The sequence below is a fragment of the Heterodontus francisci genome, chromosome 15, assembly GCF_036365525.1.
Source record: "Heterodontus francisci isolate sHetFra1 chromosome 15, sHetFra1.hap1, whole genome shotgun sequence".
NCBI lineage: Eukaryota > Metazoa > Chordata > Chondrichthyes > Heterodontiformes > Heterodontidae > Heterodontus > Heterodontus francisci.
The window spans coordinates 76119348-76407705 of NC_090385.1; the positions used below are offsets into that span (position 1 = coordinate 76119348).

The following is a 288358-nucleotide window of genomic DNA, read 5'->3' on the forward strand; positions in this document are numbered from 1 at the left end:
CGGAACACAAAAGTCCGAGTGTATCAGGCCTGTGTCCTCAGTACCTTGCTCTACGGCAGCGAGGCCTGGACAACGTATGCCAGCCAAGAGCGACGTCTCAATTCATTCCATCTTCGCTGCCTTCGGAGAATACTTGGCATCAGGTGGCAGGACTATATCTCCAACACAGAAGTCCTTGAAGCGGCCAACACCCCCAGCTTATACACACTACTGAGTCAGCGGCGCTTGAGATGGCTTGGCCATGTGAGCCGCATGGAAGATGGCAGGATCCCCAAAGACACATTGTACAGCGAGCTCGCCACTGGTATCAGACCCACCGGCCGTCCATGTCTCCGTTATAAAGACGTCTGCAAACGCGACATGAAATCGTGTGACATTGATCACAAGTCGTGGGAGTCAGTTGCCAGCATTCGCCAGAGCTGGCGGGCAGCCATAAAGACAGGGCTAAATTGTGGCGAGTCGAAGAGACTTAGTAGTTGGCAGGAAAAAAGACAGAGGCGCAAGGGGAGAGCCAACTGTGCAACAGCCCCAACAAACAAATTTCTCTGCAGCACCTGTGGAAGAGCCTGTCACTCCAGAATTGGCCTTTATAGCCACTCCAGGCGCTGCTTCACAAACCACTGACCACCTCCAGGCGCGTATCCATTGTCTCTCGAGATAAGGAGGCCCAAAAGAAAACACTGAATATTGAACAGCAGCAAGTGCAAACCTGAAGAAAAACAACCTGAAAAAAACAGTGGGTAAGCAAACTGAACAAACTAAGATGAAATGAAATAAATGTAAAAAAAGATTGTAAAAAATGTAAAAAGGAAGAAAAAATAACTAAAAATGAAAGTAAAATGGGGGGCTGTCATGCTCTGAAATTATTGAACTCAATGTTCAGTCCGGCAGGCTGTAGCGTGCCTAATCGGTAGATGAGATGCTGTTCCTCGAGCTTGCGTTGATGTTCACTGGAACACTGCAGCAATCCCAGGACAGAGATGTGAGCATGAGAGCAGGGGGGAGTGTTGAAATGGCAAGCAACCGGAAGCTCAGGGTCCTGCTTGCGGACTGAGCGGAGATGTTCCGCAAAGCGGTCACCCAGTCTGCGCTTGGTCTCCCCAATGTAGAGGAGACCACACTGTGAGCAGCGAATACAGTATACTACATTGAAAGAAGTACAAGTAAATTGCTGCTTCACCTGAAAGGAGTGTTTGGGGCCTGGGATAGTGAGGAGAGAGGAGGTAAATGGGCAGGTATTACACCTCCTGCGATTGCAGGGGAAGGTGCCCTGGGACGGGGACGAGGTGGTGGGGGTAATGGAGGAGTGGACCAGGGTGTTGCGGAGGGAACGATCCCTTCGGAATACTGACAGGGGAAGGGAGGGGAAGATGCGACTGGTAGTGGCATCACGCTGGAGGTGGCGAAAATGGCGGAGGATGATCCTTTGGATATGGAGGCTGGTGGGATGAAAAGTGAGGACAAGGGGAACCCTGTCACGGTTCTGGGAGGGAGGGGAAGGGGTGAGGGTAGAGGTGCGGGGAATGGGTCGGACACGGTTGAGGGCCCTGTCAACCACAGTGGGGGGAAATCCTCGGTTGAGGAAAAAGGAGGTCATATCAGAAGCACCGTCATGGAAGGTAGCATCATCAGAGCAGATGCGTCGGAGACGGAGAAACTGGGAGAATGGAATGGAGTCCTTACAGGAGGTAGGGTGTGAAGAAGTGTAGTCGAGGTAGCTGTGGGAGTCGGTGGGCATATAATGGATATTGGTAGACAACCTATCCCCAGAGATAGAGACAGAGAAGTCGAGGAAGGGAAGGGAAGTGTCAGAGATGGACCATGTAAAGGTGAGAGAAGGGTGGAAATTGGAAGCAAAGTTGATAAAGTTTTCTAGTTCGGGGCGGGAGCAGGAAACGGCACCGATACAGTCATCAATGTACCGGAAAAAGAGTTGGGGGAGGGGGCCTGAGTAGGACTGGAACAAAGAATGCTCGACATATCCCAGAAAAAGACAGGCATAACTAGGACCCATGCGGGTACCCATAGCGACACCTTTTACTTGAAGGAAGTGCATGGAGTTGAAGGAGAAGTTGTTCAATGTGAGAACAAGTTCAGCCAGGCGGAGGAGGGTGGTGGTGGATGGGGACTGGTTGGGCCTCTGTTCCAGGAAGAAGCCCTCAAACCATCCTGGTGGGGGATGGAGGTGTAGAGCGATTGGACGTCCATAGTGAAGAGGAGGCGGTTGGGACCAGGAAACTGGAAATTGTCAAAATGACGTAGGGCGTCAGAAGAGTCACGGATGTAGGTGGGAAGAGACTGGACCAGCGGAGAAAAGATAGAGTCTAGATCGGAAGAAAAATTTCAATCTGTGTTTATGCTTTACTTCATTGCTGGTTAAGACTTGTTTTACAATATATTGATAATTTTGTTGTTTATTAAAAAAAACTGGTTGGTGTGTTTTATTCTGGGATAAAAATAGAGTCTATGATTGACCATATCGATAAGTGGGAAAAAATTTAAATATATGTTGTGACCCGTGGAGAAGTGGAGCTCGCACAAAAAGTGCACTCCTCCCACCTCGATCACAACAATTTGTACAAATTTCTTCAGGGTCCAGGCCTCTTCCTTGGCCTAGATGCCATTGTTGAGACCTGTTTTTGCTCATCTGGAGACATGGCATGTATGGGTGTCTATTGTTTTGTGTGAAGCTCCCCTCAGACTTGTTGTGCACACAGGTTGTGCTCCACATTAGCATCCTCCTTCTCTCCATTCATGGATAGAATTCCTATCCCTGTTTCTATTCTGCCAGTGCTGCATCTGAGGAATTTCTGCTCGAGTGTAGCCTATTCTAGCAAGAAACAACTAAAATGTTAGCACAGATGACTTCCTTGCATGTCTGCTTGTCATGCAAAACAGTATCATTGGTTTAGCTTAACTTATTTCATCAGGTCTGACATTCTTAGTCATAATATCCCACTGGGCTCTGGATACAGCTTTGCCTTCTACTGCAACTTCCTCTCATTCCTGCTCAGGCAATAGATTCATCTGGAGAAGGGCATGTGTGAGAATTAATTATTTGTGACCAGTTCCTTCTCTCCTGCACTGCTTCCAGCACCTGGTTAGTGAATCTTGCTTTAGAAGAAATCACTGTTAGGAAACTGGCTATAAACACCTCTCCTCGGCTCCCTTGTGCTATTTCAAGAATTTTAAATGTCTCTCTGACCTATTTAAGTGCTTGTCTGTATTAGTGATTCTACTGTATCCTTTAGATACATGTGTGGCCAGTAAAACAAATTTTATCCCACCACCTTAAATCTGCAAAACCACTGATCAACGATCAAAAAGTTTATTCAATGCTCAGTTAACCCATGTTTAGTGCAGCAATAGTAATCTCTAGGCTATTATTTTCCTTTGACCTGAAGTTGCAATTAAAGAAAATATTCGTTTTTAATACTGCACTTATGGTTGCCAGGGAACAGTTGCCAAAACTAATCTAGAAGGGAAACCACAATAAAATTCACATTTCTACTTTACAACTATCGTTTGCAGTAATAGAGGAGATGGGATGAGGAACCATGGGATACAATTTATATCTCCCCAGTAGGTTGACCTGGTGAGTAATGAAAGGTTTATAATCAGTGCCACAAGCCCAAGGACCTCATTGTGGATTTCATTATACCTCATGTTGAGAAAGTAAATTACAGGTTAGACACATTTGAAATGCTAGTTATATTGATGTACATATCGACATTGCCTCTGGTGATGTCACCGTAATCCCACTCCCCTACGTTTCTTTTAGTTGTTCTGAATTGTGACATCTCTATCAAATACTAGAAAGAACATGAAATATGGAACAAATTTATATGTTTTAGAGAACACTAGACATTACACAAAGCTTCATATATACATTGGATATCACAGTGATAATGTAGAATTTCTATATGTTAAACCAGTCTGCATTGTGAAAGTCTTTAAACTTTTGGTTAGTACGTTGTTTCAAGGGACTAATTATCTATTAATTATCAAAACTATCTATCAGTTCATAACATGTCAGTATGAGATGAACCCCTTGGTGAAGAAACAATGTACATACTGTGTGATTATATATCAATGGTTCATCCTGTCTGTTATCATTGTCATTGTGAGCCCTCCTTAATCCTCGCCTCCAGGCTTGAACTTTGAATGCAACATTATGCACTCTGCAAGGAAAAGCTTTCTTTTGCTTTACTAAGTGGTGTAACAATAACTATGGCCAGAGGCAACTATAACCACAAACAGAAAAAGCACCCGACTTTACTTACAGTCAAGGGGACTGTAGGAAATTATACAGGGAACAAAGGTACAACAGGAGGGGACCTCATTGGTTCAATATATAATTCACCAATGCTTTTCACCAGATGATGACTCATTCTACATTTAAATGTCTGCATTTGAGTAACTTGATGATGATTCTGTCTGCAGAGGTCCACAAGGAAAAGCATTGTGTGAAGTTTCATTCCCCCATGTGCCAACTCGAGTTGAATGCATTCCAGGATGCTTCATCATGTGACCTCCTGCCTCCAACCACCCCACCCTCATGATCCACCATTGGTCACCACCTGCATGCCCATCCTCACCTTCCCATGCCAATTAGAAAGCAGACAGACTTTTTGTTACATGATTGGATGACTCTTTACTGCCATTTAAACAAACTTTTTCCTACCTATGTTTTTCTTCAATGCCCCTATGATGCTTCTCCTGGGCTGCTTGCAGCAATGTCTGGGATATTGATCTTTAATTCCCGTAGACTCCAGGAAAATCCAGGAAGGCTGTCAATCCAATTCACTCCTGGTATTCCAAAAAAATGGTGGAGCTATACCAGGCCACTTAGACCATGTTCGGAGGCAGGGGATGAGGCCACAAAATTGGAATGGAAAACATTTGGCCGGAAGTCTGATGTCTTTACATTGCTCAGGATCTTACCAGCACAGTGGCGCGGTGGTTAGCACCGCAGCCTCACAGCTCCAGGGACCCGGGTTCGATTCCGGGTACTGCCTGTGTGGAGTTTGCAAGTTCTCCCTGTGTCTGCGTGGGTTTTCTCCGGGTGCTCCGGTTTCCTCCCACAAGCCAAAAGACTTGCAGGTTGATAGGTAAATTGGCCATTATAAATTGTCACTAGTATAGGTAGGTTGTAGGTGGTAGGGAAATATAGGGACAGGTGGGAATATGGGATTAGTGTAGGATTAGTCTAAATGGGTGGTTGATGTTCGGCACAGACTCGGTGGGCCGAAGGGCCTGTTTCAGTGCTGTATCTCTAATCTAATCTAGCAGTGGCAACCGTGGAGGGTAAACTTCACACATCGACATGGTGGGAAAGCATTCAAGGTATTTAAAAGGCTAATTAATTTGAATTTTATGGCGCATTTTCTGATTTTACTGATGTTGCACAGGAACCAAGAGGCTTCAGAGCCTCGCCTCGTTAAAGGAGGTGGCAAGGAAGCAGGAACTCCCTCAATGAGTTGGAAGCAATGGACTAAGCCACATTTAGGTAGCTCCTCAGCTTAGTCACTGTGTACTATGCACCTGGGCGATGGAGTGCAAAATGGAGGAGGTGACAGCAGGACTGCATAAAGGTAAGGCTTTATCGGAATGTTTCTGAAAGGGCATAACGTCGCATGAAACGGCTACGTATTAGTGTGTCCCGAGCCTCCGTTGCACGTATCTCATTGTTGGTCCAAGAGATCCCTCATCTTGCATCGCCTGGTCAGCAGTCTCCTCGACATCCTCATTACAATCAACGATATCATCATTGTTCAACACCTCCCCCTCTGCAGTGCCAGATTGTGCAGTGCACAGCAGATCACCACGATACGCAAAACCCTCTCGACCAGCCATCAAGAGAGACAGCGTGCTGTGGTGAAGGGTAGTGCACAGAGGACATTGCCACATGATGGCAGAAAGAGGGGAGAAGGGGCTAGCACTGCAGTGGTGTGCTGCCAGGGTGACATACAGTCAGTGGCATCTGCTGCCAGGGAACGATTCAGGGAAAGGGAGGGACCATCTGGATAAAAGGTGTAGGACGGGGAGAGATACCACCTGCCAATGCATACGGCATGCTTGCCTTCATCGGTCAGGGCATAGAGTATAAAAATTGGCAAGTCATATTGCAGCTGTAGAGAACCTTAGTTAGGCCACACTTAGAATATTGCGTGCAATTCTGGTCGCCACACTACCAGAAGGACGTGGAGGCTTTGGAGAGGGTACAGAGGAGGTTTACCAGGATGTTGCCTGGTCTCGAGAGCATTAGCTATAAGGAGAGGTTGGAAAAACTCGGATTGTTTTCACTGGAACGACGGAGGTGGAAGGGAGACATGATAGAGGTTTACAAAGTTATGAGCGGCATGGACAGAGTGGATAGTCAGAAGCTTTTTCCCAGGGTGAAAGAGTCAGTTACTAGGGGACATAGGTTTAAGGTGCGAGGGGCAAAGTTTAGAGGGGATGTGTGAGGCAAGTGTTTTACACAGAGGGTGGTGAGTGCCTGGAACTTGCTGCCAGGGGAGGTGGTGGAAGCAGATACGATAGCGACATTTAAGAGACATCTTGACAAATACATGAATAGGAAGGGAATAGAGGGATATGGGCCCCGGAAGTGCAGAAGGTGTTAGTTTAGGCAGGCATCAAGATCGGCACAGGCTTGGAGGGCCGAATGGCCTGTTCCTGTGCTGTATTGTTCTTTGTTCTTTGTTCTTGGGTCTCATCCATCCAGGCTTCGGGGCCCCCGTTGAGGAGGAGGAGCAGCTCAGAGGAGGGAGGTCTACGCACCGGCAAGAAGGTTAGCCTCAAGGTGGACATGCCAGCAAATGGTGCAGGAGAGAGTCTAATGCGTGAGGCTGAACTCGCTCCAGATGTTCAAGCAGCAGTGTCAGTGAAGACTGCAGCTCTCCAGGAAGGCAGTCACTGATCTCTGTACCATGCTGCAGGATGAGCTGAGACCCACGGGGGTTGGTGGACACAAAAAGCCAGTGGCACTGAAGATCATTGTGGCTCTCAATTTCTACACCTCTGACTCTTTCCAGGCATCCACTGGGTCCATGTGTGCATTCTGACAGTTGCAGCTCATCAGTGCATCAGACTAATATCATATTCAAGAGGGCTGACGACTATGTGCACTAACGCACTGATCCAGACTGTCAAACGGACACGTCCATTGGTTTTCGGGCCTTCGCTGGATTCCCCAGACGTAGGGTGTCATCAACTACATCATGTGGCCATCAAGGCTCTCATGGACCAGCTAGCAGCCTTCATCAACAGGAAGGGCTTCCACTTGCTCAATGTTCAACTGGTCAGTGACCACTGAAAATGGATCCTTCAGGTGTGTGCACTGTTCCTGGGATGCAACCGTGTATACATACTTTGGCAGTCTCAGGTGCCACAGCATTTCCAGCCCCCCGTGCACCTTCAGGGATGGATACTTGGAGACCAGGGCTATGCACTAAAGACATGATTGCTCACACCTGTGCACCTTTACACTCCATCGCTCAGCACCCAGGTGCACAGCATACAGTGGCAAGGCTGAGGAGCTAATTAAATGCGGCCATTGCAATTAGTCCATTGCTTCCAGCCAATTGAAGGAGCAAGGTTGTAGATGAGATCTCAAAAGGCAGCAAGAATTGGAAGGAGAAGCAACAAAAGTAGATGAACAAATGTGAGGCTTAACATCTACATATTCTATTCACCTGTGAATCCCAAGTGCAGCTAGGTGCTCTTCTGAACTTTCGTATGCGTGCTCCTATGTGGTGCTTCCCTGCGCTTGCAGCTGAGGTGAAGGCAGGCTGCTGACTGTGCTCCCCCATGGTTTGGGATGACCTTGGCAGCTGTCCTCTAGCTGCATGAGGCCTGGAGTGCTCCGACATTCTGAGGGGCTCCTGCACAGGTGCAGGATCCTCCTCTTTTGTAGCGACTTCTGGAGATGTGAGTCATTGGCAGAGGGGCGAGAAGCTGCTGTCCACACCAGGAGTGCCCTGAGAGGAGTCCCGAATTGCAGAAGGCACCTGCTCCTCCTTCCTTGCAAGGCACACTTGTACCTCTCTGTTGACCTGAGAAATGTGAGGACCTGGTAGATACTCCAGGCGCCTCATTCCCTCTCGCCTTGCCAATGCTGCATTGAGGTCATGGACAAGGCAATGGCATGCAGGTTTGTGCATATCTCCAGCATTAACTGACTGGTCTGCTGGATTTGGCATTACATGAGATCGCCAATCTCTCTATGGAGGAACGCAAGCACGCACCCATCACTCAGGCCTGGACAGACTCCTCCATCATTGCGCATGGGTGCCCATAGCCTTTGGAAGCTCCACCAGATGTTCCCTTACCTCGGCTATAGCTGCAGTAGTTGCCGTGTTGCCAATGACTCCAGAGACACATAATCAGCCTGGGATTCAGTATGGGCCTGGCCTCCCACAGTCCTCCAACTGTCAGTAGCTTGGGCTGACACAACCTCCATCAGTTTCCCAGGCACATCTCTGATGTGCTCACGAGGCTGTGACCTTGAATCTAATCACGAATGCATACCTACCAATGTGAGAGTGTCTACACTGGTGGAGGGTGCAGGGGATTGATGTGACCCTGCCTCTGAGGATCCCTCCTCCTCCTCAGAGGTGGTCAGTCGGCCCCTCGTCTCTCGAGCTCTATGTACTTTGGCATGACTCTGATCTGTATGAGAACAGAAACATGGATGGGTTAAGAGCTTACCATTTCCTCATCCCAACTATCCCTGCTGTGGAGCTCCATGTGTCCAGTGATCGGCACATGAACACTATGCCTTGTGTGCATCAGATGCACCCTTGTGCCCCACAGTCATTCACTCACCCTCTTCAGTTGGCTCTCCTGCCTTGCCGTCAGCAATCACATGGCTGCCCTGGTGCCCTGCTATTTCCAAGGCCGCCTCCTCCTTGAGGGGCAGGATGTGCAAGTATGACTCCCCTCTGCTGGTCTTGGCCCTTTCCTTGCTGAAATGTGCTGTTCTCTCCTGCATGCACAAGAAAGAAGACTATTAGCTTCCCCACAGAGAAAAAAGCACAACACCTATGCTGGTGGCAGCCCAGCAGTTCATGATGGGGGCTTACAAATTCCTCCTGCATACGGTCAACCTGGAAAGACATTATGGAGGTCAGAAATGACAGACAAGTGCCTCTCACTGAGATGCAGCCTTACTGTTATGTTTATGCTGGGTTACTGGATTTAGTTTGTAATATCTGATTTAACTTGGAGCACTTATCACACTGGTGTTAAATAACCAACTGGTTTATTTACAACACACTAACTATACTATAAAAGTTCTTACAAGATTTCAGTACAGGTCTTGAGAGCAGCCAATATTCTGTGGAAGGTTCTTGCAGTCTCTTAGTTTCATATTTGCTCTGCAGCTCCACCTAGAGGCTTAAGCAATCAAACACAGTGAACACAGATAGTGGGCAGACTGGTACAATCAATCTGTGATCAATCAAGCACTACACATACATCTGACAAAATATGCTTCTTCCTGACCACTTTGCCACCACCTGACTGGTCAATCACTCTCCACCAAATGCACCCTATTGCATTGCCACATGCAAGCCCCAAGGGGAAATGAGATATGGACTACTCACCTTGGCGGACCAAAGGACTTGCTTGTGGCACTGTACCAGGCTCGAGCGGTGACCCCATGGCTGGTGACCTCCTCTGCAATCTCCATCCAGGTTTGCTTGGTTACGCTGGTCAGACTCCTCTTCTTGTCCCAGGGGAATAGGACCTCCCACCTTGCCCTTGCAGCCTGGAGGAGAACCTACAGGGAGGCATCACTGAACCATGGGCATTCTGGGATCTTCCTTCTGCCTTTCTTGTCACAGACTTCTGTTCAGCTCTTTGACAGAAGGCAGCAGTCAGACAAGGCTCTTTCCAAGCTGACAGCCATTTTAAGTATGGTGCCAGCACATGCCATGGTGTCAGCTGATGCCGCCATCAATGCCTCACTTCCCACCTCTGCTGGATGGACCCCCGCTCCTCCCCTGACTTAATTGGCCGGCTGCTGTGAGATTGTGTGCAGCCGGCCGCTGAATGCCCGAGCAGAAGCCACCTCCGGTGTCACCACCTTGCATAAAATCCAGCCCAAACATTTTGGATTGATGCAAAGCTTTGAAGTATAGGCTTGGCATTAATTGTGCTCCTGATGTCAACACAGAGGCTTGCCTTAAGCATTTGGAATTTTATTGCTTTGGGTTATGATCTTTCAGATAATTTTATAGCTTAGCTACATCCCTATGATTAGATTAGAGATACAGCACTGAAACAGGCCCTTCGGCCCACCGAGTCTGTGCCGAACATCAACCACCCATTTATACTAATCCTACACTAATCCCATATTCCTACCAAACATCCCCACCTGTCCCTATATTTCCCTACCACCTACCTACACTAGTGACAATTTATAATGGCCAATTTACCTATCAACCTGCAAGTCTTTTGGCTTGTGGGAGGAAACCGGAGCACCCGGAGAAAATCCACGCAGACACAGGGAGAACTTGCAAACTCCACACAGGCAGTACCCGGAATCGAACCCAGGTCCCTGGAGCTGTGAGGCTGCGGTGCTAACCACTGCGCCACTGTGCCGCCCTGATCACTTCATTAAGATCACTTCATTAAATGATCCTGGCCAACTCTAGGCAAAAGTCTATCCTCTGAAATGATATTTCAGAGGATAGACTTTTGCCTAGAGTTGGCCAGGATCATTTAATGAAGTGATCTTAATGGATTTGAATTGAGTCCAAAAGGAAATGTGGGACTTTCTCCAAAGCCATCTAAACAGTAACACAATATTCATTCCCTTCCGTAGGTTTTGGAAAATATTTCCACTGCTGACTGGGACAAGTAGGACTGCCGTATCTTGAGAAATGATACATTCCTACAAGATTTTTGAGCCAGCCACTTGTGGAGCAAACCTCAGATTGGACAGGCAAGTGTTACACTAATGTAACTCGGATCTGATTAAGCTAAGGAGTTAGAAATGCATAATTTAAAGCGAAAATGGTACCACTGTGGGTGAGTGGTCGGTGGACAACAGCAGAATCAGACTTTCTTGAAATATTTATTTGATATGTACCAGCATATTGATAACTGAACACTAGGTAGCCCCCGATGGAATTAATCACTTTGTATCAATAACACTTCAATATCTTCACTTTTATTACTTTGTTAATCTTCGATGGAAGATTCTATAGGGTCTGGAAATAAAAGCAACTAGCTACCACAGCAGTTTGAATACTGATTCAGAAATAACTTTATTGATGTGATCTTTTCAGTGCTGAAATAACATACACTTTTCTGTACACTGTTGAATTCTATCTTCGCTTGGTGAATTGATATCAGTCACATTTTATTTTTTATGGTAATTAACTATTGTTCAAAATAGTCATCAACAAAAAGAACAATAATACTTTTGATGACCTCTAGTAGACGGTTGGCGGAGGCTAGGAAATGAATAGAGTCAATCACTCTTTAGTGCAGAGAAATTTGCATATTTTTCAACAAGGTGATGAATGCTGCACAGGCAATAAAGTACTTATGGAATATAATCATTGTTGTAATGCAAGAAAATGTGGCAGCGAGCTTGCACATAAGGTCCCACAAACAGCAATGTGATAAATGATTGGATGTTTGTTGAAGGAGAAATGCCAGCCAGGACATAGGGAGAACTCCTCCACTCTTTGAATAGTTTCATTGGGACTTCCACCATCTGAGTGGGCAGGCAAAGCATTGCTTTAATGCACAACTCTATTTGAAGAAGAGCAGATAACTTTTCCATGTATCTTCGTCAATTCTATTTTAACACTTCTTTGCTTGTTGTAGAGCAATTAGAGAGCAATGAGCAAGGATTCACTGAGGGGAAGCTAAAAAAATTGGTGTTTTAAAAATTAAACCCTGTTACGGCCTCACCTGGTCGTAACACATGCTTAATCAGCATTCTGCCTGGCTGAAAGACATTTATTGAGAGTTGGTCCATTCATTGACCTCTTGCTATCCAGGGTGTTACGGACAGGTGGTAGGGTGAGTGGGCGGTCCCAACTGTTCAATTCCCAACTGACCATAATCATGTTTTGTTTAAAATGATGAGCTAGCCCCCTGTGTGCTTTTAGGGTCAAATAAACAGACAAATGACAGGTTTTCTTGTAGGTTTAAAACAGAAGATTAGCTATTTATTGAACAATATTCATTCTGTGACATGTTTGCAAAACCACTCATGCACTCTGACATGCACTCTAAAGAGAAGATAGATAGAATGTAAAGGGTACAAGTTCAAGGTGTGGTTGGTGTTCATGGGTTACGGTAAACCTGTTGAATCTTCTAAGTAGGACAGTCTCTTTTAAAGATACAGGCCTGTGTGTTTGTAGTCTTGAACGTGTTGAGGTATTGTAGATTTCTGGTGGTTAAGATTTAAGACTGGAGGTGGTGGTCACTTTCAGTTCTCTGCTGCACCAAGCTGAAGTATAAAAATTGCAACAGGGCTTCTTCTTGTTTAGGCTGGATCTTTCCGAAGCCCTGGCAGGACTGCCTTCTGTGATGTAGATGTGATCTCTCTCTCTATCTCAAGAGGGTTACCTTTTAAGGTCAAAATTCATCACATTAGCATTTCTGTTATTTGCCACATCTATTGATGTCTGGATGAGTATCATTCTGTTATGATGTGGCTACTTCACACCTTCTTTGTCTCAGAAGAAACCCGTTCAAAGAAATGTCTCTTTTTTTTCGATGGTTTCAGGATGTGTATAGTTAACACCTCTTAGTCTGGAATGTATCCTTTTGTCCTTTCGAGACAGTGAGGCAGTGTTTGAATACACAGGCCAGGTCATCTGACCTTTGGCAGCCATCCTTGCAGCATAGTGTCCACCTTTTAAAGGAAAAGTCAATTTCAAAGAGTCCACATTGAATAAAGTTGATATCTTAAAAATTGAAATATGGCATGTCTTTACTGGGCATGACAAAAGCTGTAAAAGGATATGGATGCAAAGCAAATGCATGAAGCTAAGATACAGAGCAACCATGATCTCACTGAATGGCTGAATAGGCCTGAGGGACTGAATGGTCTATTCCTGTCCCTATGTTCAAATGTGATAGATTCAATTACTTTCCATATTGTGTTTTTTTCAAATATTTGGATCAGTGAAGCAAAATGATACAATGCACATGTATTGGAGAATATTATTTTATAAATATGTAGGCATATATTAAAAACAAGCTAGGCCATCGAGTCTGTTATTCGCTAGCTTCGTAAAACATAATGGGACTTGATATTATTTCCTATTTATGGAATACTGTACAACCTTGTTCTGACCCAGGCATTTTAAAATGTTACCTCAAAATATTTTATGCAAACCAAATTTCTGCAAAAAACTGGGAAGTCACGAAGGTCTTGAACATGGTCACATCACATTAGAAATGAATATCTTTGAGGGATGGACCACATTGCCCTGCAGTAATCCTCCCTCCACTTGGTTTTGTGCAGATCAACATTGGCAGAATAAATTGTGGCTTCTTATCCTACCAGTCTACTCCATGACAAGGTTAATCTGCATCTTGCCAAGGAGAAGCTATAATGACTGCAGGACAATGCAGTCTCATTCTGACAACTACTCCTCTCTTAAAGGATGTTTGCTCCTGGTGGCTAATTTCCAGGGGAGATATATCGCACTTTATATGTCCCGGAGGACAGAGATAGACAAGCTTTTAGTTTCTGCACAGGGATAGTATGTCCTCCAACTTATCAGATCACCCAGTAAGTCTACCTATCATTAACTGTTACAGCAATGCTTGTGGCAGGCCAAGTATTCAGTTGAATTGTGGAGGTCTCTGTAATCTGTTCATTTGGCCTTTCAACTGCTGGGAGTTTATATTGACATAAGGGGAAAAAGGGGAATAAAGGGTGCTGAATAATCATGGTATTTCTCCTGTGACGGTTTGATTTTTAGTGATTCCAGCAGTAATCTGGAGTTTTGTTTCAAATGACCGCGTACAAACCAACCATTCATAGACAAGTCTCTCAATATGCGAGTCATGTACAATCCCTTCAGATGTCGCAGAAAAAAATAAAGTAAATATTAAACTGCGTTTCAAAGAAATAAAATAAGTGTGAAATATTTAGGGGAACTCCCTAATCAAATTATTTTCTAATTTTTTTCATCCCAGGTTGAATACATTGATGACTTGAAGCTTCAATTTCTAAAACTGCATAAAAACAAACTGCCATAAAACATAAATAATCAGCCCAAACTATGCACTACTCATTAAAAAAGACACCAAATGTAGTCTTACCTCCTTCTTTTAAAAACCTGCATTAAAGTTAAGGATGCCCTTTCACAAAACCTCCAAATGTCTCCCTGCAAGAACCTTTAGATAAATTGATCTATTGTCCTGGTGCATACAAACATTACCAATGTCCAGTTTAGATAAAGATCTCCAGTTAAAGCTATTAGGACAATAAATACATTACAAGCAGTCCTACAGTGCGTTGAGTGAGAGATGGACGGGCATAATGGTTGGCTTCAGCTTTAGCAACTGACAGTTAAGAGTCCAACTCTCAGCAAACAGTGTACAACACCATAGCTGTCATTAATGTTTGTCAGTCAATAATGTTTGCCAGTCAACATTCACGCTAGCCAATTGCCTCCTTTCAATGAACTGCCAAGGTTCACAAATCACTTCAACAGCTCTGAATATCCGACAGGTGTGCAAAGAATCTAAATGAATTTTTATATTTATGATACAAGAAGCTGAACCCATTCACTACGCACACAAAAGACTTACAGACCCCAAACTGCACTAAGTCTGAGTAACGCCTATCCAGCTGTGAGCTTTCAGATACACTCCATACACTGAAGGGATTTGCCATACCTCTCATATTTTACATCAACAATTTAAGAGCTGCTTGGTTCTAATTAGTTTGCATCCAGATCTTTTTTTAATACATTTCTATCAGCATAGAAGTAAGAGGTATTCAAGAAGCAATTATTTATCTGTGTTGTGTAAGTATAAATTTTGCAGTGTCATAAAGTGCAATGGGGAAAGAACTAGCAGTCCAAGCACAGTATTTTAGGTTTGCCTATTAAGATTGTCAACAGCTCTGCAGGGCAGACTGGTTGTTTTCTCACATGTGGATGCAAGAATTATCAGGTTGTCCGGTTTGGACACCAGGTGGTTTGAAACTGGCTACCCAGGCACATCACGTGCTCCATGCCTTCACGAGAAGAATAGGCCTCATTTTTTGGCTTGGGCAGTGATTTTTTCACGTACTTGGTTGTTAGATATTTGGATTGGGTGTTTTGTTTTCCTGAGGTTTTCTAGGTATTTTGTTTTTCTGGAAATTGTGCTTCCATCCAGAGCAGACAGAGGGGGATAAAGGCGTCCTTGTGTCTTTTGGCTGTAAAGGTCTATGTGAAATGAGCTAAGGAAGTTTCAGCATAGGCCCAGGATACAAAATGGGCAGTCTAACAGTTAATCCTAAATTAGCAAGCCCTCTCAGGAATATCATAGGATGGTTACTATTGTAGATATGACATTAGTAAGTCAGATGGAGTAATGGGACATCTTTGGGGGAGAATAAAGAGACTGGGCTCCTCCTATGTCTCATATGATTAAGTCAGCATTCAAATCACCAGAGGTCCCAGATTTACCCTTGAATGGTACAGAGTTAGTCAATGTCAACCAGAACAGTGGTAGAGTCACTGAAATTGGCCTCAATGCTAGTAGGTTAGGAAGCGAAAGACTGGCCACAGTTCCTGCTCCTGATTGCCATCTAATGCCTACTGCTGGAAGAGTGAGTGTGTGGATGCTGGGCAAAGACAGATCAAACTCGGCTGTGATGCCCCTGAAGCTCAAATAACCTGTGACACTCCTTGGGATTGTGTGAAATGGTCACAAAGGTGACCAGCATCAATGGCATTATACTGTAGATAGGAGTTAACACCTCCAGGGAGGTTTTTTGAAGAAAACACAGACAGTAAAAGGAGTGGGGAAAAAATAATGTAGTGGGAACTTTATTCTACATGTAACCGAGCTGGAGGTGCTTGATGGTGACACTTTCAATTTGGCGGTATGTCTGTGAGAAATGTGCTAAAGTGGAATTATCACATAATTATGCAACTCGCCACCTGAGCTCATTGAATCCTCCAAGGCCAACCAAATTATTTACTGTGGGAAGGTTCCTGGCAGTATTGCCACCCATTAATGAGAGCTGGTCAATGGTGGGGGGAGAGGGGAAGGTGAGGAGAAAGGAAATTGTGAGCTGCTGCAAGATTAAAATGTCTGCAACAGCTTTGTACTAATTTTAATTCTTCAATCAGGATTGACTGCAACCAGTATGGTGGGTATGTTAAATTTAATCAGAGTTTAAATGGAATATAACACAATAATTACACAGCAAAAACATATGACGGTTACAAGTAGCAAGTACCGCTCCTGATTGGGCAGGGCAGCTGGTATGCACAAGCAGCTCTTTATTCTTCTTACTCTTTTCTTCTCACTGTCACACATCTTCATGACTTCATGACTTCTCAAACTACCCAAGAGTGTTTGCATGGATCTACTTTTAGGTGTTTCTTTCCACTGCATACTGCACCAATATTCCCCAAGTCTCTTACTTTATACCCATTTTCAGGGGTGGACCTGGATGAATTATTCACAATGCCATTTTGTCCTATAAAGATTTACTTTATTACAAAATACCCTTTAAAACATTGAGTTCCTTGCCTAAACCTTGAGTTGAAAAGCTTGCCTTTAATATCATTCACTTGCCATTAGCTTCTTGACCCATTGCACATACATTCCGTCCTTGATCAATCAGGCCCTTACATCATTCTTTCCTTATCTCAAGCTGTTCCCCATAGCCAGTCCCATCCTCCAAAGAAACATTCCACCTCTGGCTGTCAAAGCTAACTAGCAGAAATGTCATTATTTTGTATCTGTTCTACTATCAGTTATTTATGTCTAAAGCTGTCCATAAAGCCATAAATGAGATGTTCATAATGGCAATCCAGTTCAGCTGTTCCTATTTCTTATCAGACTATTGAACCATAGTGTTCTTCACTGAAGTAACTTCTACTTATACACTCAAATTAACATACTTGTTTCAGCAGAGCCCTAATTAAGCAAGGTTAAATGAAGAGCTTAACAATGTTTTGTAGTATGGCTGTATTGCTCTTGACCACCCGCTTTCCCTTTATGTAACTATAAAATTTCTTCTTATTGATTTTGATGTCCCTTGCAAGTTTCCTTTCATAATCTCTTTTAGTAGCTCTTATAAGCTGCTTTGTGACCCTTTGCTGGTCTTTGTATCGACCCCATTCATCCGGATCTGTGCTGCATTTTGCATTTTTGTAAGCCCTTTATTTTTGTTTTATGTTATCCCTAATCTCTTTAGTTGTCCATGGCTGTTTTTTCTGTGAATTGGAACTTTTTCCTCTCAGGGGTATATACTCGCTCTGCATTTCGTTAAATGTTTCTTTAAATATTCTCCACTGTCTTCAGTCGTTTGACCAGATCTACCCAGTTTACCGTGGACAGTCTCTATCTCATCTCACTAAAGTCAGCCTTACCTAAGTCTAAAATTCTAGTAGCTGATTTGTGCTTTTCACTTTCAAACGCTACCTTGAATTCGATCATGTTGTGATCACTATTTGATAAATATTCACGCACAGTTAGGCTACTAATTAAATTTGGCTCATTACTCATAACTAAATCTAATACTGCCTGTCCCCTTGTTACACCTAGGACATATTGCTGTAGGAAACTATCCCGGACACATTCCAGAAATTCACTACCTTTCTGACAGGTGCTAGTCTGCCTCTCCCAATCTATGTGTAAGTTAAAATCCCCCATTAATACTACTCTGCCTTTGTTACACAATTGGCTAATTTGTGCATTTATACAATCTAACACCTCAGAACTGCTATCAGGGGGTCTATACATAACACCTATTACAGTTTTAGATCCTTTTCTGTTCCTCAATTCCACCCATAAGGTCTCCACTGGATTCTTTCCCCTCATTATATCCTCCCTCACCAATGAGGTGATATTATTTCTAATCAGTAAGGCTACTCCACCCCCTCTGCCATTTTCCCTGTCCCTCCTGTAAACTTTATAACCAGGTATATTTAGTTCCCAATCCTGACCATCCTGCAACCACGTCTCCGCAATGGCCACCACATCATAATCTTCCATTTGAATTTGCGTCTGCAGCTCATCTAGTTTATTCCTTACACTCCATGCATTCCAGACTAAGAAGTGCCAACTACACCCATCCTGAAACTATCAAAAGACATTCACAAATTGAATGGCTTTTTTTTGAGACAAAGAAGGTGATTGTCTTAACCCACCCCACCCTGCCCCCACCCCCCACCCCCAGATGAACGTCTTACAACAAAACCAGGATGAATAGACGCCAAATCATAACAGAATGGCAATCATCCAGACATCAATAAATAGCCATGGATTCCACTCCCCAGTCCATTGTGTGGTCACACCAGGGGAGAAGGCCATGTGCCAACTAACAGAAACTCTAATGTGATGGATTTTGACCTTAAAGGGTAGCCCTCTGGAAAGAGAGAGGCGATCCAGCCAACATCACAGAAAAAAAATCCAGATAAAGGCTGCAAGATCAGACCAGCACAAAGAAGAAGCCCTGCTGCTAATTCTACACTTCAAATTGTTGCAGTAGAGAACTGAAAGTGACCACAATCTCCAGTCTAAAGTCTTAGCCACCCGAAATCTATAGTACCTCAACAAGTTCAAAACTACAAAGAACCAGGCCTGCACCTTCAAAATAGACTGTCCTCTTGAGAAGTTTCAACAGATTTACCATAAACCACAAACACCTACCTCACTTGTAACTACCTCCTACCCTTTGCTCTCTATCTAACTGTTCTCATGTGTGTGTGTGTGAGTGAATGCATGCATGGATGAGGTTACAACTATTTCGGGAATTGTGTAAAAATAAATAATTTTTTTAACCTATGAGAAAACCTATCATTTGTCTATTTATCTGACCCGAAAACACTCAGATTGTCTCAACATTTTAACAAAACACATTTGCGATCGGTTGGGAGGTGAACAGTGGGAACTGTCCACTTCCCTTTCCACCTGTCTTTAACACTGTCATTGGGTGTCTGACTCAGCAGTGTGGGCAGGGAAAGTAATAGGCAGAACCAAGTCCTGAGTCAAGCAAATTGAAGAATCTTCACTGAGACATGCAGAGTCTAAATCAGGAAGTCTACGTTTAATTTAAATCATGTGCATAAGGCCGAATAAAGATTGGGAAAGAAAGATGTGATTAAAAGCGAGAGATAAAAGAGGCAGGTGGAAGAAGTAAATAATTTTTCAATTCTTTTTAAATCTCTGACACTACTTAAATTCTGAAAGAATGAGACTCCACACTTTTAAAATTAAATTTTCAAGACTAGAAAAGTTGTTTGGCAACAATTATTACTTATCACACGGTTGTTATTTCACTTACTCTTGAACACACAAGCCCTAACTTTTCATGCCATGCTTATGGGGTAACTAGTGGGTAAATACCACAAATTTACATTCTTAGACTCGGTCTTGCAATCAATATATCAGTGAGATACTGTTATAGCACAGCATGTGGATGCGCAGCGCATCTCAGGCAGCAACTTTAACTGCGTTTGTGCGTACTCTAGAAGTTGCTCTTTGATTTACTCCATGATAATGGTGAGTGTTAGTCTCACCATTACTCAGATGCAAAATCCGGGGTCAATATGTAAATGTGTGTTATGTAATATATATTTGTATTTTTATCACACTTATTCTGGTCTATCTGCTGACACTTGGGCCTGCTGTCATGGTAACCAAATGGGATTAATTTTCTACATTCTTTCGAAGGTGTGTAGCGCCCATAATCACAGACAGAGATTGATCACGTTGATGATCTTATCCTTCGGATTCTAATGCACTTGAAGTGAAAACATGGGAGCTGTCATAGGGGAATGGTGTTAGGAAACTGTCTGCTGCAATTTTGTCATGATGTCCTACTCCTCCTCCTACTCATGCTACTGCAGCACATACAATCTGTCAGCAAACTATAGCATGAATTCCTCATGTCACTCCTGCTGAAATTTACATGTGACCTCTAATCCTCAATAATCTCTGTTCAGATGTGCCATATGAATAAACTGCAGTGCAGAACATTATTGGCCTCTTTGCCTGAAGCTCTGTCAACACTGCATAACATGCCATTAATTACCCTTTCCCTATCAAGCACCAGGCCAGAGACAACCAACTGAGGGTCATCACTTAATGAGCTGGGGTGGGGTGTACATAGGACTACTGTTTAGATTCTAAAGTTCATCCAGGGGCCTAAGCAGGGATGTACAAGCTATCCACTGGGGAGCAGCTGTAGTTAGCTAACTAAGGAAACTAGCTTGAACTGTTTTTTCTGTACCTGGGGCTCAGCTAATCACTTTAGATTCAGAACATATAAATATAGGCATCTCAATGTGACTTAGCACTGAGTGAGACTTGAGCAGCATGCTGGGAATTGGGTGAGTTGAGGGAGTTGGGTGAGGAGGGGAAGGAGGTGCTCCTTTGTTTTTTCTAACTTTTTCACCCTGTAGGATACCCTACAGAGGAAGAAACTAGCTGTTTGATGAGTATCTGGTAAGTGGTTAAGGTCTATTCCTAAGTTTTAAAATAATACAGGAACTGGTGATAAGGTTAACAAAATATATAAAAAAGAAAAATAAATAATTGAATAAAATAATTAAGTAGTTAATTAAAACACATTAAGGATGGTAGGACAGATGATGTGTTATGGCTGCAGCATGTGGGAGCTCCTGGATGCCAGTGTGATCCAGGGAAAACACGTCTGCAGTAAGTGTTTGCGGCTCGAAGAGCTTCAGCTCAGTCATTGAACTGGAGGATGAGCTGCAGACACTGCGACACATCAGGGAGGGGAAAAGTTACCTGAACACTTTGTACCAGGAGAGTGTCACACCCCTTAGGATAGGGTCTTCAGATTTGGTCAGGAGTCAGGAACAGGAGTGTATGGCTGCAGCTGGTGCAGGTAAGAGGACCCAGAGGACAGGAGTGCAGGAGCCTCAGCCTTTGTGATTGTCCATCAGGTTCTTTCAGCTTGTTTGGATGAGAGTGGGTGGCTGCAGAGTGGATGAGCAACCTGACCATGGCACCGTGGTACAGGAAGCCATTCAAGTGAAGGGAACAAAAGGGAACGTAGTGGTAGGAGGGGACAGTATAGCAAGGGGGACTGACACCGTTCTCTGCAGCAAAGAGCGAGAGTCTAGAAGGCTGTGTTGCCTGCCTGGTGCCAGGGTTCAGAACATCTGCTCAGGGCTGGAGAGGAACTTACAGTGGGAGGGGAAGGATACAGTTGTCGTGTTCTATGTAGGTAACAATGACATAGGCAGGACAAGTAAAGAGGTTCTGCATAGTCAGTATGAGGAGCTAGGCTCCAAATTGAGAAGCAAAACCTCAAAGGTAATAATCTCTGGATTATTACCGGAGTCATGTGCAAATTGGAGTAGGGCAAATAAGATTAGAGAAATGAATGCGTGGTTCAAAGACTGGTGTGGTAGAAGTGGATTCTGGTTCATGGGGCACTGGCACCAGTACTGGCGAAAGTGGGGCTGTACTGCTGGGATGGTCTATACTTGAATCATGCTGGGGCTGGTGTTATAGCGAGCCGCATAACTAAGAAAGTAAACTAAATAGTGGGGGCAAGGGATCAAATTTGGGAAGATTTGGTAAATCAAAGAGTAGAGACAAGACAATAGAGAAAGGTATTATTATGGGAAATGATAATCAGACTGTGACGGGAAAGGATAGTGAGTGCAAATCTAAGAGTAAATCAGCAGTCAAGACTAGACGTAACAAAAATAATAAAAGGACAAAACTAAAGGCTCTGTATCTGAATGCATGTAGCATTTGAAACAAAACAGATGAACTGATAGCTCAAATGGAAATAAGTAAGTGCGATCAAATAGCCATTACAGAGACATGGCTGCAGAATGACATACATTGGGACCTGAATATTGAAGGGTCCATAGCATTTAGGAAGGACAGGAAGTTAGGAAAAGGTGGAGGGTGGCTCTTTTAATTAATGATGATATTAGCACATTAGTACATTCTCATTTTTAAAACAAAAGATATCATGACCCTGATCTTCTGAATCCTTAAACATGTTCCACCTCAACAATGTGTCCCTGATCCAAACTGATTTTCTCGCCTCTGGGTTGTTTAAATACTTTAATCAGGCCTCCACTAAGGAATGCATTTTGGAGGAGTGGAGATTGACTGAGGCAGACCTCAGAAGTATGTTGCATCTAGTAATCTATATTCTAGTAATCTATATGCTGCCGATCTTAACCTGGCTAGGGGCGCAGCAAGTTCTGGAGCACTAGTTTTCAGTACTATTGCCAAAATGTTGTCAAGGCCCTTCGCCTTTGCAATATCCATTGCCTTCAGCCATTTCTTGATATCACGCAGAGTGAATCGAATTGTTTGAAGACTAGCATCTGTGATGCTGGGGATTTCAGGAAGAGGCCACGATGGATCATCCACTCGGCACTTCTGGCTGAAGATTGTTGCAAATGCTTCAGTATTATCTTTTGCACTGATATGCTGGGCTCCCCCATCATTGAGCATGGGGATATTTGTAGAGCCTCCTCCTTTGATTAGCTGTTTATTTGTCCACCACCATTCACGACTGAATGTGGCAGAACTGCAGAGCTTAGTTACCTCAATGTATTGGATTGAGAGGCACTTTTGTTTATAACCGTTAGCTTGACAAATTGTGCAGCACAGGAATGCAACTCATTACTTGAAAACAGAAGAACCCATTACTTGTGCTGATGAAAAGAGGAACCAATATTTGTTTTCCCACTATCTCTGATGGGAAGAGGCACCAATAAAATGGTAAAGAGCTCCAGTACTGTTTGTTTCCAGAGATGTCTTGTAGATATGTACCAGCATTCATTTTACGATGTGTGCTCTGTTCAGATTGCTGACTTGAATCTTATTGGATCTGAATCAGCTCGCCAATAAAGATGCCATTTAGACAGTGGAGGCCTGTAACTGGCAACACCCACACAGCTTAGTGGAAGAGGCAGGCAGCTTTAAAATTGTAGGTAAGAAGAACATCTGCTTTTAAATCTTTCCAATATACTCCGAAATCCTGTAGCTGCTTTCTATAATTTTTGGTTTGGGGAGGATGAAGCAATCAACCATAAAAATAACCCGAAGCTATCTCCACATTGTGACTGAAGATTGTGATGTGGTGAAATCAGTTTTTGCGGCTGCATGTTTTGTGCTCCTAACAATAGCAATCATTGGTACAGAGATATTGCTTGAGTCCTCAACAGAGGCAGCCTGAATACCATCAGACTGGTCCTAAACTGCCCACCTTTGATGGCCAGCCTGCACATAGGAATATGAATAAGCCACTAGAGCTTTGAAACCCATTTAAAAAGAACCTTCAGTTGTAAAAGGTACAATTTGGAACCTTGGAATCAAGTCCTTCCTTAAGAGCAGCCTTCAGCACCATCTTTATAGGAGGTAGTTGGCCAAGTGTTTGAACAACCTGCACATTGATATTGTATTTCTATATTTTGATTTAATCCTAATTTGTCTTTGAGGTACAGTCAGAAGCTGTATAGCCAGGAAGCATGCAAATCAATCATTTCAAAAAATCTTTAAAAAAAATTCAATGCACAATCTGATTAAAAATTGTCTTGCAAGAATGAATTGAGCCTTTAAAAAAATACCACAACGTAATAGACTGCAGGCTGGACTGTGGTGAGAGTACAGAATCCCAGCTAGAGCCAACATTCGCTTCAGAATGAATTGTGCGTCTACTTTTGGAGCCAATTTATTTTATTGTTTAACTCTGAAGTTTTCTTTGATGGGCAGCCTGTCCTATTTACTGCAGTGACTAGAACCGAGAATTTGATTGAGGTCTCACTGCTGCACTGAAATGCTTATTTGCACCATCAATCATAGCTCCCTGTCACTGCTTGTTTGACAGACATGGAAGGAGAGCAATGTCAAGGAGACCAGCACAAACCCACTCAATAGCTTGAGTCCAAACTGAGGAAATACTTGGCTCCAGGGATTGCATTGCCGTTACATGGAACTAACTGAACAAATCTAGTTTGGCACCAGAGCCAATGAAAATTTCCGTTGGATCCAAATCTCCACGGTTTACTCATTTCAGCTACGCACTTGATTACAACAGTCACCCATTTGCAAAGTATATGGAGGGGGCACAGTACAATGGCAGGGCTTACAAATGGTTTGAGAAAGAGAAAATGCGGGAAATGTACATCCATTGCATCTGAGTGAGAAAGATGTGTTAATCTTTCAGGCGAGACCTTTCCTTGGCCAGTATTTTAATAGTGTAATGTGCTCCTATCTTGTTTGTTCCACAAATCCTAATTTGTGTTGTTTAGATATTTGGGTCTAGTTAAGCCCAACTCACGTCGACGTTGGTGGGAAATGCACTGACAGCTGATCTGCTGGCTCCCCGCTTACCCTCGCAACTTCTGGAATTTCCTGCTAATATTGATTGGAAGTGGGGAACTTTGTGTGTCCAATATATCCACCTGTCTATGGACAGGCACATTGAAGTGCCAAGCTATTATGAAAATATGTCATTTGATATATTTGGACTAAAACTAAGTAGAATGTAAAAGATAGCAAAAATAGAAAAATACTTAAAGTACTCTTTTGGGCGGCACAGTGGCGCAGTGGTTAGCACCGCAGCCTCACAGCTCCAGCGACCCAGGTTCAATTCTGGGTACTGCCTGTGTGGAGTTTGCAAGTTCTCCCTGTGTCTGCGTGGGTTTCCTCCGGTTGCTCCGGTTTCCTCCCACAGCCAAAAGACTTGCAGGTTGATAGGTAAATTGGCCATTATAAATTGCTCCTAGTATAGGTAGGTGGTAGGGAAATATAGGGACAGGTGAGGATGTGGTAGGAACATGAGATTAGTCTAGGATTAGTATAAATGGGTGGTTAATGGTCAGCATAGATTCGGTGGGCCGAAGGGCCTGTTTCAGTGCTGTATCTCTAAATCTAAATCTAAATCTACTCAACAGGTGAGGCATCCTGTAGAGAGAGAAACAGTTAATGTTTCTTGTTGATGACATTTCATCAGTTTCTGTCAGTTCTGATGAAAGGTCATCAAGCTGAAACATTAACTCTGCCTCTCTCACCACAGATGCTGCCAAACCTGCTGAGTATTTCCAACATTTTCTGTTTGCATTTCATATTTCCAGCATCTGTAGTATTTTCCTTTTGTAAGAATGTAAAGGATGGATGTCCATTTGTCCAGAGGTACAGCGTAGCTATGTGTGGCAGAAGGCCCTTTAACAGTTAAGCGGGCCAAAAGCCTATGCAATCCATTATAGATTGAGATTTTTTAAGCTTAGGAGACAATCTTTTTCGAAATAAAATTGCTTTTAAAACTCTAGAAGGCAGCGTATAGATGCTTCTGAGGTCTGCCTCAGCCAATCTCCGCTCCTCCAAAATACACTCCATGGTGGAGGCCTGCCTAAAGTATTTAAACAATCCTGAGGCTGGAAAATCGGCTTGGATCAGGGACACATTTTTGAGGTGGGTCATGTTTAAGGATTCTGAAGATCTGGGCCATGATATCTTTTGTTTTAAAAATGAGAATGTAGGAGCGGGACTTGCAATGAACCATATAAAATTTGCAATGTCATAGATTCTTCTTGTTTTACTCACATTCTCCCATGGGAGGTGTGTAACTAAGGTAGCAATCCCGAGAAGAGCAAGCTATGTGAGTGTACTCCTTGACATTGAAAATCAAAGAGAAGCTCCACAATTTTAAGGTACTATTACTCCACTCTGAGCTGTTTCATTCCACAGGGATACTTCAATCGTCAAGAGCAGCTTTGAGGTCAATCTGATCATCTTTGCCTGTATTTAGATTCTGTTTTGTTTTGCAGTTCTCAATGATTGTATTCAGTGCTGTTGAGGGATCACCTTGCTTTCATGAGTCCAACTGCTCACATCAGGGAGCTTCATTAAAAAGAAAGAATGGAAACTAGCACAGACAAATTAAGAGTGAAGACAGAAAGATGGAGCAAGAACAAGAATGGGGTCAGAGCTAAAGAAAGACAAATGCATGCAGGAGAGCAACCAAACCTCATGAGCCACAAAGTGAGTAACTATCGTCTGGTATCCAAAGCAGGAGGTTTAGATCATGTCTGGTAATTATATTTGCAGCAGTGACCTGCACGATCCAGAAAGCATTCTGGGTAAACATAATGTGTGTGGTACTAATTTCAGAGAAGCCCCACTCCAGGCTTAATAATGAAGTGTCTAGAAAACTAGTGTCTCTTTAAACCTGACTCATGACATTTAAATACTACTTCTGAGACTGGGAATGAAGAGCCTAAATACTTTATTCTTGGGTCAGAAGTGCACAAAAGATTGTCAAGATTAAATGCTTTTCAACTCGCCATTGTCATAAAGGGTTAAAAGCCCACAGATCAACATAGAAACAGGTGAAACAATGCTGACAGTCCATTATTTGAAACATTATAATAATTTAATAAAGCTGCTTTATATTATCATAAAATATACAGAAATGTGGTTCTTATTTTACAATGAACCAATCACTGTGAAAATGTACATAACATATATGCATATACAGCATTATCTTATCATTTCACACAATCTTTGACAGATAATCTGGTAAACAGTCCGTGCTGTAAGCTCCCATTGAGCTTTTTTTTTGGCAAATGACCAGCGTGTGTAGTGTAATCAGATGCTTCTGAACGGCAACTCTGTGAACTGAGATGAAAGATTGTTATCTTTCTCTGTGCTTCAACTGTAGCAACACATCTGTCTGCTTCTGATGATAGCTGAATGTGGTTCCATTCTGTAATCAGGTTTTTTTTTGCGAGAGCAATTTTGACATGCATAAATCTCTGACAATAGCTTCTTTAGAGAAAAAGCCTTTTTTCCCAGTCATAAAGCAATCATCTCACAGAACAGATGTTAATTTGTGCAATGTCACCAAGACAACTGGGAAGGGGGTGGGGTAGGGGAATGATCCAAGTATAACCCTCTGAGAACTGGGCTCCCTTTTATACTTTTGTAAAGCACTTACAAGCTTTCGTTCCCACATCTATAACACTGAATTTAATTTGGAGGAATATAGCTATGTTCATACAGGTGAGTTACAATAACTTCACAAACACAAGAACATTTCTTTATGAACAATATTCTCTGGAAAGCAGAATAATCTATTACTATATTTGTTTTTTTTAAAAAAATGCTCCCCCCCACCACCAATGCAACATAAAGCTGCCTTAGTCCTCAAAGGGTTAACGAGGAGAACAGTACTCACATCATTCATTCTCACCCTTTATCCCTCACCAGCTACATTGTGCCAGCCAGAATCTTTTAATATAAAAAAGGAATATTCCAAAAGTAGGACGTTGGCCCTCTTTTAAAAAGATAGAAACAACCCCACTCCTCAACCAATAAACAAACTGCATGTCTTTGTGCAAGAAGCCTTCAGTTTGAAGAAAATAAAGGCAAAGAGGCAGGTGTTGCGCATTCGAATGAGTTTGTGTCCATCCTACACTGCAACAGAATGGACTACTGTACAGATGAAAATAGTGTAATCACTGGACAAAAAAATTGGAGACACACAGGAAACCAACAAACATGGGGCTGGCTGTATATTGCACATTTCTTTAAAAAAAAATCAACTTAAAAAACCCTAACTGAATTCACAATGCATAATAAAAGAAATGCAGGAATTAATAAGGAGTTTTGCAAGCAGTGGGTGGGCTGTAGAATTTTTTCAATACTCAGCAGCTCCTTCCTCAGTTTTCCATTATCATTCTTTTGTAGTTGGTCACCATGATGTCATTTCTAAAACCATCAGGGCACGGAGTCAGACCTGCCACAGCTGACTCCTCTCCCTCACCCAGGTTCCTGCTGCTTGGCGATTTCTCTGTTGGCAGGTTTCTGTGCAAGAGATGCATATGCTCTATTTTGCTCATGTTACGAGCCTCCACCACCACCATTTCATTCCCATTGGGAAGTCAAGTTATACTGTTCCCACTGCAGTCAGTGGCAGGATGAGTTGGGCATGCTTTCAAAGGCTGTAATGGCACAGCAGTTCATCCCTCTCTGAAATGCTGTGTGAACAATTCCATTTGATTGATCCCGATGCTGGTTGCTGGGAACCCAAGTGACCTGCCTCTGAACTGAAGAATCTTTTCATACACACGGGAAAGTCGCTTTTTGATTGTCCGTCTCGGTTGGGAGTTTGGGACTACAAACACGGTGGCAGCCAGCGCATTGCTCTTGTCGCTGTGGTTTATTTTGTTGTTGTTTTCTTGCTGCAGGTCTTTGAGCACATTCCAGAATTGGAATTGATCACAAACATGGGAATCAGTCTTGCAGAACACCTTAATTAAACACATTAGCAATGAATGGCCACCCTGAAAAATGCACTGAAATTTACAAAATATTAACACTATGACAGTTAAGAGTTCAACAGTGGGCAGTGTCAATGGAACAAACTACTCAAACTCAAACTGGTTCTGAAGATTTAACAATGACCAAGGTTCGTGACAATAGGCACACACTGAGGGGTGGCATCTGCTAGTTCCATAGTCTTTTATTTACAAATTCCCTCTTATTGACCATCCCCAACCCCACCCCCTGCCCACCCCCCCAAAATCCAAAAAATGATATCCTGTCAACTACACACCTCAGAACATACATTAGTGATCTAGTCGTCACTGGCTATTACAAAGTCATACAACATGAAGGCACAACTTGTAGCTGTTGTGATCATAAGGCCTATTTTAATAATTATATGACCAGCTGACTCCACATAATCAACATCCCAAAGATCAGTCAATGTGGCAAAAAACAGGAGCAAGGATGTCTTGCTGCAATTATACAAGGCCTTGGTGAGACCACATCTGAAGTATTGTGTACAGTTTTGGTCTCTTTATCTGAGGAAGGATGTTCTTGCTATGGAGGGAGTGCAGCGAAGGTTCAGCAGACTGATTCCTGGGATGGCAGGACTGACATATGAAGAGAGATTGGGTCGATTAGGCTTGTATTCACTAGAGTTTAGAAGAATGAGAGGGGATCTCATAGAAACCTACAAAATTCTAACAGGACTGGACAGACTAGATGCAGGAAGGATGTTCCCGATGGCAGGGTATTCCAGGACCAGGAGTCACAGTCTAAGGAGAAGGGATAAGCATTTAGGACTGTGATGAGGAGGGATTTCTTCACCCAGAAAGTGGTGAACCTGTGGAATTCTCGACCACAGAAAGCAGTTGAGGCCAAATCATATTCAAAAAAGAGTTAGATATAGTTCTTAGGGCTAAAGGGATACGGGGAGAAAATGGGAACAGGGTACTGAGTTTGGATGATCAGCCATGATTGTATTGAATGGCAGAGCAGGCTCGAAGGGCCGAATGGCCTACTCCTGCTCCTATTTTCTATGTTTCTAAAAGCTTGTCCAGTAAAAGCCATCTTAAGTTGTCATCACAGAACTCATTGAACAACTGAACACTATCAGTTGATGGACCTATAATACTGTGAGCTGGGGGAATGTTTAAAAATATACCAATTATTGTGGTTTTCTGGTATAGTTACAGCTATTGGCAAACTAAAGCAAAATGGTGGTTTCATGGAGGCATCGTAACATAATGCCACTCCTATGAGAAATTCATTTATGATGCAGCCCGTTGAAATCAACATAGGTGTGTGATAGAGAATTAATGGCAACTTGCTGTGTATGGGAATGTGTCTGTTCACTGGTGGGAATCAAACTCTTAACTTAGAAAGTAGAAAATTCAGGAAAAAAATGAAAAGGGATTGAAATAAACACCCATCTCCTCTGAACACTCTCTGTAGGAGTATTCTGGAGATTCAGGCTTTGGTTGTAGGATGCCCTACCAGCTTTATTGATGGGAATCATTTTTGTGATGAGAAGATATTGTCATTGTTGGCTGACTTGAGATCTTTAATGAATATTTTAAAAAGTTTTATGGCATTTAAATAATACATGGATCATTTTATAGTATCAATTCCACTTCAACAACTATTCCATAGTTATTCTCTTCCTGTTTTAAGTTTATAAAGTAAGTTCAGCCCTGCAACTGGCATGATGCCATGTACTTCAAGACACAAAGAAGCTTAGTAACGTGCCACACCAACATATGTCAGACTACTTCACTGGAGTCGGGTACAGTTCTGTCTCTGTGAAAGACGGCACCCATGCTAATACTTAACTTTTTACTATTTTCACTATATCGATACCAAAAAAAACTAATTTATAAAGTGAGAGCACTGATATTTCTCAGCATTTCCCTTGTATCATGAACATAACTATGGCTAGCAGAGTTGGGAGATATTTATTGGACATGTGTACCTGACTGAATGGAACACACTTCGCCATTCATGTGTTGTGCAGTCAGTTCCACATATATAATCTCTCATACTGCTAGTTAGAAGGATATCCCTCTATTTAGAAGAGATAGCGTTCTGTTACAGAACAGGCCTTTAGGTTACATGTCAGGGTGGGGGAGGGGAGAGGGTGGTGTTGGGTGATTGAGCCAGTTCCACTGTGCTTTAACAAGGTACACGATGACTGTCACCCATATTATAGAGTAAGATATAGGAGAGAACCCACTTTATGAAAATGGTAAAACACCATTAGTACAGTACAAACTATTCTAGCCTGGTATTTTTGTGGGACTTGGGCTCACAATGGCTTGGCTTACAAAAGGGGAATAAGCAATAGGCATGTATTATAGTTGGGAAAACCTGAATTCGGATTTGCTTTCTGAATCTTTGAACATTAGCTTTCGGTCTAGATCATTCTTCCAAAGGTTTAAACCACACCTGCCATGTTACAACCTGAAGTTGCCATGACCTATACTGGCCCGCACGGCCTGTCCTCAAATGCATCTGAAGTAATTGCATTTTGAAGAAAAATCCAGTTTGGACGAATTTGATTTTGGAACTACATGGGAGCTCACTGCAGAGGATTCTCCCTCTATCCTCTATGCCTATGAAAAAAAAAAAATTTTCTTATCATAAAATGTAATGTATGAAAGTACACTTAGAAGAAAGCATTTAAATACAGCCATACATGAAACTGAAGAAAAGCGATTTACAAACTGTCACGGTGTTAATATTTATCTGCATTGTGGGTGGTATCCAGTGATCACAGCACAATGTCTTGCATTCGTTTGATGCCAGGCGAGTCCTTTTCTCTGCAATCATGCAGGAGGTGGTTGATCTCTCGGACATGTTCTGAGTCTGCTTCCCTGGATCCTGGCTCTGACGGATGCGAGGAGGCCTGATTGACAGGCCGGTCGAGGTCATGCGCTATCGGGCAGTGCATCACAGAGTACGTGACCGGAGGCCTGTTCGACGAGGGGCTGCCCAAATGCACAGGTGTGCTGGCAGGACTTGAAATGTCAATACCGTTGCTTGTTTCCTGGCTGCTGGAGACCGAACCATTCACTTTTGGGCTGCAGATGGGTAGATCAAATGTCCTCTTTCCTTTCAAATCTGTTTTATCATTCTCAGCAGTGCGATCTCTGGGGTCTTTGCCAAAAGTTGCAAAAGTTCTCTTTGAACTGCCATTCTCATAACGTTCAGAGTCAACACTAGTGGTCTCTATGGACAGTGCAATAACATTTTTGCCGCGGTCAGGAGATTTGGCACGGCTTGGCACTGCAACCCGTGGCATCCAACATCTGTCCGAGTGACCTAAAATCCGGCATTCTTCCATGCAGGTAAAACCTTCATTCTGATCTAGGGAGGCAGCAAGATAATGAAACAACATTATTACTTTGTAAACACCGGCATGTTTATCTTGAGGTTCCAAGACCTGGTCAAACAAAGACTTTTTAATTCCCTATGCCGCTCTTTCCTACTTCCATTGTGATCTACTGCTTTCTAAGAGAGTTACCCATGTATTGCAATGTTGGTGACTGCAGATGCATGAACTGAAGAGTATCATGGTGAAAGTGATATCACAATATTCACCAAGGACCCTAATTATTTTGTTTGCTCGTGGATTAAGATCAAGAGTAAGTCTTTCAGACAATATGTTGATTTAGGTGGGATCTGCGAGAAGGCCGAATGGTTCTGCAAATCAATGTGCAGCCAGTTGTGCGCAAGTACTCGTGAGATGACGTTGAATAGCATTAGGACACAAGCATGAAGATGTGTGGAGGTAACTGTGCAAATGGCGAGTAATTGATGGAGACAACAGACCCGAAAATTCCTGCTAAGGAACACATATCGGCCCTTTGTATTAGAGTAACATCCACAACACACTTTCAGTGTGAAAGTGCCAAGAGGAACAGATGCAGCTGTTCAGCAGGGATGGCTAGAGATCACTGATTTCAGATAAAGCTGCTCACCACTGGATAAATCTTCAATTTAGCCCAAGGGAATTACATCAAGCCCACCTCCCACTGATGCCAATTAATGACTGACTTCTGGCATCTACTGTAGACTTCAGTTGATGCAATCCCCAAACTACCCTGGATTTAGCTCACAAATCAACTAATTATATAAGTAAAGAGAATTTAAAATCTTTTTCAGGCGAGGATTTAACTCCTCCTCATGTTTAATCTTACAGAAAGTAACAACTCCCAATTAGAAATAATGGGATTGTGTTTCACGAAGGGTGATATTCATCAGCAGGTTACTACCACCTTGTTTAGTCATAGCATAAATATAATTCTCTCTACATACATATATGAAACCACAACCAGTGGTGTTTGCAGTCTGCAGTATACTCTATGTACAATTACAGGGGTGGATAAACAGCTTTGCACCATCTACGCATCAACCTGTTACTGCTGCCCGTGAGTGTTTTTGTGTCAATATAAATTTGTCAATTATAAATATGTACTTTTTGAATGGGTTTTGATATACAAAAAACAATAACAACTTTTATCAGACCAAATATTCCATTAAGTAAAATTTTTCCCTCTCTTGCAGGAGCCAACTGTTGAAGGATTTAGGGGAAAGGCTGCTTTAATGATTCCTGTGTTGTTTTATTAAGTATTTCTCCCCAGTGGCCAGATGAATTGGTTGACTGCATAGAACAAACTGCTTTTTGTTTGGAATGGGCTCCAGAGACTAACCGAGATGGGAGTACTGATTGACATGACTTTCCTGTCATCGATATTCAATAACAATGGAATACCATTAAGATAATTCAGTGTTTTTTGCAACCCCAGGTCAAGGAAATGTGATGGAATATGTTTTATTTAGGGGTTGAGGGAGACACTACTCAACAGTAACTTATTGTACAGCTCCCTGTATACTGGGTGCATACTATAGAAGGTCATTTTCTGATCTTGCACACTCGTATCGGTAGTGTGTAATACACACATTGGACTGTAGGCTGCACATCATTTTGTGACCGTATCTAAATTAAACCACAAGTAGCTTGCACCTGAATTTCCAACACGTGTTCCCTGTAAGCAAGACTGGGAGTATGAGAACATAAAGTCACCCCTACAGTGCAAACAAAGAGGTACAAACCAGGTATCAACTATTGAAATATAACCTTTAAATGTGACGAAAATAACAAAACACTAAAGGGACTTTGGTGACTTGATGTGACCATAACAGAACTTTTGAGACATCAGAGGGGTTATTGTGAACCTGTGGAAATAAATATTTCAATTCTAGAGTGTGGGATGACTTAATGATGTATGGTTAAAGTGTCACTGTGTATACTATAAATAGAGGATATTCCAAAATTCAGAATACATTGTATTGATTAATTAAAAATGTGTCTGACAAGTGGATAAAATATGTGTTGCATGTTGTGTTGTTATGTGACAAGTTTCATACAATAAAATACTACAAATTAAAATGCTGACTCCGTGAGCAATGCAATATCAGATGTAAGTGATGGCTTGGTAAATTAGTGTGTTGAAAGGATGTGCTTGAGGTCATTTAGCATAAAAGGAAAACTTAAGCTTTTTCCATTGTCATTTCAATCACACAAGGAGGTTGCATTCTTGCACAAAGTCTTGGCCCTCTCTAAATGTGTTCTTGCTTCTCTACGATAACAGAAATACTTAATCTATCATAAATTTGAGATTCATTACTTTAAAAATTGGAAAGCAAAATATGATCTTGTCCCAATAGGAAATGCTTATTGAAAACAATGTTTTACAGCATTACAATAATTCTGTAAATATCAGATAGTGACAGGATTTGCCTAATTTTAAAAAATTACAACTGCTTGCAAAGGAAAAGCATCTTTGATGTAAGAAGGTGCGATTCAGGCCTGAAAGGAGATAAAAGTTTCAGCAAATATTTCTTCTGATACACTTGGCAGTAAAATCAAGGCAGAACAACTGGCTGAATTATGCAAATAGTTTGCTTATTTAGCAGCTGTCTGAAATATTCATGGTTAATATGCAAAACTAGTCACTCTAGGTTACTATTTGATACTTTAAAATCCCTTGGAAAGATCCCAGAAATATACAATATTTGACAAATTATGAAGACACGTGCCTGAAGCCAAAATATTTCACAACTGCACTGCTAAGAAAGGATTATAAAGAATAAAAAGGTTTTATAAAAACTCAAAGATTTAATGCTAATTCATCAACTCTGTGTTTATGTGCTTAAACCGTGTACTAGCCTCATTAGGACCCTGACTTTTATTCAAATTAGGAGCTTCCACACATTGCAATTGAACCATTTGGAACAGGCACTTTAGAGGAGCTCAGAGAGGCGGCTGGGTGGTTAAGAATTTCTTGAGTAGCCCCTTCTAGATATAGAGCTACCTGTCCTTTTTGTTCCTGTTTTAGCCTCTAAATGACCAAATCCAGTAATGGGACTTGCCTCCCCACTGCCTTTCTATGGAGAGAAGAATTGACAGTCCTTTACAGGCAGGCAGCAGGCTTCACTGGCTCCTGGTGCCTATCATTGCAACCCTTATGATGTTTCCAATACCTCATGAGGTAAGTGTCAGGAGTGCCATTAAAATATGTAAATGAACTGACCCCAGTAAACCTCAGCACAGGTAGAGCCAGCACATAACGAACAGCAGCCCTAGAGTGTTCAGGATGATGAGGATATTTTAGGAAACTGTAATAAGGTATGTTTGCACTAAACCTCTGTAAATGTGAAGCTATGTAGAAAGACAGTTACCAAACAGGGGTAGGTAGGTACCATAATGAGGGAAAACCTACTTGATCTTGTCCTCACCAATCTAACTATCACAGATGCATTTGTCCATGGCAATATTGGTAGGAGTGACCACCACACAGTGGAGATGAAGTCCCATTTTCACACTCCATCATGTTGGGTGGTACTACTCCCATGCTAAATGGAATAAACTCAGAACAGATCTAGCAGCTCAAAAGTAGGCATCCATGTGGCACTCTAGGTCATTAGCAGCAGCAGAACTGTATTCAACCATAATCTCTAACTTCATGGCCTGGTATATCCTTCACTCCTCAATCTAGCATTACCATCAAACCAGGGAACTAATCCTGGTTAAATGAGGAGTGTAGGAGAGCATGCCAGGAGCAGCACCAGACAGACCTAAAAATGAAGTGTCAACCTGATGATGCTACAACATGGGACTACATACATGCTAAACAGCAGAAGCAGCATGCAATAGACAGAGCTAAGTGATCCCACACCCATGGATCAGATCAAAGCTCTGCTGTCACATCACATCCGGTCATGAATGGTGGTAGACAATTAAACGACTCATTGAAGGAGGAGGCTTCAAAAATATTCCCATCCTCAATTATTGGGGATCCCCAGAATGTCAAAGCAAGGCTGAACCATTTGTAACTATCCTCAGCCAGAAATGCTGAGTGGAGGATCCTTCTCGGCCTCCTCCTGAGGTCCCCACCATCATGAATGCCAGTCTTCAGCCAAATCAATTCACTCCATGTGATATCAAGAAATCGCTGAAGGCACTGGGTACAGCAAAGGCTATGGGTCCTGACAATATCCTGGCTGTATTACTGAAGACTTGTGCTGCATAACTAGCCGTGCCTTTAGTCAAGCTGTTCCAGTACAGCTACCACACTGGCATTTACCCGACAATGTGGAAAATTGCACAGGCATGTCCTGTCCACAAAAAGGCAATCCGGTCAATTGTTGCCCCATCAGTCTACTCTCAAGGAATTGGGATTGGAGATAGTGGAAGAGCTTGCCATAATCTTCCAATCTTCCCTGGATATGGGGGAGGTGCCAGAGGATTGGAGAGGGGCAAATGTGACACCATTATTCAAGAAAGAGTGCAAAGACAGTCCCAGTAATTATAGACCAGTTAGGTTAACATCAGTATAATAAAAGCAAAATACTGCTGAAGCTGGAAATCTGAAATAAAAACAAGAAATGCTGGAAATACTCAGCAGGTCTGGCAGTATATGTGGAGAGAGAAGCAGAGTTAACATTTCAGGTCAGTGAACCTTCATCAGAATCCAAGGATGGAGGATTTTAGTTACAAGGTTAGGTTGGAAAAGCTGGGTTTGTTCTCCTTAGAACAAAGGAGATTGAGGGGAGATTTAATAGAAGCGTACAAGATTATAACAGGCTTAGATTGGTTAGACAAGGAAAAAATGTTCCCATTAACAAATGGTACAAGAACTAGGGGACACAAATTGAAGGTTTTGGGCAAAAAATGCAGGGGGGGGATATGAGGAAGCACCATTAACGCAGCAGCTGGCAATGACCTGGAACTCACTGCCCAAAAGGGTGGTGGAAGTGGAGACAATGAATGACTTCAAGAGGAAGTTGGATGACCACCTGAGAGAAAAATAGACTTGCAGGGATATGGGGATCGAGCTGGGGAGTGGGGCTGCCAGCACAGCTCCTTGGAGAGCGGCATGGACTCGATGGGCCAAATGGCCTCCTTCTGTGCCATAAATAAATGACTCCAGAAAACTGTCAATCATCAGCAAAGTGATGGTAGGTGTTCTTGACAGTGCTATCAAATGGTATTTAGTCAGCAATAAACTGGTCAACGATGCTCTGTTTGGGTTCCACCTGGGCCACTTGGCTCCAGGCCTTATTACAGCCTTGGTCCAAACATGGATGAAAGAGCTGAATTCCAGAGGTGAGGTGAGAGTGACTGCCCTTGACATCAAGGCAGAATTTGACTGAATGTGGCATCAAGGAGCCAGAGCAAAACTGGAGTCAATGGGAATCAGGGGGAAAACTCTCCACTGGATAGAATCATACCTAGTACAAAGCAAGATGGTTGTGTTTTGGAGGCCAATCATCTAGGCCCCAGGACATGACTGCAGGAATTCCTCAGGGTTGTGTCGTAGGCCCAACTATCTTCAGCTGCTTCAACAATAACCTTCCCTCCAACATTAGAGTCAGAAGTGGGGATGTTCACTGATGATTGCACAGTGTTTAGTACCACTTGCAACTCCTCAGACACTGAAGCAGTCTGTGACTGCATCAGCAAGATCTGGACAATATTCAGGCTTGGGCTGATAAGTGGCAAGTAACGTTCATGCTACACAAGTGCCAGGCAATGACCATTCTAACAAGAGAAAATCTAACTATCTCCACTTGACATTCAATGGCATTAGCATTGCCAAAGCCCCCAGCAGCAACATCCTGGGGTTACCATTGACCAGAGTCTTAACTGGACCAGACATATAAATATTGTGGCTACAAGAGCAGGTCAGAGGCTGGGAATTCTGTTGCGAGTAACTCACCTCCTTATTCCCCAGAGTCTGTCCACAAGGCACAAGTCAGGAGTGTGATGGAATACTCTCCACTTGCCTGGATGAGTGCAGCTCCAACAACACTCAAGAAGCTCAACACCATCCAAGACAAAGCAGCACATTTGATGGGCGTCCCATCCACCACCTTAAACATTTACTCCCTCCACCAATGGTGCACAATGGCAGCGGTGCGTACCATCTATAAGATGCACTGCAACAACTTGCCAAGGCCCCTTCAACTGCACCTTCCAAATCTGCAACCTTTACCATCTAGAAGGACAAGAGCAGCTGACACATGGGAATGCCACCTCCTCCAAGATTCCCTCCAAGTTTCACACCGTCCTGAGTTGGACCTATATTGTCATTCCTTCACTATTACTGCGTAAAAATCCTAGAACTCCCTCCATATCAGCATTATGAGTGTACCGACAGCAAATGGACTGCAGCAGGAGAGAAGAAGGCTCACCACCACCTGCTCAAGGGCAGTTACAGATGCAATAAACACTGGTCTTGCCAGCAATGTTCACATCCCAAGAACAACTAAAAAAGACAGGTGCCTCCACTTTTCAAACCTTGCCATTTTACGTGCATTATCTATTTTGGACTATGTACTGGATATCCTGTTGCTGCCAAACTGGTCAAATTACGAATTTGTAAAGTAGGATGCTAAGCCTACCACTATTTGCCTTTCTCCCAGGCCAATTTTAACCCACCCATTAGTGAAACTCAAGCGGATAGGTAGTGAAAATGGCTCACGGGCCTCATCTGCATCAATCCCGTTGGTTCTGGCCTTTACTTGCTCTGCTGGAGCAGGAGAAGATGCCCACTGGAAGCCAGTGGGGGTCCTTCTTTAAATATGCAGATCAGGCTCTGATGATGTAACCATTGTGGCTTCCCTTTAGGCCAATCGAGCAGGAAGGGAAGCCTGGCTAGAAGAGGCCCAGAAAGCTACGTGGATTTTCTTGTTTCATCCTGCTGCCTGACATTCCGCTCCCACCTTGATGCCATTTCCCATCAGTTTGGGTGGGACACTAACGGGATCTATGCAGTTGAGGCTCAGGAGTTAAAATCTCCCAGGTTTCTCACCGTTGAGGTCTGGATGTTTATCCACCCGCGTGACTCCCACCCTGAGTTAAAATCGGAGCTTCTGCCTCATTCTGGGCTACGTCACCATTGAACAAACAGCTGATTTAAACATTTAAAAGAGAAATTTGCTGTAATAATCCAATGGTGGACAAGTGCATGAATACATTTTAGGAAAATACGTGCACTGGCCAATATGGTAATAATTGAAATTAACTATAAATTCACTCTTAAGCGATTAGCAGTAAAACACTTGCATTGTATTCAAGTGGGCTGCGACATAAAACAGATCAACAGAAATATAAAGGTGTGAATTTTGATCAGCCTTTTTTATGTGAATAATACTTGAAGTTCAAGTGTTTAGACACTGAAAAGCAACAGTTAAACTACTCTTTTGAATAATGTCCACATGAAACACTCAAGTAGTTGTAACACAATTAACAGAATAATTGATTTAATAATAACATCTCATTACAAATGACCCAGTACCAGAGGTAGACTACTTCACTTGGGCATAACGCATTCAGTTACTAAGCTTTGCTGAGACACTATCAATCAAACTATTTTTTTAAGGGACAACGAAAATATTATTTGCTGATGACTGTTCTAGTGTTTGTGAACACTGTACCGAGAAGTGTAATAAACAGGTGATGTGCCAATTTTTAATCACTGTGACAGCTTTCCAGAGAGGTATTGAACAGCTCAGCTGCTTTCTTTCAGACAAGGGAGAGAATTGACTTGAGATAAACCTCTCCCAGTTGGTTACACAGTTACACTTCAAGGACCTGTTTTCAGCCCAACTGTGTTGCTGGAGGTGGACGACAGTGACATAAGGGGCTTGCTCCCACTCTGGCCTTTCTGAACTTGGCCTGCTACAGCATTCCAATGAAGCTCAATGCAAGCTCAAGGAGCTGCACCTCATCTTTCAACTGCACACTTTACAGCCTTTTGGACTCAAAATTGTGTTCAACAATTTTAAGTCATATCTCTGCCCCATTTTGTTTTGTACTTCTTTGCTGGTTCGTTTGTTTTCTCTCGTTTCTCTCGTTTTCTTCACTTTGCGTCCAGATGGCAGCTATTCTGTCATTCACACCTCCTCTGGACATATCTTTTGTTTCTTTACTTGTCCCAATACCACTGCCTTTGACCTTCCAACATGAAATCTTCTGTCATTTAATCTTTCCTGCTCTCCACCCTATCACAGACCTTCCCTTTTGTTCATCTTCCCACCCTCCCACTTCCACTTGCTCAAAACCTACTACATTTATAAATTTTCCTAGTACTGAAGGTCATAGACCTGAAATGTTAACTCTGTTTCTCTCTCCACAGATGCTGCCAGACCTGCTGAGTATTTCCAACATTATTGTTTTTATTTTAGATTTCCAATATCAGCAGTGTTTTGCTTTATCACTGGAGAATTTTTCTGAAATTGTTACTGCACTCTTCCAGCCTTGAATTGCTAGACAGTCTTGACAGCTTTTAAAACACAATGGCTGGGATTTTATCCAGGCGATGGGGGTCTCGATGTCTGGAAAAAGCGACACCGAAAACCCCACGTCGCCCCTTCTATGGGAGGTCTGCCGAATCTAGTGCCAATTAGGCACGTAAGTGCCAAGTCTTCCACAGGATCAAGGACCAGCAGCGACCAATCAGAGGCTGGCAGCTCTTTCACTGAACCGCGCCACAGCAGAGGCCATAGCTGCTGCCAGTGGAGCCCCTACCCAAAGCCCAGGAGCAGTGCTAGACTCAGACCACAGGTAGGTCAGGGCAGAAGGGGTCTCACAGGGTGGGGGTTGCGAGGTAGGGGGGTGTTGGGGGGGAGGTCGGAAGCAAGGGCAGGGGGCTGCCTCTCAGCCCCTTCCCAATGCCAGGTCCCTCATTCAGGCACTGAGTGCCTTTTAAAGAAGGACCACCCGCCCTCACCAGAGCCAACAAGGAACGCGCATGTTTTTTTCGTGCTGTGCTTCCTGTGCGGCGGCAGGGCCTCCCCTCACATGGCTAATTGCGGCAGCGGTGAGATGAGGCCTTTAATTCAGCAATAATTGCCCAGTTAAGGACCTCAATTGGCAGCAGGGCAGGAAGACTGTTCACAGGCCTTCCCGCCCCAGACTTAATTTTGGCAGAAGAGGGAAGGGGAAGGTGGCGGGGTCCCCCTCCCCCACCATCCCACCCAATTATATGTTCTCCTGACCTCCAAACCCGCCGCAGGGGAGAATGTGAAATTCCCCCGCAAGAGCTAGATTTTTAGGCTCCGATGGGCCAGAGTATGGAGGCGGGTGGGCTCGGAATTTCACACTGTTTCCTGACTGGCAACATCCTGCCCCTGAACCATTTTCCCGGACGTGGAATGAGGAGTGGCAGGTAGCCAATTAGGGCTCCTTAAAGGACTATTACGGTCTATTGTCAGAGGCCAATTGGAATTTTCCAATCAGCCTCTGGGTGCTCGGAGGACTAGGAGCAGCTTGGAGGCTGTCTCTCTGCAGCAGATCGGGAGGGGGGGCCAGTGCTCCAGGCTGGCTTGAGGCCCTCCGGTCTGCCTGGCTTCAGCTGCAGTCACAGGCTGCCCTCCACAATGGTGGCGCAGCTGCTGAGAGCATTTTTTATTTTTACGTTTAAGAGGTTGGAGAGCCCACCCTCTCGCCACTAATTGGCCAGTTCGGGGAAAATTACTGCTGGGTGTCTGCTTCCCCCACAATTCGGGCTTCTGATCCCCATTTGACCCTGACATCGGGGTCCCAAAGCCCACAAGGAAAATCCTGCCCTATGTTTCTGATAGTATAATAACGAACTGTGCAAAGTAAAGCTGGAGAATGTATCATGAATGACCTCATAAAAAATAAAGCCATCCCTTGTTGTATTTTTGTATAAAGCTTCCATCGATACTCCAAGGTTTATGTTTTTTTAAAAAAGCATTTTATCCTGGATACTAATAACCTTTCCGAACAAAGATCTGAATTATAGATACACTTCTTCCCAGGCAGGTACTCGTTGTCTGTGCTGCACTGCAAAGCCATTATCATCAATGTCAATTCTGCATTGTTATTATAATGGTGAATGCACTATGGTGTCAGTTGATGCCAGTAAAATCAGCAGGTTTGCAGCAACATAGAAAATAACATTTTGGAACACAGTATATGAATAATTTGAGACATGACATGTAGCAATTGCAGCATACGGGTGACTTTGGACCTATGGTTCCCAAAACTCTCCACCACTGGGGATTTCCTCACATCTTTGCCAAGAGAATGAGGAGAGAGTTTAGGAAATTATTTTTTACAAGGTTAGTTGTAGAATGGAATACTTTGCCACAGAGAGTGGTTGAGGCAGGGACCATTGCAACTCTAAAAGTAAAAGAGAAAGGTACAATGGCTTGGGAAAGAAAGCAGGGTAGAGGGATCCGTTTTGAATTGCTCAAAGCAAGAGCTAGCACAGACACAGATGGGCTAAATGGCCTCCTTCTGTGCTGTAACTTTCAATGCTTCAATGACTGAGTCTGTTGGGAACTTATTGATTGCTATGATTAGTTAACAACTCAATTATCGTTGTATCAATGAAACTTGCAGGATGGTAGAAGGCGAACCAACTATTTTTCATCGAGCAATTCCTATGTTCCTAATTCTGAAAATGCAACAATACACAAATTTCAGGAACAGATAACAAACAGCTACCATAGCTAACATACTCCATTTTTTCCACTTGTCTCAGTGACTGAGACAGGCAGATACTTAATTTATATGGCAGGTCAAATTCAGTTTGAGTCTATTGATCAGTGGTGAATTCGATCTTTCCCAGCACTGGCATGGCACCTTGGCCCTGAAGGAGTCCATTGGTTGAGAAATATAAAACTACTGTTTGATACACATACTGTGCTTTGCAGTGGGGCAGAAAACCAATGGGAAATCAGAGCTTGCTGTTTCTGCATCATTTTGATTTGCAGAGTTTAAAAGTGGCACTGGGTGACGGGCTTTTGTTTTTTTAAAACTCTATGGCGATGGTGGATCGAAAGCATCTGCCAGATTTACACAATATACTTTTAACTCAAACTGACTAAAATTCACCAGGGAGGCATGATGGGAATAGTAGAATATTTTATTCTAGGAGTGAGTTCAGCTATGTAATTCATGTGTGATAAACGATGAGTACTTTACAAAGGTCACCCTCACAACTCAAATAAAATGGACAATCAATTGTATGTGCTGTTAACACCAGGGGTAAAAAGTACCTGAATAGGGAGTGGCTGGTGCTGAGATTTAAAACACAGTTCTTTCACCAAAGTGCTGGGTTTCAATCCAGCTCAGACTGAAAACAGAGAGTCTCTGTCTCTAATGACTAAAATAAGGTTCTTAAGTGTAATGTGTTTAATTGGTCTACTTCCAATTGAGTACAAATCCACACAGCACAGAACTGCCCACAGTCCAGCAATCAGTAATAGATTAATAGTCTCATTCAGAGATGCATTGGGTAACTGGTAAAAATTAAATGAGCCACACTGCTGCCCCAGGGAATTTTGAGATTGGGTTAAAGTGCATGGTTGGGGTATAATAGAAAGGCCTGTATTCTTTAACATCTGACCTGGAAACGCTTGATATATACACAAAAGTTGGACTTCATTCACCAGCACTGATTAACTTGAGTACAGAATCCCTTCCCAAATCAAAATATAATAAAAATGCAAATACACAACCACAGGTATATGCTGCATCTTATAATAGATTTCTTTTATTAACAAATTTGTGTGCTTCTCAATACTAATGATGCTAGAGAATAGAATGCTTTGCAACTTTTGGCATTCCATGTCAAACATTCTCTGAGCAGGCATAACGTGGAAGTATGTGGAGTAAAGCACTCTCGACTTTGCTCCGGAGCTACAAAATAACCTGTGTCTGAGAAGAGCACCCCTTACAGTATGCATGTATACAGTGCTCGTGCAAATGCTCTGTTTATCACATCATGGCTGGGATTTTATTCTGGCGATGAGGGTCTCGACATCCAGAACTTCGCTGAGATCCCCGTGTCGCCTCTTCTCTGGAAGGCCTGCCAAATCTAGTGCCAATTAGGCACTTAAGTGGATGGTGGCAGGCCTTCCACAGGATCCAGGATCCTGTTGTCAGACATCCCCCCCTTAGAGAGCTGCCGGCCAATCAGAGGCTGGCAATCGCAGCGCCACAGCAGAGACATTGACTGCTGCTGGAGGAACACCAACCGGAGGCTGAGGAGTGTCGCTGGACCCAGGCCACAGGTAGGTCAGGGCGGGAGGGGTCCCGCGGGGTGGGGGTCGCGGGGAGGGGGAATCCATGGCAAGGGCAGGCTCTCAGCGGGACCTCCTTCCTGATGCCGGGTCCACCATTCAGGCACTGTGCCTTTTAACGAGGGACCCGGAGCCAGGAAGCAGCCCGCCTGAATTTTCGTGCCATGTTTCCTGTGTGGTGACAGGGCCGCCTGTCGCACCGATAATTGCAGCTGCTGCGGGAAGAGGCCCTTAATTGGGATTAATCACCCAGTTAAGGGCCTCAATTGGCGGCGGGGCAGGAAGGCCGTTCACAAGTCTTCCCACCCCAGACTAAATTTTGGCAGAGATGGGATGGTGGTGGGAACCCGCCCCACCACCATTCCACCTGATTTTATGCTCTCCCTGCCTCCAAACAAGCTGAGGGGTAGAGCATAGAATTTTCCTCCATATTCCAATGGTCTGAATGAATTTGCCAATTCAGCTACGGGTCAATCATTCACAGAAAACTCATCCCTCCATTTCCAATCATAGAAACTGGAGTAAGCTATTCAGCCCTCAAGGCTGTTCTGTTTTTACATTATGGCTGATCTGTATCTTTACTCCATTTACCTACTCTGGTTTCATATATGTTAATACCCTTGCCTAACAAAAACCTGTCAATCTCAGTTTTGAAATTATCGATTGAACTAGATTTGATAGCTTATTGGGGGCAAGAGGTCCAGAGTTCCACTGCCCCTTGTGTGAAGAAGTGCTTCCTGATTTTGCCACTGAATGGTTTAGTTCTAATTTTAAGATTATGCTCCCTTGTTCTGAATTTTCCCATCAGAGGAAATAGTCTCTTTCTATCTATTCAATCAAATCCTTTAATCATACACAACCTTTTGGGGAGATTCTCAGAGTGTTGAATTCCTCTCCAACAGCAATATTTAAATGCATAAGTACAAAACATTTCTATAGCCTTTCATTTTGTACCGCTCAGCAACGTAAATAACCTACTGTCAAATTTCACATTACAGATTCTAGTTTCAAGTGTGAAGGAATTCAAAAGTCTAATCACGTTGGTGTATAAATACACACGATTATTCCCCCTGCTATTTTCTTCAGATGGTTGAATGAGTGATTAAATGGGCTGTGGTAAGAAAGATTTGCAAAATGGCTGTTTTTTTCTATGGTTGATAGAGCTCCTCATTCAATCATCATCCAGATAAAATGCATAGTAATTTCTTACCAAGCTGTGAATTTATCGTGACACAGCTATGGAGTTAAAAACTGCACTTTGAAGCAGCAAAGCACTTTTTTTGTTCTTTTCATGCTGTCAAAGTTGGGCAGCCATGACATCAGACCACTTATTCTGAAAGCATCAACATATTGCAATAAGAGAGGGCCAGAAATTGCTGCAATGGTGCATCTTGCATGGCGACCATTGGTAATTGGACTTTTCACCTCGCCTTTCACATTGTATTAATTGTTCATTGCAAATGGCTGGGTTTCGTTTACAAATTAATAATGGCGAGCACCATTAATGCATCACTATTATCACAGCAACTTAAGGCCACTTCTCCCCACTAAAAAAGTACTTGACAAAAAAAAAAAATCGCCCTGCCATAGAATTCAAATTGGCTGCTGTGGTTTAAATGGGCTATGATGCTTCATTTCCTGTCATGGTTGGGACGCTTTACTGATCAGTTCTATCAGAAGCTGAGGAAACTCATCACATGTACTGACACAGGCAAGTTGGCTGTCAGTCACGGCTGAAGACTTGAACGAGTGATAATAGTGGTGGAATGTTTCATGAATTAAGTATGATACTGAATAGACAGTCAAATCCTGGTCATTGCTATAAAGTGCACATGCTGCCACTATCTTTTTGGTTGCCTCTTTACAATGGGAGAAGGAAAGTGGAGAACCTTAAATGCTTAGCTCTGATGAAAGGCTTTGCTTGTGCCCATGGGTAAAGCACAGTTCCATCGTTGCCTTCAATAAATTAGATGTTTTAAATGATGGAAAAGTCCATAGCAAACATTGCAGAGGTTTTCAGCTAACATATGCCAGTTGTATAGCAGATGATGGCGTCTCAAGATTACACATGAAATGCAGCGAACTCCCTCCAGCAAAGGTTATGCTTTAATATTCTCTTTAATTTGACTTGAGATTGAAGAAAAATTTTAAATCTTAAAATAATTTTCATTAGCAATCTTCTGCACTTCAACTGGAATCTGGAGTTCTGTCCAAATATGTGTCTTTGCCTACAAAAGCAAAATACTGTGGATGATGGAAATCTGAAATAAAAACAAAATGTTGGGAATGCTCAGCAGGTCTGGCAGCATCTGTGGAGAGAGAAATAAAGTTAATGTTTCAGGTCTGTGACACCAGAAAGTTGATAAAAAAGAAAAAAATAGAATGCGAGTAAACTATCCAAGAATAGAAAGAAATAGATTGTAAGAGCTTTTACAAGTATATGAAAAGGAAGAGAGTAGCTAAAGTAAACGTTGCTCCTTTAGGAGAGAGACAGGAGAAATTATCATGGGGAATGCGGAAATGGCAGTGACATTGAACAAATATTTTGTGTCTGTCTTTAGTAGAAGAGACAAATTACATACTAGAAATAGTGTATAACCTAGGGGTAAATAGAGTGAGGAAATTAAGGCAATTAATATCAGCAGAGAAAAAGTATAGGAGAAATTTGAGGGACTAAAATCTGACAAATCTCCGGGACCTAATGGCCTACTTTCTAGCGGTCTAAAAGATATAGCTGCAGAGATAGTGGATGCACTGGTTATGATATTGCAATTCTAGAATGGTCCCAGCAGATTGGAAGTTAGCAAATGTAACACTGCTATTCAGGAAAGAAGGGAGAAAGAAAAAAGAGAACTACAGACCCATCAGCCTGACATCAATCGTCGGGGAAAGTGCTGGAATCTATTATGAAGGAAGTCTTAACCATGCACTTAGAAAATCACAGTATGCTCAGACAAAGTTAACATAGTTTTACAAAAGTGAAATAGTGTTTGACAAATTTATTAAAGTTTTATGAGGATGTAACTAATAGGGTAAAGGGGAACCAGTAGATGTAGTATACTTGGATTTCCAAAAGGCATTTGATAAGGTGCCACACAAAAGGTTAATATGCAAGATAAGGGCTCATGGAACAGCGGTAATATATTAGCATGGATAGAGGATTGGTTAACTGACAGGAAGCAAAGAGTAGGGCGAAATGGTGCATTTTCAAGTTGGCAGGCTGTGAATAGTGGAGTGCCACAAGAGTCAGTGCTAGGGCCTCAGCTATTTACAATCTACATGAATGACTTAGATAAAGAGACAGAGAGTAATGTATCTATGTTTGCTGATGATATAAAGCTAGGTGGGAATATAAACTGTGGGGAGGACACAAAGAGGCTACAAAGAGATATAGACAGGTTAAGTGAGTGGGCAACAAGGTGGCAGATGGAGTATAATGGGCTGGATTTCACGGGGCTCCTGACATCGGGCTCCGTGGCAGGATGGGGGGACCGGAAGATCATTCTGGCAGAGGCCCGCCACGGAGACCGACGATGGAAGGGCCAGGCCCGATCTTCCTGGCGGCGGCGAGGCTCCGTGGCAGTCCCCCCGCCGCTGGGCGACGGGACCCGGCTTTGCATATTGAAATGCGCATCATGAGTACATTTAAATGAACTTACCTCCCATCTTACGGGCCCACCGCGATCTTCAGTGCAGCAGCCAGCACTGCCGCATCTTCACTTCCCCGTCTGGCGAAAGCAGGGAGGCGGAGGAGTTAAGATTTTTAGCACAGGGTGGGGTGGGGGTGGGGGGGAACCGATGGGGTCAAATAATCATTATGAGTGTAGGGGATGGTGGGAAGGGGTGAACTGTGAACTTTATACAGTTTGGGGGGGAATGTCATATTTGTAAGTTGTGTTTCGGGGGGGGGGAAGGGCAGATACTTAGCTTTATTGGTATTGGGGGAGTGGGAAAAGGATGTCTGAATTTTGTTTTCAACAGTTGAGGGGGGTGGGGGTGGTGTCTTTAAAAATTTTAATCTACTGACAGGGCTGGCTGCCCTTTAAAAATGGCACCAACGCCTGCGCACAGGCAGCTGACGTCATTGCCAGCGTCGGACAGCCTGCCCCTCCACATGATTGGGGAGGGTGGGCCAACCCGGGTATGTAAATGAGCCGCCACATGGTAGATTGCGGCGGCTGGGAAGCACGCAGCCCGCAAATGCGGGCCGCCATTTTATCCGCCCACCGTCAGGAATGGTGGCGGGCACTTAAAATCCAGCCCAATATGGAGAAGCGAGAGGTTATTCACTTTGGTCGTAAGAATAGAAGAGCAGAATATGTTTTAAAAGGTGTAAAACTTGTAAATGTTGATGTTCAGAGGGACCTGGGTGTACCCTTAAAAGGAATACAGAAATTTCGCATGCAGGTAAAGCAAGCAATTCGAAAGACAAATGGCATGTTGGCCTTTATTGCAAAGGGATTGGAGTAAAAGAATAGAGAAAATTGGCCCCAACGACGGGTGGGGAGAGGGTGCGTGTTGAGAGCAGGAGGAATTGTTAGCGGAGGGCCAGCCTTCGCCACCAGGGGCCCTCCGAGGGCCACAGAATGTCCATGGAGAAGGACCCCCAAGCCCACAGGGAGGCCGCCTTGTTTTACTCATCATTCTCCCCACATGGCGGAGGCACCCCTCCCCCACTCCCAACCCCAAACAATGCCTGTAAAATACCAATGGCAGTGGGAAAATGGCCACATAAGGGCATCAATTGCTCTCTGGGCGAGAATGCCATCCTCGGCCTTCCCTACCCCAGACTAAATTTCAAGGCATCAGGATGATGATAGGCATTCAGCCCCTCGTCTTCCCACACAATTTTATGAGCCTATGGCCTCCCTTCCTGTCTTGAGGAGGCCCATACAATTTAGGCCACTGTGTGCCATTTTGGTCATATTTGTGAGGACATACTTGCCCTGGAGGCTGTACAGCGAAGGTTCACTAGATTGGTCCCTGGGATGACAGGGTTGTCCTTTGATGAGAGGCTGAGTAAATTGGGCCTATATTCTCTGGAGTTTAGAAGAATGAGAGGTGATCTCATTGAAACATACAAGATTCTGAAGGGACTTGACAGGATAGACACTGAGACCCTGTTCCCCCCGGCTGGGGAATCTAGAACACAGGGGTACAGTCTTAGGATAAGGGAATGATCATTTAGGACTGAGATGAGGAGAAATCTCTTCTCTCAAAGGGTTGTGAATCTTAGAAATTCTCTACCTCAGAAGGTTGTGGATGCTCCATGATTGAATATATTTAAGACTGAGATAGACAGACTTTTGCTCTCTTAGGGAATCAAGGGATATGTGGAGTGAGCAGGCAAGTGGACTTGAAGCTGAAGATCAGCCATGATCATATTGAATTGCAGAGCAGGCTTGACTGGCCATATGGTCTAGTCCTGCTCCTATATCTTATGTTCCTATGTTCTCCACAGATGCTGCCAGACCTGCTGAGTATTACCAGCATTTTCCATTTTTATTATGTGTCTTTCCCTGTTCTTTATCAATCCCTTGCACTGTCTGTCTGTGTCAGTTGTGGTTCAGTGATAGCACTCTTGCCACTGAGTTAGAAGGTTGTAGGTTCATGTCCCACTCCAGAGACTTCAGCAGAAAATCTGACTCCTGTGAGGGAGGGAGAGCTGCACTATATACGAATTAGGAGCAGCAGCAGGCCATTCGGCCCCTCGAGCCTGCTCCACCATTCAATAAGATCATGGCTGATCTGTTTGCGTTTCAAATTTCACATTCCTATCTACCCCCGATAGCCTTTGGTTCCCTTGCCTAATAAGAATCTATCTACCTCCGCCTTAAAAATATTCAATGACCCCCACCTCCATCACCTTCTGAGGCAGGGAGTTCCCATCTTGGAATGAAATAGTAAAACGAGACCCTTTCTGCTCTGAAAAGCAAAAGATCCCAGAATGCTATTTTGAAGCTGAGCAGAAGAGTTCCACCCAGTATCCTAACAAATATTTATCTCTCAACCAACTTCACTAAAATAGATTCTCTGATCTCTACCACATTATGGGCTGGATTTTCTTCTCCTGCTGCTGGGAGCGGCGGCCGGTGAATAAAATGGTGGGCTATGTGGCAAACGAGCCGGTCAATCATGTAGAGGGGGCGGGTTCTCTGACGCTGGCAATGGCGTTAGCTGCCTGTGCGCATTTTTAAAGCGCAGCCAGCCCTGCCGGGTCATTTAAATTTTTAAAGGGCTAACCCCCCCCGCCCCACCCAATGTACTGTTGATAAATCTATCACCCCTTTCCCCCGCCCAATAACAATTAATTTCAACATTTTCCCTCCCCCCCCAAAACACTTACCTTCAACACTTGACCTTCACACCTCCCACCCAAACCGATCAAAGTGCAGAGGTCTCCCATTCTCACCCTCCCCTACACTAGTAATTTGCAATAGAGCCCATTTCCCCCCCCAATTGCACTAAAAATCATAAGTTTTCCCCTTCCCCACCATGGTGACGCCCGCTTTCCCTGGTCGGGAAAGTGAAGGCGTGTGAATGCCGGCTGCCGCTCGTAAGATCGCGGCCCGAAGTTAAGATCAATATTGATTTTATTTAAATGTATTAACTTCATTAATTTAAATTTGTTAATCTGGGTCCCGTTGCGCAGTGGCAGGGGGTGACCACCACAGAGACTTACCACCGCCAGGAAGATCGGGCCCGGCACTCCTGGTGTCGGACTCCATGGCGGGCTACTGCCGGAGCGATTTTCCGCCCAATCCCCCGCCATGGAGCCCAACGTCAGGAGCTCAGTCAAATCCCGGCCTATTTGTGGGACCTTGCTGTGTTCAAATTGGCTGCTGTGTTTCCTACATTACAACAGTGACTACCACTTTAAAAGTACTTCATTGTCTGCCAAGTACTTTGGGACATCCTGAAGTTGTGAAAGGTGCTCTCGAAATGTAAGTCTTTCTTTCTTCCTTTTTACACTATGTGGCAAAACTAAGCGTGTATTGTTCAGTTTTTATCTGCATCGGTATGAAGTCTTGTCCTCTTTTCCGATTGCAACTACATTTGTCCTTTTTGAAAAGTAGGTGACAGTGTCAAATAGCTATAATTCTTCAAATACTTCTCACATCAGTCATGCTAATTGTATGGAGCTTGCACAGTTAATTTCTAATTTTACTGCTATGCTGTGTCTTAAGAAATGTAGTTCATGGTAATTAATCAAAAAGAATTCTCTCCGATACACCCAGCAACATCAGTAACCCATGCCTTTACGGAACTTGGTACTGTGCCTGGATAGTCTGATAAAGAATGTCTTCCCCCTCCCTGCAATCCTTCACCTTTCTGACATAAACCACAGAATTAGAAAAAAAAATTCTTGTTCAATAAAAGGTAGAGTTTCTGATCAAGATTTCCCCTCAAGCTGTCTCTGGATTTACACCTGTTTTCCTCTTCATTAACCATTTTGATTGATTGTGTGAACATCAAACTCCCTGTGCTAACAGAAGACTACAGTTTCCATTTAAACAAGTCCGCTGTCACCACATGCACAAATACTTCAACCAGTCACAGGTTTCCAGCCTGTATAATTTTCTAGCACAATCTCTGTTGCTGCACATCAAATTTAGTTCTACCTCTCTCTCAGCTGCATACACGACATGCTATTCCCCATTCAAACACCTCTCTCTCTCACTCAGCATCTTCACCACACTCCCCCTCCCCCGCTCAGCATTCTACCTCCCCATTACTCACCATACCTACTCTCCCCATCAGCATGCCATTCTGACAAAGGCAGCTAAAATCTGGCATTTCACTGCACAGAGAACTGCAAACAATCTTTTAGGGTTTTGAATCTTCTCAAAAATGGAGAGCCAAATACTGCTTTTTATATAAACTCTATAGCATTATTAAAAGGCTGCAGAAAGACTAATTCCTTTCTCTCAAGGGTTTTACCCTTTTTAAAGAATGATACAGAGAGCACATTAGGCTGAATTTTATCAGCGCCCCAAGGGGGCAGCCGCCATGTCCCCTGCTACGGCGTCCGGCGCCACAGCACAGGCGCCGCCATTTTATCGGACTTCAAGCCCTTCACTTGCATTTAAATTTTTAAAGTGACAGGTTTTTAAATAAATTGCAATAAATTTTATGCACACTTCCAATCTCCTCTCCCACCCCCTCAACGAATAATCTGTGTACAATTTGTCATGCCACCAACCCCCCCGCCAAAAACATTAAAGTTTCCATCACAATCTTTCCCCCAGAACTTTCTTTCCTTTAACCTTCAACCCCTTCCCACCATCCCCTCAGCCAGTCGCATTCGTTTTTGCTGCTCCCGCCCCCTCCCACCCTGATAATTTTAGTCCTTCCCCTACCCCACCAGTTTCTCACCTCAGAACTCCGTACGGGGTTCCGAAGGTGCGCGAGTTGCGTTCGGTGGCCATAAAATCGGCGTGGGACGGCCATCACCTGCAGATAAGTTAATTTGCATATTATTATTGTTCATATGAATATTTAGATGAAGGCCCCACTGCTAAGTGGCGGGGGACAGACTGAGGTCCCCCGCCACCGGTAGTATGCGGCAGGCCCTTCTCCACGTCGGGCAGGCGAGGCGGATCTCCCCCCGCAGAATTTTACGGGCCCCCCCACCATGACCCACACGCTGATGGACTGGTAAAATTCGGCCCATTGTTTCTGTGTAAAAGAGGCAAGTGTCTACTTGCCTGTGGGATCTCCTCCATAAAGATCAAAGGGATTGAGAACACTTAAGCCGTGCCCAAAGTGTATCGTCAATCAGGATTACCCACATAGAATATCTGGGTTTTGTGCATTCCAAGCAGTTGAACTGACTGAAAAGTACTACAACTGGCTGGCTGCTTGTTTGATCCTTAACTGCTCGCTCGAAGGACCCATTGCTGGAAAAGGTTAGAAAACTTGTGTAGAATCTTATTTAAGCAAAAATGGTCCTTGTGTGAAGAAACAAAGGATCTTCTGCTGGATAAATAAGACTACATGTTTTGTGCTGATCAGAATGGATCTTCCCACCACTGTAATACACCATCTTGATACTCTGAAAATATCAAGGTAGTTTCTGCATCAAAACAATAAATTAAAATATGTTCTGGTCATTCATTTTGAGTACACCGTAAATGCAGCCATGTCCTGTTCATTTATGTACTGACTGTATTACATACTCCAGAAAATAATCTTTCAAATGATGTTGAACAGAAAGATGTGAGTAATTTGCAAATGGAAAAATTTGTTAAGTTGATTAAAGGATCGAAGGATGAAAAACCTTAGTGGTTAAAAAAAATCAGCACCTGGTAATAAGATGTGGTATATTAGATTTCAGAGCAGAGGCTCTGTATCTTGTTAAGTCTACAGTACCTAATAAAATGCAGTCGCAACTAGCTTGATGGTTGGTTTTCCTGGACTAACATTCAAATCACAAAATTTTGTGATGAGGTATCATGAGTAAGGATTATACTTGGAACTGGGTGGGTGTCTCTGAAAATTAGCTAATGCAAGAACCACTTAAAAAAATATCAAATGCTAAGCTAGGCAAGTCAATTTATCTGTGCAAAATAAATTTCCCTGTATATATGGAGTTAGCTCACGATTGAACATTTATCTATATTGAGGGCAATAATTGTCACGTGTTAACAACTCAAGGCTGCAATCTGGAACGAGTAGAAAACACTTAATTCATCCCACATTTTCGCATACTGCAGCTTTTTTGAGCTTATGCATAATCGTCACTGATCCTGAATTTTATGTTACGGAAGGAGTAATGAGTGGGCTTGTGAGTTTTCCCAACTGAAGCCCAGAGTTCTTTCTGTTAGCAAAGGCTGCGGAACAGGAACCCCAACGAGGGCTAGCAGGCAAATTGTTAACTACCAAATTTCATTCTTTAGGAAAAAATATAAATAACATATTTCTACAGCTATGTTTGTTCTGAAATTCTTAGATTAGACCACATTTGCCACCAAAACGAACCTTAAATTATAGATAATTAACTGGATGATACATGTAAAATGAAACAGGTTTTTGATCAGGTTGAATTATTTAACCAGATACAGTGTAGGTCGTGGGGGGGGCCGGAGAAAGACTCTGGGAGAGGACTGCCATGCACCCTGATGCAGGAGGACCCGGCTCTGATATTGCCAGCAGTGGCGCAACCTTGTGGCAGCCCCCCCCCACCACTCGGCGATGGGACCACCATTTAAATATTCAAATAAATTAAAATCAATGAATTAATGACACTTACGCTCCCGCCGTCTGGCCCGGTGTGATCTTCGTGCCACTGGCCAGCACTCCCACTCCTTCAGATCCCCGTCCGGGGAAATGAGGTGGAACACTGATTGGGAGGTGGGTGGAGGAAGGTTTCTCAGTTCGGGAGGCTGGAGGGGAACGGGGTCAATGAAACATCATTGATGTAGGGGATGGTGGGAAGGATTTGAGGTTAAAGTTTATGCACTTTGGGGAATGTAAGGTGGTCAAGGTAAGTGTTTTGAGGGGGGTGAGGGCAAGTAATTAATTTTTTGGTTATGGAGGGGTGGGAGAGGGGCAAAATAAATGTATTTAATTTTTTTATGAACTGTTTCTTTAAATATTTAAATTGAACGGTAGGGCTCGAAGCTCTTTAAAAATGGCAACAGCACCGGCACACAGACAGCTGACGATATTGCCGGGGACAGACAGCCTGCCCCCTCCACATCATCAGGGTCGGGGATGGGGTCTGCCCGCCCTGGCTATTAAATGAGCCGCTGTGCTTAGGATCGTAACGGCTCCGTGACGTGTGGCCCGCGCAGGCGGGCACCCACTGTTTTCGCCCACCGTCGATTTCGGCAGCGGGGTATAACTTTCAGCCCAAAAGCTACTTAACACAGAATGCACACATAATCCTATAACATTTTTCCAGTATCATAGCTTTTTAAAGTTAGAATTTATAGATAAATATAAGAGCAACATTTTAAGATGAAATAATTTGAAATATGAAATATATATTTACTCAAGATGGATAATACATTCAATACGCTCACGAAGTCGGCATGACAGAGCTATTTGATAGGTTGATGATGGGGAGGCCCAAGACCAAGAAATCCCTTGACTAGATGACATATATCCTGAAGGGAAGAAATTTGAGGGGCACTGGCTAGCACCACAGGAAAATCGCAGAGCGCTGATGAAATTCCACAGGAAAGTCAAGATTGCAAACATAGCAGGTACATTTAAAAGAGGTGCTAAGTCTGATTCTGACAATTACATTCTAATTGGTCTAAGATCAACCCTAAGTAAATGAATGGGAGCTATTATAAGAATTAAGATCGAAAAATACCTGTATAGCAGTAACTTAAATAGGCAGCACACAGAAGATCCTCTTTCCTTTGAGAACATTAGGAATAAAGTTGATAGTGAAACTGCTCATGGTATAAATGTGAATAAAGGAATTTATAATGGACATATATTAAGACAGATTATATGATTTTAAAATGGCTGAATTATGTCAGCAGGCTCTGACCCAATTATCCCCTGCTCTCTAATGCTGCTACAGTTGAAGACCACCCTTGGTCTCAACTCCCTGACTCCAACCAAAACCAGCTGCAGGGTGCCAAATTTGCTGACAATGCTAGAACAGGTAGAACAATAGAGACAGTGGATGCAGTAAAGATTTCAAAAGATTTAAGCTGCACAGCCAAAATAACAAATAAACTTTAACATGGGTAGGCTAAGAAAGGGACGATCAATTTCATTATCCATGTAACCTGAGCAATACACTACAAGGCTACAGAAGTTATGTTGAGGCATTTTGAAGTACTAGTCAGCCCATATTTATTGCACTGGACATTGCACCACAGAAACATAGACCTTCAAAAGAGATGAGCTCTGAGGAAAGATTATAATAATTCAATGTTAACAGTCTGGAAAGAAAACTGTTTCAGGGCAGGGTTGGGGAGCCTGAAAAATGTATATTAAATGGTCCAGATCAAGTAAAATCAGAATATTATTTCAAAGTAAGACGAAGGAGTATGACCAGGGGGATGTAACTGGAAAATAGTCAAAGGCATATTTAAGAACAAATATCAGAAAGAACTTTTTACTCAGTAATAAGTACTTGGAACAATCTATCTGGTAGGATAGTGGAGACAAGCAACAGGAGTGTCCAAGGTAAAGGTGGATGCCAAGATGAGACAGTTAACAAGAATAAAGAGAGAAGCTTTAAAAGGCCAAATGACCTTTCTTGTTCCTGATTTTTTTTTTGCATTCCTATATTTAAAGATTCTATATCAATGCCATTTTTGTGCTTTTTATTGATAGTATTTTTGGGGCAAACTAGAAGAATGAATTTACATTTTGAAACAATGGCTTCCAACTGAAAGCATTAGGGTACGTCAAAATTTTGGTGGCCAGCTATAAGAACGAAACCAAATTTTTGGTGGCAAACCATGACAGAAAGTTTTATTTGGGCTTACACAACTTTACGCAGAAACTGAAACACAGCCAAGACTTTCTCGTCTGAGTTTCAATGTCAACCATTTTGCACTGGAGCACTTGGGTTCAAGAGTCAAAGGTTTTTTTTTAACTGGTCCTGCTGGGTGACAGCAGACTGCCCTGCCTGTTTTGCACCCTGACCATTTTCCCTTTCCATTCACTTCAATTGGGCGGGGTATAAAACAGATAGCTGATCCACTGTGGAATGGTTAAAACCAACCCTACAGTCTTAAAAATGGGAGAAGGGAAAGGCAGCAACTAAAACTTTTAGCTGCATTAGGGGTTAAAATGGTGACCAAATGGAGGCTTAATCGCTACATAATTTAACTGCATGATAATGCCCCACAGAGCTGCTTGCACAAGTCTAACTGAAACTCTTAGTTTTTCCATGCACAATGATGGCCTGCTCCTACCTCGCACAGCAGGTGCAAAATTGTTCATCGCCTATATTGACAACGTGCTTGGTTGCCTGCCTCAGTAATAGAGCTCCTGAGCATAAAGGTGCAACAAACCATTTGATAAAACTACCAGGAAAATAGCCGTGTTCTTATATGGAAAATAAAATCTTTTTTATTTTTGAAGTGAGCAACATGCTACAAAGTACTATATGTTAGGTTAATGTCAGACATCTGGCACATTTAGGTTGGTGCAGTCACAGCATGCCTCTTTGAGAGTCATTACTCGTAGTCTTCAGTGGCATGCTGACAGGTAAAACACTGCCACAGGCTGTACATAGTTTTCCATTAGTTATGACTGGTAATGTGTAGAAACTGGGCAAACTCAAAAACGTTTTGTTTCTTTTTGTCCAACACACAGCTGTATGTCCTTCCACGTGAGCACAGTATTAATCAGAATTGAGCAAAGCAACCTTGGTGCAGATATTTGATTCAATCTGAACTCATCCCAAGGCCGTCGAGCCTGAAGCCAGACTTGAACCACAAAATCACTATCTGAATCAATAGTACAAGAGGAAACCTGGCTCAGTTCCAAGTTGTTCCGTAGTTTCCGAGAACTCGACTTTCCTCCAATTCTAACCTCCTGTGCGTCCCTTCACCTCACCATTGCTGGCTGTGCCTTCAGCTGTCAAGGCCCGAAGCTTCAGAATTCCCCCCGAAACCTCTCTGCTTCTTTCCTTTTGTAAGAGACTCCTTAAAAACTACCTCTTTGACCAAGCTTTAGGTCACCTCTCCTAATGTGTCCTTTTGGTTTACTGTCATTTTCTTCCTGATCACGCAAGTGATGTTTTACTAGGTTAAGTTTCCTATGTAATTACAAGTTGTTGCTGTTGTTGTTTAGGTTTGGACCCTATGGGATACAGAACATTCCTCACAGAAAATTAAACTGGAAATAATTGCAGTTTGCTTAGTATTCACATGGACTGGCCCAACTGCCCTACCACAACTTAGGCGAGCTTCAATTTCTGGTGCAGGCTTTATCTGCCCTCTGTTTAGTGAAGTGCATATCATGGTTGCTACAGCACTTGTGCCATTTAGCTACAGCCCGTTCATGGGGCTGAGTTTTACAGCCCCTCCGACATCGAGGTTCATGGCGGGTTGCGGGGGGTGGGCGGGGGGGTGGTGGTGGGGGTGATGGTGGGGGGAGTGTGGAAAATGCCTCCAGTAGAGGCCTGCCATGGGCCTCGACGCTGGGAAGGCCTGGCCCAATATTGCCGGAGGCGGCGAGGCCTCATGGCGGCCCCCCCTGCCGCTTGGTAATGGGAGCAAAATATACATTTGTAAATTTATTTAAATAAATGAATTAATTACTTACCTTCTCCCACCATCTGTCCTGGAACAATATTGCTGCCTTCGGAGCCCCATCGGTGGATCCGAGGTCGAGCACTGGTGGGGAGGAGGGAGCAGCTAAGTGTTTCAGTGCGGGGGGTGGGGGGAGCGGGGTAAAACTCATCTGATTGGTGTCGGGGATGGTAAAAGTCACTGTTTATAAACTGGGTGGTGGGGGGGAAGGTCAAGAGCGCAAGCTAAGTATTTTGTGTGGGAGAAAGCAAGGAATGTATTGTATGGTTATTGGGGGGTGGGAAAGGGGCTAGAAACATTTATTTAATTATTTTGAATCAATTTTAAATCACTATCTCTTTAAATATTTCAATTAAATGGAAGGGCTTGAAGTCCTTTAAAAATGGCATCATGTCTGCGCAAAGGCGCCTGTCGCCATTGCCGGGGACGGAGAGCCTGCCCCCTCTATGTCATTGGGGTGAATGGTCCACCCTGGCCATTTAATTGAGCCGCCGCACTGAATTTCACGGCGGCTCTGTGACGTGCGATTGGCACGGGTGGACCACCATTATTTATGTCCGCCACTTATTTTGGCGGCGGACGTGTAAAATACAGCCCATGGTTTTGTCACCTGGGTTTTTCCAGTCAAATCCATGGTAGAGATATTTATCATATCTTGCCAGTAGCTGTGATATTTTCTGCTCCTCATAATTGTGGTGTTTTCCAATGAGTATATTTGTTGCTGCTCAGGGGAATGAGCTGAGCCAACCATGGGATTTCACATTATCAGCGTGATGCTAAAGCTCTGCAAATATGATTTTTATTTCAAATTCCATTTCTGGAGATAGTGTTGGGGGCTGAATTTTCAGGGCCCTCCAAAAATGGGAATGAAGGCGGGGAGTTGGGGGTGGGGGAAGCAAAAATACCAGCGGTGGGTAGCATCTCAATTTCAAGGCACTGGTAATAATCACCAGCTTGGGGGGAGGGCAGGTCAGGAATCCTGCTCTCCTCCCAATTGCGGCCAATTAAGACAGTTTAAAAGCTGGTTAAGAGCTTGTAAGGGTTTGAAGTTCTAGTTCTTTAAGAGCCGGACCTAGACTTCAGAAACAGATCATTTGAAGGGAGAACATAAGAAATAGGAGCAGGTGTAGGCCATTCAGCCCCTCAAGTCTGCCCCGTCATTCAATAAGATCATGGCTGATCTGTCCCAGGCCTCAATTCCTCTTTCGGGCCTGCTCTGCATAACCCTCGACTCCCCGAGGCAAGTACAGAGTGGGATACCAGCCACGGCTGCCCCAAGACATCACCCCAGTTCCATAAGAGGGTCAGCAGGGCAAAGGGCGTCTGGACACTTGGTGCCCTTGGCACTGCACAGGTGACGGGGAGAATGGGCAGCCAGGATTTGAACAGGCTCGGCATCCCCAACCCAGCATCACGGGAGCATAGGAAGTGGATTTCTGATCTGAAAACAAACCCAGCTCCTGTTTCCTGCCTCTGTGGCAAAAATTCAGCCCTTGATGTTTGCTGCTAGCTCAGAGGTTACCAAGGAAGCAGCTGTAGATCAGCTGAAGGAGATATTATACCTCATGGGCAATTTTTTTCAGATGTTTGCTGTATAGTACCTCTATTATGCATTCTTTTATAATTGTTCCTCAATGGCTCAGTTGGTAAGTGCACTGTCTCATGTAGATCTAAGCCAATGAAACCAAGATGGTTTGGACCTGATCTGCCTATTGATGGTGAATTTGCTAATCTCAATTGAGAAGATAGCAAGGGAACTATTGGCTTCGATACCCCTGAGCTGCTCCTTATTGTGCCTTCGGATGTCGATGGAAGAATTTGTATTAATTGCAGTTTCTTGGTGTGAACACTTCCAAATTGCCACCCAGTATGTTGACCTGTGGGAATTTCAATAGAACCATTCACTGATGGTCCGATGTTTGACATACATTAAATGGCTCTTTGCCGCATGTTGGAACATAAAAATGGCAGTTCTTCAAAATAAGATGGAAGCATTTTTTTTTTTTAATTATCTAGACAAGAGGGAAGTATCTAGTACTTGAAAGCATTCTGCAATAGTTCCCTTTCTTGGTGCAATTTGACCACAAATTGAATTAAGTATGAAATATATAGACAAGTTTGTTGGTAAACAGAGCTGATGTCCTGGCTGAATCCTGGGAATTTGTGGTAGATTCTTTGACACCCTTTCCAAGGCCTTGACATTCATATACATGTCTAAAATGACACACTTAATCTGGCCTGCCATATTTTACAGGACTCTTACTGATATTCTTATTGATAAATAGAAAGAGAGCAGTGCTGTACATTACAATAAAATTGAAAAGTCTCCAGTTTTTTAAAGCAAATTTACATGTCAACTGTAACAGTGAGCATATCAATGGGAATTGGAGTCTCATCCTTTTCAGCATGTTGATGCAGTAATGTCAAAATCAGTTTAGTTTTCCTTTTTTCTATTGAGTTAGCTAATAATCACCTTCTTCTTTCAACTGTACTTAAGCAGCCTTCACCCCATGTATCAGATGATACTCAATCACGAACAATCCAAGGGCAAGAATTTGCACCGTTTGCTCAATGCTGGGATTTAACGCAAAGTGAAGAATCACAATTCACTAACTTCTTTCCTCCCCAGTAACATCCAGCTTAATTTTCTGCAATATACTTGTACACCTCTGTCTCATAAAAGAAAACAGCTTATGAATTATCAGTTCTTATGAACAAAACTAAGATACATCTACAGCATCTCCCTTCTTTGTAACCTCTATCACCAAGGGCAAGAGCAGCATGTCTTGGGGACATCAATACCTACATGTTCCCTTTTCATCACACAGCATGTTGACTTGGACATATATCGCTATTTCCTTTTTGGCTGGATCAATATCCTGGAATCCCTTCCTCACACCATTGTGAAAGCACCATCTCCACAAGCCATTGTTACATTTTCAGTGGCAATAACGGTTAGGTAATAAATCCAGCCTTGTGGGGATCACCTCTATCCCAAGAACAAATTAGAAACCATACATCTGAGGGAATTAAAATTGGCAAACACAACCCCAATGGTCTGAAAGTGCCAATAGTGTTAAAATGGCCATGAAACACTGTGACAAAATGAAATGTGTATCCTGTTGCAAACTAATTGATTGGAGAGCGAGCAAAGCCAAACATCTTCTCGTGAAGAGTGGCCCCTTTAAACAATAATATGATAGAATTCTTATATAATTTGAAAACCATCATTTAAAAAAAAAACAAATGGATTCATAATCTGTTTTACAATTTTTAATGTGCAAACAGATTTTAAAGCATTCATAACAAAATGATTTATTTGAATTTAATCAAGAACTTTGCACAAATTGGCCCAGTGAAGTGCACTTGCAGTCTGAGCGTTAATTCAAATTAAAACAGCGCAAAGAGCCCCTCCTGTGATTATATTTTTTAATTTGAACTTTTGTTTTGAGCAAGAATTAATCTCTGAATTAATCAGAGTAAACTAGCGAGTATCAGGCAACATCGTTATTGGTATCCGTGCCATTTCTCAAAGTTGGAATTGTTCATGAAATTTCAGAGTACAAAGGAGAAATCCATTGCACCCACCAATTCTTTATGGCAGCCTTACTTTAATCATCTTACCTTGTTCAGGTACCTGAGAGCCAGTGGAATTGAGAGTTGTATTCAATACTTCATTGATAGCTGTGTCACAGTACAGGCCCCGGTGTGCATCATGCTCACTGTCAGTCTGGTCACTTTCTTCATGCCCGCTGTCCTTGAGACTGTTTCTTTCCAGGTCCTTGAATGTGGAACTACTGGAGTGTGAAGCAATACTGATTTATTGTCATGCCTAGCAGTATCAGATAATGCTTTCCTTATGGAAAAGAAATGTATTGCAATACATATTGCCTCACATTGCAGCCCATCAAAAAGATATTGCCAGATATTACATTCTGTGTCGAAATATATCAAAGTCGAGAGGTCATATTTCTTCCCAATGCCTCCCCCGCCCCACAACATAAAGGGTTGCCGTTGCTAAGTAAGGCAAAACAAATTTAGCTTACATGCTGCAATCCATCGCTTTCCTGCTCTGCAAATGATTTGTGTTTAAATTGTCCTATCTCTATTCCTAAGGCCTTCTTGTCAATTTCAGCTCAATTCTATGTTCTCAGAACTGGCCAACAGGTGATCTCTCTGCTTCTGCTTTAGTTGTGTCGGCATCACAGACTAACATCCATATTCTGCCAATATTATGAGCATTATCTTGTGTACCTGAGCTGGTTTGAAAGGAAATCTAGTTGCTGGTTTCCTGCTGCAGGATATAGATTACCTAGAAATGGGAAATTGACTGACAATTTTAAAAATAAAGGAATGGAGATAATTTACTTTATTTTCAGGTTAATTTGTTGATAAATGACCCTTGAAAAAGGATACTTCCAGATTGGAAAGCAATGCAAGGGCACATCCTTGTGCTATATTCTTAGTAATACAACTATATTTATTCTATAATTTAAAATGAATATATTACAAGGTGCTGTTTACACAGGGTTTACAATAAGGGACTGATAGTGGAAAGAAGCCGGTCCAGGGGAGGAGGGGGAGATTAAGATACCTATGAATGTGCACAGGTTGTTACTGCCTCCCCCACAATGATATCTTTCCCCATCTGCTGGTTATTGCAATTTGTACTGAATTTTTTACACTTGAGATGGTTTTCTATGCCTTTTAATGTGCTGCTGTGCTCCTCCATCCTTTCCTCACCAGAATTTGTCAAAGTCTCAGTGGGAGTGTGACTACAGAGTACAGTGAATATTGAACTTTGAGAGTATGGGTAGAACAGTCGACAATTGGTGGAGGTGTAAAACTGGTGGTAGCAGATCAGCAGCACATTACAGATTGTGCCTGATTTTATTTCCCACTGACTTCAATCACCAGGAGAAGCAGATGGGGTGTGTAACAGCCGGCCGATCCATTGCGGCCCCTTCTATATCCCTGCCAACATTGTAAGTTCTGCCCTATGTGAATTCTCGACTCTGAATTTGCTGCCAGATCAATGCCTCCCTTTGCATCAAGCTCAGCAGTGGAATCAGTCCCTTGTGTTTGATGACAGGCAGATCACAGCCCAGCAGTGTGCCGGGGGCTGGCACCCAATGACAAAGGCAAAACAGCAGCACATGGAGATCATTTTCCTGAGACGAGGATGAAAAATACAGGGAGAAACTTTCTGTTGAGGACATGAAACTAGCAATATTGGATGGGTCACCCATGATACACCCCGGCTGATTGGAAAGGAAAGATCGTCGGGGTGTGTAGTGGGTGGCTAATCTGATACTGTCAGTTTCATGCTCCCTCTCCAAAGTCATAAGTCACGCCCATGGTAAAGTCCATTTGCCTCGGACACATCAGCTCGATGCTCAATGAAACATGAGTGTGCTGGCCCACACCAGGAACAATGAGGAATGGGGAAGCACTTTTATTGCAGCTTGCGGCAAAGTCACCAGCTCAAAAATTGTATTCCATTTCCTAGCTGCTGTAATTTAGAACGTTGAGATGAAATCGTTGCTGTAGAAACAGGATCCTTCATGGTTGGTGTTTGTGTGTAAATGACCAAGTGCAGCACAGAGTCACAAAGATAGCCAGAGGTTTTCATAGTCCTACCTACTGGCCCATTTTGCACAAAAAAAATTACAGCTGCCTGAGAAAGCAGAAGGTTAATTATATTTGACAAGAGATTCGGAAAACATTCCAGTTGACAAGCAAAGACATCTTGCTCTTGAAGTGCTCAGGGAGGATTCCAGCATTGAAATAAATAATATGACTTATTACAGACTTTAATTTTAGTTCATTCAGGGAGCATTTGGAATTCAATAATGTTCTGGGGTGCTGTACATTTCTGCTGGTTTACAGTTTGCAACATTAAAATTTTACAGTCATTCTGAAGACAAATGATGGAGAGTTTAAACTGTAATTGAAATCCCCTTGTTCAATGGTTCCCCCAAATATATTCAACAAAAAAAGCACCTGCAGCAACATAATGCTAGAAAACAGTAAATTTGCTCCCTCTTTAAAAATATAGCATTTTGTATTCCCCTGACTGGACTTGGAATTATTGTAATTATTTGTTCATTTTTATGCATTATCTATATTTAAAAAACAATTGGATCATGAAAGCATGATTGAGTGGGAGGGTGTGTGTGGTTGGGTTGGGTGGGAAGAAGCATTTCATGCCTTTCTGATGGGTCAGTGATAAATCTAATTCCTACTGTGGTACTGAGCCATTCAAACCATGAATTCCCAGTTTAACTCCAGCTCTGTTCTGAGTTGCCCAATCTCAATTGAATCAAAAACTAGGGGAATAAAATTGGCCTCAGTATCATGGTGTAGATAGGAGAAACCTCATTCAGGGTTCCCATTTGCCGACTGCTATCCAATGATGAGAGATATGCATAAATGTGGACTTCAGGCGAGAATAATTTTGGTTGTGAGGATACATGGCAGAACAGCTCACTCTCCAGATACGTTGATTAGGAATGGCGGAAGATTTGTCACTTTGAATGGAGCAGGAATTACTACAACAAAGAGCTGAAAGTAAGAGGAGACAAATTGGCGAAGGGGCGAATAACATTTCATAAAGGTGGTAAAACTCTCTAGAATTATTGAATATGAACTGCATTTACTGGGTAAAAAAAGGAGGCCAAGCCACCATATAAATTTATAACTTTTAATGAAATTACTGTACAAGTGGTTTCCCAAAAGGATCAAAAAGCAGAGGTGAGCAGTACAGTTTGTTTCTGATGCCATGTTATTTAAGATTACAATGGGATAGTTCTACTCTAAAACTTACAGCTCTGTGGAATGGAGCCCATCTCTCCCTCTCTCTGCAGATTATTTGCATTTATTACTGACGCATTTTTCTGTGTGCAGTATATAAACACAAGGAAAGAATGAAAATATAATGTCTACAGGTGATTTATCCTCTATCTTTTTAATTTTTAATACAATTGAAGAGGATTATTATGGTCCAGCACTATGGACAGAGCATAGTCATATGTTTACATTAACTGGAATTATGGAAGCAATTTAAAACTGCAAAGCCCTGCAATTTATCTTGGAAAAATGTTTTTAAGTGGAAGGATAGGAACTGACCTCTGGGCTTTCAGATTTGATCAGGTTTGCATTGTGCCGAGAGAAGACTCTCTGGAAGATGTACCTGTGTTTCCAAGTTGAGCAGATCTTAATGGGTGATTACCCCCCAACATACCCCCCATTCATAAAATACCATCTAGTGATATGGAATCTATGCATAGAAACACAAGCTCCCTCCGCAGTCCTCGCTATCAATGCTTATTGATTTTACCTGAACACATACTAAAGACAAGTCAGTTGTTAATGTTAGAATAAAACATGGTTCAGACCATGATGTAGTGCGTTGGCATCTGTGTGTCTCTCAAGAGTGCAAAGGTTGTGGGTTCAGGCTTGCAACTCTTCTTTCAGTTAGCTGCAGACCTTATCAATGTCATCAGGTGGAAATGTGGAGCTGAGACTTGGCGCTATCTCATGGGGCAAAAGTGACACCCCTGCTCTCATGCAGCTGTTAGTGACTCATTACAAAGCAGTGCTGGGCTAGGCTTGATTAACTGTTGCTGCCTGCACTTTCATGGCCTAAGGGACCCAAGATAGTGAGGGAGAAGATAGGGAAGGCAGAGCATGGGTTAAGGCTGGGTGTGGGTCAACTGTGGGGGGCGGGTCATGGCAGGGCATAGGTCAAGTCAAGCTGAGGATCACTGCTGTGCGTGAGTCAAGGCGGGGCGTGGGTCAAGATGGGGCATGACATAGTCGTGTGCTACAAAATGGCTGAACCTGAGTTAACATACATGACTTTCCCCATAGTAACTTGCCTAGATCTAAAGGTCCTCTTGGTGAAGGGGCAGTCATTCTTTCCATTGAGAAGGGAGAAGCTCTCCTGCAACTGCGAGTGACCAACTGCGCAGCAACAGAGGTTTGGTGAAGTGGGCCTGTTCTGTTCATGAATAAATCAGTGGGGGATGTGTCGCATAGCAGGAAATTGAGCAAATCCAGGGGCAGAAAATAGCTTTAAAAGACATTTATTTAAAAAAATCTGAGAAGATCTTAAGCTGACCTATTTCCAATTTAAGTCTGCATAACTCCGCACTTGGAAGCTGTTATTCTGTTTGCCACCATTCGATTTAATTCCCTGAGTAATCCACTTGCAATTTTCCCTGCTGTTCTCACCAGACTTTCTCCCATTAAGCTCCAGTGGAAGTTGGCAGGAGGTTTTCTAATTCCTTCGTCTCAGTGCACCTTGCCTCAACCTGCTTTTTTGTTGCTGTCTGCTGTCCCCAAAATGCCTTTCCTTGCTTCACGGCCAGGTGTCACCATGATCAATAGACCAGAGCACATCTAAGATTTTTTTTTAGTGAAATCTTTTCTTTTTTGTTTGGTAATAGATGCTTCTAGATGGTTAGAACTGTGAATAAAATTCAACATTGATGTGATTTCTTCTGCACGAAGTGAGAGTGTCACTGGGAAAAGACTGACCAGTGTTTTGAGGCAGCATTAAATCAGAGAAGGATGCAATCAAATCATGCAAAGTCAGGATTGTAGTGAAGATCTCCTAACAATAACGAGAGGGATGAGGTCCTGCAACAAGAATTTAGGGAGCTACGTAGCAGATTAAAAAGCAGGACTTCAAAGGTTGTAATCTCTGGATTACTCCCTGTGCCACATGCTAGCAAGTATAGGAATAGGAGGATACAGCAGAGGAGATGATGCAGGAGGGAAGGTTTTAGGTTCCTAGATCACTGAGTCTGTTTCTGGCAAAGGTGGGACCTGTACAAGTTCGATGGGTTGCACCTGAATCGGAACGGGACCAACATCCTTGCTGGGAGGTTTGCTAGTGCTGTTTGGGGGGGGTGGTTTCAACTAATTTGGCAGGGGGATGGGATACAGAGTGGAGGTACAGTAGGGGGTGAGGCACAGTCAAATATAGAAGAGAAACTGAGTCAGTCTGGAAGGCAGAGCAAATATAGACCTGTTAAGGCACAAGTGAAAATTGCAAGGCTGGATTGCATATACATTAATGCAAGGAGTCTTATTAATAAGGCAGATGAATTGAGGGCATTGATTAGCACATGGGATTATCATATTTTTGGTATCACAGGGACATGGCTGAGGGAGGGGCAGGACTGGCAACTCAATATCCCAGAGTATAGAATCTTCAGGCATGATAGGGGAGGGGATAAAAGAGGAGGTGGTATTGTACTGTTGATCAAGAAGTCAATTACTGCAGTAAGGAGGGATGATATCTCAGAAGGTTCCTCAAATGAGGCCATATGGGTAGAACTTAAGAACAAAAGGGGGGCAATCACTTGATGGGCGTGTACTACAGGCCTCCAAATGGTCAGGAAGAGATAGAGGAATAGACATGTAGGCAAATCGCAGAGAGGTGTAAAAATAATAGGGTAATAATAGTAGGGGATTTCAACTTCCCTAATATCAACTGGGATAGTCTTAGTGCAAAAGGCTTAAAGGGGGAGGAATTCTTAAAATGCATACAGGAGAGCTTTTTGAGCCAGTACGTAGAAAGTCCTACAAGAGAAGGGGTAGTACTGAACCTAATCCTAGGGAATGAAGCTGGACAAGTGGTACAAGTATCAGTGGAGGAGCATTTCGGCAATAGTGACCATGACTCTGTAAGATTTAAGGTAGTTATGGAAAAGGACAAAGACGGGCCAGAAATAAAGGTACTGAATTGGGGGAAGGCCGATTTCAATTTGATAAAACAGGATCTGGCCAAAGTGGACTGGGAGCAGCTACTTGTAGGAAAGTCTACATCAGACCAGTGGGAGGCATTCAAAGACGAAATAGTGAGAGTTCAGGGCCAACATGTTCCCATTAAGGTGAAGGGTAGGACCATCAAGTCCAGGGAACCCTGGATGTCAAGGGATATAGAGTATTGGATCAGGAAAATAAGGAGGCTTATGGCAGATTCGGAGCACTGAAAACAGCGGAGACATTACAGGAGTATAGAAAGTGTGGGGGGTGGGGGGGGTACTTAAAAAAGTAATTAGGAGAGCGAAGAGGGGACATGAAAAAACATTGGCGGTCAATATAAAGGAAAATCCTAAGGCGTTTTATAAGTATATTAAGGGCAGGAGCATAACCAGGGAAAGAGTAGGGCCCATTAGGGACCAAAGTGGCAATCTGTGTGTGGAGCCAGAGGACATAGGTGAGGTTTTAAATTATTACTTTCATCTGTTTTCACGGTGGAGAACGATGACGTAGGTGTAGAGATCGGGGAGGGGGATTGCGGTATACTTGAACATATTAACATTGAAAGGGAGGAAGTATTAGATGCTTTAGCGGGCTTAAAAGTGGATAAATCCTCAGGCCCAGATGAGATGTATCCCTGGCTGCTATGTGAGGCAAGGGAGGTGATAGCAGGGGCTCTGACACAAATTTTCAAATCCTCTCTGGCCACGGGAGAGATGCCAGAGAACTGGAGGACAGTGAAAGTGGTACCATTATTCAAGAAGGGTAACAGGGATAAAACAGGTAATTACAGGCCGGTGAGTCCAACATCAGTGGTAGGGAAACTATTGGAAAGAATTCTGAGAGACAGGATTAATCTCCACTTGGAGAGGCAGGGAATAATCAGGGATAGTCAGCATGGCTTTGTCAGGGGAGATCATGTCTAACGAATGAGTGAATTTTTCGAGGAGGTGACTAGATGTGTAGCTGAGGGTAAGTCCATCTACATGGACTTCAGTAAGGTTTTTGATAAGATCCCGCATGGGAGATTGGTTAAGAAGTTAAGAGCCCATGGGATCCAGGGCAACTTGGCAAATTGGATCCAAAATTGGCTTGGTGGCAGGAAACAGAGGGTAATGGTCGAGGGTTGTTTTTGCGAGTGGAAGCCTGTGACCAGTGGCGTACCACAGGGATCGGTGCTGGGACCCTTGTTGTTTGTCGTGTACATTAATGATTTAGACATGAATATAGGAATTACGATAAGTAAGTTCGCAGATGACACTAAAACTGGTGGTGTCGTAAATAGTGAGGAGGAAAGCCTTAGATTACAGAACGATATAGATTGGCTGGTAAGAAGGGCGGAGCAGTGGCAAATGGAATTTAATCCTGAGAAGTGTGAAGTGATGCATTTTGGGAGGACTAACAAGGCAAGGGAATATACAATGGATGGTAGGGCCCTAGGAAGTACAGAAGGTCAGAGGGACCTTGGTGTACTTGTCCATAGATCACTAAAGGTAGCAGCACAGGTAGATAAGTTGGTTAGGAAGGCATATGGGATACTTGTCTTTATTAGCCGAGGGATAGAATATAAGAGCAGGGAGGTTATGATGGAGCTGTATAAAACACCAGTTAGGCCACAGCTGGAGTACTGTGTACAGTTCTGAGCACCACCTTAGAGGAAGGAAGTGATTGCACTGGAGAGGGTGCACAGGAGATTCACCAGGATGTTGCCTGGGCTGGAGCATTTCAGCTATGAAGAGAGACTGAAAAGGCTAGGGTTGTTTTCCTTAGAACAGAGAAGGATGAGGGGGGACATGATTGAGGTCTACAAAATTATGAGGGGCATTGACAGGTTAGATAGGAAGAGACTTTTTCCCTTAGCGGAGGGGTCAATACCAGGGGGCATAGGTTTAAGGTAAGGGGCAGGAGGTTTAGAGGGGATTTGAGAAAAAAAAATTTCACCCAGAGGGTGATTGGAATCTGGAACGCACTGCCTGAAGAGGTGGTAGAGGCAGGAACCCTCACAACATTTAAGAAGTATTTAGATGAGCACTTGAAACGCCATAGCATACAAGGCTAAGGGCCAAGTGCTGGAAAATGGGACTAGAATAGTTAGGTGCTTGATGGCCGTCACAGACATGATGGGCTGAAGGGCCCGTTTCTGTGCTGTATAACTATGATTCTATGACCAAAAACAATTGGCAGATGGCTTCATTATGTGAGCACACTTGCGCTGTTTAATACTGCATAAAGGAAGCGTGACTTACCTTTTAATAAGGTGCTGTCTGCTGTTTACGTAGCTTGACTCGATGGAGTAGTTTTCCGACTAAAGATAAAAAAAAATGTGTGAAAATAAAGACCACAGCATTCTGGACCCACATGTTTAGTAATCAGCATTAAAAGTTGGGTATTCTTTACCATTCCCCCCAAAAAACGTCATCATCTTTGCTTTTGGAAGTTTCACAGATAAAAGCCTAATCACTGCAGTTCATCTTCAATCGAATGCCAGTGAGATATCATTCTTCCAGATAAGCTCATTGAGATCTGCAGTCATGCCATTCATTTCCATTGTAGGGAAGCAAGTTTGCAATGGAGCACAGTGTTCAGTGATTGTGACTGGAGTTCTTTACAGAGCTGCTTGTTGTGACAACAAAACAACCTCAGTACACATCATAAATGACTAGTGACAAGAAGTAAAAGCACTTAGAAAACAGGGTATTATAAACAGAGAATGAAGACTGGGTTCTGGCTATGGTCATCAACCTGAAATGTTAACCTTGCCTTCCTGTCTCCACAGATACTGCCTGGCCTGCTGTGCGTTTTGACACGTTCTTTTTTTAAAATTTCAGATTTCCAGCATCTGCAGTATTTTATTTCTTGCTTTCTAAGTATAAGATGTCCATCTTTTCCCTTTTTGAGAAATTAATATGTTTTTATATGCAGATTCTGGAAACAATTTGGATGTGAAAACTAGATCTCAGAGATGGGAAAGGGGAGAAATAATCCCCACCAGGGTAGGTGGATAAATGTGCACATGGTTACACAGACCAGGAAGGTCCCAAGTCAGTCCCCTGGCCTGCTGAGTTAATGACCTCAGGCAGAGCTGCAGCCAAAGTGTTACTTCTGTTTTCACTGTCCCCTAGATTATGGAGGAGTAAAGAAATATCAGCCAGGGTTCATACTCCTGATCATGTTCAGTGACCCTGCTGGAAAGTTAGTTTGTATGGAAGTATGGTGAAGGCAGTTTGCAGTATGGCTGTGATACCCCAGACCATCATTCACTGTTCGCATTCACATACAAATGTTGAGGCACTTGGCGGCTAGTGGCATCTGTGGAACTCTATCCTAGCAAATGTCATCATATTTAGGAGGGAAGTGCAAAACAAAAGATAAATAGACAAAATATTCTTGCATGCTCATTGTGTGCCACGTTACATCACCTGACAATGTTTTCCATAATCATGCAATCATTGGTGCTCTTCAGTAAGATTTTTATCTCTCGAGCAAATAACTTAATTGCCCCTTTTATATGTCCAGTACCTCATGTTTCTCCAGAAACGCCTCTTTCTCTCCCCTCACACCCCTCCTTGCAATTCCCCTCCATTTTGTCAGTTTTTCACAGTCTGCCATTTTGCTTTTCTTATTTCTGCCTCCACCTATGTTGTCACCTATTCTTCTTTAATTTATTGCTGTCTCCACCCTTGCCTCCTTTATCTCCTTAATGATCTCATTATTCATTCTATTTCGTTCAATGAAATAGTCTTCTTTCCTAACCCATAGTTATACTCCCCTTTGCTCTGTATCTCATCACTCTTTCCTCCTGTTCCTTTTTCTTCTGGCTCCCCATTCTCCTCACCAAAGATGGCGCTGTCACATAAACTTTAACTTCCCTTTTTTTCAAGGTACTTTAATGATCTGTGTTAATCTTACACATCATGATGATCATTGTTAATGAAGCCGATCAACCAGTTCTGTTTTGTGATGTCCTATATTTTAATTAAAAGTACTTTAATTAAGCACAGTACAATTTGAGATGCAGAAATAATGTGGCAGTTTTGACAACAAAATTCAAATATTCTACAATAAAAATAGTAATGCTATGGAGCATAATAGCATTACAAATGTTACCATGAGGATTGGGAATGGCCAATATTGGTTAAAATGATTGGGAAAAAAATGTTTTTTATTCATTCGTGAGATGTAAACATTGCTGACAAGGCCAGCATTTGTTGCCCATCCCTAATTGCCCTTGTGAATGCGATGGTGAACCACCTTCTTGAACCACTATAGTCCATGTAGTGTAGGTACACACAGTACTGTTAGTTTAGTTTAGTTTAGAGATACAGCACTGAAACAGGCCCTTCGGCCCACCGAGTCTGTGCCGACCATCAACCACCCATTTATACTAATGCTACACTAATCCCATATTCCAACCACATCCCCACCTGTCCCTATATTTCCCTTCCACCTACCTACACTAGGGGCAATTGCTAATGGCCAATTTACCTATCAACCTGCAAGTCTTTGGCATGTGGGAGGAAACCGGAGCACCCGGATGAAACCCACGCAAACACAGGGAGAACTTGCAAACTCCACACAGGCAGTACCCAGAATTGAACCCGGGTCACTGGAGCTGTGAGGCTGCGGTGCTAACCACTGCGCCACTGTGTTAGGAAGGGAGTTCCAGGATTTTGACCCAGTGACAGTGAAGGAACGGCGATATAGTTCCATGTCAGGATGGTGTGTGACTTGGAGGGTAACTTGCAGGTGATGGTGTTCCCATGCGGCTGCTGCCCTTGTTCTTGGGCTTGGCAGGTGCTGTCAAAGAAGGCTTGGTGAGTACCTGCAGTGCATCTTGTAGGGTGTACACACTGCAGCCACTGTGCACTGGTGGTGGAGAGAATGCACGTTTTAGGTGGTGGATAGTGTGTCAATCAAGTGGGCTACTTTGTCCTGGATGATGTAGAGTTTCTGGAGTGCTGTTGGAGCTGCACTCATCCAGGCAAAGGAGAATATTCCATCACACTCCTGACTTGTGCCTTGTAGATAGTGGACATGCTTTGAGAAGTCAGGGGTGAGTTACTCACCGCAGATTTCCCAGCCTCTGACCTGCTTTTTAGCTACAACATTTATATGGCTGGACCAGTTAGGTTTCTGGTCAATGCTGACCCCCAGGATGTTGATGGTGGGGATTCAGTGATGGTAATGCCCTTGAACTTCAAGGGGAGATGGTTAGCTCCTCTCTTGTTGGAGATGGTCATTGCCTGGCACTTGCAAGGCGTGAATGTTACTTGCCACTTATCAGCCCAAGCTTGGATGTTGTCCAGGTCTTGCTGCATGTGGTCACAGACTGCTTCAGTGTATGAGGAAGTGCATGGTACAGAACATGTACAATCAGCAGCGAACATCCTTACTTCTGACCTTATGATGGAGTGAAGGTCATTGTGAACCAGTTTTATATGGTTGGGCCTAGGACATTCCCCAGAGGACCTCCTGCAGTGTTGTCCTGGGGCTGAGGTGATTGACCTGCAACAACCACAACCATCTTCCTTTGTGCTAGGATTTACTCCAACCAGTGGAGCATTTTCCCCTGGTTCCATTGACTTCAATTTTACTAGGGTTCCTTGATGCCACACTTGGTCAAATGGTGCCTTGATGTCAAGGGCAGTTACTCTCACTTCACCTCTTAAACTCAGCACTTTTGTCCATGTTTAGACCAAGGCTGTAATGAGCTATGGAACCGAGTGGGCCTTGGCGGAACCCACACTGAGCATCGGTGAGCAGGTTTTTGCGGAGTAAGTGCTACTTGATAGCATTGTCAATGATATCTTCCATTACTTTAGTGATGATTGCGAGTAGACTGATGGAGTCGTAACTGGCAGATTGGATTACTTTTTGTGGACAGGACATAGCTGGGCAATTTTCCACATGGAGGAGTAGATGCTGCACTGGATCAGCTTGGCTAGGGGTTCAGCTAGTTTTGGAGCACAGGTCTTCAGTGCTACAGCCAGGATGTTGTCAGAGTCCATTATTATATTATCATATTATTATCAAATTATCAGAACCTGAAGCCAGCTTTATACATTTCTGACATGATTCTCTTTTTTTAAAATTGTACCTCAATGGATTTAGTAACATGACTGCTTTCAAATGAACTATAACTGTTAGATTACAATAAGCACTGAACAGCCCTATTTATGTTATGCCAGAGAGCAATAAGCAAGTGGTGCTGAAACTAGTATTACACAGTTGCAACAGCGCAGAAACAGGCCATTCAGCCCAATGGATTCAGCCCAGTGTTTAGGCTCCAAATGAGCCTCCTCCCACCTTATTTCATCTCACCCTATCAACATATCCTTCTGTTCCTTTCTCCATCATGTTTTTCTCTAACTTCTCCTTAAATAGATCTACGCTATTCCATTTAAGTTTCTGGTCAATGGTAACCCTGAGGATATTGATGGTGGGAATTCAGCGATAATAATGCTATTGAACGTCAAGGGAAGATGGTTCGATCCTCTCTTGTTGGAGATGGTCATTGCCTGGCAGTTGGCGGGTGGCACGAACGTTACTTGCCTTTTATCAACTCAAGCCTGAGCGTTGTCCAGGTCTTGCTGCATGTGAGCACAGACTGCTTCAGTATCTGAGGAATTGCGAATGGTACAAAATCGCTGAATTTTACCAGCCTCTTGACGCCGCGGGGCCTGCGACGTCAAGAAGGGTCCGCCGCATATTACTCCGGTGGGGGGACCTCAGTGCGGCCCCCCCCACCCCCATCGCCTGGCAGTGGGCCCTTCATCTCCAGATGTAGATTGCCATTAAATATATTCAAATTGACTTACCTGCCATCCCACGCTGATTTTATGGCCTCTGTTCGGCCTTCGAGCACCTTCGGAACTCCGCATAGAGTTCTGAAGCGAGAACCTGGTGCGGAGGGCGGAGTAATAAAAAATTAAGGGCGGGAGGGTGCAGGAGCGGGGAAATCAATTATTATTGGATGTGGGGATGGTGGGAAGGGGTTGAAGGGCAAAAGATTGAAGGTTGCGGGGGAAAGTTCAGGTATTTGAAATATCAATTGATGGTCATTTCAGGCAACTAAATTACCATTGGGGGTTTGGGGAAGGGCCTCTATCACATAATTTTATATTTAATAAAAATCAGTCATGTTTTCCATTTAAAAATTAAAAATAATTGTAAGGGCTTAAAGCCGTTTAAGAATGTCGGGGATGCAGCGGCTGTCCCCCCTACGTCATCAGGGGCAGCCACTCCGTCTCTATTTAAATGAGCCCCAATGCGTAATATCGCGGGGGCTCGGCGGCTTCCGCTGAATGCGAGCATACCGCTGTGTTTAAAGGGTGCCACTGAGGAGTGCAGCGCCCGAATAAAATTCAGCCCAACATGTGCGATCATCAGTGAACATCCTTACTTCTGACCTTCTAACCACTCTCTGGGTAAAAATTTTCTCCCGAATTCTTTATTGGATTTATGAGTGACATTCTTATATTTATGACCTTTAGTTTTGAACTCCTCACAAGTGGAAACATTTTTCTACATCTACCAAGATCTCTATGAAGTCACCCTTTGGCCTTCTCTTTTCTAGTCTGTTCAGCAAGTGCAATTCCATCCATTTTATTAAAATCCACAGCAGACGTTGGAGGGATCGGGGGTGAGTGAGAGGCATTGGCTTTCTAACCTCAACATCTCACTATATTAACTCTCTAAATGATAGATAAGAGCAGAACAGCCAAGATTGCAAAAGGAAACAAAATATGCACGATCAAAGTCAAATCTACCAAGGCTGCCTTGACATACTGGAAAAATAATGCTTTAACTGAGCTTGTTACAAGTGACCTTTATAAAAATATAATGTCACATTTAGCAAAATACCATCCTCGCAAGGTGCAGTATATTACTCTGCTGTAGTCAAAGGACTCCAGCCAGTACAAAATTCACTTCAGTTGTTGCCTTCCCATAGTAATTACTGTCGCAAAACCACACTTGAGATTCACGGCAGGTGTCTCTTTATAAATCCAGCATAGTGAACTGCACCACTTAGCCTATAAAACCATATGTGGTATTGTAATTTTGTTTTAAAAGGCCATCTTAAGAGCGCATATTTTAAATGCAATTAGGATTTTTTAAAAAGTCAGGCACAGGAATATTGTGAGCTGATACACACAAGGACACACTGGAGTGTTTTTAAGTTATAAGCAATTTCTGGAATCTATTCTCTTAAGGTTTAGAAAGTGTTGACTGGTGTTTAAATAAGACAGCAAGGTCTAGCAGAGTTGTTCCATTACCACCAGACCTTCAGTCTCTAATTGAACTCTCAAATGAATTGCTCTAGCAGTTCCTATAACTCATAAATATATATGATTGCATGTTGCTTGGATCTTAAAAATTAAAATGAAAGACACAAAACAAAAAGAAAGAAGTGCTGTACTATCCAGCTATTTGATCAGTATCTTACAGAGAAGTTAGATTAATGCTTCAGGTGTGACCCACATTCAATTTTGTGCCTTCTTGACTTACCAACCCACCATGACTTTATCTGCTAGTTAAAATCTTAATGTGTTCTGGCTTTCCATAAAACACAGGACCAAGTAAACAAGTACATTGTTTACACCGTGGACGCAGCCTTAGGAGCTGAGTGACAACACCAGTGCAAAAACCAAGTCCCCATAAGATATTTTTTATTCTACATCAGATCTACCATGCGTCATTCTTCTGCATTCAATTTTTCCAACAAAGAAGGTGAAAGAACTTAATCCCTCCCAAAGGTCATGCAGATTAATGATGAAATGCTTAAATAAACCTAGATATCTCAAACGGTTCTTCAAAAATGACCCCCTGCCCAAAATAAAGAAATCAGAAATCCTTCACCACAAACATGAAGACAAATTACTCACATCTCATTGGCAATAAATCTGCACACTTATATATAAACTTAATTACACTTAACTTGTGACTCCAACAAACTTATATCTCTCCTTGGACCACCTTTTGCGAAAATCCAGTCTCACACTGAGACACACATGGTAGCTTCTATTTAAAAACAGGCACTCCAGTCAAATAGTTTCATACAACTATATCTGTACAGAACACACTTCTGCAGTCTGTGCAGATATCATTAGCAAGTCCTTTCCACAGCTGTACTGGTATACTTAATATGTCAGACTGCTACAAGTACTGGTTATTTGGTACATATTACAGTGTTACATTAATATGCAATTCTGTCCCGTTTGATTAAGATCTGTTGCTGATGGGATGGATGGCATGAGATCTGTTCACATACTGGGTAGTGTACTGTAGTGGTTATGTCACTATAATAATAAACAAGTAGGTGTCAACTAATAATTCAGAGAATGAGTTCAAGTTCCGTCATGGCAGTTGGAGAATTTGAATTCAGTTTAAACAAAAATCTGGGAAGTAAAATCAGTAAGAACGAAGCTGCCGAATTGTTGTAAAAAGTCAACTGATTCACTAATGGTCTTTAAGAAAGGAAACCTGTTAGCCTGAGTTCAATGCTAAACCAATGGTCACAGGATTATGGCTGCCCTGTGAAGTAGCTTGGCAAGCCACTTAGCTGTATAGGGATGGGCAAAAAATGCCAGCTCTGACATTCCAAGAATGAAAACAAAATTCTGTCAATGCTGAATATGGATGCCAACAAGGAAGGGCAAAGCATCACCAAGGCTGAACATCTCTGGTTGATTTTTACACTTTCCCTCACCCTCAAGGAACTACCACCCCCACAACCACCCCCCCCCCCCCCCACCCCCACCCCCACCCCCCACACCTTCCCAATCAGTTCAGCTCAGATCAGGAGGGGAAACTAAAGCTGCATCACCCTGTTCCATAGAACTACAATCAACACAGGCTGTGCCATACCCTATGCAATATAATAATTACTTACCTAAAATAAGAAATGGCTCCACAAAGGTGATTTATGCTCACAATACAAAGTTTATTGACCGCTGTAATTGCTGGAGTCTCCAGAGCAGGATATTCAAGCAATGCAGTTCACAAAACACCATTTTTCTTCATGTTTTACATTAATCAATCTGCCATTTCCTGCTGTGCTAGGTCAAAGACATCCTACGACCTGGTGACCATTACACAGTATTTAAAATATCCTGGGGCACCATGTCATGGTTGAGATCATTCATAACAAAATGTCTGCCAAGCATTTAATTTCCCAGGATTCAAGCTGGAAGTGTCTACATTTGTAAATGATCTGAAATGTTGCTGATGCTACCTGATTAACCTTTAGAAAACGGAACCCCTGTGAAAAGTTCAAATCACAGTCATTTTCTGCAAGACCACCCTGCAAAAGTATACAGGAAATGGTTCATATCAAATCAATATTGCATAATACAGCTAACAAATTTTTAACTGTAAATTGAATTAAGAATTAGAACTCTGTGTTCTTCCTGTGATCTAAAGATTGTGTCATGTCTAATTTTGCAAAGGAATCAAAAGAATTATGAGAAAAAAATGAATAACAATCAAGGCTATTGATTTACAGTAACTGACCGAGTTCAAATTATGTTTTTTATTATACTGGATTCTGGGCTTTTTAAGAGGCGTTTTTGTGATTAACTTTCATGTTTCTTTAATAAAAACAGAAAAAGCTGGAAATACTCAGCAGGCCTGGAAGCATCTGTGGAGAGAGAAATAAAGTTAACGTTTCAGGTTGATGACCATTCATGAGAACTTGATGGTGTAATGAATTCTTTTTATGTTGTCTGATGCACCATAATTGAGATGCATGGAGTCCAATTGGTTGAAGATCTCAAACAGGTTTATCTCCAGCTAGACTATGATATACAGTACAGAGCTAATTATTTACAGAACCATCCTCTAGGTGTTCCAGTTGCAGAGTGACTCTGGCTTCGAGTCACATGACTAATCCTGGTACTTAGCTCATGACCATACTGAGAGCTTAAAGAGATATCACTCTTAAAAGCAACCATAAAACATCCTCTTTCTTTCCAAAGATAAGTGCTAGAAGTAAAAACACCTAAGATTAGATAACATCAAAGTTATTTACACAGTTATAGAGATTATGAACTTTACAAATATAGAGGCTCAAAAGTCCATAGGTCGTCTCGGTGGTTTGACAACTCTTGCTCGGGGAGTTCGCGTCTCATCTGTTGCTGTTTCCAGACTGCACTGTTTGAATCTGGCCAGAGTCTGCAAGCGGGTTCCAGTCCTTGCATATTTCCCCTTGGGAATGCTATCGTGGATAGTTATGATGTTGAGGTCCATACATGCTGGTAGCCACAGCTGGTCTGCTCGAGTCTACAAGGTAGAATTATTGTGGTTTCCATACCACCTTGCCATAGCTGCATTGTATTGTTAATGTGCCACTGCAAGGAATGGGTGACCCGTTGTTTGCAGATAACGGCATTCATATTGCAAGCTGAGTGTGGAGATATGAGTTTGATGAATGGGGATTTTGTGTTGTTATCTTTCTAAAAATTTGGTGTGCAGTTAGCATTTAACTGGGATTGGCCCTCTATATAAAGTCGTGTTAAGAAAGTAAAATAAGTTTCTTACAGTCTTAGACAGGGATTAACAGGCTCTACTGCAGACTAGCTGATTACTTAAGTGTATGACCAGTCCAATCTGGTTGCTGCAGTTTTAGCTTCAAAAAGTATAAATATAGAGGTCTGGATGCAGCCTGCAAATGGCATACAGATTGCAAGCTGAGTGTGGAGATACGAGTTTGGTGAGTGGCGAGCTTGGTGAAGTGGGGAGGAGGTACTCCTTTATTCTACTTTTTTCACCCTCCATTATTTGATTCTTGCTCCAGTGAAGTGGAAGGAGCTGGTTGGTGAGTAACTGGTAAGCTATTCTACTTATAATAAACAGTTTTTAATGTTAAGGTATGGCAGAGCAGCTCGGCTGAGTGGAATGTACAGCCTGTGCCATGTGGGAAGTCATGGATGCACCATGTGTCCTTGACAAACACATCTGCAGGAAGTGTCATCGGCTGCACAAGCTTGAGCTCCGGGTTTCGGAACTCAAGCAGCGGCTGGAATCACTGTGGTGCATCTGTGAGGCATAGAAATATGTGGATAGCAAATTTAAGAAGATGGTCATACCACAGGCTAGGAGGATGCAGACAGATAGGGAATGGGTGACTGCCAGGCAGTCTAAGAGAACCAGGAAGATAGTGCAAGAGTCCCTTGAGACGATCTCGCTTGCTAATCGGTTTTCCATTTTGGATACTGGTGAGGGTGAGGGTGATGGCTCCTCAGAACATTGTAGTCAGAGCCAAGTTTGTGGCACACAGGTGGCTCAGCTGCATATGAGGGGAGAAAGAAGAGTGGAAGAGCTGTAGTGGGATTCATTAGTTAGGGGAACAGTCAGGCATTTCTGTAGCTGCAGCCATGACTCCAGGATGGTGTGTTGCCTCCCTGGTGCCAGGGTCAAGGATGTCACGGAATGGCTATAGGGCATTCTTCTGGGGGAGGGTCAACAGCCAGAGGTTGTGGTCCACGTTGACACCAATGACACAGGTAGGAAGGGGGATGAGGCACTGAAAGCAGATTTTAGGGAGCTAGGAAGGAGATTAAAAAGCAGGACCTCAAAAGCAGTAATCTCAGGATTACTTGAAGTCCCATGTGCAAGTGAGCATAGGAATAGGAGAATTGAGCAATTGAACACGTGGCTGGAGAACTGGTGTAGGAGGGAGGGCATCAGATCTCTGAGGCATTGGGACCAGTTCTGGGGCAAGTGGGACCTGTACAAAATGGATGGGTTGCATCTTAGCAGGACTGGGACTAATATCCTTGCAGGGAATTTTGCTAGTGCTGTTGGGGAGGGTTTAAACTAGATTGGCAGGGGGATGGGAACCTGAGAGGGAGCTCAGATCGGAGTGAAGCAAAACTGGTAACCTGTCAGGGAGTGGGAACCAGGACCAAATATCAGTGAGGAATACCAAGGTCCACAGAATACTAGGGGAGATAGATAGCACTAGAGTAGGGAATAGTAAGTTATTAGGTGGGGTCAGAGTAAGGGAGGAAGTAATAAAGTCTAAATCAGGGTTAAAGTGCATGTATGTAAATGCACAGAGTGTGGTTAATAAGATTGGTGAGGTACAGGTACAGATTGCCATGTGGAAATATGATGTTGTGGCTATAAAAAGAGAACTGGCTCAAAGAAGGGCAGGACTGGGTGTTAAATATTCCTGGATACAAGGTGTTCTGGAAAGATAGGAAAGGGAAAAAAGGGAGGGAGGGGGGTGGTATTAAGGAGAGCATTGCAGTTCTGGAGAAAAAGGATGTCCCAGAGGGGTCGAGGACAGAATCAATTTGGCTAGAGCTAAGGAACAAAAAGGGTGCAGTTACATTGCTCGGTGTTGTCTATAGGCCATCAGCTAGTGGGAAGGACATGGAGGAACAAATTTGCAAGGAAATTAAAGAGAGGTGCAAAAATTATAGTGTACTTATAATGGGGGACTTTCATTATCCAAACATAGACTGGGTTAGTAGTAGTGTAAAGGGCAGTGAGGGGCAAGAGCTCCTAAAGTGCGTTCAGGAAAATTTTCTACAGTAATATGTTGCTAGTCCAATGATAAAGGGGGCACTGCTGGACCTGGTTCTTGGGAATCAACTGCTATTAGTATTGTTACAGCCTGTTTCTCTAGTTCTACAATTACTTGGTCTGTCAAGCATAATTGCATTCTGTATTTGAAAAGTTGGAATTTGGTAGGATGTTCATGGCTTTCCAATTCATTCTGCGATATTTGGTATCCATCTTCCTACTATTCTTTGCTTAAAACTTGTTTCCTGACTCAGCACTATTTCCCCTTTAAGAAACTGCCCGTTATTTAGACGAGCTGCTTTGATTGACAGGAGCAGGTGTTTGCCAGTGCCATGAGTCTTGCATCTAGCACTTAAGCTTGTGTGCTTGCACAGCTACTCACTTAGCAGTTCACTAGCTGTTTTTTGCTAGAGTTTGTTATGAGTTTTTTTTACTGTGGCTTTGTGAATGGAAGCTTTTATTCACACTCGAGTAGTTTAATATTTTTTAAGCTTTGGCTGCGTGAATGAAGGCTGTGCAGTGATCCGGTTTTCTCGTGCTTTTTATCATCGATGCCTCCTGTAAAGGTGCTGACCCCGATCAGCCTGGGAGAGGAACCGGGTCTTCCCCTTTTTTAATCTCCCACGGAGGCTTTGAAAGAAAAAATAAATCAATTTTTTAAGCACTTCAGAGCTTTTTCTTTTGACTCACACGATTGCAGAAATTTACTTGCAGTCTGTTGTTCTATGCACTGTCTTCTACATTTCTTCTTTCTACTGTTTGGGCCAGTATTTCTCTTGAACCATCTCTCTTCTGACTGTAGGAAAGGTCATTTTCAAAGCTGCTTTACCAGTGGTCTTCAAGCCTAGACTTTGTCTTCTCACCATAGCTGCCACCATGTAATGAGTTTTTTTCTGTTGTCTAATGCACCATAAATGAGATGAATGGAGTCCAGTTGGTTGAAGATCTCAAACAGGTTTATTTTCAGATAGACTATTATATATAGTACGGAACTAACTATTTACAGAACCTTCCTCTAGGTGTTCCAGTTGCAGAATGACTCTGGCTTCGAGTCACACATGTCCAGGTACTTAGCTCATTAGTATACTGAGATCTTAAAGGGACATCCTTCTTAAAGGCAATCATACAACAGATGGAAGGTCACAGATCTGAAACACTGTGCTGGATTTTGTGCTGGAGGCAGGGCTCCCAGTGCCGAACCGAAAAAGCGGGGAGAACTATGCCTCTGCCTTTTTGTGCCCTGCCCCGGAGTGAGCCTCTGGTCTTATTGAATCAAAGTTTTAGAAGGCGGTATCCCTGTCCCTTTAAAGACTTTACAGGGACAGGGATCCTGCCTCCAAGAGCTGCCGGCCAATCAGGGGGCCAGCATCTCAGCAGCATTGGCAGCTCCACCAGGACTGGTGGTCACTGCCGGTACTGCAGAGACCTCGGACCCAGGCCCAGCACTGGAATCCCAGAGAAGAGGTAGATGAGGCAGGGTCGCGGGGCCAGTCCAGAAGGCCCCGGCGAGGGGGGTGTGGGGTTTGGTAGTTCAGTCCAGGGGGAGGAAGGTCCCGGTAAGGCTCCTCCATGGGCCACAAATTTCCCATGAAGGAGGGACACCCCCCACCATGCCCCCAGACAGGACACCTCTTTTTAACAAGGCATCCTCCTCATGCGGCACAGGTCTGCCCCCGTTGTTGGTAGGATCCCAGCAGTGGTGGGAAGAGACCCTTAATTGGCCCTTAATAAGCCACTTAAGGGCCTCAATTGGCCTCTGGGCAGGAAGGCCGTCGTTGGCCTATAGTACTCCTGGGATGATCGCTGGGTTACGGGGAGGTAACGGGCCTTCCGCCTGCCGCCCCTCCCGCCACCCATTGCGATTCTCCGTGCCGCTCCGCCTCCAACTCCACCTTAGGGGAGCCCGTAAAATCCCAGCCATTAACTCTGTTTCTCTCTTCATCGATGCTGCCAGACATGCTGAATATTTCCAGCTTTTTCTGCTTTTATTTCAGATTTCCAGCATCTGCAGTATATTGTTTTTGTGTCTATGATTCTTCACTTTGTTCCATGAAAACTGTATAATTACTGTCCTTGATCATGACACCAGGTGAACAGGGGCAGGAAAATTATTGAACCTAACAGTGTGAGGAAGATGCTTTTAACAGAAGTCATTAGCCTGACATGCCTCAATCTCATCACTTCAACTGATTGTCAATTCACTTCCCTCTCGCTGTTGGTTCAATATTTGACTCCTCCCTGGTCCCAGGTCTGCTGATGATATCAGCTCAGCTTTCACTTTGAATAAAAACAAGATTAATCATAATTCTTTACTGCTGCTTTTTAAAGGAGGCTCTAAACTGGCACACCATAACTCTTACTTTTCTTTTTAAATAGAAGGTTTTATTTTCATAATCCTCATTCACCCATAGTTTGCCTCGTCAAACCCCAGTGCTATTTGCATGTGCATTACTAAGGAGACTATTAATTCTGAGACCATAATAAAAATCCTCCCGCATCACAAGCACGGTCTGCTCCATACGATTTTCAAATTTGTTCCAGAAAATAGTATGGTTGCACTTACTTTTACTTTTAAGTAAGAAATCGTACCAACAATACTTCAAGTAAAAAGTAAGTGGCTTCTGCACTGAGAATCTAACATTTTGACTTAGTCCTCATCCATCAAAGGGATTTTTTAAAAACCATTAATTTAACTGCTGCACTATAAATGCCTGCAGTAAGCAAGCTTCCAAATTAAATGCTAAGGCTAGTTCTGGAGAAAGGACCTATGTTTTAGCTTGGTCCTCATTTCCCATACTTTGATTGCCTTGGGACTTGAGAAGCATTTATTCAAACCCCTGCCTATTGATGTTTAAGTATGGTCTGCTGCATTCATTGAAGATGGAGTGGAAACAGTGCATTACTGCGCTATTCTTAAACACTCGTGTTTCTACCTCTGAGACTTTGGGTTTGAATCCAGCCTAGAAGAGGCAGGCTTTCGATGATGGCTGATAAGGGTGTTAAGTGAAATGAGTTTTGGGACGCTGAATCCAATTGGAGATGGATTGATTTCCACAGAACATGACTGCACTGAACTGGCTTTATTTAAGCTCTAGTTGAGCAGTCCTGCTCCAAACGTCTACGTTACTTGAAATTAACATTAGATTTTCTGTAAGTACTCCAAAATCCAATCCAATAACAGCAATGTAATTATTTGAACAAGAAGGCTTGCCGAGGCAATTTTATTTACTACTTATTTATAATGGCTTCTCCTGTGCTTCTTGCTTCGTGCTCTTGACCAGCAGTTTGCTTAGCATTCCTTTGCTTCTTGATCTCCTTGGCCATTAGTTCTGTCTTTCCTCAACATCCACCCCACCCCCACCCCCACCCCCACCACTGCCCCTCACCCCATATCCCTTCACCACTTTTAGTAAAACTTAAAATTATTTTTGGACTCCTGCGTCAGAAATGCTCTTCAAAAACCAGATAATTAAAAACACACCTTTAAGAAAGACTGGCATTTATATAGAATCTTTCACAACCCCAGAACATCCCAAAGCATTTGACATCCAATGAAGTACTTCTGAAGTATAGTCCAGGATGAAAGATAGGGAGGAAAGCAGCCAATTTGCATACAGCAAGGTCCCACAAACAGCATGGTAACAATCAAATAATCTATTTTAGTGATGTCAGTCAAGGGATTAACATTGGCAACAATTCCACAGATAGCACTTCTGACTCCCTCAGTACTGCACTGGCGTTTCAGCCTCAACTATGTGCATAAGTCTCTGAAGTGGGACTTAACCTCACAAGCATCTGATTCAGAGGCAAGAGTGCTAGCGACTGAACTAAAGCTTGCACACGATGTAATCCTCTGCTACCCAAACTAAAGTCTGCTAATTTAAATGGAGGCAATTCCCTCTAAAGACTAGAAATGGCTTCTGGCGATATTATTGAATGAACTCAGCTTGTATAATACTCCTCTCTCCGCTGTTTTCGTGGAAACATTTTGAAATAAATGTCTTCATTCAAATACCCGGCAGAAAAATGTACACAAATAGGGATTCATCGACAGATACTGCTGACATTAGGTTTTAGCCTTTCGCCTTTAAAGAAGGGGAAAGCGAGTAGAATTTGCTAATCTTCTCTGCAACGTTTCAATTTTACAACATGGGATGCCGAAGCAAACTGATGTTTTTGTAAAGCATTGTGTTTCTTTCACATTGCACATTAACATACCGAAAAGAAAGTCTTCGAATTATTTTTAAGGACACTTTTTTAAAAATGTTCCAATCCAAAAGTACAAGCTCAAACCAGTTCTATGTCAGCTATGACCATTTTATGAGCAATTAGCCAATGATTTATTAGTAATGACATTACAGAGCAAGGTCAAACAGGGGTCGTTTCCCTTCCCTGTAAACTCATTTATACATTAAGCCACCAGACATGCTATGAAAGCACAACCAACAGATCAGATCTAAGCTCTGCAGCCCTGCCACATCCAGTTGTGAATCGTGGACAGTTAAACAACAGAAGAAGGTTCCACAAATATCCCCATCCCCAATGATGCACATCAGTGCAAAAGACAAGGCTGAAGCATTTGTGACCATCTTCAGCCAGAAGTGCCAAGTGAATGATCCATCTCAGCCTCCTCCTGAGGTCCACAGCATCACAGATGCCAGTCTTCAGCCAATTCGATTCACTCCACGTGGAAACAGCTGAAGGCACTTGATACAACAAAGGCTATGGGCCCTGACAACATTCCAGCAATAGTACTGAAGACTTGTGCTCCAGAACTGGCGGCACCCCCTAGCCAAGCTGTTCCAGTACAGCTACAACACTGGCATCTACCCGGCAACTGTGGAAATTGCCCAGGTATGACCTGTACACAAAAAGCCAGACAAATCCATCCCAGCCAATTACCACCCTATCAGTCTACTCTCAATCATCAGCAAAGTGATGGGAGGTGTCATTGACAGTGCTATCAAGCAGCACATACTCAGCAATAACTTGCTCACTGATGGTCAGTTTGGGTTCTGCCAGCGCCATTCAGCTCCTGACCTCATTATAGCCTTAGTCCAAACACAGACAAAAGAGCTGAACTCAAGAGGTAAGGTGAGAATTATTGCCCTTAATATCAAGGCAGCATTTGTCCGAGTGTGACATCAAGGAGCCCTAGCAAAACTGGAGTCAGTGAATCAGGAGGAATTCTCACCACTATGGAGTCATAGTTAGCACAAAGGAAGATGGTTATGGTTGTTGGAGGTCAATCATCTCAGTCCCAGGACATCACTGCAGGAGTTCCTCAGGATAGTGTCCTGGGCCCAACCATCTTCAGTTGCTTCATCAATGACCTTCCCACCATCATAAGGTCAGAAGTGGGGATGTTCGCTAATAATTGAACAATGTTCAGCACCGTTCGTGACTCCTCGTAAACTGAGGCAGTCCGTGTCCATATGCAGCAAGCCCTGGACAACATTCAGGCTTGGGCTGATAAGTGGCACGTTGCATTCGTTACAGTCTCCAACAAGAGAGAATCTAATCATCTCCCCTTGATGTTTAATGGCATCACCATCACCGAATCACCCACCATCAACATTCTGGGGGTTACCATTGTCCAGAAACTGAACTGGACTAACCATATAAGTATCGTGGCTACAAGCACAGGTCAGAGGCTTGGAATTCTGTGACGAGTAACTCACCTCCTGATTCCCCAAAGCCTGTCAACCATCGACAAAGTACAAGTCAGGAGTATGATGCAGTTGGCTGAATCATAGATAAAGTGACCCACTATGAAATGCACGGCACGCACACATACACAACTGGATGTGAACTTTACATACTTGTAAATGATTACAACACCTCCACAAATCTTAGATAAGTGTAAGATTTAACACTGGGAGATTCTCATTCAGTTCTTGGAAACTGTCACAATATTTTTTTCCCATGGTACATCTTAAAATAATTATTTTGTATCATGTACAGGACACAGGCCATGTTTCGTAACTCATGGATTACAGGATTTGTCCATGTATGTGAGATAATAACTTGACCAGAACTACTTTCCCATGAGTCACTGGCAGTTTAAAAATAAATCAAGCAGCTGTGCGTTCACTCTTACCATTAGTGAGCGCACAGCTGTAACCATGGCAACCCCCTCGCCATGACTGCCCCTAAACATTCTGGAACATCAGCAGCACAAATAAAATCTCACTGGTGCTACGCAGCTGATCCATAAAACAACTTTACTAACCAAACCACTCCACCAAGGCCAAGTCCTATTAACAAGCACAATTTTGTCACTTTATTGTCTTCATCAGGCAAGCTGGATGTGATGGCATTGTGAATCCCACAAAGATAACTATATACAACCCCTACTTTACATTGCAAGACAAAAAAAAGTCTATACCTGACAGAAACAGGACTAATAACGTCCAAAATGTCTTTTTCATTGTTCATTACAACAGGGGTGTTCAATCTTCTGGAGCATGGAGCTAGGTCCATGTGCTACAAACATGGAGAAGGCCACGTGTTATTAAATCACTTTTGGGTCCAGCAAAACCATAGAATAGAAGGAAGCTGTTCAAATCATCACGACTGTGCTGTCTCTCCGAAACAGCCATTTCCCTGCCCTTTCCTGTACCCCTTTATATTTTTCTTTTCCTTGTACAAATGATTACCACTTCCCTTTAGGAAGCTATTCTGGACTCTGCTTGCAGCACTATTTTTGCTGGTGGTATGTTCATGTCCTAACCTCCCCCCACATTCTCTGAAATTGCCATTTCTTCTCCTATTGGTCGCACCATTATGAGCTGGGCAAAAGCTGCTCTCTGACTGGTAGGAAAAAGCCACACTCTCATTGGTTTAAATCCAAAAGTTTTCCAGTCCTTCAAGCTCATAGGATTCAAAATGCTACTTCAGCAAATAGCAAATAACCAAAGCTTTGGATAATGGCAAGTAGTGCCCCAAATCGAACATCGGCTGTGACTCAGACACACTCAAACTTTGCCACACAGAAGTCATATCCATGTAATGTATTCAATTTACTTATGCCATTTATAAGGATGTCAAATGGTTCCACTCTTGAAGGATACCTGTATAACTCAGTCACTGTGTAAGACCCTTTGCTTGTCCAACAATGAACATATTCAACACCTTCAGCTATCATCTTTACTACCCTATCATTCTCCATTATACCATGGTGAATGCTCAGAGCAACTGCAGAATGTCATGGAGAGGCAGTGTTTTATTGGTGGAACTAACAGTGAGAGGTGAGGGAATACAAAATGGTTGTTAGGGCATTTATGGCAGTAATTCGATAAAAGGATTTCTGCTGATATTAACAAATCATCTATGACGTATATCAAGGTTTATGATGTTACTAAAACCATTCAATATAATTATTGCCTAATTGACTATTGAGCATCTATTGATTTATAATACATGCATTCTCACCTCTGATTGAATAACTTTTCCAAGACATCACAAGGAAACCTATCTGCCTCCTCCTGAAGTCCCCAGCATCACAGATGCCAGTCTTCAGCCAATGTGATTCACTCCATGTGATAACAAGAAACAACTGAAGGCATTGGATACTGCAAAGGCTTTTGGCCCAGACAACATTCCAGCAATAGTACTGAAGACCTGTGCTCCAGAACTTGGCGCGCCCCTAGCCAAGCTGTTCCAGTACAGCTGCAACATTGGCATCTACCCAGCAATGTGGAAAACTGCCCAGTTATGTCCTTACACAAAATGCAGGACAAATCCAACCCAGCCAATTACTGCCCCATCTACCCCATACTGTCAATCATCAGTAAAATGATGGAAGGTGTCGTCGACAGTGCTATCAAGTGGCCCTTGCTCAGCAATAACCTGCACACTGACGCTCAGTTTGGGTTCCGCCAGGGCCTGTCAGCTCCTGACCTCATTACAGTCTTGGACAAAAGAGCTGAACTCAAGAGGAGAGGTAAGAGTGACTGCCCTTGACATCGGCAGCATTTGACCGAGTATGGCATCAAGGAGCCCTAGAAAAGCTGGAATCAATGGGAATCAGGGTGAAATTTCTCCACTGGTTGGAGTCATACCTAGCAGAAAGGAAGATGGTTGTGGTTCTTGGAGGTCAATCATCTCACCTCCAAGACATCACTGCAGGAGTTCCTCAGGGTAGTGTCCTAGGCCCAACCATCTTCAGCTGCTTCAGCAATGATCTTCCTTCAATCATAAGGTCAGAAGTGGGGATGTTTGCTGATGATTGCACAATGTTCAGCACCATTCTCGACTCCTCAGATACTGAAGCAGTCTGTGTAGAAATGCAGCAAGACCTGGACAATATCCAGACTTGGGCTAATAAGTGGCAAGTAGCATTCGTGCCACTCAAGTGCCAGGCAATGACCATCTCCAACAAGAGAGAATCTAATCATCTTCCCTTGACATTCAGTGGCATTACGAACGCTGACTCCCCCACTATCAACATTCTGGGGGTTACCATTGACCAGAAACTGAACTGGAGTAGCCATATAAATACCATGGCTATAAGAGCAGGTCAGAGGCCAGGAATCCTGTGGCGAATAACTCACCTCCTGACTCCCTAAAGACTGTCCACCATCTACAAGGCACAAGTCAGGAGTGTGATGGAATCCTCTCCACTTGCCTGGATGGGTGCAGCTCCAACAACACTCAAGATGTTCGACAACATCCAAGACAAAGAAGCCCGCTTGATTGGCATCCCATCCACCACCTTCAACATTCACTCCCTCCACCACCGACGCACAGTGGCAGCAGTGTGTACCATATACAAGATACACTGCAGCAACGCACCAAGGCTCCTTAGACAGCACCTTCCAAACCCGCAACCTCTACCACCTCGAAGGACAAGGGCAGCAGATGCATGGGAACATCAGCACCTGCAATTTCCCCTCCAAGTCACACACCATCCTGAAACTACATCGCCGTACCTTCACTGTCGTTGGGTCAAAATCCTGGAACTCCCTTCCTAACAGCACTGTGGGGGTACCTACCCCACATGGACTGCAGCAATTCAAGAAGGCAGCTCACCGCCACCTTTTCAAGGGCAATTAAGGATGGGCAATAAATGCTGTCCTAGCCAGTGACACCCACATCCCACGAGCGAATCAAAAAAAATCTGACTTCCTTAATTCTCTTTTCACATAGTTATGGAAACTTTTATAAATGTTGTGCTGTAAGTGATTTTATTGCTGTTGCTGCAGTTGCTAATATTGCAATTCAGTATTTAACTGAGTTATACTCACCTTTCAGCTGACCCTGCTTTATACATTACCTAATGATGAATTTTGCTGCAATTGTATAGAACCTTGGTAAGAACGCACCTGGAGTATTGTGCACAGTTTTAGTCTCCTTCTCAAAGGAAGGATATACTTGCCATAGAGGGAGTGCGACAGAGGTTCACCAGACTAATCCCTGGAATGGTGGGATTGTCTTACGAGGAGAGATTGAGGAAACTGGGCCTGTATTCTCGAGAGTTTCGAAGAATGAGAGGTGATCTCATTGAAACTTACAAAATTCTTACAGGGTGTGACAGGGTGGATTTGGATAGGATATTTCCTCTGGCTGGTGAGTCTAGAACCAGGGGACATCGTCTCAGAATAAGGGGCAGGCCATTTAAGACTGACATGAGGAGGAATTTCTTCACTCAGAGGGTCCTGAATCTTTGGAATACTCTACCCCAGAGGGCTGTGGAAGCTCAATCACTGAGCATGTTCAAGACAGAAATCGACAGATTTCTGGATACTAATGACATCAAAGCAAATGGAGGTAGCATGGGAAAGTGGCGTTGAGGTAGATGATCAACCATGATCTAATTGAATGCGGAGCAGACTTGGCAGGCTGAATGGCCTACTCCTATTCCTATATTCCTATGAATCCTGTCACTACTCCTGACATGGGAAAGGAGGGTTGAGGGACAGGGAGGGGGGGAGACAAGCATGGAGGAACAGGGAGGGACAGGTCAGGAGGGTAGAGAGACAGTGAGTGTGGGAAGTCAATTAAGTACTTTTTAAGTGTTGTCACTGTGATAATGTAAGAAACACGACAACCAATTTGTACACAGCAAGCTCCCACAAACAACAATGTAATAATGACCAGATAATCTGATTTTTTTTAAAGAATGTTGTTTGAGGGATAAATATTGGCCAGGACATTTTGAAATTTGAATTTTGAAATCAATGCCAGCTGTGTGTTTTAACCAATAATATGGCAGTTGGTTTTTTTGTACAATTACCCAATATCATGCTCATTTTCTAAAAAAAATGTTGACCATTATATCACTTTTGATGGAATTTATACTGGCATTTCTATCTTATTTCAAAGCAATGCATAGTAACCTCTTTCAAAAGTCTGCCTCTTACCACTCTAAGTTTGCATCCATTCCATTGAACATCAAGGGATTTTGTTGCCTGGAACTTTCTAATATGTTTGGACAAAGTGAGCAGTCTGGTTACTGCTCTCACTCATGCTGACCTGGTACTGACAATGTGATCTGGAAATACAGTTGATATTAGTGACCTGGAGATGGAAGGGCACTGGTTTAGATATAGCAGGTCCAGGCAGTCTCTCATACATCAGTGAGCTGCTTTGAAGAAGCCCCAGAGCTCTTCTCAACAGGCAAGCAAACTATTTTTTAATCAATTATATCTTCTAGGAAGATACTGTGTGATCTGTCTGCTGTCCTGAATCTGCTGGAACATCAGATCAATCATTCTGGCCTATTTTGTTTAGAAAACAAAGGTTATGACAGGCCAACTATTAACGATAACAGCTGTGTCTGAAAGACTGTATTTTTGGACACTGTTTTGCTGAGAATTTACAACAGCAAAATGACCATTACCCTATTAACTTGATTAGCAGAGTTCAACGGCTGCTGGGATCCCGTACCTGACAATAAGTTGCCTTACACCCACACAACAATAAAAAGCCCATTCAACAAACTCTTAACAAAATCATTTGAATTTACCAATTTTGCTCTCGCTAAAATATCCTGTACAACGATGTATGATTGTTTCTGCGGTTCCATACTCCCAGCAGGAAGCTGCATTCATAGTGAGCTTAAAAAGAATGAACTTGCAATTATTTAGCACTTTTCACCAACTCAGCATGTCCCAAAGTGCTTTACAGCCAATAATGTACTTCTGAAGTGCAGTCTCTATTGTACTGTAATTTGCGCAAAACAAGGTCCCATAAACAGCAATGAAATAAATGACCACCTGTTTTTAGGTGTTGGTCGAAGGGTACATTTTGGCCAAGACATTGGGAGCACTCCCATATTCTTTTTTAATTAGTGCCATTGGATCTTTTACATCCACCTGAGAGGGCAGCATTACTCATCGGAAAGATGACACCTCTGACAAGGTAGCACTCCCTCAGTACTGCAGTGAATTGTCAGCCTGGATCATCTGCTCAGGTCTCTGGAGCGACTTGAGTGCATGACCTTCTGAGTCACAGGCAGGAATGCTTCCACTGATACGTCAAAGATAGGACTACAACATTGTGACCCCAGTTCTCCAATCCATGCTTCTGTTGAGTATAGCACCTCATTGGATTAAGGGATCATTTCTGTAATGTCAAGAGGAAAGGGGACAGTTCCCTTGATTCTGACAGCACGCAATCCTCACTGTAACATGTCAGCCAATGTAGTCATGAAAGTGCTCACTCAATAAATTTGTCATGCAAGTTCAAATTGCACTGTTGATTTACACCCATTGTTGCCCATCATTCATTCTTCGTAGTTTGGAGAGAGGCATAAATTGGGCCCACTCTGACCAAGCTATCAGTATGTGCATCCTTCATTTCTCTGAAGGTTTTAGTAGAGTCTGATTCATATAACTCTTTAAGAGGTTTAATTTCACGATGATCCCTTGTGAATACTATGCTTACATATCATCAATCAGTGAGTTTAGAAAACCTAAGAAGGCATTTCCACTGTTGCAAAGTATTGGGTTGTATTTGTGGACCATTGTTGCAATATGGATCTCAAATATACTCTCCAAGTCACCCAACCTAGTGGAATCTCCAACAATGAACTTGCGCAATACTGCAAGCATTTGTCATTTCTCTACTGGACCACTAGATGGATCCTTCTACATCAGAGAAAAGAAAATTGACATTCCACTTTAATGGCAGAGGCAACAGTGTCTCCTTTCACCTAAATCACAGCACAACATTGGCTTTAGGCATTCAGGTGTCTTGAGGGGATACAATAACTATTTGGAATTTTAATGCTGACTTATCCACCTCTGAGAAAATTGCATTCTAGGTATTATGCTGTACTTCGGTCAAGGTATTTGCATTAGTTTGCAAATCCTGACATAGGCATAACACAGCAATAAATCTTTTACACAGATGAACTATAAAAGATCAATTGAGGCAATTATTGGGAGGGAAGACTTACATCCAATTAATTTTTGTCATGCTGCAAATTTCGAATTGTTACACAGCTCACTTTATTTGAGTTATAAATCACACTTTAGACCAGTCCTAAATTTATGCGAGCAAACTAAAAGGACACTGATCGAAGAAAGCTGGCAAGGCAATAGCAACAGCTGCAAAAAAAAAGAAAAACTAGCGCCATTCATGACCACTGGACGTCCCAAAGCACTTCACAGTCAATGAAGTACTTTTGAAGTGTAGTCATTGTTGTAGTGTAGGAAACATGATAGCAAATTTGCATACAGCAAACTCCCACAAACAACAATGTGATAATGACCAGATAATCTGTTTTTGTGATGTTCTTTGAGGGATAAATATTGGCTGGGACACCAGGATAACTCTCCTGTTCTTCTTCGGAATAGCGCCATGGGAGCCTTTATGTCTGCCTGAGAAGGCAGATGGGCCTCAGTTTAAAACCTCAACCAAAAGACAGCACCGCACTGGAGTGTCAGCCTAGACGATTACAATCCAAGACCTACAAACTTATGAATTAGGAGCAGGAGTAGGCCAGTCGGCCCCTCGAGCCTGCTCCGCCATTCAATAAGTTCATGGCTGAACTGATTTCTCCACATTACCACCTATCCCCGATAACCTTTCACTCCCTTGCTTATCAAGAATCTATCTACCTCTGCCTTAAACATATTCAAAGACTGCTTCCACCACCTTTTGAGGAAGAGAGTTCCAAAGACTCGGGACCCTCTGAAAGAAATTCTCCTCATCTCTGCCTCAAATTGGCAACCCCATATTTTTAAACAGTGACCCTCTAGTTCTAGATTCTCCCGCAAGGGGTAACATCCTTTCCACATCCACCCTGTCAAGACCCCTCAGGATCTTATATTTTTCAATCAAGTCGCCTCTTACTCTTCTAAATTCCAGCAGATACAAGCCTAGCCTGTCCAATCTTTCCTCATAAGATAACCCCACCATTCCAGGTATCAGTTTAGTAAACCTTCTCTGAACTGCTTCCAACACTTTTACATCCAAATCCTGGATTGGGACTTGAACCTATAACTGTTATGTCTTCTTCTTGTTTCTGGTTCCCAGATGTTAGAAATAACCACACTATAGACTTGGAATGGCTGGAGCTCTTTGTGTTCAATACCATTCCCACCATGCTGCCTGGTAGGGACTGCTTTTCTGTTACATATCACATGACTCTCCAGTGCAACTGTGAATGTGGCCCCACTGGAACACTTACACATAACAACTAGTTCCTAGCTAATTAGTTCCTAGCACTTTACCGATAATATAACAATATATAACAATAACTATTCAACTCAAAGGCAAGACTGTGACCAACGAAACCAGAACTGACACTAGCCAACAGTCATCATTTGCTTAGATGAGGATTAAGGAGAAGACCTTGGCTAATGGAAAGGATATTGGACTCAAATGGCATGTATAGACCTACCTCAGGAGCTCACCTCTAAAAAACAAGTGTGATTAGCTTATGGGTGTCCTTGTCACCAAAATACATTCCACCTCTTCAGCTACCTCTGTTGCATGCTCAACAAGTCAAATGTCTCCCGAGTACCCCTCATATCCTAACCCTCCGCCCCGATCTCTCTAGTTTCTTCTGTATCATTCCCCTCCCCACCATGCCCCCTCAAAACCATTCTCGTCCACAGAACTGATCTCCTGTTTTCTCAATCACATTCCCATTAATCTTGTGACCACCAAACCATTCCCCCCACCCAGCTAGTTGCCAGTATAAGTGGTTCCCTTTACCCACTGCCTTTCAAAACTGCCATCATCAGCTTCCGCTCAATAAATCCACTCTCAAACCCTTGACCATGTTAATTTTCATTCAATCATCAACTTCCATTTCTTCTCCAATACCCTTGAATGTGAAGCTACCTTCCAGATCTGTGATCATCTCTGGCAATTCCCTGTTTGAATCAATCAAATTTCCATTCTTCTCACAGCACTGAATCAGCCCTAACTAAAGTCACAAATGATGTTCTCAGTGACTATGACCATGGCCATTATCCCTCTTTGCAATCTCTAAAGCCATCTACATGGTGAATCACACAATACTCCTCAAACACCTTTTTCTCCATTGTTCATCTCAGCCAGTCTGCTCTTGCTAGGTCCCACTCTTACCTACCTAATTGTAGCCAGACTGTCTCCATAAATTGCTTCTCTTACCACCTCTGTACTCTGCCCTCTGAAGATCCCCAAGGATGCATGCTTTGCCTCCTCTACATGTGCATTGATGACGCACTGTTCTAGTTCTCTGTCACCTTTCTCAATCCTTCCCCCAACTCTGTGCTGTCAGACTACTGGCCCAGAATGCAGTCTTGTCTGAGATGCAATTTCCTCCAGCGACACATAGGACAGACTAAAACCAATGTTTTTGGTTCTCGGCACACGCTCTGCATTCTTACCACCAGCTGCATGTCTAGCAACCTGGCACCGTCTCAGGCTGATGAACCAAACCATGTGCAATCTCAGCCCCTGTTTGACCCCAACTGAGTGTCCAAACTCATATTCTCTCCATCACAAAGAAAGGCTACATCTACCTCTGTAACACTGCCTGCTTCCAACCCTATCTAAGTGACTGCAAATTTCATTTTTGCCTTTGTTAACTCTAGATTCAATTCCCTCCTGACTGGCACCCCATCTTCCACTCTCTGTAAACTTCAGTGTGTCCAAAACTCTGCTGCCCCATCCCACACTAAGACCTGCCTACCTGTCACCCCTATCCTCACTGATCTCTTTCGAGTCTGCCTTGGATATTCTCTTGGATACTGTGGTGTCAGTCACTCCTGTAAGTGGCCCGAGCATCTTACATTCAGGGGTGATTGCACAAAATGCAATTTTATGATAATATTATCATGGGTGTATCCTTTGCGATGTGAACTGTATATTGTGTTTTTCACACATTCCTCCACGTATGCTTTTCCAAACTTTCTGAAAGTGAAGTGAAACACTTAATGCCACAAGGCTAGGTACAAATTAAGCTATTTTATTTTAGAGGTAACACGTAAACATATAGGGATGGATTTTAAGAGCCCTGGCATCATATGTATAGAACAGGCTGGATGGATCAGCTAATCTTTTCCTGTCCATCATTTGCCTATGTTCTTATCAGCGAGCTCAAAAAATCGCAGCCCACACATGAGGGCCGCCGCCAAAGAGCCGCCGTGATCTCCCATGCGGTGGCTCATTTAAATAGTCGGGCCAGTCACTTCCCCCCCCCACCCCCAATCATGCGGAAGGAGTGGGCAGTCCATCGCTGGCAATGGCGTCAGCTGCTTCTGCGCAGGCGCTGGCACCATTTTTAAAGAGCAGCCAGCTCTGCTGGCATATTTAAATTTTTAAAGCTACACACCCCCCAAAATGTATCAAATAAATTTCTAATGCTTCTTTCCCACTCCCCAATAACAATTATATTAACTATTTGCCCTTCTCCCCCAAAAACACTTACCTTTTCAATCTGACCTTTCCCCACTCCCCAGACCGCACCAAGTTTAAAATTCACCCCCTCCCACCATCCCCTCCATCCATTACGTTTATTTGACCTTGTCCCCACTCCTGCACTGAAAATTTTAACTCCCCCCCCCCCCACCCCCCCTCCCCTCCCCACCAGTGTCATGCCAGCTTTCCCTGGACGTAGAATGGAAGGCCGCCGTGCCGAAGATCGCGGCGGGACCAGGAGATTTCAGGTAGGTTTATTTAAATGTATTCAAGTCATTCATTTAAATATCTAGATTCATTTCCCGTTGCCCATCAGCGGGTGGTGGTGACGGGGTTGATGCTGGGTCCTGCCAGCATTGGCCTCCATGGCAGGCAACTGCCGGACCCATATTCCGGCCCCTCCTCCGCCACGGAGCCCAACATCGTGGGCTTGGTAAATTCCAGCCCTAATAGAGTGAAAGGTGTAATCAATCACTTCTTGATTCAATAGCCCATAGAACCGTCCTCATCAACAGGGACAATATGAAAATAACAAATGTGGAAGGTAAGTGGATTAACAATTAATGTGATGCATGGTCCATGTAATCTCTTAGAATGGTTTTGACACCTGAAGGGTGTCAGAGAGAGTTTTCTTTTCCTTTTATTTGTACTGGTGTTTATTTTCTTTTTTTTTCCCACACCCAGGTGATAACCTGGCTGTGGGGTTAGGAATTGTCTAGTGACAAATCTCCAGGCATCATATGTATAGAATAGGCTGGATGGATCAGCTGATCTTTTCCTGTCCATCATTTGCCTATGTTCTCATCAGCGGACTCGCTTAATGTTTACTGGTCAGCTTTCTAATTATGTGTCTGAACATGAGACAAGTAGGTTTCTCCTCATTAAACAAGGTACCCTCCCCCAGACCTGACTGGTTGACTCACTGCCCATGTGCCCCCTTTGTGCCTCTTTGCCTGTGTTCCCAGCCAGTGGGAGGACAGTTTCTCTGGCATCTTCTCCCTGCAGTAATTTGCAAGTAGGCCTCTTAATAAAACTGTATCTTCACCCTCCTTGGTGGGTGTTGCAATTAAAGAAAATATCTGCTATTCCCAAGGGGGGCGGCACAGTGGCGCAGTGGTTAGCACCGCAGCCTCACAGCTCCAGGGACCCGGGTTCGATTCCGGGTACTGCCTGTGTGGAGTTTGCAAGTTCTCCCTGTGTCTGCGTGGGTTTTCTCTGGGTGCTCCGGTTTCCTCCCACAAGCCAAAAGACTTGCAGGTTGATAGGTAAATTGGCCATTAGCAATTGCCCCGAGTATAGGTAGGTGGTAGGGAAATATAGGTACAGATGGGGATGTGGTAGGAATATGGAATTAGTGTAGGATTAGTATAAATGGGTGGTTGATGGTCGGCACATACTCGGTGGGCCGAAGGGCCTGTTTCAGTGCTGTATCTCTAAACTAAACTAAACTATCTCCTGCCATGGTCCTTCATTTGTTGAGAATTAATTCAATTGCTGTACAATCCTAATGCCAGTCTTTCTCCTGATGCACTGGTGGTTCAGGGACAGTTCCAAAAGCTGCTCCACTTCAGACAATGGCCTACTTCATAGTGAGGGACATCCTCTGCTCAGTGAACTAAACATTCCTGCTTTTCTGAGTCATAGTGAATTATTTTCTGATCAGCATTGTCAGTGTAATTCCTGCCCAGTGAATTATAGGATCAAGTGCTCATATGTTGCTTGTTTAGGTGCTTAGCTATGATTACTGCAGCTTTGCGCTGATTGGGTCTCAAATACATGCCATTGATAAGTTAAGCTCTGTGGACTGCAATTTGCAGTGTTCCCATCTGGGAGGTAGGTTTATCTACTGCTCACTATCCAACATGCCTTAATGATCCCAGCTTGCCTGCCCAACTGTTATAGAATGCATGGAGTTGGACAGCAGCAGGGTAACTGGGAATGCTGGGGGAGGGGGGAAGCTCTCGGGGATCTTAAAATTACAATAGAAAGAATCCAACATTTTCACAATTATTAAATTCAAAACAACGTCTGATGTTGCAGCAAACAGAAAAGTTGGTTGTCAGTTCAAATTGCTTTCATTTCTAGTTCATTGTCAAATCCACCCATTCCTTTTCAAATGTAACTTGGAGTGTTACATTTGACTTGACAAAATATTAATTAATGTATTTTGCACCGGGTTCATCTGTAAACCAGTGCTGAGTTTGGGAGTCGTGATGCGTTCTACTGTGTACCTCATCTTATCACAAGATAAAAACTACGATAGACTGGCTTTCTTGCATGCCATGTGCTTTCACTTTTATTCTACCTTCAAAATGTGAGGATCATTTTTATAATATATATCACAACACATTTGCACAAATAACAGTATTAAAAAGGCATGTCTTCTTTTATTTTGGCATCCTGTCACATTGTGTCACCAGATTTTGTGATGTGTGACATTCAGAAAGGTCACATTGCTCGTTACAATTGTCTGCATGCTTATAAGAAAACTGGCAGACCCACAAGATCTCTGTCTGTCCCGTCCCCTCATTACTGGCATATTGTTTCTTATTGAACAAGTAATTTAGGAATATTAGTACAGATTCCGCTAAATGGAGCCGCTCTGTCAGACATAGCCTTCCTCTGAGGCTGCAGTTTAATAAGGTTAAAAAAAAGCAGTTTCCCAACAGAAACAGCAGAATACTGGACAAGAACAAATACCTAAACCTTCGTGCTAAATGAGGAGGGAAAACAACTGCATGCTTAGAAACTATTCTCTCTTCTTACATATTTTCTTTCAAAATAATTAAATAAAATATCTCCTGCTGGCTTCATTGATTCAGATTCTCTTTTTTTTTAATCTAGTAGTTGAAAATGAGCCCACTTTGGTGCGCTTAAATAGTGCTGCTCTGGGCTGCATATGGCTTTTCCAGCATCTGCACAGCAACAGATAACAGCTTGAGCACAAACTGCATTTAAAAAAAAAATGAAGCTGGAAATTGACACAAGTTTGATTTGAATATTGTAAATTATATATGCTTTCAAAAAAACGTGCAATTTTTTTTTAACCCTTAGCGAGTCGCCTCTTAACCATAGCTTGTTAAAAGTTAGATTGTACTAGTTAAATTAAAGAAAAATCTAGCTTATGATACAATATGACTTCAAGAGAGGACAGGGTAATATTCAGGTCAGCATCACCATAAATCAATTTCTGTGAATCAAACTATACTTGTGGGTTCTCACATATATAGACATGAAAATGAGACTCGACGTAATCAGGTGCGATAATTCCGCTATACCCACCAAATGTTAAGATCCTGGAAAGATAATTACATTGTACTGTATTCTGAAGTTGAAATTAAGTTCAGTTATTGTGCAGAAAAACCTTCACAGTCTGCTTACGATGGGCTGTCAATCGTACAAGAATGCACGATTCCGATGTCACTTCACATATGTGGCTGAGTGATTCTGCCATATTGGTGGATCATCATCCATAATTGACAGCCAACATCACAGAGCCAGTAGAAGCAGAGAAACAGGAAGCATCTTCACTTAAAACAAATCTTTGTCTGAACTTGATTTTTAAATTCAAAACAGCTTGGAATAATGTTTGTTTTTCTCCCCGGGTCCCAATCATTTGTGAGATTATTGTTTATCTCACAACTGAAATACTGTGGGACTTTCGCTATTAGTGATTGCTGCTCATTGCCTTCTTCCATTGCTCATGTTAAACAGGTACAGCATGGGCTAAATATCTCCATTAGGTACTGGTTTATTTGAATATTGGAACACAGAACCACAACAGATCAATAACAAAGAAATTAACATTTTTCATCATCTCTGTCAGGCTGCAGAATGAGAAGACTAAAGAAACCTTACCGAATTTTGATTTCCTTTATGCACTGTAGTTGTGCTTATTTAGAATTGTGCAGTCTGACAGGCAACTTTGCCCCTTATATCGCAGAACACAGTTTGAGACATATTTTGTTATATTGTTTCTGCCACAGGTGAAAAAAAATCTTTTTATTGTAACAAAAATATTGAGGTTACAGGGGTGGTTTCTGAATGCAGCAAAACAGCACCAGATCTGATTACACCATCAACAGGTCTATTGTACAGGTCTTGTATCATTAACCATTATCTGATGACACTTGATAAGCTGTTATCTACCAATAAGTTCAGCCAACTTATTCAGGCAGTTGGTAGGTAATACTATTCAAGAGCCAAACTGGAGCAGCTACTGAAGTCGGAGCTAGACATTATGGTCAGCAGTATTAGCAGATGAACAAAAGTACATTTGGAAGATATTCCTTCACCTATTTTGGAGGTATTAACTCATTTATTTTTAATATCTCCAAAAAATAGTAGTGCAGCATGAAAAACATTCATCTGTTGATATCATTAATAGTAATTTCTAGCCTTTAACGTTTCCTTGACTTCTGCAAGGATACTAGGAAACATTAAATCATAAGGTTGTTAAACCATGGATCTTTAAGGATTCCATGGCACTATTCAAACAAGAAGCAGGCAGTGCTTTCCATCACCAACATCCCTCTGTGAGCATTGCCAAAAGTAAACACACAGGTTAATTGCTCACTCAATTCAATGCTGTTTGTGGGATCTTGCCATGTTCAAAATGCGGCTGCTTTTGCTAGTATTCAAATTACAGCTCTTCAAAGCAGTTCATTGTGAACCTCTTTTGAGAGTCTTTCATCATAACTATATACTGGATTGAACAGGTTCAGCAAACCAGTAGAGCATGTCTCTTGACCCTTTAATGACTTTATCAATGGGCCTGGTTCCTGCATATTTTCACAGGGATGGTTAAGGCAGTCCCAGTGCAACATTGCTGGGACCACTACTCATGACATAACACATGCACCTGTGCCCAAATGCTGCCCTTGCACATTAAGACAAGGTCAGTTAATTTAAATATCATTTGACTTATCTGGTGTACAGGAACATAGGAATAGGAGTAGGCCATTCAGCCCCTCGAGCCTGTTCTGCCATTGAATTAGATCATGGCTGATCTGCATATTAACTCCATTTACCCACCTTGGTTTCATATCCCTTATTGACCTTGCCCAACAAAAGTTAATCAGTCTCAGTTTTGAAATGTTCCATTGACCTGGCCTTGACAGCTTTTTGAGAGAGGAAGTTTGAAATTTCCACTAGCCTTTGTGTGAAGAAGTGTTTCCTGACCATCCCTGAACAGTCTAGCTCTAATTTTAAGGTTATGCCCCCTTGTTCTGGACTCCCTCACCAGAGGAAATTGTTTCTCACTATCTACCATTTCAAATCATTTAAGCATTTTAAACACTTAGTTGTATCACCCATTAATCTTCTGTATTCAAGCGAATACACTTGTCTAAGCAACCTTTTCTCATAACTTAATCCTTTTCGCCCCATTATCATTCTGGTAAGTCTGCACTGCAGGCACTCCAAGGTCAATATATCCTATCGGGCATGAGACATTGATACATTGGCATTCTTATTGATTCATTGGCAGTGCCTCCTGGTCAGCAGGCCTGAATGTCAGGAGTCAGCAGGAAGTGAAGGGTTGTTGGCTCCCCCCTTCCCATGACATCTTTTTTCTTCTCAAATCTATTTGGGGACATAAAGTCACTTTCAAAAATTGGCCACTGTTGGGCATAAATGACACTTGGCCCTGTTACAACCAGAAGAACAATTTAAATTTTACAATTGTCCACTTTACATCTATTGTGAATAGACACTGAGCTTTTGGAGTGCTGTTCAGAAGCTCCAGCTGGATTATGGTAATGACTGCTAATTTAAATAGAGCTCATGGCTTAATAAGCCTTGCGTACATTCGGTATGAAGGCTCCGATTGTGTTAAGTACTTTCTGCCTGCAATTGGACAGAATTGAGCATGTGGGCATGAGCCCGCCTCAGGCCTCCATGGCCAATAATATGGAGTCCTGCTGCCAGGAGCACTGCAGCAATCGCATTAGCGGTCCTAATGTTTAATAAAATGGGTCTCATCATAATGAAATGGTGCAAGTCACTTCATCTTAGTAAATGGTTTTACATAGTTGGCTGATGTCCAGAGACCAGTGATACATATCTGAAAGTTATATCATTATGAAACTTTCTGCAAGGTGCTACTCAATGGATTTACCAGGGAAGGCACCAAGAAGAAATTAATGGTCTCAAAGGCATATTTTCATCCCCAAGGTATTCCTAAGTTTATGCAGCTAAGACTGGCTTTTAGAAGATATAAGAGTCTAGAAATTGCAGTCAGTGTATGACCTTATGGGCTGGATGGCACGTCAAAGAGCTGCCGTAATCTCCTATGCAGTGGCTCATTTAAATAGCCAGGGCAGCCTGCTTTCCTCCCCTGCCAATCACATGGAGGGGGTAGGCTGTCCATGCCCAGGAATGTTGTCAGCTGCCTGTCCGCAGGCATTAGTGCCATTTTTAAAGGGCAGCCAGCCCTGCCAGTCAATTTGAATTTTTAAAGCAGTACCCCCCCAAAATTTATCCAATGAATTTCTAATGCCCCTTTCCCACTCCCCCCCATAACAAATACATTAAGTATTTGCCGTTCCCCCCAAAACAGCTTTTAAATCTGACCTTCACCCCCAAACTGCACAAAGTTTTTTTGACCCTGTACCCACCTTCCCCCGCACCGAAAATCTTACCTCCTCTCCCCTCCCCACCAGTGTCACGCCGGCCTTCCTTGGAGGGGGAATTGAAGGTGTGGGACTGATGGCCGCCACACTGAGTATCGCAGCGGGCCTGGAAGATGAAAGGTAAGCTCCGGCCCCGGCCCGCTCGTTCGCTCTCTCACTCCGGCCACTGTGTGCTGCCATGTGTTTAGGTTAGGTTGCCTCCATGTGATAATTCGAGCAGAGCCACCTTTAGTCCTGGCAGCTGCCTAAAGTCGCAGACTGTGACATTTTAGTGGCACATGCTGCATTTGCACATGTGCCACAGCAGCACCACCTAGTGGTAGCGTGTCAGCAAATGCAGCCTTATTTAAATGTATTCATTTTATTGATTTAAATAATGAAATTCAGGCCCCATCACCCAGTGGCAGGGTGGCCACCATGGAGCCTCGCTGCTGCCGGGAGGTGCTGCTGGGAGGATCGGGCCTGGCCCTCCTGGCGTCGGCCTCCCTGGTGGGCCGCTACCAGATGCCCCACGTCGTGGGTTTGGTATAATCCAGCCCTATATCTCTGACAACTGTTTGAAAGTGCATAGGAACATCAGGGTTATTGTAAAATGTTTACTTACCACAAGGTTTTTGACAATAGCAAAATTACTAATTGGGAAGTGTAAACGCTAATGCATTCAATTCATGCACTAAGGCAATTAGGCCAACATCTTCAGTGCTAAAAAGGAAAGTGTCCCATACTGCAGTAGCAATGCATCATGCACCAGTGACAGTGTGATTGAAGGCTGTACTCGAGTTCAACTGCAATGAAAAAGCTGAAGTCTTCATTTAAAGATGGGTTAGATCAAAGTTTCTTTCTCCTTTCCAGGTTTTTGTGCATGATGTAGCCTATGTTTAGTGGTTTACTGCAAAATGATCAGAAAGATTCCTGTTGCTTACTATTTTAACTCTTCGCCCCATTCCCACTCTGTCCTTGGCCTCTACACTGTTCCAATGAAGTTCAAAGGAGGTTCGAGGAACAGCACCTCATCTTTCAATTAGATACTTTACAAGCTTTCGACTCAACATTGAGTTTAACAATTTCAGATCAGAACCACTTCTATTTTTCCGGACAGCAGCTGTCAATGATTCTGCTGCTGAAATTTACAGGTCCCCGAGACATGTATTTTTTTCCTTTACTTGTCTCATTACCACCCACTTTTGCCTTCCACCATCAGGCCTTTTTCCTTTAGTCGCTCCTGCCTTCTACCCTATCAAAGACCTTCCTCTCCCCCTTTCCCTGTCTCTGTACTTGCTTAAAATCTGTTGCATCTCTAATTTTTTCCAGTTCTGAAATGTTAACTCTGTTCCTCTCTCCACAGATGCTGTCAGACCAGCTGAGTATTTCCAGCATTTTCTGTTTTTATTTCAGATTTCCAGCTTTGCTGTATTTTGCTTTTGTTTTACAAATCTTTGGAGGATGAAGGACTTGAGTTATGTGGAGAGATTTGAGAAACTGAGATTTTTCTCCTTCCAGCAAACAAGGTTAAGGCGGGACCTTAGTTTTAGTTTTAGAGATACAGCACTGAAACAGGCCCTTCGGCCCACCGAGTCTGTGTCGACCATCAACCACCCATTTATACTAATCCTAAACTAATCCCATATTCCTACCACATCCCCACCTGTCGCTATATTTCCCTACCACCTACCTATACTAGGGCCAATTTATAATGGCCAATTTACCTACCAACCTGCAAGTCTTTTGGCTTGTGGGAGGAAACCGGAGCACCCGGAGGAAACCCACGCAGACACAGGGAGAATTTGCAAACTGCACACAGGCAGTGCCCAGAATTGAACCCGGGTCGCTGGAGCTGTGAGGCGGCGGTGCTAACCACTGCGCCACTGTGCCGCCCTAATTGAGACTTTCAAAATTATAAGGGATTTTGATGGCGCTAGTAGGGAGAAACTGTTTTCTCTGGCAAATGGGTCAGTGACCAAAACTTAATGTAATTTTTGAAAGAACTACAGGGAAAATGAGGAGTGATTTATTCACACAGAGGGTTATTAAGATCTGGAATGCACTACCTGAAAAGGTAGTGGAATCAGATCCTATTGGAACTTTCAAAAGTGAATTGGGCATGAATTTGAGGACTAATTTGAAGGGTTATGGGGAAAAAGCTGGGCTGAGGAACTAAGTTGGACAGTTATTTGAAAGAGTTAACACAGATGCAATGGGCTGAATAGCCTCCTTCTTTGCTGTAAAATTCTGTAATTCTAAGAAATAGGTTCACCAGAATCTAATCCATCCATTAAAATGGTGGCAGCCTTGGCTCAGTGGCAGCAATCTTACTGCTGAGTCAGAAAGTTATGGGTTCAAACTCCACTCAGAGACTTGAGTACATGATCTAGACTGGCACTTCTGTGCAGTACTGAGTGATGCACTGTCAGAAGTGCTATCTTTCAGATATAACACTAGAGCAAGGCCCCATCTGCTCTCTGTGGTGGACATAAAAGATCTCACAACACTATTTGAAGAAGAACTGAGGATTCTTCCGCATGTCCTGGCCAACATTTATACCTCAACCAACATCTAAAACAGATTATCTGCTCATGTATTCCATTGCTGTTGTGGGAGCTTGCTGCACGCAAAGTAGCTGCCACATTTCCTACATTACAACAGTGACTACACTTCAAAATTACAGAATTGACTGTAAAGTGCTCTGGGAATGACCTGGGGTTCTGAAAGGCGCTAAATAAATCCAAGACTTTCTTTTTCAATCTATGATGTTAAAGTTCTTACTTCCAGTTGTCACAATTTTTGCTTTCATTTTCCCGGCAAGATTCAGCATTACAAACTGCTGTATCAACATTTCCCATTCAACCTTTCTATGTCAACAGTCATGATGTTGTGTCTTAGACAACAGAAATAAATGATATCATCTTAATGTAACTTAGGATCCTGTTCTGTATAATCCTTGAGATTGTTTCAATAGCAGTGTTAAAATAAAATTTTGGAGTTTAATGTTAAGTTTTATATAAAGGGAAACTTTAAAATGTAATTTAAAAAAAATAAAATTACTATATAGCATATTGTTTTCTTCCAAGGCTCAGTGTTAACCCATTTTAAATAGGCAGTTACACAAAACATATAAATAGTGAAGAGTAGTACCAATATAAATTCTGAAAATGGAAGTTCACCCGACTGTGAGAGAACACCCAACTATATTTGAATAGAAATATAGGAAGATTTATGGCACAAAAGAATACCATTTGGCCAATCGTGTTCGTGCATCCAAGAGTGACCTATCCTGTCTAATTCCACCTTTTAGCTCTTTGGTCCATAGCCTTGTAGGTTATGGCACCTCCTCAAGTGCATATCCAAGTGTTTTTTGCCTGCAATCAGGGTTTATGCCTCGACCACCCTTTCAGGCAGTGAGTTCCAGACCAGCACCACTCTCTGGGCGAAAAGTAATTTTACCAATTACTTAAAATCTATGCCCCCAGTGAATGACCGCTCTGCTCATGGAAATCAGTCCTTCCTATCCACTCTATCTAGGTCCATCACAATTTTATACACCTCAGTTAAATCTCCCTTCATTCTTCTCTGCTCCAAAGAAAACAACCCCAGCCTATTCAACCTTTCCTCATAGCTAAAATTCTCCATTCCTGGCAGCATCCTCGTAAATCTCTTCTGTACCCTCTCAAGTGTGATCACATCCTTCCTGTAATGCAGTGACCAGAAATGTACACAGTACTCTAGCTGTGGTCTAACTAATGTTCTATACAGTTCCAGCATAACCTCCCTGCTCTTATATTCTAAGCCTTGGCCAATAGAGGAAAGTATCCCATATGCCTTCTTGACCACCTTATCTACCTGCCCCGCTACCTTCAGGGATCTGTAGATATACAGTCCAAGGTCCCTCTGTTCCTCTACACTTTTCAGAATCTTACCATTTATTGTGTATTCGCTTGTCTTGTTTGTCCTCCCCAAATGCATTACCTCACACTTCTCCAGATTGAATGCCATTTGCCCCTTTTCTGTGCACCTGACTGATTGACTGATTGATATCTTCCTGCAGTCTAGAGCTTTCATCCTCACTATCAACCACACGGCCAATTCTCGTATCACCTGCAAACTTCTTAAACATGCCCTCTACATTTAAGTCTAAATCATTGATATGTACCACGAACAGCAAGGGACCCAGTACTGAGCCTTGCGGAACCCCACTGGAAACAGCCTTCCAGACACAAAAATACCTGTCGACCATAACCCTTTGTTTCCTGCCACTGAGCCAATTTTGGATCCAACTTACCACTTTCCCTTGGATCCCATGACCTTTTAATTTTCTGACTAGACTGCCATGTGGGACCCTGTCAAAAACTTTGCTAAAATCCATGTAGACTACATCAAATGCACTATCCTCATCAATACTCCTTGCTATCGCCTCAAAAAATTCAATCAAATTAGTCAGACACAACCCTCCCTGAACAAATCCATGCGAACTCTCCTTGATTAATCTTTGCCTCTCTAAATGACAATTTATACTGTCTCTCAGAATTTTTTCCAATAATTTGCCTACTACAAAAGTTAGGCTGACTGGCCAGTAATTATTTGGGCTATTCCTTTCTCCCTTTTAAACAACGGGACAACGGTATTTAAATATGACTTATTTTTGTTGGAGTACCAACAAAGCCTTGGGGCATAATGTGACATGTTAAAATTGAAAAACATGTACCTTTTTCATTTAAACAATAGATCATTGACAGTCAGTGAGCTTTTGTATCATTCAGGGCAATTCCTTGAACATCTGGGTTATACAACGTTGGCACGGCTGTTGGTACAACTCAGGCAAGATGCAGGAAAAATAAAAGTCATCCTTGTCAAAGTGCACTATGCAAAGAGACAGTCTATTAATGCTTACTGTAGCCCAAGGTTGGGAATATTTGGACCAGTCAAAGGAAAGCATCAGGAAGTTTGTATCAATGAAGTGTGACAAACAGAAAAGGGCAACTCACCCTTTCAAATGCCTTTTTGGTATCAAGGGAGAGTATCAAGGCTTCCAGAAAAGTTTCAAAGGAAAAGAGTGCATGATATTCAAAAGATGTCTCTTATCTACCAAATGTCAGTGTTAAAGATTGTCTGGGCTGACTGAACTAATTTGGGCCAGCAGATTCTTTACCCTCTGAGTCATTAACTTGGATCACTAATAATTTATTATTTTCATGAACTGGAACATTTTTCATGAATATTTCTTAAATAATGCAGCACACTGACATTCATAAAAGTTGAAAAGACCATTAGTAAGGATGGAATGCCACATTAGGCATGGATAGATTGTATCAATAACTGGAAGAGAACATCTGACCCAAATGAAAGCAGATCCTCTGCGTCTCTATCATTCCCTTTTCTCTCTCACACAAATTATTTTAACCTCTCCTTCTTGCTCACACACAGCCACGTAGAATAGAGATGGAGAGTAGTAAGGTAACCCATCAGAATAATAGATATTTAATAACCCTCATTATGTTTGTTACCATTTCTCAAGCAAAGATCTGACGTGTCAATTACTGCTGTGAAAGGATTGCCAATGATAGTTCATTTCTGAAAATGCTGTGTAATTGACAAAAACAGGTCATACCACCCCTATGCCACTGGCATCCTTTTACATGTTCATTTGGAATCTCTGCAATTATTCTTCCTGCTCAATTCATTGAACTATCTGCATGGCTCTGAGATCCCTGATCCCTACTTGAGCAAAATAACCAATAATTTCTTCCCAATCTCTCCAAATCTCCGAGATTCACACCGCCACCCAGGACTTTTATATACTCTGCCAGGTGGGATACTGTGTCAATTGGGAAATTATATTTGATGGGAAACTATGTGGGGAAACATGTGACTGGAATAGGCTACTCTACAGAAATCACAGCAGCAACTCAAAGCATAAAACTGAAATGCTCTTTCTTCAAAATACTTCTTCCTTAGTCCTTGATTCTCTTTGTCAGCTTCAAACACCAATATTGCACATTTCCTGGGTGCAGAACACCCCCTGGTTTCACCTTGCTGAAGAATCTATTTTTTTCTCTGTTACGGCTATGTGATGATGTGTTTGTGTGATTCCCACTGTTCAACTCCCACCCGACTACAGCAAGTGTGTTTTGTTATTAGGGTTTCACCCCTTTGTGTTTTATCTATCAAATAACCAGACAGCGACAGGTTTTCTTTTTGGTTTAAAACAAAAAATCAATTATTTATTAATTAATAGGCCTTAACCCAAAGTTACTGCAACCATATCCACTCACATGTTCGCTCGCACACACACGGGACTGAATTTTACAATTTTACAGAACACCCAACGTCGGGGTGCATGCTGGGGGGGGGGGTGGAGGGCCAGAAAATGCCTCCGGGAGAGAGCCGCCACGCCGGCAAGGGCCGTCCTGATATTACTGGCAGCAGCGAAGCCTCGTAGTGACCCCCATTGCCGCTCGGTGATGGGATCGCCATTTAAATATTTAAATTAATTAAAATCAATGAATTAATTATATTCATGTTACTGCCATCTGTCCCGGTGTGATCTTTGTGCCAGTGGCCGGCACTCCCGTGCCTTCCGATCCCTGTCCAGGGAACCGAGGTGGAACACTGGTGGGGAGGGAGGAAGAGGTAAGTTTAGCAGTGTGGGGGAGGTGGGTGGAGTAGGGGTCAAAGTAATATCATTGGTGTAGGGGATGGTGGGAAGGGGTATAGTTTAAAGTTTATGCACTTTGGGGGAGGAAGGTCAAGCGAACAAGCTAAATGGTTTGGGGGTGGGGAGAGGGCAAGTAATTAATTCTAAGGTTATTGGGGAGGTTGTGAGAGGGGCAAAATAAATGTCTTTAAATTTTTGATTCAACAGTGGGGCTTAAAGCCCTTTAAACACGCTTCAGTGCCTGTGCACAGGCAGCTGATGTCATTGCCAGGGACGGACAGTCGGCCCCCTGAACGTCATCGGGTGGGGGGTGGGGGGGGGGTGTTGGTGGACGGCTCACCCCAGCTATTTAAATGAGCCACCATGCTTAATATAGCAGTGGCTCTGCAATGTGCGACCCGCTCCCATTGTTTTGGCCCGCTGCCAATTTTGGGGGCGGGAGTATAAATTTCAGCCCATACACACACACATACTCACACACACACACGTAAGAGACAGATAGAGAGGAAAAGCCATTGTAAGTGGGGAGGGCGGGGGAGGAGGGTAGGTTTCAGGGGAGTCACAATAAACTTCTTGTATTCTTTCAGAAGTCAAGTTCTATTTGATTGCAGGCCTGAAGTGTTTGGAGATTTTGCTCTGGTTGAAAGTTCAGTTGAAGACAGTGGATCACTTCTGCTTTGAAAGTATAGATGTAGAATTCTACATCTTTCAGTAGAACACAAAAGTCCGAGTGTATCAGGCCTGTGTCCTCAGTACCTTGCTCTACGGCAGCGAGGCCTGGACAACGTATGCCAGCCAAGAGCGACGTCTCAATTCATTCCATCTTCGCTGCCTTCGGAGAATACTTGGCATCAGGTGGCAGGACTATATCTCCAACACAGAAGTCCTTGAAGCGGCCAACACCCCCAGCTTATACACACTACTGAGTCAGCGGCGCTTGAGATGGCTTGGCCATGTGAGCCGCATGGAAGATGGCAGGATCCCCAAAGACACATTGTACAGCGAGCTCGCCACTGGTATCAGACCCACCGGCCGTCCATGTCTCCGTTATAAAGACGTCTGCAAACGCGACATGAAATCGTGTGACATTGATCACAAGTCGTGGGAGTCAGTTGCCAGCATTCGCCAGAGCTGGCGGGCAGCCATAAAGACAGGGCTAAATTGTGGCGAGTCGAAGAGACTTAGTAGTTGGCAGGAAAAAAGACAGAGGCGCAAGGGGAGAGCCAACTGTGCAACAGCCCCAACAAACAAATTTCTCTGCAGCACCTGTGGAAGAGCCTGTCACTCCAGAATTGGCCTTTATAGCCACTCCAGGCGCTGCTTCACAAACCACTGACCACCTCCAGGCGCGTATCCATTGTCTCTCGAGATAAGGAGGCCCAAAAGAAAGAATTCTACAGCAGGGTACGTCCCTTCTGGCTGGACTGTCTCAGCCTCTCAGCTGGAAACAAGCTTCTTGGATGCTTCTTTCTGAATGTCTCTAATCTCTCTCTCTCTCAGGAAGCCATTTAAGGTAAAAACATTTGTTACATCTTGCCTCTGCTGGAAAACAGGTATTTTCTTCCCTGTAGTGTCTGACAATGGCCTAGGATATGGCTACTTCACACTTTTTTTGTTTCAGAAGAACCCATTCAATTCAAAAGTCTCTCTTGATGAGTTCAGGATGTGACAAATCTAGTTATGATGTTTACATTCTCTTTGTTTCAGAAGAATCCCTTCAATTTGGGAATATTTCAGGATAGGTGTAGGATGGGTACAATTGACACTCTTAGCTTTGAAGATATTCCTTTGCCCCTGTCAGACTGTTTGAATATACTGTTATGAAAGTGCTTCCATTTTTAAATATTTTTGAGGACTCGTGTTTTAGAATTGTGGAAATGAATTCATTTGGAGGACTGAAGTGATTGCATAGCTGCTGGACTTTGCTTATTTTTAAAAAAAGGTCACTGGAAAGACTTGAGCTTTCTGTTTAACAACAACTCTTACTGGATGCCACATGTCTTAAGCTAAATAAACAACAGAAGCCTTGATGACCAGGGGGAGTTGTTTATAGAGAAGTGACATGTCAAGATTTATGGTGGTTTTGTTTTGGATTGTTTTGAGCAGGTCAGCCTGCAAAGAGAGAAGACACCAGTTCATCCTTTCTTCATCTCTCTGAGACACCCTAAGAATCCAGAGTGATAGCTGAGAATTCTGATGCCGCATTTCTCCTGGAAAGCCTGCCAGACTAATCCTCAATGTCTATGCTTATTTGGGATACCAGAAAAGGGACAACTGATATCATTCCATATCTTATCCTTTTCCTTCAAAAATTAACAAGTATTTGGCCAAAGTATTTTTTTCTTTTTTGTAAAGTGATCTCTGCAGAGAAAACATCCCCGCACCAATAGGAAGAGCTTTCCCCGCAGCACCCCCACTCCCGCCCTGAAAACCTCACTCCTCCCCCCCTCCCCAGCGACCAGCCGGAATATCAGCGTGGGATGGCTGTCGTGAAAAGTTGTGTTTATTCATCTAATTTACATTGATTAACATATTTTAATTAGGTCCCCGTCGCCGAGGCGGGGGTTGGTGGGGCGGGGGGGCGGGTGCCACCATGAGGCCTCGCCGTCGGTAATATGGGGTGGGCCCTTCCCGGCATTGAGGCCCGTAGAGGGTCTCTCCCGAAGATATTTTCCAGGCCCCCCCACTACGGGGCACTGGTAAAAACCAGCCCATTATGATATTCAGAATACAAAAATTAATTTAGAATGACATAAAAATGGAAGATAAAAAAATTGCAGGTTCTGGCTCACAACAAAACTTGCTAAGTACTTTCAATCTGCACTACTTCTAATACGGTGTTATTACAAGGCACTCAGTTTCAAATAGCCAAAATACTACACTGCAGGTCTCTTGATTAAGAAAAGATCGCCCTTGTTTTAGTGAAACCGCAAAATCAACAGTCTCAGGGAAATAATTCAAATGTCACTGCTGGTGTTATATAATCCAAAACCATTATAGAGTTTATTGCATCGTATAGGAACTGGCCTAACAGATAATGTTCTTTGTTACCTGATGCTATGTAATCCCAGGCTCTGAAAAGGATCTTGTAGAAACAGTGTAGTCCACACTTTATTACCAATTTTTTTTAGAACATTACAGCGCAGTACAGGCCCTTCGGCCCTCGATGTTGCGCCGACCTGTGAAACCATCTGACCTACACTATTCCATTTTCATCCATTTGTCTATCCAATGTCCACTTAAATGCCCTTAAAGTTGGCGAGTCTACTACTGCTGCAGGCAGGGCGTTCCACGCCCCTACTACTCTCTGAGTAAAGAAACTATCTCTGACATCTGTCCTATATCTATCACCCCTCAACTTAAAGCTATGTCCCCTCGTGTTTGCCATCACCATCCGAGGAAAAAGACTCTCACTATCCACCCTATCTAACCCTCTGATTATCTTATATGTCTCTATTAAGTCACCTCTCCTCCTCCTTCTCTCCAACGAAAACAACCTCAAGTCCCTCAGCCTTTCCTCGTAAGACCTTCCCTCCATACCAGGCAACATCCTAGTAAATCTCCTCTGCACCCTTTCCATAGCTTCCACATCCTTCCTATAATGCGGTGACCAGAACTGCACGCAATACTCCAGGTGCGGCCTCACCAGAGTTTTGTACAGCTGCAGCATGACCTCGTGGCTCCGAAACTCGATCCCCCTACTAATAAAAGCTAACACACCATATGCCTTCTTAATAGCCCTATTAACCTGGGTAGCAACCTTCAGGGATTTATGCACCTGGACACCAAGATCTCTCTGTTCATCTACACTACCAAGAATCTTCCCATTAGCCCAGTACTCTGCATTCCTGTTACTTCTTCCAAAGTGAATCACCTCGCACTTTTCCGCATTAAATTCCATTTGCCATCTCTCAGCCCAGCTCTGCAGCCTATCTATGTCCCTCTGTACCCTACAACATCCTTCGGCACTATCCACAACTCCACCGACCTTAGTGTCATCCGCAAATTTACTAACCCACCCTTCTACACCCTCTTCCAGGTCATTTATAAAAATGACAAACAGCAGTGACCCCAAAACAGATCCTTGCGGTACACCACTAGTAACTAATCTCCAGGATGAACATTTGCCATCAACCACCACCCTCTGTCTTCTTTCAGCTAGACAATTTCTGATCCAAAGCTCTAAATCACCTTCAACCCCATACTTCCGTATTTTCTGCAATAGCCTACCGTGGGGAACCTTATCAAACGCCTTACTGAAATCCATATACACCACATCCACTGCTTTACCCTCATCCACCTGTTTGGTCACCTTCTCGAAAAACTCAATAAGGTTTGTGAGGCATGACCTACCCGTCACAAAACCGTGCTGACTATCGCTAATGAACTTATTCTTTTCAAGATGATTATAAATCCTGTCTCTTATAACATTTTCCAACATTTTACCCACAACCGAAGTAAGGCTCACAGGTCTATAATTACCAGGGCTGTCTCTACTCTCCTTCTTGAACAAGGGGACAACATTTGCTATCCTCCAGTCTTCCGGCACTATTCCTGTCGACAATTACGACATAAAGATCAAGGACAAAGGCTCTGCAATCTCCTCCCTAGCTTCCCAGAGAATCCTAGGGTAAATCCCATAAGTTAGGGGACTTATCTATTTTCACACTTTCCAAAATTGCTCACACCACCTCCTTGTAAACCTCAATCCCATCTAGCCTAGTAGACTGAATCTCAGTATTCTCCTCGACAACATTTTCTTTCTCTACTGTAAATACTGACGCAAAATATTCATTTAACACTTCCCCTAACTCCTCTGATTCCACACACAACTTCCCACTACTATCCTTGATTGGCCCTAATCTAACTCTAGTCATTCTTTTATTCCTGATATACCTATAGAAAGCCTTAGGGTTTTCCCTGATCCTATCCGCCAATGACTTCTCGTGTCCTCTTCTTGCTCTTCTTAGCTCTCCCTTTAGATCCTTCCTGGCTAGCTTGTAACTCTCAAGCGCCCTAACTGAGCCTTCACGTCTCATCCTAACATAAGCCTTCTTCTTCCTTTTGACAAGCGCTTCAACTTCTTTAGTAAACCATGGCTCCCTCGCTCGACAACTTCCTCCCTGCCTGACAGGTATATACTTATCAAGGACACGCAGTAGCTGATCAGATATATCCTGGATTTGTCTGTTTTCTTTAACCCTCGGTGTTTTGCTAAGTGTATTTGAATGTGCTTTGCATTTTAGCAAAGAGCATATGGTTGCATGGCTCTTGAATGTTTGCCACCTTTTCAAATGACTTCTGAGCAATGTCTGACTTACATCAGTTGTTTAAAATCACAGTAAAAGGATGGTGAGCAAGTTATTCATCCTGGTAGGTGCCAACGCAAGCCTAGTCTTATTTTTCAGTGCGCCTTCCTTGAACGTTTTTCTCCTCTCTGAGTTCAGTGATTGCATGCATTCAGGGAATTGGAAAGGCAAACTGTCCATAGGTAGGAAGAAAAAGCAAATGGGCATGTAATGAGCATCTGAAAGAAAGAGAAATAAATGGAAGGAAAGATGGAGAATGACAGAGGAGGGGAAAAGAATGACAGTGAAAGGAAGGAAAGGAATTTCATGAGAAGTGAAGGCAAAACAAACCAAACAATGGGCTCTATAGAGCCCTCGACATTGGGATCCATGGCCGGGGGGTGCCTGAAGATGGCCCCGGGTGAGGCCCACCACGGACCTCGACACCACAGGGCCTGCCCCAATATTGCTCGTGGCAGTGAGGCCTCATGGTGCCCCCGCCATTTGGCGACAGGTCTGCTATTTAAATAAATTAAAATACCTGCATTAATTACTCTTCTGTCACCTCCTGAAGTCCTGCCACAATCTTCACCCCGGCATCCGGCACTACCGTGCCTTCGGATCCCTGTCCGGGGAAATGAGGCGCAACACTGGTGGGGAGGGGGGAGGAGAGGGTTAAATTAACGACATGAGTGTAGGGGAAGGTGGGAAAGATTACAGTTTAAAGTTTGTGCAATTGTTGGGGGGAAGGTCAGATTGTAAAGGTAAATGTTTTGGGGGGAAAGGGCAAATAATTAATTTAATTGTTACTGGGGGGTGGGAGAGGGGCAAAAGAGTTTTTTTTTAATGCCATTTAACTTAAAATATTTAAATTTGTCAGCACAGGCAGCTGATGCCATTGCCGAGATGGACAGACCACCACCTCCACGTGATTAGGGCGGGATGGGGTTCTGGGGAGTGGTGGCCTGCCTCGGCTATTTAAACTCCATAGAGTATAGACCCAATTTACTCAGCCTCTCATCATAGGACAACCTCCTCATCCAAGGGACCAAGCTAGTGAATCTTCACTGTATCACCTCCTTTCTTTGGCCTCCTTATCTCGAGAGACAATGGGTAAGCGCCTGGAGGTGGTCAGTGGTTTGTGAAGCAGTGCCTTGAGTGGCTATAAAGGCCAATTCTAGGGTGACAGGCTCTTCCACAGGTGCTGCAGAAAAATTTGTTTGTCGGGGCTGTTACACAGTTGGCTCTCCCCTTGCGCCTCTGTCTTTTTTCCTGCCAACTGCTAAGTCTCTTCGACTCGCCACACTTTAGCCCCGCCTTTATGGCTGCCCGCCAGCTCTGGCGAACGCTGGCAACTGACTCCCACGACTTGTGATCAATGTCACAGGACTTCATGTCGCGTTTGCAGACATCTTTAAAGTGGAGACATGGACGGCCGGTCGGTCTGATACCAGTGGCAAGCTCGCTGTACAATGTGTCTTTGGGGATCCTGCCATCTTCCATGCGGCTCACATGGCCAAGCCATCTCAAGCGCCACTGACTCAGTAGTGTGTATAAGCTGGGGATATTGGCCGCCTCGAGGACTTCTGTGTTGGAGATACGGTCCTGCCACCTGATGCCAAGTATTCTCCAGAGGCAGCGAAGATGGAATGAATTGAGACGTCCCTCTTGGCTGACATACGTTGTCCAGGCCTCGCTGCCATAGAGCAAGGTACTGAGGACACAGGCCTGATACACTCGGACTTTTGTGTTCCGTGTCAGTGCGCCATTTTCCCACACTCTCTTGGCCAGTCTGGACATAGCAGTGGAAGCCTTTCCCATGCGCTTGTTGATTTCTGCATCGAGAGACAGGTTACTGGTGATAGTTGAGCCTAGGTAGGTGAACTCTTGAACCACTTCCAGAGCGTGGTCGCCAATATTGATGGATGGAGCATTTCTGACGTCCTGCCCCATGATGTTCGTTTTCTTGAGGCTGATGGTTAGGCCAAATTCATTGCAGGCAGCCGCAAACCTGTCGATGAGACTCTGCAGACACTCCTCAGTGTGAGATGTTAAAGCAGTATCGTCAGCAAAGAGGAGTTCCCTGATGAGGACTTTCCGTACTTTGGACTTCGCTCTTAGACGGGCAAGGTTGAACAACCTGCCCCCTGATCGCGTGTGGAGGAAAATTCCTTCTTCAGAGGACTTGAACGCATGTGAAAGCAGCAGGGAGAAGAAAATCCCAAAAAGTGTGGGTGCGAGAACACAGCCCTGTTTCACGCCACTCAGGATAGGAAAGGGGTCTGATGAGGAGCCACCATGTTGAATTGTGCCTTTCATATTGTCATGGAATGAGGTGATGATACTTAGTAGCTTTGGTGGATATCCAATATTTTCTAGTAGTCTGAAGAGACCACGTCTGCTGACGAGGTCAAAGGCTTTGGTGAGATCAATGAAAGCAATGTAGAGGGGCATCTGTTGTTCGCGGCATTTCTCCTGTATCTGACGAAGGGAGAACAGCATGTCAATGGTCGATCTCTCTGCACGAAAGCCACACTGTGCCTCAGGGTAGATGCGCTCCGCCAGCTTCTGGAGCCTGTTTAAAGCGACTCAAGCAAAGACTTTCCCCACTATGCTGAGCAGGGAGATTCCACGGTAGTTGTTGCAGTCACCGCGGTCACCTTTGTTTTTATAGAGGGTGATGATATTGGCATTGCGCATGTCCTGAGGTACTGCTCCCTCATCCCAGCACAGGCATAGCAGTTCATGTAGTGCTGAGAGTATATCAGGCTTGGCACTCTTGATTATTTCAGGGGTAATGCTGTCCTTCCCAGGGGCTTTTCCGCTGGCTAGAGAATCAATGGCATCACTGAGTTCCGATTTTGTTGGCTGTATGTCCAGCTCATCCATGACTAGTAGAGGCTGGGCTGCATTGAGGGCAGTCCCAGTGACAACATTCTCCCTGGAGTACAGTTCTAGGTAGTGCTCAACCCAGCGGTCCATTTGTTTGCGTTGGTCAGTGATTATCACCTCCAAGGCAAGTAAATTCTTCCATAGACAGCGTATGACCCATGAGTGACAGGACCTAGTGCCAGAAAACTGGGCAGATAAAAGTGAACAGCTGTCGGCTCTGGGATGGGGCATTGTGGCTGTTTCTCTCCTGAATTTACTCCCAACTCCCCAGTGAGGAAACACAGGGCTGGGGGTACTGCCCACAGTGGTGAAACCGAGGTAGGGAACATAGCTTGTGACTGTTCCGCACTCTGGTATAGCAAACTAGTGCTCCAGTCATTGCCACCAAAGTGACCACTTTCAACAATGGATTAAATGCATTTTGACATAAACCTAACACAGTACAAGTAAATCTTCCCGTGGCCAATTTGATCACAACTTCTCACGTCCTGTTACACACCATTCCTTTTGGCTTAATTTTTATTTGTTCTTCCACAGTCTGTTAAATATATATTCATAAGATAGCTAACCATTAAGGGGAATTCTGAGTTGTCATAAAACATTGATATAAAATTTGTTGAGCCAAAAATGACAAAGAAATTGGCTTGTTGATTCAAATTCCCAGCATTAGTTACAGCAAAAGCCCTGTCCAGTTGGGATAGATGTGACATCCTTAAATGACACGTTTGTTGTACAATTTTTAATGATATCCGGCCCAGGCAGTTCTTTGAATAAGGAGAAGTATGCTAAAAGAGCACATTACGCAACCACACATTATGCTATTCATCCATTTCCTTTCCTTATTGCTGTGCAAAATCACTTGTACCATTAAGACAAGATTGAATTGCCCATGAACCACCTTGTGAAAAGGGCAAAAGACAAGCATTAATTACATTAATTACCCTAATTCTGCTTGACAGTTTCATATTGCTGTTAGAACTGCTTCTTTGATGGAACCGTCAGGCACAGCATAATTGTCCATTTAAATGCATTCTTGGAAAATGCATGGCAGTTTTTTTTAGCATTGTTTCTTTGAAAGAAATTAGTTTTGTTGTGCAGTGGGTCACAGTTACCTGTTTCTAAACTATGTTCCTTGTATGCTAATTTGTTGGAAATTTCACAGTTAATTTGGTGTAATCCATAATGTCCCCAGATCACATGTCTACTGCTGCCTATTGAACTTGTTGATTTTCTAGAAATGCAATATTGATTGCTTGCGAGCTTCAATCTGTTATTGTATTATAAATAATATATATACATATATATTATATAATTTTGATTAGAACAAAGCAAATGCCTAGATGCACAGAATATTTAATTTCCAATATTTTCAATATTTCCAATATACAGAACCAAATATATTGTACAACTTTCAGTGAAGAGATTTGGCATCTAGTGGCTAAGTGGCCTACAGCTTTGACCATCCACCTCAGGGAGCTCAGTCTGAATTTAGCCCAGACTGACAGGAGGAAGGTCTCTTCTCTCTGACTGGGCTGTATATGAAATAGCTCTGACCAGTTTCTGTCCATTCCCTAGTTAGTGGAAGTTCACAGTACAATGCCATACGCTTCTTTATAAATTGGCATTGGATTATTCATTTGCCTGAGAAATCGGGGTGGAAATGTCACATTAGTACAATGAACAGAGGAAAAATAGATTTACCCAGCATCTGACCTTGGATTGCTCTTCTCTTTTCCAGTTGATATACTTCACTCACAACTAAGGATTATTGGTTATTTGATCAAGCAGGGATTTTCAGTTTCAACTATAATACGTAAATTGTGATTCAGGGTTTTTAAAAGTCAATCCACAAAATTCCAGTGCCCATACTTTCACTTGGACTGAAATATACCACTAAGACAAAAAGGGGATTGCTGCATTATTAAGCTCACCTAAGAGGTGATGAGCAAACCATTAAAATTGTTCCCCATAACTATCTTGGACAATTTGGAGTTCACTGTCTCAATTCAGGTGCTTCCAGTAAGCTTTCATGACATGGTGAGAGAAACAGCGTGGGGTTGTCTGCTAGAAATCTACTCTTGGAAGGGTGATATTTGGCCTAATTGGCAGGTCTACCAGCCAGTCACTGAACAGGAAGAGGGTCAGAGGTTGGTAGCACTCACTGTAATGACCAAAAAGAATAAAAAGCTTCAAGTGAATAAAATAGTTTGTTGTGTTAGTATGTGTTCACACCGCTTTATCGCAATACAGAATGGGGTCCCCATGAAGTGAGTTGACAATTTCAGATGGGTGTTAAATGAAAGTTCGATATTTCACTTTGGAAGTGAAAAATCAAGACAGTACCATTGACAAGCTCCAACTACCAATTGGTTCAGAGTGACATCATCAAAGGCTCCTTTTTATTTATTCAGAGATACCGCACTGAAACAGGCCCTTCGGCCCACCAAGTCTGTGCCGACCATCAACCACCCATTTATACTAATCCTACATTAATCCCATATTCCTACCACATCCCCCCCCACCTTTCCTCAATTCTATACTAGGGGCAATTTATAATGGCCAATTTACCTATCAACTTGCAAGTCTTTGGCTGTGGGAGGAAACCGGAGCACCCAGCGGAAACCCACACGGTCACAGGGAGAACTTGCAAACTCTGCACAGGCAGTACCCAGAATTGAACCTGGAGCTGTGAGGCTGCAGTGCTAACCACTGCACCACTGTGCCGCCCATTTTTTTTTTCTTTTTTCTTTTTTTTTGAATCTCGCTTTTGAATGCCCCCCACTGGTTTGCCACCGATTTTTCTTCAAGTAGCTTTAAGCTTTTTTCTACCCTCATGATTCACAAAATGGTGGTGGAGGGAGCAGGGGGAACACAGGCAGGACTTCAAATAGGGGAAGGAATTTTTTTTTAAATGTATGAACATGCACTTAATATGTACCAGAATCCGAGTACTACCATGTCTAACACTCACTGAGGTCAGACTTACTCTCAACACACTTTCAGAGACTGGGACAAATGTTTTGTACGAGCTTCTTCTCATCGTCTGTACAAATTCAATTCAATGGCTTCTTTTTAATAGAAAGAGGTTATATTGTAGCTCAGTGTTACTCTGACACTGGACTTGTGCTATAATTAATGAGGTTGTAGAAGAGGGAAGGGTAAGCAACAGCTCTGAATTACTGTTCAAAAAGAGAAGTTGTGAAAACCAAGACAGTTTGGGGTTTTGTGAATAAAATGAGCTTGGTTCATGGGTATCAAATTCGAGCAAAACATTTGGATTTTTTGCCAATAGGATTTCAGTAAAGCATATGATTGGTCTGTGAAATTTTTGTACAGTACTATGTCCATTTGCTGTTAATATACACAGCAATACTGTTATAGATTCTGTCCTTCACAATCTGGCTTATGTCTTAACGGAGTATTCCAAGCTACCTTATACTAGGTTGAAGTAAAGGTGTTGATGGTATAGGTGATGAATTAAGAGTACCATACAAGAAGCATTGAAGTGTTTTGGCTTAAATGTAATTTTGCCCATAAGATACTAGTACCAATACACTCAGTAAAATCAAAGTCAACACTGACGGCTGTATAGTGCTAGATTTTCTTTCCCATCCTTTTCTGTTTTTATATTCGTTCTTGGGATGTGAGCATTGCTGACAAGGCCAGCATTTATTGCCCATCCTGAATTGCCCCCATAACTGAGTGGCTTGCTAGGCGATTTCAGAGGGCATTTAAGTGTCAACCACATTACTGTAGTTCTAGAGTCATGTGTAGGCCAGACCATAGAGTCATAGAGTTATACAGCACAGAAACAGGCCCCTCGCCCCATCCTGTCTGTGCTAGCCATCAAGCCCCAAACTATTCTAATCACACTTTCCAGCACTTGGCCCGTAGCCTTGTATGCTATGGCATTTCAAGTGCTCATCTAAATACTTCTTCAATGTTGTGAGGGATCCTGCCTCTACCACCTCTTCAGGCAGTGCATTCCAGATTCCAACCACCCTCTGGGTGAAAAAAGTTTTCCTCAAATCCCCTCTAAACCTCCTGCCCCTGACCTTAAATCTATGCCCACCAGTTATTGACCCCTCCGCTAAGGGAAAAAGTTTCTTCCTAACTAACCTATCAATGCCCCTCATAATTTTGTATGCCACAATCATATCTCCCCTCATCCTTCTCCGCTCTAAGGAAAACAACCCTAGCCTTTTCAGTCTCTCTTCATAGCTGAAATGCTCCAGCCCAGGCAACATCCTGGTGAATCTCCTCTGCACCCTCTCCAGTGCAATCACATCCTTCCTATAGTGTGGTGACCACAACTGTACACAGTACTCCAGCTGTGGTTAAACCAGCGTTTTATACAGCTCCATCAGAACCTCCCTGCTCTTATAGTCTATGCCTCAGCTAATAAAGGCAAGTATCCCATACGCTTTCCGAACCACCTTATCTACTGTGCTTCTGTCTTCATTGATCTAAGGACAAGTACACCAAAGTCCCTCTGACCCTCTGTACTTCCTAGGGTCCTACCATCCATTGTATATTCCCTTGCCTTGTTGGTCCTCCCAAAATGCATCACCTCACACTTCTCAGGATTAAATTCCGTTTGCCACAGATCTGCCCATCTTACCAGCCCATCTATATCGTCCTGTAATCTAAGGCTTTCCTCCTCACTATTAACAACACCACCAATTTTCGTGTCATCTGTGAACTTACTGATCATACCTCCTATATTCACGTCTAAATCATTAATGTACACTACAAACAGCAAGGGTCCCAGCACCGATCCCTGCGGTACACCACTGGTCACAGGCTTCCAATCGCAAAAATAACCCTCGACCATTACCCTCTGCCTCCTGCCACGAAGCCAATTTTGGATCCAATTTTCCAAATTTCCTTGGATCCCATGGGCTCTTACCTTCGTAACCAATCTCCCATGCGGGACCTTACCAAAAGCCTTACTGAAGTCCACATAGACCACATCAACTGCTTTACCCTCATCTACACATTTCATCACCGCCTCAAAAAATTCAATCAAGTTAGTCAGACATGATCTCCATTCAACATTCGTGAACCAGATGGGTTTTTATGGCAATCCAGTATTTTATGAATTGAATTTAAATTCTCCCAGTTGCCATGATGGGATTTGAACTCTTGTCACTGGAACATTAGTCCAGGCTTCAAATTTAAAATGCAGCTCCATTATTGCAAGGAGTTATTCGGTGTTGGTGTAATTATGCTTTGATTTATCTGTTGAATCATATTACGAATAACTGATCCAGCAGTCAGTTGCAATAGAAAAGGTTTTTTTAAAGGATACGAATTACTGGATTAGTCTTCAGGGATGCTGTTACTGCACACAAGGATTCCATACGAACAAAAGCTAAGCAGACTTTGTCTGTAGTTGAACTCAAACACTCTAAATACTCTATTGTACTATTCTGCCTGATGTGACAGCTCATTTTTTTCCTGTGCCACATCTAAATCAGATCAATTTACTTTTAATATGACTTTTCTGACTATTACTCAAGAGCGTACTGATGCAATTCCATTTGGTGTGTTTTTTAATCTGACAAACACAGTTATTGTGTTAACGGGTTAAACAGTGTGCCTCATTGCTGATATTTTGGACCATTACCTTGCTAGGTTGAAAAAACAGTTGAGGAGAATTCCCTCACGCTACGAGTTCTTTTTGTAGTGATGCCGCTAAATTGGGTTCTTGTCACATAAAATAATACAGCTCAGAAGGAGACCGTTCAGCCCATCATGCTTGTGCCAGCTCTTTGAAAGCTATCCATAGTTCCACTCCACTGCCCTTTTCCTATAGCCATACGCTGCCCTTTCCCTATAGCCATAATAATGTTTCCTTTTAAAGTATTTATCAAATTCCCTTTTGAAAGTTACTATTGAATCTGTTTCCACCACCTTTCAGATCATAACAACTTACCGCGTAAAAAAGATTCGCCTCATCTCGCCTCTGATTCTTTTACCAATTAACTTAAATATGTGTCTTCTGGGTACCAGCCCTCCTGCTAGTGGAAACAGTTTCTCCATACCGTGATAAAAATGTAGCTGAACATTTTCCCTCCAGTTTGATTAATAATGGTTTTCAGCTGCTTTGGAGATTTGGACAGCAAACCATTTGGGGAGGTTTGGTGCAGGTTTTGGGCTGGTCTTGTATGGTGTGATGACAGAACCATGGTTGTTAGGCCCTGTTTTGATAATGTTATTCAGGACACATTTCCAAATAATACTATAAAATGAATGTTTTTACAAAGGAGGAATTCTTGGCCTTAACGGACAAAAATCCTTAAAAAGCAACTGTCATGAAGGTGGCTCAGCTTGATGTTCCTTGTAGCTAATCATTGTACCCTTAGTGCAACTGAGCAGCTCTAACTATACATTATTTAATCATCTGCGTCATTAATGAAAGCAGCAGCAATAGATCTAATAGTGCAATTAATCCCAAAGTATTTCTGCAGTAATGTTCTTGGTTCCAGTGCTGTAGGGGCCCAATTTATGCTGTGGTGTGGTTACCACAGAAGCTACCACTACAAAGGGACTTGAAGACAATATCCAGGCTAACACTCCAGTGAAATATTGAGTGAGTGCTATATACTGTCGGAGATGTTGTATTTTGGATGAGATGTTAAACTGAGGCCTGTCTGCCCTCTTTGGCAGATGCACTTTTACCAGTGCTTTGGGAAATTTCATGTAACTGCATTAGTGCACCTATGCTCAAGGGCCTCTGGTTTCATGGTGCAGTCACTCATGGATAAACCAAATTTCTGGTGATACACACCAAACTCCAACAGCTTAAACTCTACGAGCGTTTCACCATCCACATCCATAGCACATCTGTAGCTCAGAATGTGGCCAGCTTCACAAGGATGATAGCACATAGTACTGCCTGTGTGGAGTTTGCAAGTTCTCCCTGTGTCTGCGTGGGTTTCCTCCGGGTGCTCCGGTTTCCTCCCACAAGCCAAAAGACTTGCAGGTTGGTAGGTAAATTGGTCATTATAAATTGCCACTAGTATAGGTAGGTGGTAGGGAAATGTAGGGACAGGTGGGGATGTGGTAGGAATATGGGATTAGTGTAGGATTCGTATAAATGGGTGGTTGATGGTCGGCACAGACTCGGTGGGCCGAAGGGCCTGTTTCAGTGCTGTATCTCTAAAACTAAAAAGACAAAAATAATGTTTAGCAATTACAGCATGCTACCAAATTGACAACTTTTGTTTGCAAAGCTGAACGAAACATTCAGTTTCTGAAACCCAGAATTAATCAGGTCCTGAGTTCAATCCCTGGTCTGTGCTGAGTTAGCTGATTCAGGGCAGCAGTAGGGGAATTGCAATTTCCCCGTAACTCTAAAGGTTAGGAAGGGAAAATAAATTGGCCATACTGCCCACTCCAGACAGCTATCCAGTGATCCTGACTGGTAGTGGACACGTGCAGACATCAGTGAGGACAGGATTGAACTTAACTCTGATATCCACATGCTTATACTTCCTGTCCACGCTCACATGCCAACTACTGCCACTTGATGATGCCCAGTACCACTGAGACCATACTCCAGGGAGAGTCATAGCTCTCGGGCCAGGTTTTCAAAACGGGCTCAGGAACCTGACACCCTGATGAATTCCGGGTCCTGACCCTGTGCTTCAACTGCGTCACTCTCATGACGCGATCTTTGAATGCTAATGCACTAATTTGGGCAGGAGGCGAGCTCAGCACCCAATTGGAGGAACCTAGCACATCCTGGAGGCTGGAGCTGCCTGCCTGGCACCAGTGGCAAAGGTAGGCAACAGCCATGTTGAAGACTTCTGCTGCCTTGCCCTGGAGGGCAAGCAGCCCATAAAAGGGCCAGGAAGATAAAGACAGCAGAAAGTGGTCATGGAAGCCAAGTGGAGGTACAGCACTCAACCCAGTGCTAGTTGGCCCCTCAACTTTCATTTCAACATACATGGAAACAAATTATCTTTTGCCCTGTGGCGACCCCGACAGCCGTGCACTAACATGCACCAGACTGGGCGGGATCACCGAACTTAAGATTTTAAAATTGCCTTCTTGAGTGCCCGGCCCCTTAACAAGCTCCTAAGGGAGCTTAATGGGATGTTAAGTGGTGGGGGTGTTACCCGTTCCCTCCCCTCTGCCAGCAATTTGAACATTTGAAACTATCCCAGAGGCGTTAGGATCCTGAGACGACCTCTGGGGCCACGATTTTTAAATGATGCCCCTACCAGGTCCCAACCCCACGGCCCTTTGAAAATCCAGCCCCTCAAGTGAGGACAGAGGTCAGAAAACTGGTGAGAAAATAAAAATCAACCAGCCATATGGTATGAAATTGAGAACTCTAAGATTCAAATCCTTTTAGCTTACTTGCACGTTAAGCAGAGTTTAAACTGAACTGTCCAACTTGACAAATTTGCTGCAGCCACTTTGAGGATTTTCAATAAAATTCATCTTTATAACAAAATGTTGAAGGGTGCTTGTAATCGGTGCCAGGATCGATGTGATCTTAGTCCAGAAATTGCTGTTGGTGTCATCGTGTAAATACTTAAAGTAAATGTGTTGGTGCCTGAGATAAAATATTGGAGAGAGGAATTTGATATGATGCATTGAGAGTTTGAACAATAACTTCAAGCAATTTTACTTCTAATCTCTGGTTACTTCCGTTAGGTCAGATGACTTAACTTTGCTCTATAAAGATTTTTGAAACCGTTTGAAAAAGTACATTCCAGTATCAAGTATTTGTTTCAAACTCACCCTTTGAATGAAAATGCTATCAAGCAAATCTGACTGTTTTGTTTAAGCATGCCTCCGGTAAGCAGGCTTTCCATTATTCACTGAAGCCACTGAGGTTGGAAAGAGTCAAATTTTGAATTTAATTAAATGAACATTTTAAATTTGAGTGACTGGCATTAATTGTCAATTCTACTTTCCATCAGTGCTGTAACTATGCAGGGTATTTTTGAATAGTCATAGCTGTTCAGTAGGAAAAAGGGTTAAAGTCAAGGGATTTGATTTCCACTACTTCATAATCTTTTCATATCGAAATATCCAGTCTAAAAAGCTCATAAATCCAAAATCAAATCCAAAGTCAGATATGAAATTAGATTACTAGAAGAAACACCGGAATGCAAAAATTAAAATCTGAGATTGAAACATATACGAAAGAGGAAGTTAACACAATGTACAAAAAGGAAGATTTATAATAATAAAACCCACGACACAAGTTAGAATGCAAACCTCTGTGAAACATGTTCCCAGAAATTGACTCTGACATGATAAAATTAAACAACAGCATTTGAGTAGGTAAGTATTACATTACTATTCTTATTCATTCATTTTGGTGACCAAAATGTACGGTTTGACAGTGATTCAAAGTATAATACTTTCTGTCTCATATCAGTACAAAGCTGCTTTGATCAGTTATGATGCAAATCAGCAGCTCTTGGCTTTGCCCTGACAATCCAACCAACTCCGACCCTAATCCCTCATGAGCAATCCGTACTGCACATGGTGACATTTCAGAAATACTGAGGGAGCAGGTGATGTACAATTGATGACATACTAGATTATTACATTTTTGTCCATTATATGAAGGCTGAATCAAGCGCAGTTTACAATCAAGAGTTTAACTCTTAAAAGTTCAGACATAGGACAGTCTGCTTGCAAAGACTATACCTCAGAAATATCAACTCTCTTGGAGTATCTCATTCCATCTCACATTCAAATATGCATGATGTGTAGCATTACAAAAATGGTTTTCATTTTAATAATTTTCTCCATTCGTCTAAAGGCACTGACTCTCACTGGTTCACAGTTTCATAGTCACTCAATAAGGAGCTACTCTTTATCTACACGCCTTAACCATGAGAGTCAGGAGGCTGTTCAAAGCCCGGGGAAGTGGGGAGGGGATGTGGCGAGGTTCTCTAAACATTGTACAGTTTTCTTTTCACTTATTTGGGCTTACATATCTCCTACGAGCCTACAATTACCAGTCTGGAGTACAATCTTCCATGAAATGCTGAAAGATCTGTAGCGTAGCAGTGTGCTGCCGTCGTACTTCAGTAATTACAAGGCTGAGAATATCTGTACAACACATCATTTTACAATAAGATCCTTACCACAGATATGGAATTCGTCATTCACTGCTACCTTCTTGCTTTAATGATAGAATTTCCTAAACACTGGCACTAACCTGACCTTTTCACATCCACCCATCCAATAATCTGTATATCTATATCACCTATTATTGCTGCAGTTACCTCACCATTGAACGATACAGTACTCAGTGGATGCTGTGAGTTTCTATTATCTCATTTGGACTGCACGCTCAGTATTAGCGACATAATCAACACCGGATATGCAATGTAATGTTGCCAGTGCTGCAAAAATATGGTTGCAAGGCCATATGGAAGGGATGGTCTTGCACCAATAGTGATGAAGGCTGCCAACCCTCCAGGGTTGGCCTGGAGTCTCTAGGAATTTAAGCTTAATCTTCTGGGCACTACTGCGAGTCACCTAAGAGAAAAATCATAGCAGCATTTAAAAAATTGTTTTTTTTTTACTTTCTTGGAACACTTTTGTTTATTAGCTATAAAAATATTGGAGGTGGGGAAAAGAGGCCGTTTGACTGTGGGGGTGGGGGTAGGGGGGTGGCATTGCAGGAGGTCACGTGATGAAACCTCCAGGAATATTTTCAACCAGCTTTGGCAACATTACTGGTAAAACATTTCTGTAGAACACCTCAGATGACAAAATGCCTCAAATTTCTAAACAACAAGGAGAAAGAAGACAATAGGTAGCGATGGAAGTACTTGGGGTTGGAAAGAGTACAAAACATATGGTTGGAGGGTCAAGCTTTCAAGAAGCTCTTGAAACACTGAGAGAAGTGGTACAGTAGAAGGTTGAGAAGGAGACTTCAAAGGGCAGGGTTATAGTAAGTGAACCCCACCAATGGTTGATTGAAAGCAATGGAGACGAGCAATAAGCCTGAATCAAAGCAGCACAGAGTGTGCAATGGGAGGACATCACTCGGGTCGTAAAAGGCAAGACCATGGATGGATTTGAAAATGATAGGTAGGACATTGAAACTGATATGCTGAGGGAGAGGGAGCCACTGGATTTGGCAATGGAAGTGGGCCGTCTTGTACAAGAGGTTACAGGCTTTAGTGTTTCAGATTAGATGGCATTTGTGAAGAGTGGACAAGCAGAGGCTGGTGAGGAAAACATTCAAGACATTAGTCAGCAATGTGATGAAGGTATAAAGTAGGGGCACAGTGGTGGAGGAAGACAGGTAGGACATGTGTTCTCGAGCTAGAAAAATGTAGTCTTCACAATGAACTACTCTTCACAAGAATACCGCCTACAGTTTCTATTTTGTAAGCATCATTTTTTGAAAATTTAACATCAACACTCGGCTGATTTGCTGTGCAAACACTCAATTTCTATTGACAGATGAAAAGAGCTGACTGTCTTATCAGCCTCTTTCAATCACTACCAATTTGATCAGCAATCACAGGCCAGCAAGCAACCATCCATGTATGTGACCAAACAGAGCCCTGCCTTCTTTCACTTAATGTTCAACAGGGATATAAATAGTTCAACTAAACTTTGGCTCATTGCTTGTGTCACTTTCCAAAACATGGCCATTACTCCATCATTTGGCACAGTATAATTAGCAAATTAAATTTCTTCTCATTCAGGATAGTGATATTACTGCCAATGGCACAATTATTTTCCACTGAGAATGCAATAGTAAAATGCTACTACCATAGGAGTTGGGGGAAGGATAGAATGCTAGGAAAAAGAACTGCTTATGTGCCACCCTGTATATCCCTTGTTTTGTTATTTTCTGTCACTGGCAGAGACAGTTACATAGTCACATCTCTTCAAGACATTAAAAGAAAATTCCAATTTCCTTTGCTCAATTCTGGCTGCCTGTACATCCCTGATTTTAATTGCTCCACCAATAGTGGCCTTGCCTTCATCTGCCTAGGCCCTTAGCACTGGAATTTGCTCCCTAAACCTCAACGACTCCCTATGCATCTTTCCTTTACAATGCTCCTTATTAGTCCCTCCAGGGCTGCAACACAACACGGAAATGGAGCAAAGGCTGCAGAGAGGGGATGTTCGGTGCAGGGGGAGGAGGAGCAGGAGGACTCTTCTCAAAAGGCCCAACCCACCAACAGTTTATAGGAAGCACTTCACCGACCTCCACCTGAGCACGGAGCAATGGCTGATGCTCCTGCGATTCACCAAAGACGTGGTCACAGAATTGTGCCACCTCCTACAATAGGACCTATAGACGCACAACGGGGCAAGGACAGCTTGAGAACCAGTGGGATCCGGTCGCATAGAAGTTGAGAGCAATGATGACCTTGAGAGCTCTCAACTTCTATGCGACCGGATCCTTCTAGCATATCTCAGTTTGCTGTCAATCACTGCATCTGAGAGGTGACAAAGGTCCTGCACGTGAGGAAAGGCAATTTCATCATTTTCTCTCCAATCAGGGTGAAGCAGGATAAGGGGGAACATGCTTTTCGAAGGTGGCAGGATTCCAAATGGTGCAAGGTGCAATCACATCCCTCTGTGGGCCCCACATGTTAATGGGGAGAGGTACAGGAAACACAAAGGATTCCACTTAAATGTGCAGTTGGTGTGTGAACATGCTCAGACCATCATGCTGGTGAGTGTCTGCTATCCTGGCCTTCATCAATCTGCTGTTCCTGCCATCTTCGGGTCACCATGAAGAACCAGGGAGCTGGCTGCTTAGAAACATGGGATATACGACCTGTACACGTGGCTGCTGACTCCCTCCACCATCTGACCACTGCAAAGAAAGCCATGCTGTGACCAAAAACATCATGGAGCAGACCATCGGCATTTTCAAATGATGGTTCCGTTGCCTGGAACGCTCCAGTGAAGCCCTACAATATGCGCTGCGGCAAAGTTCTTGGTGGTCTGCTGCATCTCCCACAACCTCACTATTATGAGGGCACAGCCATTGCCACCAGATACCTGGAGGCTAACTTGGGAGAAAGAGGAGAAGGAAAAGAAGGAAGAGGAGAAGACAGGGAGAAGGCATCCAGGATCCCTCTGTTCTATGAGCAGCTATTGAGATTCTAGTTCCCATTGAATGTCACCCTTTCACAAATACTGCAACAAAAGGCACCCAAGAAAACCCTTCCATCATGACGTTATCAAACAACACATTCAATTATACAAAGACACCTGAACTGTTCGCCTTTATGCATCCCCTTAGTGCCGGACCTAGTGCTCCTGTGCAGTGCTATCCCAGTGGCTGCTGCATGGCTGGCAAAAGGCTGCTGATTTTCACTGAGGAGACTGTAGATGGCCTTGCAGGATGGTGTGAAGCAGCTGTGGACTTTGAGGGCCCAACTTCTGACTGCACCACCATGGGCAGCAGCAGTCTAGCTTGGCTTGTTGAGAGGGAATGGCAAGGGCACTGGTGCCGTGGCAGTGGCAGCAGCATGAAATCTGTCATCCTGAGAGAGGGTAGCATTTTTGTCCTCCACGGAGCCACTGTCACACCCCTAGGGTGGCACCTCAGCAATCCTAGTAATCTGTTGCACTTGACTCTGGGTGAGCGTGTGAGCCCATTTCAGCATTGAGAGCCGCAGCCATGATGGCAGCAGTCTGAGCCTGCATGGGCAGCAAGCATGGCTCTCGTGACCTCTGACTGAGTTTTCTCTGCAGCAGTGAGACATTGGGTGGTTTCCACCTGTGCTGCAGTGGAAGTTGAGCTGGAGGCCACCAGATACTACATCACGGTTGGGTCCCCAAGTGCTGTCATGGAGCTAGTCACCACTTACACACTTGAAAAGATGGCTCCAAACATTGCACAATGCCCTGTGCTACAATGAAATCATATTCCTCCAAGCTTGTGGACAGTGACAGGCCTGCCAATGCACCAACCATCTTGATGTGCATGCTCATTAGCATTCTCCTGTAGGCTGCCCCATTGGAGTCTGAGTCCTCTGTAGCAGAACTCAACTGTGACATTGCCCTCTGGGGAGCTGACACATAAACTGCCCTTTTCCCCTGGCCTGGCTGCAGCCCACTCATGTCCAGTGACTCACCACGTGCAGATCCTGCCTCTATACTACCCTCTAGAATACATGCAGTGTCGGTATCTGAGCTGGTGGCTGCCAGTGTCAGGTCAAGTGATGGTGCTTCTTTCTGAGAGATACATGGCAGCTCTCACCCTTCCTCATGAGGCTGCTGTGACTGGCCAGGCAGCAGTTCTTAGGTATTTGAAAGCAGAAAATCAGAAGGGAAAGGTTGGGGTGAGGGAAGTGGAGGGGTGGGAAGCAAAAGGTCCATGGACACATGATCTGCAGATGCCAGCTAGCAGGATGATGGTGAGGTGGAATTTGAGATGGGGCATATGACAAGAACATACGGTCATTCTGAATGGTCCCAATGGCACCAGATGCAATGGCCTCTGTGACAGCCAGCCCCATGATGCTGAACACAGTCTCGTCCAGCAGGCTTAGGTGATGCAGCCATGCCTGTTCCTTTCTGGTTCTGCTCTGCTCCCTGCAGTTGTGTGCCACCTTGTCCTGCGAGAGGAAAGAATGTCAGTGAGTGTGTTGTACTGTGTTTGGGTGATGTGCCTGGCACAGCTGAACAGCTAGCAGTATGTGGAGGCTACGAGAGGTGGGTGTGAAGCTGACATCATTGGAAGGTGTGTGAAGGTGAGGAGCATCTGGATGTTAGGCCAGAGTTTTGACTGCTAGGGTCTGCTGATGGGTGAGTGAGGGGATGTGGTGCATTGAGCAGCATGAGTGGCTGGTGGTATGGTGGGTAGGAGATGTAACGTGAAGACACATTCACTGACCTTCACCACCCGTCTGAGGTCATTGAACCTCTTGTAGCACCTGTCCCATTTGCTTCTCAGGGTGTACCTGAGGGCCTCTCGGAGACATGGCTTCCCTCCTCCTGTCAACCTCTTGGCCTCCAGTGCTGCACCACAGAGCCTAGGAGCCCTCATTCTTCCCTGTTGCTCTATTTGGGGTGCTTCTCCTTACAGCCAATTCCTGCAGAGACAGTCAGCAGCATCTTCCTTACAGTCCATGCAGCACCCTTTCAAGAGGGGCAGGCTGCCTTTAAGAGATGCAGGCTAGCTGGAACATGGAGTGTTCAGCCAGCCAGCAGCGTGGATCATGCTCAACTGAACAATGCAATCTTTCTAATGAGGAGGCAGCTTGAGGTTTCTCTGCTGCCTGCCTCAACGGGATTGGGCCAGGGCTGATCACAAATCACAACCCCCGTGCCTGAGAATAGATGCAAACTAATTTTTAGTCCTATGTCTTTGACCAATTTGGTACTTGCCCTAATAGCTCCTAATGTAGCTTGGTGACAAATTTTGTTTGATAATGCTCCCGTAAGGCACCCTTGGGACGTTTTACTATGTTAAAGGGGCAATAAAAGGCAAGTTGTTGTTGTTGGTTCCTGCACTAGTAATGTGCCTTAGTGGGGTAGGAATCCAGCCAGACATGTCAAATACTGCACAAATGTAAAAGAATTAAATGGCCCATTTGACATCTTGGTGGAATTATCTCCCAGCTTCTTCTGAGATTTTTTGTTCTCAGCCAGACTTGAAAGGAAGAGAATGGAAAGTTGGCTCAGGAGACATTACCATATTTGCACTCGCTTCTCCTGCTGCAATTAAGGAAAACATTCAAATTTTAGCCAAAAGAAGACTTGCTAGCAGCTTTACTTTCTCGTCACAAATCCATGCAGAGGGAATCTATGCTCTTCCACATCTCCACTTACCTACTCTACTGTGTACCTACCTTTTTTGTTGCTCTAATATTATGGCTGGTGTTATGAACAAGAGAGTGTGGATTTTCCAATGGAAATTTGATTATTCCAAAGTGGTGGGTGGGAGGGAAGGGGCAGTGGGCATACTTCTGGCACTGCACAACTGCACTTTAGTGTGTTCAGATGACTTTGCCTCATAGAATACTTCGGCCTGTCTTTAGCACACTATGGATGTGAAATTATTAATGATCTCTCGTGAAGAAAGAACACTAGAGAGCCTCCAGCATACTTTGACAAGGGATGGTGTAATATCAAATATAATTTTAAAATTGCATTATATGATTCCATTAAGAAAAACTGTGGATTATACTTTTTTAAACAAATTCTAGTTATGTTGGAATGAATCCTCTAAGGCATGTAACCTTTCTAATGTATGTGCATTATGAGGTTTCAGCAAAGGCTTTCAGATAAGCTATTTAAACCTTCTATAAAACTGAAAGATTTATAGTATGCAGAAGGCACTTTTGCAAGCCTTAAAATTTCTTGTATACAAGTGATTCAGATACCTCTGTTTAAAGTGGGAAAGGCTATTACTTACAAGCTTTCCTAATCCAAATGGTGAGAAAACCGAGGTTTTTTCTCACTTGTAATGTTGGATATTTATCCTGAGCAGCTTAACTCCTCCATTCACATAAAGGAATGTCGGACACGCTGAAACCTTCATTTGCTCATATCACACGCTGTCATTTATGGGTTATATCTGGAGAATTTCTAAGGGATACTTTTTTAAAGAGATCACTTATTTTTAACATTTAATTTATTTACTCCATTACGACAGTGACTACATTTCAAAAATACTTAATTGCTTGTAAAGTGCTTTGGAATGTCCTGAGAGAAAGGGTCTATATAAATGTACATTCGTTGTTAAATGTCTGAAATTGTACCAAGACGGGGGATGGGGTGGGGGGGGGGGGGGGGGGTGGCTTTTCATGTTTCTCAGCATTTTTGCCTTTGCCCCTGCTGTGTGATTCTGCAGAACAGTATTTGTCTCTGCTCTTGTAATGATTGAAATTGGTAATAAAGACTTAAAAGGGCTTTCTGTTCATGGCAGTCAAAGCCATTTCTTTTGGAAAGGAAAAAAAGCCAAGAGTTGGTGAATTTTCCTCATGACAACTTCACCTGCAAACAGCATGTGTTTGATGTCAAACAAAGGAGAAAAAGAGTTCAAGAGACAGCTTTTCAGAATGATGTGACCACTACAAACAAAATGGAGGCATCAGGAATTCAAACGTGTTTCGCCAGAAGTTTTTGTTCTTCTCTTTTAGAAAAGGAGATCATTAGGCCACAGTGCCTGCTGACTACAATTGGAAAATCAATATGTGCAGTAATCAACCATTTGTGTACTCAATGAAAGAGAACCATTGCCTCCGAGCAGCTTATGTCTCAGCTGTCCTTCCCTAACCAATGCAGTATTGACTGGAGTTGCAATATTGATGTGAATGGGAGCCATGTTATACTGCCCTGTTGTTTTGTGTGTGGGAAAAGCAGAGGTACCCACATTACAACAGAAGCACAGAGACACAGTAGCACCTAATTACTGGTTTCGAGTTGCCAGTGCTATTCTTAATGATTGACAAGATATGTCAGTTCTTTTCATTAGTGTACAATGGAACAGTATTTCAAACCTTAAAGAGTCGGCTGTTTGTCAGCTGTGATGCATAACACAAAGAGTTACACAATATTACATAGACATTACAACACAGAAACAGGCTGTTCAACCAACCAGTCCATGTTGGTGTTTATCCTTCACACAAGCAGTAGTCCTAGTACCATGTCCCTGCTCTATTCCTTACCTTGCATCTCCTTTTACCTTCAATCATCTATCTAACATATTCTTAAATGCTGACATGGTTTGTTTCGATCACAACCTCATAAACCCCCCGTGTAGAAAAGTTTTCTCCTGCTGTCTGTCCTAAATCTCTTATATTTAATCTTGTATCTATTTCTCCTCATTCTAACACCCTGAATCATTGGAAACAGTCTGTTTCTAACTACTCTGTCTCACCCATCATTTGAATTACCCTTACTGCTATTTTAGGCAAGCCATTAACCCATTCAAAATAAATGAGTTAATGTCTGAACTAGCAGGGGGATGAATTTCATATGAACGTATTAAGTGTTCAAACCCATTGGTCCCAGGGTACAATTTCATATATTTTTTTAAAGGCTCTCTACATTGATGTTCCTCGTTTCAACCAGGGGTATAGCATCATCACTTGGTAACAAAAGGCACTTAGTTCCCATTTATTCATTTAGCAGGATGAGTTTTTTGTGTGCTTGGTGAAAGACATAAAAACACCATTTTGAAAGCAACAATGCAGTGACATGGCCACCCTGTGACAAAAAGACTTCATGTATTTTCTCAATGGCGTGGTTAATTGCTGCAGCTGAATAAGTAGAAAGTATATCCTTTATTAGGTAGATGAAATGCTAAAAAATGAATTACTGTTAGGAACTAGTTATTGGATGCATTGGATATAACAATCCAATAGTCACTTTAACCTCTTCTGACTGAAGTAGCTCAAATCCCTGATGTACAGACCAAAGGGACTGCAAATATTCCAGAGTTCTTAATGGAATTAGAATTTGATACCAATCAACTTATAATGGCCAGTGGGCTTTCAAGTCAGGTGAAGGTAAAAAATACTGACAGGCTACGATTATCTCTGATCCAGGGCTTTACTTCACAACATCAATGTTTCAAATGATTCACTTTCTAATTTTATTGTTATTGCTTTTTCATCCCTCTGGTCTACCTCATCTTTCACAAAACTGTTTGAGCTAGTCAATGGCAGATTGAAAATGGCAGTAAGGCATCCAAGTTAGATGTCCATTTGTGGTGAAAATGTGTAATACAACTCGCGGAATGGTGTAATGAAGGTATTGGTCACTTGCTCTATAGACATTGCTTTTTATTCCAAGAGGAAACAAAGACCCCATAGAGCTCCACAATGAATCAGGGTGAACACAAGTCTTTTATTGTTTTATTAGACGTGCGATTTTCCTTACTTCGAATAAAACATGCTTGTGTCTCAATTTGTACAGGCAAATGAATTTTAAAAAACAGGCCAAAGTGCTAGAATGTGTTAAGACGTGTAATACAATGATTGTCTACTGAGCCATTCCGTCCCTAAAATCGACAAAAATATATATGTGACTGTTACTATCAGGTGAGGCAGGGGCCTAGGGCTCCCTTCTCAGCCTTTGCCTGGTTTGGCCGTAACAGGGTTTAATTTTTAAAACACTGTGTTTTTAGCTTCCCCTCAGTGAATTCTTGTTCACTGTTCTCTAATTGTAATGGCAAAGAAATCAACTAGACAGGTTTCCTTAGATTTAAGCAAGAAAGGTGTAAGTTTATTAATTTGATTAGAGATACAGCACTGAAACAGGCCCTTCGGCCCACCGAGTCTGTGCCGAACATCAACCACCCATTTATACTAATCCTACACTAATCCCATATTCCTACCAAACATCCCCACCTGTCCCTATATTTCCCTATCACCTACCTATACTAGTGACAATTTATAATGGCCAATTTACCTATCAACCTGCAAGTCTTTTGGCTTGTGGGAGGAAACCGGAGCACCCGGAGAAAACCCACGCAGACACAGGGAGAACTTGCAAACTCCACACAGGCAGTACCCGGAATCGAACCCGGGTCCCTGGAGCTGTGAGGCTGCGGTGCTAACCACTGCGCCACTGTGCCGCCCCTTAAAACTCTAATTTGGTTAAAACTACTAGCACGACCATGCCAGCATGCATATGTGATAAGCACACATGTAAATAGAGACAGAGGAGGAGAAAGAAGGGGAAAGGTTTAAAGTAATAGCTGGAGTTCAGTTACTGGCTTTTGGGTTTGATATAAAGTCTTTGATTGCAGTTGTCTTGCAGTTCTCGTTGGGGCCCAATGCATTCTTTCTTGTTTAGCTGCAGGAGTCTTCTCTCTTGAGGTTTGAGTGGCTTCAGTGGATCTCCTGGAACTTTGTGAGAGAGGGAGGGGGAGACAGAGAGAGACCTTCCTTCCCTGTTGTCTTCAAATTACAGTCTCTTTTTCAACTGTTCTGTGAGCACAATTCAAAACTCCAAGTTGGCCAGCAGCTTAGTCATGTGACTAACACCTTATTTGGAACAACCGCTCCACTGTTTGTGGATTTCAAAGCTCTCGGTGGAGGGGTGCAGTGCTGTCTCTTACACAGACAAGATGTGGATCATGGTTGCCCAGACCAATCTTTGTTAATTGAATCAGTGAGTAGTTCCCATTGTCTCTTTTTTTTCAACTGTCTTTTAGAATGCAAAACAAGCAGTCATGTTTCCAGCCACTGTCCTTCTAGAATGCAAATATGTGCAGCCATGTTTCAGTGGTCTTTTAAATCAAGCCATTTTTTTCCAGTCCAGCAGCGGTTCAAATTTAATGTTCCATATGATGAAACCAACATGTCTCACTTTGGCAGATGTGGTTTTCATGACAGTGACAATCAGTACATTTTGAAATTTTAAAACCTACTGGGGATATTTTGCCAGATGCTATTGTAAATTAATTCTTCCCTGATCAAAAGAATTCTTCTTTTTCTTTTTCTTTTGGGCCTCCTTATCTCGAGAGACAATGGATACGCGCCTGGAGGTGGTCAGTGGTTTGTGAAGCAGCGCCTGGAGTGGCTATAAAGGCCAATTCTGGAGTGACAGGCTCTTCCACAGGTGCTGCAGAGAAATTTGTTTGTTGGGGCTGTTGCACAGTTGGCTCTCCCCTTGCGCCTCTGTCTTTTTTCCTGCCAACTACTAAGTCTCTTCGACTCGCCACAATTTAGCCCTGTCTTTATGGCTGCCCGCCAGCTCTGGCGAATGCTGGCAACTGACTCCCACGACTTGTGATCAATGTCACACGATTTCATGTCGCGTTTGCAGACGTCTTTATAACGGAGACATGGACGGCCGGTGGGTCTGATACCAGTGGCGAGCTCGCTGTACAATGTGTCTTTGGGGATCCTGCCATCTTCCATGCGGCTCACATGGCCAAGCCATCTCAAGCGCCGCTGACTCAGTAGTGTGTATAAGCTGGGGATGTTGGCCGCTTCAAGGACTTCTGTGTTGGAGATATAGTCCTGCCACCTGATGCCAAGTATTCTCCGAAGGCAGCGAAGATGGAATGAATTGAGACGTCGCTCTTGGCTGGCATACGTTGTCCAGGCCTCGCTGCCGTAGAGCAAGGTACTGAGGACACAGGCCTGATACACTCGGACTTTTGTGTTCCGTGTCAGTGCGCCATTTTCCCACACTCTCTTGGCCAGTCTGAACATAGCAGTGGAAGCCTTACCCATGCGCTTGTTGATTTCTGCATCTAGAGACAGGTTACTGGTGATAGTTGAGCCTAGGTAGGTGAACTCTTGAACCACTTCCAGAGCGTGGTCGCCAATATTGATGGATGGAGCATTTCTGACATCCTGCCCCATGATGTTCGTTTTCTTGAGGCTGATGGTTAGGCCAAATTCATTTTCAAAAGAATACACCCCTTTTAACTGAACGGGTGATATTGTCTTATTCATGTTTCTGATGGGAAATGCTTTCCTGAAAAGCTAGGATCCAGAATTCCCAATGTTGCTGTCACTTTGTTGCACTGCATCAGACATGATAGCTGCTCTAGCTTCAACTTTATAAGCTGTTTTTTTATATTTTTGTCCCAAGTCTTTATTAAACCCAAGATAACAAAAAAAATCCAAGGCTCCAGACCCAACTAGTGACACACTGACACTGCTGAATCTCCTCTTTGCTTCAATGCACATTCTGATCTGATAATTGTCCTCCAAGTGAATCTACTGGACAGCACTGTCCCTTTTAGATATCATTTGATCCATTTATGTTTTGTGAAGTGCCCTGTTTCAGGACAGCAGCCTCTGTGTTTCACTCTTCCACTTTCACGCTTGGAAGTCTTGCAGTAGGCTCTGCTCTGAGTCTGGATGTACCCAGAGAACAAAACACGTGTGAACAGCTCCGCAAGTCTCTCATTACTGAAAGTAATTGCTTGATTCCACTGGCAGAATCAGATGTCCACATTTCCCTGGTTAGTTCCTGGAACTTGGGTCTGTTTACTCTATGCAGGGAGCCAATGAAGGGAATTAAGCATCTGCCCTCAGCTACACTGCGTTGTAAATGCACCTTAAAAAAAAAATCACAATTCCACAAAAGCTGATGAAATAATGATATCCAATGGCTATGTAGCATAGCACAAAATGCTTTAATGGCTAAATTGTGTTCTTTTGAATTGCATTGACACTTTTGTAATACATAGCAGATTTCTGTAGTTCCATGCATACTGCACCTGAGATGTGGCCTATTCTCCTTATTGCACTGTCTCATTCAACAAATGATGCTAGTAATGAATGTCAGCTGACATAATAGTTTTTACAAAAAGATTGTAGAGCCCCCTCAAGAAAACATATTAATTTTATTAACTGTATTTTCACCTTTCTGCAACAGCAGCATTTCACTGCTATGGAAATTATGTTCTATAATTCTGTAGGGGACACTCACTCAACGTTGACCATCTCCAACCCCAGCAGCTCCATTATAAAAAAGACTAGCAAGACATCCCAAATCTTTGGCTCAACTCGTATGGAGCTTTAAGTTTTCCAAGTTGACAGGAGTCTGTGATGGTGTGAAGCATACATGGGCCAGAATTTTACGCCACCCCAGTGAGCAGGATGGTGGTAGGGGGGTGGTGTAAAATGGAGCGGGATCTCCGGGAGCCTTTTCTGACCTGCTCTCATCTCTGCTGTCCTTTACGTAGGGCGGGGGAGGGGGGGGTGGTGGGGGTGTGCAAAAAATGGCCTGTCCGCCCCAGGCCAATCAAGGCTCTTAAGTGGCAAGTGGGCGTCCTGGAGCCGGGAAAAGCCACCTGGGAAAACCAGGTGGCTGCTGATCGTCCCGGGTGGGTGGGTGGGGGCGACCCTGCTCATCGGGCACAGGGTGCTCGATGGAGGGCCGACCCCCCAACCCCAACCACCCCCAGCACCCAACACGCCCCTCCCGCCCCAACTGACCACCCTTGCGTTGCCGGAGCCCGACCGATTACCCCTGGTGAGGCAACCAAAACTTACCTTTCCTCCCGGCTCCACATCTTATCCTAACTTCGGCTGGGCTGCAGTCCCAGAAGTGGCCACCACTCCCGGTGGCACTGCTGGGACTAAAGCTGCCAGCCCGCTGATTGGCCAGCAGCTCAATGAGGTGGGACCTCCTCCCTCAAGTTGGTGGAAGTCCCGCCTCGGAACAATTAAACCCTGGGGACCCATAAAATGCGGAACGGATCCCCAGGCGAGATGGAAGCGGGTTTGCCACCGACTTTTACGTCAGAGGCCGGCTCCTGTCTGCCCACCGTTCAATTCCGGCCATGGTGTTTCTAAAGTTTTGTCTTTTTGATCATTTTTGCATCGCTTTCTTGCTCGTGCTCCTTGCCTCATGCTTCAAAACATTTTCAATAAATGTTTTTTCCAAATAGCAGCATCTTACTGAGCTCCGATAACAAGGGGACAAACCTTCCAAATCACTTCATGCCACTAGTGCAGGTGATTTATGAGTCACATAAATAGAACCCAGCAGTACAACAACAACTTACATCAATACAGAGCCTTTGACATAATAAAATGGCCCAAAGCAGTCCACGGGAGCCTAATCAAAGAAAAATTGTTGCCAACATTAGGAGAGGTGACCAGAATTTTGGTCAAACGAGATAGGTTTTAAGGAGCGTCACACTACTACTTGCAAAATATTCCATCCAAGAGCTAGAGAAGCAGTTGTTGGCCCTGTGTATCCCTCACCTCAATGGTCTGAATTACATAACTTCTAAATCTATCAGTGAGTGCTATATCTGGATTGAAATGTCAACTAACTGGTTCCATGTCTTTGAAAAGGCAGATTATCTCCATGTTATTTCACTTAATGCAGCTACCCAGAAAATCAGGTCAAACCATTTTCAAGACTAGCTATTAAATACGTCACATGCCTCTCCTTTCAAAAAAAAAAGGATGTTAATGCAGCTGCCCTGATAATTGCAGCATAATCATCATAAAAAGGTTAATCTAAGTGAGTCATTATTGTCAGGCTAATAGGTTTGCCCTGGATACATGCAGTACACTACAGAAAAAGTTTTTCAGATACACATATTAGGAGCAAGCAGTATTTTCAGACAAGATCCTATAATTATCATTCATGCAGACAGGTGAAGCAAGAAATACAACAGATTTACAATTTTACCACACACCCCTTTTTGCTCAATGTATAACACAGTATTGCTTGCTCTCCAGAATCCAGTTATTAAATTAAATGCAAAGTTTAAGTTCAAAACTTACTGTGTTTTGCGCATCATAAGGAGTTGTTTTCTTCATTGGCTAAAACGTATTCTACATATCCACTCAAGAAATGATCCTTCCTTTGTCAATCTTTATAAAAAAATAACAACTGCATGGTGTAAAATGTGAGAATACTTCACATTTAGTGACTTGAAGAGTAATGGTGTTTAAAAGAGTCTTTATTTTCTCTGTTCAGAACAGGAATTGAGATCTTTTACCCTGTGGTTATTATACACCAGCATGATGGATGAGTTCAATCTAACTTATGTCTCTATGATAAAGACTGAAGGTACCCCTCCAAAATTCTTATATATACCATTGGGTGCCCACACTCATAGCCATGTTGGGCACCACTGTGTAAATACGTGGGACCAGCAGCCTGTGTTTATTTTGCTTGAACAGACAGCCACCGCCCCATGACAGTTTATACCGAGGAGTACAGCTCGGAGAAGAAGGACTGCATATTAATTGCTGGCTGCACACCTACCCTGTAAGAAGTAGCTGGCAGGGGTACTCGGTAAAGGAAATATTTTGTTCCAGTGCAGCAGCAAAATACCACAGATACTGGAAATCTGAAATAAACACAGAGAATGTTAGAAATACTCAGCAGGTCAAGCGGCATCTGTGGAGAGAAAAACAGAATTAATGTCTCAGGTCGATGACCTTTCGGTCAAAAGTGAAAAAAGCGACAGATGTAACAGGTTTTAAGCAAGTACAAAGGCAGGGAAAGTTGTGGTGGGGACAGGGGGTGAGCGGGTGATGGAAGAAAAAGAGGAAAGGTCTGTGATAGGGTGGAAGGCAGCAGAAATTAAATGACAAAAGGACTGATGGTGCAAGGCCAAAGGGAGTGGTAATGGGACAAATAAAGAAACAAAAGATGAGTCTAAAAGAGATGTAAACGGCAACAGCAGAATCATTACCAACAGCTGCCAACCCAAAAAAATGGCAGACATTATAATCTGAAATTGTTGAACTCAAACTTGAGTCCGAAATGCTGTAAAGTGCCTAATGGAATGATGAGGCGCTGTTCCTCGGCCTTATATTGAGCTTCATTAGAAAGAGTAGGAGGCCAAGGACAGAAAATTCAGAGTGGGAGTGGAGCAGAGAATTAAAATGACAGGCAACTGGAACCTTGAGATCATGCTTGCGGAATGAATGGAGGTGTTCTGCAAAGTCGTCAACAAATTTGTGCTTAGTCTCCCCAGTATTGAGGAGACTGCGTCATGAGCAACGAATACAGTATACTAAATTGAAAAATGTACAATTAAATCATTGTTTCACCTGGAAGATGTGTTTTGGACTCTGGACGGTGGGAAGAAAGCAGGTTAAAGGACAGGTGTTGCGTCTCCTCTACTTGCATCAGAAGGTGGGAAGGGGAGGAGGTGTGGGCCAGCATGTTGGAGCGGGAATGCTCCCTTCGAAATGTTGAAAGGCGGTGGTAGTTTGGTAGCGCCATCAACCTGGAGAGGTATTAGGAATTGCGGAGGATGATCTGTCGAATGTGGAGGCTAAGGGGGGTGGAAGGTAAGGTCAAGAGGAGCCTTATCATGATTCTGGGAGGGAGCAGAAGGGATGAGAACAAAAGTGCAGCCAATGGAACTAACATGGTCATGGGCTTTGCCAACCAAAGTGGAGGGGAATCCCTGGCTGAGATATATCAGAAGCACTGGTGAAGAAGAACAGATTAAACAGAGAAATTAGGAGACTGGAATAGAGGTTTTACAGTAAGAAGGGTTGGAAGAAAGTAGTCAAGGTAGCTGTAGCAGTCAGTGTGCTTATAGTGAATATTAGTCAATAGCCTATGCATGAAATGGAGACAGAGAGTCAAGGAAGAGAAGGGAAGAGTCAGAGATAGAGCATGTGATGGTGATGGAAGGCTGGAAATTGGAAGCAAAGTTGATGAAATTTTCCAGTTCAGCAAGAAACGACACCGATACAGTCATCTGTATCATTCCATGAGCTATATTCACAATGCCCTGCTTGACTCCTCAATCACTCTCAATACCCCACACCTTCCTACAGCACCTTCCCATACAAGAGCGGGAATGCAACACCTCCCCCTTTACCTCCTCCGTTCCCACCGTCCAGAGCTCCAAACACTCTTTCAAGGTGAAACAGCAATTTACTTGTACTTTTTTCAAGTTAGTATATTGTATTCGCTTCTCATGACATGGTCTCCTCTACACTGGGGAGATCAAACATAGCTGGGTGACTTCTTTGGGGAACAGCTGCATTCAATCCACAACTGTAACCCTTAGCTTCTGGTTGCCTGTCATTTTAATTTTCCACCTTCCTTTCATGCTGACTTCCCTGTCCTCAGCCTCCTACACTGTTCCAATAAAGCTCAACGTAAGCTCGAGGAACAGCACCTCATCTTTCAATTAGGTACTTTATGGCCTTCCGAGCTCAGCATCGAGCTCAACAATTTTAGATCATAACCTCTGTCCTAATTTTTTCAGATGGCAGTTGTTGTTGTTTGGGCTTTTCCCATTTACAGCTCATCTAGGCTCATCTTTTGTTTCTCTCCTTGTCCCAGTACCATCTCCGTTTGCCTTGTACTATCATCCCTGCTGTCATTTAATCTTTCCCAACTTCCATCCTGTTATGAAAATGCTTCTTTTTTTTTGAGGACTCGCATTTTATAATTATGGACATTGGTTCATTTGGCAAAACTGAAAAGATTCCATGGATGTGTTTTTTTACAAGGGTCACTGAGAGGTCTTATCTGAAAACAAACCTTTACTGGATGTCACAGGCTTTAAGCTCAATACATAACAGAAACCTTGGTGACTTGGGGGAGATGTTTACAAAGAAGTGTCATGTCAAGATTTATGGTGATCAGGAAGTTTTCTTTTGGGATATTGTTTTGGTTCAGTTGGGGTCTGGACTGTTTTGAAGTTGGATTTGTAGCCTGCTGAAAGAACATCGAGCTCCTCTTTCTCTACATCTTTGAAAAAACCCTATGAATCCAGTGTGTGAGAGCTAAAACCCCAGATGCTGCATTTCTCCTGAGAAGCACCTGGAAAGCCTGCCAGATTACTTTTCGACGCTGCCTGAAAAGAACTGCACCAGAAAAAATCCCAGTGACCCATCTATGTCTATTCGGATGCCAGGATGTGTGCCATTTTTGGGACGCAACATATCTCATCCTTTTTCTTCAAGAATTAGCATGTATTTGTCTTTTTTTTGTAAAAGACCTCTGCAGAGAGAGAATTTCTTTCTCTTTTTTTCTTTAACCTGTGTGTGTGTGAGTGTGTGTATTAGGTATCTAAAAAGGGAACTTTCATATTTCAATCTGTTTGTTAATGCTTTGCTTCATTTCTGGATAAGTCTTGTTTGATAATAAGCTGATAATTTTTTCAGTTATTAAAGAAACCTGGTTGGTGTATTTTATTCTGGGATAAAGAGTAGAGTATATGATTGACCGTATCGGTAAATGGGTAAACATTTAAATATATATTGTGACCTGTGGAGAAGTGGAACTAGAGAAAGACAGTGCAATCCTCCAGCCTCAGTCGTAACAACTCTATCACAGATCTTCCCTTTCATTCTTTACCCCCTCCGCTCTTTCTCTGCTTCTGTACTTTCTCAAACCCTGTTACATCTCTCTCTAACTTTTTTTTCAGTTCTGACAAAAGTTGACAGCCTGAAACATTTTCTCTATCCACAGAAGCTGAGTATTTCCAACATCTTCTGTTTTTATTTTGTTCCAGAGCTCTGTTCGGTCTATGACTTTGTCGCTGATAGTTCCCTGCACCATTAGCATTTGTTTCTGTATCACTCCAACCCCCCACCCCCACCATTGTCCCAAATGAATAAAGACGAGCATTTTCAACCAAGCCTAGCTGGACTTCACTTCAGCATGGACTAAATCTAAACCCATTCTAAATGGGACATAACATACAGCTACTCAAAAGGAGACTGCTAGGGGTAATTTTCAGGCCATTGTTAAACAATGTGATTCAACCTCACCCATTAGTGAGAAATTCCTTTCATTCTTCCATTAATATGTAAATGTTACAAACTTCTAATATCAATCCAACACTTCAGTGCACCAGAGATAATGCAAGCCCACTGTTGTCGCAGTTAGATTTTTACAAAAGCAGAGTCTTATGGTTGGGTTTGATGGCAGGTTCTGTACTCCTCTATCATTTTACACCTTATTATGTAATAAAGTCTGATAAAATATAAAAACAAAATACTGCGGATGCTGGAAATCTGAAATAAAAACAGAAAGTGCTGGAAATACTCAGCAGGTCTGGCAGCATCTGTGGAGAAGCAGAGGTAACGGGCTGGATTTTGTTCTCCCCCAGGCATCAGGGTCCGTGGCTGGGGGGGGGGGGGGGGGGGAACTGTGGTGGGGGCCTGAAGATGCCTCTGGGAGAGGGCCGCCATGTTCCCTGACGCTGGGAGGGCCTGGTCTGATATTACCAGCAGTGTCAAGGCCTCATGGGGGCCTCCCGAGCCATTGAGGGGACCCCCATTTGAATATTTAAATAAATTAAAATGAATGAATTAATGATCTTGCGTCACCGCCTGATCTCCCGCTGCAATCTTTGGCCTGCTGACCGGCACTCCTGCACCTTTGGATTCCCATCCGGGGAAACAAGGCGCCACACTGGTAGGGAGTGGGGGGGAGGTGGTAATTGTATCAGTGCGGGACGGGGAGGGAAATGGGGTCAAAGTAATGTCATGGGGGTAGGGGATGGTGGGAAGGGTTGGAGGTTAAAGTTTGTGCAGTTTGTGGGGGGAACGGTCAGATGGACAAGGTAAGTATTTTGGGGGGAGAAAAGGGAAAATAATTAATTTTATTGCTATTGGGGGGGTGGGAGGGGGCAGAAGAAATGTCTTCATTTTTAAAAATTTACTGTACCTTTAAATATTTAAACATCCTGGTAGTGCTGACAGCCCTTTAAAAATGGCATCAGCGCCTGCGCACAGGCAGCTGACATCATTGCCGGGGATGGACAGCCCATCCCTCTCCATATGATCAGGGCAGGGGAGGGGGCAGCCCGCCCCGGCTATTTAAATGAGCCACCACACTGAAGATTGCAGCGGCTCCGCTACATACGGCCTACCTGGGTGGGCCACTGTTTTTTTCGCCAAAAGGTTGAGTCCAATGTTTCAGGTCTGTGACCTTTCATCAGAACAGAACTGTCAGTTCTGATGAAGGGTCACAGGCCTTAAGTGTTGACTCTGTCTGTCTCTCCATAGATGCCGCCAGACCTGCTGAGTATTTCCAGTACTGTCTGTTTTTATTTCCAATAAAAGATACCCCGGGCCTGCAGTGCTTTGGCTAGAATTTATGATGCATGGTATCAATAAAATGAAGGCTTTTGAATTGTTTCCTCTTCCTACAGGTTGAACTCACATCAATTACTGAAATCATGTCACTTCCTGTCTTTCTTTAAATGCTTTTTTAATTAAATGACCAACAATACAAGCAATTCATTAACCTTTCATGTACAAAGCTAAAGTTCCAAAGAATTCAATAACTTTACAGACCAGATTGGATTGTTCTTTTTAAAGGCATTTTTTACATTACTGATTCAGCATGTGTGGGTCTCATGGGGCTTGATGGATCTGCACCCAGTATTGTCACCTGCCACTATAGCCTTGTAAGTGCACTGGGCCAGGCAGTGCATTTGTAAGCTAGTATCCCAATGCAGGAGTTGCATCTTAGTATGGTGCGGGGCTGACTCAGTGCCAGTCCTCAGCTCGCACTTCTGTTATTTTTTTAAATGAGAAAAAGCATTTATATAGCGCCTTTCATGTCCTCGAGCTGTCCCAAATTTCTTTACAGCCAACAAAGTATACTTCTGAAGTGTAGTCACTGTTGTAATGTAGGAAACACAGCAGACAATTTATGTATAGCAAGATCCCACAAACAGTAATGTGAAAATAACCAGATTTCTTTTTAGTGATGTTTGTTAAGGGACAAATATTGGCCAGGGCATGTTATAGATTAGTTAGCACTCCACATCATCACATAGACTGCAGTGATCTATGCAGCAGGATCTCACGCTTTTGTAGACTTGATTTCAAATCCAAGAAACCCATTCTTACCTTCCGCTTAACAGCCAGCGATTGAAAAGAAGCCACCTGCTCAATGGGCAGTGTGCTGATGAACAACTTGCATCCAAATAGGGCCTTTAACATAGTAAAACTTTCCAAGGCACTTCACAGGAGCATTATCAAACAAAATTTGACACAAGTCACATAAAGAGATATTAGGGAAGATGACTAAAGGACTGGTCGCAGATAGATTTTAAGGAGCAGCGAATGAAGGAGAGAGAAAAGACCAGTTGCTTCCCCACAGACAAGACAAAAGAAAATTTAAAGGAAAGTCATCCCCCAGGCAGCTCACATGCACCTCCTAGTGGTTGATCCTGAGCAAAGCAAGTGGAGGTCTGGAAACAGGTTGCCCCTTCAACCTCACAGTTCATCACCTGAAGAGAAAAGATGGAGAGCTCTACCCACATAAAAAAAAACCTGATCTACCCAGTGATAGAGTTAAACTGCTGCTCCTGCATAAATTATGTTGGAGTAAAATTACGTGGGTCAGTTCAAAACATTAAATTGTTCTTGTATTCTATTGATTGCTACCTTAGATGTGTGTTTCTGCAACTGTCTTTTGAGTTGCATGTTCACAAGAAGCTGCTTTTCTGTAGCTTTTGTCAGGACATACCAAATACCTCCCTGTTAGTGAACCCAGAGCTTTGAATGAGTGTAGAGTATTACCCAGTAAGGACAACTGCCTCTCTCCTTTTCAGCAAGTCCCCAGGGGAAATTACATTCACTTTCCATGATTACTTGTGGGTATCTGAGTCTGTTAACAGCAAAGTTTTTAAATCCTGTTGCCACTTTCATGTTGCCCTTCTATTTTTGGCAGATCTGCTTTTTTTTTCTATATCGTATTCAGGATGCCTGAAAAGGTCAAATTAAATGATTAGCACTTGATGCATTTAAAATGTTTAATGAATTATGAGACATTACCAACTGTGATACGATCTCAGTAATATCAGTAATATGTTACACTTGGCGCAATGACCTATTGAACAAATCTGTTACATCCGGGCTACTATTTATATGTGGAACAACAGGAGTAAATTCCATTTCACACAAGGTTTCTTGTTCTCCCTCTCCCACTGGCCGTGCTTTGACAGAGAGGACAGATGATCCGTGTCAAGGCTTTTCCAAATTCTGCTTTGAGCTGGCTGCTATGGCACTGGTTCTCCAAGGACAACATTATTCTCAGGGTTTCCCGCAATGCTGCTCTGTAACCAGCCCCAATGAGGCAGTTGGTCCTTCAATTTTATCTTCCACCTTTAAAAGACACCTCCCATCCTCCACCTTTCCTGCCCCCATAACCCCCTACGTTCCCCCCCACCCCACCAATATAACCCCTCAAAGCTAGCACCCAGACCTCAATCAACTCCACATTCTAACACATCCTGGTGCAGAGTGTCGAAGTCCCAATGATTTCCTTAAGTATTTTTTCTTAAAAAGCTTAACAAAAATGGAAGCGTAGGAGAAGAGAGTTGCCAGTGTAATCCCAGCTCTAAAGTAAAACGTAGCACCTTTCAGAATACCGACTGTCACATGGCAATGTGGCTCAATGTAAAACATATTCTTTTCATCTGGAATGACATCAATTAAGCACAAGCGGATTTTAAAAAATATATTTAACCAATAGGTAATTTTTTAAAAGTTTACCATGTGAACCAATGATAACAAGAGGCAAAAAATAGCCTAAGCAGCTGTTTCTTGTGCATTTGGCCAACAAATTTCACATATACCTAAATCATATTTGTCAATTCCAATCTAGCAATCTTTTCAGCACACAGCAGCAACAAGGACACCCCTGTCCATCAGGAGAGCCTTAAGGTGGGCACTGGGTTATTTTAGTTCATGTCTGGCTATCATGAGCTACATGCCACTCTCCTCCCTTTAGAATTTGGATCTGGCGCTGGTCTCATTAGGCATGTGAGGCTCTGGGATACAATATAGAGGCTCAGACTGCAAACATCTGGGACTGGAGTTCACCATTTAATGTCCTGCAATAGGCAGGCCTTAACTCAGATTCACAGACCTCCCATTGGTTTTACCCCAGGTCTAATGCTGTTTTTAGGTAGCAATAAAACTGGCACCAAAGAATACACTTCTGCACTCTTGTAATGTAAAACCCAAGCACTGGTATACATTTATCCCCTCTACATTGATAAAAAGATTATGTGAATACTCGGTGCTTTGTCTAGAAGCTCAGCTTTGATGAGAGGTTGCCCTGTGGATGACATTAAAAGGGATGCCATTGTTATGAAAAGAGTCTGGCCTGATCCAAGCTTTTATGTAGATCACACAAACACCCGAGGTGGCCATTTAGATGACAATGGAGACAAAAGTAAAGGATGCACATTCTTTCCAAGGGTGTTCCATGCATTACTGAACTTCACAGACCTTTTGTAACCTCTCCAATCCTTGTGGAATTTGCTGTACTGGGGTATTTCACACAATAGATTCAACGATAGCTGCTTATGGGTCAATAACTTGTATTGCAACCCATCCCTGCAGGAGTTTAGCCTTTACCTTATCTTGATGAATGATAATTGGAACATGCCTGCAGCACCTTCTTTAACAAAACAGTAGAAATCTAATCTAAGCAGTAAATCTTTAGATTGAATGGTTCAGATTACTATGCCAGACAGCTAAAAAGTGCATTTAAGGGGCTTGAAATAATGCTTGGTCAAATGCATAAAAGGTCATAATTTACACAACACAGCTTTCAGAAAAACACAAAAGTAATCATAAATAATCATGTTGTGTTGTCCAATTTAAAACTTGTTATTTAGTTGGGTATTTGATTAATTATTAATTCCCTTGCCTGTATGTTGGTACAGATCTGCATTACACCAATAATGACCACTGTTCTACTCAGCAGTATTCTGTGACTAGGATCATCAAAGTTAAAGAAAGACTTGCATTTAAATAATGCCTTTCAATACCTTGGGATGTTCCACAGCATTTTACAGCCAATGAAGTACTTTTTGAAGTGTAGTCGCTGTTGTAAAGTTGGAGCTCAGCAAGCTCCCACAGACAGAAATGTGATAATGACCAGGTAATCTGTTCATTAATTCATTCTTGATTCTAACGTGCTATTTAATTCAGTGACATTAAAAACTTCATACTATCTCTTATTTGGTATTTATCAGGTATTAAGACTGTTAAAATGCTAAATTATTGAAACTATAGCTTTATTTTTAACTTTATTTGAAGGTTGTATCTTTATAAAAGGGCACTTGTCTACTTGCCTTGCACTCCCTCACCCTCACCCAACTTGCTCCCTTCACTTACCCGCTTCTCATCCCATACAACACATTTCCAGTACCCGAGAGAAAATGGCACATGTCCTCGGTTCCCAGCCAACGATGCTCACGACTGGGTGCCAGGTAGTGCATAAATGGAACGTGGTTGAGATAACCCCGCCCCCCGATTTAATTTTCCTTCCCTTTCTGCCTGAAGTTTCCTGATCTTTGCTTAGTGCCTGCCCCAACAGGGTGGCTAAGCTGAAAGAAGTCAGCAGAGGTAACACGTCAAGTCTATTTCACACCAACCTGTGATGCTATAGTCCTCCATCATACCACCATTTTTATTTTTGAAAACTTTAGTCAGCCACCATACTTTACTTACATTAATGTGACACCATGCAACATAAAGTGCTATCCTACAGCAAGTAACCATTACCTGCAAGGAAAGGCCACTGATTAGGGGTAATGGGGGTGATAAAATTGTGACTCTTTTCTGAGTGAGAAGAAATCTGTAACTTCCAAATTTAGGTGAACAAGTGTGACACTGCATGGCATGACAAATAAAACATTCAAAACGCATTTTTAATTCATGTGCAGTTCATGAAAATTTTTCTGAAGAAAGTAACATAGTAAACTAAATGCTATTATCTTCCCCCATCAAGTAGTTAAGAAGCGAGCTTGTGGAAAGTATGTGGCCCAGGCAATAGGGGTCGCACAACGTCGCAAGATGTAAAATCAATGCTGCCTTCTTTTTGGCTATTGTGATCACTGTGATCATGGCAGATCAAATGAAAATGGGCTAAGAAGCTCACAGTAAAGCAGCTGCTAGGGCCAAACAAGAACTCTGTTGACTCTGCTGCTACAGTCCTATGTACGCTGGTGTTTTGATGATGTCAAGTGTAAGCACAGAATCTCTGATGGTAATTCAAACATTGTTTTTAACAGAGCTGGGTTCGCGGAGGGAGAATGCTCGATGGTGTTTATGGCAGCATTCGACCCAATCATGACTATTGATATCCAGTGATACTCACTAGTGATATCCTGTGATACTATCTTATGAGAATTAGCTTAGTGTCAGAAACTCAGATGGTAACACTCCTCTTGCCAAATCTGGTTGTGCAGCATAACCTTTTGAGAATGACTGCAGTTTTATTTTCCCTGTCCATTTTATTACAGAACACATCAATTTGGTATATTTTATCGATTTATGAATTTATTTAATTCCCTTTTCTAACACTCAGCATTAGAATTTTATTTCAGATTCTTTTTTAAAAAAAATAAGCAGTTGATACGCAGAAGAGTGAAAGCTTGCTTTTTACACAGATCGTATTCATTACATTTAACAAATCTTTTTTTCTGCCCACTGAATAACTTGAGTTTTCAATCAGTTATTTAACTGACACACACTACTGACTCGAGCTATCTGCATATTCAGGGTAAAAGAGAACAATTGGACTGAGCTAGAATTAAAAGTCCAATTTGGGGCATGTTTTGGGAGGGGAGACTACCTTCTAAAAACCACCAACATTCTCCCTCCAGGATAAAAACTTCCTTGGGCCATCCAGCTGTAGAAACTCTTTTTATGCCAGTTGTAATTATACCTTTAGCTTCTTATAAAGTACTGGGAATGAAGTGGAGTATTTGGGTTGTCAGTGTGCACCAGTCTGTCCCTTGGAAGGGCAAAGGCAAACACACCCTCTTTTTTTTGGATGCTGTTGCCACTGTTTTTATTGCAGTAAGCAGTTGTCTTTCAACAGAAGTTAAAACTATTTTATAAGGTCATCAGTCCAGGAAAAATAATAAGTGCACAATAACTTCCAGTAAGTTAAATGACTCAGTGCCAATAAGAACTTTTGCAAATCTAAGAAACATTGCTTTTTTTTCAATAAAATGTCTGATTTATTTTGCCAATGTATTTATAATGCCTCTTCACTTTTGTTTGATGTCATGTTTGTTTTATGTTCCTATTTCTACTTGTTTGGTTATCTTTCATTTCTGCTTTCATGTTTCCAGATTTTCCTTGTGTTTTTTTTTTCAATTTAACTCTTTTAAAGGTCATAGCAACTTTTCAAAAAGCTCACACTTGTTTTCCATTTTTTTTAGAATGAAGCTAAGAAGCATTAATCTGTCCTCCTTATTTTCAGTAACTTTCAGTGCCCTCTTGTTACCGTATTAAAAATGCTTTCCCTTCATCCGAATGCCTTTCACATTCCTACAGCTGTCTCTTTTCCAATTTTTTCAGCTCCTGATGTTTATCTGTACTTCTTATTTCACGAGTTGACTTTCTAGTTACAGTTAACACTTTAAAACCATTTTAGCCTCTTCCCTGCAGTATTTAAGATTCATTTTAAAGTACTTATTATTTACTTCCCTCACCTCCAGTTTCACATCCAACAAGAAATACTGTACAATAGCACTAAGTTCAAACTAGTGGATTGAAACACCTCTTGAACAAAGTGCCCCAAGGAGGTCACGTTTGACGAAGATGTTTCCACCCCATACATGAATCCTCATCACTATCCAAGCCCATTTACCCACTTCCACATTATGGCTAGAGGCAGAGTAATTGCTTCTTAAATATGGAGTGTCCTGTTAATAAATGTTTTGTAAAGTCAACCCCTTATGTCCATTGTTTCATTGACTCCTTGAGTCTTTAAATGTAGCATGCAAACCCATTATCATACCCAGGAAAAATGAATAAGCAGTTGCACAATGTTACAATACAGCTGATCCTTTTTGCCTGCAATGCTTTCAGTTAGAACTGCCTTGAAATTAAGCCAAATAGAATGTAAAAATCTGAAATATACACCCGTCCAACACCTAGAATGGCACAGTACAGGAGAAGGCCATTTGAACCATCATGCCTGTGCCAGCTCTTTGGGCAGGACTTCAGGCAGGGTCGCTGAATCAGATTGGCCAGCTCGTTGAGCAGGCCATAAATAACTTTGCAAATTGTTTGGAAAGAGTCTCCACTAGCTTTATTTTGTGAAGCTACATTTGTTTCCAACTCTTGTCAATAACAGACGGTAATAAATCGCGAAACTGACCATCTCGCTGCACTGGGAAAGGAAGGCTCGGCCAACAGTCACGTACTAGCCTCTACTGACTCTCACTGTGAATACAAGATTAGTCAGTGCACTTACCTCTGGAAGCGGCATGCCGTTAATGATGAGGTCGGGCTGCTGTTGGGAGCTCTGGGTGCTAGTGAAGGTGTGATACACGTGGTTTCCAGTCGTGTTCCTCGAATTCTGATTCTCCACGTTTAGAAAGGTTGCCTCCGACCTTCGACATCCTAAGGGCAAAGTCTGCTGATGGTAGTCGAAATAGTTCAGGGAGGAGGTGAGGGAAGAGCAGCTGACCACGTTCATTTTGTCAGTCTCCTCCATGTCTCTGGGCACCAGCCTGATGTCATTCTTGGTGATCTTGTTCTTTTTCTTGGGTTTTTTCTGTTGCCCATAGGAGTACTCTGCAACCCTGCAGTTGTAGGTCCTGATCTCCTTGTTATCTCGCTTGCACTTGACTGCTACAAAGATCATGGTTATAAAGAGGATGGCAGCAATGGATCCCAGGGCGATTATAAAAACGAGGGATAAATTTAAGGAGCCTGTCGATTCCTGAGCATCTAAAGCAGGAGAGAGGTACACCACAATCAGAGCAGTGGAAGATAGGGCGGGTTTCCCGTGGTCCTGGGCTACCACAATGAGTTCATAGCTGGTCTCAGCACCCTCCCCGAAGCTTCTGCTCGTCCTGATTTCTCCATTCGTCTGGTCCATCTCGAAGAAGCCTCGGTCCCCATCGGCGATCTCGTAGGTCAAGCGGCCGTTGTCACCTTCGTCGTAGTCATCGGCTTTGACCACAGTCACTAGGTAACCAGAGCCCACGTTTCTGGGTATGTAGACGTCAGTGGTCCCATTAACCAAAGGCGGAGCAGTTATAACGGGCACATTGTCGTTGACATCCAGCACAATAACTCTTACCGTGCTGTTACTTTCCAATGCGGGGTTGCCCCCATCTTTGGCCATGACCTTAAACTCGAAAGACCTGGTCTGCTCGTGGTTGAAGGACCTCAGTGCGTACACATCCCCTGAAGTGGGGTTAATGGACACGTAAGTGAACACCGGCATGTCCTTGACCTGTGATGGGATAATCTGGTAGGAGACGCTGCCGTTTAAACCCAAATCCACGTCTCTGGCAGAAACCGAGAGGAGATGCGAGCCCGGGGTGTTGTTCTCCTGAACGATGACTTGGTAGAAAGGTTTGGAGAAGAGAGGGGGATTGTCGTTTTCATCTGTGATCCTGACGGTGAAGGATTTGGTGGATTGGAGCGAGGGGCTGCCGCCGTCTTTGGCCAGGATAGTGAGGTTGTAGAGATCCCTCTGCTCCCGGTCCAGCCTCCCATCCACCAGGATGGTGTAAAAATTCTCATACTCCTGCAATTTGAAAGGAACGTCCCCCAGAAGTTTGCACTGGACCCTCCCGTTCGGCCCCGAGTCCTGATCGGAAACCCGGACCAGGCCGATCACATAGCCCAGAGGAGCGGCTTCACTCACCTCCACCGTCTCGCTGTTGACCGAGAACAAGGTGATGACCGGGATATTGTCGTTCACATCCACCACATTGACCGTCACCTTACAGTGAGCCGGGATGGAATTGGGACCCAGGTCTTTCGCCTGTACGTCGATTTCATAGATACTGCCCTCCTCATAGTCAATGTTCCCCTTCACTGTGATCGCTCCTGTCCGCGGCTCCACTTTGAAAAGTTCCCTTGTCTGACCCGACACATAACTGTTAAAGGAATACACGATCTCGCCGTTCGTGCCTTCGTCGGGGTCCGAGGCGTTCAGGTCGATAACGAGCGAGTTGGCCGGCGCGTTTTCTAGCACGTTCACCGTGTAGGCGCTTTGCTCAAACACCGGGTAGTTGTCGTTGGAGTCAATGACTTTGATGTTGAGTTGAGCCGTGCCCAATTTGGGGGGTTCGCCCCCGTCCAGGGCGCTGAGCAGGAGGCTGTAGTGGGACTGACTCTCTCTGTCCAGGGGCTTCTCCACCACCAACTCGGCGAAACGGGAGCCGTCCCCCCGGCTCTTGATCTCCAGCCCGAACAAATCGTTGGGGGTGATCTCGTAGGTCTGCACCCCGAAGTCTCCGGCGTCCGGGTCGTAAGCACTCTCCAGGGGGATCCTGGTGCCCGGACTGGCCGTCTCCGAGATCTCCAGGTCGATCTGCTCGGTGGGGAAGCTGGGCGAGTTGTCGTTGAGGTCCAGGATCTCCACTTTGATCACGTAGATCTCCATAGAGTTGACCATCTCTTCCAGTGAGATCAGGCATTTGGGGCTCTGCCTGCACAGCAGATCCCGGTCGATCTTCTGCTTGGTCACCAGTAAACCGGTTAGGGGGTTGATCTCCACCAGATGCGGTGCCGAGTTGGATAAAACGCGGAAAAGAGGCACCTTCTGCTCCCAAGTTGAGAAGCCGGCGTCTTTCGCTATGTTCCCGATCACCGTCCCGGCTCTCTCCTCTTCCACGATGGAATATTTTAAATTAATCACGGCGGCAGCCCGAGCCCACAAGAGGAGGGCAAGCAGCAATAGAGAATCCATCCCCGAGCGGGACCTGTTGATTTCTGGATTCATTACAAACAGCTCTTTGACATGATGAGAAGAACGATCCTCAAATCCTCACTGTCCTATTGCAAAATTAAACCCCCCAAAATACACACTTTTCCATTCACCTTGAAAATATCCGCAGATAATGTCTTTAAGAAAATGAACCCGATGGTAAGATTTCACGTTGCAAGCTGCAGGAACTGGTGTGCACCGAAACCTCTGTTATTAGTGCAGTGCTCACTTCAGCATCCAACCATGTCGGAATCTGCAGATTTTACAAAGATGTTGCGGCAGGAATGTCAATTTGGACTCAAATCCCAGTCTGCGCTCTTTTTCTTCCGATGGAAGTTTATTTCAGAAATAGACATTTGCACACCAATATGATGTTGGCTGGGAGCTGGAACTCTCTCGCTTGCCGCAGCTCCGCACTCACAATGCTGCCATTGCAAAGTGCAACTGATCACTGGCGATTCTGCTTGGCGCGGCTGAGTCCCGGGACCAGCTTAGCTCCAGCCAATGAGAGCCAAGTACTAAGATTGATTGACAGCTGGAAATTGACAAGTTCTTTTGAACAATTTCAGGAGATGAGAGGATGAGCCGCCTCTCCTGTGATCCCAGCATGAGGTGGAGCTTGTAAATTGTATATGAGTGTGGATGTGTGTGTGTGTACCTGCGTGTGTGTGTGTGTGTGTATGAGAGTGTGTACCTGTTTGCGTGAGTATGAGTGTGTATGTGTGTGAGTATGAGTGTGTATGTGTACCTGTGTGTGAGTGTGCATATGCACCTGTGTGTGTGAGTACGAGTGTGTATGTGTGTGAGTATGAGTGTGTATGTGTACCTGTGTGTGAGTGTGCATATGCACCTGTGTGTGTGAGTATGAGTGTGTATGGTATGTGTGAGTGTGTGTGTATGAGTATGTGTATGTGTGTGTGTGAGTATGTGTATATGTGAGTGTGTGACTACGAGTGTGTATGTGCATGTGTGATTGTGTGTATACCTGTGTGTGTGTGTGTGTGTGTGAGTATGAGTGTGTCTGCGTGTATGTGTATCTGTGTGTGTGCGTGTATGTGTATCTGTGTGTGTACCTGTATGTGTATCTGTGTGTGTACCTGTGCGTGTGTGTACCTGTGTGTATGTGTGTGTGCGTGTATGTGTATCTGTGTGTGTACCTGTGCGTGTGTGTACCTGTGTGTATGTGTGTGTGAGTATGTGAGTGTGTATGTATGTTTGTGTGTGCGTGTAAAACAAATCAAGTTGTAAATAGCTTGCAAATTGAACACAATTGTTTTGTTCATCTTCCAAACGACGGTTTAAAAGCTATTCCTTTTACAGATTGACAAAAAAGCAAATGAAATCCCTGAACGGCTCCTTGGAAATACTTTTACAGTCTCATTAAAAGACTAGGTAGTAGGAGATTAACATAGATGTAATTTGAAGAATCCGTCTGTGTGCACCAGTATAATTGTTATTGTGTTTAAATACCGTAATTATAACTGAGCAGAGGTGGTGTCTATTTGCGTCTTATAATCACCTCCTGTGCTGCAAAAATTCCGGTTTATTGGACATCACACAGATTTAAGGTAGACATCTCTTTCTAACTTAAAACCACATTAAATGATACCATTATGTCTCCTCATTCCAGTGCATTTTTTTTGTTATATGACTAAAGCCTATTTTGCCTGGTGGGGTGGTGGTGGAGGATGCGGTAGCTGAGAGGTAGATGTATTTAGACATAGCACCCACTCACTCTCCAGAGAATAAATCAATTAGTTTTATACTCAGAATCCTGACTGTCGGGATTCTGCTGCTTCTCCTGAAAGAGATCCACTCTCTGCACACAGCGTTCTGTTTTAAAGTCACCAAACAGCCGCATTTACGATCTGCTGATAGAAATGACAAGATTCCATTTCAATGAAATCCCAACCAATGGTTGACTTGCACCCACTAGTCGGGGTTACAACCAAAATGATTCAACAAGGTTTTTTTTTAGTTTTATTATTTTGCGCGAAATCCAGTGAGTTTATTGAAATTGATATATACATGGAGTTCTTTGATGGTATTTTGTGGTCGACTCTGTCGGAACTGGGTGATCAATACAACTGAAGTGGCGCCTGTAATATTTGATTGAGTACCAGAATACAGTCTGAATGGGATTTCGTGCCATTAGAACTCCCCCAGGTAAATTGAAATGGAGGAACGGTTCAGGTAAAATTATTAACGTTGTAATGGGTCTCATATTAAATCATTCAACGATAGACAACAGCGCGTCAGCCGAATCGTGTTACCCTGGGGGAAACTAAATAGGATGTCTATGGTTTGCTGTCTTTCGCAGCTAAATAATAGCAGATTCGAATCCAAGCCCAATTTCCTTACTTCTGTCACTGCAACCACTGGGCGGATTGAAGCAATGTCTATTTTATTAAAAGAGCAAGATCCCTCTGGCGTTTCTGCCCCTCAAAAACCTTTGATCTTACGCCAACCTTTCCTCAAAAAAGCTATGGCCTTCAAGTGCAGCAGTGATGTTTGATATTGTCCCCCGCCCCACCCGCTCCCCTCTACTTTCAGTACATGTCAGTGTTAGTAAATTTAGTGCAATTACACTGAAAGTATTCCGAATGCAATGCGAAAATGCTATCTAGTTAGTCCAACAGGAAACAAATGCACACGTGTAAACTGAGACATTCACCCCAGACTATCAGACTGTAAAGTGTATTGTGATCAGGGGACAGTGTGGGAGCGCTGCTGGCATTAACTGTTTACTGAGCCGCCAATCGCCATGCAGTATGAATTATAACATAACCTCTTCTCTGCCTGTTCTTTTGTGAATAAGTAGTCTCCGTGATTTGCAATGCAAACTTGAAAGGCTGGTAAAAGAAACGTACACGTTTTTCTACTCGTTGTACAGTGATATTTAGGTGCACTCATCCGGACTGTGTTGGGTGGAAATCAGTGAAGAAAGCATTGTTACTTTACTTTCAACATTAAGATTTGGAGAAAGGTCTCGATGGATTTCACTCTTTGCACACATGTTTGTGCGGTCGGTTTCATTTAGGCTTATTTTGACTACTGTGTCAACTTGTGCGAAATAATGTTCTGAATAAGTCTACATATTCAATGTAATCTATAATGTCTAAAACTCCTTTATTGCTTGACCGACGTTTTAAGCAGTTGGGAAGAACTGGGGAAACGAGCTTCACTAGCGCCACATAGTGGGTGAATCGAACGGAATCTCTGCACCCGATCGAGGGTACAAACAGCAGATGAACGCAAAATAACCCCGCTGCCCATTATGGAACCTCGAGTGGATGGGCTTCCCAGATTTTCAGATAAATGTTTGCCACCTGTCACGGAGATGTATTGGGTTTACTTTCCATGTGCATGGTCGCTGTACGTTCGCAATTCCATAGACTTACAGCATTCTAGATGTTACGATGTTTCAGCGCATCCCTTGTTTTGTTTTACACTGCAGGGAGATTAAAGACACAGTATGTGGTACTATGATAATGGTATGCCTCATATGCCAATGTAATCATTGTTTTGACTTGCAATTAAGATGCTTGGTAGGCCCTAACAATGGGCTTAATTGTCAGATATCCTCATTTAAATACAGTACTTGTTTTGAATTATATTCTCAAGAAAGGGTACGTAACATTTTTTTTGATGACTTGTGGTTAATAATTGGATGTTAAACGGTTTGTAAAGGAGTTGCTATTTCAGATAGTGAAATCATATTCCTGTCATTCTGCCTCATTTTGGAAGGCTGTCTGGATATTAAGTGTTAGAAAAAAAAGGTAGATTTGAGTGCTAAGTTAGCTCGAGTGCTATGTAAGGATTTATCTTCATGCTCACTGAAGCACATTGACTGATCTTACCTCTCTGCATTTATGTTCATGACAAAAAAAAATCATATTTAGAAAAAATCTTGCCGACCATAAATAAAGGAGACTCCAGTGTGACACTGCAGTGCCATTGACTGTTGTAAGATTAAGTAGAGTTAGAGAAAGTCTTGCTTTGGCTAAGATTTCAGGCTCCCAAAAGATTAGATTGACACATGAAGGCTGCAGTCTTCCTAAACAGTGCAATTTTAAAATCCTTTAAAACCCAGCATACAAAAAACTGTCCTGAATTTCTTTATAATGCTGCAGGCAGTTATATGACAGTTTTAGCTCTCTATGTGATAACAACATTTACAAAACACGAATATTTGTCTGCTTTTATTTTCATGAGCCATGAAAAATGTATGCTAGCTTAGCTCATACTAATGGGTTTTCAATGAACATGTGGATTTTTTTAGTTAAGAGTTTAAATTAATCCTGGGTGTAGTCTCATAAATCGGCTATTGCAGCATGAAACATGCACCAAATTCTTTTGCAGCAATTGAAATAAATTACTTTATATGTTATTACTAAAAGGATTTACCATGTTATTCTGTGTTAAAATGTTTGAATAAGCAATGCCATTGCTTGCATGAGAGACCACCACAAACTGGGGAGTTTCAGTAGTGATTTATCCATCTGTAGGTTACCCAATCCCCGGTTGTGATTTATTGTGTTTGTTTTAATTGTGGTGTGGGTGCTGGTGTCTTTGCTGCTGCATTGGTCATAATTAAATACACATTGGCCTTCTTCTTCTTAGTCTGGTTGATGTGCATCCATCAGGTTCTTGTACTTATGTCTAGACAAAGATGCTTGCCAACACAAGAGAGAGTTGCATGGTCACTTAATGTATAACAGCACAGTGAGTGCTGATGCCATGAAAATGATGTTAAAATAAGCAACAATTTCAATTGATCTGCCTGATGATCTGGAGATTGACCTTCACTGTTTCCAATTTCATTGCTCCTGCATCCTGCACCCTTCCAAACCATTTCTATAACCTCCCAAAATATAAAAAAACAGGACTGTCCTGGTACATCCATTGTTTCAACTAGTCTCATCTTAGACTGTATTCTTTCACCCTTATGCAGTCTCTACCTATCTACATCTATGAACCTTCTAATGCTCTCTGCCCTTTTGAACATTCCAGATTTTCTGGACCAAATTGTCTCCTTTCTGCCATAGGTATACAATCCCTTTACACTTCTCTCTCCACAGGTTTCTTTCTCAAATAATGGCCCAACTGGTCTCTTCTATCACCCTCCTCTCCTTGGATGAACTCGTTCTCAGCCTGAACAACCATCCTTTTAATTCTACTCATTTTCTAAAGTAGGACAAGTTGCTGCAGGAGCCTGCATGGTTCTAGCTATGACTGTCTTTTTGAGGGATATGTAGAACGCTCTTTGTTCCAATCATATTCATGTACCCTTCCTGACTTATACTTTGTTGTGTTCATAACTGGGTTGAAGCTGCTTCCTGATTTTGTTCCAACCTGGCAAATGTAATTGATTGGACTTCCAGTTTCCACTAATCCTTCATCTCTGACTCTTCTGTCTCTCTCCTGGACTTTTCTCACTCTTCATCTCTGGCAAAAGACTTTCCACAGACATATTTTACAAGCTCAATGACTTCCAAATTTACCTACCTTATTCTTCTTCCTACACCACTTCTTGTTAAACCACCATCCCTTTTCCTAGTTTCAACTCTGTCTAATACATGCTCTGATGATGTCGCTTTCCACACCAAAACATCTGAACTGTCCTTTCTTCTTAGCTGAGGCATTGCCTCGATTATGGCCAACAGGCCTTTGATTGTATCTGTCCTTTTTTTGTGCTTCTTCTCATCCCATCCTGCTCATATCACCATCACAATCACAGCAGGGTCTCTCTTTTATCCTTACCTTTCATCTTACCTTACATTCATAATTCTAACTGTTCATCCTATCAGTCTCTACATCTACTAAATCATCTTCTACAATATCCACAACCCACTCATGATCTTACCAGTGAACATATTCCCTCTTCCACTTCTCTACTTTATGGAAGGACTGTTCTTCCTGGAATACTCTTGTTCATTTTAAATTTTACATCTGAGATTAATAGATTTTTGTTATCCAAAGGTGTGAAAGGATATGGAGTTAGGTCACAGATCAGCCATGATCTCATTGAATGGCCAAGTAGGCTCAAGGGCTAAATGGCTTACTCCTGTTCTTATGTTCCTATGTTCATTCATTCATTACCAAGACTTCTAGGTTCCCTTCCTTTAGTACTTTCCAATGCAACTGTAGTATTTGCAACATTTGTTCATTCACCTCTTTCCACACCATTGTTGAAGGCTCCAAAGATTCCTTCCATTTAAGACTGTATTCATGTTTACATCTCCCAATGTCTTCTACTGTATTTGCTGAATTCATGCTCCTATGCTGTTCCAGCCAAGTTCAACTCTTGCTTCAGAAACAATTGCAAAAAAGATAAAATGGGGTTAAGGTGCCCCATGGTACCAGCTGATCTGTGACAACAGTGAAGAGGCTAGGCTACACCCAAATGTTTAGATGTGAATCCGTTCCTTAATTTGAATAAATTACTAGCATACTGAATGTTTGCCCAGTATTGGCTATTGATGCAAAGTCTGCAGAGGTAGAAACTCTAATAAGGGCTGCAGTTCATTATCAAAGAGGAAGTTATGGTGGTGGCAGAAATGTTGAGGTTATGGTAACCTAATTACTGTTGAATTGTTTTTAATGCTGGTTCCGATGGTAAATAGAGATCACAAATTTAAGATAATTACAAAAAGAATCAAAAGAAAAGTTACAAAAAGAATTCATATAAAGAAGAAATTAGAATGTAAGTTTCTATGCCGCAAGCCATTTGTCATGCTAGGCCCCCACCTGCCAAGAATGAGGCACACTAATGTTGTCATGAGCATTGGTTTTTAAACTGGTACTGGAATGAGTGGAGGACTTGTTAAACAGATCAGCCATGGCTGGAAAAGTCATGTGCATATTAACAGATGGTGTTTGAAAGGAGAAAGCAGCCATTCCCTAACATTCAACCCACAATGGACTTTTGATCACCAGACACTGAAGGTGGGGGAACTCGCATTCTAGGTTGACAGCTAAGATAGCCAAATACACAAATGGACATGGTCAAACCAGCTAGTCACATGACTAACCTGCTGGGCAACCTGAGTTTTTTGAATTTGTACAAAGTTTGGGAAGAAATCTGTTTACTCCTGGACTGAGACAATCTCTCTGCTCCCATCTCTTTCTCACAAGTCTCTGAATCCATTGAAAACACATGAACCCCAAGACAGAAAAGTCTCCTACAGCAATCAAGGTTTAAGAAGAATACTGGGCCCCAACGGAAAGCAAGATCTACCTAAAATCAAGGACTCTACAGTGAGCTTGAAGAACCATAACAACCCTTCAGATATTGCCTCAAACCTTTCCACTTTATTTGTCTTCTGCTCTTTTCTGTCTCTATTTGCATGTGTATATCCCGTATGCATTGCTAGCGTGGGCGCATCATGTATTCGTAGGCGTCAACCGAATTAGAGTTTAAGTTTAATAAATTTCAACTTTTTTTCTTTAAACCTAAGAAAGCCTGTTTGTGCTGGTTTCTTTGCCTTATAATTGGAAAGCGGTGAACGAGGATTCACCAAGGAGGAGCTAAAAACACGGTGTGTTTAAAATTAAACCCTGTTACAATAAGACTAGGTGAAAGCTGAAAGGGAACCCTAGAATTCTTTCTCACTGGGTCGTAACCGAAATTTGGGTGCTAGTGTCCGGAATTGACCCAAAGATAAACAAGAGCAATTGGAAGTGGGAAGCCAAATGGTTCCCAATCAAAAAAGAGCAAGTTTTCAATACAGATTTTCTTGTTGTGTGTGCTTGAACACTAACATGCCTGCAACAGAAGCCAGTAGCTCCCCAAGCCAGGGTGAAGTAACTTGGGATAAGTTAAAAGCACTGTCCATGGAGGAGTTAAGGAAAATGGCTGAGCAGTGTGGATCACTGTACATGGTAAGGCTAGGAAGTCTGAACTCCTAAGACTAGTGACCAACCATTTTTCCCTTGAATCTGAAGAGGCAGAAACAGGGTTAGAAGCAGACCCAGAAAGGGTACTATCAACAAAGATACAATTGGAACAGAGGAAACTTGAATTTGAGGAGAGGGAGAGAGAAAGAATATTCCGGAAGCAATGTGAAGAGTGAGATTTGAAGCAGCTGAGCTAACTAGGAGGCAACAGAGTAACCCCAGTGAAAGCATAGCCAATATGGAGGTGCATAATTCAGGGCTGGATACAAAATTTTAAAACTAGCTCCACTAATTCCAAAATCCAATGAGGGGGATGTAGAAGAATTTTTGTGTCCTTTGAGAAACTGGCAAGGCAGCTAAAATGGCCAGCTGAGACCTGGCCTCTTTTACTACAAAGCAAGCTAACTGGAAAAGCCCATGAGGTTTATTCCCTGTTGCCAGATGAGAGTTCATCAAATTATAAACTGACCAAAAATGCTATCCTTGGGGCATATGAATTCATACCAGAAGCCTATCGCCAAAAGTTTAGACCCTGAAGAAACAAGCTAATCCAACTTATCTGGAGTTTGAAAGAAGTAAGCAGCTGGCTTTTGACCAGTGGCTGAGGGCTCTTAAAGTACAGCTCAGCTATGAGAATCTCAGAGAAGTAATTCTGTTAGAGGAATTTAAACACTCTCTCCCACTCTCCATAAAGACCCATGTAGAGGAGCAATGGGTCCAGAGATCCCAGCAAATGCTGTCCTGGCTGATGAGTTTGCTTTAATTTGTAAGTCGGTTTCCCAGGGGAGAACCTTTTCTAGTCACCCCCACAAATCCAAAAGGGACAAAGGGTGGGAAGGTAATAGGAACCCAAGCAGTCCTGGGAGAGGAAGCAGGAGACACAGAGCGTTCTCCTCTAGCCAAAAAGGAAGGTGCTGTGAGCAAGAGTGAGACCTGCAGAACCGTATGCTTCCATTGTAATAAAGCAGGAAATTTATGAGCTGACTGCTGGAAACTAAAGGGGAAACCAGTAGGGTACACCCACTCAGTGAAGAAGCGAACCTGATGGAAAGCACAGCAGAACAAGCTGTGGCTTTAACTGCAGTAAGAGTGAGACCCAGAAAGCTTATCGCCCCAAGTGCAGGAACATTTAATAGGATTCCTGAAGATTATCAGGGTTTTGTGTCTGAAGGGAAAGTAACCCCATACCCCTCGAGTGGGGCAAGCAAGCCCATACTAATTCTCAGGAACACAGGGGCCACTAGATCCCTTTTACTGGGAAAAGGCCTGACCTTTCCCCCAAAGAGTGCAGTGAACACCAGAATGGTGGTGAATGGTATTGGAGGGCAGTGTATGCCTGTACCTGTACATCGGGTGCACCTGGAGTGTGACCTAGTTTCGGGATCGGTGACCATAGGGATTGTCCCTAGTTTGCCTGTGGACGGAGTTGACCTGCTCCGAGGTAATGATCTGGTAGGGGTGAAGGTGATAGCCCCCCAAGTAGTGAAAGAAAGACCGCAGGAGGTCAGAGAGACAGGACAGTGGTTGGAATCGGACCCCTGCAGTATTCCTGAATGTGTGGTGGATCAGGCCATGATCAAACCAGCTCCCCCAGAGGAGAGTGCATTGGCACTGCAGGCAGATGACCATGAGGTCTGCCTATCCGAGACTTTGTTTGGAAAGTTAGGAGACCCAGGCAATGAATTAAATGGATTTTCCCTAGCTGAGGCTCAGGGACCCGACTCAGTATTGCAAGAGTTAGCACAGGCTGCCCAGTCTGAAAGTGAAGCAGAGGGAGTCCCTGATTGCTACTATTTAAAGAATGAGGTACTGATGAGGAAATGGGGTTCTCCTCACAGACCTGAGAGCAAAGAGTGGACAGTAGTTCACCAGTTAACGGTGCCACACAGGTACCAGAGAGAAATATTAAGAAGGGCCCATGAGACTACAGTGGCTGTACATGCCAGTATACGAAAGACCAAAGCCCGCATAAGACAGCAGTTTGACTGGCCAAAACTCCACAAAGATGTGGTGAAGTACTGCAGGAGTTGCCACATGTGCCAGGTTGAGGGGAAACCCCAACCTACAGTGAAACCTGCACCCCTAAGTCCTGTACCGTTGGTAGGAGGACCCTCCAGCAGAGGGCTGGTGAACTGTAAGGGACTCCCACCGAGAACAAAAAGGGACAGGAAGGCACAAGGATGGCGAAAGGTTAGACAGCGAAGAGGAAAAAATGACCATAAGGGCAAGTTAAAGGAAATCCGTGAGGAATCCAAGATGAAAACCCTACTGTCCAGTCAACCAACCGCGATAATTGTGAAAAGTTAGACCCCACATCCTCCTAGGTAAATGTAGACACTAGAAGCACCCCACCAGAGATGCTAACAGCATTTACAGGAACATGCAGAGACAAAGAAAGACCTCTAGGGGACAGAGAAATCATGAGGGTGATGCCTCACCTAGTCAAAGTGCCACAGGGGAGTACAGTAGAGTCTGCCGGCAGGAGAGTCCTCTGGGACAAAGGGAAGATTAACAAAGAATCTTTCCCCACAGTCAGAAAAAAAACGAACCACCCATCCCCTGAAATCCAAAGCCTTTGCATGACTCAGCAAAGCACTGAAAGAGAGTTCAGGATAGACCTGCCCACTACTGAATCTTTAAAAAAAAAAATTACCTGAGCAGACACAAAGACCCTGGGCAGCCATGGAAATGGGAAAACAGAAGAGAAACTTCCCCCCCAAAAAAACCACATGTTTATGTGCCAAAAAGGGGGCAATTAAAGCAGCACTGGCACCAAGTGAAGACAGTTTTAATAAATTTTAGGATTTATGAATGAGAGAAATGTATGTTTTTTTCCATACCTTACATTTTTTCTCTCGACCCTTTTAACGAAAAGCGTTTTTCTCAAATCACATTTCATTCCGCTGAGTGTGGAGATGTCATGCTAGGCCCCCACCTGCCAAGAATGAGGCATTACTTTTGTCATGAACATTGATTTCTAAACTGGTACTGGAGTGAAGGGAGGATTTGTTGAACAGATCATCCGTGGCTGGAAAAGACATTTGCATATTAACAGAAGGTGTTTGGAAGGCCAAATCAGCCATTCCCTGACATTCAACCCACAATGGACTTTTGATCACCAGACGTTGAAGGTGGGGGAGCTCGCATTCTTGGTTGACTACTAAGATGGCCGAATACACAAATGGACATGGGCAAACCAGCTAGTCACATGACTAACCTGCTGGGCAACCTGAGTTTTTTGAATTTATACAAACAGTTTGGGAAGAAAACTGTTTGCTCCTGGATTGAAAAAACCTCTCTGCTGTCTGCTCCCATCTCTTTCTGACAAGCTTCTGAATCCACTGAAGACACATGAACCCCAAGAGAGAAAAGTCTCCCACAGCGAACAAGGTTTAAGAAGAATATTGGGCCCCAACGAAAAGCAAGACCTACCTACAATCAAAGACTCTACAGTGAACTCAAAGAGCCCTAACAACAACTCTTCAGATATTGCCTCAAACCTTTCCACTTTATTTGTCTTCTGCCCTTTCTGTCTCTATTTGCATGTGTGTATCGCGTATGCATGCTAGCATGGGGGCATTGTGTGTCCATAGGCGTCAACCGAACTAGAGTTTAAGTTTAAATTTAATAAATTTCAACTTTTTTTCTTTAAACCTAAGAAAGCCTGTTTGTGCTGGTTCTTTGCCCTACAATTGGAAAGCAGTGAACAAGGATTCACCAAAGGGGAGCTAAAAACACGGTGTGTTTAAAATTAAACTCTGTTACAGGAAGACCAGGTGAAGGCTGAAAGGGAACCCTAGACCTCTTGCTCACTGGGTCGTAACGCATTGTTGAATTAGCCTTCATACATTATTTTATAAAAGAATTAAACAGTTACTTGAAAAGTAAAAAAAAAATAGTGTGGGGAGTGAGCAGGAAAGTGGGATTAAAGTAGATGGCTTGTGGAGAAAAGCACTGCACAAACTTGGTAGTCTAAATGGGATCTTTATGAGCTGTAACATGCTATGGTTTTATGTGACATCACCTTTTGAAGAGTTAGACTTCCTAGAATGGAGGTACAATAAAGGATGGTTGCCATGAAAAAGTTTCCTTCTGCAAAGATAGCATTTGTCATTTACTGTTATATATGTGCATTGCAAACTGTCTCATATGCCAAAGATCCTTTGTAGCAGCTTAGAAGGATCCACCTTGAAAGCTTCATGATTTTGGAAACTTCACTTCAACAGGAATAGCTATCCATGTTTCTCCTTTCCCCTTAAAACTCTTACTCCATATAAACTCTCCTACCCGTATTCATGACCAGCCCCTCAACCTTGTTATCTTACACTGCTTCACTACTCCCATGGTAACTATCAGTGATAAGGCAATCATTGATCATTTCCACATATCACTCTCTACCCATAGACCCTTCCCTCTCCCTACAACATTCCTTTCTGTGTCCACCCCAGAAAAGGTTTTCTCTCAAGTCTTTTACCACTTGGCATTCAAATTCATAGAAACATAGAAAATAGGAGCAGGAGAAGGCCATTCGGCCCTTCGAGCCTGCTTCGCCATTCATTATGATCATGGCTGATCATCCAACTCAGTAACCTGTTCCCGCTTTCCCCCCATATCCTTTGATTCCTTTCGCCCCAAGAGCTATATCTAACTCCTTCTTGAAAACATACAATGTTTTGGCCTAACTGCTTTCTGTGGTAGCGAATTCCACAGGCTCACCACTCTCTGGGTGAAGAAATTTCTTCCATTCTCAGTCTTGAAAGGTTTACCCCGTATCCATAGACTATGACCTCTGGTTCTGGACTCCCCCACCATCGGGAACATCCTTCCTGCATCTGCCCTGTCAAGTCCTGTTAGAATTTTATAGGTTTCTTTGAGATCCCCCCTCACTCTTCTGAACTTTAGCAAATATAATCCTAACCAACTCAATCTCTCCTCATATGTCAGAGCCGCCATCCCAGGAATCAGTCTGGTAAACCTTCGCTGCACTCCCTCTATAGCAAGAACATCCTTTCACAGATAAGGAGACCAAACCTGCACGCAATATTCCAGGTGTGGCCTCACTAAGGCCCTGTATAATTGCAGCAAGACATCCATGCTCCTGTACTCGAATCCTCTCGCTATGAAGGCCAACATACCATTTGCCCTTTTTACCGCCTGTTGCACCTGCATGCTTACCTTCAGCGACTGGTGTATGAGAACACCCAGGTCTTACTGCATATTCCCCTCTCTCAGTTTATAGCCGTTCAGATAATAATCTGCCTTCCTGTTTTTGCTACCAAAGTGGATAACCTCACATTTATCCACATTATAATGCATCTGCCATGCATTTTCCCACTCACTCAACTTATCCAAATCACTCTGAAGCCTCTCTGTATCCTCCTCACAACTTACCCTCCCACCCAGTTTTGTGTCATCTGCAAATTTGGAGATATTACAATTAGTTCCCTCATCTAAATCATTAATATATATTGTGAATAGCTGGGGTCCGAGCACCGATCCCTGCGGTATCCCACTAGTCACAGCCTGCCATTCGGAAAAAGACCCGTTTATTCCTACTCTTTGTTTCCTGTCTGCCAACTAAGTTTCTATCCATCGCAATACACTACCCCCAATCCCATGCGCTTTAATTTTACATGCTAACGTCTTATATGGAACTTTGTCGAAAGCCTTCTGAAAGTCCAAATAAACCACATCCACTGGCTCCCCCTCATTAACTCTACTAGTTACATCCTCGAAGGATTCCAGTAGATTTACCAAGCATGATTTCCCTTTCGTAAATCCATGCTGACTCTGTCCGATTCTACCACTGTTCTCCAAGTGCTCTGCTGTAAAATCTTTGATAATGGACTCTAGAATTTTCTCCACTACTGACATCAGGCTGACTGGTATATAATTCCGTTTTCTCTCTTTTTAAATAGAGTGGTTACATTAGCTACCCTCCAAATTTGTAGGAACTGTTCCAGAGTCTATAGAATCTTGAAAGATGACCACCAATGCATCCGCTATTTCTCGGGCCACTTCCTTAAGTACTCTGGGATGTAGATTATTAGGCCCCGGGGATTGATCGGCCTCCAATCCCATCAATTTCCCCAACGCCATTTCTCTACTAATACTGATTTCCTTCAGTTCCTTCCTCTCACTAAACCCTGTGTTCCCCAACATTTCTGGTATGTTATTTGTCTCCTCCTTTATGAAGACAGAACCAAAGTATGCATTTAGTTCGTCAGCCATTTCTTTGTTCCCCATAATAAATTCCCCTGTTTCTGACTGTAAGGGACCTACATTTGTCTTCACCAGTCTTTTTCTCTTCACATCCCTATAGGAACTTTTACAGTCAGTTTTTATGTTCCCCGCAAGTTTACTCTTGTACTCTATTTTCCCCTTCTTAATCAATCCCTTGGTCCTCCTTTGCTGAATTCTATACTGCTCCCAATCCTCAGCTCTGTTGTTTTTTCTGGCAAATTTGTATGCCTCTTCCTTGGATCTAATGCTATGTCTAATTTCCCTCGTAAGCCATGGTTTGGCTACCTTTCCCGTTTTACTTTTGCGCCAGACAGGGACAAACAATTGTTGCAGTTCATCTATGCGCTCTCTGAATGTTTGCCATTGCCTATCCACCGTCATCCCTTTAAGTAACGTTTCCCAATCCATCAAAGCCAACTCACACCTCATACCTTCGTAGTTTCCTTTATTAAGATTCAGGACCCTAGTCTCAGAATCAACTACGTCACTCTCCATCTTGCTGAAGAATTCTATCATATTATGGTAGCTCATCCCCAAGGGGTCTCGCACAACTAGATTGCCAATTATTCCTCTCTCAATACACAATACCCAGTCTAGGATGGCCTGTTCTCTAGTTGGTTCCTCAATGTATTGGTCCAGAAAACCATCCCGTATATACTCCATGAATTCCTCCTCAATGGTATTGTGACTAATTTGAGTTGCCCAATCTATATGCAAATTAAACTCACCCATAATTTCAGATGCTCCTTGATCGCATTCATCTCTAATTTCCTGTTTAATGCCATTCCCAACATCACCACGACAGTTTGGGGTCTATATACAACCCCCACTAATGTTTTTTGCCCCTTAGTGTTTCGCAGCTCTACCCATACAGTTTCCACATTGTCAGAGCTAATATCCTTCATCACTATTGCGTTAATTTCCTCTTTAACCAGCAATGCAACTCCACCGCCTTTTACTATTTGTCTGTCCTTCCTAAATACTGAATACCCCTGGATGTTCATTTCCCATCCCTCGTCACCCTGCAGCCATGTCTCCGTAATCCCGACTATATCATAGCTGTTTGCATCTATTTGAGCGATTAATTCATCCACTTTATTGCGAATGCTCTGCGTGTTAAGGCACAAAGCCTTAAGGCTTGTCTTTTTAACATTACCTGTCCCCTTCCCACTATTTTTCACTGTGGCCCTGTTTGATTCTGGCCCTTGATTTCTCTGCCTATCACTTTTCTTATTCCCCTTACTGTCTTTTGTTCTTGTCCTTGATCCCCCCTCCTCTGACTCAACTATCAAGAGTCTTTGGCCTATGATTCATGACATTTCTGTAGCTACTGATTTGCTAAATTGCACCCTGTCCACCATCTTTGATACCCTTATCCCCATTAAAATCATTACACTCTCTCATCCTAATTATCCCCTCTGGTATAATGGTATCTTTGCTCCCTTAAGTTGAGGGACACAGATTAGAGAATCTTTGGCAGACAACTGTTTTAACCATCCATTATTTGACACTACATGGCAACAGCAACCAATAATAATAAAATAAAGTGCTGCCAGAAAAAAATTTTGAAAAAAAATCAAAAATGACAGACTAGTCAGAAAAAATAATACATTAAATGAAGTACAGCAAAATGCAATTGGAAATGCGAGCTAACATTTTACCAGTAAGTCAAACAATAACGATCCTTTATGAAGCCATCTTCCATATAAATGTAAGTTCCCTTCTTTTTACTATAGCAGGCCAGGTCCCAGGATTCTCTGTATATTGAACATATGACTGAGATGTACCTGTAGGTGGAGCCTCATCCAAATTGAAACTTGGTGCAGAACCCAATTTTAATAAATATTCAGCATGGTGATGTTTGCCTTTAGGTCAGACCCATTCTGCCCTCCAAAAATGAGGGTTGCAAGATGTGGTGCATGCAGATCCAGGGTTCAAAGGCATGCATGTGATTTTACGCTTCAAACCACCCCCTAGCGAGCCTCCATGTTACTAGCAAGCTTCATAAAATTGGAGCTACATCTCTTTCTCCAGTTGCTCAGCATCCTCTGAATATTGGTTTTAGAAATTTCAGACCTTAGTTACTTCTGCCATTTCCTTTCCTGTTCCTCCCAGCCACTATCCACTTCATTTGCCTCCATCTTGGAGCTTATGTGTGCAGTGTATATCTTTTCTACGTCTTTTGACAGCCATTTTGACAGAAATGAACTTTGGCTACCCAGCAATTTTCATCTCTTGCCAAGTTTTCAAAAAAAAAAATCATTTTATCCATTAGCCATCTCTTTGAACAAGAGTCATATTTTTATACATTTGAATTCTACCTACTTTTCTTTTTACCCCTCATCCTTGCTTTGGCCTGTACAATGAAAGGGCTTGCTTATCTTCCAGTTTTCAGTTGTGATGAAGGGTTTATACCTGGGACATCACTCTGCCTGACAAAATTGTTGTATATTTCTGGCACTTTCTGTTTATATAGCAATTAACAATGTTGCTTTGCTTGCACCTGTCACCTTACATTTTCCCACTATTATTTGACACTTCTGGATACAGTGCCCACATCTGTACAGTGGTATTCAGAGATACTCAAGACCGTCAGTGTATGTTGTTTGCTTCACATAGCTGCATATACTGATAGGTACATCAGCCTGGTTGGGTGGGGAGGGGGCAGCGCAGATTTGTCCAGGCATGTAGATTCCCAGCCGCAGTTCTTACACAATAATGTAGTCAATAGAATATCAATATTTATCAGACCCATACTTTTTTAGAGCTTGATTGGAAGTGCTGTAGTAGCATTGATTTTCAAAGTATCAAATCATGCATAAATTAGGCACCTATTTGGAGTGTAACAGAAGTCTTAGACTCACGTACCTGCATGGTTCTTTGAGTGATGCTGATTCTATCTCATATTCTCATGCACGTCAAAGTACCTATTTTAACCTATTTAATCTGTTCAGTAAAGCAGAAAGAAAATCTACTTTATGAAAGGTAACACTGCATATTTCAGAGGTCCTATCTGAATATCTTGTTCATAAGAGAATAGAGAACCTGGGATTGTTCTCTTTAGAACAAAGAAAGTTAAGGGAAGATTTAATAGAGGTGTTCAGAATTATGAGGGGTTTTGATGGAGTAGCTAGGGGCATGGAGGAAAATTCCTTCTTCTGAAGAATTGAACGCATGTGAGAGCAGCAGGGAGAAGAAAATCCCAAACAGTGTAGGTGCGAGAACACAGCCCTGTTTCACGCCACTCGGGATAGGAAAGGGGTCTTCAGCTATGCTGAATTTCATATTGTCATGGAATGAGGTGATGATACTTAGTAGCTTTGGTGGACATCCGATCTTTTCTAGTAGTCTGAAGAGACCACGTCTGCTGACGAGATCAAAGGCTTTGGTGAGATCAACGAAAGCAACGTAGAGGGGCATCTGTAGTTTGCGGCATTTCTCCTGTAGCTGACGAAGGGAGAACAGCATGTCAATGGTGGATCTCTCTGCTCGAAAGCCACACTGTGCCTCAGGGTAGACGCGCTCGGCCAGCTTCTGGAGCCTGTTTAAAGCGACTCGAGCAAAGACTTTCCCCCCTATGCTGAGCAGGGAGATTCCACGGTAGTTGTTGCAGTCACCATGGTCACCTTTATTTTTATAGAGGGTGATGATATTGGCATCGCGCATGTCCTGTGGTACTGCTCCCTCATCCCAGCACAGGCAAAGCAGTTCGTACAGTGCTGAGAGTACAGCAGGCTTGGCACTCTTGATTATTTCCGGGTTAATGCCGTCCTTCCCAGGGGCTTTTCCGCTGGCTAGAGAATCAATGGCATTACTGAGTTCCGATTTTGTTGGATGTACGTCCAGCTCATCCATGACTGGTAGAGGCTGGGCTGCATTGAGGGCGGTCTCAGTGATAACATTCTCCCAGGAGTACAGTTCTAGGTAGTGCTCAACCCATTTGCTTGCGTTGGTCAGTGATTGTGTCCCCTGATTTAGATTTGACGGGGACGATCTTCTTGATGGTTGGCCCAAGAGCTCTCTTAATGCCATCATACATTCCTCTGATGTTTCCGGTGTCTGAGGCCAGCTGAATATGACTGCATAGGTGTTGCCAGTAGTCATTTGCGCAGCGCCTGGCTGTTCTTTGTGCAGCGTTTCTGGCTGTTTTAAGTGCTACGGATGTTAATTCGCTGGGGACTTTCTTATAGTTCAGCAGTGCAATGCGCTTAGCGGCTATGACAGGTTCCAGCTCTTCAAAGTGAGATTGAAACCAGCCTGCATTCCGCTTCACGCGTTTGCCATAGGTGGTCATAGCTGACTCATAGATGGCGTCTCTGATGTGGGCCCACTTGGGATCAAGATCAGGTGGCAGGTTGTTCAACCTTGCTCATCTAAGAGCGAAGACCAAAGTATGGAAAGTCCTCATCAGGGAACTTCTCTTTGCTGATGATGCTGCATTAACATCTCACACTGAAGCATGTCTGCAGAATCTCATGGACAGGTTTGCGGCTGCCTGCAACGAATTTGGCCTAACCATCAGCCTTAAGAAAATGAACATCATGGGACAGGACATCAGAAATGCTCTATCCATCAATATCGGCGACCACGCTCTGGAAGTGGTTCAAGAGTTCACCTACCTAGGCTCAACTATCACCAGTAACCTGTCTCTCGATGCAGAAATCAACAAGCGCATGGGAAAGGCTTCCACTGCTATGTCCAGACTGGCCAAGAGAGTGTGGGAAAATGGCGCATTGACACGGAACACAAAAGTCCGCGTGTATCAAGCCTGTGTCCTCAGTACCTTGCTGTACGCAGTGAGGCCTGGACAACGTATGTCAGCCAAGAGCGACGTCTCAACTAATTCCATCTTCGTTGCCTCCAGAGAATCCTTGGCATCAGGTGGGAGGACCGTATCTCCAGCACAGAAGTCCTCGAGGCGGCCAACATCCCCAGCTTGTACACACTACTGAGTCAGCGGCGCTTGAGATGGCTTGGCCATGTGAACCGCATGGAAGATGGCAGGATCCCCAAGGACACATTGTACAGCGAGCTTGCCACTGGTATCAGACCCACCGGCCGTCCATGTCTCCGCTTTAAAGACGTCTGCAAACGCGACATGAAGTCCTGTGACATTGATCACAAGTCGTGGGAGTCAGTTGCCAGCGTTCGCCAGAGCTGGCGGGCAGCCATAAAGGCAGGGCTAAAGTGTGACGTGTCAAAGAGACTTAGCATTTGGCAGGAAAAAAGACAGAAGCTCAAGGGGAGAGCCAACTGTGTAACAGCCCCGACAACCAATTTTATCTGCAGCACCTGTGGAAGAGTCTGTCACTCTAGTATTGGCCTTTATAGCCACTCCAGGCGCTGCTTCACAAACCACTGACCACCTCCAGGCGCTTGCCCATTGTTTCCCAAGACAAGGAGGCCAAAGAAGAAGAAGAAGCAGCTAGGGGCAACAAAATCAAAATTTTGCTGATGTTGAAAATCTGAAATAAAAACACAAAATGCTGGAAACACTCAGCAGGTCAAGCAGCATTTGCGGAGACAAAAAAATAGAGGCGAAGACAGGGAGAAACTGTTTCCACTGCCCAGAAGGGTTGTTAACCAGAGAACACATATTTAAGATAATTGGCAAAAAATCCAGGAGCTAAGTGTTATTATTATATGGAATGCGTTGCCTGAGAGGGTGGAAGCAGATGCAATAGTAACTTTCAAAAGGGAAATGGATAAGTACTCCAAAGGGAAAAGATTGCAGGGCTGTAGGGAAAAAGCAGGGGAGTGGGATTAATTAGATAGCTGTTTCAAAGAGTTGGCACAGGCACGATGGGCCGAATAGCCTCTCTCTGGGCTGCGTGATTCTCTGATCTGCAGCATGTTCAGACAACTTGGGTAGTATCAGTGCAATGAAGATCCATTTGAGGGATTTGCGTCAGCTCAGTGTTGATTCAGACACAACGGTACTAATGTCGATGAGTACCGGACTCTGGGCTCTATTCTCCCTCCCCTTCTGGCTGAATTGTTCTGTTCTATCACTTTTATTCTTTCTTTCTTTTCTTTCTTTTGGGCCTCCTTATCTCGAGAGACAATGGATACGCGCCATACCTCTTCGGTATATGGCCACATGTGTCGCGCTCTGCTTTTAGCCTATCATTTCCACCACACAGATAGAAATTATGAATAAAAAGCTACATAGCATCTCCAAATCGCTGGTAGAGACGTAAGGCACAAAACAACCCTGGATGTGGTTTTCTTTTCATTAACATGCCATTATAATACGCAATGACACACAACAATGCCTTTCTAATAGTGCTGAAAAGGTGCTTCAAAAGCTGAAAGGCCAACACGACACAGGGACAGCATAACAAGATAATGAATTCTGAAAACACTTTATAATCCCTAAATTCCACAATATCGGTCATTTTCCGCATTTGCAATTCCTGGTTCAAAATGTTATTTTTATCCATGACTTCCCGCCGGAGCCCCAGCTGCCATCATTCACTATTAAGTTTGTTATGCATGTCACGCCCAAGAGGATGAGTGGTTGTAAATTTCTGGAACTGCATGCTGTGTGCGAGCACCTGAAGGCATCAGATTGTAATGGCAATGCCGAAGCCCTTTGCTCGCGTGTTTACCGCACGGTATCACAGATGATTAGGATGCCGGTCATCAGGAGGCATTACACACTGCTGGCTGGGCAAAAAGCAAAGCATTAGAATTTTTTAAAAAACCGTCAGCCTCGCTGAAAATATCATGACTGAAAATGAAGTGTGGGAAGATCTGCACTGGTCAGGAACATGACACCACTGCAAATAAATCATGCCAGGAAGCTAAGATGCAGAGACGAGACCTTAAAGAGGCCTCGCACCTTTATTTTCCTGATTTAACCACTGTGAAAAATTGAAACAGTTTCTCATGCATTTTTATTTAGAAAACCTCCTTTGCTCACTCGCTCAGTGGCAGTAGACTATTGATCGGGCCCACGTGGAGACCTTTCAGCACCGCTCCCTCTTTTTCTGATGTAATCTGAAGCTGCTGTACCTGTCGTTCTGCCATTTTTCGTTGAGCACAAACCCAACATCGCTGTCAGATATCAGCCCCTGAGATCCATGATATAAATTGCAGCAACATTATGCTGCAGCTCTTTTGGAGAAATATTATCACCATCGTTTGTGTTGACCTGCACATTAAATGGGATTTTGTTTTGGTGACTTAAATTAAGGTATGTGTGCGTGCTGAGTCTCATTGCAGTCTTCTTCCACACATGGGCAAAAGAGCTGAATTCCAGAGGTGAAGTGAAAGGAACCCAGCAGCATTTGACCAAGTGTGGCATCAAGGACTCCTCGTAGAATTGAAGTCAATGGACATCAGGGGGAAAACTCTCCACTGGTTGGAATCATACCTAGCACAAAGGAAGATGGTTGTGGTTGTTGGAGGCCAATCATTTCAGCCCCAGGACATGGCTGCAGAAGTTGCTCAGGGTAGTGTCCTAGGCCCAACCATCTGCAGCTGATTCATCAATGTCCTTCCTTTCATTGTAAGATCAGAAGTGGGGATGTTCGCTAATGAGTGCACAGTGTTTAGTTCCATTTGCAACTCTACAGGCAATGAAGCAGCCCATGCCCACATGCAGCAAGACCTGGACAACATTCTGGCTTGGATTGCTAAGTGGCAAGTAACATTCATGCCATACAAATGCCAGGCAATGACCGTCTACAACAACCTCTCCTTGATATTCAGTGGCATTATCAGAACGGAATCCCCCACCATCAATATCCTGGGGTTCACCTTTAACCCTGCAAAAGCTGGGAAAAGGCTGGGAATTCTGCAACAAATAGCTCACATCCTGACTCCCCAAAGCCTTTCCACCATCCACAAGGTGCAAGTCAGGAGTGTGATAGAATATTCTCCACTTGCCTGGCTGAGTGCAGCTCCAACACTCAAGAAACTCAACACCATCCAGGACTAGGCAATCCATTTGTTGGCACCCTATCCACCACATTAAATGTTCACTCCCTCCAGCACCAGAGCATTGTGGCTGCTGTGCATACTATCTACAAGGTGCCCTGCAGCAACTCACCAAGCCTTCTTTGATAGCGCCTTCCAAACCCCTGACCTCTATTACCTAGAAGAATAAGGGTAGCAGGTGTATGGGAACCCCAACATCTGCAGGTTCTCCTCTAAATCACACAGCATCCAGATTTGAAACTATATTACCATTCCTTTACTATGAAAATCTTGAAACTACCTCCCTAACAACACCGTGGATGTACCTACACCACACCAACTTCAGCGGTTCAAGAAGGCCTTCATCACCACCTTAATATACCCACATACTATGCATAAATATAAAATAAATTAACGTCATCCCGTAAAACACTTTAAACTAGACATGATCAGATCTGTAAAAGATACATTAGTGATGCTTTTTAAATACATTTATATTGAAAGAGTCCATGCAGCAACACTAGGTGTAAACTTATTTTCAACTTGAGCCATGTCACAGTCAACACCCAGCTTAAACTGTTTTAATATGATGACATAATTAGATGGTTTTGTGGTTCACCATTCATTAGGCAATAACTCAGTGAATGTCTTTGAAATTCAAGGAAATGGAGAAAAGAATCTTTCAGGCCAATTGAAGTAAATAAACGCTGGCAGAACCTTAAGAGTCCAGAGCTTTCCTATGCCTCAAAAGCTCTCAATGATACAAAAAAAATTGTGTGTTTGCATCAAAAACACATGGAAATGCTCTGCCTTGTTTACCAGGTTGACACAGGAACCATTCAATCTAAACTATACTAGTGCCAGTATGGAAGCAGGTCAGCACAGGAGGTTGTTAAACTAATGGCAGATCACAAGACCTTGGAAATCGAGATCTACAATATCATAGAAATTTGGATATCACCTTCTTTATAAGTGCTGTCACTAGCAGGAGGATCTTTCAAGGGACAATGACTTTACATCAAGGCATTCCAGCATTGCATGCAGGTGCATAGCTATTAAATTAAATAATATTTAATGTAAAATTAAGAAAAAGTGTCAGGAAGTGTCATCAGTTGCAGCAGCTTGAGCTCCAGGTTTCGGAACTTGAGCAGCAACTGGTGTCACTGCACAGCATCTGTGAGGTTGAGAACTTCGTGGATAGCATGTTTATAGATGTGGTCACCCTGCAGCTTAAGTGTATGCAGGGAGAGAAGGAATGGATAACTGCCAGAAGAAACAGGCAGGTAGTGCAGGAGACCCCTGATTTCACTCTCCAACTAGTATTCAGTTCTGAATACTGAGGAAAGTGATGTTTCCTTTGGGGAGTGCAGCCAGAGCCAAGGCCATGGCACCATGGCTGGCTCAACTGCACAGGGAGGCACAAATAAGACGGGAAGAGCGATAGTGATAGGAGATTCGATAGGGGAACAGACAGGCATTTCTGTGGCCGCAGACGTGAATCCAGGATGGTATGTTGCCTCCCTGGTGCCAGTGTAAAGGATGTCACGAAACGGTTTCAGAGAATCCTGAAGGGCGAGGCTAAACAGCCAGCTGTCGTGGTCCACATTGGTACCAATGACACAGAATGTAGTCCTGCAGAAAGAGTTTAGTAAGCTAGGTAAGAAATTCGCAAGCAAGACCTCAAAAGTAGTAATTTCCAGATTACTCTCAGTACCACGTGCAACTGAGTATAGAAATAGAAGGATAGTGCAGATGAATGTGTGGCTGGAAAGAGGGAGGGCTTTAGATTCCTGGGACATTGGGACCAATTCTGGAGAAGGTGAGACCTGTACAGGCCAGATAGATTGCACCTGAACAGAGCTGGGACAAATTTCCTTGTGAGGTGATTTGCTAGTGCTGTTGGGGAGGGTTTAAATTAACTTGGCAGGGGTGTGGGAACCAGGAGATAATACAAGAGAGTAACACCAAGGAGCAGAGAGAATTGGAAGAGTCAACTTGATTGAAGCATATAAGATCCTGAGGGTTCTTGACAGAGTGGATGTGGAAAGGATGTTTCCTCTTGTGGAAGAATCTAGAACTAGGAGTTACTGTTTAACAACAAAGGGTCACCCATTTAGGACAGAGATGAGGAGAAATTTTTTCTGTCAGAGGGTTGTGAGTCTTAGGAACTCTTTTCCTCAAAAGGCGGTGGAAGCAGAGTCGCTAAATATTTTTAAGGCAGAGGTAGATAGATTCTTGATAAGCAAGGGGTGAAAGGTTATTGGGAGTAAGTGGGAATGTGGAGTTGAGGTTACAATCAGATCAACCATGATCTTATTGAATGCTGGAGCAGGCTCAAGGGGCCGAGTGGCCTATTCCTGCTCCTAATTCATATGTTCGTATGTAGCAAAAGTTTCTCTCAAGGCTGGGATTACGACTTCTGAACTTTGATCTTGTGGCTGTTCAACTTCAATCCACCTTGAATAATAATCAACAACTATTAGGAACATTTTACTCTTATGTTCAAAAATTCACTCCTAGATGCTCTCATGGTCTGGACGGAAAAGAAGAAGACGAGTGGTTCTTTTGTATCCTGTCGATTGATAGCACACGTGAAATATCTCAATATCAACTCTGCAATTTCTTTCGATATACCAGGCCGCCATACTGAATATTTTGCCCTGGATCTACACTTTGTCATTCCCAAATGTCCTTGGTGTACTCTCTACAAGATACCTATTCTCAATAATCTAGGGATAACTAATCTCTCATCGTAGATCAGTAAATAATCACAATGCTTAGGTGACCCTCTGATCGTAATATTGACTTAGAACAGGGTTGTGTGGCACATACTCCAGCCAGCCATTCAAGCAATATTCCCGGATTTTCACGCATACTCTGTCTGCTTTCTGCACATTCCTGATCCCACGCAGTTTCTGAGCTGTCACAGGTAAAGTTGTTGTCGTTGTCAAAGCAAAAACATATATCTCCTTATTCTGGTCTTGCTACTAAAATGGGTCTTAAAGCATCTGTTGTTATCTGCTGTTTTCCTGGAACATATTCAGTTTTTTTAACCAAAACCTCTGTACTGTTGGAAGTAATTTTGCAAGCTCCTTTGAGTTTCACAGAGTATCTGGTGGTTTATGATCTGTTTTGATTTTGAAATGAAGACCTAGGATGTAATCTGAAAAATTTTCACATGCCCAAGTTGCTGCTAAAGCTTTCTTTACTATGTCTGTCTATCTCTGTTCGGTTTCAGTTAACGAACGAGAAGAAAAATATACAGGTCTGTGTCTCCCATCTTTCTGGACTTGAAGTATGACTGCTCCCGATCCTGTTGACGATGCATTCCCAGCTATAATGGCGAAAAGTTCCAGGACGTAATGTGCTAACACTTCTGATGATGCTAACATTTTCTTGATTGTGTCAAAGGATTATTGTTGGGCTTCTTTCCAACACCAAACATTAACACTTCTCAATATCTGTTGTAATGGCTCAATGACCATTGTTAAATTCAATAGAAATTTCCTTACTTGATTGGCCAATCCATAAACCTCTGAAGTTCTGTAATATTTTTAGGCTCTGGGAGGTCCTTTATCACCTTTGTCTTTTGTGGATCTGCTTTAATACCGGACCCATCTATTATGGGGTGGCACAGTGGCGCAGTGGTTAGCACCACAGCCTCACAGCTCCAGCAACCCGGGTTCAGTTCTGGGTACTGTCTGGGTTCTCCCTGTGATCGCGTGGGTTTTCGCCGGGTGCTCCGGTTTCCTTCCACAGCCAAAGACTTACAGGTTGATAGGTAAATTGGCCATTGTAAATTGCACCTAGTGTAGGTAGGTGGTAGGAGAATGGTGGGGATGTGGTAGGGAATATGGGATTATTGTAGGATTAAATATAAATGGGTGGTTGTTGGTCGGCACAGACTCGGTGGGCCGAAGGGTCTGTTTCAGTGCTGTATCTCTAAATAAAATAAATATGTCCAGGAAATCCTACCATTGGCTGTGAAAAAACACATTTCTCGTTCAATGTGAGATCTGCTTCTTCCAATCTCTGTCGTACTATTCCCGCTCTTGTGTCACATTCCTTCAGATTGGCTCCATGAATTAAGATGTCATCCTTATGGCAAATGATCACATCTAATCCTTCCAGGATCCTTGACACCATTCTTTGAAAGTTTTCCGGTGCTGATGTAATTCTGAATGACAACATGTTAAAACAGAATCTTCCAAATGGTGTTCTGAATGTTATTAAGAGCTTAGATTCCTCATATATCAGTAATCGCCAGAATCTGCTGTCAGCAGCCAATTTGCTAAAAATTGAGTTCTTCCCTCGCTTTGCCAAACTCTAATCTACTGATGACATTGGATGCATTTCTCTTTCTACTGCCTTATTCAGTTGCATGAGGTCAACATAACTTCGAATGGGATTAACAAGCTCTACTGCTGAGTATCTGATTAGTTAAGTAGCTAACCAGTCCAATCTGGTTGCTGCAGTTTCAGCTTCAAAAAATATAAATACAGAGGTCTGGGTGCAGCCTGAAAATAGTGTGCAGATTGTAAGCAGATTGTGGAGATATGCAGGTTGATAGGTAAATTGGCCATTAGAAATTGCCCTTAGTATAGGTAGATGGTAGGGAGGATATAGGGACAGGTGGGGATGTGGTAGGAATATGGAATTAGTGTAGGATTAGTATAAATGAGTGGTTGATGGTCGGCACAGACTCGGTGGGCCGAAGGGCCTGTTTCAGTGCTATATCTCTAAACTAAACTAAACTAATTTCATCCTCTGTACCTGTTGTAAGGCCTTGCTGTGAAAGAGACCAGTTCAAAATGTTGCTTCAGTGAAAGTGTGCCTTGTGGGAGAGACACTGTTTGATCTTGAAAGTCAGGAAGAGTAATTGAAATATAAATAATCAAATACAAAAATGCCATTGATATCTGGTATGCATTGTTATGAAGGTGCTTTTTGTTTTTTGTTAAAAATATTTTTAAAAGAAATTCAGAGTCAAACTGAATAAATGTTGGACCAGTTTTTTTTGAAAAGAGAGCCATCAAGGGGCACTGAAAGAACTGGTTTGGCAACAATGTTACTGGTTGTCACATAACTCAAGTTAAAGATAGAACAGAAACCCTGGTAATAGGGGCAGAGAAGTGACAAGCGCCCCTTGATTGGACAAGCCCAGCAGCAGCAGCAAGCACCTGGGAGGGCAGAAAACTCATAAAATATTTGGTTGTTGTGTCAGTGTGTGTTTTACCTTCTGGACTGAGTTGCTAATAAAGTTAGCCTGCTGCTGAAGAAGTGAAGAAAGGAGAGAAGACTACAACCCAACTCGCTTTCCAGCATCTCTAAGGGACTCTGAGAAGTCCTATGTGTCAATTCACCTCGTCTCCTGTTTTTAAAGAAAGCCTGCTAAATTACTTCTCAATGCCGCCTGAAACTGTTCTAAAATATCTCAGTGTCCCGTCTATGTGTACTCAGAAGTTAGACTGTATGCCAGTTTTAAAACAACGTATCTCATCAGCTGTTTTCATCAACAATGAGCAAGTAATCTGTCCAAGTGTGTTTTTTTCATCTGTAACAGAGCTCTGAATTTAAAAAAATCCTTTTTTTTTTGTGGTTAGCTGGTGTATGTATGAATGTGAGGGAATAAGGTTAAAAAAAAGACTTTAAAATTTTGATCTGTGTGTTTATGTTTTATTTCATTACTGGTTAAGACTTGTTTTATAATAAACTGATAATTTTGTTGTTCATTAAAGAAACCTGGCTAGTGTGTTCTATTCTGGGAAAAATGGAGTATATGATTGGCCATATCGAAAGTGGGAAAATTTAAAATATACATTGTGACCCGTGGAGAAGTGGAGTAGAATAAACAGTGCACTCCTCCAGCCTCGGTCCTAACAGCATGTATAAGGTTAATTTAAATAAGCTCTCCATAAATATTTTTCAAACATGAAGGAAGGAACAGAGTACAAGCAATAGATGTACAAAGAAAGAATAGCAATGTAAAGGATAATGCTGAATGATTGTACTGGTATTATGCCACAATAACGAACTGAAGTTGAGTTTGACATCTCTGCATTGACTGTGCATCTTGTTTGTCTACATTTCACACAGTGTCACTATCGAGCTCAGTTCTGCCCAAGACTTGATTTTTGCTCCCATATCTGAGAGAGAACTTCTAGCATCTCACACTCCTAGACAGGACACAAGGAAAGCTTGCAATCTAATATGTGATTCTTCTCTCATCGCCAGCTTCCAACTAGTCTTTCTTTGTCTCGGGACCTACTACAGACTCTGCTCTGCCAACACTGACTTCTTCATTTCTTCCTCCCTGAACAAACTCAGCTAGATTCGTTGCAAGTTCGGCATCCTGAAGTTGAACTTTCAACTCCATATCTGCTCCATGACGAAGCTCATATATTTTTATCTCTGTAACATTGTCTACCTCCACCTCTATCTGACCCCATCTGTCATTAGAATCCTCACCCATGCCTTTGTCACCTCCAGACTTGTTTATTCAAATCCTCTGCTGACTGTCCTCCCACCCTCCATAAACTTCAGCTCTTCCTAAACTCTTCTCCTTAATTCTATTCGACACCAAGTCCCACTCACCCATCACTCCATCCCATCCTGCACAGCTCCACTCACCCATCACTTCATTTGATCCTGCACAGTCCCACTCACCAGCACCCCATTCCAACCTGCACAGTCTCATTCACCCAACACCTGTCCCATCCTGCACAGTCCCCACTCATCCATCACTCTGTTCCATGCTACACAGTTCCACTCATCCATCACCCCGTCTGATCCTGCTCAGTCCCACTCAGCAGGCACCCCAGTTTTCACTGATCTACATTTTCCCCTAATTGCCTAAAACCTCAAATTTAAAACTCTCATCCCTGTTATTATTTCATTCCTCCTTTTCTGTAACCTCCTCAAGCCCCTTCTCTCCTAAACTCTCCATTCCTCCCATTCTGGCTTCTTGTCCATGCCCCTAATTTCGTCACATTATTTGTAGCCTTCAAGCAACCAGGTCGCACTCTCTATAATTCCATCCCTAAATGCCTCCACCTCTCATCTCGCTGCCCTCCTTTAAGATGTGTGCTTGAAAACCACCGCTTTGATCATCCCCCATAATCTGTCCTGATTTTGGCTTGGCATCTGAATTATTTTCTCATACCTCTGTAAAGTTCCTTGGGGTATTTTTCTCTGGTTAAAAGTGCTATATAGTTGCAATGCATTGTTGTTGCTGTTGTAACAACTGTAGTTGTAGTAATTGGGTGCTCAAAGTCTCCTTGGTGCTAATCAAAGGTTTAGTGATAGAGTTCAGTTCTGTCCTTGCTCCTTCACTGAATCGGGCCTCCACTGCAGAAGGTAATGAAGATGCCAATTGCTTCAAACTGCAAATTTCTTCTGCAGGACTAAAATGATGTCAGTGATGCACCCCTGCATGATATATGTCAGCTGATGCAGGCAGACTCAATGGATTTACCAAAAGCTCTTTGCTGCTCCACATCTGAAGATTGGTCTATTTGGTGCTCATCTCTTGCCTATTCCATTAGGATACACTGTGGGCCCACAGCCTGTGCAGATGTTTCTGCTTCCACAGCTGCCACCTTCACTTTCTCCTCCTCACTTGCGAGTTGTGCCCCTTCCTTTGATTTGCTAGTATACATGTTTGTATGCGGGGCAGGTGGAATCATTGGTGCAGCATGGGGCCTGAATGTCACTTACTTCAGCCTCCTTGTCTTGAAAAGAACATAAAAAAGTAAAAAAAGAGTGAGTTTCACAGGAATGATGGCACTATAACTCCATATTCACTTTTGTCAATATCTCCTATGGAATACCATTCAAAGAGGGTAAATGCCATCTCTTCATAGTGAGTGGTGAGCTGCTTGGGTAAAGCTAGTGTGTCTCCCATCCTTGTTGTCTTACAGTGGCTGTTCGGCTAGTCTTCATTTGTAGGCGGAGTACAGTTCAAAAACAACAACAACTTATATTTATATAGCATCATTATTGTAATTAAACATTCCAAGGCATTTTATAGCAGCATTAGAAAACAAAGTATGACACCAAGCCACAGAAGGAGATGTTAAGTCAGATGACCAAAAACTTGGTCAAAGAAGGTTTTGAGGAGTGAGAGTCTTTAAAGAGGAATGTGAGGTGGAGAGGTGTAGGGAGGGAATTGCAGAGCTTAAGGCCTAGGATGAAGATGTTATGAAGATGTTAGGAAGTGCCTGAGCACACAAGACATCATCCGTGTCTTTCACTCACCCAGTATTCTCCCGTTAGTTCATGCAATGTGTATTTTCTGCCCCAACTCTTTTGTAGATGACCGATGAAGAACTTTGTGCATGGATTATTGTCTCCTACTAGCATCCATGTAATGTAAGTGAGCAGTAGGTGGAGCTGAGCTCTTTGAGAGAGATGAACATTTACAATGGAGTCATGCCTTGTATGCAGGAAGGGTATGCATGCCTGCAAAAGTGACTACACTTATCCTGATGCTTCAGCTAATGTCACAGACAGCACTGACATTCACTGCCACCTCTGTCCAGCCAGTTTTAGTCTGTACTTTAAGAGGCTTGTAACATTCTGCTCCCAATAATGGCATCCTCCTTCACTGCAATTCCTGCAACGAGACATCCAAAGCAGGAGCTGCACGATATTCTACCCTCCTCAGCCATCGAGCTGCCTAGAAGAGTTGGCAAGGCATGCATAGCTTGTGGTGGCATGCAGATGAGGACCAGGACTGAAAATAGCTTGGCTTCATGCCTGCTGACTGCCCATTATGCACCTAAATTTAAAAACAGCCACACCGAGTGAGTAAAATATGTATAGGAGATCCATTCAATAGGTTAGGTGAGAACAAAATCAGAAAATTAGTCTACTCCCACCACAACAACAATAACAAATTGCATTTATGTAGTACCTGTAATATAGTAGAACACCTCAAGAAGTATGATCAAACAAAATTCAACATGGAGTCACTTAAAGAGATATTAGGACAGGTGACCAAAAGCTTGGCCAAAGAGGTAGGTTTCAAGGAGCTTCTTAAAAATGGAGAGAGGCAAAGAGATTTGGGAAGGTAATTTCAACAGCAGAGCTTAGAACCTAGGCAACTGAAGGCACAGTTGTAGAGGTGACATAGAAAACATTCTCACTCATTTCCTACTCCAATTCATTCTTACCTAGGACTACAGCACCAGGGAACTTCTTACATCTTAAACATCCCCTTCTCTTACAATTTAATTGTGAGCTATGCCTTCTCCATATGTAAAGTTAGTGATCAGTTCACTTCATTCTTTCCAGTCTCCACATCAATGGACCTGGTCATTCCATCATTTCTTCCACCATTGATTTTTATTTCCATCTACCATTCAGGCAGGATGAATCCTTGTGATGCACAATAATTACTTACAGCATGGGTGGGTAATTTGAGACAAGACATATGATAAATGTAGATTTCTTGGAAGTAACAGGTGACTTTGGATCTATGGTTCTCAAAGCTCACCACCAATTAGGTGTTTCATCACATCATGTCTGGGTTTATTATAGACTAATTGATAGAGACTGATACTATGATTAGTTGACAAATCTATTATCATTGTATCGTGTTACCATCAGGATGGTAGAAGGTGAACTAGATGAACCTTTTGCTGTCTAGGAATTCCTACATTTCCATATCAACTTTCTATTTAGTTCAAGAACCATTTGAATAATCTTTCACGTTATTCAGTCATTTTTAATAGTCACCTTTAGTACCAGAACTCAAACTCCCCCAGCCTTCCTACATCTGTGCTCAGCGCCTAATTTTCTTTCCCTGTAGTTGACTACCCATTATACTGAAGTATTCTCCTCTAATCACTAGTTTAACTTTGCAGTTGCACAGAAACATTTTTTAGCTGTTAAAGGCTTCTTTGGCTTTTGTTATCTTCTGTTTAACATTTTCATTGCTTCGTCTATGAAATGTAAGTAGAGCACCCAAGAAGAAAATTGTTATCTAATTCACTATCAGCTCAAGCTTTTCGAGCTCCTTTCTCTTTGTGATTGACTTTGACTTTGTTTGCTTGCTGTTCATTTTCAAGCCGTGCTTCAAACTTGTCAGACCAATCTCCTATGATCTTCAGGCGTTCAATGTTTTTTAAATTCAGTCATGGGATGTGGGCTTCAGTGGCTGGACCAGCATTTATTGCCCATCCCTAATTGCCCTTGAGAAGGTGGTGGTGAGCCGACTTCCTGAACCGCTGCAGTCCATGTGAGGTAGGTACACCCACAGTGCTGATAGGAAGGGAGTTCCAGGATTTTGACCCAGCGACACTGAAGACCTGGCGATATGGTTCCAAGTCAGGATGGTGTGTGACTTGGACGGGAACTTGCAGGTGGTGGTGTTCCCATGCATTTGCTGCCCTTGTCCTTCTAGTTGGTAGAGGTCGTGGGTTTGGAAGGTGCTATCTAAGGACCCTTGCTGCATTGCTGCAGTACATCTTATAGATGGTACACACTGCTGCCACTGTGCATCGGTGGTGGAGGGAGTGAACGTTTGTGGATGGGGTGCCAATCAAGCGGGCTGCTTTGTCCTGGATGGTGTCGAGCTTCTTGTGTGTTGTTGGAGCTGCACCCATCCAGGCAAGTGGAGATTATTCCATCACACTCCTGACTTGTGCCTTGTAGATGGTGGACAGGCTTTGGGGAGTCAGGATGTGAGTTACTCGCTGCAGGATTCCTAGCTCCTGACCTGCTCTTGTAGCAACAGTATTTATATGGCTACTCCAGTTCAGTTTCCAGTCAATGGTAACCCCTAGAATGTTCATAGTGGGGGATTCAGCGATCGTAATGCCATTGAACATCAAGGGGAGATGTTTAGATTCTCTCTTGTTGGAGATGGTCATTGTCTGGTACTTATGTGGCACGAATGTTACTTGCCTCTTATCAGCCCAAGCCTAGATATTGTCCAGGTCTTGCTGCATTTCTACATGGACTGCTTCAGTACCTGAGGAGTCAGGAATGGTGTTGAACATTGTGCAATCATCAGTGAACATCCCCAATTCTGACCTTATGATTGAAGGAAGGTCATTGATGAAGCAGCTGAAGATGATTGGGCCTAGGACTCTACCCTGAGGAACTGCTGCAGTGATGTCCTGGAGCTGAGATAATTGACCTTCAACGACCACGACCGTCTTCCTTTGCGCTAGGTATGACTCCAACCAGTGAAGAGTTTTCCCCCTGATTCCCATTGATTTCAGTTTTGCTAGGGCTCCTTGATGCCATACTCGGTCAAATGCTGCCTTGATGTCAAGGGCAGTCACTCTCATCTCACCTCTTGAATTCAGCTCTTTTGTCCATGTTTGAACCAAGGCTGTAATGAGGTCAGTTGCTGAGTGGTCCTGGCCAAACCCAAACTGAGTATCACTGAGCAGGTTATTGCTAAGCAAGTGCCGCTTAATAGCACTGTCGATGACACCTTTTATAATTTTACTGATGATTGAGAGTAGGCTGATGGGGCGGTAATTGGCCAGGTTGGACTTGTCCTGCTTTTTGTGTACAGGACATACCTGGGCAACTTTCCACATTGCCGGGTAAATGCCAGTGTTGTCGCTATACTGGAACAGCTTGGCGAGGGGCGCGGCAAGTTCTGGAGCACAGGTCTTCAGTACTATTGCCGGAATGTTGTCAGGGCCCATAGCCTTTGTAGTATCCAGCGCCTTCAGTCATTTCTTGATATCACGCAGGTTGAAGTGTGTTGTGCGGCACTGCCACCATGCTAAATGGGATAGATTTTGAACAGACCTAGCAACTTAAAATTGGGCATTCATGAGGTGCTGTGGGCCATCAGAATTATATTCAACCACAATCTGTAATCCCATGGCCCAGCATATCCCCCACTCAACCATTACCATCAAGACAAGGAATCAACCCTGATTCAATGAACAGTACAGGACGTCATGCCAAGAGCAGCACTAGGCATACCTCAGAATAAGGTGTCAGCCTGGTGAAGCTACAACACAAGACTACTTGCATGCCAAACAGCAGAAGCAGCATGCAATAGACAGAGATAAGCGAGCTAACACCAACGAATCAGATCTAAGCTCTTCAGTCCTGCCACATCCAGTCATGAATGGTGGTGGACAATTAAATAACTAACAGGAGGAGGAGGCTCCACAAATATCCCCATCCGCAATGATAGGGGAGTCCAGCACATCAGTGCAAAGGACGAGGCTGAAGCATTGCCATCCATTTTCAGCCAGAAGTGCCGAGTGGATGAATCATCCCGGCCTCTACCTGAGGTCCCCAGCATCACAGATGCCAGTCTTCAGCCAATCCGATTCACTCCACTTGATATCAAGAACCGGCTAAAGGCACTGGTTACTGCAAAGGCCACGGGCCCTGACAATATTCTGACAATAGTACTGACGACTTGTGCTCCAGAACTAGTCGTGCCCCTAGCCAAGCTGTTGCAGTAGAGCTACAACACTGGCATTTATTTGGCAATGTGGAAAATTGCCCATGTATGTCCTGTACACAAAAATCGGACAAATCCAATGGGGCCAATTATCGCCCTATCAGTCTACTCTCAATCATCAACAAAGTGATGGAAGGGGTTGTCGACAGTGCTATTAAGTGGCACTTGCTCAGCAATAACCTGCTCACTGACGCTCAGTTTGGGCTTTGTCAAGGCCACTTAGCTCCTGACCTCATTCCAGCCATGGTCGAAACATGGACAAAACAGCTGAATTCAACAGGTGAGGTGAGAGTGACTGCCCTTGACATCAAGGCAGCATTTGACCAAGTATGGCATCAAGGAGCCCCAGCAAAATTGAAATCAATGGGAATCGGGGGAAAGCTCTCCGCTTTGGTTGGAGTCATTCCTAGCACAAAGGAAGATGGCTGTGGTTGTTGGAGGTCAATCATCTCAGTCTCAGGACATCACAGCAGGAGTTCCTCAGGGTAGTGTCTTATGCCCAACCATCTTCAGCTGCTTCATCAATGACCTTCCTTCCAACATAAGGTCAGAATTGGGGTTGTTCACTGATGATTGCACAATGTTCAGCACCATTTGCAACTCCTCAGATACTGAAGCAGTCCGTGTCCAGATACAGAAAGACCTGGACAACATCCAGGCTTGGGCTGATAAGTGGCAAGTAACATTCGTGGCACACAAGTGCCAGGCAATGACCATCTCAAACAAGGGAGAATCTCATCATCTCCCCTTGATGTTCAATAGCATTACCATTGCTGAATCTCGCACCATCATCAACCTGGGGGTTACCATTGACCAGAAACTGAACTGGACCATCCACATAAATACTGTGGCTACAAGCGCAGGTCAGAGGCTAGGAATTCTGCAGTGAGTAACTCACCTCCTGTCTCCCCAATTCCTGTCCACCATCTACAAGGCACAAGTCAGGAGTGTGATGGAATACTCTCCACTTGCCAAGATGGTGCAGCTCCAGCAACACTCAAGACGTTTGACACCATCCAGGACAAAGCAGCCCGCTTAATTGGCACCCCATCCACCACCTTCAAAATTCACTCCCTCCACCACCGAAGCACAGTGGCAGCAGTGTGTACCATCTACAAGATGCACTGCAGCAACTCACCAAGGCTTCTTCAACAGCACCTTCCAAACACGTGACCTCTACCATCTACAAGGACAAGGGCAGCAGATACATGGGAACACCACCAACTGCAAGTTCCCCTCCAAGCCACACACCATCCTGACATGGAACTATATTGCCACTGCCGCTGGTCTAAATCCTGGCACTCCCTTCCTAACAGTACCGTAGGTGTATCAGCAATGGTTCAAGAAGGCAGCTCACCACCACCTTCTCAAGAGTTATTAGAGATGAGCGATAAATGCTGGCCTAGCCAGTGATGCTCACATTATGTGAATGAATAGATTAAAAAAAACTCACTTATGTTGACTTGATGTTAGCAGCCACTGAAAAATTAAAATGTGCACAATGATGACTTAGCACACTCTTATCTTGCCAGTTTTAATTCATGTCTTTCATTTCCCCACAGTCCCTTCAAAAGTCACAGAGTAAGTGGTGCAGGAGGAGAAAAAGAACTCCTTAGAGGAGGTCACTCACTCTGAGGATGCTCTGTCACAGGACCCATGCAGACCATGCACCAGCTCAGATACACAAACCTTGGTGGGATCGACAAGACAGGTAGTTGGGTTGTCTCATGATGTCTTTCACATCGCAATTGAGCATTAGCAGGTGGTGGAAGCAGGTGCGGCAGTGGAGAGTCCCCATTTGAAGGTGCAGGACCCTCCAAGCTCAGTTCAGCTGGACTCAGATGCTGAGACTTGGGGGCTGCCAATGAAGAGGACAATTATGGAGCAGCAGCAGAAAATGTCTGAGGTTCCGTTAGCATTTCCAGCAGTACTGTGCACAATTGGAGAGAAATTGGAGTAATTCTTTTCTAGCATGGATGCCATGATGTCTCAGCTCTTTGCACTAATGTCTATATCCATGGAAAGAGTGGCCACTTGCATGGAGCATCAGACACGGCAGTGCACCATGTGCATGTTGGCGCAGACTAATGGCCTGCTCATTCAGAACGCCACCTTAAACAGGATTGATGCAAACCTAGCCTTGGTCATTCAGCAGCTCACTGATCTGCAGCAAAGCACCCTTCAGTTTTTGGCTAATGGAAAAGTTGTGCATGGGCCATGAGAGGTAAGATAGAGAAAGGGGACATGGAAGTGGGGACTCTGTTCAAAATGCTTCCACTTCTAATCCCCTTGCTGCTCCTCCCCATCCCCTACACCCCCTCACCACCATTCAGATCTCCACTTGCTGCCTCCTGTCCCCCCGATGGCCAAGTCTGCCTCTACCCAGGTGCAGGTGGGACAGTCATTGGCAGGGCCCTCACAGGCTCCAAAACCCAGACGACATTGGCCAAGAGCATCTCAGCAGTCAGAGCAGGGATACAAGCAGCTTGTCTCTTACTCTGCTGAAGCCACAGATGTAGCACCATGTTGAAAACAGAAGAGGAAGTATTGTCATTGTGCAAGGGTATGCACATGGGTTTTTAACACCATGTTAGATTTTTATATTTCTGTTTAATTTTCCTGCACCATAAAATTTATTGGATTGCTCCATTTTACCATATTGCCCATTTTTGCCTGCTGCCTGGTAAGTGGCTTGCTGCCTTGTGAAGAGTGGTTAATATAAGACTTAAAGATAAGAAAAGGGTGTCTGTGAAAGGGATGAATTGTTGATTGTCAAACTGCTTTGTGCTGGGGGTTGTATGGGCCAAGTGGGTTCTGAATTTGTGTCAGCTGCACTACCTCAGTCTAAGTGAACCTTCCTAGATCAGGCCGTCCCATGCATCCTGGCAACTATATGTACAGCTGTTGGCAACCTCGCCATATTAAACTCCTCCTCCTCTTTCAAAGAGGCAGAGTGCTCAGCACCTTCCTCTTTCTGGAACTATAGTCCTCGTTGCTGCGCTATGTTTTGCAAGGCACAGCCGACCACTATCATTCTGGATACCTGGCTAATGCATACTGTAGGGCGCCTCCAGATCAGTCCAGGCACCTAAAGTACATTTTTAACATCCCAATTGTTTGCTCTAACACAGCTCTGGTGATCAGGTACCTTTTGTATTGTACCATTCTTGGGCAGCATTGCATGGGGTCCTCACAGGTGTTATCAGTCATGTCTTCAGAGGGCAGCCCTTATCTCTAAGGAGCCATCTGCCAACTTTGCTGCAAAGTGTGACTATCTCAGGAAGGCTTGACTGGCACATCATGGCAACTCCCTGGGAACCTTGCACAGCCATGCATGATCAACTTTTTGTGGTTGCAGACGAGCTGAGCATTGATGGATTGACAGCCCTTTCAGTCGATGAAGACTCCAGGGTGATCTAGAGGCGCCTTGATTATCACATGTGTGCAGTCGATGAGTGGTGGCCCTGAACGTGTGAGGAGTCAGCCAAAGATTCTATGAATATCACCTTCTGATCCTTGGAAGGAGATCGAAGCAAAATAATTAAAGTCTGTGGTGTTTTGATACACACCGGCAATGCCCATCTGGTCCACTTGGCAGGAGATCTTCTTCCAGGAGTCAGGACCATTTGATGTGAAATTTTGAGCCTCCTGAAGCATTGCTGCTCAGCCATTTTATCCTCTGCCTGTATACCTTGTGTTGGGGGTATCACCTCCTGCAAGCCGTAGCTCTGTGCTCATCCCCGCTGTCCTCTGGAGCAGCAGGTGGTTGAGGAGAAGGCTGCTGGTGCTGCTCCTGCTGCTGTTGGTGGTGTTGCTGCTTCTGTTCATCTTATTCCTCATCTAAGGTCCAAAATTGAGTGGCATAATCAGCTCCTATGCAGGATTCAAGGTTGACAGCAGATCAAATGATGTAGACACCAAAGTAGTGGAAATGACCTTCAACGTAATCGAAATCACCTCCAAAGCAGTGAAAGCATGTCTCAGAACAAGCCCTGTGAGCAAAAGCCTTTCACCTAGGCTTCCTAGGCAAGAAAGCAAGTATGTGATCTCAGTTTTTAAAGGATTTCTTGCCTGACACCTGTTCAGCCTCCTCAAATTCTGCTGTTGTCTCACCTTGATTTCCCTGGCAAGTTCTACGAAGCCCAGTACACCCGTGCACATACTGTTGAAGTCAGAAATCATTGTTAAAGAAGCTGATAATGATCACTTAACATATTTAATTTGTCAACCTACCTGTCCCACAGGGGTTTTCTGCACACTGCAGATTCTTCTGAGGTTAAAGGCAGAAATTGGCGTGTTGCTGCTGGCCTCTCGACACACTGGCAATTTCAGCCCTTTTAACTTGCCGCCCACTTGCACACCCACCCTCCTTGTCAGGTTAAAATTCCCTACTACATCTTGACTAATCTGATACTCGAACAACTTGTCCAGCTGTTGAACAGTTTGGGTCTGTATCTACTGGAGTTTAGAAGAATGAGAGGTGATCTGATGGAAACATATAAGATGCTGAGGGGACTTGACAGGATGAATGCTCAAAGGATGTCTCCCCTTGTGGGACAGACTAGGGGAAACAGTTTAAAAATAAGGGGTCTACCATTTAAGATGGCGATGAGGAGAAATATTTTCTCTCAGAAAGTTGTGAGTCTTTGGAACTCTTCCCCAGAGAGCGGTGGAGGCAGGGTCATTGAATATTTTTAAGGAAGAGGTAGATAAACTCTTGACTAACAAGGGAGTCAAAGGGTATCGGGGTAGGCGGGAAAACGGAGTTGAGGTCACAATAAGATCAGCCATGATCTTATTAAATGGTGGAGCAGGCTCGAAGGGGCCGAATGACCTGATCCTGCTCCTAATTTGTATGTTTGTATGTTCGTATCGAGCCTGTCCCACTCTCATGACACCTGCAGCACCATGATAGACACTTCCTTCCCCTTCAGCAGGCTTCAGCGAGGAAAAAAGAACTGAAGAAAACCCAATGCCAATATGGGAGAAAAGTCTGGATGATTGCACTCCAACACCCCGTTAGGCAATCAAAACTGCTCCAGAAGACCACATAGCCAACATGCATAGGTTAACTGTAAGTTCACTTATCTTATATATGATGCAAAAGAACTAATAACTCAATACATAAAAAGCCTTTTCCTTGTTATTTGTATTTTTTCCCATCAGCTTTTGTTTGCGCATATTTAAAGCTATCCATATAATTAGAAAAAAATATTGACTTCCAGTTCCTATACAAGGTTTTCACACATTAAAAATACACAAGATTTTACTGGCATAAGATGTAAATGATTTTTGTAATAACAGCCTGGCCTTTTATGGCTCACAGGTTGAGGATCTTAAATCCAGTGAAAGCTGGAAGTCAGAGCTGAGAGATTTGGCAGTGAATTTTCACAACAGTGAGACAAGTCCCAGCAGCTTTGGGCTTAAAAAGGGCAAATATTTATAAAAGTTCAATAAGGTTTGTGTTGGAAGCACTGCTACTGAAATCAGAATTTGAGTTGAAGTCAATAACTTCGGCACATTTAATAACGTAAACTCAGTTGGCCTATTGCTTGAATTAGATGCCAAAGTTCTCTTTTCCCTTTAAAATATTCACACCTTATAGGGTCTTGCTGCAATGCTTATAATTTAATGCCTTTGTCACAGTCTTTTTTCAGCATTAACATCTAACCAGACGCACTGCAGACATTGTCCTTTGGGAACTGCAGATTTCATTCAAACTGAGTTGTGGGCCAGGTTCGGGCTTCAATCTGTACAGCCCAGTTTAAATGAACTAGAATTTATACAAAAAAAAAGTGGCAGTTTGATCATAACGCCTGGCCTAAGGTCGCAGGACCTATAGCTGCAGCCTCTTCTGTAGCAGCTGTCGTTACTTTTAATGCATTCCAAGTGCTTATTAGAGTGGCGTGCAAGGTGACAAAGCTTCCAAAAGGCAGGTTTATATGCTGTACCTAACAAACTCTATGTTTATTTGTTTATTGGCTTGGATATTTCCATGAAAATTTAAATATTTAATATCATTATTTGTCTTCACAAAAGCAGATTGTGATGATAATCATGATGGAAGGTTATTTTGACTCATTTAAAATTATCTTGATGACTCACTTAAATAATTCCATCAAGCAGTAGATCATGATGCCATTTGCATTGTAACCTTGATGCAGAACAATGCACAGATCTTTAAATTGGAACAAATGAGAAGCAAACATTGCAATCAGTCAGTTCCCTGATGTTTCAGTTGGCAAGTGCCAACTCCTCAGGGTAGAACTGAGGTGTGCAGGTCAGAAATATTCCAGGTACAACCCCTAATCTGTGCTGAATTCTCTGACCATAATGAAGTAGCAATAGTGATGCCATATTCAGTCATTGCTCCCCAGAGCTACACCCTCAAGTTTCTCTGTTCCGGCACCCCCTTTAAAATTGTACTATTTAGTATATACTGCCTCTCCTCATTCTTCCCATGAAAATGTATCACATCACTCGGTCGATATCCTCCTTAAGTCCATTACTATCCTCCTCATTGTTTACTACATTTCTGAGTTTTGTGTCCTCAGTAAACTTTGAAATCATGCCCTGCATACCCAAGTCCAGGTAATCGAAATGTAAGACTGACCCCAGCAGAATACCACTGTATACTTCCTTCCAGTCTGAGTTAATAACTGAGGGAAAGAGGGAAGAATGTTTGGGAAAAGGGCAAAAGTAAACAGTGTTGTAGAGACAACCAAACCATGAGCGTTTGTTTCTCTCCCCTGATAACCTGATGGCATTTTATCTCTTTGTAGTTTCCAAGACCAAACACTGCACTCGAAAATGTTATCTGCCATGCAGAGTTCATCAGTGCCTTTCAGGATGCAATTTATAACAGGATTTTAGCTACTTGCAGACCACTCCTTCAATAGTAATGTCTTTAATCTTTTATCCTTCTGGTTGAGATAATTAGAGACCAGAATTCATTTTTTTTCTCTTCAGATCCAATGGTAGGATAGCTTATCTTGTTTTATCAAGATTATGAGCAAAGATTGATACGCAATTTCTTAGGCATAATATAAGTGAATGTATACATCGGGGTACATCCAAAATACTTAGATAATGTTCCACAGTTACACAGACTTGTGTATATGCAAAGCTTTGAGACCTAAGACCCTCAGCTATCTAAATGTACATTGTCAGTTGAAAATTGCACATGCAGGTGACAGTGTCATGAAGGTGCTTCCATTATTAATACTTTTTGAGGACTTGTGTGTGGTGGATTTTTATTCTGAAACCAATATAAATAAAGAATATGTTGTGACCAGTGGAATAGTGGAACTAGAGAAAGACAGTGCATTCCTCCAACCTTGGCTGTAACTGAAGTAATAGGAAACTAAAATAGACGCAATAAACCTGCTGTGAAGTCTAAGGTCAGCTGTTATCTGCACCCAAATTGTAAAGGTTTGGAGATCTGTACATTCAAAACCTGCAAAGAACCAGCAGGCAATACTGGGATCAAGGAAAAAGGCACAGGGCCTGTAGCAAGGACTTGAAACTGAGATTTATAAATATTGGAACTATGTGAGATAAACAAAATTTTCAGCCGCTCAAGGTGAGCAGCAAAGAGTGGAGAGGATGAAGACAGAGGAACAGATCTCGAGCAATTGGAATACAGAAGGGCAGAACAGAACAAAGCAGACAGGCCAGAAATAAACTAGACAAAGAGAATGATAAAAACAAAGGTAGATTCTCCTCAATCATAAATTCTTAAAAAAATGATATTTTAGGGCGACAAGGTGGTGGCTGAAAGCCAGTCTAAAGGAGGTGTTACAAGCTGATGGCATGAACAGAGATGCCAAGTTCTGAAGACAAAAATGATGGAAAATGTAGTAACAAGAGGGGAGGGTCATACAATTCATGAACACTACAGGTACAAGTGTGCTGCAGTGGTGTTTTATGTTTTATGACTCTTAAGTTTTATTGGCACAACACATCCTGAGGAATTTATTTTTCAAGCATTAAGTTTGTTTCCCACCCATGATTTAACTACACTGTTTTGTTTTAAGTGTCCCAAGTTTCACAGAAGAGGGATAGCAGTGGGCACGCAGAGTTCGGGCCTTGACTGTGTTTATGAATCAGGCATTGTTGACATCAGGAATTGTGTAAAAGAGAAATTAGAAAGACAAGCAGCAGAAAGTGGAGACAATGAGCAAAGCAGTCAGGATAAAATCAGTTAGAAGAGAGATAAAGCACCAAGATTGAAAGAGGAATTTTAATTGCATTGAATTTAAATGCCAACCTAGAAAAGCCACAAAAGCTGACAATCCATTTTAAAAAAGCTGACAGCTCTGAAAAAGCTAGTAACTCAAATAACAACTAGCAACTCAAAGGCAGCCCCATGTATAGGCCTTTCACCAGAGCCACAGGGCTTTTGACCAAGGTTAACACTATACCATGAATAAGTAAATTAAACTATGTTTTATTACATGGGATTCCATAATTTACCCTATCGTTTACAGATCACTTTCACAATTCATTACCCTTTTCTGTGAAAAACAATATTGCCAGCAAGGCACCAACTGATATTCTGTCCCTCCAGTATCCCCTGAATTCATTCCCTCTCCACAACTGCACATTTGTTCAGCGAGGTTGCAAATTGACTGCACCCTGCCTGTCTACAAGTCAACTGCATTCATTGCTGGACTTCAGACTTTAACTTTGTCTTCTCCCTGTCTTTTGTTTACAACCAGGACAAAATGGCAGACAGACCCTAGTAACTCATGCCACAGTATAGAATAGTGGGTGGTATTGTTGTCTATTAAACTTACCAGCAGGCATCACTTTCCAGTTTTCAGTTTTCACTGGCCAGTAAAGATTGTTTACTCACTAAACCTAAAGAAGGCCTCTTCCCACCGCTGCTGGTATCCAGGGGCCCTCTGCCATGTGGAGCGGCTGCTCAATAAAAGCTGGTGGCCTCCCTGTGGGTTCGGGGTGTGGCAACCTTCCTGATCGGGCACTCTGTAACCTATGGAGGGTCCACTGGTGGCAATGGCCGCACCCTCAGGAACTCACGATCGCTCCCTGCCCCCACCTCCCCCACTGGGACCTGCCTGACTAGTGCCAGTGAGCCCCACATACCTGAATTTCAGGGCCTCCTCTTTGCTGGTTGGTCCAGGCCAGCTGCAGTACCAGCAATAGCCACCGCTCCCAGAGGCACTGTTAATATTGAAGTCCTGCCGGCCCTCTGATGTAAAGGGATGGGAAACCTGGTGCCAGGCAGTTCATTGTCTGAGCGCTGAAAAATACTGCCGGGGCCACCAAATGACGGAGGACGGGTTGCCCCCAGCTTTCCAGCACAGTGTTGGGACCCGCACTGCGGGCACAAAATCCAGCCCAATGTATCTGAATGCACAAAGCATTTATAGGGCCCCAAATAATAGTTGTAGTGTTGGGCGAAGTATAAATCAGGAAATTAGAGGTGCATGTAACAAGGGTAATATGGTAAGAATGGGGGCTTTAATTTTTATACAGACTAGGCAAATCAAATTTGCAGCAATATGTAGAGGATGAGTTCATGGAATGTATACAAGATAGTTTTCTAGATCCGTACATCAAGGAGCCAACAAAGGAACAGGCTATTTTGGGTCTACTATTGTGCAATGAGAAGAGGTTAATTAATAACCTTGCACTAAAGGAGCCACTAAGGAATAGTGGTCATAATATAGTAGAATTTTATCTTGAGCATGAGAATGGTTTAGTTAAATCAAAAACTAAAATCTTAAAGCTGAACAAAGCGAATGACCCAGGGATGAGGGGTGTGTTGGTTAGGGTAGTTTGGCAAGTTAGATTAAAAGATATGAAGGTAGATACTGTATGTGACCACCACCCAACCCGTGAACTGTATATAACCTGGTATGTGGGGAAGTAGTATGTGCAACTAAAAGTGGTAAACAAGCCCACAGCAGGGAAATAGGATATGTGCTGAGACAGCAATATGGTGTAACTGAACTGTAAAGGGGATGTGGATGTACTAACACCTGCGCGGTCTGGTGAAAACATGTCTAACCTACTGCTAAGTTTGTAACAGACACGCCATGTGGGCTGGTTGCTTGGAGACGGGGGTCGGTGGAGTGAAGTTATGCCTTGTTACCAGACAAGGTTTGGAGAACAGAGACCTAGCTATGAAATGTGGTCAAAACTTGAGGGATGAGGCTACCAAAAATAAGCAGATGTCAAAACCGGTGAAAGGTTAACCGACAGTGGCTGACGTAGCACACCCGTGGCGTTAGCATCAGCTGACCAACCAATCACTGTGCATCGGGTAGTCAGGTCTGGCCCATCCCGATCTGATCATGCAGGTAGCATGCATGAAACAGGGTATAAGCAAGTGTGATCCGAAGTGCTGGCTAGCCTGTTCAGGACTAAGTAGTCTGATCAACTACTTGGAGAATTGGAAGGGGAGGATTAATCATCTGCTCCGTTCTGGCTCTCAGATGAACCTAAGTAACCTAGCTTACATGGACACCTGAGTATAATCTCTGTTGAAGATAAGATTTGAAATGTTGAATAAACGTGCCATGTGTGAACAATAATTTTGTAGTTTTGAGTCGTTGATACCCAGAGTAAAGCCCCAGACCAGTAGTGGAGATAGACTACAGAATAATTGGCAAGCCAGCCAGGAGGTTGAAGGTAAAGAAATGACTAGACTAACCATGGACACGTTAGTACAAGGTTACATAGGGAAAAAGGTGCCCCTCAAGGAACGATGGTGCAGACCATCCTCCGAAGTGAGGACCCAGTACAGGAGGCGGACGAGTGTACACAAGGGTCCACTCGGATGTCGGCCATAGAAAGGGTCGTCTGACTGATGACATATCGGCAAAAGAAACAAAAAGACCTGGAGGAGAGACAGAAGTTAGTACAGGAACGGGAGGAGACAGAAGTGGTAGTGAATAGACTACTAAATGCATTGGAAGAGGAGCAACAAGGTCTCAAGGAGGATTTAGAAAAGCATGAGGTTGAAAAGGAGAAATGGTGCAGCTGATTACGGTTTGTTGAGAGTCAGAGTGTTAGCAATTAGTGCCAGAGTGACTCCTGGGCTGAGGAAGTACACACTCAACGCTGCAGGGCAGAAGAGACCGAGGGACAGTGCGCTGACCTGCAGTATCAAGAGGGAAATCATGGTCCTTGCCAGGAAAAGGTGTGCAGATTGAGGAGGGCACTGAAACGAAGAAGGGGCATAGTATGTGCAATGGGAATAGCGCTGGACACTAGTGACAGTGAATCTGATGATGGGGAAGGAGATGGCCAGGACATGGGACAGCCGAGCGGACGGCGACCGGCTCAGAACCTGAGAAACTGTCCACCTATGGCCCCAATGTGACAGGAACGGCGCGCCCCACCAAAAGCTAATGGAGACCCAGAGACCGTACAACAAGTGTTTGTGGTGCCCTATACCCCTGAGCAGCTACGGGGAATGGCCGAAAATCTCGCCAAGCTAGACTTCAGGAAGGATCTAGTGGACGCTTCCTGGAGGTAGAGCAATTGGTTACGTTGCATGGTCTAGATTATGATGAGAAAAAGGTTCTCCTGTTTATTCTGGGAAGTAGTTTGTTTTCCATCCTTCCAACGGTATCCAAACAAGGGGAGGGGCAGTACCCAACGCTCCAGACAGAAGTGCTGACAGCCATGGATAACACTCAGAGAAACCCAACTGGACCCTTGGACAAGGTCCAACAGGGGCCCAACAAGTCCCCAACACATATGCAGACCAATTGTGGGCAGCTTACGACACAGCTACCCCCGGAGGTCCCATCATTAGGAATCACCTTGCGGGAGAACCCTTAAACCACTGGTTAAGAACCCTGATAACCCATTCACTCCCATACTTACAAGTGGCTTTTGAGAATTTTGACCCCGAGGCAGCTAATAATACAGAGGCTGGTGTACTGAGGAAAATGACCTTGCATTTTGAGAGAAGGCAGTGGGATAAGAAGGTGGGGTCAGAACAAAAGCAAAAGGGCAAGGTGTGTGAGGCAAAAAACACCACCCCCAAATCCTGGGAACTGGAGGGGAAGGGGGGAGGAGGAGTTGGGTTCATAGGAACGGGAGGAGAATGCTACAATTGTGGCAAGAAGGGATACTTTACAAGGGATTGTAAAGCCCTAAGAAAGCCACCCGTAATAGGAGGCGGGAAAAAGGAGAGTTCAAAGGACCACAGCGAGGTAGAGGAACTGCGCCGTGAAGTGGCAGAGCTCAGGGTGCAGATGAGGAAGGTACATACCCCGCCTTCTGCTCTGCCTACCTCGCAATGAAGGGGCTGTGCCCATCCCAAGTACTTGTACCTGATAATGTATGATGAATGGGGAAGACCCTGCATCCATATGTGTGTGGGCGGGGAGCTAGGAACGTACCTGGTAGATACTGGGGTGATCCATTCATCAAAACCACTGGGGTCGCCCTTCTCCAATGGGCAGATGTACCAGCTGGAAGGCTTTTTGGGCAACTCAGGCATGGTGGCGGTATCAAAACCTTTGAGCCTAAGGGTAGGGCCCTGAGAGACTCAATGAGAGTGTATATTAGCAAAATGGGGAGACCTAACTAAGGGAGTGTTCGGCAAAGATTGGCTCACCGCTCACTGCATAGCTGTAAATATGGCCAACGATTGCCTCTGGGGAGGAGTGATGGAAGAACCAGGTATTTTGGTGATCCCTCACTCAGGAGGGGAGGCAGGACGTGTAGCCTTTATTAAACCATACGATCTACAGGAACTCCTGGCGAGGGTGCTGGCACGGTACTGGGGTCAGGTCCTGGAGAATGCAGGCGCATTCGCTACACACAAACATGACTGCAGGAGAATGCAGTCAAGGGAGGTGCAGATGGACGGAGATCCCATGTTTAAACCTCAAAAACAGTACCCCTTTCCAAAGGAAGCGGAGAAGGATTTGGAAAGCGCGGTAGGGTCACTGGTGGAACAGGGTGTGTTGCGCCCTATTGCCACCAATGTGAATTCACCAATTTGGCCAGTCAGGAAACCGGACGAGTCTTGGCGAATGACAGTGGAGTACCGCATGTTAAATAAGAACATCCCAGCCTGTGCTCCCACTGTGGCAGCAGTGGCTGATCTAACAGCAGCCATACGTAGTGCAGCTAAAGCATTCATGGTATTGAACATCTCCAATGGGTTCTGGTCTATACCGGTGAGGAAGGAGGACCAGTATAAGTTTGCATTCACCTTTAAGGGCCAACAGTATACGTGGACATGCCTTCCCCAAAGGTTCCATAGCAGTTCCTCCATATTCCACCAGTGCATGTCACAGGGCTGGAAGGGCTTGGTTGACTCAAACAGTTAATGCAATATGTTAATGACTTGCTACTGTTTTCAGAGGCCGAAAAACAACACTCAAGTCTCCTGAGCTGTCACAGCTGTTGCGGGACATGGGGCTTAAGGTTAACCCTAACAAAGCTCAGATTGGACAGGAGGAGGTTCAGTTCTTGGGACTGACCCTCTGACCAGGAGAAAGGGCCATAGAGAAAGGGAAATGTAAGGTGGTAGAGGAGTTAAAGCGACTCAGAGATGTGTGAAGAGTCAGATCGTTCCGAGAACTAACAGGGTACTACAGGGAATTTATTGAGGGGTAAGCAGCGACGGCGGCTCCCCTGCTCCGACTCCTCCGAAAGGGAGTTGAATGGGAATGGACGGAGGCATGTGAAAGTGCTTTTGTCCAGCTAAAAATTGCCCTGCCGACCGTACCCGTCCTGGGGGCATAGATCCCGGGAAGGATTTTACCCTGGAGGTAACAGCCACAGATTCAAGTCTTAGTGCAGCCCTGATGCAAGAGGTGCATGCCCAGGTTCGACTAGTTGCCTGTACCTCCCGTGTACTGTCTGATGTGGAAAAGGCATATTCCACTTGTGAACGACATCTCTTACCACCTTTTGGGCTGTAAGACACTTCGCAGTATATACGGGCACACGTAGCATAACCCTGACCATCCACCATACCCCAACAAGGCTCTTACTGGAAGGAAGGATTAAGGATGGCACTGTGAGTAGTGCTCGCGTGACCCGATGGACCCTGCTCCGAAATGGGCTGGACTTGAAAGTAAAGCCTTTGGCAGAGCCAAAGCTGGCAGGAAACATGGATTATGCAGGTGAAGCCCACATATGCACCGTAGAAGGAGAATGGAACACCAAGGGTGGTATGCACGCAGGCATACACCCGGAGGGACGAGACATCTATGTGGATGGCTCGAGTTCGGTTAGTAAAGGGGAAAGAAGGATAGGGTGTGGCAGCTATGACACTGATAGGGGAGTGGAGTTAGCTCTGAAGCTATCCCCGACCATGAGTGCCCAACAAGCTGAGTTGGCAGCAGTAACTTATGTGGTCACCCACCCCCAAGAATTCCCCATGCCTTACACCATCTGCTCCGATTCCATGTTTACCTGTAAATCATGCACCGTATCTGGCTATATGAGCGCAGCAGGGGTTTACCTCAGCCAAGGGAAAACCGCTCGTAACCAGTCCCTTGCTTCACATGATCTTGAAAGTAAACAATGGGGACCCCGAGAAACAGTATTATATCCACAGTGTAAAAGCCCATTCGAAAGCTGTGGTCAGATGGGAAGGAAACAGAAGGGGCTGATGAACTGGCAAAAGAGGGAGCTGAAAAGGGCAGTCCCTGGGACCCCAATGAATCTGGAATGGTGGCAGCCATAACGGGCAAGCAAGAGGCCACATCAGTGCCCCTACCCCCTGATCTTAAGTAGGTTCAACATAAGGATCCAGTTTTGAAGGCTATCATCAGGGCAAAACAAGAAGAGAAAGAATTGGAAGGACCATGGCAGGCGAGTGACATAATGGTGAGGAAAGACATGCTATTCAAGGGAGCCAACTGGGTGGTGCCCAGAGGGTACCGACTGGAAGTGATGCAGTTAACCCATGGAGGCCCTGATGTGCGTCGTCCCGGAAGTGAGGGAACTTGGGAACATATTAAACAAGTAGGATGGTGGCCCGGGATGAGATCAGATGTACAGGGCTATGTGAAGAGTTGTTTGGTATACCTGGCGAATAACCCAGATCCCCAGAAAAGGAAGGCAGAATTGGAAGTGACCCGAAGGGTGGAAGGACCCTGGCGGTCAATCAAGATTGATTTTATCGGACCCTTACCCACCACCAAAAGGGGGAATAAGCACTGCCTGGTATTAGTGGACAATTTCACTAAATGGATGGAGGCTTTCCCCTGTAAGTCAGCCACAGCTTTGTGGACTGCTAGGACTCTGGTCAAGAGTGTTCTCAAGAAGGGGATTGCCTGATACAGTGGAATCATTTCAGGGAAGTCATTTCACCAGATGGGTGATGCAGGCAACACTAAAATTGCTGAGGATAGAGGGCAAATGGCATGTGTCACACAACCCCCAGTCATTGGGGATAGTGGAACGCATGAACAGAGTCATTAAAACAGCTTTGCGGAAAGAGTTGGAGGGATGGTCCCAGCGATAGGTTGAAGTACTGCCCCTAATCCTCATGCATATCAGAGGACAGAAGTCCAAAGGGACAGGGTATTCCCCCCATGCATTGGTGATGGAGAGGCCCATGCGTACTCCCACCCACCTGTTGATACCCACTGACAGAACAGCACACCCAGGAAGTAACTAAACATAAATTCACCCGAGATCTGTGGAACCAATTGCAATTGTTGCATGAAAGTACAGACAGTAATATTGGGACGAGCATTGGCAGAGCAAACTACTGCTGATGCCAGGACACTCCCAAGAATGGGACATTGGGGAGCAGGTCATGGTAAGAAACTATTGTCATGCAGGCCCCCACCTGCCAAGAATAAGGCATATTAATTTTGTCATATGAACATTGATTATAAACTGTTACTGGAGTGAAGAAAGGACTTGGTAAAAAAAATCACCAGACACTTGGCTGGAAAAACATTTTTGCATCCTAACAGACAGTGCTTGGAGGGACAAAGGGGCTATTCCCTGCTCCAATTTAACCCACAATGGACTTTGAGCACCAGGTGTTGTGTGCAAGAAGAGACATTCCAGGGTCGGCTAAGGCAAGAGAATTCACAAACAGACGTGGTCAGACCAGCTGGTCACATGACTAACCTGCTTGTCAACCTTGGTTTTTCTGAATTGTACAAAGAGTTTGAACTAAAAAGACTGTTTGCTCCTGGAGTGAGAAGACCTCTTCTGTCTGCTCCCATCACTTTCTCACCAGCCTCTGAACCCACTGAAGAGATGTGAACCTCAAACAGAGAAAAGTCTCCCACACTGAACAAGGTTTAAGAAGAATACTGGGCCCCAACAAAAAGCAAGACCTATCTACAATCAAGGACTCTACAGCGAGCTCGAACAGTAACGAAAACCATCTTCAGATATTGCCTCAAAACCTTTCCACTGTATTTCTTCTGCTCTTTTCTGTCTCTATCTGCATGTGTGTATCGCGTATGCATGCGAGTGTGGGCATGTTGTGTATCTGTAGGCGTTAATCAAGTTAGAGTTTAAGTTTAATAAATTTCAACTTTTTTTCTTTAAACCTAAGAAAACCTGTTTGGCTAGTTTCTTTGCCTTATAATTGCAAGTTAGTGAACAAGGATTCACTAAGGGGGAGCTAAAAAGCTATTGTGTGTAAAATTAAACCCTGTTACAATAAGATCAGGTGAAGGCTGAGAGGGAACCCGAGACCCCTTTCTCACCCTCATGCAAGGGTGGGAGTCTTTGAACCCTTGTACAAAGGCCTATATCACATTATGGACAAGGCCAGTCCTATGCTTTATGCCATTCAATAGCCCAAATGTGTTAAATGGTTCCACATTAACCAAATGAAGAAAGTGCATCTGCCAACCCATGAGAAGGGAAAGGAACTCGACTCCTCGAAAAGCCCATTAGTTTGGGATGAGGATGACAATGATAGTGACTCAGAACGGTTGGAAGAGGATACCCCTCCGATACCCCATTGGGACCGACGAGGGCTATGGCAAGGTTGGTGACCATTCGATTGTGGGGAGGATACCCCTCCGAGCGTTCGGTCCCATCGAAGGGACCGGAAACAGCGAAAGCCGCAGCATTAGGCTGAATTCTTTATGGATTTCTAACTCCTCTAGCAAGGCCTTTGAGTAAAAGAAACTTAGCAACGTGTAACTATTTTGTCTTGCAGAATTAATCACAGCTGACCAGTGACGACTGGAGAGGCCCATTATATCTTGCAGAATGCTACTCATCATACTGATACCACTGGGATTGGGGACAGGTAGATGTTCAATACATATTAAGTGCAAAGAAAATTGCTGTAGTAATGAAGGCTCAGGTGGCAAAAGGATAGATGGCAACTACCAGGGCAATATGGACATAACCAGTATGATTAGAGTCAGAGAGTTATACAGCACAGAAACAGGCCCTTTGTCCCATCCTGTCTGTGACGGTCATCAAGCACCTAACTATTCCAATCCCATTTTCAAGCACTTGACCCACAGCCTTGCATGCTATGGCGTTTCAAGTGCTCATCTAGATACTTCCCAAATGTTGTGAGGGTTCCTGCCTCTACCACCTCTTCAGAGAGTGCGTTTCAGATTCCACCCACCCTCTGAGTGAAATTTTTTTCCTCAAATCCCCTCTAAACCTCCTGCCCCTTAACTTAAATCGATGCTCCCTGGTTATTGACCCCTCCACTAAGGGAAAAAGATTCTTCCTGACTACTCTATCTCAGCCCCTCATAATTTTGTATACCTCAATCACATCCCCCCTCAGCCTTCTCCGCTCTAAGGAAAACAACCCTAGCCTTTTCAGTCTCTCTTCACAGCTGAAATGCTCCAGCCCAGGCAACATTCTGGTGAATCTCCTCTGCACCCTCTCCAGGGCAATCACATCCTTCCTATAGTGTGGTGCCCAGAACAGTACACAGTACTGCAGCTGTGGCCAAACTCGCATTTTATACAGCTCCAACATATCCTCCCTGCTCTTATATTCTATGCCTTGGCTAATAAAGGCAAGTATCCCATATGCCTTCCTAACCACCTTATCTACCTGTGCTGCTACCTTTAGTGATCTATGGACAAGTACACCAAGGTCCCTCTGACCTTCTGTACTTCCTAGGGTCCTACCATCCATTGTATATTCCCTTGCCTTGTTAGTCTGCCCAAAATGCATCACCTCACACTTCTCAGGATTAAATTCCATTTGCCATAGCTCCGCCCATCTCATCAGCCCATCTATATCATCCTGTAATCTAAGGCTTTACTCCTCACTATTTACGACACCACCAAGTTTCGTGTCATCTGCAAACTTACTGATCATACCTCCTATATTCACGTCTAAATCATTAATGTACACTAATGTACAAGGGTCCCAGCACCGATCCCTGTGGTACACCACTGGTCACAGGCTTCTACTTGCAAAAACAACCCTCGACCATCACCCTCCGCCTCCTGCCACGAAGCTAATTTTGGATCCAATTTGTCAAATTGCCCTGGATCCCATGGGCTCTTACCTTCTTAACCAATCTCCCATGTGGGACCTTAACAAAAGCCTTACTGAAATCCATGTAGACTACATCAACTGTTTTACCCTCATCTACACATCTAGTCACCACCTCGAAAAATTCAATCAAGTTAGTTAGACACGATCTCCCCCTGACAAAGCCATGGCATTAATCCTGTCCCTCAGAATTTTTTTCAATAGTTTCCCTACCACTGATGTTAGGCTCACCGGCCTGTAATTCTCTGGTTTATCCCTGCTACCCTTCGTGAATAATGGTACCACATTCGCTGTCCTCCAATCCTCTGGTACTTCTCCTGTGGCCAGAGAGGATTTGAAAATTTGCATCAGAGCCCCCACTAACTTTTCCCTTGCCTCACATAACAGCCTGGGATACATCTCATCTGGGCCTGAGGATTTATTCACTTTTAAGCACGCTAAAACAGCTAATACTTACTCCATTTCAATGCTAATTTGTTCAAATATATCACAATCCCCTCCCTGATCTTTAACACCGACATCGTCCTTCTCCACAGTGAACACAGATGAAAAGTAATCATTTAAAACCTCACCTATGTCGTCCGGCTCCACATACAGATTGCCACTTTGGTCCCTAATGGGCCCAAGTTTTTCCCTGGTTATCCTCTTGCCCTTAATGTACTCAAAAAACACCTTAGGATATTCCTTTAGCTTGCCCGCCAGTGTTTTTTCATGTCCCCTCTTCGTTCTCCTAATTACATTTTTAAGTACCCCCCCTACACTTTCTATACTCCTCTAGTGCCTCTGCTGTTTTCAGCGCTCTGAATCTTCCATAAGCATCCCTTTTTTTTCCTGATCCTGTCCTCTATATCTCTTGACATCCAGGGTTCCCTGGTCTTGTTAGTCCTACCTTCACCTTAACGGGTACATGTTGGCTCTGAACTCTCACTATTTCCTCTTTGAATGACTCCCACTGGTCTGATGTAGACTTTCCTACAAGTAGCTGCACCCAGTCCACTTTGGCCAGTTCCTGTTTTATCATATTGAAATTGGCCTTCCCCCAATTCAGTACCTTTATTTCTGGTCCATCTTTGTCCTTTTCCATAACTACCTTAAATCTTACAGAGTTATGGTCACTATCCCCGAAATGCTCTCCCACTGTTACTTCTACCACTTGTCCAGCTTCATTCCCTAGGATTAGGTCCAGTACTGCCCCTTCTCTTGTAGGACTTTCTACATGCTGGCTCCAAAGGCTCTCCTGTATGCATTTTAAGAATTCCATCCCCTTTAAGCCTTTTGCACTGACTATCCCAGTTGATATTAGGGAAGTTGAAATCCCCTACTATTATTACCCTATTATTTTTACACCTCTGAGATTTGCCTACATATCTGCTCCTCTATATCTCCCTGACTGTTTGGAGGCCCAGCCAAGTGATTGTCCCCTTTTTGTTTTTAAGTTCTACCCATATGGCCTCATTTGAGGAACCTTCTAAGATATCATCCCTCCTTACTGCAGTAATTGACTCCTTGATCAACAGTGCAATGCCACCTTCTCTTTTACCCCCTCCCCTGTCTCACCTGTAGATTCTATATCCTGGAATATTGAGCTGCCAGTCCTGCCCCTCCCTCAACCATGTCTCTGTGATAGCAATAATATTATAATCCCATGTGCTAATCATCGCCCTCAATTCATCTGCCTTCCTAGTAAGACTCCTTGCATTAAAATAGATGCAATCCAGCCTTGTATTTTTCAATTGTGCCTTAACAAGTCTATATTGGCTCTGCCTTCCAGACTGACTCAGTTTCTCTTTTATATTTGACTGCACATTATCTCCTACTGTACCTCCACTCTGTAACCCATCTCCCGCCATATTAGTTTAAACTCCCCCCCCCCAAGAGCACTAGGAAACCTCCCAGCAAGGATGTTGGTCCCGTTCCAGTTCAGGTGCAACCCGTCCAACTTGTACATTTCCCACCTTTGCCAGAAACAGACCCAGTGATCCAGGAAACTTAAGGCCTCCATCCTGCACCATCTCCTCAGTTACGTATTCATCTGCTCGATCCTCCTATTCCTATACTCACTAGCATGCGGCACTGGGAGTAATCCAGAGATTACCACCTTTGAGGTTCTGCTTTTTAATCTGCTACCTAGTCCCCTAAATTCTTGTTGCAGGACCTCATCCCTCTTTTTACCTATGTCGTTGGTACCAATGTGTACCATGACCTCTGACTGTTCACTGACCCCCTTCAGAATGTCCTGCACCCGTGGTACCACAGACTTGGCTCTTGCTGCATTCCCTTGAGAAGCTATGTCCCCCAACAGTATCCAAAGTGGAAAATCTGTTAGGTAGGGAGATGGACCTAGGGGACACCTGCACTACCTGCCTAGTTCTTCTACTCTGCCTGGCGGTCTCCCATTCCCTTTCTCTCTGAGCAATGTTTACCTGCGGTGTGACCACCTCCCTGTATGCGCTATCCACGATAATCTCAGCCTTGCGGATGCTCCACAATGTCTCCAGCCACTGCTCCGCGACGCTGAGACGTGGATTTCGAGTAGCTGCAGCTGGAGACACTTCCTGCACACGTGTTCGTCCTGGACACTGGAAGTGTCCCTGACTTCCCACTTTGCATCGGAGGAGAACTCCACATTGCCAAGTTGTGCTGCCATGGCTTACCCTTAATTTATCCCATTAAATTTCCCAAAAAATAGATTGTTTACACTAGGGACCTTGATTCCCTAAAAAAAAACGATGTACTATATTAAAAAACTGTAGACCTTTCCCTTTACTTTTAGTTACTTACCCAGATATTTAGAGTTATTCCCTAACAGCAGTTTCTCACCAACCAATCACCTTGCAGCTTCCCTATGACGTCACTGTTCACTTTGTTTTCAAACTCCGGCACCCCTGGACTGCCCTCCACTGCTCTTCCGGAAGGTAAGTGACTGAGCCTTGATCCTCGGGCTCAATTTATCAGCTCCACTCTCGGCGTTCTCCTCACAGGTCCGCTCCTCTCCACTGCTCTCTGGAAGGTAAGTGGTGAACATTACCATCGGACAATGGGTATGTGTCGAGTGTCCGGAGGGAAATAAGATCGAGGGCCACTCCATGGATGAATACCATCTCCTGCTCTCCGTGAGACAATCCTGCAGTGAGTGTGACTGTAAAGTCCGACTGTAAGACCAGGGGGCGGGTTGATCCTCCCCAGAACGGGAAGGGTAACACCAATAATAGTGTTGTGTATCTGCAAGAATGAGAAAATGAAATACGTATTGATACAGGGTAAGAGAGGACGACCACGGCCCCATCTCCTACACAAAAGCACTGACGAGTAAAGGCAAAACACGTGGATGCAATTAACGGATTACCTTTGTCCAGCATTACGCCCTGGACCAGAGAATGAACTAGTGGTGACAAAAATGAATCAAGTTTTGTATGCTAACGTACACCATGAGTTGGTACCAATGGTCGAAAACATCTCAGATTTGGGATTACCCCTGTGGTGCTCAAATCTGGCTGGAATAATATTTGAAAGATTGGTGAAGCAGGTGATCAAACAGGAAACAGGGATCCCAGGCCAGAGCTCCGGAGGGAGACAGGGCTTGGAGACATGTGACCAGGACGAGACGAGAGTCGTGGGGAAATTTGAGAAAGAATAAAAGAGAATTGGTGAATGATGTAATAACAGATTTTAATAGCGAGACAGGAGTAGTAAACACCCTAGATATAGCCAATTTGGACCAAAAGGTTAGGACCCTCAGTGTTCAACTGAAAGACATTCTAAGCAACAGACAAAAGATCCAAACAGATGGGTTCCAGAATGCCCAAAGTCTGACTAAATGGGTTAAATTGTTGGTGCCCACCATGGAGGATCATGCAAAAACAATTAATACATTGTCGATGGAAGTGGAGGAGTCAGGAAAGAGAGCAATGAGAGAAAGAATGACGTCTATTCTACCTCTGGTAGTTGGGTTGTCGAACAGGCCCGGGAAAACCTGAGAAAAATTCACCAAGGACAGGTACCCCTCTGGATCAGTAATGATCAGGTTAAGAATTTTGTTTTGAAACCCACCAATCTGACCAGTTGCCAACTCAGGGCAATAATGTGTGCTTATGCTACTAATAGTAACTGTATTGAAAAGGGGACAATGTTATTGGGAATGATACTGACAATACCTATTCTTACTGTGAATCATGCATGTAAGAATGTATACCAGGTAGAGAACATTGGAGTAATGAGGGGAGGACACTATATTATGTATCATCACATCCACCCTATGCGGTCTGCTCTAGGAAAGTAATGCTGGGAACATCACTGAGAGGATGTTGTATGGAAGAATCAATCATTGTGTGTTCACATCCTATCAATGCCACTGAAGAAGCATTCTGTGGTTTTAATGCAACAGTTAACTGCACTATTGAGGCAGTAGCAGTGGTTATGAGTCCAACTCAGTTGGCTTATATGAGTAAGGGGAAATATTGTGTGACTACCTCCCAGACATCATTCTGGCACGGTAGGACACAATGCCCCCTAGAGAATAGTACAGTATGTTTTACCCCAATGCTTCCCTCAATGATAGGCCAGGTGAAACTGGTGGGCATACACAGGCGAGAGGTACTGGTCCTCATGTCTCGGACAGTTTGAGGGATGATCTGGAACTGTATCTTAGCCAATTCTAATACCTCTTACCCCCATTGCCAGAGCATATGACAGAGGTTAGACAAGGAATGGACTGGCATAAGATTTATTACATCCTCCAGCAAAGGAGTGGGCAAGTGCAACGGGACATTGAGAAAATACAGGTGACCACCTGGTGGGAGGACCTGTGGGACTGGGGAATAAACGTGCAAGTTCACCCCTGGATCAGAATATTCTCACATGTTCTGATTGTAGCCCAGCTTGTGGTGTTACTTTGCATCCTCATCATCCTCTGTCAGCTAAGGCGATGAACTAAGAAACAGAAAAAGCAAGCACTTATACGAGAGGTTTGCCAAGAAGGGACTCCGCCAGGGAGGTTGGAGGATCACGAGCTGGAAGGTTTTATCTAAACCTAACTGGACCCTGAAGGGGCCAAGTAAGGTTTAAAGTGTGGAGCTCTGTAGGTGACCACCATCCAACCCGTGAACTGTATGTAACCTGGTACGTGGGGAAGTAGTGTGTGTGGCTAAAAGTGGTAAACAAGTCCACAGCAGGGAAATAGGATATGTGCTGAGACAGCAATGTGGTGTAACTGAACTGTTAAAGGGGAAGTGGATGTACTAACACCTGCGCGGCCTGGTGAAAACATGTCTAACCTACTGCTAAGTTTGTAACAGATGTGCCAAGTGAGCCTGTTGCTTGGAGACCGGGGGTCGGCGGAGTAAAGTAATTCCTTGTTATCAGACAAGGGCTGGAGAACAGAGAACTAGCTATGCAACGTGGTTGAAACTTGAGGGATGAGGCTACCAAAAATAAGCAGATGTCAAAACCGGTGAAAGGTTGACCGACTGTGCCTGACATAGTACACCCGCGGCGTTAGCAACAGCTGACTGACTAATCACTGTACATCAGGTCCGGCCCATCCTGAGCTGATCATGCAGGTAGTGTGCATGAAACAGGGTAAGAAAGTGTGCTCCGAACTGCTAGCTAGCTAGCTCAGGACTAAGTAGTCTGATCAACTACTTGGAGAATCGGAAGTGGAGGCCTAATCATCTGTTTCGTTCCAACACTTGGATGAGCCTAAGTAACCTAGCTTACATAGATGTGTGAGTATAATCTCTGTTGAAGATAAGATTTTGAAATGCTGAATAAACGTGCTATGTGTGAACAATGGGCTGGATTTTACGTCGAGCGGACGGGAGCTGGCCACCAATGTAAAAGTCGGTGGCAAACCCGCTTCCACCTCGCCTGGGGCTCTGTCCCGTATTTTATGGGTCCCCAGACTTTAACTGTTCCGAGGCAGGACTTCCACCCGCTAGAGGGAGGAAGTTCCGCCTCATTGAGCTGCCGGCCAATTATCAGGCCTGCAGTTCTTAGTCCCAGCAGCGCCACCCGGAGCGGTGGCCATTGCTGGGACTGCAGCCCAGCCGAGGACATGGACCAGGACAGCAGATAAGTTTGTGTTGCCTTGCCGGGGGCAATCGGTCATTTGGGGGTAAGGGGGGGAGCTTCTTAGGTCATGGGAGTGGTTGGGGAAGCAGGGGCAGCCCACTGTGACAACCGCTGTGCCGGATTGTCAGGGCTCCCCCCAGGGCGTTGAGAAGTTGCCAACTTTCACAGGGCGGCATTTCCCGGCTCCTGGACGCTCACTTGCCACAGGTGAAATCCCCATGGAGGCGGGCGAAGTGGCTGTTAATCGGCAACTTAAGGGCTTTGATTGACCTGGGGTGGGCGGCCCGTTTTTTGCACCCCACCACCCCCCCCACACCCTACGTAAAGTGGGGCAGAGGTAGGAGCAGGTTGGGAAGGCCTCCCAGAGCCTCCCGCTCTACTTTACGCCACCCCTCCGCCACCATCCGGCTCACGGGGATGGCGTAAAACTCTGGCCAATAATTTGGTAGTCTTGAGTTGTTGATGCCTAGAGTAATCCTCCAGACCTGTGGTGGGGATAGACTACAATATGCAATGGTAAGGGTTTAAAGAATTAATTCATAATTTGCAATAAATAAGCATTCCCTTAAAGAGTAAAAACCTCATGCTAAATGTGGTGCAACCCTGGCTAAGAAGAGGCGTTAAAGACAGTATTACATTGAAGAAAGAGGGTTATAATGTTGCTTAAAAGTGTAGTAAGCCAGAGAATTGGGAGGATTGTAGAATTCAGCAATGGATGACAAATTGACAAAAAGAAATTGATAAAGGAAGAGAAAAGAGTATATGAGAGCATAAAGAGACATAAAAAAAGATTGTAAAAGTATCTATATGTATCTGAAAAGGAAGACATTAGTGAAAGTAAACGTGGGCTCCTTAGATCAATAAAGATGAAAGTTCACAGGCCTGAAATCTTAACTCTGTTTCTCTCTCCACAGATCCTGCCAGACGTATTGAGTATTTCCAGCATTTTCTGTTTTATTTCAGATTTCCGACATCTGCAATTTTTTGCTTTTATTTTAGTGGGTTCCTTAAAGGTAATATATTAGCATGACTTGAAGATTGGTTAATAGACAGAAAACAGGGAGTCAAAATAAACAGGCCATTTTCGGGTTGACAGGCTATAACTAGTGGGGTATCGCAAGGACCAGTGTTTGGGCCTCGGCTATTTACAATCTATATCAATGATTTAGATGAGAGGACTGAGTGTAACACATCCAAGTTTGCTGATGATACAAATTTAGGCAGGAAAGTAAACAGTGAGGAGGACGCAAAGTGGTTGACAAGGGATATAGACAGCTAAGTGAGTGGGCAAGAGCATAGCAGATGGAATATAATGTAGGGAAATTAAGTTGTCCATTTTAGAAGGGAAAACAGAAAAGCAGAATAGTTTAAATGGTGAGGGACTGGGAAATGTTGGTATCCAGCAGGACCTGGGTGTCATTCTGCATAAATCACAGAAAGTTAACATGCAGGTATAGCAAGCAATTAGCAAAGGAATTGGGATGGTAACTTTATTATAAAAGGATTAGAGTATAAGAGTGAAGAAGCCTTACTGCAATTGTATTGGGCCTTGGTGAGACAATTTTGGTCTCCTGACTGAAGGAAGGACATACTTGCCTTGGAGGGAGTGCAACATGGCTCATTAAATTGATTCCTGGGATGAGGGGATTGACCTATGAGGACAGATTGAGTAGACCAGGGCGATATTCCCTAGAATTTAGAAGAATGAGAGGTGATCGCATTGAAACATATAAAATTCTTAAGGGTCATGATAAGGTAGATGCTAGGATAATATTTCCACTGGCTAGGGAGTTTAGAACTAGGGATCACAGTCTCAGAATAAGGGGTTGGCCATTTAGCACTGAGGTGGCTATGGATCTTTAGAATTTTATACCCCAGAGAGCTGTGGATGTTCAGTTGTTATTCAAGACAGATGTCAATAGATTTTTGGGTACTGCAGGAATTAAGGTTTATGGGGATAACGTGGGAAGGTGGAATTGAGGTAGAAGATCAGCTACAATTATATTGAATGGCGAAGCAGGCTTGAAGGCCAAATGGCCTACTCCCGTTCCTATTTCGATTTATGTTTGATATGTTTGTCCTAAGCTCTGCCGTGCCCATGTAATCTGAATTCCCTCTCTATCCATTCATGTGCCATTTTAGCTCTTGCTCTGAACCCGAGTCTATTACTTCTATTTCCTTTTTTATCTCCTCCCGTTCCTGTCATCTAATCATGCCCCCTTTATTTCTCCCCTCTCAGGCACTTTCTTTCATTATCCGCCCCCCACCCACGTCCGCACCCCAACCCATCACAACTTCTGTTTTCCTACCTTCGTGCTGCCAGTCTTGGATAAACCCACAGATCTCCTCTGTGTCTTACTAGTCATTCTCCGAAGAACCCACTGAGGAATCCATCGCTGCCTCCTTACGAACAGCAGCTACAATTGTTGCAGGTTTCCCTATCGTCATCGTTTGCCTCAGTGCACTTTATGGGAGCTAATCTCAGCAATCTCTTTCCATTCACTGCACCCACCATTGCCCTTTCAGCCTCTATCAGCAGATCACTAACCACCGCTCCCTCAACATTTCCATCCAGGCTCTTGACATCCATGACTTTATTGTGGATGATTGTGGATGATCCCATGTAGCACCTAGGGATGTTTTACTACATTAAAGGCACTATATAAATGCAAGTTGTTGCTGTTGGCATTCTGAATTTGACCAAATCTTGACTCACAGATGGTGATAACCTCACCTTTTACTGAAACATTCTTGCCTGGGCATACTTTCCACCAGACGCCTTGCTCAAGCTGCTACTGTGGTTGTACTGTGGCCCTTATCACTAGATGACACCTTGGGCCTGCTCCCTACTCCTCTCCACCTTGGAGCACATCAGCTGCTTCATCACTTTCGCCTTTCCTCCTTTTCAACTCCCCCTCCCCAAGTCCCAGCCCAAATTTCTTCCCAAGATATCTTCCCTTCTATTATACCTCAGTCTTGCCATGAAGCAACTTCTCATCCTTTGCGATTTCAATCTCCATCTCCAACTCACTTTGCTGTCTCTCCTCTGATATTACTGCCTTCCATTTTAATGTTCATATAGACTGGGAAAAGCAAAACAGCTCAAGTAGTAAAGGCAACAAATTTCTGGAATGTAATATAAAAAAAAAATTGCAAGGACTATGAAAGCTAACAATGAAACAAATTATAAATATTTTAAGAGAAAGAATGGTGAGAGGGAAATATGGGTCCACTAAAAACATTCTCAGGTGAAACTCTAATGGAAAGGAAGGAAATGGCAGATTTGTTAAATTGATACTTCATATGCTAGGGTGTCAGCTGTGGCTCAGTTGGTAGCAATCACAATGTTCTGAGTTCAAGTCTCACTCCAGGGCTTGAGCACACAAATCAAGACTAACACTCCAGTGCAGTACTGAGTGAGTGCTGCACTGTCGCAGGTGCTGTCTTTTGGATGAGACATTAAACAGAGGCCCTGTCTGCCAGATTGAGTGGGTGTCAAAGATTCCCATGGCACTTTTTCGAAGAAGAGCAGGGAAGTTATCCCTGATGTCCTGGCTAATATTTATCCCTCAATCAACATCACAACAAACAGATTGTCTGGTCATTATCACATTGATGTTTGTGTTTGCTGTGTGCAAATTGGCTGCTGTGTTTCCTACATTACAACAGTGACTGCACTTCAAAAGTACTTCATTGGCTGTAAAGAACTTTGAGACATCTGGTGGTCATGAAAGGCACAATATAAACGCAAGTCTTTTTTAACATCCATTTTCACACTAGGGGAAGAGGACAAAATACTTATGGTACAAGGGAAACTAAAAGTAAGTATTGAGTGAGGAACTTACTTGACTTAATATCAATAAAGATAAATAATAATGGAAAAATAATTGGTAAATCTCAGGGGACCTGATGGTTTTCATCCTCATGGTATGAAAGTAATAGATGATGAAACTGCAGATGCATTAGTCACAATTTTCTAAATTCTCTAGATACAGGAATTATGCTTTGGATTGGAAGATTGCAAATGTCACTTCAATATTTAAGAAGGAAAGGAGAGAGAAACCAGGAAACTGTTTGATATAAGTTATAGGGAAGTAATTAGAATCTGTCTTTGGGAACAGAGTGATTGAGCATGTAAACAAGCATGAGCTGATCAATGAGGTTCAGAATAGATTTTTGAAGTACAGTTCATGTCTGATACAGGGAATAAGATTTTTTTTGAGGAAACCACCAATATTGATAGGGGAATGTCTATGCATGTTACTTATGTGGTTTTCCAGCAGGCATTTGATAAGGTTCTACAAAAGAAATTTTTCACAAAAATAAAAGCACACAGAATTGTAAGTAACCTTGTGCCATGGAGATTAGGGACAAAAGGAGTGTGCATTGATTGGCAGGATGTGACAAGTTGTGTTCCCTGTACTGGGGCCTTAGCTTTTCTCCATATATATCAATGACTTAGATGAAAGAATAGAGAGCTTTACATCCAAGTTTGAAGATAACGTCAAGTTAAGTGGCACACAAAATGGTATAGATGAGAGCATTAAATTTCAAAGGGGCATAGACAGATTAAGTGACCTGGCAAACTGTGGCAGATGGAGGTTAATGTAAGAAGTGTGAGGTCATCCACTTCGGATCCAAGAAAGACAAACCAGAATATTATATTAATGGTGAGAGACTAGGAACTGTAGAGGAGCAAAGAGATTTGGGTGTCCATGTACACAAATCATTAAAAGTTGGTGCAGAGGCACAAAAAGCAATTAAAAAGGCTAATGTAGTGTTGGCTTTTATTGCAAGGGGGCTGGAATACAAAGGGGGAAGTTATGTTTCAGTTTTACAGAGCCTTGGTCAGACCTCATTTCCATTCAGTTTGAGTACTGCACCTCATGAAGGATACACTGGCCCGGAGGAAACATAGTGCAGACTTACCAGAATGATTCCAGGACTCATAAGGTTAAATTTTGAGGACAGATTGCATAATCCTGTGTAAACTTTGCTTGTATTCCTTTGAGTTTAGAAGGTTGATGGGTAACCTAATTGACGTACTTAAAATGCTAAAAGGATTTAATAGGGTAGCTACAGAGAAACTGGTGGGGGATCTAGAACAAAGGGACACAATTTTAAAGTGAGAGCTAGGCCATTTAGGAGAGAAATCAGGAAGTACATTTTCACACAAGGGGTAGTAGAAATCGGGATCTTTCCAATAGGCTATGGATATGGTGTCAATTGAAACTTTCAAGACTGCGATTGACAGTTTTTTATTAGGAACAGGCTGGAGGGGCTGAATGGCTGAAGACAAAAGGTTTATTTCCTCTGGAAGAGTGCTTCTCTGGGCCACACCAAAATAATCTGGACTGCAGCCATCCCCTGGCCCCCACCCTTTGAGATCGTGACCCTCCCTGTTCACTTTTATTGCTGATGACCTGGGCAGTCTGAGTTTTGGAGGCCTCAATCCAACAGGCTGCATCAGGATGCCTGTTTAATGCCAAAATCGCTGTCGCCTCTTTGCCGCAGGTATATGCCGGTCAGCGCCCCAATAATATACATCGACCCTCTTAACCGAATGACTAAGCAAGTTATTACACAATTATCACCAGGTAACAGAAGATTGGTAAGGTGTTTTAGATATCTTCATTCTGGAAAAAGCTATTATTGCAACTTTCTAAATTTGGTTTATGCCAACCTGTTAAAAATTAATGACGTTTGAAGCTAATAGGCTGTAAAATTGGGCTCCATAGCACCGCTAGTGCCAGTGCCACGGAAACCACGAACTGAAAAAGTCAGTTAGGATGCTTCCTGCCACTTCTGATGCAGCTCACGCGTGCACCCTCACTGACAGAGCACAAGCACCGACATGCAATGTGTGCTCATGCAGCATGTAGAGTGGGTGGATAGTGACATAAAACAGCTCCTAAAACTAATTTGGTGTGCGATCTGCCATTTTGGACTGCGCAGGTCTAGTTAATGCCCTCTCTGAATCACTCCCAGCTGACTATGTGTTCAGCTGTGTAAGGGATCACCACCACTAGTGTGAACATCAAAGTCATCATCTAACTCCTCTGCATCTAATCTTGCCTGTGATCTCGCCCTCCAGTGAACTGGCAGACAAGCTATCCTTTCCCCCTGGCCTGGCTGCAGCCCACTCATGCCCAATGACTCACCACGTGCTGATCCTGACTCTGTATTATCTTCTAAGGTATGCACAGTGCTAGTATCTGAGCTGGCGGAGGTGGCGGTTTTTGTGTTTCTGAAAGCATAAATGCAGAAAGGGAGGGTTGGGTGAGGGTCAGGGGTATTGGGTGGAAAGCAAGAGGTCCATGGTTACACCATTTGCAGCTTGCAATTCATGCCAGAAAACAGGATGAGGGTAAGATGGGATTTGAGAAGGGTGGAAGGCAGGAAAATACCATCATCCTGAATGTGCTCAGCAATGCTGGATGCAACAGCCCTATGATATGGAACACCATCTTCTCCAAAGGGCTTAGGTGTGCTTGGCCCATGCAGGTTCTGTGGTAATCCCTATGGTTATGTGCTACCTTGTCCTGCAAGAGAGAAGGAAGATGTCAGTGAGGGTGTTGTACAGTGTTTGAATAATGTGCCTGCCACAGCTGAATAGCTGGAGACACATGGAAGCTGGGAGAGATGAGTGTGAGGCTGACAGCATTGATAGGTGTGTGGGAGTGATGTTGAGTATCTGAATATTAGGCATGAGTCCTGACTGCTAGAGACTACTAATGGATAAGTGATGGAATTGAGACTGAGCAGCGTGAGAGGTGGTGGAGTGGTGGGTGGGAGATAGCATGTGAAGGTGCATTCACTGACCTTGATCACCCACATGAAGTCATTGAACTTCTTCTGACACTGCAGTCAGATCCTTGGGTACCAGCTCAGGGAATTTACCTCCCTGACCACCTGCTCCCATTCCCTTTTCAGGGTGTGCCTTGAGGGCTTCCTGACCCCCCTGCAGAAACACTGGGTGAAATTTTATGCTCTCCCCTGTGGCAGGTTTCGAGGCAGTGAGAGCATGTAATCGGGTGGGAAGGTGATGGGGGCTCCCCGCCATCTTCCTGCCTCTGTCGAAATTAAGTCAGGGATCTGCCTGTTGAGGCCCTTAAGTGAGCAATAAATGCCCAATTAGTCCAGTGGTGGGCGGCCCTGTCGCTGCACGGAAATCTGTGTGGGTTTCTTGCTGGCTCTGGGATTGTGAGGCAGGGGTGGGGGTGGGGGGGAGGGGTTCCTCATTAAAAGGCACTTAGTGCCTAAATGAAGGACCCAGCATCAGGAATGGGCGCCTGCTGAGAGCTACCCCACTGACCTTGCTGCTGACCGCTCCCCCGACAAGCCCTCCATCACGACCCTCATCCCGCAAAACCCCTCCCACCTTGACCTACCTGTTGCCTGGGTCCAGCGCCGCTCTTGGGCCTTGGGTGGTTGCTCCACCAGCAGCCACCACTGCCTCCATGGTGGCGCTGCTCAGTTAAAGAGCTACTGGCCTCTGATTGGCCGACAGCTTTCAGAGGGTGGGACTTCTGTCGCCAAGGGCCTTGATCCTGTGGAGGCCCGCCGCTGTCTAGTTAAGTGCCTAATTGCCGCTTGATTCAGCGAGCCTCCTACAGAAAGGGTGACGCGGGCTTCTCGGTGGTGCTTTTGCCGGAGGTTGAGACCCCCGGATAAAATCCCTGCCATTATGTCCCTCCTTCTTTCCACCTCCAGAATTAATGCCTCCAGCACCATATATAATAGATGAGTAAGGTGTAAATGGGAGGGAGGAATTTGTAACAATCTCTATCACAAGGGAAAAGGTGCTGGACAAACTGATGGGACTAAAGGCAGACAAGTCGCCAGGACCTGATAGCCTGCATCCAAGGGTTTTAAAAGTTGTGGCTGCAGAGATAGTGGAGGCATTGGTCATAATATACCAAAAATCACTGGATTTCAATAGGGTACCAGCGATTGGAAAACCGCTAATGTGATGCCCCTATTCAAGAAAGGAGGGAGACAGAAAGCAGGAAGCTATAGACCAGTTAGCTTAACATCTGTCATTGGGAAAATGCTAGAGTCCATTATTAAAGAAGAAATAGCAGGACATTTAGAAAAGCATAATGCAATCAAACAGAGTCAACGTTGTTTTATGAAAGGGAAATCATGTTTGACAAATTTGTTAGAGTTCTTTGAGGATATAACAGAGTGGATAAAGGGGAACCGGTAAATGTAGTGTATTTGGATTTTCAGAAGGCGTTTGATAAGGTGCCACATAAAAGGTTATTGCACAAAATAAGAGCTCAGGATATTGGGGCTAATGTGTTGGCATGGATTGAGGACTGGCTAACACACAGAAGGCAGAGAGTCAGGATTAATGGTTTTTTTTCAGGTTGGAAAGCCGTAACTAGTGGGGTGCCACAAGGATCAGTCCTAGGGCCTCAACTATTTACTATCTATATTAATGACCTGGAGGAAGGAGCAGAGTGTAGTGTATCCAAATTTGCTGATGATATAAAAATAGGTGGGAAGGCATGTTGTGATGAGTACACAAAGAATCTGCAAAGGGATATAGATAGGTTAAGTGAGTGGGCAAAAACTTGGCAGATGGAGTTCAATGTGGGAAAGTGTGAGGTCATCCACTTTGGTGGGAAGAATAAAAAGGCAGATTATTATTTAGATGGAGAAAGACTACAAAATACTGCAGTACAGAGGGATCTGGGTGTTCTTGTACATGAAACACAAAAAGTCAGCATGCAGGTGCAGCAAGTAATTAGGAAGGCAAATGGAATTTTGGCCTTTATTGCCAGGGGATTAGAGTTTAAAAATAGGGAAGGCTTGTTACAACTGTACAGGGTATTGGTGAGGCCACACCTGGAGTACTGCGTACAGTTTTGGTCCCCGTATTTAAGGAAGGATATAGTTGCATTGGAGGCAGTTCAGAAAAGGTTTACGAGACTGATTCCTGGGATGAAGAGGTTGTCTTATCAAGAACAGTTAAATAGGTTATGCCTTTATTCATTGGCGTTTAGAAGAATGAGAGGTGATCTTATTGAAACATATAAGATTCTAAGGGGGCTTGACAGGGTAGATGTTGAGAATATGTTTCCACTGGTGGGGGAATCTCAAACTAGAGGACATAGTTACAGAATAAGGGGCACACGTTTAAAACTGAGATGCGAAGGAATTTCTTCTCTCAGAGGGTGGTGAATCTCTGGAATTCTCTACCTCAGAGAGTTGTGGAGGCTAGGTCACTAAATGTACTTAAGGAGAAGGTAGATAGATCTTTGAAATCTCGGGGCATCGAGGGCTATGTGGGGAAGGCCTGAAAGAAAAGTTGAGGCCTGGGACAGATCAGCCATGATCTTATTGAATGGCGGCGCAGGCGTGAGGAGTTGAATGGCCTACTCCTGCTCCTATTTCTTATGTTCTTATATCAGAAAACCTGGGAGCACATTCCCTTGTTTTTCTGTGCTTTTACTTCTTTCCAAGTCTTCCACAGACAGTCTGCAATTGCTTCTGTATAATGAGCACAGCTTTCCTTTAATAGGGGCAAACTGCATTTAAGAGAGACAAGCTAGCCGTGTGTTGCGCTAGTCATGCACTTTGCTGGGTCCCCTGTTGAGCATATAGCCAGTCAGCAGCGGATGAGGAGGCAATACAAAATTTGTGTGCTGCCTGCCTCAACGGGATCTGGTGCAAGGTGATAATGCATCACAACCCCTGCACCCTGAAAACAGGCCTTGACAAATTTTTCCCCCATAATATTTACTGTATCCCAAACGAGCTGATCCTAATCTTAGAAGCATTCATTACTGTGTCAATGGTATCTATATTTCATACTCCAGCCATCTTTAAGGCACTCCTTAGTCCGAATGACATCTTTTTTGAAATTAAGACTAAATTTTGCTTTGTGGACTCAAAGCCACTAAAATGTGGTTGGACATAGCCTAAACCCATTTAAATTATGACCCTTCCAACTAGCAGAGAGAGAAATCGTTTTTATCCCATTAATCCAAAGCAGATTTAGAACTGAGGTCTCAGAGATGAAAAGACAGTGTTGGGACCAGTTTCTGTCCAGTCCCCTTCACTCTGGGCCTTTTGGTTATTCTAAAACAGGTTCCATCTGTTACTAGCAGAGTAGTAAGAGCATTCTCATTTCATTGATTTTTTTTCTGCTACATGATGTAACATATCTGGGAACTTTAATCATAACTGAGGTTGTAACTTCATATCCTGTATGTGACTCCAGCTGTTTCTTACATCACTGCTGGACTTCACAGCATGGTAATCACCATCAACTACAACTGACAGAAGAATGTAAGTATCAAACACTATATAAAATAATAGATGGCCTGGAGTGAATTATGGCCAGCAGCACAATGTCATGGTCTTGATGACTTAAATCAACTGTGTGATATTTGGTCTTGAGCAATATAATGACATCAGCACCCCACAATTGTGTTACTGTCCTTTAACAATTGCCTTGTCATATATTTCAAGCCAATTGCAGTCTATAGTCATATATTTTGAGACAGTATATCACTGACATCAAAATAAATTGTGCAGCATTAAGGATAGAATTCAGATTTTTTTGTGCATTTAAAACAAATTTGATATGGAAGCAATTTAGATTTTCAAGAAAACATCATATAACATCAGAGAATCTAGAAATGTAACAAGGTTTCCACATTATGGACTTCCTCCAGGGAGAAAATGGGAATGAAAGCAAGACAAGTCTTGATTTTGTCTTTCTTTCCTTCCCACTTGGGAAATTTCTGCTTTCTGTGATGGTGTGTGCTGTTCAGTTTTAAATCTACCTTTATTATCAACACCTAGGGCTTTCTTTTTGTTAACCATTTCAGAATGTCAGCATCATTGTTTCCAAATATTATGCACTAAAACCATTTTTTTCTCTGGACTATTATAAATTATTAAACCGTAGGTTTGTTCCACTCCAGGATTCAGTCAACCAAGCTTACCGATCTGTAGCATTTATGGAGTATAGTAAGGCATGCGTTATAAAGAAATTAAAGGCATTGTACATTTACAGAGAACCTCAACCAAAAAACATGATGGAAATGTGTGAGAATATATAAATAAAGTTGGATTACATTTGACTTGAGAATGCCTTAAATATCGAGCAGTGAGACCTTGCAGAAAATTAAGCAACATCTTAGAAGTAGGCAATGTCATAGAAATCCGCAGAGGACATGCTACATAAACATGAATTCTTAGAGTCTCTATTAAGTTATGTATTTGAAGTTAAATGTGTATTATATGAATGGCAAATTACTACTTAGATTAAAATTGGCTTTGTTATGAGAGGTTGAAGGCAGTAAATACACAATGAGATTCTATCTGTCTCCTCTGCTTTTCATTATGTAGAAGAAAGAAATATGGGGCTAATTTTCTTGAGCCTAGAAGCTGCCCATTACTTGACATCCCACTCAACCCTGAATGGAATTTCCTCCTTTACATCTGCTCTGACACAAACCATTTTCATTTATCCCTCAATGTTGCATATTTCCACTCCAACCTGTCCAAGAAACCTTAGTCCTTGACTTTGTTACCTTGAGGCAAAACTTCAATAATACTATCCAAGCCATCTCCATCCTCCATAGGTTATAAAGGGTTATTTTAAATGTTGCCGCCGCCAAATATGGCGGTGGCCGTAAAAGATGACGGCAAGCATATTTTTTTAAAAATTCATTCATGGGCTGTGGGCGTCACTGGCTATGCCAGCATTTATTGCCCATTCCTAATTGCCTTTGAGAAGGTGGTGGTGAGCTGCCTTCTTGAACCGCTGCAGTCCATGTGAGGTAGGTACACCCCACAGTGCTGTTAGGAAGGGAGTTTCAGGATTTTGACCCAGCGACAGTGAAGGAACGGTGGTATAGTTCCAAGTCAGGATGGTGTGTGACTTGGATGGGAACTTGCAGGTGGTGATGTTCCCATGCATCTGCTGCTCGTCCTTCGAGGTGGTAGAGGTCGCAGGATTGGAAGGTGCTATCTAAGGAGCTGTCTAAGAAGCATGCGCAGCTTTCACTCCGTGGAGCCGCCGTCATCTTAAACGCGGTGCCTCATTAACATGGCCGGGCCAGACCGACCCCCCTCACCCCCATGACGTGCAGGGGGCAGGCGAGCCGTGCTCGGCAACGGCGTCTAGTGCCACTGCGCAAGCGCCAGTGCCATTTTTAAAGGGTTTCCAGCCATCTGGTTACAGTTAAAGTTTTAAAGTGACAAGATTTCCAATAAATTAAAATAAAGTATTATTCGCATTTCCAATTCCCTCTTCCCACCCTCCATGAATAATCCATTTATTTGTCCTCTGCCCCCCAAAATGTAAATTTTCTATCACGACCTTTCCCCCCTATCTTTTTTCCTTAAACTTAAACCCCTGCCCACCATTCCCTCAACTAATCTTGTTTGCTTTTGCCGCTCCCCCCCACTCCCGAACTGAGAAACGTACCTCCTCCCCCCTCCTCACAGGTGCTGCGCCTCATTTCCCCGGACGGGGACTCGAAGGCGTGTTAGTGCCAGCCACCAGGATGAAGATCGTGGCGGCACTCAGGAGGCGACGGGAAAGTCATTAAAGCAGGTAAGTAAATTAATTTGAATATTTAAATGACGGTCCCATCGCTGAGTGGCGGGGGGACCGCCACGAGGCCTCACCGGCACTGTCAAGTTCGGCCCGGGCCCTGCTGGCATCGAAGTCAGTGGCCGGCCTCATCTGGGGCAATCTTCATGCCCCGCTACAGATCTCGATATCGAGCTGCCTATAAAGTTCAGCCCAAAGTGTCCAAAGATTTGCAGCTCACATCCTAATCTGCATGAAATTTCACATTCCTGTCACCTCCCATCTTCACCAAGTTCCTTTGGATTCCAATGATGTAGTGCATTGACTTAAATGTTGCTGTCCTTACTTGAAAATCCCTCCATGGCCATGCCCTACTCTAATTAACTGATCTCTTTCAAGCCATGTCGCCATGGAACAGAAACTCAACTGGGGCAACTCCATAAATACTATGGCTACAAGAATAGGTCAGAGGCTGGGTATTCTGTGGTGAGTGGCTCACTCCCTGACTCCCCAAAACCTCTCCATAACCTACAAGACACTAGTCAAGAAAGTTATGGAATACTCTCCATTTGCTGGGAAATGTGCAGCTTCAACCACACTCAAGAAGCTTGATCGACACCACACTCAAGAAGCTTGATCGACACCACACTCAAGAAGCTTGATCGACACCACACTCAAGAAGCTTGATCGACACCTCATCCATCACATTAATCATCCACTCCCTTCAATATCTATGCACAGTGGCTGTGGTGTGTACTAACTACAGGATACACTGCAGAAAATCTCCAAGGCTTCTTTGACAGCACTTCACAAACCCGCAACCTCTACCACCTAAAACACTATCAATTGCAAGTTTCCCTCCAAATCACATACCATTCTGACTTGGAAATAGATCACTGTTCCCTCATCATCACTGGGTCAAAATCCTTGAAGTCCCTACCTAACAGCCCCGTGGGGCTATCTTCACTACATGGACTGCAGCAATTCAAGAAGAAGGCTCACCACCAACTTCTGAAGGGCAACAAGAATGGCCAATAAATGTTGACCTTGCTAGCAGCACTGATATTCCAAGAATGACATAAAAAAAGGATCCTGGCAGATGAGTACTGGTGGTCTTATGTTCCAAGGGCACTCTCCTGTACACATTCTGTTCTGTTCCACCCTCTCACCCTTCTAGACAGAGTTGTTGGAAGCTGTTAAAGTTATAACAGGTGTAACCACTCCCTGCAGACACAAGTCTATGCATAGTTAGCCTATTACTGGAAGGACAAAGCCCCCCAGCCTAGCAGGTTCACACAGATCGCACTTTTGCCACTAAGAATATGCAATCCCTGCTGTGTTGCAATCCAACATTCTTACCACAAACATGTGGTCTAAGCATGTGAGACACTTTGTCAGTCAGAGTCAGTAACATAGCTGGTCTGAATGGAACTGGAAAAACACCACAAAATATTGGGTTCCTTTCCATTGGGTCAGTGTCTATATTCCAAATCCACTCAACTGGACCAGCCGCAGGACAATCTATTGAAGAGACCATCCCCGGTATCTTGCATAATGCTGGTTAGGCACTGCTGTTGTCATTGCCTATTGCAGCACCTCAGTATTTCTCTTTGCAAGCCTGCCTTAGCCAGGGATGACCGTGGCTTTGTGACTGACCACCCCTCACTCTAATTAACTGTATAACAATGCATGAAACTGCATTTATCTGTGAATACAATGAAATCTGATTCGCAAGCACTCATGAAACCAAGTCCTGAATTCACATCATGTCAACTTCCTGTATGAAATTTAATTTTATATGTATACACACAATAAATATTATTAAGCTTGCTTATTACACTGTCATGTGGCCAAGTATTCAGCAAATGAAAGGTTGGTAGAATTCATGGGGATCTGTATAAATGAAATGAATGATCTAAGGAGTGGTGATAAGAAATTAATGTAGAAAATTACATGGTTCTGCACATTGGTATAGGATAAATGAAATGTATATTGCCAAGCGATGAATGTCCAACGTCAAAGATGACAAATAGTTGGGTGAGGTTCATTCACTGAAAGTATCCTTTCTGTTATCGACTATATTGAAATGCATCTTGAGGGTATTTAATTTCAAGTGAAATAGTTTACTTTTAACTCTACAGTCATCTAACAAAAGCTGTAAAAGTTTCCATTCAATTAATGGACAGGTGGTTTGCAATGCAAAATGAAGGACTTTGTGTATGAATGCATCATACCCATGATCAACATATTAATGCTTCATCTCTGGTTGCAGTATTTGAATGTGATGACTGACTACATGGCTGACTACTTGGAGATTCAGGTCCCAGCTTGAAAACAGGCCTCCTGTTCAACGTGCATAACCACATTGACTTACAGAGCACAGATGCTACTGGGTACACAAGACAGTACACACTATTATTGAGAAAAATATGTCTTTAATCAGCAATCATCGTCCCTAAACTGTTGAAAGGATTGGAGCGCAAGGCAGTCAAAGTACAAAAGATATCTATAGTCTACTTCACACTGTATAACATCACCAGAGAGGCTATACCTATCAGAAAAGATTTAATAGGCTGCGGTTTTCTCACTAGAAAAGAGAAGACTGGGGTTGGGAAGGGTGAGGGGAGGGTGGGGGGAGGGTGGTGGGTGGGCGGAGGGGTGACCCGATAGAGGTCTTTAAGATTATGAAAGAGTTTGTAGGGTTGACATTGAAAAGATGATTCCACTTGTGGGTGAGACCAGAACTAGGGGCCATAAATATAAATATAAGAAAGTTACTATTAAATCCTATAGGCAATTCATAAGAAATTTCTTTACCCAGAGGATGTCAAACTCATTACTGCAGGGAATAGTTGAGGTGAATAGCATAGAGACATTCAAGGGGAAGTTAGATAAGCCCATGAGGGAAAAAGGAATAGAGGGATGTGTTGATGGGGTTCGATGAGGAAGGGTGGGAGGAGGCTCATGTGGAGCATAAACACTGGCAAGGACCTGTTGGGCCAAATTACCTGTTTCAGTCCTGTAAATAGTTTGCAATACTATAGGGAAGGAGCCTCACTGAAACAAAGGAACAAATATCAAACAACAAGTATCACAGCCTACTGGGAAAATACTCACAGCACTCACTTTGCACAAACAATTCTTCTGTTAAAGCTCCTAATGACTAACATGCAGAAAATGGCTCTTGAAGAGTCCACTCTGTTGAGACCATAGGAGTGTCATCTCTGAAATTTGAGCTAATTGGGTGGTGTAACGTTTCTTGCATTGTTAGAGCTATCTTGTTTTTTGTTTGTTTGCATTAGGCAGTCAAAAATAAATTTCACTGAGAGATGTCTGAACGTCTCTTAAGACTTGATCTTTCTCATCTCTAGTGCTATACTTGATTATTTACCTCCTTCACTTAATTAAGTCATAGAGATTCCACGATAGTACATGGCATATGTGATACATGTGAAGCAACAGGGTTGATGCACAGAATAATCTATTCTTTATCTGCTCTCTCACAAAGATAATAAAAATGATGACAGACGAGGGAGGATATTTGGTCTAACAAACTCATTTTGCCATAGAAACCTATAGCTCCCCTTCAATCATAGCATCTGTATGATTTCAGAATTTTTGCCTCCAGCATCCTACTCAGAAGATCATTCCAGGTATTAATCGTTTTTTGTGTGAAGAAGTGCTTCCTGACATCAGTCTTGAATTTGCTTTTTACTAGTTTGTATTTCTGTCCTTGGTCCTGCAGTTATGCTTTTACTTAAAATAGTGCTTTCTTTTTGAGAATAATTACATTCCAATGAGCCATCAAATTTCTCTGCAAAGTTTTTTCATCCTGCCTGAGCCCTCCTCCTGCATCACCATTAGAGTTAGCAGTTTACTACTGATATTTTCATGGTGCCTTCCTAATTTTTATTTATTTGTTCATGGGATGTGAGCATTGCTGGCAAGGCCAACATTTATTGTCCATCCCTATTTGCCCTTGAGAAGGTGGTGGTGAACCATCTTCTTGATCTGCTGCAGTTCATGAAGTATAGGTGTTATATCTCGTTATACTATCTGTAAAGTGCGAGGAACTAATTAGCTAGGAACTAGTTGTTATGTGTAAGTGTTCCAGTGGGGCCACATTCACGGGTGCACTGGAGAGTTATGGGATATGTAATACAAAACCAGTTTCACCAGTCCTGCAGCAGGCAGCATGGTAGCTGGACAAATAAATGAAAAGCTCAAGCCTTTCCAAGTCTAAATTGTGATTATTTCCAACATCTGGGAACCAGAGTACAACAAGAAGACATAACATAATGACAGTGGGTGTCTGTGAGTAAACCTAGAACATTTTAAAAGAACTAGATTGGGAAAATGGACCCAAATTAGTGCCAGAGAGGGAGAAAAAAAAACTGAGTGACTCGTGCAGAAACGAAAAATGAAATGTCAGCCGGGACAGGAATGAATGCACAGCTACAGCCCATAATGAATTGGGAAGCTGATGATGTCATAGAGGTACTTGAGAAGTTTCAACAAAAGTGCAGATTGACATTCAGTAGTTTCCTAAAAGGCACTAGTGAAGAGGAGAGGGTCAGCTATATCCTTCTGTGGGCTGGAGATAAAGGATTAAATTTATTTAACAGCTGGGACCTAAGTGAAGAGGACAGCAGAAACCCAGACAAAATTTTTGAAAGATTCAGCATCCATCTCCAGCAAAAATTAAATCATTGGATACACCGATATGATTTTCAAGGCCTCAGACAGGAACTCGGTGAGCCTATTGACAATTTTGTAACAAGATTGAAAAATACAGCCAGAAAATGCAAATTTAAGGACACAGATGAAAGGCTGATAGATCAGCTAATTTGGGGTTCTGCACATCCTGAAGTACAGAAAGCTCTGATCAGAAAGGACAAGCTCATAATATTGCAGACTGTAGACACTGCCAGAGCACATGAAGCCACGAGAAGACAGATGAAGACACTGACTACCCAAATGGCTAGCCTTCAGTTAAGCCAAGAGAAAGGCAGCAGGGTTGACGCAGTGAAACAACAACGAAAGAATGTACACCAGACAGAGAGAAAGACATGCAGGAGCTGTGGACGACCACACGAATTGACAGACAGAAGGAAATGTTCCCGTATTTGGATCAATCAGCAGAGCTTGCAGAAAGACCAATCACTGGGAAAAGATGTGCAGAACAAGGAAAGAAGGTGGTAGATGCATCACCAGAGCCAGAGTAACAGGGCAAATGAACAGCGAAAGAAACCAAAACATCCATAGCCTGGAAGATGACTATGGGTTTGAGAACATGATAGAGATAGGAACCATACAATTGCATGAAATGTCTGGATGTGACAGTTCCCAGAGAAAAGAAATTTACACAACTATTCAGATCAGGAAGAGGGTGAGAAACAAGCCTACAACGATAAATCTGAAGGTGAAGATTGATACTGGAGCACAGAGTAACATCATCCCGTTCAGACTATACCAGAAAATCTTTCCTGAAAATTTGGAGGAAAGTGGTTATCCAAGGAAAGGTGCTCTGAAACCAAACAACATCAAGCTAACAGCATACGGGGGAACTGAGATTCGACAGCTAGGAACAATGCAAATCAGAGGGACACTAAAGGAAAAGGTGTTAGTTCTATGTCACAGAAACAGATGGTCCTGCTCTCCTACAGTTGAACAGTTGTGAAGAACTGCAGATTATCTCAGTAAACCATGAAGTGAAGGAAGTGTCACTGAGGGTTGAAGGCAGTCTTCTTCTTCTTCTTCTTCTTCTTTGGCCTCCTTGTCTCGAGAGACAATGGGTAAGCGGAGAGAGGTGGTCAGTGGTTTGTGAAGCAGCGCCTGGAGTGGCCAAAAAGGCCAATTCTAGAGTGACAGGCTCTTCCACAGGCGCTGCAGATAAAATTGGTCATCAGGGTCATCAGTTGGCTCTCCCCTTGCGCTTCTGTCTTTTTTCCTGCCAACTGCTAAGTCTCTTCGACTCGCCACTCTTTAGCCCCGCCATTATGGCTGTACGCCAGCTCTGGTGATCACTGGCAACTTACTCCCACGACTTGTGGTCAATGTCACAGGACTTCATGTCATGTTTGCAGACGTCTTTAAAGCGGAGACATGGACGGCCGGTGGGTCTGATACCAGTGACGAGCTCGCTGTACAATGTGTCCTTGGGGATCCTGCCATCTTCCATGCGGCTCACATGGCCAAGCCATCACAAGCGCCACTGGCTCAGTAGGGTGTATATGCTGGGGATGTTGGCCGCCTCGAGGACTTCTGCGTTGGAGATATGGTCCTGCCACCTGATGACAAGGATTTTTCGGAGGCAGCGAAGATGGAATGAGTTGAGACGTCGCTCTTGGCTGACATACGTTGTCCAGGCCTCGCTGTCGTAGAGCACGGTACTGAGGACACAGGCTTGATACACTTGGACTTTTGTGTTCCGTGTCAGTGCGCCATTTTCCCACACTCTCTTGGCCAGTCTGGACATAGCAACAGACGTCTTTCCCATGCGCTTGTTGATTTCTGCATCGAGAGATAGGTTACTGGTGATAGTTGAGCCTTGGTAGGTGAACTCTTGAACCACATCTGGAGCGTGGTCACCGATATTGATGGATGGAGCATTTCTGACGTCCTGTCCCATGATGTTTGTTTTCTTGAAGCTGATAGTTAGGTCAAATTCGTTGCAGGCAGCCGCAATCCTGTCGATGAGTCTCTGCAGACACTCTTCTGTGTGGGATGTTAATGCAGCATCATCAGCAAAGAGGAGTTCCCTGATGAGGACCTTCCATACTTTGGTCTTCGCTGTAAGACGGGCAAGGTTAAACAACCTGCCACCTGATCTTGTGTGGAGGAAAATTTCTTCTTCTGAAGACTTGAACGCATGTGAGAGCAGCAGTGAGAAGAAGATCCCAAACAGTGTAGGTGCGAGAACACAGCCCCTGTTTCACTCCACTCAGGATAGGAAAGGGGTCTGATGAGGCGCCGCTATGCCGAATTATGCCTTTCATATTGTCATGGAATGAGGTGATGAAACTTAGTAGCTTTGGTGGACATCCGATCTTTGCTAGTAGTCTGAAGAGACCACGTCTGTTGACGAGGTCAAAGGCTTTGGTGAGATCTATGAAAGGAACATAGAGGGGCATCTGTTGTTCGCAGCATTTCTCCTGTAGCTAGCGAAGGGAGAACAGCATGTCAATGGTGGATCTCTCTGCTCGAAAGCCACACTGTGCCTCAGGGTAGACACGTTCAGCCAGCTTCTGGAGTCTGTTTAAAATGACTCAAACGAAGGCTTTCCCCATTATGCTGAGCAGGGAGATTACACGGTAGTTGTTGCAGTCACCGCGGTCACCCTTGTTCTTATAGTGGGTGATGATATTGGCATCGTGCATGTCCTGTGGTACTGCTCCCTCATCCCAGCACAGCAAAGCAGTTCATGGAGTGCTGAGAGTATAGCAGGCTTGGCACTTTTGATTATTTCAGGGGTAATGCTATCCTTTCCAGGTGCTTTTCCACTGGCTAGAAAATCAATGGCATCACTGAGTTTCGATTTTGTTGGCTGTTCGTCCAGCTCATCCATGACTGGCAGAGACTGGGCTGCATTGAGGGCGGTATCAGTGACAACATTTTCCCTGGAGTGCAGTTCCAGGTAGTGCTCCGCCCAGCGGTCCATTTGTTTGCATTGGTCAGTGATCGTTTCCCCTGATTTAGACTTGAGGGGGCGATCTTCTTGATGCTTGGCCAAAAGCTCTCTTAATGCCATCATACATTCCTCTGATGTTTCCGGTGTCGGAGGCCAGCTGAATACGACTGCATAGGTGTTGCCAGTATTCATTTGCACAGCGCCTGGCTGTTCTGTGTGCAGCGCTTCTGGCTACTTTAAGTGCTGCGGATGTTAACTCGCTGTTGGCTTTCTTGTCGTTCAACAGTGCGGTGCGCTTAGTGGCTATGACAGGTTCCAGCTCTTCAAAGTGAGATTGAAACCAGTCTGCATTCTGCTGGGGGTTGAAGACAGTACACCCATTGAAAAGCACCCTCCGATCAGAAGCAAAGAAGATCTGGTACAAATGTACCCAGAGTGTTTTGGTGAGACAGTTGGATGCTTTGAAGATTTTGAGTATCACATCACTATTGACTCAGCAATGAAACCAATGATTCATCCCCCATGTAAAGTATCAATAGAACTAACAGGAAAGCTTGAAAGAGAGCTCCAAGAAATGGAAGAAAAGAAGGTGATTGTCAGAGTCACAGAGCCTACAGATTGGGTAAATTCTATTGTGGTGAGAGAGAAGCCAAATGGATGGCTAAGAATTTGCCTAGAGCCCAAAGATCTTAACCAAGCAATAAAGAGGGATCACAGCCCTATTCCAACATTGGAAGAAATCACACCAGCACTGGCAGGGGCAAAAGGTTACAGCAAGCCTGATACCAGAAATGTCTACTGGAATGTGAAGCTAGATGCAGAATCTTCATTGTTGACAACAATCAACACACCCTTTGGATGGTACAAATTCCTTTGTCTACCTTTTGGCCTCAAAGTGAGCTGGGATGTGTTCCAATAGAAAGTAGATGAGACATACTGAAATGATTTATGACTTTAACCCCTTATAAGGACTAGACCAAATCAGAAGTACATCCCTTTGAATCTCCTTTAATCATGTTCAAACCAGACATACTCTTATAGACACCTTTTTGGGTCCAAAGAATTGACCTAGCTTTCCCTCAAAGAAAGAAAACTAACCGAGAATATTACCATCTTTTGGATAGCCTATTTTTAATAATTATAGCTAATTCATAAATATCCCAGATATTATAAACGTCTGGGAAACTCTTTTCAATACGTATCTCTCCATTTAAAGAGGCACAGAGAGGGGGTTCTTGTAGTTGTATACAGAATACATGAGACGATTTATTAACTTTTATATATTTGTTGAAGAATTTAACATGCAATACACTTTTAAATGGAAAGGTATATCACAATATCACATGTAACACATAATCTTATTTCTAACATAGAATCCAAAAGTTTACCCTTGTTAATGATACAGTAAAATATCTTAGAATATTCATCAAAATTTAAAGTGAACTTCTACCTTAAATTCCCCGAATAAGGCATAGGGTGAGAAGTGTTGTTTGAGGAATTCTACACTGCTAATCTTTGCTTCAAAAACTCTCGTGTTTATACTGTTGCTCAGGTATCATCTGACCTTTTAACATATAGGTGTTACCTTTCTGTGTGTGTTTTTCTTGCTTTCAGGATCCATATTTGGTAGTATCATTAACTAACTCCCTTCTTAATGTTTTACTGGAAATCCCCTGTTCTTGAAGTTGCAAGCTTTTATCTGGTCAAAATGTTTATAATTGTGTTTACTTGACCTCTTGTTCCTGTGAGTCCATTGCTACCTCTTACTGATGTCTCACAGGATATTTCAATGTGTATGTTCATCTTTCAAGTCCCTGACAACAGAGACACAAATGGATTTCCCAACTTGTTTCTGGTTCATAAAAGGGACCTTGACATTTCTAACTCTACCTTCTTAAAGGGGAATGTCAGTAAGTCTTGAAAACTGATCATTTATTAAATATTTAATTCTAAAAGGTATAATAAATTAACTATATCTAAATGCTACCTAATTAAGCCTATTATACCTATATTCCATCATAATACAGGGGATGCAAAGGAGCAGTCGGCATAGTTGATGATATCCAGAATACAGTGTAGATGGATTCTTAAGCAACCAGTGTCATTGTGAGTATGTATTATTGCTTAAAGATTTAATAAAGGTGTATCACGTTTAGTGAAATAGTATCCAAGTTGTTGCGTGCCATTGAGATCAAGAGTAAAGACAAAAACCTTTAGACCAGAGCGGAGGTCTTGCATTGTTCTTCTAGGTTATTGAGCGGGTTATTGCAGAGTAAGTGCTGCTTGATAGCATGGTCAACGACCCCTTCCATCACTTTGCTGATGATCAGGAGTAGATTGTTGGTGTGGTAATTAAAAGGATTTGTCTTCCTTTTTGTGGACAGGTAATACCTGGGCAATTTACCACATTGTTCAGTAGATGCCAGTGTTATTACTGCACTGGAACAGCTTAGCAAGGGCGGTGTGGCCTGGAATGTTGTCAGGGCCCATAGCCAGTATTCAAGCTTTCAGCTGTTTCTTGATATCATGTGGAGTGAATTGAATTGGCTGAAGACTGGGATCTGTGATGCTGGAAACTTTAGGAGGAGACCGAGATGGATCATCCACTTGAAACTTTTGGCTGAAGGTGGTTGCATATGCTTCATCATTTGCACTGACATGCTGGGCTCCTTCATCATTGAAGATGGGGATGTTTGTCGAGCTTCCTCCTTTGGTTAGTTATTTAATTGTCCACCACAATTTATGACTGTATGTGACAGGACTGCAGAGCTTTGATCTGATCCATGGGCTGTGGGATCGCTTAGCCCTGTCCATAACATGCTCTTCTGCTATGCTTCTTCTGCTATAAAACCAAAAAAATACTGGAAATACTCAACAGGTCTGTCAGCATCTGTGGAGAGAGAAGCAAAGTTAACACTTCAGGTTAGTGACCTTTCATCAGAACTGGCAAAGGTTAGAAATGTAATAGGTCTTAAGCAAATATAGTGGGGGGTGGGGCAAAAAAGAACAAATGAAAAGGTGTTGATAGGGCAGAGGGTCACAGAGAATAACTGACAAGGAGGTCATGGGGCAAAGGCAAAGACACAGAGTGTGTTAATGGTGTGGTGAAATACAAAGTGTTAGTGCAGAGCGGGTGTTAAATGACAGAATAATGAACCACAAGAAAAAACATGAATTTTCTTTTTAAAAACAGTGGGCAGGCACATGTTAAAATAAAAGTGTAATGATGAAACAAACCAAAATGAAATGAAATACAATTTAAAAAAATACAAAGTAAAACTAAAAAAGGGGCGGGGGGGAGGGGGTCGGGGGGTTGGTGGAGGCTGTCATGCTCTGAAATTATTGAACTAAATGTTCAGTCCGGCAGGCTCTAGCTTGCCTATTCGGTAAATGGGGTGCTGTTCCTCGAGCTGCTGCAGACCCAGTCTGGCAGATATGCCCTTCAGGACTTGGCCAGCAGTGGTGCTGTCAGCCACTCTTGGTGATGGGCATTGAAATCCCCTCAACCCTTAGTGCTTCTTCCAAGTTCAACATGGAGCAATACAGATTCATCAGCAGGAGGTTTCCTTGCCCATGTTTGACCTGATGCCATGAGACTTCATGGGGTCTGGTGTCAATGTTGAGGATTCCCAGGGTCATTCCCTCCCCACTGTACACGACTGTGCCACCATCACTGGTGGGTATGTCCTATCCACACGGATGGCGATAGAGGAATCTGGGATATTGGCTGTAAGGTATGATTCAATGAGTATGATTATGTAAGGCTGCTTGACTAGTCTGTGGGACAGCTCTCCCAGTTTTAGCACAAGTCCCCAGATATTAGGAAGGAGGGTGATCTATCCAGTTTTCTTCTTATTTGACTTTTTCTAGTCATTTAATACAACTGTGCAGCTTACTAGGCCATTTCAGAGGGTAGTTAAGTCAACTACATGGCTGTGGGTCTGGAGTCACATGTAGGTCAGACCAGGTAAGGACAGCAGATTTCCTTCTCTGAAAGACATTAGTTTTACAGGTTTTTACTACAATCTGCTAGTTTCATGATCAAATTACTAAGACAAGATTTTTTATTAATTAATTGAATTTAAATTCCCCCAGCTGCAGTCTGGGATTTGAACTCATGTCTCTGGAGCATTAGTCCAAGGGCTGGTTTTCAATAGCGCGGGGGCTCATTTAAATAGAGGGGGCGGAGTGGCCACCCCCGATGACGTACAGGGGGCGGCTGCCATGTCCCTGACAATGGCGTCCGATGCCACCGTGCAGGCGCAGCACCATTTTTCAAGCCCTTCAGTAACATTTTAATATATAAAAGTCCCGGTTTCCGGGAAATAAAAATAACATTTTATTTCAACTCTAAATCCCATCTTCCATCCCCACAATGAGTAATTTATATAAAAATTGCCCTCTCCCCCCATAATAAACTGTTCTTGATATCCCAAACTTTCCCCCTGAAGTTTGAGATGACCCTCAACCCTTTCCCACCATCCCCATAGTCAATAAAAATTGTTTTCCCCGCTCCCTCACCCTTCCCGCCCTGAAAATTATATTCTTCCCCCCTCCCCACCAGGTTCTCATCCTGGAACTCCATACGAAGTTCCGAAGGCATGTGAGGTGCATTTGGCGGCTGTAAAATCGGCATGGGATGGCCGCCGCCTGCAGGTAAGTTCACTTACATCAAAGTTTTGTTAATTTAAATACTTAGATGAAGACCTTGCTGCCAAGCGGCGGGTGGGGGTTGGGGGGGTGGGGGTGGAGGCCAGTGGTGGGCTGCACCGAGGTCCCCCTGCTGCTGGTAATATGCGGTGGGCCTTTCTCGATGTTGGGGCTTAAAGCAGGCCTCTCCCAGCAGAATTTTATGAGCTCTCTCCATCACAACCCATGGCATTGAGGGGCTGGTAAAATACAGCCCCAAATGTTTGAATTACTGGTCCAGTTTGATTATCACTATATATCCTTCCTTGGCCTGCTACCAGGAGGCATGGGTTATTTAGCCAATAACGACATCCCTGCCAATTTTCTCTTTCTGCTTCAAAGATACACAGTGCTGACCGTCCTCTTCCTCCTCACTGGATGCAGATTAAATATGGAAAGGTTGTCAAACAATAACAACAGTGTGCATTTATATTACACTTTTAATGTAATAAAACGTCTCAAGGCACTGAATAGAGTACTTATCAGACAAAATTTGACAGTGAATCACTTAAAAAGAAATTGGTAGGTAACCAAAAGCTTAGTCAAAGAGATAGGTTTTAAGTAGTGACCTGAATCTTCCTACTTGTGGCATATCCCTTATTCCGTTCTGTTGTTTTCAGAATCTAACATTGGATGAAAGTTTTGGCAGCTGGCACACTTCTCAGACAACTAATAAATATTTTCAACATGAAAGGGTTAAATTTGTTTGAACTGGTTTATAAGTAATTCATTTTTAAAGACTGACAGTCAAATGATAGGAAAATGTTATGGGCAGAGCTTATTTTGACAAAGTGAAATGCTTCTCCTTTACAAATTCCAATTTTGTTTTTTTATATTCTGCTCATTTGTAGAAACTTCCTGTCACTGATTTTCTTTTGTTCTTGTTACAACTTTTTGAGCCACTTGCAGAAAGTAGTTTTTGTCATAGATTTATACCCATAATAACACAGCAATTTATCTGTGTTTGTGGCCTTTTCTCAAACTATTTGATTGCCTTCCCTTTCTAGTTCATTATATGTGCTGTAATCCATAAATGCTGCTCTCTCAGACACAAAACACTGAAAGAGCTGCTTGGATTAATTTGGTTTCAGATTGTGACTGGTGATTAAAATAAAGGACCAAATAAGAAATAATCGATTTTGTTCTAAAATTAGGTATAGATTTATCCTTTGGTCAGAAATGGCTGTAACTAATATGCAGATTATGTTTACCAGATTGCTACACATAATAAATGCTCTCCATTGATATGGGATTTTATTCAGATTGAACAGAATTTTGTCTCAGGGTAGATTTTCTATAAACTTTGTTCCAAGTTTGTTCACTGGAGATATGTGCTCCTCTCCTACATTCATACATCCTTCTCATGACTTAATCTCTGATCTACCAAGGTTAATGCCCCAGGAGATCTGCTTGTATCTATATGTAATATTTTTCAAAATTACATATTATACACAGATTCTTTTACATGTATCAGTCTTAATCAAAACCAAATTGCACAGGTAAGGAAGTAAGTGTAGGGGAATTACTAGGCAATAGCGATCACAATATAAGGTTTAAAACAGAGATTGAGAAGGATGTAGTAAGACAAAGACCAAAATAATAAATTGGAAGGAATCAGATGTTAAAGGGATAGGAATGGAACTAGGGAAAATAAACCTTTAAAAAACATTTGTAGGGGATTCTGTTCCTCACTTGAAGACCCCCCCCCCACACTCGAGCTCGTGACACCAGTATTACAAATGTATAATGACTTGAACAGAATAACCAGCGACACAAGTTTCTTCTGATAACTCACAATCACTTTATTGAATTATTCACAATCCTTAGAGAAGGGTTACAGTCAGTAATCACAAGTTCCAGTTGCAACTACAATTATGTGAGCCAGGACCATCCTGCTAGATGCTAAACATAGGTTAACATTCCCCCACAACCAACCCCCACCACCCACCACCATATTTCTAACTTAATTTCCTAACTTAATTTCCTAACTTAATACTTACAATCACCCCTTGGTTGGTCTGCTGATGGTGTTCGTAGGTCCCTCGGTGGAGTTGACCAAGCTCTACCATCTTCCTTGACTGCCTGCCGGAACAGTAACATAACCCGAACTCTGTGTACCTTTATACATTTCTTGCTGTTGGCTGGGCCATCACGTCTCCAAATTTGGCGATGCTCCAAATATTTAGTTTTGATTGACAACCTAAGTTTTCATTCCTGATATACTTTTTTTTTAAATAAAGCTCTTCCGTGAAAGACGCAATCACCTATATCCTGCTGATAATCAATTTCAGGAAGGACAGTCTTTCACACCACTTCAATCCTTAGATTTGCACAGTACTTGAGCCCACGTCCTTCCATTGTCTGGTTCTTAAGGTCATCAGGCGCTAATCCGTTCTTCCATGGTGGTTGCAAGACATATATGCTTATTGTGCCCTTGATTTTTCCCTGGGCTATGTGACTGTCTGTTTCTGCTGAAAACTTGTAACTTCAGAATGGAGTTAACTCCTTGTTGTCCTTCACACTGACAAAAAAATAGACCAGCAGTGGGAAACATTTAAAACCATGATCAACAGAGTCCATCTGAAATAGATCCTAATAAAATGCAATAACAAATTAGCCTATAATGACACACCATGGATGAATAAAGAAATAAGAGTAAACTTGAAACGAAGTAAAAAGGCAAAAACTAAGTATAAAGACAACAATGGAGAGGGTGGGCAAAGGGAATATGAGAAGGTTAGAAAAGAATTTAAAAAAAACAATTAGGAAGGCAAAGAAAAACTACAAAATTAAATTATCAAGTAATATAAAAACAATTGGTCAAGTATTCTACAGGATACATAAAAACAGAACAAAAATCAGCATAGTGATTGGGCCACTAAGGGATGCATATGACAAACACACAGGTAATGATGACAAAATGGCAGAAATATTAAGTAGTTACTTTGCCTCAGTATTTACCAGGGAGACCAACATGGTGGACCTGTCATTAGAAAAAGATATTATAAAATATAAAGACATTCAAGATAGAAAAAGGGGTGACAATTGGAAAACTAAATAAATTTAAAGAGGATAAAACTCCTGGTCTAGATGGAAGTTAGGGAAGTGATAGCAGAGGTGCCATTACATAGATAATTTCATTATAAATGAGAATACTGCCAGAGGACTGGTGGACAGCTATCATAATTTCTATACTTAAAAAGGGAGCTAGAGCAAGTCCAGGGAACTATAAACCAGGAAACTAGGAAAGATAATAGAATCCTTATTCAAAAATGTAATAGAAAAACACCTAGAAATTGAAAATATAATAAATAATAGGCAGCTCAGATTTCAAAAGCGAAGATCATGCTTGACCAACTTTATTGAATTCTTTGAAGAAGTAACAGAGAGCTAGACCAGGGTAATATGGTAGATGTAATATATTTGGACTTTCAAAGGCCTACAATAAGCTACTGCATAGCATCCTCATGACTAAGATCAAAACTTGTCATATCAGTGGACAAGTATCAGAATGGATAGCAAGCTGGCTAAGAAACAAAACATATACAGTAGCGGTTAAAGATAGTGACTCAAAGTTGGGAAGTGGAATTCCATGAGAATCAGTACAGGAACCACTGTTGTTCACCATTTACATAAACAATTTGGTCTCCGGAATCGGAAGTATAATTTCAAAGTTTGCAGATGACACCAATGTGGGGGTATAGTTAATACAACAAAATACAGGAAGCTATAATATGGTTGCAGAATGGGCATGTAATTGGCAAATTAACTTCAATAACGGTAAGTGTGCAGTGCTAAAATAAGGAGGCCACATACTCCTTGGAAATAAGTGTCTGAATGGGGTAGAGAAGCAGAGGAATCAGCGGTACAAATCATTAAAAGTGATGATGCAAGTTAATAATGCTATAAAAAAACAAACAGAGCACTGGGGTTCAACTCTCGATGGATAGAATTGAAAAGCAGACAAGTTATGTTAAACTTGTATAGAACCTTGGTTAGGCTACACTTGGAATACTGTGAAAAGTTCTAGTCTCCATATTATAAAAAGGATATAGAGGCTCTGGAGAAGTCACAAATGATACCAGAATTGAGAAGTTATACCAATCTGGAAAGATTAAACAGGCTGGGGCTCTTTTCTCCAGAAAATGAAGGACTGAGGGATGATCCAAAAGAGGTCTTTAAGATTATGGAAATGTTTGATGTGTTAAAGATGCAGATGTAGATAAGATGTGCCCACTTGCAGGGCAAACCAAAACTAGGGCCATAAATATAAGGTAGTCACAAATAATCCAATAAGGAATTCAGGAGAAATTATTTTATTCAGAAAGTGGCTAGAATGCGGAACTCGCTACCACAAAGAATTGTTGAGGCAAATAGCATAGGTTCATTTAAGAGGAAGCTAGGTAAACACAAGAGGGAGAAAGGAATAGAAAGATATGTTGATGGGGTTAGATGAGAAAGGGTGGGAGGAGACTCATGTGGAGCATAAACACTGGCAAGGACTTATTGGGCCGAATAACCTGTTTTTGTGCTGTAAATGTTGTGTATATAAATTTATAATTCATGCTAGTTTCTTTTACTTCACTGGGTTATGTATAAGCATTTATTCTACTTCAGACAAATTTCTTATTGACTGATAGCATTTTGGCCTTTATCATAAGTTTTGTTCTCTTGCCACTGACTCTCGTCCTTTCCTAATCAATCTCCCTGGCTGAATCAGACCAATCACAACAGTGGTATATGTTAAATTCCAGTTTCTAACAATCACAATGATTACTAATTACCAACACCACAGTGTTGCCCTATCTATTCCCTATCACAGCTCTTCTGCTGTTGAACGCTTTATACATTTCCAAAATTCTACTAATGGACTAAGTTCCATTCATCTGTCACTTCCATCTTGTTGACCCTTATTGTCTCCCCAATACTCCGTGTATTATATTTTGTTATGAAGTCATTTTTCATCAAAATGACTTTCTTTATTGAGTGGACTGAAACCACAGGATAAGTTTTAAAAAGACTGACAAACAGTATATTTCAGCAGTCTAAATAGCAATTCGTAAAATGGCTGAACATTTACATGACTTCATCTTGCAAATTACAAAGCTATCAGAAAGGAGACTTGCTGTCTGGAAGTGAACCACCAGAACAATCAGCTTAGATGAGTGTGAATGGCCCATTACCTGAGCTACTCATAGACATTCAGACATAATTTATTTACTCAGGTGGATGCGAACTGATCAGTTAAACTCATCACTTTAGACAAGGGTCCTGGAATGAAGGTTTCCCAGCTTTCTGTGATCATTTTGGTAACTGGCTAGATGGCAAATAGAGGTCATGTGGTAGCAAGCTAAACCTTTGTGTTAGAAAGAGACATTCTCTCCAGAGTCAGTCAGTGCCACAGAGAGCATGGGCTGAATTTTACCAGCTCCTCAACGCCAAGGGTCATGACGGGGGGCCCGTACAATTCTGCTGGGGGAGACCCGCCTCGACCCCCGTCATTGAGAAGGGCCTGCTGCATATTACCGGCGGCAGGGGGACCTCGGTACGGCCTCCCCGCCGCTCGGCAGCGGCACCCCGATTACCATATGTAAAACGCTACTTACCGCTCCGGATTATGCATCCCGTCACCTCTTGCTCCATACTTCTGCACTTTACATTCAACGGACGGCTGTCTTCTGCTATCCCATTCATGAACATAAAAGTAGATTGGACATCAGAAGCAGGAGTCCTCGACAGTGAAAGTAAGTCCAGATATACAGGGGTCTGAACACTTCATACTTGAAGGGAGGAGGGAGGGGGGGGATTATAGGGGTCTCAGCTCTGCATACTTGAAGTGAGGTGGGGGGAGATGGGATTACAGGAGGGAAAGCTCTACAGGCATGAAGGGAGGCACTGTGTACCCTCCCTCCATAAACAGTGTACGCTCTGTGTTTGTTTGTGTGTGTGAAGGAGCAATGGCACTCTAGTCACCCTGTATGTAGGGAGGGTGCCAGAAAGGGTAGGAGTGGTAAGGTTATATGGATGGTGGGGGCAATCGATGCAGTTGGTAGGATCTTTTTGTGGTCATGCTGTGCCACTCTGAGTGTTGGCCAAGATGGGCAATGCCATGCCACATAGTTGATCCATGAAAGCACCTGATGTACCCGTCAACACCAACCCTGCCCTGTTAGGAACCTTGGAATAAATGAAGGATACAACTTTATTTATCACATGGAAATGGGTTTGGCACATCCAGCTTTTCACAGTCAGATGATTAGAAGCCCATAGTATGTAGATATTCTTCAGTTGTGGTTTTATTTCTGTTGTGTGTTTTCCTTTTATGGTACATTTAAGTTTCATGTCTTGGTATGTGCAAAATTAAGATTATTCACCCAGGTGCAGCACGCCTACAAAAAGGAATGTTACACTCGAGTGGAAGAAGAGGATCGCTTCATAGGACACTGGGAGACAGCAGGGTAAGTACGTGGCAGCAAAGCAGTAAGTGCTGGGGAAACTCAGCAGGTCTGGCAGCAACTGTGGAGAGAGAAGCAGAGTTAACTTTCAGGTCTGTGAACTTGGCCACAAACCTAAAAGTTAACTCTGTTTCTCATCGAGTCATACAGCATAGAAACAGGCCCTTCAGCCCACCGCGTCCATGCTGACCATAATGCCTATCTATATTAATCCCACCTGGATACATTAATTCCATATGCCTCTTAAATGTTGCTACTGTTCCTGCCTCTCCTCAGGCAGCTCATTCCAGATACCCACTATTCTCTGTGTGAAAAATTTACCCCTTTGATCCCCTTTAAACCTCCTCCCTCTCACCTTAAATCTATGCCCTCTAGTTTTAATCAACTCTACCATGGGAAACAGACTCTGGCTATCTACCCTATCTACGCTTTTCATAATTTCATATTCTTCTATCATGTCCCTTCTCAGCCTCCTTCATTCCAGGGAAAACAGACCCAGCCTATCCAATCTCTCTTTATAACTCAAGCCCTCCAAACCAGGCAACATCCTTGTAAATATTTTCTGCACCTTCTCTAGCTTAATCACATCTTTCCTGTAGTGCGATGACCAGAACTGCACACAGTACTCCAAATGCGGCCTAACCAACGTTATGTACAACTGTAACATGACACCCCAACTCTTGTACACAATGCCTTGGCCGATGAAGGCAAGCATGCCATAAACCTTCTTCACCACCCTGTCTACCTGTGTTGCCACCTTCAACGTCTGGTAATCGAAAGTCCATTGTTGGTTGAATGTGTCAGGTCATGGTCCTTTGTCCCTTGTTCCAGCACTGTCTGTTACTATGCAAATGTCTTTCCAGTCTGGGGATGTGAATGGAAATATATAATTGCAAGTACTTTCTTTTCTTCCATTTCATGTGCTTTGTCAGTTTGCAATTTTAAGTTTTAATATTCATGTGGTGAAATAATGTGTGCCTCAGTCTTGTCAGGTGGGGGGTTTGCCTGACACAGGATACATTTCTTTTGTCCTGCAGTGTTATTTTTATGAAGCCACGTCAACTATTAGAAGACTCGGGTATAGCCTTCCTGTAAATGAGCTGCCTATCATTTTTGATATCCTGTGTCTTCCAGTGAACATGTGCAACCCTACCTCTCACAACGCCTCCGCCACATGCAGTATTGTATGAATGGTCCTCCCTGTCAAGTTTTGTTTGTTAATGATTTAACCTCCCTGAAATTAGCATCCCCATTGAGCTCTCAATGCTAATCAGGACATTACTGCTGCCTCACAGGGAGTATGTGTTTTTAGTCTATCACACACCAGAAGTCACACTTCTTATAGATGCAAAAAAACTCTTTTTAAAAAGAGAGAAAGAGAGCCATATAATTAATTTTATGTGAATAAGATTTCAAATCTCTGAAGTTTATGAAATCTACAACCGTTTTCCAATCTTTACACTTCCCTCACCAAGCATTCCCTAAACTTTGATTGACTTGTAGCTGTTTTACAAAACAATTAGTTATGCATTTCAGCTCAGTGCTGTTTGTGGGACCTTACTGTGTGCAAATTGGCTTCTGTGTTTGCATACAAAGCATTCGTGGCCACACTTGAAAAGTAATTCATCAGCTGTGAAGGATTTTGCAATGATCTGATGACGTGAATGGAAATATATAATTGCAAGTACTTTCTTTTCTTACATCTCATGTGCTTTGTCAGTCATATTTCAGACGTTCTACTTCAAGGAGGTGACAGCATATAAATTACTCAAATAATGTTAATGCAGTTGGAATTAATTTGTTGAGCATGAGCTGTTGAAGGGGTGGCGTTGTAATGAGGTAACACATTGGCATAGGAAGGTGCGGTTCTTGCAATTTCTGATCTCAGCTCAATTGTTTGAGTGAAGTACCTGCCCAAATAAATGGAAGAAAAATTAGAGCATTAGTCAGTCAGTGTCATGCACACCCATACATTCTGATGCAGAATTAAATGAGCAGAATCCTAAATTAGAAACCGCAAATGTAATTGAAAAGCAATAGAAATAGAGTTGGGGAGAAGGGAAAGTAATTTTCACAAGGAATAAAAACAGAAAATGCTGCAGATATTCAGAAGGTCAGGTATTCATTTGACTGAGTATTTCCAGCATTTCCTGTTTTTATTTCAAATTTCAAGCATCTGCAATATTTTACTTTTGTATTAGTCTTTACAAGGACTATGGGCAAACAATACTGACAAGATTACATTTTTGGCAGCACAATCAAGAAATTATATTAACTAACCTTAAATTTTTAAATAACAAATGTTAGGAGAGAGCTCTCGTAAATGGATTTGCCTCTTTATTCTTGAATAAATGTCTTTACTCTTGCATTAAAAAAAAACATTAATTTTCGCAGCTGGGAAAAATCCCATTTGTACTTATTCTTTGGGCGATGCATTCTACTTAGTGCTAAACTATGAAATGGAAGGGATGTTCAGCACTCCCAATAGAGAACCTTTCAGCATGTGGAGACATTAAGGCATAGATGCAAGTTCTCTGAACCCTTGATTTTTGTTTGATCATAGCTTTCAACAAGGACCACAGCTTCAATAAATTTACTGATTTATGCAGTTACTACTGTACTACTATACTGAGCCATGACTAACACCTAACATAAAATTCTCCTCTCTTTGATAGCTGGCATGATTAACTGAGTTCAGCTTAGCTAAATTCTATCCCGAATCTGGGGGTGAATTGGTCTTTGACTGGCATTTTACAGTCAAAGAGGATACAAGGATGGTTGAGCTGGAAATAGAAATATCACTGTTGTATTAAGGGGTAATATCACATTGGTACACTATGTGGTGTTGTTCTGAGATTGAATTTAAGAAGCATTGTTGGGGTATAACACTTTCTTCTTCTTCTTCTTCTTTGGCCTCCTTGTCTTGAGAGACAATTGGTATGCACCTAGTCAGTGGTTTGAGGAGCAGCACCTGGAGTGGCTATAAAGGCCAATTCTAGAGTGACAGATTCTTCCACAGGCACTGCAGATAAAATTGGTTGTCAGGGCTGTTACACAGTTGGCTCTCTCCTTACACTTCTGTTTCTTTTCCTGCCGACTGCTAAATCTCTTCGTCCCACCTTTCTCTAGCCCCGCTTTTATAGCAGTTTGCCAGCTGTGGCGCGCACTGGCAGCTGACTCCCATGACTTGTGGTCAATGTCACAGGACTGCATGTCACATTTGCAGACGTCTTTAAAGCGGAGACATGGATGGCTGGTGGGTCTGATGCCAGTGACGAGCTCACTGGACAATGTGTCCTTGGGGATCCTGCCATTTTCCATGCCGCTCACATGACCAAGCCATCTCAAGCGCCGCTGGCTCAGTAGGGTGTATATGCTGGGGATGTGGGCCGACTTGAGGACTTCTGCGTTGGAGATACGCTCCTGCCACCTGATGCCAAGGATTGTCCAGAGGCAGTGAAGAAGGAATGAGTTGAGACGTCGCTCTTGGCTGACATATGTTGTCCAGGCCTCACTGCCATGGAGCAAGGTACTGAGGACACAGGATTGAAACACTCGGACTTTTGTGTTCCGTGTCAGTGCGCTATTTTCCCACACCCTCTTGGCCAGTCTGGACATAGCAGCAGACGCCTTTCCCATGCGCTTGTCGATTTCTGCATCGAGAGACAGGTTACTGGTGATAGTTAAGCCTAGGTGGGTAAACTCTTGAACCACTTCCAGAGCGTAGTCGTCGATATTGATGGATGGAGCATTTCTGACGTCCTATCCCATGATGTTTGTTTTCTTGAGACTAATGGTTAGGCCAAATTCGTTGCAGGCAGCTGCAATCCTGTCGATGAGTCTCTGCAGACACTCTTCCATGTGTGATGTTAATGCAGCATCGTCAGCAAAGAGGAGTTCCCTGATGAGGACTTTCTGTACTTCGTTCTTCGCTGTAAGACGGGCAAGGTTGAACAACCTGCCACCTGATCCTGTGTGGAGGAAAATTCCTTCTTCTGAAGACTTAAACGCATGTGAGAGCAGCAGGGAGAAGAAAATCCCAAACAGTGTGGATGCGAGGACACAGTCCTTTTCACACCACTCAGGATAGGAAAGGGATCTGATGAGGCACCGCTATGCTGAATTATGCCTTTCATATTGTCACGGAATGAGGTGATGATATTTAGTAGCTTTGGTGGGCATCCGATCTTTGCTAGCAGTCTGAAGAAACCACGTCTGTTGACGAGGTCAAGGGCTTTGGTGAGATCTATGAAAGCAATGTAGAGGAGCATCTGTTGTTCACAGCATTTCTCCTGTAGTTGGCGAAGGGAGAACAGCATGTCAATGGAGGATCTCTGCTCGAAAGCCGTACTGTGCCTCAGGGTAGACACGCTCAGCCAGCTTCTGAAGTCTGTTTAAAACGACACGAGCGAAGGCTTTCCCCACTATGCTGAACGGGGAGATTCCACGATAGTTGTTGCAGTCACTGTGGTCACCCTTGTTCTTATAGTGGGTGATGATATTGGCATTGCGCATGTCCTGTGGTACTGCTCCCTCATCCCAGCACAGGCAAAGCAGTTCATGGAGTGCTGAGAGTATAGCAGGCTTGGCACTCTTGATTATTTCAGGGGTAATGCTATCCTTTCCAGGGGCTTTTCCACTGGCTAGAGAATCAATGGCATTACTGAGTTATGGTTTTGTTGGCTGTTCGTCCAGCTCATCCATGACTGACAATTTACTCTATACATAATCCAGGGTGCACCTGAACTGAGAGGACTCGATAAAGTGGAAGAGTGTTCCGTTCATTAGTACTGACGTAATTTAACATTATGGACACAAAATTTACCTTCCGCACACAATGAACATCCCAGATTTCATTTGATTATTAGAATATTTCAGTCTTGGCTCAGTGGTAATATCATCAGCTGAGCCAGAAGGTTGTGAGTTCAAGCTGTATTGTAGAAATTTGAACATACAATTTTGGCTGCCAGCCTGGTGCAATACTGAGGGAATGCTCCAAGGTCAGAGATGCCATCTTTGGGATGAGACGTTAAACCAAGGCCCCTTTTTATCCTTGCCAGTTAAAGATCTCATGACAATTTTTGAAGAGCAGGGAAGTTCTCCTGGTGTCCTGGCTAACATTCACTCCTCAAATAACATCACAAAATATTTGATAATATAATTTCAATACTGCAGATGCTGGAAATCTGATTAAAAAACCCAGGAAATTTTGGATATACTCAGCTGGTCAGGCAACAGCTGTGGAGAGAGAAACAGATTAAAAATTTCAGGACAGTGACCTTTCATCAAAACTCGAAGAAGTTAGCAATGTTACAGGTTTTAATCAAGTACAAAGGAAGGGGAGAGGGAGAAAGAATGACAGGGAAGATCTGTGATAGGGTGGATGGCAGGAATGATTAACTAATGAAAGGGATGATGGTGCAACACAAAGGGGCTGCTGATGGGACAAGTGAAAAAACAAAAGATGGGTTGAGAGGAGATGTAAATGGGAAAAGCAGAATCATGACCTATGCAACTGCTGTCTGATAAAAAAATGGGGCAGTTGGTTATGATCTGAAATTGTTGAAGTCAATGTTGAGCCAGGAAAGCTGTAAAGTGCCCAATTGAAAGATATGGTGCGGTTCCTTGAGCTTATGTTGAGCTTCAGTGTAGGAGGCTGAGGACAGAGAGGTTTGAGTTCAAGGAGGGCAGAGGTTTAAAATGACAGGTGACCGGAAGCTCAGAATTACACATGCGCACTGAACGAAGATTCTCCACAAAGCAGTCATCCAACCTACGTTTGGTCTCCATAATGTAGAGACGACTATATCGTCAGCAGCGACTACAGTATATTAAATTGAAAGAAGAAATCACTGTTTCACCTGGAAGCAGTGTTTCGGGCTCTCAGTGGTGGGAAGGGAAGAGGTAAAAGGGCAGGTGTGGCATCTCCTGCACTTGCACAGGAAGGTGCCATGGGAAATGGGAGGATGAATTTGGAGTGATTGAGGAGTGGACCAGGTTGTTGTGGAAGGAATGATCCCTTTGAAATGCTGAAAGGGAAGGGGAGGTGAGGAGAAGATATGTTTGGTGGTGGCATCACACTAGATGTGGTGATGTGGCAGAGGCTGATCTGTTGAATGGGGAGGCTGGTGGAGCGGAATTGCAAAAGAAAGAACCCTATCATGGTTCTGGGAGGGAAGGGAAGCATGGGAACTGAAGTGCGGGATATGTGACATACACAGTTGAGGGCCCTGTCAACCATAGTGCAGGGGAATTCTCAAATGAGGAAAAAGGAATACACATTAGAAGCAGTGGTATGGAAGATGACATCGTCAGAATAGATGTGACAGTGAAGGAGAAAGTGAAGAATGGAATAGAGTCCTTACAGGACGAAAGGTGGGTGGAAGTGTAGTCCAGGGAGCTGTGGGACTCAGTTGTTTATAGTGGATATTGGTTGATAACTTAGCCCAGAAATTATTTGATAATATTTTTCATTGCTGTTTATGGGACCTTGTTATGTGCAAACTGTCTCACATTCTCTATGTTGCAATAATAATTAGACTTCAAAATTCCTTCATATATTCCATTGAAAAAGAAAGATTATGAGAAGGATGCACCACCTGTGACTAAAAAAGGAAGTTAAGGAGAGTATCAAATTGAAAGAAAAAGCATACTATAATGCAAAGATTAGTGGTAGATCAGAAGACTGGATGGATTTAGGAAACCAACAAAGAATGACACATATCTGAAGAATCCTATTGCTATCCAAAACCATGGTACTACTGCAAACTCAGCACCACCCACCACCCTCCACCAACACCCACCCCCCCCCCCCCCACAAGTGCTACCACCCCCTCCCCTTGAAAATTGCATTTCCCTTGTGACATCAAGCACTAATAACACACAAGTCTGATCGAAAGGATAAAGTGAAACTAATGGCGTAGGGTCTTGCATTCCCATCTATGGGCTGCTCCCCCTCTGGCTGAGGAAGAAGTGGTGGTAGCTCGCTCCCTTGTCTCTGCATCTGACTGAGATGCCTGTGGCATCCATCCTCGTCTTAGCGATGCCTGTGGGAGCCCCTCCATAGGCTGCTGAGCCTGCACCGTTGCAGGGACAGACTCTGTCACAGGCCTTGCAGCATGAATGTTTCATTAGTCAGAGTGGCCGAGGAGGGGAAGGATGACACTGGTGTCCCCTGAGGGGTGGCCCCTTCATCAGTCTTTTCGACTTCTTCAGCCCTTTCATGGCGCCCTTGCATTCTGGATGAGGTCACCAGTTTGGACGCAGCTGTCATCCCACTCCAAACATCTCTGTGCCATCAGCCACACAGAGCGTTCCGTGCTACAGAGAGTGTTGCTCTTTCTGTGCATATAAGTATGCTGCTCCTACATCCAGTCAGAGTGGTGCTGCATATGGCTCTCTAAGAGGTTGGCCACACTCAATGGAAGAGCACATGCGCTCAAAACCCTGAGTCAGAACAATGCACATGTGCTGCATGGGCTCCTTTATTGTCTGCCTATGGCTCCGCAATGCCTCAGGATCTCCGACTTTCAGTAGCTCATCTGCCTCTGATGCTCCAGAAAAAGCTTCCTTGTTTGTGACTCCCAAGGACCAGCATCTTCGCCCAGCGGAGTATGACTTGTTCTGTCCTCCGTCCTCTGAGGGATACTGAGCACAGCTGACTCTGCCTCCGCCTCCTGTCCTGCTCACACGTGATGTGCTGTTCACCCAGTGCTCCCCATTCTAATTTGGATTGAGGCCCAACTGAGGTGAGGGTGTCTGCATTGATGGAAGGTATGGAGGAATGATGTGATGGTGCAGACTCGAGAACACTGCCCCCCTCGCCGACAAGGCTGGCGATGACTGGTCTGGGACACTCTGTTCCTACTCCGGTACTGGCCCAGTGGGAAACACAGGAAGATGGTGATGAGAACTCGGCCTACTCAACAGGTGCCACAGCATAACCAACCCCATAGATGATACCGGTTATATAGCCACAGCGCACATTGGGCAGGAGTTTCCTCCATGCCCTTCACCTGAAGATCGAGCTATCAAATGACCTGACCTTCATAGCTTCCTGTCTCACCATCGCCCAAGCCCTGACTCGATGGCACCTTTATGATTTACAGTGCCGCCTCCTCTATTGGGGTTAGAGTATGAAGATCCGGTATGCCACCACCTGTCCAAGATATTTCCCGGGAGTTGTGCGCTCTCTTATCCTATAGGATGAGGAGAGAATGATATTGCAGTGGGCTGTCCTCCCTCACCTAATCCAGCATGACATTCACATGAGTAGTTGGTGTTGTGCTCCTGAGTGACAGACCCTGCTCAATTGCTCCTCGTATGTGAAGGTTTCTGACGTCTCAGTGATACAACTGAGCACTTGATCTGACAATGTTTGGGAGAACTATGGGCACTCAGTCTGCTCGGCTCAGCTGCATACTGGTGTATACTGAGTTGGAGACCTGTCACCCGGGTGTCACTTGCCACTCACCTTTCCAGACCTTATCAGGTCATTGAATAATTTTCTACACCTGACCCATATCCTTTTGGCCACTCCTCAGCTGCTAACCTGCATCATTACCTCCATCCATGCCCTCCTTCTGTCTTTAGGCGCATTTCCTTTTCTAGACACCTGGAAAAGATCTCTCCCCTCTTCTGCCACTGTCTTGGTTAAAGCCTCAAGGGAGGCATTGGGGAATCTTGGTGCTGCCCATTGATGCCTGCCTGTGCCAGCGCTGGCCCTGCTGCTCCATCTCATCAGTGAATGACAAGCCCCGTCATGGCTGCCATTTGCCTTTTCAAAGGGCCCTCAGTTACTGTGTCCTGCTTCCAGGCTGCTCTGGGTGCCTTTAATTGGACACTGAACTCACCCCCGGGTCAATTAGGCCCTTTGCATATGAAAATCACATTGCATCACTGACTTGACGCGCATTCAGGACCCTGAAAATATCCGGGCGTCGGGTTCCCGACCCCAGAATGAAAATTCAGGCCCAGAATTCTGTGCACAGGCGAATTCTTTCCTCTACATGGTGGGAGCATCTGCCTTTTCTGCCACAACATGCATCTATCTGCTGGGGAGGAGGTGCTGTATTTTGAGTGGAGAACCATTTTTTTATTCAGCTGACTTTCAACATTATCCATATCATTATTCCTGCTGTTTGAACCAAACTATTGAGAATGCGTCATTACTATGTGCCTTCCTATGGGCACATTGCTATGAAGAAATGCATTTGCAATGGATAAAAAAGTCTTCAGAACATATTTATCTTTGTGCTCACAGTTATGCAAAGTAAACCTCATCCTTACCAATTGACCTTTAAACAAGCTTATTAGTGACCTATATTTCCGGTTCCCCTGGCAATCTGACAGCCCTGTAGAGAAGTTTTGCAGTCACTGCATTCGCATGTTGAATTACTTATCCACACATCTCTCAATTCATCTAATATCTGGGGATTGTCAGTATTTGATAGATTGCTTCCTAATTCTTAGTGTCTTGCTTTAACTTCCCAGAACAAGAGTACTAAGAATTTACTTTATGTGATCCAGGGACTTTTTGTTGATGACAAAAGCATTGTTTTCACTGGTGCAACTTAACGTGGGATTTCTTGGAAAAATCAAGACTTGGCTGAAGTATTTTTTGGCTGAAATTTAAGTTTGAACATAGGCCTTGAAATTACAATGTGAAATTGTTAGCATATGCTGCTGAATGCAGTCACATAGAAATCTTTTATCTGTTATTATAACAGAGGAGTTAACCTATTTTTTAAAATATGGATGCACACTTCCATTAAAGGAATTTCAAATGAATCTATTAAACATTCATACTGATGCTGATTCAGTGTCACTTCAAAGCTATGGAGTTTTCAAATTGAAATAGTACTGACTTGCAATGCATATCTGACAATATTATCACACATTATCTTATATTGTTTTAATCAACTAAATCTCTGACTGAACAAAAGCAAAATACTGCGGATGCTGGAAATCTGAAACAAAAACAAGAAATGCTGGATTCACTCAGCAGGTCTGGCAGCATCTGTGGAAAGAGAAGCAGAGTTAACGTTTCGGGTCAGTGACCCTTCTTCGGAACTGACAAATATTAGAAAAGTCACAGATTATAAACAAGTGAGGTGGGGGTTGGGCAAGAGATAACAAAGGAGAAGGTGCAGATTGGACCAGGCCACATAGCTGACCAAAAGGTCACAGAGCAAAGGCAAACAATATGTTAATGGTGTTTTGAAAGACAAAGCATTAGTACAGATTAGGTGTGAATATACTGAATATAGAACATCAGCAAGTGCAAACCTGAAGAAAAACAACCTGAAAAAAACTGAACATTCAGTTCAGTAAAACATACTTTTAAAATTTCTAATCGTTAATGTGTTCAACCTAATTTTGTAAAACGTAGGTTCCTGAATGTAAAATGACAGTGACACCTTTATATTCCTTTCCTGTTACTGTGCAAACTGTAACCACTGGATGATATTATTCGCTGGACAGACAATGTGAGTAGCATGCAATAATATTCAACTTAAGACAAGCCGAACAATCCCTGGGGAACAGTGAAACAAAATACATTGAAAAGTAAAACCAGAGCAATCTGTTCCAAATGTTCAACTGTTGAACACTATGGGCTGGATTTTCCTTAGACTGACTACACATTTTTGGGTGGATTCTAGATTCTGAGTTGGTCAGCCACCATTGAAGGTGACTAGCATTCATTCATACCCATGCCTCCATGTACACAGACAAAGGCATTTATATCTGAACCTCAGCCAGTAGAAATGCTTAAGAAGACTGTGCTTCTCTTGTATCTGAGCCACCTGCTTGTCCTGGATCCGGTGCCCATCTCTGCTATAGGCATCACACTGCCAGTGTCAGGGAAACTCATGGTGGCACTTAGTAGCTATGCCAATGGCTCCTTTCAGGCAGCTCAAGGAGACATTTACAACATCAGTGAATTGGCTGCCCATCAATGCATCAAGCATGTGACTGATGCATTGTTTGCTAAGTTCACAAGCTGTCCTATGGACCTAGTGTATCAACGTGAGAGGACTGCTGAGTCACAAGGCTTCCCAAGTGCAAGTCAACTGTGGATACATGCCCCGTTCCACAATGCAATAAACTATCTCACAGGAAACAGTTTCACTTTTTTGAATGCACAGTTGGCATGTGATCAGAATCATCTCTGAATACAAAGCTCTACATCCAGCGGGCTGACACAATTCTTTTATTTTAGGAAAGTCCACCATATCACTACTGTGACAAGCAGGGGTCTGAATGGCTGATTGGAGATTAGGGCTACTCCTACAGCAGTGGACAATGATTCAGCTGAGGGTCCCTAAGACTTGGCTTCCCATGGGTATAATGAGATTCATGGTGCCACCATACAGCAGACAATTGACATTCTGAAGACAGGTTTCAGGTACCTTTGATAGGTTTGTGGTGAGAGCTTTGCAGTAAAGTTCAGCCAGAATGTCTTGAATCATTATTGTTTGCCGAATGTTTCGTAGTTTTGATTTACAAAGGACTAGTTGTGATTCCTTGGAGAAGGAAGAGGAATGAGGACAAAGCCAGCAGGGTAATTAGATCACTAAGGCCCTGCTTGATGAAGATGGTGTGCAAGAGAACCCTGTGCCAACTGTGCGGTATCATCACAAACATTAATAAGAGGCACCTATGTATAACTATCACCCGTGGCCATTACGTAAATCATCCTGCCATCAGGCTCCCACTGTTCTACAAATATTAAAGCAAAACTACACAGACAGTTGACTCTCATCCTTAATTACCATGACTCTTGTTCTGCATTCCTGAAGGCATTTCTCCACCTTGCCACAAATCAATCTGCACATATAGGGCTGCATTTTGTGCTGACGGCAGGACACCTGGCACCAGGCTGAAAAGGTGAGGGGAGCGCTGACTTGGTCATTTGGAACCCCCTGGCTCCTTTCTATGGTGCCAGGCCAATTAACAGCCTGGTGTCGGGATCCTCGACAGGAATCCCACTTCCAAGAGCTACCGGCCAATCACGGGGATGGCAACTCAGCAGTATTGGCAGTGCCACCAGGAGCAGTGGCCACTGCTGGTACTACAGACGCCTTGGACCCAGGCCCAGCACTGGAGACCTCGACCTCAGGTAAGTGAGGCAGGGTCGCCGGGGCCAGTGGTGGGAGGAGGATTGGTGTTGAGTACAGGGGAAGGGGGTGCCCAGGGTGGTTCTTTGTTTGCTGACGGGTGACCTTCATGGGCCATAGATTGCCCATGGAAGAGGGCCCCCCCTTCAAGTCAACAGGGCAGTTGCCTCTTTTTACTGGGCAACCACCCTGTGTGGCAGAGCCACACCACCCCTCCCCCCCCACCACTGCCCGCTGCTGGCTTAATGCCAACAGCAGGGGGAAAGAGACCCTTGTGGCTGTTAATAGACCTCTTAAGAGCCTCAAGTGGCTACTGGGTGAGAAGGCTGTCTATGGCCTATCCCACCCCCGACAAAACTGCAGTGAGACGGGAAGGCGATGGGCCCTCCGCCACCTCCCCCCGCCCACCCCCCCACCTCCTGTCTCAATTCTATGGCCCTTCTGCCTCCTAGCCTGTCTCTGGGAGGCCCATAAAATTCAGTCTATGATGTCAGTACTGACAATTTATTAATCTACAGAAAAATGTGTGTGTTCCTAATGTTTCCAACCACTGAACCTGCAATTGTGTGTCCTTTCAAACCATCCTCCTACTTGTCCTCTATGCACCCTCTGTGGCAGGATGTCGTGAGTTGCTGACTGGTGGTTTTTGTGAATTCCGGACTAACATCTGATCCAGAGACTCCTCAGCTGAGGGTTGATGGTTCCTAACTGGCTGACCGCCAATGACTACCACCTCATCTCCCACCTCCAGGCTATGTGGCCTCTGTAAAGCACCTATGCACTACTCTCCAGCTCACTAACAACTCCTCACCAGGGAGGGAGACAGTGAATAGTGGCATGCTCCTGAAACAGAGCAACCAGGTTCATCTTCCAACCCTCTGCTTGATGAGGAGGGGACAGAAAAAAGAAGCACGGGCAGATATACAGTACAATCACCATAAATCTTTCAGAATAAGGTATGAGTTTTAACATTCACAATGTATTGTCATATCAGATAAAATCAGGTAATAGGTACAGGAAGAAAAGCAACTACATATCATGTGAGTCTTGCAGAGCACTTCAAGTTAGGCTGTAAGTGAAGGCACATTTGCAAGAGAAGGAAGAGGGTGTGATGAGTCTCGATCATTTCTGGTAAGAAGGAGCTGGACAAACCCTCTGGTGGTCATTGACACAGTTTCACCCTGATACAGAAGCTATGCCATTTCAGACCATTCCAGGCTATGTGAAATGGAAAGGCAAACCCAAAATATTAGTTTGCCAGTGAGGCCATTAGAACAAGAGGATTCCAATTCAAATTGGGGAATAGCAAATTTATAATGACCTTAGAGAAAATGTCCAAACTTAAAACGTGACAAAGTTTGGAATGATCTATTGGGTAAGGTAGTGGAGTCAGATTCTAGTGGAGTTTAAGGTGCAGTTGGACGCTGGACTGAGTGAGTTGAAATAAGAGATGAGTTTAATCGGCTGCGGAGTTTTCTTAGCCTTGCTATTTTCTTATGTTCTTAATTGCAGCCAGCTTCCCAGCACCAGAGAGAATGGAATGGTAGTGAGTGGTATGTATGTATATATGGACATTGGTTAAGGCAGTATTGAGCTTATCTGTAACAAAAACAAGAAATGCTGGATTCACTCAGCAGGTCCTGCTGAGTGAATCCAGCATTTCTTGTTTTTGTTTCAGATTTCCAGCATCCGCAGTATTTTGCTTTTATTTGAGCTTATCTGTTATGGTTCCAGTGAAATAGCCTGCTGACATTGATTATCTAAGCTTATAGAATAGCTGAGTTACTGGAGAGCTGACAGTGTTACTGTAGCAGTACATCAGTATGATTCACATCTTTCTGGAGAGGAGAGAAAATTGGAAAAAATAAAGACTTGCATTTATATAGCGTCTTTCATGACCTCAGGATTTCCTAAAGCACAACACAACTAATGAAGTACTTTTGAAGTGTCACCACTGTGATAATGTAGGAAATGTGAAAGCCAATCTGTGCACAGCAAGGTCCACAAAGAGTAACAAGATAAACAAGATAAATATTTATGTTGGTTGGTGAATAAATATTGGCCAGGGAGAACTCCCCTGCTGTTCTTCAAAACAGTGTCATAGGTCTTTTATGCCTACTTGAAAAAAGACTATCTACATTAGGTTAGCATTTATTTAAAATAATGAAATAGACCCTCTTTGAAAAGAAAGGGGGGGGGGGGGGTGCAATTCCAATTGTGCATTCACTGACATTATCCCCTGTCATTCTTTATGCACTGATCTGATTTGTCCTCAAAAAACACAGCTCAATGCATTGAAGTGTTTTACCATAAGAATACTTGGTTCTATCCACTTCCTGTATTATCCATTGGGGAAGTATGACTCAGTTACAGGCTGGTTTCCCAGGATTAAAAATGTCATTGTTGCAGTCCTTCCAACCTGATAAAAATTTTAAGAGGGCGCAGATTCGGTCAAGTGCTGAACACACAATGCATAACTAACTTGCTTCAACTCAGGGGCTGCTTTTAGGCCCAGGGAAGCTTTGGGCAGTCATAACCCCTTGTTCTGTTTGATTCAAGTATGCCAGTAAGCTGGTGAGATCATTGTGTGCACATTGAAAATGCAGTTAATTGTTCAGAAAGGAGAGTGCCATCCTTGAAATGATGGTGATTTAGAAGGTCTGAATCTAAGACAAATTATCCTAAGTAATTTCTTCTACAAGGCTCTTGGGCTGCTGGAAGTTGCTTTGCTTTAGCAATTTTTCATGCTTCTATTTCGACCTGCTTCATCCGCCACCTCCTTCAGTTATTCACACACTCTCTGGGGGCAATTTTCATGGAATACTTTAGGTGCTCAAGAGCCTTCGAGGAGGCCAAAATGATGTCTTGAGCAGAAATACTGGTTTAGTTTAGTTTAGAGATACAGCACTGAAACAGGCCCTTTGGCCCACCGAGTCTGTACCGACCATCAACCACCCATTTATATACTAATCCTACACTAATTCCATATTCCTACCACATCCCCAACTGTCCCTATCTTTCCCTACCACCTACCTATACTAGGGACAATTTATAATGGCTAATTTACCTATCAACCCGCAAGTCTTTGGCATGTGGGAGGAAACCGGAGCACCCGAAGGAAACCCACGCAGACACAGGGAGAACTTGCAAACTCCACACGGGCAGTACCCAGAATTGAACTCGGGTCGTTGGAGCTGTGAGGCTGTGGTGCTAACCACTGCGCCACTGTGCCGCCCATAAGCCTGGCAAAGTTAAAGGAGCTGAATTCAACACTGGGAATGGCTGCCTGCAAGCTGGGCAAACAGTTGATTGCCCCTTAAAATGCCGCTAGGGCTCTTTAAAGAGGCTTCCTGGCATTTTGTTGGCTAGTGCTTCAACAAATGCTCTTCCCTAACAGCAACCAACTGTTTGGGAATAAACATGGCGCTGATGTCGATTTCAAACATTACTTAACAGAATACTTACCATTTCATGGTCATTGCTGCTGTAGCTGGGAAGAGGCCCTCTGAAACACATTGGAAGTTTTCTGGGACATTTTACCAAGACTCCACCAATGCTTGAGCAATATTTATTCCAAAAATTCTCTGAGAACTTCATCTAAAAAGACTAAGTAATGTGTGACTCTAGACTTTCAAACAGGCTAGTCTGCATCTTGTATCTGGGGGTTATTTTGACCAAAGGGTGAAAACAGATGCTAAATGGCTGTTGTGCTTATAAGACTAGCCTATTTGCAAGTGGATTTAGCACACAATTTTGGTCCTAATTGCTGATAACTTGAATTTGCCTGCAGGTGCTAAATCAGACCCCTGCAGGTTTAGCACTCAAGTACTGATTAAATGCAACTTTTGTGGAACTGTATTTCTGGACTCCTTGCACCCACTTCCACTGAAGGTGTGGAGTGCTCTGGCTGGCATACAGTGGCACATTTCAGGATATTTCAGGGACCAAGAGAGAGGGCACACAGGTTCTCAGACAAGCACTGGAGGTCCCAGCTGAGGAGGTCCAGGGGAGGAAGGATATCTTGTACCTGCTAGGGGAAAGAGGCCACCTGTCCCTCATGTCCCTCTCCCACGCAGCAACTGGTACTGCTCAACCTAGTCTCATGTCCTCCACCTAGTCCTCATGCAGACTAAGGGGGACCCCTAGCAAGATGCCTATGAAGAAGTACTCTTTTTCTCCTGGTATCTCCTATAAGGTATCCAATAAGGTGGAATAGCACAGCACTTACACAGTTTATGTGAAGTCCTCAAAGAATTTTCAGAATAAATGTAGCCCAAGTGTTAGTGAAGTCTTCACAAAGTATCCCAGAAAGTTTCCTGATGTGTTTCAAAGATCTTTTTCACAGCTCCAGCAGCAAAACTCCCTCCCTAACAGCACTGCGGGTGTACCTACACCCCATGGACTGCGGCAGTTCAAGAAGGCAGCTCACCGGTATCTTCTCAAGGGCAGTTAGGGATGGACAACAAATGCTGGCCTTGCCAGCAATGCTCACATCCCATGAAAGAATTAAAAAAAGACCATTAGTGAGTAGCACTTTAAGTAGCTCTTGAAACCCACCTCAACACCATGTTTCCTCCCAAACAATTGGTCGCTGTTAGGAGAGGGCATTAGGACAATGGCTCACCAGCAAAATGCCTTGCAACCTCTTTAATGAGTGCTAACAGGCATGCCATGCATAGAATGTCACGCAAACATGTTAAATGTTTGCCTACTAACATCAGCTAAGGTAATTTCTAGACTTATTTTGCTTGTAATATGTATATGCTGTCATAATGAGCATATGATCAATCAATATGGGGTTTAATTGAGTCTTAAAACATAATAAAATCCTGATATCATTCCATAAAGGTCATTACCATGCTGGGAAAATATGAACTTGTCTCTGGAAGCAGAACTACTTGGGTGTTCATGTCAAATCACAACTGTGCTACTTTTTATTGTTTTATGATCTTGGAGGTGTGTGATGTTACAATTAGAATTGTTAGTGTATTGTGAAGATACCCACTGGGGTTGGTGCTCAGAGTTGAATAACTTTGCGTATGTGATCTTGACCTTGTGGAAGGTGAATGGCTTAGGGAGCTTTTAATACAGCAAAAGACTCTGAATAAAACCAATTCATTTTTCTCACAGCTCACACTAGGTAATTGTAGAGGTGCATTTATATAAAAATAGTTTTTACAGCCATCCTAACAGACTGCCTTGAAGATGTTCTCAAAACCAGAAACCTCTGAGACCTCATTTACTACAAGGGCTCCAATGTAGAAAATGTGTCAGATTTTCCCACTGAATATATGTACTATATACAGTTCGAAAGATTAGATCTCCACATTGATTCAATTACCTGCACAGCAACAGAGAAAGAAAATATAAAGTGAAAGTGACTGTTGCCTCTATTATCAGATGAACATTTAACATGCTTTTATAGAACCCTATGTCCGCTGTCTTAAGTGGCATTAACCTATTGCCTTAAATGTGTAAATTACCCCATTAAAGTACTGAATAGAGGTAGATTCAATTGTAGCTTTCAAAAGGGAATTGGATAAGCAGCTGAAGAGAAAACAAAATGGCAGGTCTATAGGGAGACAGTCGGGAGTGGGACTAGCTAAACTGCTGTTGCAGAGAGCTGACATGGACTCAATGGGCCAAATGGTCTCCTTCTGTGCTGTAACCATTCTATGATTCTACAAATGTATTATGAGATTGTCCATTAATATTGCCAACAGTAATTTGTAGCCTCTATGGGCCACTTCAGCACTCACACATTGCTTCATTGGAATAAAAGCAAAATACTGCGAATGCTGGAAATTTGAAATAAAAACAAGAAATGCTGGAACCACTCAGCAGGTCTGGCAGCATTCGTGGAAAGAGAAGCAGAGTTAACGTTTCAGGTCAGTGACCCTTCTTCGGAAGAAGAAGAAGAAGTTCCGAAGAAGGGTCACTGACCCGAAACGTTAATTCTGCTTCTCTTTCCACAGATGCTGCCAGACCTGCTGAGTGGTTCCAGCATTTCTTGTTTTTATTGCTTCATTGGAATCTGGCTCTGTATTCAATGATAGAAGCTTTTAGCAATCTTTTGGAGGCCTCACAAGGAGCAACAATAACAGTAACTTACATTTGTAGAGCACCTTTAATGTAGTTAAATGTCCCAAACAGCTTCACAGGAGCATTATCAAACAAAATTTGATGTCGAGCTACATAAGGAGTTATTAGGACAGGTGAGCAAAAGCTTCATCAAAGAGGTAGATTTACCGTAGGTTTAATAATAACAGCAACTTATATTTACCAGGTAGTGTAATGAGAAGCTTTTTATGCTGTCTGATGCAACATAAATGAGATGCGTGGAGTTTGTTTCAGTTGATTGAAGAACTCAAACAGGTTTATTAACGGCTAACAAGTATATACAGTGCAGAGCTATCTATTTACAGGATTTGCCTCTTGGTGTTACAGTTACCAAGTGAGACTGGCATGTAGTAACACGACTGCATCCTGGTACTCAGCTCATTAGCATACTAAGATCTTAAAGGGACATCACTCTTAAAGGCAATCACACAACAGGTAGCATCTTAAAGAAGGAGAGAGAGGTAAAGAGGAGGAGAGGTTTATAAAGTGAACTCAAGAGCCTAAGACCTAGGCAGCTAAAGGCATGACCACGTGTGATGGAGTGACGAAAATCAAAAGCAAGCCAGGGCTCAGAATTGGGGAAGCGCAGGTATCTCAGGGGGATTTAGGGCTGGAAGAGGCTACAAAGTTAGGAAGGACAAGGCCATGGAGAGATTTGAAAACAAGGATGGGAATTTTAAAATTATGACTGAATTGAGCATTGGAAAGTCTCATTAGACCTTTGCTTTTCATCGATTCTTATGTAAATTGGTCACATGTCAGACTTACCTTTTCTTTTAGCTGCTTACTCCATTAGCCCAGCTTGCATAAGATGGCTTTGCTGGGATATATTGTTCAGGACTTTTGGAGGTCCTACTTTGAAGGTTTGTTTGACTATTTACTATCACAGCTAATGTTCTAGCTCTTCTTGATTTTTGAATATCCATATCTGCACAGACCTTGTTACATATTTTTTGTGCTGCTGTTTGCTGCCTTTTTCTTGCATTGCAAAACTATTTTTCCTCAATCCTTTTCCCACAACAGTCTTGCTGACAGCTGCTGTTTTTTTTGGCATTTCACTGGTAATCCTAGATTGGGAGGAGGAAGATTATTTCCTGTGAAGGAAAAAAAGGAATGTGCTCTTGGAGCTGAGACATTGGCACCCACTGTCCCACATCCCAGAAGCCGTGTGTCTGATGGAACATGACTTCACCATCTATGCTTCATAAACCAGTTTGTCACTTACCTCCTTTAACACAACCTCAAGACATATTCTGTCAAACGGACAGTTAGAATCATAGAATCATAGAAAGTTTAAGGCACAGAAAGGGGGCACTTGGCCCATCGTGTCTGTGCTGGCCAAAAAAACGATCCACTGAATCTAATCCCACCTTCCAGCATTTGGTCCGTAACCTTGCATGTTATGGCACTTGATGTGCATATCCAGACACCTTTTGAATGAGTTGACGGTTTCTGCCTCAACTACCCTTTCAGGCAATGAGTTACAGACCCCACCACCCTCTGGGCAAAAACATTTTTCCTCATCTCTCCTTTAATCTTTCTACCAATCACTTTAAATCTATGCCCCCTAGTCACTTGACCTCTCTGCTAATGTAAACAGGCCTTTCACCTCCACTCTATCCAGGCCCCTCAAAATTTTGTACATTTCAATCAGATCTCCCCTCAGCCTTCTCTGTTCCAAGGAGAACAACCCCAGCCTATCCAATCTTTCCTCATAGCTGCATTTTACCAGTCCCGGCAAATCCTTGTAAATCTCCTCTCTATCCTCTTTAGTGCGATTACATCCTTTCTATAATGAGGTAACCAGAACTGCACAGTACATATGCCTTCTTAACCACCTTATCAACTTCACCGGCGACCTTCGGGGATCTGTGGACATTCACTCCAATGTCCCTCACTTCCTCTACACTTCTCAGTATTTTCCCATTTATCATGTATTCCTTTGCCTTATTTGACCTCCCCAAATGCATCACCTCACACTTCTCCAGGTTGAATTCTATTTTCCACTTTTCTACCCATCAATATCTTACTGCAGCCAACAGCTATCCTCCTCGCGACCTACCTACTAATCTTTGTGTTGTCTGCAAACTTCTTGATCATGCCCCCTACATTTACGTCCGAATTGTTAATATATACCACAAAAAGCAGGAGACCCAGTACTGAGTCCTGCAGAGCACCGCTGGCAACAGTCCTCCAATCGCAAAAACACCCATCAGCAATTACCCTTTGTTTCCTGCCAGTGATCCAATTTTGTATCCACTGACATACAGACCCCCACCTTCCAAGAATGAGGCATATTAATTTCATCATATACACATTAATTTTAAACTGTTGATGGAGTGAAGAAATGACTTGTTAAAGAGATCACCAGACATTTGGGTTGGAAGGACATTTGCATACTGAGAGACAGTGCTTGAAGAGACAAAAGAATTGCTCACTGATTCAATTAATAGAAATTGGGCTGGGCAATGGTGATCCACATCTTGTCAGGGTAAGAGACAACCCTACACCACCGCGCACCCTCCCCCCCGCCCTCCCCCTCCCCACCCCCACCAAGAGCTTTGAAATCCACAAACGCAGGAGTGGTTAAGCCAGTTAGTCACATGACTAACCTGCTGGCCAACTTGGAGTTTTGAATTGTGCCACACAGAAAGGAACAGATGGCAGTTTGCAACTGAAGCTGGAACAAGGAAGCCTCTCTCCTGACTGTCTCTCTCTCGCTTTCTCCCAAGCCACTGGACCCACAGAAGACACGTAAACCGCAAGAGAGAAATGACTCCGACATTGAAACAAGTTGAAGCATGCACTGGGCCCCACAGAACAGCAGGATTTACCGGCAACCAAAGACTCCACATTGAACTCAAAGGACTTTAATTATAATCCCGATATTGCCTCAAACTTTTCTCATCCATTCTTTTCTACGTTTTCTGTCTCTAGCTGCATGTGTTTATCGCGTATACATGCTGGTGTGGTCACGTTGCCTATTCAAAGTCGTTAACCAGATTAGAGTTTAAGATTAATAAACTTCCATCTTTCTTGTTTAAATCTAAGAAAACCTGACTGAATTGATTTCTTTGCCTTACAATTGGAGCAGTGAACAAGGATTCACTGAGGGGAAGCCTTAAACATGGTGTTTCTGAAATTAAACCCTGTTACGGTTAAACCAGGCAACGGCTGAGAGGGAACCACGAGACCCCTTCTCATCGGGTCGTAACAGAAATTTGGGGGCTCGCGTCCAGGATTTGACCCACAGACAAATGAGAGAAATTGGAAGTGGGAAGCCAAATTGATCCCAATCAAAAAAGAGAAAAGATTTCAATGCAGATTTTCTTGTGGTTGAGTGAATACTAACATGTCTGCAACTGAAGCTAGTAGCTCCCCAAGCCTTGGGATAAGTTAAAAGCACTGTCCATGGAGGAGTTGAGGAAAATGGCTGAGCCTTGCTGAAATCCAAGTAGACCACATCAACTGCACTACCTTCATTTATCTTCCTTGTTACTTCTTCAAAAAATTCGATCAGGTTGATCAGCCAAGATCTTCCCTTAACAAATCCATGCTGACTCTGCCTTTCTGAGTGACAATTTATCCTGTCTCTCAGAATTGAGTCCAATAATTTGCCCACTACTGAGATTAGACTGACTGTCCTGTAATTATTTGTTCTGTCTGTGAAGGTGATCACAGTATTGAATTTCCATGCTTTTCGGTCCTTTTAAGACTTCACTGGTGATTTTTGCCAGGTCTTTGCACCAACGTATCAGACATGTCACAGAAGCATTGTTTGCTGGGGAAACACCTTCAATATGTTTCTCATGGAAAGATGGCAGCCCAAATAGACGATACAGCACGTTTATCAAGTGGTAGTTTTCTCAAAAGTGCAGGACCCCATTCAAGGCTAGTAGCTATCCAGGATACTAATAATATGGATAATATGAATAGGAAAGGCTTCTACTGAAAGTTTCGAATAAAACAAAATTACACAGGTATGTGTGTGATACCTTACGAACAGCCACAGTGGCCTCATTTTGCAGGAGTCCACCATTATTTGAGGGAGCAGGCAGACAGGAAATGTGGCTGCTAGGAGAGCAAAAATACTTACCTTAGGCCTAGCTGCTGGCCCTCTTGAAAAACCCATGAACACAAGGCAACATAGAGATACAATGGGAAAGATTTTAAGGGACCGTTTGAGATGGGAATGGAGGCAGGGGTGCATAAAATAGGGATGGAAAATGTTGGGCAGGAATTCAGATGTTGTGACATCCATTCCAGATTTTACTGTTGGCAGCCAACATGGAGGGCGGGCTTTGCATATTCATGAGGCAGGAAGCCAAATAAGGTATTTAAGAGCCCAACAGACAATAATTTTATTCACCATTCTGAATTTCCCTGATGGTTCATGGGAACCAGAGGGCTTCAGGGCCTAGCCTGGTGAAAGGTGACAAGGATGGAAGAGCTAAGGTTGGCTTCACTGGGAAGCCATTGGGTGAGGCAGCATCACTTGGCAGGATGGGTGGAGGGGGCACATCAGGAAAGACTGTCAGGAGTGGAGGCCAAGGTGGCAGGACTGCAGGGGAGCCAATACCAGGGTGCCATCGGAGCAGCGCCACCTCATTGGAGGTCATAAGTGAGGTTCGGGGGATTGGCTGGAAGATCTTGTGCTCAGACAGAGGCAACCTCTCATGGGCCTCATTCACCCTGGTTTCCAGGTCCCCATTGAGGAGGAGGAGCAGCAGAGAGGGAGGGAAGAGCATGAACCAGCAAAGGCACAACTGCCATCTGGGAGCTGTTATAAAAGTGGTCTGTTTTTTGTTAAAAATATTTTTTGAGGAATTCATTGTCAAACTGAAGAAATGTTGGACCTTTTTTTCCCCCAAGAGGGTCATCAAGGGAGCACTGAAAGAACTGGTTTGGCAACAATGTTTACTGGTTATCACATGCCTCAAGTTAAAAATCGAACAGAATCCCTGGTAACTGGAGGAAGATGTGGGCAGAGAAGTGACAGTCGCATGCCTTGTGACAAGAGAAGTCCAGGAGCAGCAGAGTGCACCTGAGACAGCAGCAGACTCACAAGTCTTTGATTGTAGTGTCAGTGTTTACCTTCTGGAATGAGATAAAGTCAAGCCTGCTGAAGGAGAAGAGAATTCCCCAGGAAGGAGCGAAGACCACAATCCAGTTCAGCTTTCCAGCACCTCTCCAAAAGACCCTGAGATGTCCACTGTGGCAACTCATCTCATCTCCTGTTTTTGAAGAAAAGCCTGCTAGATTAATTCTCAACGCCGCCTGAAAAGAACTGCTCTAAAAGATCTCGGAGGCTAGACTGTATGCCAGTTTTTGGAACACAGCATATCTCATTTGTTGTTTTCTTCAAAAATGAGCAAATATATCAGCCCAAGTGGTTTTTTTTGTCTGTAACCGTGCTCTGAACAAAAATTCCTTTTATTTTGTCCAGTTAACAGGTGTCTGGGTGTGTGAGTGTGAGGGGTTAAGGTAAAAAGGGAACTTTAAAAATTTCAATCTGTGTATTTCATTGCTGGTTAAGGCTTATTTTCTAATAAACTGATAATATTTTTTGGTTCATTAAAGAAACCTGGTTATTGTGTTTTATTCTGGGAAAAATAGAGTACATGATTGATTGTATCTATGTTGGAGAATTTAAATATTTGTTGTGAGCTGTGCAGAAGTGGAACTAGAATAAACCATGCACTCCTCCCACCTCAGTCATAACAGAGCACACACGAGGGCCAGCCTCGGGCACGGTAGAATGGAGAAGGATGCAGAGGGGTATGCCAGCTGCCTCCTGCACTGAAGAAGCTACCCTCCAGAGAGGGTTTACTGGCTGAGGCTCAACTACCTGCAGATGTCCAACTGGCAGTGTCTCCGAAAACTGTGCCTCTCCAGGAGGCCGACAATGATCTATGTGCTATGATGCAGGCTGAGCTGAGACCCATGAGACGTGGTGGGTTCCTGACGCCAGTGCAGCTGAAGGTCACTGAACTTCCAAGCCACTGAATCATTCCAGGGATCCACTGGCAATATCTGTGGAATCTCCCAGTCTGTGATGCATCTGTGCATCAAGGCGGTCACCAATGCCCTGTTCAGGAGGGCTGGCTACTATGTGTGCTTCTGCACCAGTCCAAACAATCATACTAAAGCAGTCCCGGATACCAGAACTTTGCCGTGCCCCCGCCTGCCTTCAGGGATGGATCCTTGGAGACAACGGCTACCCGCTGAGGAGATGGCTACTGACACCTGTGAGGAGCCCATGCATGGATACAGAGGAGAGGTACAGCATTTGCCATGGGTCAACCCATGCGACCATCGAGCTGGCCATTGGTCCGCTCAAGATGAGCTTCAGGCGCCTAGATTGATCTGGGGCAGTCCTTCAGTATGCCCTGGTGAGGGTCTCGAGTATTGTGGTGGTCTGCTGTGTGCTGCATAGCCTGGCACAACAGAGGGGAGAGACTTTGACCAGTGAAGATATTGTAGATCGAGATGCCTGCTCTGATGATGAGGATACAGAGGAGGTTGCTGCCCAGGCAGTACTAGATGAAGGACCCAAGGTACGGCAGGAAAGGTATCATGAGATACAAGGGAAGCACAAGACACCCTTATACAATTATGGTTCCTTTGAGCCTTCTGGAGCTGCATCCCTGGTGTCACCTCCTTCATTCTGCACTGCAGCACCCAGGTGCAATTTGCACATTGGCAAGGCCGAAGTTTGAGCGCTCAGGGCTTGGCCCCGCATTTCCTCCTCTTGGCAGGAAGGATTTAAATGAATTCCAAAAGGGCATCAACAAAAGAAAGGAGACGTAGTGAGTGAACATCATTATTTTATTCCACTTATGGTCTGGAAACTTTGATTCTGTCACGCCACTGATGCTGGTGCTACAGAAGCCCGAATGTACAAAAATGTTGGCCTGACTGCTTCCGGCCATTTCCAACGTGGGCCAGGCATAGTTGTAAGGGCACTAGTGTGGGCATATCATGTGGGCTTCGGAAACAAGCAGGGTAGCCAAATCATGATGTCAAACAGCAAATAACACTGAATTGGCATGCTATCTACCATGTTGGACCTCGCAGATCTTGTTAACATCCTCTCTTAATCACTCCCAACTGAACATGTATTCAACTGCACGGGGATCCTCCGACTAGCTGTTTAGAGCGATCAACATGGGACTTCCAGGTGAGGTGCTTTTACTTTGCTTTTGCTGCTGCAGAGTGAGTGAACACACCTTGAGACCTGCTGCGGATATGGGTGCGGGCTGGTGTGAGACTTACACCATTTCCCCCGGATTTTCAAGGGCCAGCGAGAGCTTACCGGACGCCGCTGGAACTGTGCTGCTTTCCAAGGCCCCTCTCTCAGCATGAACCCATTCCAGGGCACCCTGCCCTTCATAAAGAAAAGAGAACTCTCCCTGGATCTCCCACCGGCTTCACCAGGATCGTTTGCGTTACCGTACTGGATGCCGCGAGGCGCCCGTCTCCGCCACTCCGAATTCGGGGATCTGAACACTACTTCCTTTCGATCGGCTGAGGGCAACGGAGGCCATCGCCCATTGCTTCAGAGGTACTGTGTTCAGTGTTGTTGGAGGAGTTTGGAAAAGCTTTTGGATTCACAAGGGAGCGGTCATGGACTTTGACAAGGACAGAGTATTTGGAAGGCCCGTCAACAGAAAGCCTGCATTCAGTAATGGGGACAATAGTTGCAGATCCTCTTGGGGCCACAACATGACAAGGAGATAGAGCACAGGCAGCAGAAGGGGGAAGCTGTGCACAGAGGGAGGAGGAGGCGTGCTCTCAATAGAAGGCCATGCCTACCAACATTCAGAGAACATTTCACCTACCTCCATTTCAGCCAACAGTAGTATCTAAGGCGGCTACACTTCACCAAGGAGGTGGGCACTGAACTGTGCCACCTCCTCTACCCAGACCTGCAGTCTCATAGTAGGGCAATCACCTTGGCCTTCAATTTCTACACCAAAGGATCCTTCTAGATGGGAGAAGGCAACATTGCCAACATTTCGCAGCTCACCATGTATCACTGCAGGAAGGTGACAGAGACCCTGCATGCAAGAAGAGGGGACTTCATTGTGTTCTTTCATGCCAGAGAGAAGCAAGAGGTGCAGGCATGTGGCTTTTCCAGGCTAGCAGGATTCCCAAAGGTGCAGGGTGCCATCGACTGCATGTGGGTGGTTCTGCGGGCCCCATGTGCTACCGGGGAAATGGACGCAACCGCAAAGGCTACCACTCCATAAACATGCAGTTGGTGTGTGACTGTGGACACAGCATCCTTTTGATAAATGTGCATTATCCTGGCAGCACCCACGATGCATTCATCCTGAGCCAGTCAGCCATACCGACCATCTTCAGGACACCACGACAAACCAGAGGCTGACTGCTTAATGACAAGGGTTACCCATTCTGCACCTGGCTCATGACTTCCCTCCACATCCCGACTGCACATGAACAATACGCCTACAGTGAGAGCCATGCTGCCACCTGGCACAATGTGCAACAAACCATTGGCATTCTGAAACAATGGTTCCACTGCCTGGACTACTTGGGGGGGAGCCCTCCAGTACTCGCCAGAGTGTGTCTGCAAGTTCGTGGTATTCTGCGGCATCCTCTACGACCTTGCTCTCATGAGGGCACAACCCTTGCCCCCAGGTTGTTGAGGATACCTTGGGAGGAGGAGGACGAGGAGAAAGAGAAGAAAAAAGAGGAGGAGGTAGTGAGGAGGCATCCGGGCCCCCTTCACTCTGGACAAGCTGTCCGTGAGTGGTTACTCAGACTCCAGTTCCCATGAAATCTCATCCCCACATAACTGCTGCTCCACAATTCCCCACCTTTCCATCCCTCTGCTATGGACCATCATGGCGTCCTCTTGGCCAAAATCATGAAATAAAAGACATCACAAAAAAAGAATTCCAGAACAATTTTATCCAACAACGTTTCCAATAATACAAGCAAAACTGAACGATTTACCCTCGTGCATTCCTTTAATGCCTGCATTGTGGTTGCCTTTGCCTGCCCTAGTGCTCCGATGCAGAGCTACCCGAGTGTCTGCAACATTGTTGGTGGAGGGCTGCTGGCTTTCACTGGGGGATACTGCAGGTGGCCTTGCAGGATGTCCTTAAGTAGCTTTCAGCCTTTGGGGCCTGACTTCGGACTGCGCCGCTTGGCATGGGTGGCAGCAGTGTGTGCTGGCTGTCTGAGAGGCAAGAGCAGAGGCACTGGAGGAGTGGCAGTGGTGGGAGCACGAAAGCTGTCATCTTGAGAAATTACAGCAGGTTTGTGCACTATGGAGCCGCTGCTACACCCCGGTCTCAGCAATCCTAGTAATCTACTGGAGCACAGATTCCTGGACTGCTGTGAGAGCCTGCAAGACCCTATGAGCACCAGTATTTGCAGCATGATGGCAGCAGTCTGAGCTTGCATGGCACCAAGCCGGGCTTCCGTGACAACAAGCATAGATTCTCATGGCCTCAGTCTGCACTTCCACTAAAGCACTGAGATGTTGGGTGGCTTCTGCCTTTGCCAGAATGGAAGCTGAGACATCAGCCACCAGACACTGCATCACGGTTTAGTCCGCAAGTGCAATCATGGAGTTGGCTACCACTTCCACACAGGAAAGGATGGACTTCAAGCTCTGCACGATGCCCTGTGCCAAGTTGAAGTCAGACTTCTCCATGTTCCTTGACAGTGACCACAGGCTGTCTGGCATGCCTCCTAAAGCAACAAGCATTTTGGTGTTACTTTTTTTTTATTCATTCATGGGATGTGGGTGTCGCTGGCCAGGCCAGCATTTATTGCCCATCCCTAATTGCCCTTGAGAAGGTGGTGGTGAGCTGCCTTCTTGAACCGCTGCAGTCTATTTGGGGTAGGTATACCCACAGTGCTTTTAGGAAGGGAGTTCCAGGATTTTGACCCAGCAACAGTGAAGGAACGGCGATATAGTTCCAAGTCAGGATCATGTGTGACTTGGAGGGGAACTTGCTGGGAACTGCCCATCAATGTTTTCCTGTGCACCGCCCCATCAAAATCCTCATCTGAGTCTTCTGCAGCTAGCAGTGTGTTTCGCCCTGGGTTGCATGCTACAATTATGTTGATGTTCAAGTTTGCGTACTGTCTGCCAGGGGGTGGGTAATGGTGCATCACAATCCCTGTGCCTGAAAATGGGCCTAATCCAATTTTCAGCCCTTGGTCTTTCTGATCTTAGCTACACTGCTGCAGGGAAATTCTGAACATGAGCCAGGTGTGCTCCTATGAAGAAGAAGGGAAAACGTTTTGGGCATACTTTATGGAAGCAAGGTCAGCCATGAGCTGAATTAGTATTATATTACAGCCACATGGTGAGGGGTCTGGGTGGTCCCCACTGTTCAACTCCCTATGGACTGCAGCAAGTGTTATTGCTACTAGGGTTTTAACTTCTTTGCGTTCTTTTTGTCAAATAAACAGATAGTGACAGGTTTTCTTTTAGGTTGAAAACAGAAGATTAATTGTTTATTGAGCAATATTCATTATCCCGAAATTGTTACAACCACACCCACTCACGCATTCACTCGCACACACACACGCGCACACACACAAGAAGAGACAGATAGAGAGGAAAAGGGGGAAAGGGTTTGATATTAGGTAGCTGTTCAGGATTCACAATAACCTGTAGAATCTTCTCAAAGATCAATTTTTTCTTTAAAGTTGTAGACCTGGGTTTTGTCGATTTCCTTGTTAGTTGAAATTTCAGTCTGGAGACAAGGGATCATGTTTAGTTCTCTGCTGCACAAGTTGAAGTGTAGAACTCAAAGCAGGGCACCTTCCTTTTGGCTTGTTGGATTTTCTCCCAGCTCTCAGCTGGACAGACTTTGGTTATGTTTTTCCTGGGTCTCCCTCTGTCTCTCCAGAGAGCTATTTTTAAGGTCAAAATGGTTTACATCTTGCCTCCGTTGGGAGACATTGATCTTCCTCTCTGTGGTGATGGACAATGGCCCAGGATGGTCCAGAAAGCAGGAAACGAGAGGCCAGTTAGCTTAACATCTGTCATAGGGAAAATGTTCGAAGGTATTATGAAAGACATTACAGTAGGTCACTTAGTAAAATTCAAGCTAATCAGGTAGAGTCAACATGGTTTTGTGAAAGGGAAATCATGTTTAAGCAATTTATTGGAGCTCTTTGAAGAAGTAACATGGACTGCTGACAAAGGGGAACCGATGGATGTAGTGTACCTAGATTTCCTGAAGGTATTTGATAAGGTGCCACATCAAAGATGGAAAATTAAAGTTCATGGTGTTGGAGGTAACATTTTGGCATGGATAGAAGATGGGCTAGCTAACAGGAAACATAGATTAGGCATAAATGGGTCATTTTCTGGTTGGCAAGGTGTAGTGAGCGGTGTGCCACAGGGATCAGTGCTGGGGCCTCAACTTTTTACAATTTATATAAATGACTTAGATGAAAGGACCGAAGGTATGGTTGCTAAATTTGTTGCTGACACAAAGATAGGTAGGAAAGTAACCTGCGAAGAAGAGATAAGGAGGCTACAAAGGGATATCGATATCAGGTAAGTGAGTGGGAAAAGATCTGGTAAATGGAGTATATTGTGGGAAAATGTGAAATTGTCCATTTTGGCTGGAAGAATAAAAGATGCATATTATCTAAGAGATAAGTGAGAGATTGCAGAGCTCTGAGATGCAGAGAGATCTGGGTGTCCTAGTGCATGAATTGCAAAAGGTTAGTATGCAGGTTCAGCAAGTAATTAGGAAAGCTAAAAGAATGTTATTGTTTATTGTGATGGGAATTGAATACAAAAGTAGGGAGGTTATTCTTCAGTTATACAGGGCATTGGTGAGACCACATCTGGAGTACTGTGTACAGTATTGGTCTCCTTATTTACGAAAGGATGTAAATGCATTGGAAGCAGTTCAGAGAAGGTTTACTGGACTAATGCCTGGAATGGGCGGGTTGTCTTAAGAGGAAAGGTTGATCAGGTTAGGCTTGTATCTGCTGGAGTTTAGAAGTATAAGGAGTGACTTGATTGAAACATATAAGATTCTGAGGGGTCTTGACAGGGTGGATGTGGAGAGGATGTTTCCCCTTGTGGGAGAATATAGAACTAGGGGTCACTGCTGAAAAAAAGGGGTCACCCACTTAAGACAAAGATGAGGAAAACAATTTTCTCTCAGAGGGTCGTGAGTCTTTGGAACGCTCTTCCTCAAAAGGCGGTGGAAGCAGAGTCTTTGAATATTTTTAAGGCAGAGGTTGATAGATTCTTGATAAGCAAGGGAAAGGTTATTGGGGGTAGGCAGGAATGTGGAGTTGAGGTTACGATCAGATCGACCATGATTTTGTTGAATGGCAGAGCAGGCTCGAGGGGCCGAGTGACCTACTCCTGCTCCTAATTCATATGTTTTTATGTTTGTATCTTTGTATGTGGCTATTTCACACCTTCTTTGTCTCACAAGAACTTATTCAATTCAAAAATGTCTTTTGATGAGTTCATGATGTATGTAATTGATATCACTTAGCTTAGAATGTATCCTTTTTTCCTTGCCAGACAGTAAGACAGTTTGAATATACAAGGCCAGGTCTTTTGATCTTCAGCTGCAATTTTTGTCTAGCACATTGACCAATTTTTAGAAGAAAAGTCCATTTTTATAATTCTTCAGTTTGAGTTTTTATATTTTCAATTGCTGCGCTTCACGTGAGTGTGAAAATTTTATTTGAAGCAGACCACTGCTCTGATATTTCAGTCCCAGTAAAGGGGAAGAAATACAGGGAAAATTGGATGCAAAACAATAAAAATAAATGGCAGTCATTAACTCAAAAGGAAGGCTATACTTAACAGTCTATATGTAAGCAGATGGGGTAGAAATTGGACCTCATGACCAGTATTCTGTTTTAGTTTTTTGGCTAAATATTGGCTAGGACTCTCCTGTTCTTCTTCAACATTGTGCCATGAGATCTTTTATATGCAGATGTCGAGAGGATGCAAAGTGACTTCTGGCAGTGGAAAATTGGGCAGCCGTTGGCCACATGCCCGCTTCCAGGTAAGTTGCAGAGAGAGGGTTTCAAGAGGAAATAGGGGAATTTCAGCATTTCTGTTCCTCCTGTCCCCACAAAGGAAAACTTTTAGGCTTATCCGATGGGGCCATTCTTGTATTCAGACCTGCTTGAGGGGAATCCTGCCATGGTTTTCCTTCTCAGTCCCCGTATAATACTGTATCGAGGTCGTAATGAACCCTGATTTCCATAAATTCATGAGGTTGCTGCCTGCTTGCGGTGGGCACTTCATCTGCCTGCAAGACCCTATGGATTCAAATCGGAAATGGTTGGGATCTGAGCGGATAAGTAACTTACTGCTCATTCACTGGGCAGGTGGGGTTAAATTTGATCCCTGTGTATTGACATGCAAGCCCCCACCTGCCAAGAATGAAGCAAATTAATTTCGACACATGGACATTAAATTTCAAATTGTTGCTGGGAAGAAGAGAAGGCATGTTACAAGGGCTATGAGACCTTGGCTGGAAAAAAAAATTACATACTAACAGACATTGAAGGCACGGAAGCACATTCCACTCCCGGCTAAGATGATCCAATGCACAGAGCCAAGATGTGGTCAGACCAGCTAGTCACAGGACTAACCTGCTTGGCAACCTGGGGGTTTCTGAATTGTACAGTTTGAACTGAGAGGCTGCAGAAAGCAGAATTCTCCTGGACTGAAGAAGACCTCCTGTCTGTCTGCCTGCTCCCATTTCTTTCTCACGGAACTTCAAATCCACTGAAGACACTTGAACCCCAAGAGAGAAAAGTCTCCTGTAGCAAACAAGGTTTAAGAAGGATACTGGGCCCCAATGAAAAGCAAGATCTACCTACAATCAAGGCCACTACAGAAAAACCTCCTCAAATATTGCCTCAAACCTTTCCACTTTATTTCTTCTGCTCTTTTCTGTCTCTAACTGCAGGTGTGTATCACATATGCAAGTTAGCGTGGGTGCATTGTGTATCCGTAGGCATCAACCAAATTAAAGTTCAAGTTTAAGCTCAATAAATTTCAATCTTTCTTCTTTAAACCTAAGAAGACCTGTCTGAGTTGGTTTCTTTGCCTTATAATTGGAAAGTGGTGAACATGGATTCACCAAGGGGGAACTAAAAAATTAAACCCTGTTACAGTAAGACCAGGTGAAGGTTGAAAGGGAACCATAGACCTCTTTCTCACCTGGTTCTAACAATATGGTTAAAGTCTTTTGGAGCAATATGTTGAGGAACCAACTAGAGAACACGTTGTTTTATGTGGGTCCATTACAGGTAGGGGCAGGAGAATTTATAATGGGAAATAGAGAAATGGCAGAGAAGTTAAATAATTACTTTGCGTCTGTCTTCACTGAGGAAGATACAAGAAATCTACCAGAATTAGAGATCCAAGAGACTAGGGAGAATGAGGAATTGAAGGAAATTAGCATTATTGAGAAGGTTGTATTGGAAGAATTAATGGGGCTGAATTAATGGGACCTGATATACTACATCCCAGAGTGTTGAAAGAAATAGCTATGGAAATAGTGGGATGCATTGGTGATCATCTTCCAAACTTCATGAGATTCTGGAACGGTTCCTGCAGATTGGAAGGTAGCAAATGTCACCCCACTATTTCAGAAGGAAGGGAGAAAGAAAACAGAGAACTACCGACCTGTTAGCCTTTCATCAATAGTAGGGAAAATGCTAGAATCTATTCTAAAGGATGTGATAAATAGTCTTTTGATAGTACAGAGCTTGAGTATTGCTGAAAACAGAAACATTTTATCAAAGATTTTTGTCTTGCGCTCATCAGGACAATTCACAAGAATACCAATGTAAGAAACACAACAAATTTATACTGTATGAGAAGAGTGTGCTGATTGGTTGGCAAGTGGACTCTGATTGGTAGAGGCATTGCCATGGAGAATACATCAGTTTATGGTGACTGACAGTTAACTGCCAAGCTTTGTTTGAAATTTAAACCAGGCAGCTTGACTCTGATTGGTCAAGGCATTGCCCTGAGGAATGAAGGAGCAAATGGCTGTCACTTATTTTGTTGAGCTGGAACAGGCGCAATATATGTTCATGTTCTTTCTGTCTGCAAAGAACAGGGTCCTGTGTATTAATATATGTAGTTTCCAGTACGCGCAAATGCACCACACTGTGAGCCTGACTGACAATCTTAAATTGGTTGTCTGTGTAATTCTTAGCTCCCTGAGCATTATTTAGCAGATGTCATCCAATTGCAGAATCACATCAAAATGTTGGACACAATATTTTGAGTTTTGCAAGCACGGGCTGTTTGGGTACGGTCTGTACCTTGCGCATTGCGAACAGCGGAAGGGACATGCTGTTTGATATGATCTGCCAGTCTTTGGGACATACAGCCTATATACCAAGCATCACATTGGCATTGAAATTCATATATCACATTACACATTTGTGTGATAGGCAGAAGGTCTTTTTGACTTGATGGTGGCATCCTGTTAGTGGCGAAAACCACACGTTGCTACTGCATCGTAGCAGCGTGAAACAACTAGCTTTACTTGTTGCTCAAATTTTTGGGATATCTTACCCTTCCAGGATAATTTGAGGTAGACTGGGCACTTCTCAGGGCCAAAAATGATGGCCTTAGATCCTTTCATAAGTTTGCATGATATATGTGAGAAATGATCTGATCAGGGTAGCCATTGTCACGTAGATGACTTTGATTCGCCCTATTTCTGCATCAAGCTTGCATGACTCGGGCCCTATTTACGAGGTTGCCGATAAGGCCAATCTTACAGTGCGTGGAACTGTATCCAACCAGTCTGTGCTTACAAAACTCAAAACACAGTGTCCAACATTATATGTGATTTGCAGACAGAAAGAACATGTACACACATTGCACCTGTTTCAGCTCAACAAAATAAGTGACAGTCATTCACTCATTCATTCCTTAGGGCAATGCCTTGACCAATCAGACTGAGGCTGCCTGGTTTAAATTTCAAACAAAGCTTGGCAGTTAACTGTCAGTCACCATCTTCTTCTTTGGCCTCCTTGTCTTGAGAGACAATAGATAAGCGTCTGGAGGTGGTCAGTGGTTTGTGAAGCAGCGCCTGGAGTGGCTATAAAGGCCAATTCTAGAGTGACAGACTCTTCCACAGGTGCTGCAGATAAAATTGGTTGTCGGGGCTGTTACACAGTTGGCTCTCCCCTTGCGCTTCTGTCTTTTTTCCTGCTAACTGCTAAGTCTCTTCAACGCGCCACTCTTTAGCCCCGCCTTTATGGCTGTCTGCCAGCTCTGGCGATCACTGGCAACAGATTCCCACGACTTGTGATCAATGTCACAGGACTTCATGTCGCATTTGCAGATGTCTTTAAAGCAGAGACATGGAGGGCTGGTGGGTCTGATACCAGTGACGAGCTCGCTGTATAATGTGTTCTTGGGGATCCTGCCATCTTCCATGCAGCTCACATGGCCAAGCCATCACAAGCGCCGCTGGCTCAGTAGGGTGCATATGCTGGGGATGTTGGCTGCTTCGAGGACTTCTCTATTGGTCCTGCCACCTGATGCCAAGGATTCTCCGGAGGCAGCAAAGATGGAATGAGTTGAGACGTCGCTCTTGGCTGACATACGTTGTCCAGGCGTTGCTGCCATAGAGCAAGGTACTGAGGACACAGGCTTGATACACTCGGACTTTTGTGTTCCATGTCAGTGCGCCATTTTCCCACACTCTCTTGGCCAGTCTGGACATAGCAGTGGAACCCTTTCCCATGCACTTGTTGATTTCTGCATCGAGAGACAGGTTACTGGTGATGGTTGAGCCTAGGTAGGTGAACTCTTGAACCACTTCCAGAGCATGGTCGCGGATATTGATGGATGGAGCATTTCTGATGTCCTGTCCCATGAGGCTGATGATTAGGCCAAATTCGTTGCAGGCAGCCGCAATCCATTCGGTGAGTCTCTGCAGACACTCTTCAGTGTGAGATGTTAATGCAGCATCGTCAGCAAAGAGGAGATCCCTGATGAGTACTTTCTGTACTTTGGTCTTCGCTCTTAGATGGGCAAGGTTGAACAAGCTGCCTCTTGATCTTGTGTGGAGGAAAAGTCCTTCTTCTGGAGACTTGAACGCATGTAAGAGCAGCAGGGAGAAGAAGATCCTAAACAGTGTAGGTGCGAGAACACAGCCCTGTTTCACGCCACTCAGGATAGGAAATGGGTCTGATGAGGCACCACTATGCCGAATTGTGCCTTTCATATTGTCATGGAATGAGGTGATGATACTTAGTAGCTTTGGTGGGCATCCGATCTTTGCTAGTAGTCTGAAGAGATCACATCTGCTGATGAGGTCAAAGGCTTTGGTGAGGTCAATGAAAGCAACATAGAGGGGCATCTGTTGTTCGCTGCATTTCTTCTGTAGTTGGCGAAGGGAGAACAGCATGTCAATGGTGGATCTCTCTGCTCGAAAGCCACACTGTGCCTCAGGGTACACTGGGTACAGTGTCAGTCACCATAAACTGGTGTATTCTTCATGGCAATGCCCCTACCAATCAGAGTCCACTTGCCAACCGATCAGCACTCTCTTTTCATACAGTATAAATTTGTTGCATCCCTTACGTTGGTAGTCTTGCAAGTTGACCTGGTGAATACAAGATGAAAAGCTTCGACAAAATGTCTCTGTTTTCAGCGCTGTGATAAATGGACACTTGGATAATAATGATCTGATTGGGCATAGTCAACATGGATTTATAAATGGGAAATCATGTTTAACGAAACTTTTGGAATTTTTTCAGGATGTTACTAACAGAATTGATAAAGGAGAGTAGGTGGACGTAGCATACTTGGATTTTCAGAAGGCCTTTGATAAAGTCCCCCACAGGAGGTTGGTTTGCAAAATTAAAGCACCTGGGATAGGAGGTTATATACTGGCATGGATTAAGGATTGGTTAACAGACAGAAAACAGAGAGTAGAAAGAAACAGGTCATTCTTGGGTTGGCAGGCTTTGGGGTACCGCAAGTTCTCGGGTCCCAGTTGTTCTCAGTATATATCAATGATTTTGATGTGGGGACTAAATGTAATATTTCCAAGTTTGCAGATGACACAAAACTAGATGGGAATGTGTGTTGTGAGGAAGATGCAAAGCAGTTTCAAGGGGATTTGGACAGACTTAGTGAGTGGGAAAGAACATGGCAGATGGAATGTAATGTGGAAAAATGTGAGGTTATCTGCTTTGGTAGGAGGAATAGATGTGCAGAGTACTTCTTAAATAGTAAGAGATTAGAAAGTGTAGATGTACAAAGGGACCTGGATGTCCTTGTTAATAAGCCACTGAAAGCTAACATGCAAGTGCAGCAAGCAATTAGGAAGGTTAATGGTAGAGGATTTGAGTACAGGAGTAGCGAAGCCTTGCTTCAGTTGTATAGAACCTTGGTTAGACTGCACCTGGAGCACTGTCTGCAGTTTTGGTCCCCTTACCTTTGGAAGGATATTATTGCCAAAGAAGAAGTGCAATAAAGGTTCATCAGACTTGTTCCCAGGATGGCAGGAATGTCCTATGTAGAGAGATTGGGGAAACTGGGCCTGCATTGTCTAGAGTTTCAAAGAATGAGAGGTGATCTCATTGAAACCTACACAATACTTAAAAGGATAGAGAGGGTAGATGCAGGTAAGTTTAGTTTAGTTTAGAGATACGGCACTGAAACAGGCCCTTCGGCCCACCGAGTCTATGCCGACCATCAACCATCCATTTATACTAATCCTACCCTAATTCCATATTCCTACCACATCCCCACCTGTCCCTATATTTCCCGACCACCTACCTATACTAGGGGCAATTTATAATGGCCAATTAACCTATCACCCTGCAAGTCTTTGGCATGTGGGAGGAAACCGGAGCACCCGGAGGAAACCCACGCAGACACAGGGAGAACTTGCAAACTCCACACAGGCAGTACACAGAATTGAACCTGGGTCGCTGGAGCTGTGAGGCTGCGGTGCAAACCACTGCGCCTGGTTGTCATCTGGTTTACCTTGGTTGCGATCTGGTTTACCCTGGTTGCGGAGGCTAGAACCAGGGGACACAATTGCAAAATAAGGGGGACGCCACTTAGGACTGAGATGAGGAGAAGTTTCTTTATTCAGAGGGTTGTGAATCTTTGGAATTCTCTACCCCAGAGGACTGTGAAAGCTCAGTCATTGAGTTATGTTTAAAACAGAGATTGACGTTTTCTAAATGACATAAAAGGAGATAGGGATTGTGTGGGAAAAAGGCACTGAAGTGGATGATCAGCCATGATCATATTGAATGGCGGGGCAGACTCGATGGGCTGAATGGCCAACATATGCTCCGATGTTCCTATCTTCCTAAATAGGATAGAGGTCTTAGAGATGGGGCACAGTGGCACAGAGTCAGATGAGAGTGGTCTGGCATTGACTCTGAATCCCTTGAAATCTCATTGGTTCAGGTCAAACAAGGCCAAGAAATGTTTTACTGATCACCAACTACTGCCCTATTCCTTAACTAATAAATCAATGCTCCTTTATATTGAGCTGCAGGAATCAAGGGCATAGAATCTACACTGGGAGAGGGACTTGTCCATTACCAAGAGGTCCTTGGTGGTACCATTAGCAAGTGATATGTCCAAGTCTTGAAGGTTATAGCTGCCAAATTGTACCTGCTTTGGTTGGTGAGGGAGCTAACATGCTAATTTCTGAATATAAAAATAATCAAGACTTCTGATTTTTAGCTATCACAAAAAAAATAAACAGTTGCAGAATTCAGCAATGAAAGCAGTTATAAAAATATCAAAATACCATGTAAATAGAACCTAATTTGACTTAGTCATCGTAAATCAGTGGGCCAGTTAATAGAGTGAATATTACCTGTCAATACACACCGATTGCTATCTTATATCTCTCAACATGAGCAACACTACAGAGAATGTGCTATAATTTATAAAATAAATTAGCAGAACTGCTCTGGTATTGCAATAATCTTTGGTCCGGAGCAATCTTGTGATGTTTAGCTGCTAAGATGGAGCTGTGTTTAGCTTGGTTTATTTCTTTAAGGACACTGTTCAAGTTCTTGTTTGTCCTCTCAGGTAGACAAAAAGATCTCAGGACACTATTTGAACATGCAAACATACGAACATACAAATTCGGAGCAGGAGTAGACCACTCTGCCCCTCGAGCCTGCTCTGCCATTCAACAAGATCATGTCTGATCAGATTGTAACCTCAACTCCATATTCCCGCCTACCCCCAATAACATTTCACCCTCTTGCTTATCAAGACCCTACCTAGCTCTGTCTTAAAAATATTCAAAGACTCTGCTTCCACCGCCTTTTGACGAAGAAAGTTCCAAAGACGCATGATCCTCTGAAAGAAATTCTCCTCACTTCTGTCTTAAATGGGTGACCTCTTATTTTTAAACAATGACTCCTAGTTCTAGATTCTCCCACAAGGGAAAACATCCTCTCCACATCCACCCTGTCAATACCCTTCAGGATCTTATATGTTTCAATAAAGTCACCTCTTACTCTTCTAAATTCCAGCAGATACAAGCCTAGCCTGTTCAATCTTTCCTCATATGATAACCTGCCCATTCTAGGTATTAGTCTAGTAAACCTTCTCTGAACTGCTTCCAATGCTTTTACACCCTTCCTTAAATAAGGAGACCAGTACTGTACACAGACCTCTTGGTGTGGTCTCACCAATGCTATGTATAGGTGAAGCATAATCTCCCTATTTTTGTATTCAATTCCCATCGCAGTAAAGGATAACATTCTACAGCTTTCCTAATTACTTGCTGAACCTGCATACTAACCTTTTGTGATTCATGCACTAGGTACACTCAGATCCCTCTGCATCTCAGCTTTGCAATTTCTCACCATTTAGATAATATGCTTCTTTTTAATTCTTACTGCCAAAGTGGACAATTCCACATTTTCCCACATTATCTTTGCCCACTCACTTAACCTATCTATATCTCTTTGCCGCCTCCTTATATCCTCTTCACAAGTTACTTTCCTATCTAACTTTGTGTCATCAGCAAATTTAGCAACCATACCTTCGGTCCCTTCATCCAAGTCATTTATATAAATTGTAGAAGGTTGAGGACCCAGCACTGATCCCTGTGGCACACCACTCGTTATATCAGGTAAGTGTTTGGCTGGTGAGTGTTTCTGTTTCTCTCTCTCTAAACTAAGGAATTTGTTTAAATTAGGAGCTGAGAAATTAAACATTTAATTCCGGGTAAGTATAACAGTAAGTGAATTAATAATGAGTATTAGCACAGAGCAGGTCTAGAGGCATTAATTAAAATTAATAGTTTAAGCAAGGTACTAACTGGATTCTAAAAGAGGAAATAGAGATTTATTTTTAGATCATGGATGGGCAGCTGAGACCTGTTGCTTGTAATTCCTATGCCATGTGGGAATGTCAGAACACTTCATGTGTCTTGGGGACCACATGTGTAGGAAGTGTCTCCAGCTCTGAGTTTGAGGGCCAGCTGGCGTCACTGTGAGGCATCAGGAGGGTTAAGAGTTTCCTGGACTGTAAATTCCAGGAAGTGCCCACTCCACAGGCAGTGAGAGTCCAGGACTGTAGATGGGTGGCCATTTGGAAGATTAGGAAGAGCCAGGAGGTGTAGGATTCTTCAGGGTATGTGCCACTCTCAAACAGC

General features: G+C 43.5%; 1 protein-coding gene across 2 annotated transcripts; it reads right to left on the reverse strand.

Annotated features, from left to right (window-relative positions):
- Positions 1–31181: 31181 nt before the first annotated feature.
- Positions 31182–158059, reverse strand: pcdh19 (protocadherin 19). 2 transcript variants are annotated; one of them, XM_068047999.1, is made up of 4 exons: positions 155603–158059; positions 70364–70422; positions 61968–62137; positions 31182–31851 (listed from the first exon to the last, which is right to left on the reverse strand). In XM_068047999.1, exons 1-4 carry the CDS (start codon positions 158057–158059, stop codon positions 31256–31258), a joined length of 3282 nt encoding a protein of 1093 aa, XP_067904100.1. In that variant the 3' UTR covers positions 31182–31255. The 2 variants fall into 2 exon arrangements, with proteins under 2 accessions (XP_067904100.1, XP_067904099.1); XM_068047998.1 differs by having other exon boundaries at positions 61968–62140.
- Positions 158060–288358: the final 130299 nt, after the last annotated feature.

Excerpts from the sequence above, each read along its gene's own strand:
- pcdh19 (XM_068047998.1), bottom strand. The coding sequence starts at position 158,059 with ATGGATTCTCTATTGCTGCTTGCCCTCCTCTTGTGGGCTCGGGCTGCC. Across the intron at positions 70,423-155,602 it reads ACGGCATGCCGCTTCCAGAG|TCGGAAAACTACTCCATCGA; the intron begins GTAAGTGCACTG and ends TTTTATCTTTAG. Across the intron at positions 31,852-61,967 it reads CTCTCAGGTACCTGAACAAG|ATCAGAATGAAGGTTTTACC; the intron begins GTAAGATGATTA and ends CTGCCTCCCTAG.